Below are 288,358 nucleotides of genomic sequence, written 5' to 3'. Positions count from 1 at the left end.
ATAGATTGGCTGCCACCTGGCAAATAAATTCTCTTCCCAGATCTACTATTGACTCAGAATAAGTGCCTTAAGCAATCCACATCTCTATTTCCTAGGCAACGCAGTGTCAGTTAACAACACCTAGTACCCTGGAGGCGTGGTTTTGAAGAAGAACAGTGAGAGTAATAGTATTTTTTATAAAGAGGATCTTCATTTTAAAAAACAATGTATGATTACAGTTGACAAGACTTCAGTGATAACCCCAAGCCTCACATTATTCAATTATTTTACTCTCTCCATAGAAATTTAAGAGAGCTGCTAACAAGGAGCCACATGACTATTCTCCTCCGATACACCATTTCTAAGTGGAGAGGTGGTTTTAATTTTCATACTTTAAATAAATTGATTGACGTAATTTTTTGCCATTTCAGTTTCCAACAAAAAGGTATGTTTAACACAGTCTTCGTTAAAGTGTTGAGTACGTGAAGACAGCCTATTGATAATTTTGTATATTTGGGGATATGACTGTCTGCAAATCGATTGAATTCCCTCTAAAAGAATGCCTTCACCTTTGCATCCCAGTATATCATCTGACATTTCGTAGGCACTAAATAGATGCACATGAAACTGAACACAAGGTCGTGTTAGGCAGGATCATTTTCTGAGAGCTGAGAATTATGAATCTTGAAGAAGTTGATAGACCTAATTGGTCAAGAAATGTCTGGATGGTATGTCAAGGAGAAAGCATGCATGAGGATAAGTGGATGGAAGTATTTCATGCTCTGGGGGATGTGCACCCAACCAAGACTCTGGGCATAACTGGGCCAAGAATTGACATCCCACCCAAGGTGAACAAATTAGATTTCCTTCCTAGAAATTTGGAATTAGGACTTATAGATAATAGTAATTCTATACTAATGTATATCTATTATATTGTATCCTATTAGAATTTATAAGGCTATATATAGCACTTCAAATGACAGAGTAAGATAATGTGTAAAAATTTCCATTTGGGTAGAGTAGGCACTAGATTTTTTATTAAATGGGGAAAAAGTATTTGGCTCAGTTGTGCCTTAATCTGTTTAATTACAAGGCAGAGTCAAAATCCATAGGGAAAGAGTAGTAATTTTTTAGCAATTTTAGTTATCTTTAAACTCGTGTGGCTTCTGTTTGGCATTTATTTGATTCTTGGACTCTCTGACTTTTAGAATCATGCATTGTTGTAGCCCCTATTTAATTTGCTTAGATGTTCTGCCCATGAATTTTCTGAGTAGGTACAACTACTTTCTTTAGTAAGTGTAACCTGGTCTTGCACATAGAAAGAGACAACGTGGAGCAGGCTGGGCCTGAGGCCAGTTTTAGATCTTCCCTGTGCTTGAGGATGGAATGACAATTTCTTAGGGACTAGCTGAACTGCTGAGAAGAAAGAAAAAGGGAGTGGGGAGAGGAAAAGGAAATAAGGAAGGAACAAGAGATTGGGGTGGCAGGCTTGAGAATTGCTGCTGGATTTTTATGATTTTATTTCATATCTTAAGGTGCAGTTTTATGCAAAATATCATTTAATAGTTTTAATGAGAATTGATCTAATGATATACATAATTATTGGTTGATATAAATGTCTTGTATTATGCATGTGGTAGGAACCTAAATCGACCAACTCGAAAACCTGAACAATTAGTCTTTCTTCAAGCAGCTGCCACTGCTGAGGGCATTGCTGCAGCTACGACCTCAAAGGGCTGTTGTGAGGCAGGGCGGTGGGCAGTACAGTCCTGTCTCCAAGGACAGATGTTAAGAAGAGAAGCTAGAATCCAGGATCCGAGAAGGATAGGCTTGCAAAGGGAGTGACGCCCTCCTTTGCCATTCTCTCTTTCCTACCTATTCCCCAATCTCTGGCCTTCCCCATCTTGCAGTGGTGGATCTAACACACTGTCACTTAAGTCAAGATGCCTTTTATTAAAAATCCCCATGGTTTTGGTCTTCCTAAGAACTCACAATGCTGAAACTAGGGAGACAAGAGGCAAAAGCAGGATTGTCTAGTTTTATCGCTGTTTTTAACTGTCAATTTTAGGACACTGCTAGAACCCAAAGCAAAATGTTCATGGAAATCCATCAGTGGATTCAGGCATATGCTAGTTTTAATTCTTATTTACACTGGCCTGTGATTATTTATCTGGAAAAGATGAAATGCTCCAGTTGTCAAGATCAAGAAAGAATTTTTCAAAATCAAAGAAAAAAATAAACGTGAGGCAAAGATCTTTTCAGAATTGTCTGTGCTGACTGTGTAAATGATAGTCCAGAAGTAAAAAGGAGCCCTGAAAAATCACAGATTAGGGAAAGTTAAGGATTACTCAATAACTATATTTAATTTACTACCATTTGTGATATATAATTAGGTTTTCTGCAAATATATTTACAATATCGCTGGAGGAATACACAATAAACTGTTAGCGTTAATGTTTCCAGGAAGAGAACTGGGCAGGGGGGTGGGTAGAGATAGAAGGAAGACTTGTTTTTTACAGTATTTTTTTGGTATTTTTTTGAATTTTGTATCATGTAATTGTATTTTTTCAATTTTTTCTAAAGAAATAACCATTTATCTAACCAGACAGTAAGTGTAAATACATTCTTATCACTGGTGTAAAGTGTTTTTAATCAATAGTGCCTCTCCATTCTATGACTTTTTGGTTAGAACTTTTAAAAACATCAATGGTTAGGGAGGTCTTAAGTGTGTTTACGATAGAGATAATTCTGTTCTATTAGCCTTATGCTAAGGGAAGAAATAATAAGGTAGTTACTATAATAGCCTTGGCATGAATTGGCAAAACAGTGGTATCAGGCTGAATTGGAACTGGCAACAGAAAAAAGGAAATAAATGAGGAAAATGAGTATTGAGGTCAGTTTTTAAATCAGCTGGCCCTTGAAACTCTGAATTATGACATCCTTAAAGGCATTGTCATTCTCTTGTGGCCTGAAAGGGTACGTTATCTTTAGAGGTTTGAATCTCACAGAGTCACAGATACTCTAAGAAAAAGCCCCAATTGTGTGAAGAATACCCTACTAATATAACTTGCTAATGAGAATTTTCTCTCTCCTGCTGCCTTGTACAAAACTTATTTTTTAGACTGGAAAATTTCAAAGATACAAAAAGATAAGATGTATGATGAATCTCCATATACCTGTCACTCACTTTCCCTCCGCCTTGGGATTATTTTGAATAAATCCCAGGTATTGTTTCATCCTTAAATATATCCATTTGTACCACTAAATCCTGAGAATTCTTTTTAAAATAAACTTAACGAGAATAAAATGGTCACACCTAAAAAATTAACAATAGTTTCTTAACATCATAAAATTTCAGTCAGCATCCAGATTTCCGGAATTGTCTTAGAATGTTTTGTTTTTTACATTACTTAGAACAATTTCTGGTTTTAATCAGAATCTAAATATGGTCCATACATTTCAATTGACTTAGATGTGCCTCCTCAGACTTTTTAAGTCTATGGGTTTTCCTCTCATCTCTTCCTCTTATTTTCCTTGCAAATTTTGTTGTTTTCATTGTTGAATAAACCAACAGCCTTGTTCTATAATTTCCCATAATGAATATTCTTCTAGGGGCTACAATCAAATTACCATTTTAAAGGCACTTAGAATAGTTACTTACTGTAATGCCTCTAACTTCATACAGAGTTAAGCTCATGTGTCTTTTTTTTAATTTCTATTTTTAGGAATTGTTTTTAAATTTAATTTTTTATTTTATAATTATGTAAAGTATATACATGATTTCAAAACTACAAAACAAGGTATACACAAAGAAGATCAACTTCTATCCCCTTCCCCATCCTACTACTTCCCCCATTAGTAAGCATTTTGTTTAATTTCATAGTTTATCCTCCTGTTGTTGATTTTTAAAGCTGTATATATATGTGTGTCCATTCCTTAGATACATGATAGCACACTGTACCTGATTTTACTGACCTAAATTTTTAAAAAGTACCTATATCCTGGAGATCACTCTGTAGTGGTAGAGAGAACTAGTCCTTCCTCCCATTTAGACCTAGAATCGTCCCATTTTGTGGATGGACAATGGCTCATTAGTCCTCAGTGGTGGACACTGAGTCGCTTGCCTGCTGCCCTGTTGTGACGTGTTAACCTGCTCATGGTCATGCGCACTGCGGAGGGTGTCGGGTTCCACTGTCTTTCCACGAAGACCAGAGGTGCTGGCAGGGCTTCTGACTCCTGTCATTCCCTCCTCAGCTGCCCTCTATTTCTCAGCTTTCTCCTTCCTCTGTGGAAGGCTTTCTCTTCCTCTCTGTTCTCCTACCCTCTCTTGTTCTGTATCTCCTCACTTCACTCTGGCGGTGGGGGTGGGGTGGGAACCATTCTCTGTGATATCTTCAAGGACCTCATGTCTCCTCCTTTCTCTCTTGGTAGAAGGTTGCAGGAGCTCTTTATGTTCCTTCAGAAACATTATTATTTTGATAAAATGAGTGTGCATTCAGGCAGTGTCACCGTGGAGAAAACCTCCTCACAAAATAAAACCCTTGGTTCCAGCACTTCCTGGTTTCTGAGAACATAAATCACTAAGCATTCTCATTTCAAACTTTTCTAGCCACAGCCGTCCAACAAGTACCAAAGGTACCACCGCGCCTCAAAGGTGCCACTATGGAAAGGACGGGAGGCACTTGTGTCTGTGGGTCCTCGTCTGAAATTCACTTACAACCAGGAGGATTTCTACAACAATCCACTAACAATTAAATATGACTGTGTTTACAGAGAGATTGGCCTTGCTGAGAGCTAGGGCAGGACTCTGAGCACGGGCATTGAAGGGCAGGGTTAAGAAAACAAATGAAGAACTAAGAACCGGAAAAGGGTTAGGGTGGGAGGGAGGCTACACAAGACAAGTCATGACTACTTCAGAGTCTCTCCCTATTAACCTTGACCTCCCTGATCCCCCAAACACACGTTCTAGGCAGATCTGGACCTGCCCCCTCATTCATTCATTCATTCATGCATCCCCTCCTTCTTTACACGAGTATTAGCACACCCTGCACATTGTTGTATCATTGGTTTTTTAACTCAGATTTTTTAAATATTAAAATGAAAAATGCTTTCTTATTTTTTATAGCTGCCAAGTATTCTATTGTAAGCATATATCATAATTTATTTAACTAGACCTCTATTCATTAACATTTAGGTTATTTTCAATAGTCTGCTAGCACAAGCAATGACGATACCTTGAACAGGCACCATTTTGCCTGTCAAAAGTGTACCCGCCATCTAAATTCCTAAAATTGGAACTACGGGCTCAAAGGGCATGTGCATTTGTCATTGTGATAGGTACTCGTCAACGGCCCTCTATGAAAGCTAGAAAATTTGCCCTCCCAACCACTGTATGGCAGGGCCCGTTTCCCCCAGGCTTGCCAGCATCATGTGGTATCTAACATTTTTATTCTGTCCTATCTGATAGCCTGTAAAATGGTGTCTTGGTGTAACTTCCATTTTCATTTCTCTTACTGTGAGTGAGGTTAAGCGCCTGTTCATGTGCTTGGTGTATTATGGAATGTTTTGTTCACATTTTTTGCCCATTTTTCTATTGGCTTCTTTATAAACTGGTTGGAACTCTTCTATTAGGGACACAGTCCTTTGTGATTTGAGTTGTAATCATTTTTCCCATATTAATCTTTTCATCCATATTTTTATCTTACTCATGGTGTTTTTGTCATGCACATGTTGATTTTTTTAAATGCAGCAAAATGTAACAATATTTTTCTATGGCTTGTAGATTTTGTGTCTCAGTTAAGAAGAGCTGGTGAAGAAGAAAATTGACTGTGCCTTGAAAACGTTCAGTAAGTCCTGAGGAAAAGAAATATTTAAAAGACTAAGAAACACTGGCAGATTATGGGGAGTTCAGAAAGCCCCACCTTCAAAGTGTTGCCATAATAAAAGTCTAGGGGAAGGGCCACGCCTGTTCTTGTGCCAGTTTTGGGCAGGGATAGAAACTGTCAAGGAACTGAAGACTAGGGTTTTTTCCAGTTGATCTATAAAACATGTAGAGTAAATTGGATAAAGTGCACCAGCCTTAAGTATACAGTTCAATAGATTCTCACACATATATTGCCTGTGTAACTACCACCCAGATCAAGATACCATGAATGCCAAGTTCTCGATCACCTGGTTACTAATGGAGGAAGAAGAGATGCTTAGCTCTGAGGGTTAGAGAAATGTGTCCTTAGCGCAACAGAGTGGGAGGAGGAAACAGAATGAAGGTCGATGGACAAGAGTCAAACAAGTATACATGGGAGTAGCCCACCTCAGTCTGATCTCAGGGCCTAAGGGTCCTCCCTGAATTCTCATCGTGTTAGAATCTATTCACCTAGAAGAAATGAAAAGGCTATTGTGCATCCCAAAAGCAGGAGAGGGTGACTGAGATGTCATCTCAGGCCCACGTCTTAGTGAACAAAATAAAGGTAACTCAACAGAAGTAGATTGAAATGTGGCTTCCATGTTAGAGAGGATGAGGGTTGAAGATAAACATTCAGGAGAACTGACTTACGGTATTGAGCCAGCATTTGCTCCTTTCTTCTTTAACTTTGTCATCCTCGACTCTGCTCAGGTGGTCCAACCAAAATCTCCAGGGGGATGAAGGAAGGGCAAGGTAGCAACCAAAATAGGCCAAAGTGAAGGCAAGGCACAGACCAAACCCTCGTTCACCTCCCACCTTCGACTGCTACTCTTCCCATACAATGACAAGCAAAATTCTTCTCCAGTCCACCCTACGCTCAATACACATTCAACTCCCTAGAGGCAACTGTTAAGGGGGAAACCCCCTCATCCTGACGTTTCCTTCCACATGTGCCAGTCCTGGCCTCTCTCCATTCTACCATGGAATTCATTTAAAGAATGGCTTAATCTGAGTGGGAAATTTGAGAAAGATAAACTGTGCATGCCTGGCTCAGCTCCTTCCTTTCTTTCTCCTGGGGTTGGAGCTTCAGTGGGAAAGGCATTCCCCTGGGCTTTTCCAGGTGTGGGCTCTTCCTGCAATGTGGGAAGGGCTGCCCTGGTCCAGAACTTTTATAATTGATGGAAAAAGTTCCTCTTCCTGGAGTGCATTAAACAAGCCTTTCAGCTCTCAGAGCAAGCCGTCTACTCCAAGTTGGCCTTTACTACTAATAAGTAACCTCTGAATCTCCCACCAGCCTTACTCCTTGCCCTATTCCCCGATTCGTTCAGAAACTGGATGGGAAAGAGGGGTTCCACCGATTGGTAGTCCAACATCACCTTCTTTTGACTGCGATTAGTTCCAAACAATATACCTACACTTCTGTTTCCTGATGTGTCAGTTTTCCGAGTAGCTGTTGATCTTATTTCATAAATAATGAGGGATCTAGCTCATAACTTAGCTCCTTTCCCTCCAAGAACTTGTTAACCTTTTTTTATGTTAACTCTACTACTCGTGATTTTTGTAACTTTAAAGAACTGTCTTCTGTTCCTTAATCCATCAACTTCAGGTCGTACTGCTCAACTCTCTAATTTATAAAATGAGGAATTAACTCCCTCCATTTTGTTCCAACTCTCCTCCTCTACCACCTTCCAGCTTACCAGCTCTACCTTTAATTTTTACACTTTTAAAATTTATAATATTTTTATTTTATGTAATTTACATACATGTGCATACATGCAATTATTATAATTAAATGCACTAAGGTTTGTCTAAAGGCTGAATCTTGAAAACTGAAAAATGGAAAACTTGAATATATAAAATATTATCATAAAGGAAATGCTGTTCTCAGCAGAACAAAGGGGGTCTTTGGACCCACAACAAGTGAAAAATAATCCTATGTCGATATGCTGTGCTGCCTGAAGGACCTTTCCAATGTCAAGGTCAAATGGCTATTCTTTTCTTACATTCCATCAGTTGCTCAATATCATGCCACATTTTCTGTTGGCTTTATTTTTAGACAGTGAGTTTTATACAGATGATTGCTTTATCCCATTGTATTAGTCCGTTTGGGCTTCCATGACAAAACACCACAGACTGGGTGGCTTAAACAATAGACACTGATTTTCTCACGGCTCTGGAGGCTGGAAATCCAAGATCAAGGTGTCATCAGGGTTGACTTCTGGTAAGATCTTTCTTCCTGGCTTGTAGACAGCCACCTTCTCACTGTGTCCTCACATGGCCTTTCCTCTGTGCATGGGTGGAGAGAGAAAGACCGCTGGTGAGACCTTGCTCTTCTTAGGAGGACACCAGTCCTATAGGACTAGGGCCCCACCTTTAGGACCTCATTTAACCTGAATTACCTTCTTAAAGACTCCATTTCCAAATACTCACATTGGGGGTTAGGGTTTCAACATATGAATTTTGGAAGGACACAAATTCAGCTCCCGACACCCACGTTTATTCAAAATCTATTTAGTAAATACTACAGTAAGTACTCCCCTACGTCTATAAACAGAGAAAAGTATCCTTTACCAAGTGTCTAGACACACCTGAGGATGCTCTAAAACTAAAACATGGGCTTATCTGCTCTAGAAAATATGCATAAAATTATAAAACTCCAAATTACGTTTGTCCTCAGAGAAAGCCCAAATTCTTATCTAAGGTCTAGAGCTGCCCAGTAGACAATCTAGGATGAGATAATTGTTCCTAAAGACACTGGGGACTATGCTCTTGCCCCAGCTTCCTCCCTCCATCACTCCCATGTCCTAGCAAAAGTGAGTAATAGGGCTTCCCTGGTGGCGCAGTGGTTGAGAGTCCGCCTGCCGATGCGGGGGACGCGGGTTCGTGCCCCGGTCCGGGAGGATCCCACATGCCACGGAGCAGCTGAACCCGTGAGCCATGGCCGCTGGGCCTGCGCGTCCGGAGCCTGTTGCTCCGCGGCGGGAGAGGCCACAGCAGTGGGAGGTCCGCGTACCGCAAAAAAAAAAAAAAAAAAGTGAGTGATAGATACTCTGACCTACATCAAGGAATGAAGAGGTGACGGCTCAGGTGAGCACCATAGAGTGAAAGGCATCTTCAATACCCGTTTGTCCAGAGTTCCTCATTTCACAGTTGAGAAAACTAAAACCCAGAAAACTTGGATGATGTTGTAAGTCCAAATTATACAGCAAGGTATACTTTAGAGCCCAAGACTTCCGGCATTTCATTCTGTGTCCTGTCCATGAAACCATGATGCTTTTCAATTCCCCTCAAGGGGCTGACGGACTCTGGAATTCAAGGGAGATGCCTGATTGTTCTGGATAAATATCCATTCAACCCTGAGTAAGAACTCTAAATTGTGTCTCTATTCCCAAATTTGATATCTAATTACTGTCAGGAGCTGAACTGGAGAAAGCTGAGCTGCCAGGTGTTAAGGCGGTCAATTAAGACAACAAGCCAAACAGAGAGTAACAATTAAGCCTTTATTCACTTACCGCAATAGTATAATCAAAAGGCAAAACAGGAAAAAGCACTGGCTCCCAGTGTTCCATTTTCCCTCCCAAGAGCAGCTCCAGGCAAGGGTCAGATGTATTAGCACAGATTGGGGGATTGTCTCCCTGCCAGGGAAGCCCTGGGATGGGGATGGGGGTGGGGACAGGGCAAGGAGTGGAAAAGTACTGTGTCAGAGTGTAGAAAAGCGACTGGAAGGCCCCTTGATAAGGAGGCCTCTGAACGGAGGTATTTGGACTAGGAATGCAGTTGTATGTGAGCCTGGCCGCCCTGTGGGGAAGTGAGTCTGACTAGAACTACCCCCAGGCTGTGCACCAAGTGTGGCGAGCGCAGCTTTCTCACAAAAGCCTGCCAGTTAAAGCCTTTACAATTGCCTATGGTTGGGCTTGAGAGATCACACATGGGATCTTGGCCGGCAGCCAGACTCCTCAATTACATATGGTAACAGCACCTGTGCATATCCCTAGACGTGTTTACAAATAGTCTATAACTCTCTAGACATGACTTCTGCTCAAGGCATATTTTGATTATTCCAGTTAACCATAGTCAGAATAAAGCTGATCATCACCAAATTTTCTCCAGGGTGAAGACGCCAAAGATGCTATCATTGGACATTTTGATGTATTATTATGAGTGGTTTTCTGTGTTCAAATCCAGAGCTGGGCAAATTGCAAGAACTCACTCCATAAATATAGGCTTATTTTTCTTCTTTTGTTTTGGTTATGTAAAGATTCAAATATAAATTAAAGGTCCATTACGGGGTAGGGGTTTTTTTGCCTGCATAGATGACTTTTAAATTGACTTCCTAATCTTGTTACCCTGTTCGTTGTATATGGTTTTAATTGTAATCTCCTCAAATCTTTCTTGGTAGAAGTAATTTTGGTAGAAATAATCTTGGTAGAAATAAGGAAGATAATTTTGATAAAGATACTAAAGCTATGTCAACAGGTATGTATTGAGTAAAAAGTTGTGGCTGCTCTCTGATGAGATTTCATCCTAAAAAAAAAGATATTCCTGATAGTATATATGGACCCCCTTTCCTCTTCCTGCCACCAGACCCCACCTGCTTCCCTGACCCTACACATTCCCTAAACTAGGACAGGAGGACCTGGAGAGAAAGAAAGGGAAAAGAGAAGAAATTCACAGCCTGTTTCCAATCATTTGGCAGAACTTTTCAAAGCATGCTAAAACCAATTTAGCTCTGGAAATGTGTCTTTTAAAAGGTTGGATATTGAACGTGGAAGGGAAATTGAACTGCAGAGCAAGATTGAAGTGTTGTGTGAAATTTCAGTAATTGTGCCCATTAACTGAAAAAATATTTGCTTAGGCTGTCTTTGCGGGACAGCCCCTGGGTTAGCCAACAGAGCTGGAATGTGCTGGCCAGGGCGCTCCACGGCCATTTCCCCTACCACATTTGCAAAGCTGGAACATCTCCAGCTTTGCCCTCCTATATTTAGTGTATTTACATACTGTCTTCCATTTAAATAAATAACATGCAAGATGTTAACAGGCTGGATTAAAGTAGAAGTACACTGCAACGGAGAGAACAACCATTAAGCATCATCTTTCTGCTTCTTCCCAGCTGTGCCTCAGGCTTGGAACAATTTTTTTCCCTAGGTTTTAAAAAGAAATTATTATTTTTATTTGACATACAGTAAAATTAACTTTTTTCTTGGGGTACTGCCCTATGAGCTTTGTTTGTTGGTTTGGGTTTTTAGGAACACTTTAAATAGGCTTGGGTGGAAAAGATATTAAAATGAGTTCTTAATTTCCTAGTTTTTTTGTTGATTTAAGAAAACTCATAGGCATTATTTAAAAGTAGGGATCCAGTATTTCCTTTCCTCATATTTTTTTGATAACTAATCTGAAAGTCTTCCCCACTCATTTTTTTCTCATTTTTTCTCCGTCCACTCCCTGCGCGATTTTTTCTTTCTTCAATCCAGCTCAGTCCGCTTCTGTTCGCAGGCAGCCAACAAGATACACACTGTAGAATCCATTTGGCCTGACTTGCTGTTTTCTGTCTTCATGTTTGGACATAGAGAATAAAAATCTGGAAGCACAGGTTTTCCATCTTCTGAAAAAAATAATCCATGCTGTACTGATTGTCCTAAATCTTAAAAATGTGAGTTCTGCTGGCCTATGGTATGAGGTTAATCATAGGTTCTTTCTTTTTTTTTTTTTTGTGAGTAGGTATATTCCCAATTTTATTCATAATTAAAGAAATGGACATTAAAACAATAAAATCCCATTTTCACTTAGTGGTGAATACTGGGCGTGGGCCAAGCTGAATCACAGGTTCTTTTGATTAGAGCCAAATCCCAGCTGCCCAAATGCCTTTTAGTCTGGAAATAGGCAGTGCTGTTGCCTGGATCCTTTTGGATCCTCCTGGATTACTTTCCTGGCCCCCAGTCAGGAGATCTGACCACGCCCACTCCCAACCCTGCCCTTCTCAGCTGGTCAGAGTACCACCCTTTCAGTGTAAGGCAGGATATAGAGCTTGAATGAAGTTAAAAGTCATGTCTCAAGGGCCTGAGACTCTCCATCAACCAGAACCACTAGTGGTCCCTGGTTTCCTTCTGGCCACTCTTTGGGACCACCATGAATACAGTGAAGGCTTCTGCCTCCTTTATTTGCGAATAGAAGTAAAATTACCCTCAGTGATATCTGGGTGAATTCTCTCTCCCCATTTACTAAGAAGGACAAAATATATACATGAAGTCATACATTTCCATCATTTACCACAAGTATATTACTTAATATTTCAGAATATTTATATAATGTATTAGAATAAACTGTAGAATTATTCTTTTTAAAGGAAACTGCTACCAAACTTAGTCATAAGCAATGAGTCAGTCTCATCCCAGAAATCATTCAGAGGTAGCATATGAGCAAAAATAATGTGGACTTCTTCGTGGAAATATGCCAAAAACAACATAGAGAATAAGAAACCTCTCCAGACTATTTTACTTCTAAATCTAAACAATAAGAGAAATATGATAAACCATTGGCAAGAAGGGACTTGAATGAGAGTGCTACTAAATGTTATCAATCCCAGTAAAACAACAACTTGCCAAGGCTGGAAGAGAAACTGTGCTTAACTTCTACTGCTACTCATAAGGAGGGGGAAGTTTGGATTTTCACACAGGAAGAAAGTGTATCCACATATGCATGTGATACCAATTAGCAAGGAAGACAGAGAGTGTCATCCCTATATTAAGGGTCCCAGGAAGATGAAGTTCCCAGACAGGGCCTTGGACTCTGTGCTCTTTCCTAATATGGAGAATCAGGTTTCTGTTTGGATCTGCCATCAGGACACTTATTATCCCACCAGGAATAATTGCCTTAGGCACAATGAGACACTTAACACAAAGAAACAAAGGAAAGAGCATCCAGTCTCAGATTTCAAGATCAAATCAAAGTAGTGGGATGAATAGGGCAGAGATTTCTACTTGTTTTGTTTCCTGATGTGTCCCAGTGCTTATAATGATTCTTGACACATAGTAGGTGATCAATAAATATTTACTGAGTAAATGACTCTATGCAAGAATGAATAGGCAATGATTCAACATTACTCACACTGAGGGATAAACTATTCCTTGGTGTATGTAATCATTAGACATTTTGCAGAATGTTTTAGAAGTATAGCAGCCTCCTTTATTTGCCATTTAGCTACAAATTATTGTATCTAAGATGAACGTAAAGCAAGGGCATAAGTATAGTTCATTTTGTTTTTAATTCAACAAATAAATATTGTAGACCTACTGTGTGCAGACTGTTGTAACATATAAGAGTAAGAGCTCTTTCATGGAAAGCAAATCACAATACGAGACGAAACAGGAATGAAACACACAAAAGAGGATGAGCAGTGTTTGGACAGCATGAGAAAAAAAAATGACTCCTGTTTTAATCATCTGAGCCTTGATGAACAGTAACTAAAATCTCATATCAAAGATCCACCCTTTACTTTTTTTTTTTTTTTTTTTGCGGTACGCGGGCCTCTCACTGTTGTGGCCTGTCCCGTTGTGGAGCACAGGCTCCGGATGCACAGGCTCATCGGCCATGGCTCACGGGCCCAGCCGCTCCGCAGCATGTGGGATCTTCTCGGACCGGGGCACGAACCCGCGTCGCCTGCATCGGCAGGCGGACTCTCAACCACTGCGCCACCAGGGAAGCCCCCACCCTTTAGCTTTTGTAATTGATTATATAGATTGTATCAGGCAGAGTCTGGTCAAGAAAACAGAAACCACTATAGGTATTTCAAGCAGGAAGGGATTTAATACAGAGAATGACAGCCCTTATACAAAACCACTGTAAGGGGGAGGAGAATAAAGGTCTGGGCAGCTCCTCATAGCATTCAGAAAATCAGGAAGTTCGAGGATCAGAACAAACCTGAGCCAATGATCTCAGCTTCCTATAGCACCAAAGTGGGTGATTTTCAAAAGAATACTGTACCTAGAAACTTCTGGCAAAACCTCATGTCTGTGCTTTGCCAAAGCTTACATGCTTGTCCACAACTGCTGAGTCAATAATAGCTTCTCTTTTTATTCTGTTCTAAATCTCAAGGGGGGCTCCCATTCCTGGAAACTAAACTAGACACCTGATGACAAAGCAGTTTGGAAAATGTAGTTTCCAGGCTTCCAGACCCTATAATAGCTGGGGGGGAATAGATGGCAATTGGATGGTTGCTACAATCCCAACAGAAAAGCCAGCACAAAGATTTAGTCAAATGTAAATGGTTTTCACGTAGACTGAGTTCTTCTTTCGAAGAGCTGTTGCTGTTGTCATTGTCATCTTCCTAAAAATCTCAAGTTCAAGGATCCCTCTAGATACCGTCACAGAAAGATATGTGGATGAGATAGACCTTACTGCCTATTTGTTCTGTCACAGAAGGGACAAAGCCTGGTGAGCAGCTTGCCTGCGGACTGCTTAGAGAATGATGTTTTAATAAAGCTTCATTTCCACCAGGTTGTGTTACTTGATGCAGTGAGAGGACATAAAAGCTAGGGAGGAAAGGGCGGATGCTTTCAGGGAAGGCTTTGCCCAGGAGGGTTGAAAATGTAGTGGCATTTCTCTCAACAGCAGAGAAAGCAGTGGGCATTCAAGGCAACAGAAACAGCTTGTGATAAGCCTCTACTAGAATTTAACAGAAGGGGGAAAATGTGACTCTCCTGACTGCGTTGCATGTTTTCTTGTATCCACTCAAGAGACTTTCATTACAAACCCTTTTTAAGTGAGTGGCATCTGTTGAGAAAAATGGCATACTCAAGAAGTAGGGCTAAAGTGAAGATAAGAATGGAATAATATAATCATATTCCTCTTATTTAAAATAACACAAAACAGAAAATTGTTTCCATCAGCCCTCCCAACTGGAGCCCCCAAATGAGGCCTCCTGGGTGGCATAAGGAAGAATGAGCCCAAATTGCTCACCTGCCCTCATGCTCTGGCCACTCCCTTGCTCTCACTGCGTCTCTCCGGGAGGAAGCTTCCCTGGCCACCCAGGCTGTGAGCAATGTTCTGCTCTGGAAGGAATGCCTCTGGGACCAGGATTATGGCTTCCTAAGTGGAGAGAAACACCCTGCCCTCCCTCTTCTGACCGTTTTCCTTGGGTTAGGGAGTGCTGAAAAATAAGACCAAGTATCAGGTTCCCATTTTGATCTGGAAACTAAGAAAAACACTCTTTTATCTTTTTCCCTCCAGTCCCTAGAGAGTTTTTCTTCTATAAGTGCAGTGGGAGTTCAGGCGCCAAAAAGCCACCTAGGAAGATGACCCACGGCCAACCCAAGATCCATACCCCTTCTCTCCTGTCACTTAGCAGTAGCTGTCCCGGGACCTCAGCTAAAATCAACGTGGCACAATTTGTTCAAGGAGAGAAGAGAAGGGGTGAGAAAGCATATTAAGATTTTAAAGTTACTTCTTCTTCACTGGGTTCCATTACTCAAGATGGGTAAAGATAAAGCACTCAGAGAACAAAAGTACATTGAGAACCAGACAAAGCACTAGAATCCTTTTCACAAGGGAGGGAGAGGGAAGTGGGTGTGGGGGGGGGGATTTTCATTTTTCTTTAAGGGAAACTAAAATCTCTAATGTGAGTAAGATGAGATTTAGGGTTGCAAACACTTTCAAATACGTTAGTAGCATATAGAAAAGACCGAAAATAAATTGATAGTATTTCTCTTTTCAGTGTGCTCACTTGTCCTCAGCTTGACGGGTGGTGGGCTTCAATTTACGCTTTTCCCCATTATATAGAACGCAATTAAGGAAGGATCACTACTAGACTAATCCTTTCCTTATATTAATCCTTTATAATAATGAATAACCAGACATAGGGAAACGGATATTAAAATTAAAAGGCTTAGTTAAACCCTAAAACTACAGGTTAACCAAACATAACTGCAGTTGTGTGACTGCAGGAAGACCTTTGCATGAAGCTTATAGATGAATGTGTTACAGAGACTTTCTATGCTCAATCAGCTCATCATGTGATAGTTTTAATTAAAAGTCTATCACGGGGCTTCCATGGCGCAGTGGTTGCAGTGGTTGAGAGTCAGCAGTGGCTGAGAGTCCGCCTGCCGATGCAGGCGACATGGGTTCGTGCCCCGGTCCGGGAAGATCCCACATGCCGCGGAGCGGCTGGGCCCGTGAGCCATGGCCACTGAGCCTGCGCGTCCGGACCCTGTGCTCCGCAACGGGAGAGGCCACAACAGTGAGAGGCCTGCGTACCTCAAAAAAGAAAAAAAGAAAAAGAAAAAAGTCTATCATGCTGCATGGCTAAACATATTGGCACAAACTGAACTATCCCCAGATTAGAAAAAATATGTATGAGGCCAAAAAACTATTGGATTATTTTCATTAAGAGTTAGGCTCAAAATGAAAGATGTAAGTAAAAATATTTTTTCTTTATCTCATTGACGAATATTCTCTGTCATCAGATTTTCCATCCCAGAAGCCTAGATGAAATTATAAAACCTAGAAAAATGATAAAGGTTGGTAAAATTTCCAGCAGGTATATTTTCAAAACCTGATTTTTAAGCTTCTCTCTCAAACAAATCTCTCAATGTCACCACCTTCATAAAGCATCTAACTGGAGAATTCCAAAGCAGCTGGTTTTTCCTGGGACAATGATATATAAGGATATCCAATAAAGCCTTTCCTAATATACTAGATGCATTCCTGAATCATTGAATCATTACCATCAAAACAAAACTCAACACTCAGAGAAATATGCTTTTCTTCTATAGTCCCCCTACTCTTTCCATTTTTGATGATAACTTCACGATTCTTCCCAGCTTTAAATTTCTAGTGTTTTCCTACAGAAGCATTATTGAAATTTTATGGAGGACGATTCTTCAGTGTTCAAGACAGTCTACAACACGGTAGGAGATTGGTATTCCTCGCCTTTGCTCACTAAATTGAGTAATATCTCCCAGTTATTCTGACATCACAAATTCTCCCTCACATTTCCAAACACCAAGAACCACTATACCTCAGACATATGTTTCTATATGGACACTGCTCTGTCTCACAGCCCCCAAAGGCAATTTACTTTCTTGTGGCTAGGACGCCAGACTTCTTACTCATAAGACCAAGGTTTCTCTCCAGGGTTGTATTCATCTCTGCTGAAGGTATGGTTCCTTCTAACAGGGGTGCATTCTTATCACTGAACATGGCCGTTGTTATGGAGTGTTTTCTTATCTTATTTAGAGACACAAATAAATATGGAAGTAGAATTTAATGTGTTCACTCCCAGGTCATCTCAGCCCAGCCCTGCCCTGCCCACACTCATTATATGTCAGTACTTCCTATCAGAAAGGACAAATGAAACTATTTTCTAGGTGTTGCTATTATACCAATTACATTCTTTTCAAGAAAAGGCCTATTAAATTCTCGTAGGAAGAACGACTTAAATTCTAGTAGTAGGAACTATTTTACTGAGATCTTTTCCAGGCAATATATGTGGTATGCCCTTGAAAAAAACCTCAGCCACGTGAAGGAACTTCAGAAGGCCTAGGAGAGAACTTCTTAGGCTCAGGAAACTCGCCAAGGATAAGAGGTCAATAGCCACCCAGTACACCACGGGGAGAAATTATGGATCAGGAAGAATGTAGGCCACTCTGACACCCCTTAGACCAGATATCATCAATCCTGCTAAGGCACTGGAGAACTTTTTCTGAACATTCATGTCCCTTCTGACGGTGGTCCTGTCAGTTCTCAGCTAAAGACTCCTCAAGAGTTTTCCATCGTTCAGATTATTCAGCATAAGAATATAAAACAAGCAAAATTTTTAAGTCCACATGAGGTCTGGAGTGAAGGAAAACTCTTTTTCTATGCACAGGTGATAATCTTGGCATGATACAATGCTTGGCATGAAGGATAAAACACATTGGAATAACACTGAAAAAAAATAAAAGAATAAAACACATTGGAATAACGTTGAAAAAAATGGAAGAAATTACTCTCAATTCCACCTAACTCCAAAAACTATTTTTAAATTTTTTTCCATATACATTCCAGATCTTAGCTATAATTACAATCACAGTTTACATATCACTAGGTATTGTGCTTTAAAAAAAAAATGACAAACATCTTCTATATTCTTACCTTGCTTACATAATTATTGTATCTAATGGTTGGATTGTAGGCCCTCTAGTTGATATATTGTAATTAATGACATTATCTTCTTATTGTTGAATATTTAATATTTTTCTTTTTCAGTGTTTTTTTTTTTTCATATTACAGATAGAAACATCTGTCCTACATCTGTCAAAATATTTCCTTAGGAAAAATTCTCTAGCGTAGAATTACTTGGTCAAAGAACATGAATATCTTTGCAGCTTTCACTAAATGTTATCTCATCTCTTTAAAAAGGACACATGCCAATTTGAAATGCTCTTCACTACATATTTTTATATAAACTTTACTCTCACCTCAGGTGACATAAAATGCTAAGTACAAATTACATTCCCTAGGTTACCAGCAAGAGCATCTACCTTTGATTAAGCCATGCTCGAACTCTCTCATCTCTCTTTTGCAATTCTTTCTCAAAGCTAAGAGTATAATAGCAACAGTAGCTTTTGAGTTGATTGCTGCTTTTATCCAGAGTTAAGTCAAAATGCCGAGGAAAATACTCAAGGAAGCAGAGGAAACAAATACTCTCTACATTTGGACGATCGTTTTTCCTGATTTCCTCCTATGATATAAAGAAAAAAAAAACCTCAAATATTTTGTGAAAAGCCTATGTAATAAGTTAATAAGCCGACATAAGAAGTTAATGCTTCTTTGGTTGCACAAAATAGAAATTTACTCTGGTTACCCAAAGGGGGAAAAGAATCTATAGGAAGTATACTAGTAAATCTAATGAAATTCAAGGAAGATCTGGGTCAGATGGTCTAACCTTAGGATACATTTTATTGCAAATAACCAAAATCTGACTGAGTGGCTTTAGAAAAAGACATTTAATTCTCTGACAAAATAACATTTCAGATATTCCAGGGCTGGTTCTGCCACTTAACAATGTCATCAAGAAGCCAGATTCTTTCCATCCTTTCATTTTACCAGCCTCCGTGTGCCAGTCATTCTTGTACTTGGTTGCCTCATGGTCACAAGATAGCTGCCTTAACACCAGGCTCTTGGTTTAAAGGCAGGAAGCAGGGAGTGAGGATGGTGGCAAGGGCAGAGAGAAACTTATTATTCTTTCTCTTTTTCTCAAGTAGCAATAAGTATTTTACAGAAGACCCTCAGCAGACTTCCTACTACGTCTCACTAGACAGAACTGAGTTTATGATTATCATTGGATAGAACAGCATTAATAGGTTTATGATCATCGCTAGACTGGAATCTTATTTTTCATGAGCTCGAGGAATTGTCAGCTGACACTGGAGGGAAATTGTGATGTTTGATGGTGGATAAGAATGGAAACTACGCCTCTTGATGAACGGCCGGAGTGTGTGCCTCATACAGGGACCAGGGAGTTGTGGACCTTGCTTTCTTCTGATAATGAGTTTCCATTGGCAGGAAACTCTAATGTCTTTTTCCTCCTTCTCTCAAATGCCAAAGGTCTAAGAGAAAGACTCATTGGCTCTGCTTGGCCTATCAGGGAGAATCTCAAAGTGAAGGCATGGCTCTGGTGCCACCTCTGATGATTCCCAGGTGCAAAAGAGGAGAACATCAGTCCTCAAAAAAAATGGGAATTGTCTTGACCTGGAGATAAACACGATGGACCTCCCTTACATCTACGTTAAATGAAATACCATCAAAAGGTATTTACTGACCTCCTAACTTGTAGAAGGAATTGTACAGGACCCTGCAGGGATACAATCTATAAGCTTTGGTCCTCGCCCCTGAAGAGACTATAATCTATTTGAGGAGAAGCCCGTGCAAATAGCACGATGGGGAGAAGATGAGAGCTAATTGTGAGGTAGAGACATTAAATGTTTTGACCCCAATAAGCTTTGCTGAAGATAATGGGATATAAACTACTTCACGTAGAGGAAGGAAAGGCCTGGAAATGTTTAATTCATCCAACCAAACTTCATGTAGTCAGCTCTGCCACAGCTCTTTCTTGGCCAACCCTGACCCCAGGGTCACAGCCTCTTCCGATGTTTATATCCCACCATTCTGGTGGCAAGGGCCAATCGTGTGGCCTTAGAGATTGCATCCAGAAATCCTGCTTTCCTCAGACAGCCTTCAACGCCAACTTCTCCACCTTCTCCTGCCTTCCTCAAGGTGTTCATTTTTTTTTTTTTTGGTTTGTGCCACAAGGCATGTGGGCTTAGTTTCGAACCCGTGCCCCCTGCATTTGAAGCACAGAATCTCAACCACTGGACTGCCAGGGAAGTCCTCAAGATGTTCATTTTTAACTCCTTCATTCCTAGTCCCACACCCTCATTTTCTGAGTCGTTAGTGAACACCCTAACTATTATTAGGGGCAAAGGTTTTAAAATCTTTTTTCTAGCCACAAAATAAGCACATCATATAAGATACAGTCAGCGACTCTGCTCCTGGTCTGCTGTGTGATAAACAGCAAGTCACCTAACCTTTCTGTGTTGAAGAAATCATTTAAAGAAAAGCAATATGATTTGCCTCTTTCCCACCTTTTCAGTCAAGTTCCTGGTGAAAAATCAGTGAGGCAGCCCCAAAACATTTGGCGATATTTTAGCAAAATATTTTATGAAAATGTGCAGTCTTTTTATAAGAAAATAACAGAGTTGAATTGGATTTGTTATATATTCTCTCTTCTTGAGAGAGTTAATAGCCCTTCCGTTGGAAAATCCAATTACCAAAGTTTATACAATTTCTCTTGGTCATTGGAGAAGTCAGTAATGCTATGAATCCAATTAAGAAAAAAAAATGTTCACACCCTTAAATGAATTACAGTCAGCACAACCGAGACCTAATTAGAAGGCTATTGCCATCTGAGATTACTTATGAGCCAAAACCGAACTGCTTAAACCAAAACAACGTGACTCCCAACGGCCCTGGAATAGTATTTGAGTTGAAAATTTGGTTAATATTTTCCTTCCAGACTTAGCACCCAGATCTGGATCTACTATTATCCCACAGAGGTTCTTCTTAAATCACTGAATGCTATTCAGGACTTTCCACAGGAAGTAGACCCTTAGTAACAGGAAGACTTTGTGAAATTTTCTCCTTTGAGGAAAAAGAATAGAAGTCAGGAAAAGGGGGATGCGCTCTGGAGAAGGAATTTACATCTACCAGACTGCATTATTTCCAGATGAGCTGAAAACCGCTTCCTGTGTAAAGCCTTCCTTGATCCCATAAATTAGTAATTAACTTCCCTGTGATGGTGACTACCAGGGCTGATGATTTTAATCTCTTCCTAGCATTTATTTGAATGACTTATACCACCGTTAGTTATTTCCCCATGAATCTTCCTCACCAAAGTTCTAAGTTCTTGGGGAAACAACCAGTTCTTCCACATTTTGGACTCCTTCTCACCCCTACCAGTGTCTGGAATAGTTAATTATTATTATGTTTTTACTTTTTTATTATTTATTTACTTTTTTAAATTGAAGTATAGTTGATGTATAATACTATATGTTATAGGTGTACAATATAGTGATTCACAATTTTTAAAGGTTATACTCCATCTAAGGGTCTTACAAAATATTTGCTATATTCCCCGTGCTGTACAATACATCATTCTAGCTTATTTTATACCTAATAGTTTGTTTGTTTATGGCCTATCTTTCCCACTAGAAAGTAAGCTTCGTAAGAGAAGGAACTTGGTTTACTCACTATTAGAAGAGTACACCGTAGAGAACCCACAGTGGAATAGTTAATTATTAAATAAGAACACCCACAGTGTGTCAGGCATTGTGTTAGCTACTGGAGAGAAAATGGATAGCAAAATTAGCACAGTTCTCTTCACCCATTGCTTAGAGTCTAGATGGATATGACATATGATTGAATAAGCAATAACAGCAAAATGCCATGCATCCTGTGATTGGACGTGAGGTGTCCAGAGAGGGTTCATTTCGATGCCTGCATCATGAATGCCCCAAGGGTGGTATTCCACAGGTAAAATGAAGCGTGGTTTGTTCAGTAGCATTCCATTGGAGGTTGAATATGAATTCTTGGGAAGCTGAGTAAGTTCAGATGTCAGTTCCTAGTCATTGAGAAGAATCATGTGAGCCTCGCATCCAGACTATACATGTACTAAACCGAAGGGGCCTCTGAAGACATCTCAAGGCTTTGGGGTGAGGAGGAGGGAACTCTAGCTCCCCAACTCCCCACCTTTGCTGATTGTTCCTTTTTTTTTTTTTTTTTTGCAGTATGCGGGCCTCTCACTGTTGTGGCCTCTCCCATTGCGGAGCACAGGCTCCGGACGCGCAGGCTCAGCGGCCATGGCTCACGGGCCCAGCCGCTCCGCGGCATGTGGGATCTTCCTGGACTGGGGCACGAACCCGCGTCCCCTGAATCGGCAGGCGGACTCTCAACCACTGAGCCACCAGGGAAGCCCTGACTGTTCCTTTTAATGAATGTCTTTCCACATATTCCTAAAGTCAATTGTTTGCTTATGTGAACACGAGTATAAACTCCAACATTCATGAGGAGCTTGATGAACTGGACCAGAAGATATCTCTTGCATGAAGGGAAGTGCAGGAAACTATGGAAACACACAACCAGAGCATTCAACCTACTTTCAACATGTATATTATCTTATAACTATGAGATCTGTAGTTACTTCAGAGTTTGGGGACAGTTAAATCTGGTAAGTACTGAGGTTGCTGTTGCTTCCTAGAAACTTTGTCTGCAGCTTGGATAAAGGTAAAGTTGGACAAGGCGGAAAGGCAAATTCTCACTGCTCAGCACATCCTGTAGTTTTCTAGGATACTGTGAGCAGAAAGAGTATGCTGCCAATTGTACAAACCTAGGCAAGGACAAAAAAAAGGTTGCTTGGAGAAAATAATGTTTTGAGGCAAATGAAGGGACAATCTTCAGGAAATAAAGTTATAAGGATTATTAAGTTCTAAGCCAATGAGAAGTAACTCTTCCCTTACTTTAATTAATGTGTGTTTGCTGCATCAAACAGCTTTCTTCCCTCCATACCCCAGCCTAGCATCTTGAAGGAAGACAACAGAAGTCATAAAACACACATACACGGACCTCCAGTCTGGACCCAATGGCATAGAGTCATTTATTTCCTGGTCAACTATACACTCTGGAAACGGCATGCAAGGCATCCAGAGGAGAACTCTGAGAAGTGGTGAGAAGAAGGCGAGCTGGTCTGGGACCCCAGGAGGAGAGGAATGGCACAGTGGTAGGGCATCTTGCACCAGCCATCTACCCAACAGAAGGTCACCAGACCTGTTGTTTCCCAGCTCCCCACCTAGGAAAGGAAGGCAGCACAGGTGGGCTCACTCTTCTTCCATATTGAACAGGAGACCCTCTGACAGCATCAGGCAAACCCAACTCCACGGGCAAGGGGGATGAACTGGGAGTCCTGAGCTAGGGGACGCACTTTCCTTCCTGCAGGGCCTGAGACATCTTTTCTGCCAAGAGAAACTGAGGTGAGTGGGCAGAAATAGGAGAAAAGACCCGGCGACAGCAAGCTGCCTGGTCCAAGAAGCCTCTTTGTTCTCATGGGCCCAAAACTCTCCTTTGCCCAGAAGCAGCCAGGGCACATTGACAGGGGCATCCTACCACCCCCCTCCTCACCAAGTCTTGCCCAAGCACCCGGGCCTGGGGACCAGCCTCCACCCGCTTAGCCAGCACCAGCAGGGAGCACAGGGAACCCCAGGCACTGATAAACCAAACCCACTAACATAACACCACAAAGGCTCTAGGAATTAAACTGCCATTGGAATCACAGCCACAAAAGTAGGTCAGGAGCTGCATGCCAAACCTGGAGAGGGTGAACGCCCGCTACAATAAAAGCTTTAAATGGGACCCAGAGTATTGCCAACATAATCGGCAAAGTGTCCAGAATACAGTTGAGAATCACCATCATACCAAGAACGAAGAAAGTTACAACTCGAATAAGAAAAGCCAATCAGCTGATGCCAACACCAAGACAGATCAGAGGTAGGGATGGTCTGACAAGGACTTTAAAACAGTCCTAAAAGTGCTTCATCAATAACAAATTCTCTTGAAATAAATGAAAAAAGATAGAAAACCCCAGCAAAGAAACAGAAGTTATTTAAAAAAAAAAACAAATAGAAACTATAGAACTGAAAAATACAAATTTAAAAACCCACTGTATGTGCTCAATAGTAGAATAAAGATGACAAAGGACAGAAGCAGTGAAATTGAGACAACTGCCTGTGGGACAATAACAAAAAAATCAACATTCTTACTATTGTAGTTGCATAGGGACCAGAGAAAGATGGTAGAGCAGAAAGAGCATTTGAAGAAATAATGGCTGAAAAGGTCCCAAATTTGGTGAAAAATGCAAGTCTGCACAGAGGAAAATCTTCAGGATGTAAGGCTAAGCCAACAGTTCTTAGACTTGACACCCAAAGCACAATTCAATATAGAAGAAACTGGTAAGCTGGACCTCATGAAAATTTTTTTTAACATCGTTATTGGAATATAACTGCTTTACAATGTTGTGTTAATTTCTGCTGTATAACAAAGTGAATCAGCTATATGTATACATATATCCCCATATCCCCTCCCTCTTGCATCTCCCTCCCACACTCCCTATCCCACCCCTCTAGGTCAACACAAAGCATTAAGCTGATTTCCCGGCGCTATGCAGCTGCTTCCCACTAGCTATTTTACATTTGGTAGTATATATATGTCAATGTTACTCTCTCACTTCGTCCCATCGTACCCTTCCCCCTCCCCGTGTCCTCGAGTCCATTCTCTACGTCTGCATCTTTATTCCTGTCCTGCTCTAGGTTCATCAGAACCTTTTTTTTTTTTTTTTAGGTTCCATATATATGTGTTAGCATACAGTATTTGTTTTTCTCTTTCTGACTTACTTCACTCTGTATGACAGACTCTAGGTCCATCCACCTCACTACAAATAACTCAATTTCATTTCTTTTTATGGTTGAGTAATATTCCATTGTATATATGTACCACATCTTCTTTACCCATTCATCTGTCGATGGACAATTAGGTTGCTTCCATGTCCTGGCTATTGTAAACAGTGCTGCAGTGAACATTGTGGTACATGACTCTTCTTGAATTATGGTTTTCTCAGGGTATATGCCCAGTAGTGGGATTGCTGGGTCATATGGTAGTTCTACTTTTAGTTTTTTAAGGAAGCTCCATACTGTTCTCCATAGTGGCTGTATCAATTTGCATTCCCACCAACAGTGCAAGAGGGTTCCCTTTTCTCCACACCCTCTCCAGCATTTATTGTTTGTAGATTTTTTGATGATGGCCATTCTGACTGGTGTGAGATGATATCTCATTGTAGTTTTGATTTGCATTTCTCTAATGGTCAGTGATGTTGAGCATCCTTTCATGTGTTTGTTGGCGATCTGTATATCTTCTTTGCAGAAATGTCTATTTAGGTCTTCTGCCCTTTTTTGGATTGGGTTGTTTGTTTTTGTGATATTGAGCTGCATGAGCTGCTTGTATATTTCGGAGATTAATCCTTTGTCAGTTGCTTCATTTGCAAATATTTTCTCCCATTCTGAGCATTGTCTTTTCACCTTGTTTATGGTTTCCATTGCTGTGCAAAAGCTTTTAAGTTTCATTAGGTCCCATTTGTTTATTTTTGTTTTTATTTCCATTTCTCTAGGAGGTGGGTCAAAAAGGATCTTGCTGTGATTTATGTCATAAAGTGTTCTACCTATGTTTTCCTCTAAGACTTTTATATTGTCTGGCCTTACATTTAAGTCTTTAATCCATTTTGAGTTTATTTTTGTATATGGTCTTAGAGAGTGTTCTAGTTTCATTCTTTTACATGTAGCTGTCCAGTTTTCCCAGCACCACTTACTGAAGAGGCTGTCTTCTCGCCAGTGTATATTTTTGCCTCCTTTACCAAAGATAAGGTGACCACATGTGCATGGGTTTACCTCTGGGCTTTCTATCCTGTTCCATTGACCTATATTTCTATTTTTGTGCCAGTACCATGCTGTCTCGATTACTGTAGCTTTGTAGTATAGTCTGAAGTCAGGGAGCCTGTTTCCTCCAGCTCCATTTTTCTCTCTCAAGATTGCTTTGGCTATTCGGGATCTTTTGTGTTTCCATACAAATTGTGAAATTTTTTGTTCTAGTTCTGTGAAAAATGCCATTGGTAGTTTGAGAGGGATTGCATTGAATCTGTAGATTGCTTTGGGTAGTATAGTCATTTTCACAGTGTTATTTCTTCCAATCCAAGAACATGGTATATCTCCCCATCTGTTTGTATCGTCTTTAATTTCTTTCATCAGCGTCTTATAGTTTTCTGCATACAGGTCTTTTGTCTCCTTAGATAGGTTTATTCCTAGGTATTTTATTCTTTTTGTTGCAATGGTAAATGGGAGTGTTTCCTTAATTTCTCTTTCAGATGTTTCATCATTAGTGTATAGGAACGCAAGAGATTTCTGTGCATTAATTTTGTATCCTGCTACTTTACCAAATTAATTGATTAGCTCTAGTATTCTGTGGACCTCATGAAATTTAAAAATTTGTTCTGTGAAAACCCATTTGAAGAAGATGAACAGACAAGTTATAGAGTTGGAAAAATATTTGCAAAGTACATATCCAACAAAGGACTCGTATCTAGGATACATAAGGAATTCTCAAAACTCAACAGTAAAAAAACCCACCCAACTAGGAAATGGACAAAAAACAAGAACAGACATTTCACTAAAGAGGATATATAGATGGCAAATACACACATGAAAAGAGGCTCAACATCATTAGCTATTAGGGGAACATGAATTAAAACCACAATGAGCTATCACTACATAGCTACCAGAACAATTAAAATAAAAAATAGTGATAACATCAAATGCTGACAAGGATATGGAGAAACTGGATCATGCATACATTATGTAAATTTAGGGAGTATTTTTAATATGCTGATTAGAGGCCTCAGCTACAGAAAAAAGTGCTGGTTTACAAGAAGAAGCAGGAATTAATCTTCTACCATTCCTGTCAGCCAGACCAGGAGGGAATAAAGCTAAAGAATGACACCTTTCTTTAACCAAGCTGCACTGCAGTACAAAAAGCTGCTCAAGTGTTCAGGAAAACAAAGACTGACTGAAAAAAAGGTGAAGAATACAACATGTGAATTTTGAACATAACCTAAGAGTTAGCACCATACTCTCAGGCAGAGGGGGCAGGGTGTACCACTTTGGGACAGAATGCATAGTCTAGGTCAGAGGTCAGCTGGAGACTGAGTGGCCTAGAGAGCACAAGGGATTCCTACAGTCTGAACTGGACAGTCTGCTCAGTTGCAGCCAACCTTTGGGAAACTGCAACAAACTAACAGAGGGCAGACCTAAGGAAGGCTGGTCCAAACTTTAGAAAGTAAAAGAGGCAGTGATAAAACCAAGTGTACCTATACAATCTCTATTTGTAAATGATTGGTACTCTGTAATTTCTTGAGACCTTTAGTAACTGTACACACACACACACACACACACACAAAACACACAGAGAACACATACAGTGGGAGCCAAGCAAGTTGCAGGCTGACTTAGACACACCAGGCTGTGCACATGGCAATCTTTGCCTAGAATTAACTCTGCTTCTTGTCCCTCCTGCAAATAGCAACCAGACTGGGCGCAGCTCTACTGCCTGTTGATTCAGAGCCTCCCCTCACCACTCCATCTCCTGCTGCCTGACTGCAGGAAGAGTCCTGATTATGTGTGTACATGGGGCCCAGGAGAAGTGGAAGAAATAGGATGGGAGGGTAATCTACACATCTTTGGATTGCTTTGCCCAAAATATAGGTGTGATCAGAACAGTTTGGGTGTTGGCTACTTCATTCAATCAGCCTGGTACAGTTTAAGAGGAAATTAGAAATCAGAGGGAATGTCTTTGGCCCACCCTAAGCCAGATCATCTGTAATAGGAATTAAGATTGGACTGTGATCTCATGGTTTTCAAGATGAGGCCATTCACAGGTGTGGTTACTGGGATGAAGGTCTTAGTATATTCTTCCTCTCAATTATGTTTCTAAAAACCATCACCATAACAAAATAGAGCTCTTCATTTAGGAAAAAAAAAATCTAGGGATAAAGATGAACTGTTTTTTCCAAATGCCAAATTTATATTGAAAGCAAAATCATCATAACAGTTAAAGAATGCGGGCAACCAAGATCTTTTCTCAGTTTTCCTTCCTTGTTAATAACTGCTTGGCTGAAATCTAATTACCTTTTCCAGGTTTGTTTCTCCTTAACTGACCTTGAGTTTTCTTTCCACGTTAGGCCCTCTCAGGGCTTTTCAGTGTCAGGGTGGTGGCAAAAGCCACAGCACTTTCCTCCCGACCATGGCCTCTTTCCTTTACCCTGTGATACAGGCTGGCAGGCCTGAGAAGGTGGCTGGTCTACCAGATGTTCCTTTTAACTGCTATTCTATTCATGTCTCCCCTGAGGCTCTTGCATGTGGCCAGACAGAAAAAGGAAGAAACTACTTGGTAGCACAATAACCTGCATTCCAAATACTTCCTTCTGCCTTTCCCCCTAGCCCCAGTCTCCCTGACAGTGACTCTCTTCTACACCTTTCCAGCTTTATGATGTTCTAATGGAAAACAATCTGCCAAGAACCTCCTTTCCTTCTTCTCGACTTTTTAAAACATTAGCAAAGATGTTCTTATGATACGAGTCATCAGCACTTTTTCATATTGTTTTTGAAATTCTTTTAAAAACTAACTATTGCTTAATTTGCATTAGAAAAACTTCTTAACCAAACATTGAAAACTATATAAATAAGCACAGAGTTTTTATTTAGAGGTGCTAGTGGTTTACACATGGAAGTATAAAATTTATAAAAAGTCTCTATTTTTTTTTAAAGATTTGGATTTTTACATTTATCTCTAAATTCTCTGAAAATTATTTTGACATATGATATAATTTATTTTGATATGATGAAAGTTTAAAACCTTTGTTATATTTTTCGTTATAAAAGCAATACACCCTCGTTGCAAAATATAACATATTAAGAAGTTTACAAAGTAAAAATAGAAGAATTTTCCTTTTCCCATCTCTCAAAACCCACAGCTAAAACAACAAATTTTAAGTTTCTTAAAGAAAACTTAATCTGAAGTATACACAATTACTTTTACTATTACTTTTACCTTCAAGTCATTTTCCCATACATATACAAATGTATATAACATACATAAATGCATATCTATGTACCCATTAAACATGCAAAATATATATGCATATATAAAACATTTTAAACAAAACCACTGCGCCACCAGGGAAGCCCTATATATGTATATTTTAAATGTTGATAGATGCTTTCAAAATTGCCCTCCAAAAAGATGACTTCAATATATACTACCTGCAACTATACATGAGAATACCTGAAAAATAAGGTTTTAAATGAGTCACGAAATAGGGGAAGAATACATTAGCGTAAAACAACTAAAGGCTATTATAAAGCTACTTATGAGAATATAAAATAACATAGTATAAACAAAGACAAATATGATTTAAAAGGTATAGTAAATATATATTTGAGTAAACATGAATTTCTTTAAAAAAGTAATGTAGGTACTGCAGATCTTTTTGCCAGAAAGATACAGTTTTGCACCATTATAAAAATAAATGTTATGAGTAATAAAGGATTTAGGGAGGGTACTGGTCTAAATTTTGAAAGACTGAAGACTAACCACCAATTTCAATTCATAAAACTTGTTGGATACTTTAAAAAACAGCTATAATGGGCTTCCCTGGTGGCGCAGTGATTGAGAGTCCGCCTGCCGATGCAGGGGACGCGGGTTCGTGCCCCGGTCCGGGAGGATCCCACATGCCGCGGAGAGGCTGGGCCCGTGAGCCATGGCCGCTGGGCCTGCGCGTCCGGAGCCTGTGCTCCACAACGGGAGAGGCCACAACAGTGAAAGGCCCGCGTACCACACACACACACACAAAAAAAACAGCTATAAAAGCCATTTGGACGGGGCTTCCCTGGTGGCGCAGTGGCTGAGAGTCCGCCTGCCGATGCAGGGGACACGGGTTCGTGCCCCGGTCCGGGAAGATCCCACATGCCGCGGAGTGGCTGGGCCCGTGAGCCATGGCCGCTGAGCCTGTGCTCTGCAACGGGAGAGGCCACAACAGTGGGAGGCCCGCGTACCGCAAAAAAAAAAATCAACTTCATTAGTAATTAGAGAAATGCAAAAGAAAATCATAATAAGATACCATTAAACACCCACCTGTTTTGCAAAATTTAAGAACTGTGGCAATATAAAGTGTAGAAGTGAATCAGTGAGAACTCGTATATACTTTGTTGGGGGTACAAATGGGAATGACTGCTTTGGAAAACAATGTTTCATCACTATTAAACTTGTACATACACTGCAATTTCAGTAATTACTCTCCAACATATATATCCTCGATCAACTCATGTTCCTGAGCACCTGGGTACAAATATAAGAATAATCAAAGCAGATTGTTCTCACTAGCTCCAAACTTAAAATAACCCAAAAGTATATAAACCACAGATCGGTAAATAAAACATGAATACAACCAATGAAAATGAAGGAACTACATCTACACGAGTGAATAGCAAAATTATAATGTAGAATAAAAGAAGCAAGTCATAGAAGTATACATACACTATGGTTTCATTGATAGAAAATACAAAAACAGGCAAGACTAAAAAATATTATTTAAGCATGCACACATGGGTGGCAAAGATATTTTTTAAAAAGTGAATAATAGACATAAAATTCAGAGGAATTTTTTTCTTTGGGGAGAAAAGAAGGGAACAGAATTGGGGAGAGGCCTAAAGAAAAATTCTAATATACTCTTAATGTTCTAATTTATAACTTGGTTGACATGTGAAAGGGTGTTTTATTATTAAAAATGTACATATGTATTTTAAATGCTCTTAGGTTTATATGAAAGATTTCAAAAGAAAGAAGGAAAAACAAATTAAAAAAAATAATGAATCCTTACTTCCAGCCAAGATGGAGTAACAGAGACAAGACACTCTACTGCCTGAAACAATGGACCAAAAAAGGGACAAAATATATGAAACAATGGTTTCAAAACACTGAACACCAGGCATTGAAGGGAAGTGATCCCTGAGAGGAGAGCCCTACAACTGGCCCAGCTTACTGCTTTGAGAGAATTTCTAGCTGGAGAAATAGAGGGGGGACTCAAGCAGAGCCCAGGAGACTCCCCGAGTTGAGATGTAAGAAAGTCCTGAGAGACAAAAGTGGTCTGGGTTCAGGACCAAATACCAGAGAGAGGACAGCTGCATGGAGAGAGAACTCCAGAGATCTGCAGAGTCCCCTTTGAGAATTCAGTAGAATTCTGATGAATGCATGCAAGTGAGGAAACCACCCAAGTATGGGCAAAGTACCACCTAAAAGGATCAAACGGTATAACACTGAGTGTGGGAAAATTTACACCCCGTAGGATATTTATTGAGGCTCCTCTATGCTAGGCAAGTTACCAAGTATATCTTAGCTTCACAAAAACCTGTGAGATAGATAATACACTCATTTTACAGAAAAGGAAGCTGAGGTTCCAGCAGGGAATAGCTTTTGCAGGATTACAGAACTAGTAAATGTCAGTGCCTCGATCCAAGATTAAGTCTTCTGACCAAAAAACACATGTCTTTTTGCAGTTTGCTGTGCTCTCTCTCCTTGCACCATGGTCTGTGGTTGACAAAATTCAGAATTATCTTTCCTTTATCTTACTTACTGGAAATCTCTCTTCCTTCAGTAATTATTTGAAACTGGCACTCAACTCTAACAATGCACATACTCAACATTTTTCATAAATGCTGCAGTTTTTCTTCATCCTTTCAAGGTCAACTTTCTTTAGAGAAGGGTTATAGTTTTATTCAAATTATTTAAAAAATGAATTGAGTACCTTCAGGGCACCAGAACAAACTTCGTAAAAACATTTACACAGAGTCTTAAATATTGGGGTTTTGGAAATGATTTTTTTTCTACAGAACTCTTTCTGTCTTTAAGAATGTTAGTTAAATCCAGAGGCTTTAATTAAGTCATCCCTAAAGTCAGCATCACATCACATCTTGCAAGGTTTGGTGGAATGGATGAATGAAATCCCTAATTGAAGAATCATGGAGTTGGGGATAGTGTGGGCCATCTCAAATGGAGCAATACTGTGAATACAAAATGTCACCTGCCACATCAGTAAACAAAGGCTGTTGCAGCCATCAAGCCATCACATTACAGCTGCCCAGATGATGAGCCCTGAGGGAACTCAGGATGAAAGAACATAGGATACTGGCCCCAGATAGGTGAGGTGCATATCAAAGGAATGATGGCAGTGAGCCCAAGTTTTGCATCTTCCCATAAAAAGAAAAGCACTAAATTCCCTAACTTGATATATCTGTTTTTCTTTAATCGACAGTAATCTTCTGATTCCAACTACTTGGTCTTTTGCTGCAAAAACTCTTATATATCCTGGCTCCCCCCTTGCCTCTTCGGAACAGTCTCTCAGAATTACCTGAGATGCTGTGTCCCAGGCTTAAGTCCTGAGTTTTGTCTGCCAAGTAAAACATGACTCTCAACTTTTAGGTCGTGCATTTTTTTTCAGTCAACAATACCTAAGGGGTATCCTTAATCTGGATCACTGAATCCTGAAACTAGACCCAAAATTTCACATTTTTGTTTGTGCAGTTTTCCAGGGGGACTCTAACAGCTTTCTTCAGATTCCCAGTGGAGTCTATGATCCAGTTAAGATAAACTTTTACTCAATACTAGTCGTTCTCAAAGTGTGGTCCCTGGACCAGCAGCAACAACATCACCTGGGATCTTGTTAAAACTGCAAGTGCTCGAGCTTCACCTGGACCTGCTGAATCAGAAACTCCGAGGGTGGGGCCCAGTGATGCATGTTTTCAGGATCCCTCCAGGCAACTGTGATGCGTGCTCAAGTTCAAGTTTAAGAACACAACTCTCTACTTCCCTTGGATTGGCCTCTGTTCTCATCCAGCTGAAAAGGCTTCCCTTATCTCCTCAGAGACCTCCCTTTTTTTGACCTTGTTCAAGCTCATCTCTAATTCTACTGAATGGCGGAAGTTTTCCAAGCCTGGAGGAACTAAATTCAATTTCTCCCATCATCTGGAAAAAGTCACCTCCCCCAACTCCCACCCTAACACAGGATATTCACATTGTTTCTTAAAAGAAAAATAAATAAATACAGAAACCCAGAATCAAAACTTCAAACCAACCACAAAAAGTACTTGGTGTGTGTTTGGATAATATGTGCATAAATATGTGACATGTTTATTTTATTGTTGTAGAGCTTAAACTTCTGGACTAAAGGAACTATCACTTATATATACTCTTGGGCAACAGAGGAGCTAAAGCATTTTTTAAACACTGGGAAATAGCAAAAATATCCCCAAATCATGATTCTGTCTGATAATCTGCTATAAACTCACAGGGCTAGGTTTAATTGGTATCCCTGGAATTGCCTGCATTTAAAATGTTCATCAAAGGTTGTGTCCCCGTGGTGCTCTAGCTACTGCATGGAATATATGACAACTCTGACCCCTCTTCCCGTGGTCGCCTCCCTGTGGCATTCTGTGCATCTGGCTTAGCTTTCCTGGGAAGAAAAACTGAAAACTTTCTTGGTCCTGAGCCATGCTCTCATCTGGGATAAAGACTAAGAAAGAGGAAGGGAGCTTTTGCTCAGATTATAAATGCCAGATGCTGCCAAATTAATGGTCCAACACAGCCACGTGGAGCTTACTTCAAACTTTTGGTTCTCAAACCTCCTCTCTAAAGAATGTGCTGGAAACTGTCAGGAATCACGGAGGAGTGGCCCCTGCATTCATGAACACTCACTCTACGATTGCCACCGATAGAATAAAGGGAAATCCTCAGACCTTATTGTGGTTTATCAGCTTTTATGTAGCTCAGAGTTTCCCAGCTTGGACTTCCATACCCCAGGGAACCATGAGAATTGTTAAAGAGATCACCATGGTGGCTTCAAGCCAAGAGGACATATACCACCATCGACGAAAGGCATTTTGCCTGAGACTTAGTATTGGCTGATAGGAAACCACTCAGTTATTACAAATGAAAGAGCTCTTTGATCATTTTCCTTGCAAAAACTGAGGAAGAGTAAATGGGTCAAAGTTAATGTGTATAAAGAAAGTAGCAAAAAGAAATGTGAGTGATAACAAAATAAAAAGGAGAGAAAAAATAGTCCGAGAAGAGAATGTAGAGAGAGAGATTAAGCAGTGAAGAAAGGAAAACAGTGCAACAGAACCAACTGTTTCTAAGCGAATATTTTTAATTACAGTAATAACTTTGAGCACAGCCTCCAGGGGAGAAATAGTTATGAAGGGGCCTAACTAAGATTTATTGGATCAGTAGTACTGAATTTTTCTTTTGCCTTAAGCTCAAATATGTTTTGGCCAGCACGGTTCCTGAGCCTGTCTTTAGGTAAAAATTTTTTTTTTTTTTTTTTTTTCCTGTACGCGGGCCTCTCACTGTTGTGGCCTCTCCCGTTGCGGAGCACAGGCTCCGGACGCGCAGGCTCAGCGGCCATGGCTCACGGCCCCAGCCGCTCCGCGGCATATGGGATCTTCCCGGACCGGGGCACGAACCCGCGTCCCTTGCATCGGCAGGCAGACTCTCAACCACTGCGCCGCCAGGGAAGCCCTAGGTAAAATTTTGAAATTTTGTTCAGTTGGATTTTGTTCAAATGGATTTTAATTTTTTTTAAATACTGCATTAAAATATCATTTATCTTGATGACTAAGTTTTTTTGGCACCCCTTAAATTTTGCCCCCAAGGCGAGTACCCTATTTGTCTTACCCTAATGCTGGCCCCATAGGGCATACCGTTCTTCAGATTTTGATTGGGTACTGTCAGAAGAGATGGAGAAACAAAGGTACTTCTTTCAAATGGAAAGTCTACTTAAGTGTCTGGGTTCAGCCGAATGTAGACTTCGAGGCTGGAAGTTCTCTTGGGAAGATATTTTCCCAAATTATGGGGTTGGAGAAATGCTTGTACCTTGAATTAGATGTGAAGACTTATTCTGAATAAAGTTTCTTCCATTTACATCATCTAGCAAAAGCCAGGCAAACACTCTTCTCATGGTTATCCCTTGCTCTGTCACAAACATAAGGCACTAAAGTGAAACCAAACACTTGTCCTGCCAAGTCTGATGAGAAAGGCAAACCAGAAACATAGCCACTCCCAGGTTTAAACTGCAGTGTGAACCTGACAAGATTCTCCCTGGAGTAATTTAAGAAGGTTCAAGAAACACATGCTTTGAATGTTTATCTGTTCATGTGGGAAAGGATATATAGATCTGGGTTCATACGTATTAAATCTGGATCTGTAGACTCCATCAGGAGACCACAGAAATGCATTTGGATGAAGAAAATCCTTGTAGAATAAAAGTTAAGTAACTGACTTGAGAAAATCGGATCTCATGCTACCTTTAAAGAAAACTACAATGTATGTTCATATTGCAAAGGTGGGTGACTGTGAATTTTGGTACATGCAGTTAACAATAGTAGTTTTTATTATCTTGTTATCATTTGTGAAGGGAGAGCAGAGTATTAGGCATTTTACTTAGGTTGTTATTTTTATACTCATAATAACCACGAATGGGAGAATGTAGTATCTGCATTTTCCATGTCAGGAAACTGAAGCTTAGAAAAGTGATCTGCCCACAGCCAAACCAAGCCGTTTGTGAGTTGTGGGTGGAGCCAGATTTTTAACCTGAGTATCTAATTCCAAAGTCACCGCGTTTCCCTCTAAACCAGGGGTATACAGACTACAGACCACGCGCCAAGTCTGCTGTGCCACCTCAGTCTGCAAACTAAGAATGGTGTTTATATCTTTAAGTGGTTGACAAAAATCAAAAGAAGAAGGTTATTTTGCAAAATGTGAAAATTACATGAAATTCAAATTTCAGTGTCCATAAGTAAGATTTTATTGGAACACTGCCACACCCATTCATCTCCTTGCTATCTGTGCTGCATTCACACTACAACGGCAGAGTTAAGTAGTTGCTACAGAGCCTGTACAGCCTACAGCCTAAAATATTTACTATCGGGTCCTTTAAGACGACGTTATCCTAAGTTGGTAGTAACATTTTTTTTAAAGGTCATTTTTTTAAAATCCCAGCAAAAAATTAAATAACCCAATCGAAAAATGGGCAGAAGAACTAAATAGACATTTCTTCAAAGAAGACATACAGATAGCCAACAGGCACATGAAAAGGTGCTCAACATCACTAGTTATTGGAGAAATGAAAATCGAAACTACAATGAGATACCACCTTGCACCCGTTGGAATGATCATCATTAAAAAGTCTACAAATAACAAATGCTGGAGAGGGTGTGGAGAAAAGGGAATCCTCCTACACTGTTGGTGATGTAAGTTGGTACAGCCACTATGGAAAACAGTATGGAGGTTCCTCAAAAAAATAAAAATAGAATTACCATACGACCCAGCAATCACACTCCTGGGCATATATCTGGACAGAACGCTAATTCAAAAAGATACATGCAACCCTATGTTCATAGCAGCACTATTCTCAATAGCCAAGACATGGAAACAACCTAAATGTCCATCAGCAGATGAATGGATAAAGAAGATGTGGTACCTGTATACAGTGGAATACTACTCAGCCATAAAAAAGAATGAAATAATGCCATTTGCAGCAACATGGATGCAACTAGAGATTATCATACTTAGTGAAGTAAGTCAGAAAGAGAAAGACAAACACCATAAGATATCACATAGGTGGAATCTAAAATATAACACAAATGAACTTAGCTACGAAACAGAAACAGACTCACAGACACAGAGAACAGACTTGTGGTTGTCAAGGGGGAGGGGGGTGGGAGAAGGATGGAGTGGGAGTTTGGGGTTAGCAGATGCAAACTATTATATATAGGATGGATAAACAACAAGGTCCCACTGCATAGCACAGGGAACTATATTCAATATCCTGTGATAAACCCTAATGGAAAAGAATATTTTAAAAAAAGTATGTATATATATGTGTGTGTGTGTGTAACTGAATCACTTTTCTGTACAGCAGAAATTAACACAACATTTAAATCAACTGTACTTCAATAAAAAAAAAAAAATCCCAGCATTAGCAGGTTTTTTCCCCACTATAGATATAACCAGTACTCCTGAACCACATCTCTGCTCTGCTCCTACAAGAGTTAAACCTCCCTGCTCACACCTCCAGCCTACAAGGGAAAGCTCGTTCCCAACTTAACATTCTACCAATCAGATCAAGTTACTTTCTTCTTTAATTTAATTCCCATCTACACGGAATAGAACGATCTAAACAAGCACATAGATGTGACTGCTGGTTTCTTGATAAGTCATGAATTTTTGCCAATCCCATGGCTGATTACAGGAATTACAACGAAGCCAAGAGAAATCACATTTAAGTAGCAGCAAGAGAATATTTTTTCAAGCTGTATAATTCCACGAATAAAGAATAACAAAATTATGGCAAGGTAAACACCACCACACCACAATGCAAACACGACGAAGATACTACAGCAAAATTCTCTGTCTATAAATCTAGTTTTTAAGGCCTTTTTCCAAAGGATTCCTGCTGCCTACATTTCCTCTGACATCACTCTGCTGACTTGGCATCCCAGACATCATTGTGCAAAATGTTCTGGGAATCCAACAGTCAGTTCTCAGCATCCTAGATCTAGCCCCTGAGCGTTATTCATAATGCTAGTGTCATCGCCAGGAGCCAATTGTACGCCCATAATCCCCTTCAAACAGTGGGAGGAAGAAAAGTAAAGAAATGTCAGTCCCAGGCACATCAAAGGTAAAGCTAAGAGGGATGCTATAGTTCACAACAATGATGGGTAGGGAGCCTGTTTCTCTAGCTCTTGTCCTGACTCAGAGAAGCTTCCGTGGGTTCTCCATGAGTGCTTTCCAGTGGTGCCCTCCAGCTCACAATTTTTTTTTTAATGACTCTTGCCATCCACTAAAGGAATTCATTGAACAGTAATGAAGTATTATTAACAGGGCTGGTAGAATGCTCTTCCTTGGGTAATGAAATACAGGTTTGTAGGCCAACATAAATTTTCTTAGGTACAAATTCTATTTCTTTGCCTGATCGTCAGTGGTTTAAGTTTTCCCCCCTCATCTTCAGTCTTCGTTAAATCATCTTTTCATAGGGAAAATATTCTCAGCGACCTAAGCACACAACCAACTTTCCATGAAAATGAAGTCCATTTCTCCATTCCCCCCACTCCCAGATTTCTGACACGTTTAATATTTTCTAGAGTCTGCCAAAGTCCAGGGAGTGCCAAAAATACCTCATGCACCAATCTGGTTTTCAGAACGACCTGATATGACGCAGTTGAATTTTGACAGGCTAGCAGAAAGGAAATGACTTAAATCAGAAGCAGGCTTGGTTTAAAACTGTCTTGTCTGGTTGTTTTTTTTCCTAGATGGTTCCAGAAAAAATAAATATGATTCTTGTGAGCGCCTACTTTGGAAATTGTTTCTTCCCTTCTTTGTCATTCTTTGTGTGAATCTCAATGGACCGCTGAAGAGAATTTTCCAGGAGCAAAGGAAAGAGAAGAGCCAATGAAAAGACTCAGTTTGCTCTTACTAACCTAACTCTTTTTCACTTGTGGGTGAGCTGTTGAGTCAGCCAGTAATAGGATCATTGTTAAAGACTTACCGGGTTCCTAGACCTCAGGAAAATAACCTCCTTTAGTCTAGAACAAAGACCAGTTTGCAAAGTTCTCTTTAGGACTCTTGAGAACTAATCCAAAAATAACTTAGATAACTAAGTGGTTCTGGACCAAACCTTTAAAATTTAAAGTACTTAGGAAGGGCTTCCCTGGCGGCGCAGTGGTTAAGAACCCGCCTGCCAATGCAGGGGACACGGGTTTGAGCCCTGGTCTGGGAAGATCCCACATGCTGCGGAGCAACTAAGCCCATGCACCACAACTACTGAGCCTGCACTCTAGAGCCCTCGAGCCACAACTACTGAGCCCACGTGCCACAACTACTGAAGCCCGCTCACGTAGAACCTGTGCTCGGCAACAAGAGAAGCCACCGCAATGAGAAGACCGCGCACCACAACGAAGAGTAGCCCCTGCTCGTGGCAACTAGAGAAAGCCTGTGCGCAGCAACGAAGACCCAACGCAGCCAAAAATAAATAATTTAAAAAAATAAAGTACTTAGGAAGAAAAACAAGCTTAAAAAAAAAGACAAATCCCAAGGAGAGCAAAGATAACCCTTTAAAATGTGGGAAGGAGCTGAGTCAGACCCTGTCAGCAAGCTTCACTGAGGCCTGGGGACTTGTAGCAACACGATTTTTTTTTTTTTAAACTTACACAGCAACTTTGATCCAAGGATCTCAAAGTCTTCTACAAAAGTCAAATCTCCTAATGTTCCATTCAAGGGGGGGTGATTCGAGGGGGTTGTTTCTCTAAAGCGGGGTTTCTCCTCCTTGGCACTACTGACATTTTGAACTGGATAATTCTTTGTTGTGGGCCCACCCTGTGCTATCTGGGACGTTTAGCAGCCTCCCTGACCTCTACCCACTAGATGCCAGTAGCACCACCATCCCTTCCCCTGCTGGTGACAACCAAATATGTCTCCGGTCCTTGCCATGTGGTCCTTTGGGGGACAAAATGGCCCCCAGTTGAGAAGCACTGTTCTAAATGGAAAAATCAAGGCACGGAGCAGTCAATGAACTTAAGTAATAGCGTCCAGCCAAAAAGCAGTCGCTTAACTGGAAAAAGAAGATGATGACTCCCAAGTCCCAAGCATAAGACCCGGACAGCCACTTTACCGCACCCCACAGGAAACTCACTGAGACCCTAATTTATTCCTTGAGTTGGTTAGTTCTGAAAACACATCCACTAAGACTGAGCTGTCAGTATAAATTTGCCCTCTTGCTGCACTGAATCCTTGGCTGGGTTGAATATGTCTGATTGGTGTTCTCCTCCTGGGGAGTCACTAAGTCAGTTCTGAGACTAATTGCACTCTCAAGGAGAGCAAGTCCGTATAGCATGAAATGGACCAGAAGCAACCCTGTAACTGTACGTGTGGAATCGTTTATAGCTTAAAGCCTTTACTAAGAGCAGAGCTGCTTGTGTGCAGGATCGGGTGGGATGAGACCACAGGATGACTGAGCCGAGCAGACGAATGCTTTCAGATGTTGTTATCTGATAAGTCCCTCAACTACATTAATTTTCGTCAGTGTTGCTTGGAAATGATTGCAACATGGACTTCCGTTAATTGATTTACTTAAACAGAACATGTCATTTGCGTACACGTTTTTTTGATATGTCAGTGCCCGTCTCTTGTTAAATTATAAGAAGCCTGTCCCCTCCCTCCTCTTCATTCCCATCGGTGTATGAACTTGTTGCTCTCCCCAGGTGAGTCAGCGAAGTCAGGTACAGATTAATTTGAACAATAAACCACCTCAAGCATTTTTGGACTAGAGACAGGTGTAAGAAATTATTTTTAAAACAAACTCTGCAAGACACAAAAGAGAAACGGGCTGGCATGCTGGTGTAACTATTACACAAAGCTGGTATAAGTGTCTGCCACTCAGCTCTATATCATTCAATGAGTATATGTTGAGAGCCCACTGGCCCCAAGGCCCTGTGCTGATGCTATGGAGAATACAAGAACGCCCACAGTCAGGCTCTGATCTGATTTTTTTTTTTTTTTTTGCATAGGCTAACAGATAAACTATTGCATATGCATAAGTAATTATCCTGTGAGGCAGAAGGTAATCAGTGCCTTAAAGAGGAACAGGCAAAGTGTCTGTTTTTGGCATTCACAATTTTGGGTCTCATTATACCATAGAGAATTAAGTTTTCATCATGAGAGGGCAGCTGGGATAGAGTAAAAGGAGCCCTAAATTTAGGGTCCCAAAACATCTGGGCTGAATCCTGGTTTTTTCATTCTCTAGAAGCACACCTCTGAGCGTGTCATTGTACATCACCTCTCCGTGTCTCCATTCCTTGTCTATAAAAAGAGAACAAGAGTGTCTCAAAGGGTTACTGTGAAGAGCACAACTTTTGTTAAACTTTCAGATGAATATTATAACTTCTAGGGCTAGGATTTAATCACAGCTATTATTTGTTTACTACTTACTTTGTGCAAAGTGCCTTCATATATTATCTTTACCCTAGACAACAGTCCTATGAGATAGCATCATTCATTTTCCTTTTATAGATAAAGAAATTGAAGGTCAGAGAGGTTAAGTGATTTCTCTGAAGTCACACAGCTGGCATCCAACAGACTCTTGAGTCAATTGAACCTAGGTCTATTGAACTTGAGAGCGTGCATAATTTCCACATCACCATGCTGCCATTTCACCATAGTCCCTATTTTGCATGAAATAACAGAAAGTATAAATAAATGAGTTAATATGGCACTTGATAAAATATGGGGATTGATAAAATAACCATCAAGGAAAATCTTGATTTACCATATTTCAAGAAAACAAACAAACAAGTTACCCTCAACAAGATTCTTAAGAAAATGAGACAAAACACATGTCCTTTCCCTGTTTCAATGCAGGAGCAGAATGAGGGCCTGAAAACGTCAGGAGATTTTCTGGGTTCATGACTGAACTCAGAACCTAGCATGCCTCTCTCACCCAAAAATAAAGAAAGGACCAGCCTGTCACTGTGTTCTCCTCAAGAAACAAAGACATTTTCTGCTTGGCAGATTGCAGTAGGACATATCAGGTAGAAATCATCTATTCTTATGCTTTTCAGATTGAGAATGGTGCTTTTCTGGGAGAAAACAGGGAGACACAGAAACATGAAAAATAATGAAGGCCAATAGGATTTAGAGAGACTCCTCCAGTAGAAAGTATTCTATTATGGGCTGTCTACATAGAGCCATCTCATTTAATCCTTAGGACCACGAGATGTGAGGCACAGGCTATATCACTATTTTGCAGACGAGAAAACTGAGGTGTAATGACACTTGTGTTTTGCCCAAGGTGTCTCTGGAGTAATCGTTGGTGTTGCTTTATGAGAACCGGCCGCCATCAACACGGAAGTGTGTCCTCTCTGCCCAACCCCTGCCCCCAACCCGGGCCCGCCTTATTCCCTGAGCACAGGCTCACTTCCCAATCCCCTGCTCTGCTCACCCTCCATCAGGCACACGGGGGTCACCAGCTGGAATGTAAACCAGCACAGACAGTATTTCCAATGACCTATGACCTTTGAACTGACCATAATTTGACAGCCAACTCTCAGTTATCTGCAAAAGGTTTGCATGTCTCCTTGGCAAACTCCAGCCACAAATGTGTTCCCCCAATACAAGGGAATCATTCCCACCATGGAAGGGAATCTTCATCTCCACTTAAGCAAAGAATTAGGAAGATAATTCTTTAAGAAAAAAAGAATCACATGATGCCTCCCAAGCCAAAGAGAAAGCCATTCTTTTTGGATGATCTATTGCCCTCCTCCATTAAGGCAGATCAATGGGGTTACCTAGAATCTCTAACCTTACACCAGTACTGAAGACTAGGTATTAGTCTACTTTTATAAATGATGAAAATAAGTCTCAGAGGTTAAGCAACTTGCCTCAGGCCATCCAGGTGGTAGGTACCAGCACTGAGGCTCTTCAACCTCGCTTACCTTTGTAAGGCACTCTCCTCCCAATAAAACAAACAGCAGAGTGAAATGAAGGGGAAATACTCCTTCTCTTTAAAAGCATGATTAAAAACAGTTAAAACTTTTGGCTCCATTATCCAGCCTCACACCTTGCTGGCTACCTACGGTGACTGTTACATTTTATTCTGGCCTGGTTATCTAGCAACTTTCAGGCCCCTGTCAAATGTCTTGGCTCATTAACTAAAGAATACTATTAATATTACCTCAAATATTCAAGAAGCAGATTGGTTCAAAAGCCTGATTCTTCAGACAGATACTTACTGCTGCTGCAGGTCCAAAAGGACAGAGTCATCTGTGCCCACATACTTTGTCACCTGCTGAAGTTCTTCCCTACTCTGCAGAGCTGGGCAGGCACAGCCCCTCTAGCTGTGCCTAGTTAAGTAATTAAGACTTACCCTAGAAATAGGTTTTCTGAGGCCAGCGGTCTCCACTTTTAATCTACAATAGCAAAACCCGGAGGGCTTGTTAAGACATGGGTTACTAGGCTCTGCACACAGAGATGTTGAGTCAGTACATCTGCTGTGGGGCCTGAGAACTGGCATTTCTTTCAAGTTCTCTGGTGATGCTGATGCAGATGGTCTGGGGACCACATTTTTCTTAATTAATTAATTAATTAATTTTGGCTGCACTGGGTTTTCATTGCTGTGCGCGGGCTTTCTCTAGTTGCAGCGAGCGGGGGCTACTCTTCGTTGGGTGAGCGGGCTTCTCATTGCATTGGCTTCTCTTGTTGTGGAGCATGGGCTCTAGGCACGCGGGCTTCAGTAGTTGTGGCACGTGGGCTCAGTAGTTGTGGCTCGCGGGCTCTAGAGCGCAGGCTCAGTAGTTGTGACACAAGAGCTTAGTTGCTCCTTCGCATGTGGGATCTTCCCGGACCAGGGCTCGAACCCACGTCCCCTGCATTGACAGGCGGATTCTCAACCGCTGTGCCACCAGGGAAGTCCCTGGGGACCACATTTTGAGAATCACTATTATAGGCCCCCACTCAGACCGTGTCCCCAGGGTTCTCTGTCTCCAGATGCAGGAGGACACGAGACAAATTCAAGGCAAGAGCGGAGCGTGCTTCTGCACCAGGGCAAGAACTGCTGGTCGGTCTCCCTTTCCCAGAGCCCTACTCAGTTCCTTCTAGGACTTCCAAAGGCCCAAGGGGCCCTTCTGATTGACAAGTACTTCAGTCCCACCTCTTTGAACCAGCCTGGTAAGAAAAAAAAAGGAAAGAAAAACAAAATTGAAAGGATGATCTGAAGAGCAAAATAAGTCCCCCTCCCCTTCCAAAGGGGACTCTAAGCAGTAGCAAAAATGTTAGCCTCCTTGTCCCTCCCCCAGAAACTCTACTCCTTAGTATCATGGCCCAATGATTGACCTTCCTCTCTGTGTGGGGAGCTAGATTAAGCTTAGCTGTGTCACTCTCAAGGTTTACAGTCTCCTGCTGTGTCAGACAAACTACATTTCGCAAATTACCATAAAATAAAGGAATTGATATATCTACTAAAAATACTCTTCCAGAAGTTTTATTTGACCCTCCCAAAGAAACATGCACAAAAACGAATCAACACATCTGCACACGGCAACTCCCCAGTTATTTTTTCTCTTTAGAGAAAGAAAACCTATAGTTTCCAAAAGTGCTTTTAGTCGTGCAAATTAGAGAGGTTGGAGTTAATTCTATAACATATTAGATGGTTGCTTGGATAACCATTGATTTTTTTTTTCACCTTAAATGACATTCAATTAAAGAACATGTATAAGTCATCAGCTGTTCCCAGCTTGAATGGTAATTTATAAAGTTTTAGGGGTGAGAACATATAAAATATTTTGCGCTTGGAAGATGTGTTACAGGCTGAAATGTTTGTAGGAAATATCCTCTCCATGAAGAATTCCTGCTCCAAAATGCCTTGATTAATTACCATAAACAGCTTTGAGGAAAAAGGGCGCAGCATCTCACATCTGGTAGGACACTGGCAGGGTTCGTTGGAAACTCCAATGCAAGCCAAACCCAGAGAAGCCAGGCGCCTTCCATTCAGGGCTGCTCCAGCTCAGGGAAACACCTTGGGCTGGGGACAGCTCTGGAAAGGCTCTGCTCTAGTTGGCACTGAACCGAAGTCCATTTCTTCTTCTGTTCCCAGATCCCCCGAGGGAATGAGTCAGCTTCAGGGCCCTGAAGGTGTGGGCCGTAGCTGAGACCTGGAGGACCCTATCAAGAAAAACCCCAGTGCCCTGCCAGCTCTTCACTGTGAGACTGCCCTTCCAGAATTCCAAAATGGAACGAAGCATTACAGAAAAGAAATAATAGTATTTACTGAAAGTATCCTGCTGAGATTTTTTTTTTTAACATACATTATTTTATTTAGTTCTCACATTAAACCTGTGAGACAGGGATTATCGCCTCTTTTGTTACACATGGGGAAAAAAGCGTGCTCAGGGAGGTTAAGCCATATGCCCAGTATCACACAGCACATTTGTGCCAGAACTAGGATAAGGACAAGAGCCTGTCTTGTCTACCAGATCCCTCTCATTATCCACAGGAAGAGGAAAAATTCAAAACAGGTCTATAATACTTACTTAAAGCCATTCAGGCATTGAGTGGGAAATAAGCAGTTAGCAGGTTTTCTTTAATGTCAAGGAGTGATTCCTACCACCAGGTCCTTGGGCAACATTTTCAAGTAGGTAATGTTGGGTTTACAACATTCCCATCCCCCAGACTCCCTCTCCTACCACCCAGGGCCTGAATTACCCCTGCTATTAGAGTCCTTCCAGCTCCTGGAGTTTTCCAGAACCCTATATGTGGTCTCTCATTCGGTGTTATAAAGACCATGTAATAGTACTAGCGTCTCCTCTATAAGAAAAACAAAACAAAACAAAACCATCTATAACAGACAGGCAAACATCTCTTGCTTAAAGATGAACCTTTCCCTTCCCACCACCAACCTCTTGTCAATATTTCCAAATGCTTCCATACACCCGGGCTCAACTTGTGAAATGAGAGTAAAATGTATCTGAGTAAAGTAATTTGTATCACTCAAATGAGAAATGGGTTCAACTTTTCCAAGAGAGATCTGTATTTTAGAACTTCCAGTGAATTTCTAATGCTACGTGGGGAATTTTATGAGCTGGGAGGTTTTTCTAGATGTTTTCCTTCCCGATTCACTCACTTTTCACTTTCATTCCCCAAGCGGTGAGAGGACTGCTTACATAGGTATCACCCATACGAAAGTTTGTCAAATCAGGTTTAACATAACCAGGTTTTGACTTGGTGAGCCTTCCTGCTGCTGCGGTTTCTCCCAAATAAGGAGACTGAATCTTTCGATGAACAATATTCTACCTAGAAATAGAATCATGCCAAGAACACCCACTGGAGTCAAGGCAGCCATGGGACTTCCCCAAATTCCAGAAGAATTGAATGGTGTAGTTTCCTCCCTCAAATACTTCTTTAAATACTTATGTCACCAAAATATTACATCACCAAACTTTTAAATTTTTTATGCAAAGTAGTCAAAATATTCTTCGTTCAGACATGCTACTTGCTTAGGATTTTTGAATAGCTGGTAAGACCTGTCTTGCTTATTAGCATCAGAGCACACACAGCTAGAGCCAGAGAAACTCTGAGAAACTGTAATGTTAAACTGGATATTTACTTTTGAAGCCAGTGTTACATAACGTTTTCTCTCACTCATTACTGTTTTTTTTATTTAACATCTTTATTGGAGTATAATTGCTTTACAATGTTGTGTTAGTTTCTGCTGTGTAACAAAGTGAATCAGCTATACATATACATATACTCCCATATCCCCTCCCTCTTATGTCTCCCTCCCACCATCCCTATCCTACCCCTCTAGGTGGTCACAAAGCACCGAGCTAATCTCCCTGTGCTATGTGGCTGCTTCCCACTAGCTATCTATTTTACATTTGGTATTGTATATATGTCACTACCACTCTCTCACTTCATCCCACCTTACCCTTCCCCCTCCCCGTGTCCTCAAGTCCATTCTCTACATTTGCATCTTTATTCCTGTCCTGCCCCTAGGTTCATCAGAACCTTTCTTGTTTTTTTTTTTAGATTCCATATATATGTGTTACCATATGGTATTTGTTTTTCTCTTTCTGACTTACTTCACTCTGTATGACAGACTCTAGGTCCATCCACCTCACTACAAATAACTCAATTTCATTTCTTTTTATGGCTGACTAATATTCCATTGTATATATGTGCCACATCTTCTTTATCCATTCATCTGTTGGTGCCACAACTTCTTTATCCATTCATCTGTTGATGGACACTTAGGTTGCTTCCATGTCCTGGCTATTGTAAATAGTGCTGCAATGAACAATGTGGTGCTTGACTCTTTTTGGATTATGGTTTTCTCAGGGTATATGCCCAGTAGTGAGATTGCTGGGTCATATGGTAGTTCTATTTGTAGTTTTTTAAGGAAGCTCCATTCTGTTCTCCATAGTGGCTGTACCAAGTTACATTTCCACCAACAGTGCAAGAGGGTTCCCTTTTCTCCACACCCTCTCCAGCATTTATTGTTTGTAGATTTTTTTCCAGTTTTTTTTTTTTTTTTTTGCGGTACGCGGGCCTCTCACTGTTGTGCCCCCTCCCCCCCCGTTGCGGAGCACAGGCTCCAGACATGCAGGCTCAGCGGCCACGGCCCACGGGCCCAGCCGCTCCGCGGCACGTGGGATCCTCCCGGACCGGGGCATGAACCCGTGTCCCCTGCATCAACAGGCAGACTCTCAACCACTGTGCCATCAGGGAAGCCCCTGTTTGTAGATTTTTTGATGATGGCCATTCTGACTGGTGTGAGGTGATACCTCATTGTAGTTTCGATTTGCATTTATCTAATGATTAGTGATGTTGAGCATCCTTTCCTGTGTTTGTTGGCCATCTGTATGCCTTCTTTGGAGAAATGTCTATTTAGGTCTTCTGCCCATTTTTGGATTGGGCTGTTTGTTTTTTGATATTGAGCTGCATGAGCTGCTTGTATATTTTGGAAATTAATCCTTTGTCAGTTGTTTTGTTTGCAAATATTTTCTCCCATTCTGAGGGTTGTCTTTTCGTCTTCTTCATGGTTTCCTTTGCTGTGCAAAAGCTCTTCAGTTTCATTAGGTCCCATTTGTTTATTTTTGTTTTTATTTCCATTTCTCTATGAGGTGGGTCAAAAAGGATCTTGCTGTGATTTATGTCATAGAGTGTTCTGCCTATGTTTTCCTCTAAGACTTTTATAGTGCCTGGCCTTACATTTAGGTCTTTAATCCATTTTGAGTTTATTTTTGTATATGGTGTTAGGGAGTATTCTAATTTCATTCTTTTACATGTAGCTGTCCAGTTTTCCCAGCACCACTTATGGAAGAGGCTGTCTTTTCTCCATTGTATATTCTTGCCTCCTTTATCAAAGATAAGGTGACCAGGGCTTCCCTGGTGGCGCAGTGGTTGAGAGTCCGCCTGCCGATGCAGTGGACACGGGTTCGTGTCCCAGACCGGGAAGATCCCACATGCCGCAGAGCGGCTGGGCCCGTGAGCCATGGCTGCTGAGCCTGCGCGTCCGGAGACTGTGCTCCGCAACGGGAGAGGCCACAACAGTGAGAGGCCTGCGTACCGCAAAAAAAAAAAAAGAATCCACCTGCCAAGGCAGGGGACACGGGTTCAAGCCCTGGTCTGGGAAGATCCCACGTGCCATGGAACAACTAGGCCCGTGTGCCACAACTACTGAGACTGTGCTCTAGAGCCCACGAGCCACAACTACTGCCCGCGTGCCACGCTACTAAAGCCCATGTGCCTAGAGCCCATGCTCCGCAACAAGAGAAGCCACCGCAATGAGAAGACCACGGACCACACGAAGAGTAGCCCCTGCTTGCCAGTAGAGAAAGCCCACACACAGCAATGAAGACCCAACGCAGCCAAAAATAAATAATAAATAAATTTATAAAATAAAATACAAAGTCCACATGAAGCAGAATGTAGACAGCTAGTGGGCAATTCTCAGCAGCAGCAATTCCATTTCCATTTTTACCTAAGTATAAATTTGGCTCAGGGCAATTCTGGAGCGAGAGAGGAAGTAATTCTTTTTCATAATTTTTTTCTGTATCAAGGGAATATAATGACACATTGCAGAACTTACTTAAAAGGGAGACTTGCATTTTTAATCCAATAAACACCTTGGACTTTTTAAAAGAGCACTGTGAAAATAGAAAGGAACTTTATTACTGTAAGTTCGTGTCAGGAAACTAACTAGAATTTCTGACTATGTAACGGGGTATTAGGCACGAATAGAAGGGATGTTATGCAGATTAGATATAATTAGACATAACGATTAGACATAATCGTTACCATCAAGGCGCTTCTAGTGTCAAGAGCAGAGATTCTTAACCTGAGGGTTATGGATGAACCGTGGAGGACCCATAAAGCTCCTGAAATTGTATACACAAATGTGTGTGTATTTGCTGGCAACTTCTGGTCAGAAGGCCCAGAGCTTTCTTTAGATTCTCAAAGGGATCCACAAGAAAAAAAAAAAAAAAAAAAAAGGTTAAGAACCACAGATCAAGACTAAAGAATCCTTTAATTGTAGTAATTTTTCCTATGGAATGCCCCAAAAATAAACTATTCACAGTCATCTAATTCTGGGTTTCTCACACTGGTGTACATAAAGGACAAGCTTAATTCTTGGCTTGCTGAATTTAAAGATAGCCCAAGTCTTTCAGTCCTCTGTAAACATGTGATTTTTCAATACATTTGGATTTCTCAGAAATCGTGCACAAAACATGTGCCAAGATCTATGGCCCCATTGGTATTCCATTTGGGCTGCCTTGAGCTGCACGATAATTTATGACCAGCCCGCTGTGTTGAGCCCTCCTCCCTGGATGACTAACAGGAAGAGAACTTTGGCAGCAACGCAACCTTAATGAATGAAAAATGCAAACCTTGCAAATCTCTCTGCATTGAAATCCCCCAGAGTCTGGAAGCAGACACAGTTCCAAAAAGCTTGCATTTCCAAGATGCAATTTACTGCCCTTAGAGGTTTGTTGTGGGCCACCCAAAGTATATAGGCCTGATTCAAACAGATTTTATTGGCCAAGCACATATGGGGATTTTTTTTTTTAACATCTTTATTGGAGTATAATTGCTTTACAATGGTGTGTTAGTTTCTGCTTTATAACAAAGTGAATCAGTTATACATATACATATATCCCCATATCTCCTCCCTCTTGCATCTCCCTCCCACCCTCCCTATCCCACCCCTCTAAGTGGTCAGAAAGCACTGAGCTGATCTCCCTGTGCTACGCGGCTGCTTCCCACTAGCTATCTATTTTACATTTGGTAGTGTATATATGTCCATGCCGCTCTCTCACTTTGTCCCAGCTTACCCTTCCCCTGTCCCCGTGACCTCAAGTCCATTCTCTATGTCTGCATCTTTATTCCTGTTCTGTCCCTAGGTTCTTCATAACCATTTTTTTTATTAGATTGCATATATATGTGTTAGCATACGGTATTTATTTTTCTCTTTCTGACTTACTTCACTCTCTAAGATCAAATGGGGAAATATGCTGATATGAAAATCTTCATGATAATGATAAGTCACATATTATCACTGCATACTTCAGTTTGATTTGCACACAGGGTCAGGAGAGAGAGCTGATCTCTGCTTCCACATTGCTCTGCTGCATTCCTCCACCGTATCTTGAAGAAGGAAGGAGACTCTTAGCTAGTGATACCTTTGTATGGGGTTTTCCTCATAAAAACAAATGTATATTGAGGAAGAAGCTACCACTGAATTCTCACGGGTAGTAGCCAGGAATTTCATTCATAGACTTGAGCTCAGTGAGGTGAAGACTCTGGGGAGGTGCTGCATACAGAAAGGCTGCCTCTTTGTCAGCATATGAAAAACAGGCTTTCCTGGGGCGAGGGGGTACTAGTCACCCTAGAAATGGGATTTTATTTCCCCATGCAGGATACAAATTATAGTGCAGGTCTGGAATCCATTATTCAAAACCCTTGAGGCCAGATGTGTTTCAGGATTTGGAATCTTTCAGATTTTTAAAAAGTTAATATGGGGCATATACATAGAATGGATAAACAAGGTCCTACTGTATAGCACAGGGAACTATAGTCAATATCCTGTGATAAACTATCATGGAAAAGAATACGAAAAAGAATGTATATATACGTATAACTGAATCACTTTCCTATACAGCAGAAATTAATACAACATTGTAAATCAACCATACTTCAATAAACTTTTTAAAAACTTAATAGGGGGCATATAGTCTACACCTCAGAGGATGGGACAGCACCCCATAATCAGATAGACTCCATTTTTTCCTTCTGCCCCCATTAAAGTATTGATCATGCCTCCCCTCGTGCTGCCAAGATGGGTACAACAACTACAAGAATATTATTCTCATACAGGGATAAGCAAGAGCAGGGAGAGAAGGACATGGATTTCTCCTCATGTCTCTCTTTCTTATCATGGAGAAAAAGTCTCTCTTAGAAGCCCTGAGGAGACTTGCTCCAGACACTATTGCGCAGAACTGGGTCTGAGATATCATCTAGTACAAATTCCAGGAAAAATTTACTCCCTGCACTTGGGAGGGTTATATCCTCCCTAAGCACGCTGCTGCCACAGCTGAACAAAAGTCAGGGTTCTTACACTGACTCGGGGACTATGGAAGGAATAGCATTGGATAAGGCAACTAATGGCAACTACGACCCACACTGTAATATAAGAGTCAAGGTAGGGTCCTACTTCCTAGAAAAGGAACAATAGAAATTGCCTAAATGGCATTGGATTCAATTATTAACCATCTCTGACCCTAATCTATGCGTGTCCTCTAAGAAACCCCTGTGGCCACTGAACCTTAAGACTTGTTACTCAAGTATACACAGACTCGTTTTTATTGATATAACCAGTGTTAGTTAGGGTCCTATCTTAGGACTTGATATTAAGGCATGGTGCTTCACTCAAACAACAATATAAGGGAAGAGGATGAAAGTAGAGGAAATGGGAGTAAGAGAGTGGGAAATAAAGCTACAGACCAGACCAGACCAGGGCATCAGCAAACTATGGCTCTTGGGTCAAATCCAGCCTGTTGCCTGCTTTTACAGATAAAGATTTATTGGTACACATTCGTACCCATTGGTGTACACATTGTCTATCTGTTACAATAGTAGAGTTGAGTGACTGCAACAGAGACCACACAGCCTGCAACGCCTAAACATTTGCTATGTAGTCTTTCACAGAAAAAGTTTGCTAATCCCTGAGCTGGACCAATTCCCAAAGCCAGGGGATAAGAGAACAAATATAAGAAGATGATGCTCTCCATTCTCAGACCAAGGAAGAGTCCTGGAGAAACTGACAGGGATCCCAATAGATGGGGTAGCATGGCAACAGGGAATCCAGGTTAAGTGTCCTAAAATCTAGTCACAAGGCATCTGGGAACTCACATGGCTGTGGTCATTAGGAAGAAGGGAATAGCCAGGGAAAAGCTGGATCCCAGAGCTCACTGGCAGGACTAAAGGATTAAACAGATGACTTGGATAGGAACTCACAATGAAAGCCAAAGTAGATGCATGGTTCTTCCAAATGGGTTTAAGAACGAGGGAGGAGTGGGGAAGCGTGTGCGTGCATGGTTGTGTGTGTGTCTGTGCGTGCGCGTGCATGTGTGTGTGTGAAAATAAATTCAAAAGTCTGAAGGCAACAACTCCGTAATTAGGGTGAGAGTCCAACAGATGAGCAACTGCAAACCAGGAAAATTAGGTCAGCACAGATTTGTAGCACAGAGTCAGAGCTTGGGTATTCTATTTGCAATAAACCTGCAAGAGAGCTGAATAGTAATCCTTCACTGGTTAGAGGGGAACCTGGGACTGTTAAATGATTCCTGCCTCAAGTCAGAACTGTTCTGGGAAGTATCTGGAACTGAGCCCCATGGGGAGAGCTCAGTAGCTCAGCTGAGAGTCACTGGGAGCAGCAGAGGCAGGGAGACTGGGCAGATGAATAAACCTAACTACTTCCACTGGGGGCAATTACTTGGTACTGTTGATCTAGAATCACCACCCTCTACCTTAGATAGCATTAAAGAAAAACCAATTATTTTTCAACTCTCTTTTTTTCAAGATTCCCTTCTATTTGTGTAAGTACAGATCCATCAGCTACATCTTTCTTCCCCAGTCTGTACTTTAATGATGTTGTTGTACCATCATGCAAGACTATATTTTAGGTTAATGTTTCCTGGTGGCAGCTGGAAAGGCGCCTTAACATCAATATTAAAAAATACTTGGGGATTGCTGGGGAAGATGGCGGAAGAGTAAGACGCGGAGATCACCTTCCTCCCCACAGATACACCAGAAATACATCTACACGTGGAGCAACTCCTACAGAACACCTACTGAACGCTGGCAGAAGACTTCAGACCTCCCAAAAGGCAAGAACCCCCCCCCCCGCCACGTACCTGGGTAAGGAAAAAGGAAAAAGAATAAACAGAGACAAAAGGATAGGGACGGGACCTGCACCAGTGGGAGGGAGCTGTGAAGGAGGAAAGGTTTCCAGACACTAGGAAGCCCCTTCGGGAGCGGAGACTGCGGGTGGCGAAGGCGAAAAGCTTCGGAGCCGCGGAGGAGAGCACAGCAACAGGGGTGCGGAGGGCAAAGCAGAGAGATTCCCACACAGAGGATCGGTGCCGACCGACACTCACCAGGCCGAGAGGCTTGTCTGCTCCCCCGCCGGGGCGGGCGGGGCTGGGAGCTGAGGCTCAGGCTTCGGTCGGAGCGCCGGGAGAGGACTGGGGTTGGCGGCGTGAACACAGCCTGCAGGGGGTTGGTGCGCCGCGGCTAGCCGGGAGGGAGTCCGGGGAAAAGTCTGGAGCTGCCGAAGAGGCAAGAGACTTTTTCTTCCCTCTTTGTTTCCTGGTGCGCGAGGAGAGGGGATTAAGAGCGCAGCTTAAAGTAGCTCCAGAGACGGGCGCGAGCCGCGGCTAAAAGCGCGGACCCCAGAGACGGGCATGAGACGCTAAGGCCGCTGCTGCCGCCACCAAGAAGCCTGTGTGCGAGCACAAGTCACTATCCGCAGCCCCCTTCCGGGGAGCCTGTGCAGCCCGCCACTGCCAGGGTCCCGGGATCCAAGGACAACTCCCCCGGAAGAACGCACGGTGCGCCTCAGGCTGCTGCAACGTCACGGTGGCCTCTGCCGCCTAAGGCCCGCCCCGCACGCCGTGCCCCTCCCTCCCCCCCCCCACCCGGCCTGAGTGAGCCAGAGCCCCCGAATCAGCGGCTCCTCTAACCCCGTCCTGTCTGAGCGAAGAACAGACGCCCTCCGGCCGACATACACGCACAGGCAGGGCCAAATGCAAAGCTCAGCCCCTGGGAGCTGTGAGAACAAAGAGGAGAAAGGGAAATCTCTCCCAGCAGCCTCAGGGGCAGCGGATTAAAGCTCCACAATCAACTTGATGTACCCTGCATCTGTGGAATACATGAATAGACAACCAATCATCCCAAATTAAGGAGGTGGACTCTGAGAGGAAGACTGATGATTTTTTCCCCATTTCCTCTTTTTGTGAGTGTGTATGTGTATGCTTCTGTGTGAGATTTTGTCTGTATAGCTCTGCTTCCACCATTTGTCCTAGGGTTCTATCCGTCCGTTTTTCTTTTTTTTTAATTTTTTTCTTTTTTTCTCTTAAAAATTATTTTTTATTTTAATAACTTTATTATATTTTATCCTACTTTATTTTATTTCACTTTATCTTCTTTCTTTTTCTTTCCTTCCTTCCTTCCTCCCTCCCTCCCTCCCTCCCTCCTTTCTTTCTTTCTTTCTACTTCTACTAATTCTTTCTTTCTACTTTATCTCCCTTTTATTCTGAGCTGTGTGGATGAAAGGCTCTTGGTGCTGCAGCCAGGAGTCAGTGCTGTGCCTCTGAGGTGGGAGAGCCAACTTCAGGACACTGGTCCACAAGAGACCTCCCAGCTCCACATAATATCAAATGGCGAAAATCTCCCAGAGATCTCCATCTCAACACCAGCACCCAGCTTCACTCAACGACCAGCAAGCTACAGTGCTGGACACCCTATGCCAAACAACTAGCAAGACAGGAACACAACCCCACACATTAGCACAAAGGTTGCCTAAAATCATAATAAGTCCACAGACACCCCAAAACACACCACCAGACGTGGACCTGCCCAGCAGAAAGACAAGATCCAGCCTCATCCACCAGAACACAGGCACTAGTCCCCTCCACCAGGAAGCCTACACAACCCACTGAACCAACCTTAGCCACTGGGGACAGACACCAAAAACAACGGGAACTACGAACCTGCAGCCTGCAAAAAGGAGACCCCAAACACAGTAAGATAAGCAAATGAAAAGACAGAAAAACACACAGCAGATGAAGGAGCAAGATAAAAACCCACCAGGCCTAACAAATGAAGAGGAAATAGGCAGTATATCTGAAAAAGAATTCAGAATAATGACATTAAAGATGATCCAGAATCTTGGAAATAGAATAGACAAAATGCAAGAAACATTTAACAAGGACCTCGAAGAACTAAAGATGAAACAAACAATGATGAACAACACAATAAATGACATTAAAAATACTCTAGATGGGATCAATAGCAGAATAACTGAGGCAAAAGAACGGATAAGTGACCTGGAAGATAAAATAGTGGAAATAACAACTGCAGAGCAGAATAAAGAAAAAAGAATGAAAAGAACTGAGGACAGTCTCAGAGACCTCTGGGACAACATTAAACGCACCAACATTCGAATTATAGGGGTTCCAGAAGAAGAAGAGAAAAGAGAAAAACAAAGGGACTGAGAAAATATTTGAAGAGATTATAGTTGAAAACTTCCCTAATATGGGAAAGGAAATAGTTAATCAAGTCCAGGAAGCACAGAGAGTCCCATACAGGATAAATCCAAGGAGAAATATGCCAAGACACGTATTAATCAAACTGTCAAAAATTAAATACAAAGAAAACATATTAAAAGCAGCAAGGGAAAAACAACAATTAACACACAAGGGAATCCCCATAAGGTTAACAGCTGATCTTTCAGCAGAAACTCTGCAAGCCAGAAGGGACTGGCAGGACATATTTAAAGTGATGAAGGAGAAAAACCTGCAACCAAGATTACTCTACCCAGCAAGGATCTCATTCAGATTTGATGGAGAAATTGAAACGTTTACAGACAAGCAAAAGCTGAGAGAGTTCAGCACCACCAAACCAGCTTTACAACAACTGCTAAAGGAACTTCTCTAGGCAAGAAACACAAGAGAAGGAAAAGACCTACAATAACGAAGCCAAAACAATTAAGAAAATGGGAATAGGAACATACATATCGATAATTACCTTAAATGTAAAAGGACTAAATTCTCTCACTAAAAGACACAGATAGGCTGAATGGATACAAAAACAAGACCCATATATTTGCTGTCTACAAGAGACCCACTTCAGACCTAGAGACACATACAGACTGAAAGTAAGGGGATGGAAAAAGATATTTCATGCAAATGGAAACCAAAAGAAAGCTGGAGTAGCAATTCTCATATCAGACAAAATAGACTTTAAAATAAAGACTATTAAAAGAGATAAAGAAGGACACTACATAATGATCAAGGGATCGATCCAAGAAAAAGATATAACAATTGTAAATATTTATGCACCCAACATAGAAGCACCTCAATACATAAGGCAAATACTAACAGCCATACAAGGGGAAATCGACCGTAACACATTCATAGTAGGAGACTTTAACACCCCACTTTCACTAATGGACAGATCATCCAAAATGAAAATAAATAAGGAAACACAAGCTTTAAATGATACATTAAACAAGATGGACTTAATTGCTATTTATAGGACATTCCATCCAAAAACAAGAGAATACACATTCTTCTCAAGTGCTCATGGAACATTCTCCAGGATAGATCATATCTTGGGTCACAAATCAAGCCTTGTTAAATTTAAGAGAATTGAAATTGTATCAAGTATCTTTTCCGACCACAACGCTATGAGACTAGATATCAATTACAGGAAAAGATCTGTAAAAAATACAAACACATGGAGGCTAAACAATACACTACTTAATAACGAAGTGATCACTTAAGAAATCAAAGAGGAAATAAAAAAAATACCTAGAAGCAAATGACAATGGAGACATTACCATCCAAAATCTATGGGATGCAGCAAAAGCAGTTCTAACAGGGAAGTTTATAGCAATACAATCCTACCTTAAGAAACAGGAAACATCTCGAATAAACAACCTAACCTTGCACCTAAAGCAATTAGAGAAAGAAGAACAAAAAAACCCCAAAGTTAGCAGAAGGAAAGAAATCATAAAAATCAGATCAGAAATAAATGAAAAAGAAATGAAGGAAACGATAGCAAAGATCAATAAAACTAAAAGCTGGTTCTTTGAGATGATAAACAAAATTGATAAACCGTTAGCCAGACTCATCAAGAAAAAAAGGGAGACTCAAATCAATAGAATTAGAAATGAGAAAGGAGAAGTAACAACGGACACTGCAGAAATACAAAAGATCATGAGAGATTACTACAAGCAACTCTATGCCAATAAAATGGACAACCTGGAAGAAATGGACAAATTCTTAGAAATGTACAACCTGCCAAGACTGAATCAGGAAGAAATAGAAAATATGAACAGACCAATCACAAGCACTGAAATTGAAACTGTGATTAAAAATCTTCCAACAAACAAAAGCCCAGGCCCAGATGGCTTCACAGGCGAATTCTATCAAACATTTAGAGAAGAGCTAACACCTATCCTTCTCAAACTCTTCCAGAATATAGCAGAGGGAGGAACACTCCCAAACTCATTCTACGAGGCCACCATCACCCTGATACCAAAACCAGACAAGAATGTCACAAAGTAAGAAAACTATAGGCCAATATCACTGATGAATGTAGATGCAAAAATCTTTAACAAAATACTAGCAAACAGAATCCAACAGCACATTAAAAGGATCATACAACATGATCAAGTGGGGTTTATTCCAGGAATGCAAGGATTCTTCAATATACGCAAATCAATCAACGTGATACACCATATTAACAAATTGAAGGAGAAAAATCATATGATCATCTCAATAGATGCAGAGAAAGCTTTTGACAAAATTCAACACCAATTTATGATAAAAACTCTGCAGAAAGTAGGCACAGAGGGAACTTTCCTCAACATAATAAAGGCCATATATGACAAACCCACAGCCAACATCGTCCTCAGTGGTGAAAAACTGAAAGCATTTCCACTAAGATCAGGAACAAGACAAGGTTGCCCACTCTCACCACTCTTATTCAACATAGTTTTGGAAGTTTTAGCCACAGCAATCAGAGAAGAAAAGGAAATAAAAGGAGTCCAAATCGGAAAAGAAGAAGTAAAGCTGTCACTGTTTGCAGATGACATGATACTATACATAGAGAATCCTAAAGATGCTACCAGAAAACTACTAGAGCTAATCAATGAATTTGGTAAAGTAGCAGGATACAAACTTAATGCACAGAAATCTCTGGCATTCCTATACACTAATGATGAAAAATCTGAAAGTGAAATCAAGAAAACACTCCCATTTACCATTGCAACAAAAAGAATAAAATATCTAGGAATAAACCTACCTAAGGAGACAAAAGACCTGTATGCAGAAAATTATAAGACACTGATGAAAGAAATTAAAGATGATACAAATAGATGGAGAGATATACCATGTTCTTGGATTGGAAGAATGAACATCATTGTGAAAATGACTCTACTACCCAAAGCAATCTACAGGTTCAATGCAATCCCTATCAAACTACCACTGGCATTTTTTACAGAACTAGAACAAAAAATTTCACAATTTGTATGGAAACACAAAAGGCCCCGAATAGCCAAAGCAATCTTGAGAACGAAAAACGGAGCTGGAGGAATCAGGCTTCCTGACTTCAGACTATACTACAAAGCTACAGAAATCGAGACAGTATGGTACTGGCACAAAAACAGAAAGATAGATCAATGGAACAGGATAGAAAGCCCAGAGATAAACCCACGCACATATGGTCACCTTATCTTTGATAAAGGAGGCAGGAATGTACAGTGGAGAAAGGACAGCCTCTTCAATAAGTGGTGCTGGGAAAACTGGACAGGTACATATAAAAGTATGAAATTAGAACACTCCCTAACACCATACACAAAAATAAGCTCAAAATGGATTAAAGACCTAAATGTAAGGCCAGAAACTATCAAACTCTTAGAGGGAAACATAGGCAGAACACTCTATGACATAAATCACAGCAAGATCCTTTTTGACCCACCTCCTAGGGAAATGGAAATAAAAACAAAAATAAACAAATGAGACCTAATGAAACTTCAAAGCTTTTGCACAGCAAAGGAAACCATAAACAAGACCAAAAGACAACCCTCAGAATGGGAGAAAATATTTGCAAATGAAGCAACTGACAAAGGATTAATCTTCAAAATTTATAAGCAGCTCATGCAGCTCAATAACAAAAAACCAAACAACCCAATCCAAAAATGGGCAGAAGACCTAAATAGACATTTCTCCAAAGAAGATATACAGTCTGCCAAAAAACACATGAAAGAATGCTCAACATCATTAATCATTAGAGAAATGCAAATCAAAACTACAATGAGATATCATGTCACACCAGTCAGAATGGCCATCATCAAAAAATCTACAAACAATAAATGCTGGAGAGGGTGTGGAGAAAAGGGAACACTCTTGCACTGTTGGTGGGAATGTGAATTGATACAGCCACTGTGGAGAACAGTATGGAGGTTCCTTAAAATACTACAAATAGAACTACCATATGACCCAGCAATCCCACTACTGGGCATATACCCTGAGAAAACCAAAATTCAAAAAGAGTCATGTACCAAGATGTTCATTGCAGCTCTATTTACAATAGCCCGGAGATGGAAACAACCTAAGTGTCCATCATCGGATGAATGGATAAAGAAGATGTGGCACATATATACAATGGAATATTACTCAGCCATAAAAAGAAATGAAATTGAGCTATTTGTAATGAGGTGGATAGACCTAGAGTCTGTCATACAGAGTGAAGTAAGTCAGAAAGAGAAAGACAAATACCATATGCTAACACATATATATGGACTTTAAGGGAAAAAAATGTCATGAAGAACCTAGGGGTAAGCCAGGAATAAAGACACAGACCTACTAGAGAGTGGACTTGAGGATATGGGAGGGGGAAGCGTAAGTTGTGGCAAAGCGAGAGAGAGGCATGGACATATATACACTACCAAACGTAAGGTAGATAGCTAGTGTGAAGCAGCCGCATAGCACAGGGAGACCAGCTCGGTGCTTTGTGACCGCCTGGAGGGGTGGGATAGGGAGGGTGGGAGGGAGGAAGACGCAAGAGGGAAGAGATATGGGAACATATGTATATGTATAACTGATTCACTTTGTTATAAAGCAGAAACTAACACACCATTGTAAAGCAATTATACCCCAATAAAGATGTAAAAAAAAAAAAACTTGGAAACTGCATTGTGAGATGGGCTTCCTGCAGACAGAGAATCCACCCCATGGTGTGAGGACTCTTAAGGCTCCATCAGAGAGGGTGTCCCCTTCTGGGAGTCCCCTTGACTCTACCTGTTCTTCTGCAGCCCAGCAGATCTCATAGGAAAGCTTCCCTAACCCTTGGAGATTCCTGAACTCCCAGAGTTATAGCTTGTGTGAGTCTGGGGCTTCTGAACATTTTCCCAAGAATTCCTGGCCTTTTAACCTTCTGGTTCCTTCTATCTTCGCTCCTACATCTATTTCTCTAATCTGAGTTTCATCCTGTTATGGGCTGAATTATGTCTCCCAAGAAAACATGTTAAAGTTCTAACCCTCAGTACCTCAGAATGTGACCTTATTTGGATGGAGGGTCTTTGCAGATGCAGTCAAGTTAAGATGAAATCATAAAGGTGGGCATTAATCCAATATGACTGGTGTCCTTCTAAAAAGGGGAAATTTGGTTACAGGAGCAGACCCTCACAGAGGGCTAATGAAGTGAAGAGATACAAGGAGAAGGTGTTCATGTATGAGACAAGGAATACCTAAGGCTACCAGAAGCTAGGAGACAGCTTTCCCCAGCACCTTCAGAAGGAGAATAGCCCTGCTGACCGTTAATCTCAGACTCCTGGCCTCCGTAACTGTGAGACAATGCGATTCTGCTGTTTTAAGCTATGTAGTTTGTGGTACCATTTTACAAGCCCTAAGAAACTCATACATATGCTCTACAGGCCTGCAATCAGAGCTCTGCCCCTTGCCTTGAAGTACCAGCAAATCTGCTCAGGCTGGGCCTCTCCTGGGTTTACCACTTAGGTTCCCCAGAGCAGTGGCTGCACAGCCTCCACACTGCAGCCTGTCTGTCACACTCTACCTTCAGAGATACCTCACACTACAGGAAGCTACCTCAGAAGTGTAGGCTGGGCCCCTAACCGGGCCCATCTGTCATCTCCAAAGCTCTTGGAGTTCTAGAAAAGAAAACCTCTCCCTTTCATTTTACTATCATGAAGTTTAATGCTGGGGTTTAGGTTGCTGCTTAGATTTGCACCTACAGGCCTTTGTCACTATCAACACAACGGAGCAACAAGAAGATCTAGGTGTTACAGTGAAGAGGTGGAAAGAGAAGAGAGTTTGGGGCCTTTCCTTTAACTCAGCCTTGGCTTGACCAGATGGAGGGGCTGGTCCTCAGCAATAAACTCTCAGCGTGGTCAGGAGGGCATAATCTTGAAACGGAATGGCTAATCCAAGGGGCCTGCTTAATCTGTATGAAATATAATTGTCAAACATGCTGAAACACTCAGGTCATCTCTAAAGAAAAGTTCTCTTTTTTTCCTCTTCTAAATAAAATGTGTTGAGATAGGGAGAACCGTGTTATGATCTAGGTTAGTGACAAACATCAAACCAGGATCATTGCAGGTAGCACACCCTGGTTATAGAGATCAAAAGCATGAGCTCTAGGGGCAGACAGAACTGGGTGTGAATTACAGTTCTACCTCTTCTTGGCTCTATAACCTTGGGCAAGTTCTACAGTCTCGGTTTCTTCATCTGTAAAATGAAAATAATAATAATGATCACGGGATTATTATAAGAATTACGTGAGCTAATCGTGCCAAGGGTTTAGCACAGTGCCTGCCTAATCCTTCCAGAGGTTGTCTATTCCACATTTTAAAAGGCCACCTCTCTAAGCTAAGTGGATGGGGGTTAGTGGGAGGCCCCTAGCTGTTACTGGGTATTGTGTGTGGTTGTTGATAACAGGAACTTGAAATAATGGTTTAAACGAAGTAGAAGATATTCATTCTCTCTCTCTCTCTCTCTCTCCATCTCCCTCTCTCTCCTCTTTCTCTCCCTTCCCCTCCCCCTCTCGCTCTCGTCTCTCTCAGAGAAACAGTGGGCAGCCCAGGGCAAGTATGGTGGCTCACAGTCACCAGGGACTCGTCATCCTTATCTCTCTCCTCTTTGAGCAGGCCTCATTATCATGTTGTTTCCTTCCTCAAGTTCACTTCATAAGACAAGACGGAACCCAACCATTACATCTGCATCACAGACAGCTGTCTGTCTCCTTGAAGGAACCTTTTCAGGGTCTCAGTGAACAACTTCTGTTCACACTTCATTAACCAGACCATAGTCACATGGTCACACCCAGGTGCAGAGTGGGCTGTGAAAGGTAGGTTTTTAGCGGGGGGCACTTTGCTTTTCCAAATAAAATCAGAATTCTCTTACTGAGGAAGAAGAGGAGAATGGATTTTGATAAGCAGCTCTGGTCTCTGGAAGAAGAGCCTTCGTTCTTCTCTAATTTAATCTTCACACAGGCTTGGAGCAGGAAAGGACCCGTGGCTCTGATGTCCAGAGAGAAAGTATGGTCACCCAGAGAGGCCAAGAGAGTGCTGAACCTAGGAGATTAGCCAGGATCTCCTTGATCTAACAACAAGGTTATTTCTGGAGACAGAAGAGGAAAAGCTCCAGGAAGAAATGAAGGCCCTGACTTCATAGGGCTTCTCAACATTTTATTTTTATTTATTTATTTATTTTTTCTTTCTTTCTTTCTTTTTTTTTGGCTGCAGCGTCAGGTCTTAGCTGCGGCGCTCAGGCTTCTCTCTAGTTGTGGCATGCAGGTTTTTCTCTCTCTACTTGTTGCGCTCGGGCTCCAGAGAGCGTGGGCTCTGTAGTTTGCGGCACGTGGGCTCTCTGGTTGAGACACGAGAGCTCAGCAGTTGTGGCGCGGGGGCTTAGTTGCTCCATGGCATGTGGGATCTTAGTTCCCCTACCAGGCATCGAACCCACGTCCCCCGCATTGGAAGGTGGATTCTTTACCACTGGACCACCAGGGAAGTCCCTCTCATCAGTTTAGAGAACAGAACTTTAACAAGTCTCCATATCACTGCCCACTGTGGTCTGGTGCTTTTTTAATGCCTGAAAGGCAAATGATGTAAAAATAAATCCTGGACACAGAAACCTGAGTCTGAGAACTGAGTCTACTGCTCCCTCAGTGTGGGGCTTTGAACAAGTTACTCTCCTTCTGGAGACAGAGGCAGGAAAAGGAGTAACATTTATGGAGTGCCTGTTTTAAAGAAGCTTAATATACTTCATACCATTTTATCCTAACAATGGTGAGGCAGATACACTTAATTCAGGGTATAGATGATTAAACTGAGGATCAGAGAAGGTCTAAAATCCATAAGGTAGTCTAGTCCCTTAGGGAGACCTCTGGCCGAAAACCCTTGATAATGCTACACTCCAACCATATGGAAATCTTTCCAGTTCTTCAAACGTTCTACCCCATCTTTCCTCCCCACCTTTACGTACACCATTTCCCCTGCTCGGCACACTCTTCCACCTCTTCATCTGGTGAACCCCAACTCACCCTTCAAGCCTCAGCTGAAAATTCCTTTTGCTCAACAAGGCCATTGCCCAAACCAGAAACCAGGTTCTGTTTCCTGTCTATACTTCTTCTTCCCTTGTACTTCCCCCGTCAGAGCGCTCATCACTGGGAATGTCTTGTTTAATGACTACCTCCCTCACTGGAACAAGACCCACTGCTGTTTACTACTGTGGTCCTCACCTCCAACAAAAAGCCCAGCATGGGATTCCCTGGTGATGCAGTGGTTAAGAATCTGCCTGCCAATGCAGGGGACATGGGTTCAAGGCCTGCTCGGGGAAGATCCCACATGCCGTGGAGCAACTAAGCCTGTGCACCACAACTACTGAGCCTGCGCTCTAGAGCCCACGAGCCACAACTACTGAGCCCACGTGCCACAACTACTGAAGCCTGCACGCCTAGAGCCCATGCTCTGCAACAAGAGAAGCCGCCCAATGAGAAGCCCACGCACCGCAACGAAGAGTGGCCCCCGCTTGCCGCAACTAGAGAAAAGCCCGCACGCAGCAACAAAGACCCAAGGCAGCCAAAAATAGAAATAAATAAATAAATTTATTTTTTAAAAAAATGCCCAGCGTATCCCAGGCACTTAGGAAACATGTGCAAGAATTCACGAGTTGTTTAATTTAATCTGACGGTAGAAATACATGCTTATTTATTTACATTAACTGAACCCATTTTAGAAAATACTGTTCCACATATTAAAACTGTTCTCCTTACCTGGGATTCAAGGCTCTTCAGAATCTTTCCAGCCTTCCTTATCAGTGGTCTCTGTTCTCACCTTCCTATATCGGGGCCTTGAGGATAATTATTCTCTCCATCTGGAATGTAAGATTCTGGTCTCTTATCTGCCCTGAAACATAACCACCCAGCAAAGCACAGCTTAGATTCAACCTCCTCCATGAGGCCTACTCTGCCTCTGCAATTAACACTAATTTCTCCCTTCCCTGAATACTTCTTAGAGCACTAAAATCCTGTCCTGGTCATTCTGCCTCTGGTGTTCATGGCCTTCTTGTTGTACAGTTGTATTTTTCAAACATTAACCACTATTTTCTCCCTGGGTCTTCCTACTTCCTTCCTCTCCCTACCTCATTTAAGGACGCGGTCAGACCTGGCCACAGGGAAGGAAGCAGGGAAAAAAGAAATTTCTGGGTTTGTGTCCCACTGATGAAATTTCCAGAGTGATTTTAAAAATGAGATCAAAGTGAGGAAAGACTAACAAAGGGTCCCCCCTTGGGGCTGGGTGGAGAGAGGAGTAGGAAGGAGCCGTGCTGAGCCAAGAGATATCAGAGGAGCCGAACAGCATGTTTCTCCACCAGTTTTAGGGCAGAAGCCTGGGGAGGGAGCGAGATCCCTGAGAGGTGTGGGGTCTGAACAGGCATCTGCCTGATGTTGACTGCACAGAGCTCCAGGGAGACGTAAGACCCCAGAGGAGCTCTCTGAAGATGGGTCTGAGCAGAGAAGCACCGGAACATCACAAATACTCTTAATCTCAGGTTGGCAAGAAGGAAGCCGAATAACTCCTAGGCCTCCCGCGCACAGCATGGGAGTATTCGAGAAATTTACAGGACCTAAAGGGACCATGCAGACCCTTTAGAAATGAAGGACATTTTAGCGGCAATCTCTACACAAAAGCAACTAGAGCGGTGGATACTGCATAGACAAATCATTCAAGGAACAGGTGGACCCTCTCCCAACACCTGGCCACTATTTATACCCTCTAAAGTTTAGACAACTTGAAGATTAACCCTACTGGACTATAAGCTTCTGGATGGCAGAGATGCCAAAAAACTTCATATTGACTAAATCGTGTTTCCTAGAAGGAAATTCCTGTTCTTAAACTGGAGTCTCCTAGAGGTATATTCCTCTAAGCCAACCCACTGATACCTTGAAGCCTGGGTTACTACACATGGAGCTGTGGGGGGAAAAAAAACTACTTTATCCCACTGTAGAGAGAAAAGGCCCCCTGGTGGCTCTATGGAACAGGGGCTGCTGAAGGGGTATCTGGGAGCCACGTCTCACCTCATCATGATTGTGCTTTCAGTATGGACAGTAGGCCATGGAGCTCTTTGCAATGATGACCATCTCAACTAGGCTTCAGATCTCCTACTTCTGCAATGGTGGAAGTGCACTAAGGGTCTTCGTTGAATGTTCTCTACCTTTCTATACTGTTGTTAATGTATGTGTTTCTATCAATTTACTGAAATTTTATATTTAGGTATCTAAGTGCAGGGATAAAAGGGAATAAAGAAGGCTCTTTGTTGGAATACATTAGTGCTTACATTTATATGACCTTAAATGACCATGAAAAAATGTGTAAAAGAAATCCTGCGAAAGTATGCACAGGTTATAATAGTTTCATACTCCACTACAAAACTGCATATGCAATAATTGCATGAAAATTCTTAAGGTGTGAAATAAGAGGATAAAACATTGACTAGAAAGCAGTGCCATTTTTGGAAATTGCCAAGTAGCGTACAGATTTTAAACATCCTAACTTTGTTTTTATTGACTCAGAATGGCTCACAATTATAATAAGATAGTAACTATGGTTTTTGTTTCAGCCTTTGCTCATTGCCAACTTTTTGTCATGCAATTAACAATCTGAAGATCATTAATCCCTTATCCAGGAATTCAAAGATGTAACTGTTTCCAGATAAATATATCATCATTTTTCACTGAGGAAATCTCTGGACTTAACATTCTCATGAAAAAAGAAAGAAAAGAGAACCACAATAAAACATATGGCTAAACCATTAGCTATAATTTGTGCAAAATAATTTTGACAATGAACGTAGATAGACATTGGGTTCTGGAAATCACACTTTTTACATCAGGGGGTTTGGAAGTCTGAGGTGAAAGGCCTGACATTCACAAACATCCCAATGGCAACAAAACACTGTCAGCGTCTCCGTGGGCACTTTCCAGCCTTGCACCTTGGATTCTAATTGCTGTTTAGATTTGGCATCTCCTTTTCTCTCATGCTTCCCGAGCTCGGCTGTTCGTAGATTTATAGATCTAGCAATACCGAGGTCTTTAGTGGTTTTGTCTTTGGTGCTGTCTGGATCAGCATTTTTATCAAGCAGTTTGGAAGAAGGTGGAAGTGAGGGAGAAGGTTGCTCCCCGGTGACCAGGTGAGGCCAATGAGGCAACCAAGGTCATTCACTCATGTAGACAAGAGTACTTCTAGGCTGAGTCCTGTATCAGGATGACCGGATTCTCCCAACTTCCTTTCTGTCTTACTGAAATTTGTATCTGTAGTTGCCCCCAGTTCTAGTTATTCCATTTGGTTTGCAATTCAGATTTGTCCCGGGCTACAGATTTCTGACACCCCCATCTCGGTACCTTTTACAAAAATATCTGTGGCCAGCTCAGCTGTCTGACCACAGTCCAGCCTTCTAGATATTGTGCAACATCTGATACCCAATTGAGACCCCAGTCACTGACTGAGTATGCCCCCAGATTGAGTTTCAGACAAGCCTAATCATGCTAGGGTACAAGAGAGCAAAGTCTTCACGTCTGTGGATGACACGAAGCTGGGAGAGATGGCGAATATGATGGAGACTTTTAAAAGCTCTTGAGTGTTTTGGAAGCCTGGTTCAAGAGCAACAAAATGAGATTTAACAGCCGTGAGTTTGAATTCCAAATAACATCTCATAAATACAGATGATGGAAAAAATGGCTTGACTGTTTTATGTGAAAAGACCAGGCTGTTTTTGTTGATCATAAGTTCAGTGTTATGTGACTTAGCTGCTCTAAAAGCTAATCCTCTTGTGGGCTGCATTAATAGGATTGCGTCCAAATCACGCAAGGCAATAATCTCTGTAGGCGCACCTTCAACTGGTCAGGCAACAGCTGACTACTCTGTTGTGACCGTCGTTCTACAAGGGGGTCATTAACAACCACAGACAATTCTGGGGAAGCAGACCAGGATGCAGAGGTCTGCGCTCTCCACGGCACAGAAAATTGTTGGACCAACTGTTTAGCCTTAGCAGTGGCTCTCTATCTGTTGAAACTCTTGGTTCCACAGAAAACTCAGCAGGCTTAGGCAAGAGGGGGTCATGAATCCTAATGATATAGACAGAGCTGCCACTCAGATCAGGTACATAGGTATGGCTGAACTAGTTTTTTTATCTCTGGCATCTGCTCTGATTCATTGGTTCCCATAGAGTACTGGCTTTAAATATTTTGAATATTACCCCTGGAAACAGGAGTGCCTCAGAGAATCCAGGGCTAGAATACAGCTGAGCTTTAGGAAGGGCTAGAGCCAGGAAATGGAATGTCACTGGAAGGCTGGCAGTCTTGGCTCTCTTCTCCTCCCGTCTGCTTCATTCGTCTTTGTGTGTATGAGACAGCTTTCTCTAATCCCTAGTCCACTTGCCAGAAACTGGCTTTCTCTCGATTCCAGCTCCAAGTTCCCAAAAGAACTTGGGTTAGCATGGGATGCCTACCCCATCCCTATCAACTGTGGCCAAGTGCATGGAGTACATTAGACAAACATGGCTGCAAGAAACCCACCCCTATGGGGAATTCCCTGGCGGTCCAGTGGTTAGGACTCCATGCTTTCCCTGCCGGGGCCTGGGTTTGATTCCTGGTCAGGGAATTGAGAACCCCCAAGCCCTGAGGCGTGGCCAAAAAAAACGACAACAAAAAACCGTCCCCTATGATTGAGATGGGGATGATTAAGCAGGTCATTCTGTGGCGGGAAAATACCCAAAAAGTTTTGCATCACTTTCTTAACTTTCTTTGATGTCATAAGCCCCTTTGAAAAGTTGGGGAAACATGTTTTCCTCTATACAAAAATACACACAAATTTTGTTTAGGCTTTCAAGAGATTCCTAGAACCTTGGAATATATCCGTGAACCCCACAGTAAGATACCCTGACCTAGAGATGAAATACTTAGGGAAGAGAATATGAATGTCTTCCTTCAAATAGCTGAAGAATTGCTGGAGAAGAAGATTAAAATTATGTAAACGCATGCATAGGAAAAAGATTAGAATGCTATATAAAACTGAAAACGGGGCTTCCCTGGTGGCGCAGTGGTTGAGAATCTGCCTGCTAATGCAGGGGACAGGGGTTCGAGCCCTGGTCTAGGAGGATCCCACATGCCGCGGAGCAACTAGGCCCATGAGCCACAACGACTGAGCCTGCGCGTCTGGAGCCTGTGCTCCTCAACAAGAGAGGCCGTGATAGTGAGAGGCCCGTGCACCGCGATGAAGAGTGGCCCTCGCTTGCCACAACTAGAGAAAGCCCTCGCACAGAAACAAAGACCCGACACAGCAAAAATAAATAAATAAATTAATAAACTCCTACCCCCAACATCTTCTAAAAAAAAAAAAAAAACTGAAAACATGGTTCCCTTTGGAGATAGTGTAATGGGTGATTCCTTTTTATGTGTTTCCCAATTATCCTGCCACGGATATCTATGGTTAGTTTTATAATCACGTAAAGCATATTTTTTTAAATAAATTTATTTATTTATTTGTTTGTTTTTATTTTTGGCTGTGCTGGGTTTTCATTGCTGCGCGTGGGCTTTCTCTAGTTGCAGCGAGCAGGGGCTACTCTTCGTTGTGGTGTGCGGGCTTCTCATTGCAGTGGCTCCTCTTGTTGCGGAGCACGGGCTCTAGGCGTGCGGGCTTCAGTAGTTGTGGCGCGCGGGCTTAGTTGCTCCACGGCATGTGGGATCTTCCCGGACCAGGGCTCGAACCCGTGTCCCCTGCATTGGCAGGCAGATTCTTAACCACTGTGCCACCAGGGAAGCCCCATGTAAAGCATTTGTTAAAAAGAAACGTAATCAAATTTTCAAATGCTTCAGAGTTTAGAAGAGTGGGTAAAACTGATAAGAACGGAGATTTTGACTCAATGGTACTGGTGGCCTTAGGAGTAATCACAATGTCCCTGAATCGATCCTTGCCCTCCTGTAATCTGTTCTCAGAGCAGAAGCCACTTGTGTTAAAACATAAGTCAGGGGGCTTCCCTGGTGGCGCAGTGGTTGAGAGTCCGCCTGCTGATGCAGGGGACGCGGGTTCGTGCCCTGGTCCGGGAAGATCCCACATGCCGCGGAGCGGCTGGGCCCGTGAGCCATGGCCGCTGAGCCTGCGCATCCAGAGCCTGTGCTCCGCAACGGGAGAGGCCACAGCAGTGGGAGGCCCGCGTACCGCAAAAAACAAACAAACAAACAAAACAAAACAAAAACCATAAGTCAGAGTATTTCTCTCTGCTCAGAACCCAGCAAGGGCTCCCCGATTCACTCAGAGCAAGAGCCAAAATAAGGCTATAAGGCTCCATGTGACCGGCCCCCTGTTGTGCCCCCATCTCATCTCCGACAGCTGTCCTCCAGCTCATTCTGATTCCTCCTTCCCCAAATTTCGTCACTTCCTGTCTCTGCACATGTCATGTTCCCAGTGAGGCCCACTCAGTTTTAAACTGCATACCTCACCACTGCTGTCACTCTCCATGGCTCTTGCCCTACTCTCATTCTTCCTTTATTTTTTAAAAAAAGAATTAATTAGGGACTTCCCTGGCGGTCCAGTGGTTAAGACTCCCGTGCTTCCACTGCACGGGGCATGGGTTCCATCCCTGGGCAGGGAACTAAGATCCCGCATGCTGCATGGCCAAAAAAAATTTTTTTTAATTGAAGTACAGTTGATCTACAATGCTGTGTCAGTTTCAGGTATACAGCAAAGTGATTCAGTTACATATCTATCTATCTATCTATATCTATGTATATCTTTCTCAGATTCTCTTCCATTATAGGTTATTCCAAAATATCAAAGATGTGGTATATGTGTACAATGGACCTACTTGCTTTCTTTTTCTCATAGGACTTATCACCTTCTAAAATACTATGTAAAATTTTTATCATCTGTTTCTCCTCACTGGAATGTAAGCTCCATGAAGACAGAGGATTTTGTCTTTTCTTTCTTTCTTTCTTTCTTTCTTTCTTTTTTTCTGGTTTGCTTAATCCCAAGCACCCAGTGCCAGGCTAAGAGTGGACACTCAACAGACATTTGCTGGAGGAAGGGAGGGAGGGAAAAAAAGACTTGCAGTGGTCAAGCAGAGACAGAATTGTTCTCTCATAGAAGGAATTCCTGATATGGGAGAGAAGCCTGGACAACTTTGAAGTTTCATTGCAAATGTGAGATTCTACATGATAGGACTCTTCCCTTCCACCACCAAAACCCAGATTTTTACTTACTTAGATTACTTGCTGATTGTCTTAGACAGGAATCATTTGGATGCAAGGAAGAGAAACCACTCGGGTTACATTAAATAAAAAGCAAAGTTTTAATTTAACGCATGGAATCTCATGGATTCCAAGGGCAAGAACTCCAGGGTGGCCCCTTGAGGAGCTGAAACCAGGATTGTCTCTGCCTTTCTGGTACTTCATGAGATTTAATCTCTCCCTCAGCAGACATCTCATTTCTCCTTCCTGGAGAGCTACAAGACCTCCCAGCTCCAGGGCCCATCACTAACTAATTAAAGTCTGTCTCAAATCCAAATTCTTCAAGAGTGAATCTGATTGGCTTATCAATTGTTTTCCCATTCATCAAGTGGTACTTGATGTCAACGGGGGCAAGAGCATCAGAGAGTGCAACCATGACCAAAGAATCCACCCTGGTGGGCTTGGAAAGGGAAGCAGTTCTCAGAGAAGCAGCACATGAGCTGAACAGGCAAATTGGCTAGCACTCCAAGGCACCACCCCACTGGAATCTAACTGCACTAACATTCTCAACAATCTAATTTCATTTCCCCAGCAATTTCCTGTCTGGAAGAGGTTGCTGATTTCTTTGAAGCTAAAATCGGCACATCCCTCACTTATAAAAATAATAAACAGCTTTCTGAGAAACTTCTGAGGAAATTTTTCTACCACCTGGAAAAGCACAGTGAGAGGATTCATCTCCTAGAATAAGAGTTGCAGGGACTTTACCCTGAAACAGAGCTGCAAAATGTCACAAAGTTCTGCACCATGAACACAGATGTATATAAAATTGCTTTTTATAACAAGATTTTTTAAAAAATTGAAGCATAACACAAATACACAAATGTGCACAAATCATAAGTGTTCAGCCGGATGAATTTCCAAAGTAAACACACCCTTGTAGCCAGCACCCAAATCAAGAAATCAGCATCATCGTCCTACTTCCCACCTCCCCTCTGTCCGCCCCACCCCCCCCAAACACACACTATCTCCTGACTTCCATAGATTAGTTTTGCCTAAGTTTAAAATCTTTGGCCCTTTTTTTCCTACTGGGTTGGCCATCTTGTTTTGTTTTATTTTTAAGGCAACTTTATTGAGGTATGATTGACATGCAATAAAGTATACACATTTAAAGTGCACAGTTTGATAAATTTAGGTATATGCACATATCATGAAACCATCACCACCATCAAGCCCTCCCAGCCCCAGACAATCACTGATCCATCATTGGCTGGATCAAGGATATCATTATCAATTGTTTATATTTCTAGAATTTTATATAAATGGAATCACATAGTACATTTTTGTCTGGCTTCTTTTACTCAAAATAATTATTTTGAGATTCATCCATGTCAGTACATGTATTACTAGTTCATTTCTTTTTATTGCTAAGTAGTAACCCGTCGTATGGATATACTACACTTGGTTTATCCGTTAACCTGTTGATGGGCATTTGAGTTGTTTCCAGTTTGGAGCTATTTAAAATAAAGGGGTTAAGAACATTTGCCCACAAGTCTTTGAGTGAACATATGATTTCATTTATCCCAGGTACTTAGGAGTGGAATGTCTGGGTTATATGTTATGTGTATGTTTAACTTTATAAGAAAACGGCCAAAATGTCTTCCATCTTACATTCTCACAAGCGGTGTATGAGAGTTTCAGCTGCTCAATCTTCTAACCCTTGGCATAATCAACCTTTTCAATTTTATGCATTCTAATAGGTGTGTGGTGGTATCTCATTGTGATTTTAATCTGTGTTTCCCTAATGACTAACGATTTTGAGCACATACATGTTTTGCTATGGCTTATTTGCCATCTGTATGTCTTTTTCAGTTGTGTCCATAAAAATCTTCTGCCCATGTTTTAATTAGGTTGTTTGTTTTCTTATTATTAAGTTTTTTTTAAAAGAATTAACTTTTTAAAATAGATTTTATTTATTTATTTACTTTTGGCTGCGTTGGGTCTTCATTGCTGCACGTAGGCTTTCTCTAGTTGCGGCGAGCAGGGGCTATTCTTCGTTGCGGTGCGCAGGCTTCTCATTGCGGTGGCTTCTCTTGTTGCGGAGCATGGGCTCTAGGCACACCGGCTTCAGTAGTTGTGGCATGTGGGCTCAGTAGTTGTGGCTCACGGGCTCTAGAGTGCAGGCTCAGTAGTTGTGGCACATGGGCTTAGTTGCTCCACGGCATGTGGGATCTTCCTGCACCACGGCTCGAACCCGTGTCCCCTGCTTTGACAGGCAGATTCTTAACCACTGTGCCACCAGGGAAGCCCTTATTATTAAATTTTGATAGTGCTTTATTTATTCTGGAGACAAATCCTTTATCAAATATGTGATTTGCAAATATTTTCTCCCTCATTTTGTGGCTTGTCTTTTCATTCTCTCAATGGTGTCTTTCAAAGAGCAGAGGTTCTTAATTTTGATAAAAGTCCAATTTATCATTTTTTTATTTCATGGATCATGCTTTGAGCATCATATTTAAGAGATCTTTGCATAACTCAGTCACGCAGATTTTCTCCTATGCTTTCTTCCAGAAGTTTTCTTTTTATCAGGTTTTACTTTTCTATTTATAATCTATTGTGAGTACCCTTGTGCATGTGCCAAAGGTATGGACTGAATTTATTGTTGTTGTTTTTGCATTTTGATATCCAATTGCTTCAGCATCAATTATTGAAAAGACTATCCTTTCTTCTTTGAATTGCCTGGGCACCTTTGTCAAAAATCAATTGACGATATATGTGTGAGTCTATTTCTGGACTCTCTATTCTGTTCCATTAATCCATTTGTCTACTTTTTTTTCTTTTCCATTATAATGTATTATAAGATATTGAATATAGCTCCCTGTGCTATACAGTAGGACCTTGTTTATCTGTTTTATATATAGTAGTTTGTATCTGCTAGTCCCAAACTCCTAATTTATCCCTTTCTCCTTCTTCCCCTTTGGTAACCATAAATTTGTGTTCTGTGTCTCTGAGTTTGTTTTTCTGTTTTGTAAATAAGTTCATTTGTTTCATTTTTTTAGATTCCACATGTAAGTGATATCATATGATATTTGTCTTTCTCTGTCTGACTCACTTCACTTAGTATGATAATCTCTAGTTGCATCCATGTTGCTGCAAGTGGCAATATTTCATTCCTTTTTATGGCTGAGTAATATTCCATTGTGTGTATATATATATATATATATATATATATATATCACATCTTCTTTATCCATTCATCTCTCGATGGACATTTAGGTTTCTTCCATGTCTTGGCCATTGTAAATAGTGCTGCTATGAATATTGGGGTGCATATCTTTTCGAATTAGAGTTTCCGTCTTTTCTGGATATATGCCCAGTGGTGGGATTACTGGATCATATGGTAACTCTATTTTTAGTTTTTTAACATTTGTCTCTCTTGATGCCAATACTACACTGTCTTTATTACAGTGGGTTTATATGTCTTGAAGTCAAGTAGTATAAGTTCTCTAACTTTGTTCTTTTTCAAAGTTGTTTTAGCTATTCTAGGTACTTTGCATTTCCATATGAATTTTAGAATCAGCTTATCAATTTTGCAAAGAAAAAAATACCCAGCTTGCTGAGGTATTGATTGGTATTGTGTTAAATTTACAGATCATTCTGGGAGAAAGCTGATAACTTAATAATATTGTCTTCCCACTCATGAACTCAGTATATCTTACTTAGGTCTTTTTAAATTTCTCTGAGTGATACTGTGTCTTGAATCTATGGATTTACAGTTGCAACAAATTTGAATATTTTTTGGCCATTATCTTTTCAAATATTTTTCTGTGCTCCCCACTTTGGAGACTCCAATTACTTGCCTATAAGCCATTAGAACTGGTCCCATTTTCACTGATGCTCTGTGCATTTTTTCAATCTTTTTTTTTCCTCTCTCTGTTTCATATTTCTATGTGTTTAAATTCACTAAACTTTTCTTCTGTGATGTCTAATCTGCCGTTAATTGCACGTAGTACATTTTTCATGTCAGTCATTATAATTTTCATCTCTAGAAGTTTGATTTAGGTCTTTATAATATCTTCCATGTCTCTACTTAACATGTTAAGTCATTCCTCTAGCTTATTGAACATATGAGATATAGCTATAACAACTATTCTGTTTGCCAAATAATTTTACCATCTATATCATTTCTGAGTTGGCTTCAGTTGATTTTTCTCCTCATTGTGAGTCATACTTACCTGCTTCTTTGTAATTTTTGATCAATGTCAAATCAAGAATTTTTGATTATTAAATCAGATTTTATAAACAGTAGAAGAAGCATGGACTTAAAACAAGGCTGCTAATTAGGTTTTGTCAAATTTTACAAAAATATGTGATATATATTTATACTAAAACTATATAATCTTCAGATTTAGGAGAGCAGTCAGTTAATATTTTTAGCAGATTAAAAGAGTATTAAATACTGGTACAAGTTGGAAATTGAGAAAACTGTGGGTAGAATTATAGAAAATGAGTTGGTGTTAGACATTTTTTTTTTCCTATGAATATATTGAGCTCTGATTTAGGACATAGTTAAGTTTCTTGGGAGAAGTTTGAACCTATGGGATCTTGTTATTAAGTTTTCTTACGCAGAGTCACAGCAGCATTTAGTCTAGGGCTAATTTTTAATTTTGCCCACTACTGAGACAAAATCCTACAGTGCTTTGTGAATTATGATGTTTTTCGCTCTGGAACAGGAGCTATTTCCACCCTGAATGATTCCCTGGTGATTTTTTTTTTTTTAGTTTTTTTTTTAATAAGTTTAAAAATATATATATATATTTATTTACTTATTTGGTTACACCAGGTCTTAGTTGCAGCACATGGGCTCCTTAGTTGAGGCCAGTGGGCTTCTTAGTTGCAGCACGCATGTGGGATCTAGTTCCCTGACCAGGGATCAAACCTGGGCCTGCTGCATTTGGGAGTACGGAGTCTTATCCACTGCACCACCAGGGAAGTCCCTTCCCTGGTGATTTTTCCCTGTAGTTCTTTCCAGTGATTCTTGTCCTAGTGTCAGTAAGTTTCTTCACCTTCATCTGCTGATTCAGCTGAAGACATGAGGGGACCACCTGAGTGGGGATGGCCAGAGCTCTCTCTCAGTGTAGCTCTTTCCTGTCTGGTCTAGTGTCCTGCGACCTCTAACTGCATTAGCCTCCCTGAATTCCCAGATCCATCTCCTCAATTCAGAGAGGACTGCAGGCACGCTGTGCTGTGACCCAGAAAGTAAGGCAGTAAACAAGCAGTGCTCTCCTTGTTTGTTTTACCTTGGGTGTTTCATATATTTTGTCCTTTTTAAAAAAGTTGTTTCAGTAAGGTGGGCAAATCTATTCTCTTTCACTCCATCATGGTTGAAAGCTGAAGTCTTGGATTGCCTGTCATCTTCTTATTGATTCTAGGAGTATCTATATATTCCAACTACAAGCCCTTTGACAAATATAGGAATTAAAATATCTTCTTCAACTCTATCTTCTTCCACTCTTGTTTTTGTATTCTCTTGAACATGATTTTTGATGAAGAGACGTTGTCAATTTTAATGTTGCCCTATATATTACTTTTTAAACTTTAGGGTTAATGCTTTCTGTGTCTGTTTACCTTTCCCAAAGTTAAGAAGACACTTCTCTGTGTTTTTGTTTGGAAATGTTCTGGGTTTTTTACTTTAACTTTAAAATCTATCCATTTGGCATTGATTTTTGCATATGTTGTGAGCTAGAAATCAAGATTCTTTTTTTTTTTTTTTTCATATGAGTATCCAATTGACCCAGCACCACTTACTGAAAAGTCTATCATTTTCCCACCGTACTGCAGTGTCAACTTTGTCATCCATTTAATGAGCATGCATGAGTGGGTCTATTTCTTGGTTCTCTGTACATATGGTTTTAACCTCTGTCGGTAAACAGCATTGATCTGAAGCAGTCATTTCATAATTTTCAGTTTAAAAGAAAACTGAGTTCATTTTTCTTTCCTTTTTTTTTTTAATAAATTTTATTCTGTTTATTTATTTATTCTTGGCGCCTGGACAGGGACTTGAACCCTGGGCCCTCAGATTAAAAGTCTGATGCTCTCCCAGCTGAGCTACCCAGGCACTCCCTAGCTTTTCTTACTTTAACTTAAGTATAAATAAGTTTTAACTAAGTAGACTATTGTTTTTCCTCCAAAATACAGTTTGAACACAAGAACTGTGTAAATGTAATTATATTAAATAACTCTAATACTATTATATATAATGTTTCAATGTCACAATTACTAAGGGATTTTGGTTTACATTTTACAAAATAAAAACTCTCTTTTACCAAATGAGTAACCTAAATTTTGAAATATCAGGTTTGAAACAAAATTATGCAATTCAGGCAGTGTTAGCATAATCTGTTTAAAGTTATCATAGCCCCTAATAAATTATAACTGAAATATTCTAAAAACAAACAGTATTTTATTCCTTTGCAAAAGACCATCTTCTCACTATATCTATATAAACCTTATTCCAAGGATATTTTTGTTTCTTTTTTAGAAAATATGCTGAATTTTATTAACATGCTATAGACAGCCTGAAGTGTTAATCTCCACCTCTACCTTTAAGACTTTCATTATGATGTACAAGGTGTATTTACCCTCTAGCCAAATAATTTTTGAGCAACTTGGTGGAGCCTCCAGTTTACATATCTTACAAAATATTTTCATTGCAGTTGCAAAATCTTATACTTTGCATTGCTGGCAACTTTTAATGATATATATGTGGGGTTATAGATTTTATTTATTTATTTTTTATTGGCGTATAGTTGCTTTACACTGCTGTGTCAGTTTCTGCTGTACAGCAAAGTGAATCAGCCGTACGTATACATACATCCCCTCTTTTTTGGATTTCCTTCCCATTTAGGTCACCACAGAGCACCGAGTAGAGTTTCCTGTGCTGTACAGTAGGTTCTCATTAATTATCTATTTTATATATACATAGTAGTGCATATATGTCAATCTCAATCTCTCAATTCATCCCACCACCCCCTTCCCCCTTGGCATCCAAACGTTTGTTCTCTATGTCTGTTTCTATTTCTGCTTTGCAAATAAGATCATCTATACCATTTTTCTAGATTCCACATATATGTGTTAATATATGATATTTGTTTTTCCCTTTCTGACTTACTTCACTCTGTATGACAGTCTCTAGGTCCATCCGTGTCTCTACAAATGACCCAATTTCGTTCCTTTTTATGGCTGAGTAATATTCCATTGTATATATGTACCACATCTTCTTTATCCATTCCTCTGTTGATGGACATTTAGGTTGCTTCTATGTCCTAGCTATTGTAAATAGTGCTGCAATGAACATTGGGGTGCATGTATCTTTTTGAGTTATGGTTTTCTCTGGGTATATGCCCAGGAGTGGGATTGCTGGGTCATATGGTAGTTCTGTTTTTAGTTTTTTAAGGAACCTCCATACTGTTCTCCATAGTGGCTGTATCAATTTATATTCTCACCAACAGTGTAAGAGGTTTCCCTTTTCTCCACACCCTCTCCAGCATTTATTGTTTGTAGATTTTTTGACGATGGCCATTCTGACCGGTGTGAGGTGATACCTCATTGTAGTTTTGATCTGCATTTCTCTAATAATTAGTGATATTGAGCATCTTTTCATGTGTTTGTTGGCCATCTGTACGTTTCAAGGATATTTTCATTCCAAATTATTTAAACACAACTTCCTTAGAAATATTTAGATGTGTGAAAATTTCAATGTATAAAGTTTAGGTTTAAGTTACTTATTAATTTGAAAATATTACATCATTTCTGTTTTTTAAAACTTGGAATTTCCTATTACTAAAGGAATACAGTTTTGTTATAGGAAAATCATCAAATATACATAAGTGGAAAATTTTAAAAAGAAAAACAATCTCACCTTTAGGTATCAATAATAATATAAAGCACAGTTTGTCACTTTTTGGAGTCTGGTTATTCAGGGGACAATTCCTACCTGTGTTAGTCCATTTGGGCTGCTATAACAAAAAAACCATAAACTGGGTAGCTTATAAATAACAGAAATTTATTTCTCACAGTTCTGGAGGCTAGGAAAGCCAGTATCAAGGTGCCAGCAGATTCGGTGTCTGGAAAGGGCCCAATTTCTGGTTCATAGTTGGCACCTTCTTGCTGTGCCCTCACTTAGTGGAAGGGGGGAAGGGAGCTAGCTCTGCCTCTTTTACAGAGTCATTAACCTCACTCACTAGGGCTCTGTCCTTACGACCTAATCACCTCCCTGGAGCCCCACCTGGGGGTAAGGATTCTAATGGGACAGAAACGTTCAGACTGTAGCAATACCCAAACACCTCGACTCCAGCACTATCTCCTGTTACCATGTCAGAAGCGAGCAAACATCTGGGTCATCAGCCACCTGAGGAAAGCCCTTCACTCATTCATTCACTCATTCATTCCACAAATATGCATTAAGAACTGATTACATGCCAGGTACCCTGGTAGGTGTTAGGGGTACAAATAAAGTGAATAAACAAAACAGACAGGGTCCTTTCCCTCCACAGAGTCCATTACCTAGTGAGAGCAGTCAACATCAATAAAACAATCTCACAAACGATGTAAAACGACAACTATGATATCTATTTCTTACAACAGGACAGTAAGAGGGTAGAGTAGGGAATATGACTCAACCAAGGTCTGAGGAAACTTTTCCAGAGGGAGAGATGGGTGACCCGAGATCTGAAGGGTGGGCAGGAATGAACCAGCCCCAATAAAACAAAAGGAAAGTCACACAAGGGAGATAGCAGCATGCCAGGTGCAGGAACAGAGAGAACATAGAGGCCCTGGAGGGGAAAGGAAAAAGGGTGTGTTTGAGGAACCGGAAGAAGGCCTGAGTGATTGAGCACAGGAGGAGATGGGTAAGTGGTCCAGATGAGGCTGGATGGACACCTGTGGAGGGGAGAGGCCACTCACATCCGGTTGGCCACGTTAAGGATGTTGGTTTTTACCCTATGCTCAATGGGCAGCCATTGAAGTGATTATATTTGTGCTTTACAATTATTTCTCTGGCTGAAAAGTGGAGAATCTATGGGGCAGGGGAAAAAGGAAGCAGATACATTAAGCATATGACCAAAAATCCAAGAGAGAGAGGAAGTAGCTTGAAAAGAAGTGGTAGTACAGAAATGGATGGAATGGAAAAATAATCCATAGACAAGCTCATCTACATTTGGTAGTGGGTTGGTAATGGAAGACAATAAAGGAAGATGTAAAGAGTGACTCCAAGAGAAATAAAAAGAAACTGGAGTTGATTTGGTGAGAGTTGAGGATGAGATCATGATTCTGATTTGGTTGATTTTTGTAGAGCAAAGTGGCATGTAAAGAAGGCAGTTATATTTACAGGTTGGTGGTTCAGAAGAGAGAACTGGGCTGGGGATGAAAATTTGTGAAGTGTCAAATACCACCCACGTGAGAAAGTATAGGATGAGAAGAGTGGTGGGCTAGACTTTAGAATGCCAAGGGCCAGTAAAAGAAGAGCCTGCAAAGAAATCTGAGTGGAGCAGGGAGATAGGAAGGTTCAAACCTGTGATGTCTCAGAGGCCAAGGTTCTGAGAGTTTTAGGAAGGCGTGAAAATTCTCGTCTGATTTAGTGACGTGGGGGTCATGACCTTGGAAAATATAAGAGAGAAAGTGGGATGGAAGCCAAGGTGAAGCAGATTGAAGAGTAAGGGAGGATGAACAAGAGATAGAAACTATAGCAACACTCAACAGAAGTCTGGCTGTGAAAGAGGAGAGAAAAGCTGGTCGAGAAAAAGGTAGCTAAAAAGCAATATATGGGGGGCGGGTAGTGGTGGGAGATTGGGATTGACATATATACACTAATATGCATAAAATAGATAACTAATAAGAACTTGCTGTATAAAAAATAAAATAAAGTTCAAAACAAAACAAAACTAAATGTGCAGGGACTAAAATACCTACAGAGGGATTCCCTGTGATGCAGTAGTTAAGACTCCACGCTCTCAAAGCAAGGGGCCCGGGTTCGATCCCTAGTCTGGGAACTGGATCCCACACACATGCCGCAACTAACAGTTCACATGCCACAACTAGGGAGCCCGCCTGCTGCAACTAAGACCCGATACAACCAAATAAATAAATATTTTTTTAAGGCAATATACGTTGCAGAGGATTTTTTACATTGTTTTGTCTTAAGAGATGTGAGTATATTTAAAATGGAATGGATAATTTAACTCAGTTTCCAGTTAAAACTGAAGAGAACTGTAGTCTGTTGCCTACAATCCTTTTGTCAAATACAGTGCAGCCAACTTTCATTTTAATGTTATGGTAGTTAATTCAGAGGAACAGTGCTAACATTCAGGGAGAATTAAATAATCTGTACCTGCATGTTATCAGCAATTTCATATAAGATTCCTCTCACAATAGCTGTTTGAAAAGGCATCATAGTAATGGCTCCTTTCCGTTTAAAAGAGTTGGGTGTGTATGCGTGTGAGTGTATGTGAATGTCCACCCTATCAGAACATGGTGGTATCAAACAAAATTTGGCAAATTACAGCCCTTTGGCTAAATCTGGCTCACTACTTGTTTTTTTTTGATTTTTTAATTTATTTTTGGCTGCATTGGGTCTTCATTGCTGTGCATGGGCTTTCTCTAGTTGTGGCAAGTGGGGGTTACTCTTTGCTGTGGTGCACAGGCTTCTCATTGCAGTGGCTTCTCTTGGTGCAGGGCACGGGTTCTAGGTGCACAGGCTTCAGTAGTTGTGGCACGTGGGCTCAGTAGTTGTGGCTTGCAGGCTCTAGAGTGCAGGCTCAGTAGTTGTGGTGCACAGGCTTAGTTGCTCCACGGAATGTGGGCTCTTCCCAGCCCAGGGCTCAAACCCTTGTCTCCTGCATTGGCAGGAGGATTCCCAATCACTGCACCACCAGGGACGTGCCACTATTTGTTTTTTTAAATAAAGTTTTATTGCAACACACACCAGTGATACAATTACACAGAGAGTATTTAGATATAGAGAGATCATTTATAGGGTGATGTTCTTGAAAAGATGCAATGGCATGAAATCCAAAGCATAAGTGGAGGGACTGACCTCTCATAACAGGAAAGCAATGTCTTTCATTTGCTGTGGGAAGGGGGGAGTAGCAGGACTGAAAATGGTATGTAGGTTTGCACGTTTGATGGCTAGTGGCTGAAGGAATTTCCATCTGAGCACTTTGGTTTTCTGATGAAACTATAAGATCTTTGGTTGATGGAGGGTTTGGACATTTGAGATATCTGAAGCTGGTTTAAGAACTATTGCAAGCATCATTCATAATAGCCAAAAAGTAGAAACAATCCAAATGTCCATCATGTGATAAATGGATAAGAAAAATGTGAAATATCCATATAATGCAATAGTATTTAACATTTAATGTTTAACATTATAAAGGAATGAAGTACTGATGCATGCTACAACAATGGAAAAAGCTTGACAACATTATGCTGAGAGGAACCAGTCACAGAAGGTCACATGTTGCATGATTCCATTCATATGAAATGTCCAAAGGAGGCAAATCCATAGAAACAGAAAGATTACTGGTTGTCAGGGATGCAGGGGGAGGAGGAATGGGGTTTCTTTTCGGGGTGATGAAATATTCTGAAATTAGATAGCAGTGAGGTTGAAGAATTTTGTGAATATACTAAAATCACTGAATTGTATACTTTAAAAATGTGAATTTTATGGTAGGTGAATTATATCTCAATAAAGCTGTTGTTTAATAAAAAGAAGACAGAGGTTTCCCTGGTGGCACAGTGGTTGAGAGTCCGCCTGCCGATGCAGGGGACACGGGTTCGTGCCCCAGTCCGGAAAGATCCTACATGCCGCGGAGCGGCTGGGCCTGTGAGCCATGGCCGCTGAGCCTGCGCATCTGGAGCCTATGCTCCGCAACGGGAGAGGCCACATCAGTGAGAGGCCCACGTACCGCAAAAAAAAAAAAAAAAAGACAGAAAGAAAGAAAACTTTTTGCAGAGAATATAATGCACTGTCCAGATAAAGGAAGTGGGATTGCCAGGTACCAGAGACATCCATAAAGCTAATGAAGCTGGCTGCACAGGTCCCCAGGAGAGTAGGGAGCTGCTGGGAGAGGTTGGGTGTCCTAGTTGGGAGAGGAAGTTAGGATGCACTCAGAAAGCATATCCGTGTAAGGATTCTGGCAAATTATCATAGAGGTCTCAGGAGAAAGGCATCTGTATCTCAAAGGCGCCAGTAATTTGTTCCTTATTCATTTCCTCATTCTAGATTCATGTTCATCGTAATTTTTAATTTGTAATTGTATATTCTTTTCCTTTAAAATGACTCCCCAAACTGTATATGATTCAGGTTCCAGAAGACCAAGATCTGCCCCTGCAGAGAGCTGAGGGTCTATCTATTTGAGGTCACTGAACATGAATTTACAGTGACATCACTGATTCTGTTGTGTAACTTTCTCCAAAAGTGCTTGGCTGTTTGGGTGCAGAAGCAAGTGCAGTCAGGTTCACCCAGTGTTGGGGTTTTGTGAGTGGGAAGCATGTTATTAAAAATGTGGACCGCAAAATTCGAACTGGATAAGGGGGGGAAGTGAAGACGGAGAGGTCTGATGGGATATGCGAAAGCAGAGGTGTCAACAGGCTAGAAAGCTGTTGGAGAAGAAAGAAGATTACAGAGGAAGAACTTGAAAGATCAAGTTGGAAGATGCGTAGCTGGAGTGGGCTGCTGGAGGTGAATGACAAAGTCCACGGAGGGGTGATGGTTTGAGGCGATTTGAAGGCCATGGGAGGTGACAATTGGCACTTGCTTTGAGGAAAAGTCTAAACTCTAAGAAGATCTCCAGGCCTCAGCACAACCTGTCCCTTGTCTGCTTCTGTCACCTTACCCAGTCCAATGTCCCTCTCACTCGTCTCCCTGCTGCCTTCATTCAGGTCCTCCGGAGTTTCTTCCAGCCTGAGGATTTAGACACCTCGTAGTTTCTCTGTTGTCTGGAATACTCTTCTCTGCTGCTTGGCCAGGCCATTTCTACTCATCCTGAGGATCTCAGTTTAAAGTCAGTTCCTCAGGGAAGTCTTTCCCCACATACCCACCCTTCTCCCAGGGGGTAGAGCCTCCAGTTGTATGCCCAGGTAAGACTCTTTGTTTTTCCTTCACAGCATTTATCAACTGTATTGTAGAAGTTAAGGGGATAATGACTAGTAAAATGTTCTTCTCTAGAATAAAGGAGTGAGGTAATAGGTCTGGCTAACCTCCCTATTATATCCTGGGTCCTCAAGAACTTGTATATACAAAGACATTCCATAAATATTTGTTGTATGAATGAAATTTAAGATACTGATGTGTAGTAGTGTTTTCCAGCATACCTTTTAACATATAAGGATACAAAATGTAATTTTACAGATCATCTAAAAATGGCATATAATGTAAAGATAAAGCCAATTTCCTTTCTAACATACATACATGAAGACATATCTATCTTCAACCTCTCCTCACTTATTTGATCTCTAGAAATATAAATCTCAAACAACATAGTCGAAGATAAGGGAAAATACTTAATGATTTCTTATATGGAAATGAGATCATTGAATCCCTTATTTGAAATAATGAAAAAGATTACTGGGTATACAGTCGGTCCTTCCATATCCTTGGGTTCCTCATCCGAGGAGCCAACCAACCTCGGATGGGAAATACTCGGAAAAAATCCAGAAAGTTCCAAAAAGCAAAACTTGAATTTGCTGCATGCTAGCAACAATTTACATAGCATTTACATTGTATTAGGTATTATAAGTAATTAGAGATGATTTATAGTATAAAGATGTGAATACTACACCATCTTATACAAGGAAATTGAGCAGCAAAGGATTTTGGTATGGGGAGGGGTCCTGAAACCCATTCCCCAGGGATAAGGAGGGCTGACTGTATTACAGTCTTCCATTAAAAAGAATCTGAAAAAGCATATATGTATATATATATATACACATATATATACACACACACATACATAAACACACATGTGTATCACTGAATCACTATACCGTACACCTGAAACTAAAACAACAATTGTAAATAAACTATACTTCAATTTAAAAAAGAAAGAACTTTAGGGATTTCCCTGTCTGTCCAGTAGTCAAGAATTCCTCTTCCACTGCAGGGGGCATGGGTTCCAGCCCTGGTTGGGGAACTAAGATCCTGCATGCCACATGGGTGTGGCCAAAAAAAAAGAAAAAGAGACAGACAGAGAGATTTAAAAAAAGGACTTTATAACAGGAGTGGAGGAAGTGGTAAATTATCTAGCCAACAGTTAACTATGAAAGAGTGGACTAGTCGTAGCAATGTTAATTATAAATACTTTGACTCAGTGTACAGACACCCTGCCTGTGGGAGAAGTGGAAAACGAATTCAGTGATTTATTTTCATTTGCACGCTTGTGGTAAAACCTGAGTTCACATAAAAATTGCTTTGGTTTATGAGGTGCCATAAAAATTACACTCACTTGTATTCTAAAAAGCCTTAAAATGTAAGAAAAACAATGAACCCCCTTTGCTTGTTTTTTCTCTCTCAATTCTCCTTATGGTTATCCCTTTGATCCTTCACAAAACAAGTCTGATTCTCTTCTTCACAACATCTTTCAAATCTCTGGCTAGCTGCCTCTTTAAGGAAGACTTGTCTCATCCTATCTGACCTGGTCCCACCCTGGTTATTCTTCTAATTTACTGTGTTTATTTCCCCCAGGGCACAACATTTATCACAATCTGTACTTGTGTTGACCCCTGTTTACTATCCAACGCAGCCACAGAAATGTCACTTCCATGAGTGCAGAGACCTCCAGTTCTCACCACCCCAGCACCTAATTTCCTACAACTGTACAAGCTTTTCAAACTCAGAGGAACTCCTGAAAGTGAATGTTGTATTAACAAGAAAATGCCTGAGGTTATTTTTTCCAGAAACGTTCACTTATCTCCTACTATTTTTAGCACTTTTATCTGATTATTTATATTATCTTCCAAAATTTGTGTGAGGGCTTTGTTTTCCATAAATAAACTGGAAAAGATATTTCTATTACAGGATCGTGTTAAACTCAGGACCACGTATCATAATTGTAAAGCACACGCAAGAAAGCAAATAGCGCTAAGACATCCAGTAAGTTTCCCTTTTCTGGTCCAACACCCCAAAGATAGATTTTAAACAAATGCCAAGTCAAGTGGAAGAAACTGGCAACAAATGGAGGGAGTGGGAGACTTCAAAATGTCCCAGAGATCGATTCAACCAAATCCTTTGGCCCCGCTGAGCGTTCCCACACCACTCAGGCAAGGCTGCTCCGGGGACCAGCCCACACCAGCCTGGAAGGGTCCCCCTCTGCCCTCCGCTCCAGGCTGGTCGCCTTAGCGCGTTCCCCCGGGTCCTCGCCCTCCTGGTCCCTGCCCTTCAGACTCGCGGGCAGGGATCCGGGGGTCGCAGACTCTCCAGGGCGCGCGGTCTCCCTCCGGGCTGTTTCGCTTTAGCGCGCTGTCAAGTACAAACACCCCAGCCCCTCCCCCTCCAACTCCTGATCTCGTGCACAGTACTAACTCCGAACTGACACTCGGCTGAGCCAAGATGGCAATCTCCAGACTTGAACATTCGAAGGTTCCTCGCTCCGCCCGGAGCCCAAGCCCTGGCGGCACCGCCCTCGCCGAGGCCTCGCCGCCTTCCCCGGCGAGCAGGCCGCCGGGGGCTCCAGTCTCCACGGCCGCCGGGCGGCCGAGGACCCCTCTCCAGCTTTCCGAACTACAGATCCCAGGGTGCCTCTCGGACTCCCGCTCCCTCCCTCTCTCGCTCCCTCCCTCCGTGCGTCTCCTCCTCCCTGGCCCTTGTTTTGGCTGGAAGCGCTCCGGCGGAGTTAGAGAAAGTCTGGGCAGAAACCGCAGCCGGCCCGAACGTGGGAAGGGGAGGAGGAAAGGAAGAGGGAGCCGGGAGGCCGGGAGAGGGAGGGATCGGGGCCGGGGGCCAGGCCGCTCAGAACCTGCCGCGCGCCCGGGGGTGGGGGAGGCGGCGCGGGAGGAGCGCGAGGGGACTGGACGGTGGGCTCTGTCCCCGCAGCCGAGAGCCTCCTTCCTTCGCCGCCCTCCGCCCTCTCTCTCCCGCGGCGGCGGCGAGCGCGGACCCACCCTCCGGCGGGACCTCTGCCCTGCCCAGCGACGCCGAGCCGGCGGCTCCCTCCGTGGCCCTGGACCAGCCCTGCGCCCGCTGTCCACGGGACCCTCGCGGCTTCCCCTTTCCTCCTGGCTGCCCGGGTGCCGCGGGGAAGTGACCCACCCTCCCGCGAGGAGGGGAAAGGAGAGGATCGCGCAGGGCGCACCGAAACCGAGAGCGGGCGAGCCGGAGTGGGCACCGCGCAGGGCATTGTGTGTGTGTGTGTGTGTGAGTGTGTGTGTGCGCGCGTGCAGCGTCGTGTCTGTCTAGAGAGCGCTCTGGGAGGTCCCGTCCCGAGGGGGCGGAGCGCAGGGGGCCGAGGCTTGGTCTCCGCGCCGGGGCAGAGTCCCGTTGAGCCCGAGCGCGAAGGAGGCAGTCGGCGGGACGGCGCGCCTGGCGGCTGGGCGGGCGCACTGAAGGGAGGCCGGGGCGCCCTCGGCCCGGCCGCGGACCCTGCCCCGAGGTATCGGCCTCGGCGGCGCGGCCCGCTTCTACTCAAGTCCGCGGACCTGCTTGCTGGGGAAGAAGCTCGGAGGCCGAGAGCCGGTGCGCCGCGGGAGAGCTAGGTCCCCGCCGCTGCGCGGCTGTCCGGCGTCGGCGGTGTCGGGAGCGCGCCCGGCCCGGAGCCGGAGAGGCGCGCACCATGAGCGGCGGCGAAGTGGTCTGCTCCGGATGGCTCCGCAAGTCACCCCCGGAGAAAAAGTTGAAGCGTTATGTAAGTAGAGCTCGGCCGCCGTTCCCCTTCCCGGGAGGCTCGCGCGCGGGCTGCTGCTTCCCCTTGGTCCCCATCCTTTTCCCGTGGGCCCTTTCCCCGGCAGGCTGGGGACCCAGGCTGGACACTCACGCCCGGGCCTCCTCTTGGCCGGGCACCTTTCTTCCTCCAGATTCCAGACATCGTCCCGTAGGAGGGCCCGGCATGGCCAGCTGAGCGCCGGCTGCATGTTTTTATTGTTCCTTTTAGCGGGGGCGAGGGGGAGAGCATTCTCCTTTCGTTATATCTGCAGGGAATCCTTAGGGACTGCTGTATAGTAAATTTCCCGCAGTGGGAAACCCACGGAGGTGTTGGAACTCATCAGCCCTCTATTTGGTCCGCGCTCCCTCCCGCCTTCCCCTCGGGGTGGTTGCCGGAAGCGGGCGGGGGACCTGGGAAGTTGGCCTTAGAGCCGAGCATCTCCAGTCCGCGCACACGGGAAAGAAAAGTTATTACGCGCCCTACCGTTTGCTTAGCACGGTTCACATTTTCGCGGTTTTGAAGCGAGGGACCTTGGAGTTTGGCCCGAGAGCCTTGGCAGTTTGCTGCGAAAGGAGGGCGCTGTGGGGAGCCTGGTGGCTGGTGTTCGGGCGCCGTGGACACGCTGTCAAACCCCGCAGGAGAGGACAGCTGGGGCCAGTCAGGATTTCTGTGTGTTACGGTACTTTCCCAGGCCACCCGAATTGCTTCTGCTGATTATGTGTTAAACCGTTTTAGCTGTTAAGGAAGCTATTCCTTGAAAGAACCAACCTTGCTTAGGTGGAAATCTGTGTCCTCTTCGGGGGGGGGGGTCTGCGATCTTATCCCTTCTCCCCCATTGGCTCTTTGTTGCTGCCCCCTGCAAAAGACAGAAATGACACCTTCGCCCTGGCATATGACGCAAATATTTTTCTAGTAAAGTATGTCTCGAAAACAAAATGTATGCCCCCTTAAATATAAATTTACTACCAGGGGGCCGACACTAATAATGGAACCTGTTTCTTGTGGAAGGGTATCTACATCCAGAGTGAGAGCTCGAGGTAATCCTATTAGTCACTGTTTGCTTGCATAGAACGTAGTGAAGTGCAATATTTAGCTTCACCGACAACTAACCGGTGAGTTTCTGGTTTACTTTCTGCCAGAATTTGTTATAGGCAAGTAATTCTTATTTAAGGATTTGATGCCACAAATCCTAAGAAAGTTCTCCAGAGATTTTTTTGAATCCTTCCAAATCCTGTCTCTCCACCTATCACACTTTGACTGAATATTCTGGTAAATATGCTGACTTTAATACAAAAATTGGGGAGAGGCAGTGTTTTCAGCTCTGAGTTCTGAAGAGGAGGTTGTATGTGTGTGGGAAGAGGGAGTGGATTGATAGATGTATTTGTTTTGAGAAGGCGCTGTTTAGGAAATGATTGGGTCCTTGGGGGAACTGAAGAACACTACATTAGCTGAAATAGGTAGTGGTAATAGAGGTTTAATGCTTTCTTTCACATGATTGGTTTATGGCTCTGTCAAAAGATGCCCCGCACTGGACTAGGGACCATAAGATTAAAAAATACAGTAGGAAAAAAGACTTGCCTCTTGGGCTTGCAATTTAATGTAATACAAACCAGGAAGAAAATCAGCCCCAAAGATTATGTCTTAACAAGGACCAAGAAAATGGAAAATCTGAATTAAAAAAAATTATTTCATTTGATCGTTACAACAGTTTTATGAGGCGGGTATTATCTATCTGTTTAACAGATGAGAACACAGTCTACATAACCAGAGTGTGCCAGAGGCAGGGTTTGAACCCAGATCTGCCTGCCTGACTGGCCTTTAAAAGGTTAATGAGTCATCTAGTTGATTTCAAGCGGCACTCAGGTGGGCCAGCTGTAAACAGCCTTTCAAGTTGTAACTTTCTATGAGTCTATGGATATTGGTTGAGCATGCAAGGAAGGGGCGGGCTGCGCATCAGAGGTGCAGTGCTGAAGAAACACAAGACAAGCATGTGTGCACAAAAGGTAGCTAGCAACGCCACATGGTTTCTGATTGTGTGCCCAAGTGGATCACTATGGGTATTGCATAGATGTTTTGAGGAACAAGCTTCTTGTAGACTGAAACCACAGGAATACTTCAGGGAGACAATGGGCTCCCTAAATTGTTGTCAGCTGAGGGGAGAATATGCCTAACAGCGGAGGGAGGCGGGCTTTTCTTTGTCTGGCTGGGCACTGGGGTTTTCTTTCCACACCAGTGAAGTACATAGAGACAGCCCAGGAAGAAAGTGGGCAGGGTGGCCACCAGAATTGAGGGGTCCAAGAGGGTGACTGGAGACTTACAAGTTAAAATGAGTCTTGTCTTATATTTGCACTGTCAAGTCGGTTGCCCAGATTTTGACATTCCCAGATGATTGCTCTTTGGCTTGGTATCCAATTCAGACAGTTTTGGCTAAAGCAGCTTTGCCCCTCAAAGACATTGGCATATATACATGCATCTCCTGTGCTGGTTTGGTTTTCATGTAGAATCTTTATTTTCTGGATGAAAGGAAACATTGTTGGCCACCCAGTAGTAGGCAAAATGTTGCTTGATAATGGTTTTGAATGAACAGATTCACTGTGATAAGATATCTTGGATGCCTGGTACTGTAATTGTTAAATGAAACTTCAGGGAGTTTGAACATTGATTTTGTTGGGGAACATTTGGCCAGAGAACTTTGACAGTTGTCTCGCTGTTTACAGTATTTATAGGGTAGTCCAAGCATTGATTAAGATGATCCATCAGGGCTTTTAAGTGACAAAAAATTGTTTTAGTTTTATCTTCAAAGTCATCTCAAGGTATGGCCCCCATGCATTCCATTTACAACTCCATTTTATGTTTGCTTTTTTATAGTCAACAGCATTGTTTTTTAATATTAGTATGTTCCTCAGATATGGAAGCTTTTCTTGAATTTCCTAAAGAGAGTGGAAGTGGCATAAAAGACAGTTAAGACAGACTAGCGAGCGGATTCTCCAGCCTTTTTGCCTCTTTTTAATTTTTTCTATATTTGTTTGCAAAAGGGTAAGAACCTCTTGTATGTGTTCCATCCTCTGAGAATTTTTAGAAGTCCACTTAATATGGAGGTGAAGATTTTTCTGCTTTCTCTCAGTTTTGCTACTACTGTGTTGCTGTTTTCTTCCTGTGTTATATATTAAACAGCTGATTTTTCACTCTGTTAAGGACCTGAGTAGAATCACATACAGATCAATGTCACTAGGGTTATAGAAACCAAGTAGACTCTTGGTAGTATGCACTCAACGGCAGCGCTCAGATGTTTAAAGGGCTGTTTAAAGACAAATCAGCCATTTGAAATAATGGTAGAATTTTCATCAGGATTTGAAATTTTAGCTGAGATAAAAGGTAAGTCTTGAAAACAAAGGATTGCTCCAAGCCAGCTGGCTGTCTCCCTGTCTCTGCAGGGGGGAGCTTCCCTATGGCCTCCCTCAAGCCAAGACACCAAGTTTGGGCTCCTCCATGGCCCAGATGTCTGCCTTGGGCCGGTGTGCGATCTCAGCAGGAGAACTTGCTTCTGGACCAGGGCAGGGTGGCCTGCTAGCTGCCAGCCAGCTGGGGAGCAAAACCTCAGCCAGTTCTTGGGTGTGTAATCTGCACCCAGCTTGGGCTCTGCTCTTCAGCTGTCAGCTTATAGGATGTTTTTTGTCTGAACTTGTGGTTCTGGGAATGGACTTAGAAACAGAAATAGCATCTTCCTCTGGGTGGGCACCTGACATCTTACATGGAGGAGAGAGGCATGGGGAAGGCAAAATAACAGCATCTCCTTGGTTCAAGGACAACCCAGGAGCTGGGCTTGAGTCCCTGTTCCATAGTGTCACTACAACAAAGAGGGCTGGGATGTTTGGAAGCTTTTCCTGCCCTTTTTTGGCAATTCCCAGTAGCCAACAGATTCTGAAGCTTTTGCTTACAGTGACTGAAGGAGCATAATTATTCTGTTCAAGGAAATTTTTTTCCTGCAATTCTCCCATTAGTGAACATACCATTCAAATTTCGAATGTTTTCTTTTTACCTTCTCCAATGAGGCAGGAACATTGTTTCTACTAAGAAAGATCATCAACTAGCAAGTACATTGTCTTTATGAAAGTTAATGATAGTTAATTCTTTTGTTGTGCCTGGGCTTAGTGATATGAGTTGCTGAATCCCTAAATCTGATTGTTGTCTTTTGGGATTCAAAATTACTACTAAGAAGGTGTATCAGCTTGGAGGGTAGTTTTAGAATTCTGCTGTTTTTAAGTTTTTTTAATTGATCATCTTTGAACAAATACAAAAGCATGGCAAGAATTTATACTTGGATAATCTGGTTGACAGGTGAACTGGTTATTTCAGTGTATTTTGCCATAATGAGTCTGCTTAAAGAATATGAAAGAAATGAAGTGACAAGGCACTTTTAAGCCTAAGTAAGATTCCATAGTTTGGAGTTGACATAAAAAATACGTAGCTAAGGTCTTGATGATTTGCAGGTTGAGGACATTTAAGAGGTGATTAACTGCCGGCACTGCTAATTTTCTTACAGAGACTAACACACGAGAAGGAACATCGTAGCAGGTGGATTACCACTTTATTTTTGAAGTGTTTTAGGTAAATTGGGCCATGGTGGAAGGAACCCTGAACTGAGTGTCAGGACCCAGAATTCACCTGGGCTTTGCCACTATTCACGTGATCTTTGGAGCCTTCTGATCCTCAGTTTCCTTATCTGTAAAATGGGGACGTGGTGGGCAACACATCTACATTCTAAGCTCTCTTGCCCTCTAACATTCCTCTCCTCAGACTTTTCCTTGGCAGGGAGGGGCAGATGGGGGGGAAATAAATCTTCATTTCTTGTTCATCTTAAATAGCCTAGTGAATATATTAGAACGACAGAAGCAGAATTCTTTGGGGACCCTTCGGCGCCTCCCTTAACAGAATGCAGGCTCACTGAGCCCAGGGCTGACGAGTGCCTGTGCTGCTGTGTCTGATACAGAGTGGAAGCTCACCAGGTATCTGTTGACTGAATCAATAAACAGGTATCTCTGGAGCTTTTGTAAATGCGCCACGTGTTGAATACCGTGGAGGGAAAGGCCCACTCCCTTCCCATAAGGAGTTTCTAATCTGTTCCCCAAGACAAGCTGTAAATGCATGTTCCTTTAAATCGTTTTACAAGAGCTATGTTTGTAAGGCTGTATATGATGAATTGCCAAGTGGTTGATACAGACAGTAATTGCTTAAGAGCTCAGACTAGAGGGGAGGGGGGTGCAGCCAGTGAAGACTTCACAGGTGAATTTCAGGCTCTATTCTTGGAAGAATCCAGGTGCTTCTGACAGAAATAGAAAAATCAGAAGGGCAGCCTGGTTTTCAAGGAAGAACGGGGACTTTGTGTTGAGTTCAGATATCCCCGCGAAAAGAACAGAACAGCTCCGTTTCATGAATGGAATTTGGATGTCAGCTGTAACTTGCAGTTTGAGAAGTTTCAGTTTCTGCCATGACCTAATGCTCTTGATGGGATCCTGACCACAAGTGAATTTTCTGTCCCAGGCTAGACAACAAACCAAACAACCCCACTTGTCCGGTCACCTGAACTTATTAAAATTCCAAGGGACATGTGTTATTTAAGATTTCTTTATGTCTGTTTGGAACTAAATAATTCATTCTGGCAAGCATTTAGTTGACAACAGAGAGGGAGCATGTTCTGGTAGGAGGGAGAATAAAAGAGCCTTTGATTCATTTGCTTCTGAGCTCCAGCAGGAGGGCAGGGGCTGCCTTGGGCTAGCGTCTTATTTTGGACTTTGGAAGCCATCTTAGCCCAGCTGTGTGAGTGCCAGGCAGTGCTGGAGGAAAGAGAATAACACCAATGGATCACATTAAACCCCTCCTGACTGTTGATGGAAGGGTTTCTCCCATTTCACATTCCTTGCATTAACATGGTGGCTCACTTCCCCCCAAGTTAGAGTTCCATCTGAATTTGCCACTTGAACTTGGATTGAAGGCACAGCACTTCTGTGACTCTTTATCTCAGTCGACTAAGTACAGGAAACTTAGCAAGACCCAGGTCCCTGTCTGCTCCCTCTCTTCAGCTACAGGAACAAATAAAATCAGCATTCTTTTCTTCTTTAGATGACTCCTGGGCGAAAGTGGCTCATTGTACCATGGATTTCCACGGCCCTTAAATGTGTAGCCTCTTCATTTGCCAACTCAATGGCTGGGGGAGCCTTAATGAATTGGAGATGGCGATGCAGCCCTGTGGAATTACTGGGAAAAGTCATTTTAGGAACTTGGAAGCTTCGACCATTCCAGGCTTGTCTGTGTGAGCACCTCAAATCCTACAAGAATGCCTTAACTGGAGAAGAATCTTTTATATTTTAAGCAATTCTTTTATTCGTAGGAGCAAAATGCTCCCTAACTGAAGAGAAAAATGCTCATTGCTGAATGTGTATAAAGTAGAACCCAGCAGCTTCTGACCCTCCCACAGCCTGCTTTATAAAAAAAAAAAAAATAGTTAAGACTCTGCACAGAAATGCATGCTTGGTCGTTATCTGGGTTACATTAGCCCTTGAAGCATTCTGATTACAGCTTGTAGCTGCCAAGCCCTGTCCTGCAGTGTTATCTGGAACAAAAATTTTCCATGTGGTTGTTTTTAGCAGAGCTACTATATGCAAACTGCATGTGAAGATGTAAGTCGCAAAGAAATAGAGCTTCTAGAAGGGGAAATGTGAGTGATCTTAATTTTTTTTCCTACTATTTAACTGTTCTTTCCTTTCTGTGTATTTCAGAAATTTTTTTCATATTTCTAAACTGAGTTTTCTTTTACTTTTATACACTGGAAAGAATCCCAAATTTACCACAAGTTTTTCATATGGTGGTGTTTTTTTTTTCTCCCAGCTTTTTTCTTTGAATTCATACTTGGCCTAGGTAATTCCCCATGTGTTCAAAAAAAAAAAAAAAAACCAACAACAACAACAGCAGTGTCCTAAAAGGAAAAAAAACAAATGGCTACATTGTTCCATGAATTAAAAACAATATACCAAGAGTCCAAACATTTCTCTTCAATGTAGAAATCTTAGGTCATTTTTTTTTTAAAGGAAGAAAAATACCAAACTTTGCTTTTAACTATCCTGCTCATTGTTTTTCTTTTCCCTTTTTTATTTATTTTCCTTTGTTTTAACTCGTGTCGTTTAATTTTTTTTGAAAAGTTTTACATATGGTTCTTCTTTAAGAATATCACACATGGAAAAAGAAAACATTAAAATTTCATTTTACTTTTCATCCTCTGGTCTGAAGAGGGGAAAAAATGTTAATTAACAGTAAGGGTTTGTAACTGACTTCGTGTTGCTTGGTTGAATTGAATATTTGTCATTATTGCCTAGAGATATTTAGCAGTTTTATGTGAAATAAGCAGGTAAATATTTTAGTTAAGAGGCTCTTTTGCTTTTATGAAATAAAATATGCAGGACGGTAGCATCAGGGGATTGAGAACTCAATCTATTTCTGTCGTTTTTACTGTAGTTAATATTTGGTAATTGATATTTTGTATTAAATATTTATTGTATTTAATACATCGGTTAGCCAGTTGCTATAAAATTTTATCTGCTAACTTTTTTAAGTGGGAGAGCACTCTTTCCCCCCAGGAATCCCTACCCACTTGCCCTTTTCCCCTTGTTTTCCACTTCTTCCTCTGTAGTAGAAGCCTCACTACCAACATCACAAAGTATTCATGTCAAAATCCTTACACACACAGTCTTTCACCTTTTCTCTAAAAAAGGGGGAGTTATTTATGTCCTGTTATGTAGTAATCAAGACTAGGAATCATAATGTTCTACCCAGCAGGTAGATTGTTTTTCTCTCCTGAAATGCAGTTTTTAGTTACTACTGTATTGGGAAATGCTGTCAGGGCACTTTCTGACTAGCAGGACTCCTCCCTGAAATGACTACCTGGTTAAAGAATTAAGTACCTGGTGTGCTTTGTCAACTCCAGTCCATCACACATTCCCATCGGTGCCTTGGCTAGGGTCATCGTAGCCAAGAGGAAGGTGCTTCTGATTGGAGGGTTGACCACTTGATTTGCGGGAAAGAAGTGCTTTCATCTTTGTCACTTGGAAGAGAAACACTTGGTAAAATGCTACCTCCAGTGCTGCGAATTCCAGTGGCGTCAAGTAGAACTTGGTGAGGAAGGCTCACCCCACCGGGCTAGGGAAGCATCGTATGAAGCCCCTACCCTCTGGCAAAGTTATAATTGACCCCAGAGTTGTGTAGGAGGATTGGATTTTACAAGTTCTCCCCGACAATTTCAGATTTAAATGTTTGAAGTGTTGGAAAAAGGTAAAAGGAAATACTGAGCTAGGAAGAATGCGAAATATTTGGGCAGTTAATTTGTTCCTGGTGGTGCTGTTACATAAAACCAAAGCCTTCTGAGTAATCTTCACAGGGTATCTAGGTCATTTATCTCTGAAGAAAAGTGCACAAAATTAAACTGATGCTGTAGTTCTTTTTTCTTTCTCTTCTTTTTTCTTTCTCTTCATTTAAGCAGTGGAAGAGTCAAAACAGGAAAAGCATGCCTGGTATATTTTTCGTTTTAACATATCTTTCTAGATGATTTTCCTAATGACCCACAGTATACACAGTAGAAAGCGTGTACACATGATCTATTTACAAAGAAAATTATGGCTTCATTTATCATTCTTTGGTGTTTGTAATAGGTTATTAATTTCCAGAGAACAAAGACGGCGTTTGTTCTCTGCGTCTGAAATGCACAGAGTGGTACCTGGCACAATCTCTTGAGTAGCGTGACCAAATACTTGTTGAATTTTAAGCCTAAAATGATAAATCATCTAGTTCAATGTTTCTCAACCTCTTCTAACCCATTTCTCTACCACGTATTGTTTGAGTTTCCCATGGCTTTTCATCCAGTTTTATTTTCTATGATTTGCATTACAAAAACAATAGCTATATCAAATATCTCTCCCAATTATACTTATCTCCTTCTTCCCTAGTAGAGAGTCCAACCTCCTCTTTTTACAGGGAATGAAAATAAATAGCCTCCGAGAGACTTAATTGATTTGTCCGAGGTCATACAAGTTAACCAGCTGTTCTGGCAGGGCCAGATCTCTTACTTCTCAGGTCAGACCCTGCAGTCCTTGAGGGGATGCCCGCTGAGAACAAGGCATTGCAAAGAATTCAGAAGAGGCCCAAGAGGGCACTGCGTCTACCTTTCAGGAGTTTATATGCTACTAGGGACATAGGAGGCACTCAGTACTGCAAATTGTGTTGTGATCAGTGATGTGTGAGGCCAGGCTTTAGAAGAATTCAGCTGAGGGAGGTGAATTCAGGGATTCCGGGAAGGTTTCATGAAGAGAGATTTCACCAGGACCTTAAAAGATGGATTCAGGGCTTCCCTGGTGGCGCAGTGGTTGAGAGTCCGCCTGCCGATGCAGGGGACACGGGTTCGTGCCCCGGTCCGGGAAGATCCCACATGCCGCGCAGCGGCTGGGCCTGTGAGCCATGGCCGCTGAGCCTGCGCATCCGGAGCCTGTGCTCCGCAACGAGAGAGGCTACAACAGTGAGAGGCCCGCGTACCGCAAAAAAAAAAAAAAAAAAAAAGATGGATTCAATTTTCAAAGATGGGGCTGGAGCGAGACTCTTTGTATTGCTCCCTTTTCCAGCCAGACTCGTGGGTGGGTTGTGTCCACCTGGCGGCCCCCTCTTCCTCACCTGCTGCTCATCTCAGAGTGGAATACAGCCCGGGTCCTCTTCCACCATCCTTACCTAACCCGGCTCCCACTAAGATCCCAGATGGTTGCCCAATCTAGCAGAACTAGATCTGAACTTTTTAGTTTTTATTTTTCATGAAACTCTTGACTACATCGTTGGAGATAACCAGTCCATTTTCTCAAAATATGTTCTTCCCTGTGCCTTCCTGATACCAGGCTCTGGTTTCTGGAAGTGTTGGAGTTCCTAAGTGTTCTAGTGCTGGCTAGCCCTGGATGCTCTCGACTCCCATGTCACACCGTTAGTAGTTCTTCATCCATTGGGCGTTCATGAACTTTTTTGAAAATTTGATAAAAGCTCCATGTTCTCCATTTCCATAGAATTCTTTTTTTTTTTTCCCCCCTGCTTGGCCAGTGCCCACATCATGCTGGTTGTTAGTTGATTTACAGTTTTGTTAGTTTCAGGTGTACAGCAGAGTGATTCAGTTATATATTCTTTTTCAGATTCTCTTCCATTGTAGGTTATTACAAGATATTGAGTATGGTTCCCTCTGCTATACAGTAGGTCCTTGCTGGTTATCTATTTTATATATAGTAGTGTCCACAGAATTCTTACAAACTTACACACAAACCTTATTATCCCCTTGCACGCTTCCTAACTTTTAAAGCCCATCTGTGGATCATAAAGCCCAGTGAAATGCCCCTGAATTATATGCTGATGATCTGAAGACACCATTTCAGCCCATTTGTCACTCCACATCTTTGGCTCTAACTGGTTAGTAGATCTCTAACTGCTTAGATCCCCACAGCAACGGAGAGTCCGCATGCCCACAGCAGGGCTTACCATCCTTTCCCTAAACCCCGTCCTCTCGCTGTTCCCTCTCTCAGTCAGTCACGCCACCATCCCTTTCCCAGTGGCTTAAGCCAGAGGGTTTTCTTTGTTCTCTTCTCCTTCTCCACATCCAGTGACCAAATCCTGTCAGCTTTACCTTCCAGAGATCTCTTGACTTCCTGACCGCTGTGTTGCCTAAGCTGCCTTTGCCTTTCTGCCGGATTTCTGCAGTCGCTAGTTCATCTCCCTGTCTCCATCCTTGCGTCCCTCCAAACCAGCTTCATCAAGGCAGCCAGCATGGCCTTTCTGAAACCCAGATCTGATCGTCCCAGGCTCCAGTTTGAGGCTGTTCCACAGGGTTCCTTTGCTCTGAGGAATGCCCAAACCCCTTCTCTTGGCTTGCAGGGTTCCCTGTGATGTGGCCCGTGCATGTACCTCCTTCGCACTCACGCGCTCCGCTTCAGCTGTACTGAGCTTTCAGGTCCCGAATTGGCTTTGTGATCCCTCACTCTGGCCTTGGCCTGTGCGCTTCTCTCCTCCAGGGATTCCTGGCCCTCCTCTCTCTGCCTCCACACCAAGGCTACCCCGGGAGCCTCCCTCGAGCTCCCGCCACCACTATCACTCACCCATGCAGACCCAGCGGGCCAAGAGCATCTGTTTTGTTCCCCTTCGATGCTCGGCCATTCCCCCAGGACAGTGCCCATTGCACCGGATTGCACTTGTTTGTTTAATTTCTTGTTCCCCCTTTTGATGCTGGGGCTCATTGTGATTTTTCACGAGCCCCCAGTACTTTTGCCTTCAAGGGCTCCCTTCCTCTAACAAAAAAAAGAATAAAAATTATATTTTGCAACTGTGTCCAGATAGATGAATATATTCCAAGCTGGATTTATTATTAGATAGTTATTATCCTTATTATGTTCATATTTTATTCTGATTTTAAATGAAATTCATATGAAGACACTTTTTGTGGGCTCCTGAAAGTTTTACGGGCTCTAGCACTTGGTGGCCTGTACCTGATGGACACCTTGGCTGTGTCAAGTGGACATGAATCCTTCGGCGATAAAGTTGACAGCTTATTGATTGTGACTCGGAAAGGCAAGGAGCCCACTAGTTATTTCCTTACATGGCACGTTTGTAGTGGCTTGAATAGCTTCCTGAAACCGTATTAAGATTGTGTATTGTAGCCCCTGGTATCGGAAAAATATATTTTAAAAAGTAGGATCACAGACTTAAGAGACGTATATATATGTATATTTAAAAGCAAAAATCATGAGATCTTTATGATGTCAAAAATATGTTCCTCGAGCTAATTCACTAATACGAACGTTTCTTCGTGATGTGTCCGTGTACAGCAGTGGTTTTTAGTGGAAGTGGGAAGGTGATTTTGCCCCTGCCAGAGACATTTAACAATGCCTGGAGATGTTTTTTGGTTGTCGCCACTGGGGGTGCTACTGGCAGCTGGTGGGTGGAGGCAGGGATGCTGCTAAACATCCTACAATGCACGGGACAGCCTTTGCAACCAAGAATGACCCAGCCCCAAATATCAATAGGGCAGAAGTTGGGAAACCCTCAGGTAGAGGAATCCTTCATAAAGCTTGGTTCCTACAGCTGTATTATTCATTTGGTTTATTTCCCTGTGTTTCCTTTAAAAGCCATAATTCAGGTACAGGACTGTGTTGCAGCCTTGGACCCAGGCATTTCCTTTTCTGGCTTCAATAAGGTTGAGAAAAAGTCATTTAGATGCCTGATCTTTTGAACCCCAGAGGTTGGGGCCATGCACCCCTGTCACAAGGGTTTCTGCAAGAGACAGAAATCTCTCTCCAATGGTAAATGGTCTGTTATCATTTAAATCATTGCCCCAAATACTCTCTTTTTTTTTTTTTCCCCCATGCTAATCCTAGCTGGAGTACAGCCAATTGTTGTCTGGGTGGGGAGGGGGATGCTGAGTCATTTATTCATGCTTTTTATTACCTCTTGGCTTGAATATCACCACTCATTGTTCACAAGCTGCTCAGCTTGTTTACTTTTTATAAATTACATGTAATCAGTCCTCTTGCAGGTCTGGCTACTGTAATTGGCAGCAGCCATGGAGCAGGGCTGAGTCTGCATTTGTGCTGGTGTCTCACAGTCAGCTCAGTCTCCAAACTTTGTTAGCTCCTCTATCTGTATTTCAAAAGGAAGGTGAACAGAACTGCCATGCTGCCCTCTCTTCTCAGATGCTCTGATGGCACTTGTTCATGTAATAGTTCGGTGGAGTCCCTGTGTCCTTTGGTGAAGGAAGAATCAAGGGTTTGGGGCAGTGGACCTCAAACTTTAATGTGCATACAAATCACCTGGGTAACTTCTGAAATGAACATTCTGGAGCCTTTGCCCTTTCTGAAATTTTTAGTAAATATCGGTAGAGGTCCAGAAAACTGCATTTTCTAACTCTCAAATCCCTGGTGATTCTGATGTAGGTGGTCCTTACCTTATACTTGGATAAGTGCTGAGTTAGCATGGAGGAAACATGGGAAAAGGAAGAAAATCCAGTAGAAGTAAATGTGTATAGAGAGTGGGATAGGAAGGCAAGAACCAAAACTCAGAAAGTAACTGCAGCCTCTTTTCTGTGAGATAAGGGAAATATGCAGTGATCCTTTAAAAAATATGTGATTTAGATCAAAGTTTCCCCTAAAGGGGACATATTTAGAGGATGACAAAAGTGAAAGGGAATTTTTAGAAAGGTAAGAACATGAGAAAGTACCTAACCATCGCCAAGAAGCTCAAAGATGTGATGAAATCAAGGAAGGTACTGTGCAGGTATAGATTTGAAAAAGAACGCGCATTCGTGAATCGAGAGCTTTATGAATGGCTTAAAGATGAAGAGGATTGGGCTTCCCTGGTGGCGCAGTGGTTGAGAGTCCGCCTGCCGATGCAGGGGACGCGGGTTCGTGCCCCGGTCCGGGAAGATCCCACATGCCGCGGAGCGGCTGGGCCCGTGAGCCGTGGCCGCTGAGCCTGCGCGTCCGGAGCCTGTGCTCCGCAACGGGAGAGGCCACAGCAGTGAGAGGCCCGCGTGCCGTAACCAGAAGTTCTGGTTATTCTGGTTATGGGATCTGAAAGCCTATTATTAAAATACAGTCCAGGTTTCCTGGAATAGTTCTAATTTCAGATATTTTTTTCCCACTGTCTTTATAGTACATGTCTAGTTTGCCCTAAGTTTTGGTTAGTTGAGATGTGGTTGGTTTGTAACAGAGCACCAAAATAGTTATACATGACTAAAGAAGTTCTGTTTTCAAATTTCTGTCTGCCTGCCTGTCTGTCTCTCTTTCTCTCCCTGTATGTAATGTATATATTCTAATCTGTTTCTTTGAACCTAAACTTTGATTTTAAAGTCCGTTTTAAAGAACGAGAGCAAGAGAGAGAGAGAGAGATAAGACAGACTCTATCTTAGAAAATTGGCCAAGAAGTGGCCCAGGTGGGAATGGTTATTTAATCCTAGCAGAGGAATAAAGAATTTATTTCCAACTACTTACAGAGTTCACTCTGTTTTTAGAAAGCTATCAGATAGTATTTTCTTAGGGGAACTTTTTGATTCTATTTATACCTTGCAGAAAGAGATTGACACCCTCCTCCCAAAATAAGAGGCATTGGGGGAGTTACTTATAAAATGATGGCTATCATCAGCTTTTGTTAATTCCTTCCTTACCCTGCTCTAACCATCTCTTCATCAGAGTGTGCGTCTTTCAATTTACTCTACCCTAACCGTCTCGGTGTCAAGAGTGTTCATTTCTCCATGCTGGGAACCCAGATTGTACTGTCGACTTTTCACCACTGTGGTGTCATACTGATGAGCTGGCTGACCTTTCCTCCCTCCCTTCCATTTCTCCATCCTTCACCCTCTCTCCCTTCCCCTCCATTTCCTTACTCAGGGAGATACTCTGCCCATCTGCCTGCAAGATCTTAGAGAATCTTCCCATCTGCTTTGTAAGTGTTGAGTAGCATTATTGCTGTTACACGGTATCACTATTGTTATTATACGAAGTGTCTGCCACACCCTCTCACTGCACCGAGAGTTCAAGTACGTTCAGTTAGTAGATCGCTTTGCTCCTGAAGTGAATAGAAGGGCTGTTGCTGGCTGGTGGTGGAGACCCAGAACCAGCTTCTATCAAGAAAGGCTAGACTCCTGTGACTTCTGTCCTGCACGTAGGATTATACGGTATCACTAATTGTTATTATACGAAGTGTCTACCACACCCTCTCACTGCACCCAGAGTTCAAGTACGTTCAGTTAGTAGATCGCTTTGCTCCTGAAGTGAATAGAAGGGCTGTTGCTGGCTGGTGGTGGAGACCCAGAGCCAGCTTCTATCAAGAAAGGCTAGACTCCTGTGACGTCTGTCCCGCACGAAGGCTGGGCTCACGCCTTGCTCTTTGCATTTCAGGTGACTTTATTGCCTTGCTTTCCTGTATTTTTAAAACCATATACTTGGTAGACCTGTTTTCTTAGGAGTCTCTTGATAGTTCTAGTTATTTTTTCAGATTTTTTTCTATAATTTATTCTAACCCATATGTTGTTTAACACAGTGATAGATGTTTCCAATGAATATTTAAATTTGCTGTAAACAAGTGTAAATGCTCCTGGGGAGAACCGCAACATTAGTCATCCAAGTGCAGCATAAAAAAATATATAGCTTATCAGTTTTCAGTGGGAGTATTTTAACTTTAAAATTTCTGGCTTTGCTTTAACATATAGGAAAAAAAAGTTATAAAATGTTAGTTAAGCAGAAGTTGTAAAATATTAGGTAAGCAGGTGTATTGCCCTTTGCATGTTACTAAAATGTCTCTTTCATAATTAAATAAGACATCATTAAACTGAATATACATATTTTAACTTCTAATGATTTTATATTTACTTATATTTAAATAGAAAATGCATAGATTGACTTAAAATTCATAGGATGTTGGTACTTTGATTATTTCTGTTTTAAGATATAATTTTTAATACTCAGATATATTTAAAAGTTTAGTATCTCCCTACTGATTTCAGTGATGCTTAAACAGCTAAAACATACTCTTTTATGGTAGGTTTTATGCATACTAAATATTTTAGCAAATGCGATATTTATTCCCAAGCTGGAGAAACAGTTATATGTTGAGAAACCCATGTTCTTATTAACTGAGGGATATTGGAACATGGATATTGAAGTATTTTTAATGTTTCAGATAAGGTTCTCGTGTTGAAAACATTCATGTTTGTTTTTCAAAGAGAATCTGTTGTTTCTAAACCGTGTATTTCCAGAGCAGAATAACTTTTCATAACTTTGAGATTTTTATTGAAATACTTAAGGAGAAGAAATACTTTTCTTAAAGTAGTGAAAGGAGGAAAACTTAATTACTGATCCTATTCGCAGTGAGAAAATGAGGACCTAGGGAATTGAGGCCAAGGAAATACCCTGAGTTCAAGGCCAGTTGGTTTTAGCAGGCAGAGGTAGTCATGGATGCAAGCTTCCTGACACCCAGCCCGGTGCCATTCCCAATCTGCCACATCTATCCCCATCTTCAGTGGGTTGTTGTACTTTCCAAAATTCAAATGCTTTGACATTTTAAGAGCATTTTAGCTGCCCCTCAGAGCAGTGACAATGTGGTAAGTTCACCCCAGTCTCTCACTCTTTTTTTAAATTTTTCTTTTTTTTTTCTTTTTTTTGCGGTATGTGGGCCTCTCACTGCTGTGGTCTCTCCCACTGTGGAGCACAGGACCAGCAGCTCTGCGGCATGTGGGATCTTCCCAGACCGGGGCATGAACCCGCGTCCCCTGCATCGGCAGGCAGACTCCCAACCACTGAGCCACCAGGGAAGCCCTAAAATTTTTATTTTTTTAAAAAAACACATAAAATTTACCCTCTTACCCATTTTTAAGTGCACAGTTCAGTAATGTTAAGTGTATTGACACGGTTGTGCCACCCCAGTCTCTTTTGCTTCTCCATCTAATCTCTGGAGCCTTGGAAACATCTGAAGGGGCTTTAGACTGGCACCTTTTGGGAAGGCATGCAGCTCACCTGTGTTTGCTTCTTTCTTGTATTGATAGTAGGAAGTTAATTATGTGGGATTTGCTCACCTAATCCACACAGAAGATCCTACCTTAGTGCTCATTTGGAAATGCCACACCCCTTTCTGCCCCCGAGAAAAAATTCTTTCCTGATTGTAGATTCCGTGCTCAGTTTAATCTTGATCATATGAGCATGAGTCACCCTGGGTAAGTATGTAATCCCATTTATACCTTCCTTCCAACCTCCCTTTAATTTTTAAACTTAAAATACTGGATCCTGTCTTCCTGTATAAGGTCTGGTGATTTGGGGCTAATTTAGGGACCAGGCGATGCTGAGATTTTTTTGGAACTGGCAGTTTCTATTCTCCTGACAGTGAAGCTGCATGGCCTATTTTAAAATTCAGACTATGTGTGGAATGTCTGTGTGGATGAAGAAACAAGTTAAAGCTTTTTGGGGGGGAGGCAGGGAGAAAGAGGAATGAAAACTTTTAGGTAGTCTGATTTTGTGGGGGAAATTTTGAGATTTTTTAGAATACATACAAACCAAAGATGAGCCTTTGTGATTTCTTTGGGGTTCACAGAGGAAATACTTAATGTTGGGCTAAAGAGATATTGTTGAATAAATTCCTTAACCGATAAATTAACAAATTAGTAAACCTGCCGGTGATTTCCAGTTATCATTATCTTTCCCAGTGTGTAACCACTAATTCCATGTCTTCGTTTGCAGAATGAAACATATGTCACTGGGAAGTTCTTTTTAAAAGAATACTTGTCAAGTACCTTGGAATCTTTAAGATACTTTGACTATGGCACTGAAAGAATGTAAATCACTGATGCTTATATTTTTACACCCATAGAGGATTACTGGAGTGGGAGTGGGTTGAATGTCAAAATATTCCTTTCAAAAGACAACATACATTTGAGCAAAGCCATTCTCCCTAAATGCTTATTTTAAATTGGCAGTCACTTAGCTAACAGTCAGTAATCTCACTTAGCAAGTGTCTGGCACACCTGTTTTAACCTGCACAGGTTCAGTTCACACAAAGAAAGGGAGGGTGGGGTGACGTGGTGGGAGCACCCTGTTAGCCTCATTAACATATTTGGAATAACTATTTGAATGTTTGCCAGCTGAACTAGGCCATCTGGACGCCTGCCAAGTGAGCGATGGGAATTTGTGGGAGGAGTGTGGAGATCCGAGCCTGTGAAGTGTTGACGTTTTGTTCTTGAAGGGGAAACCTTTTAGAAGATGGTATTTAGGATACGTCCCTTACCCTCTGAACAAAATAAATTTTTCGTTTTCTCCGTTCAAATTCTGCAGAAATTTCAGATCTTCTCTTTCCACCACTTTTTTGTGGTTTTTTTTTTAGAATAGCACCTTAGGACTTGTCTCCCAAAAAGCTTTTGGTAATCTCTCCGGGATGAGTTTGAGTTCTTGCTCTGCCTGGTTTTTGTCTCTGCAGAATTAGTCCTGAAGCTCTTTCCGTGAGCCTCGCTGGAGCAACTCTTCTGCAAGCTTATCATGTGAACACAAATATGGGAACAGGACAGACAGGATAAACTAGGGCACCTGTGGAGTCACCTCCTAGCCAGTGGTTGCTCAGATCATAAAGATGGCAGCCTGGCTCAGCTCTGAGGCGTAGAGAAATGGTCTTTACAAGGTTCTCTTTTGGGGGCCTGTATCACAGTTGATGCGTTGACACCTGTCTGGCTGCAGCCACAACTTTGGGCTCTAAAACTAGCCAGGGGAGTAGTCAGTTGAAACCAGGGGTTCTCAGGCATTTGGATATAGTGCATTTAAGGGTGAGATGAGGCAATGCCTATCTTGAGTTCTCATTTTGGGGGTCAGTACACAGATGCTCAGGAGTATACTCAGGAGAGTATAAAAATCACCAGGGGGCTTCCCTGGTGGCGCAGTGGTTGGGAGTCCGCCTGCCGATGGTGGGGGCGCGGGTTCGTGCCCCGGTCTGGGAAGATCCCACATGCCGCGGAGCGGCTGGGCCCGTGAGCCGTGGCCGCTGGGCGTGCGCGTCCGGAGCCTGTGCTCCACGGCGGGAGAGGCCACAGCAGTGAGGGGCCCGCATACTGCAAAAAAAAAAAATCACCAGGGAGCTTTTTCAAAAACCATGCACTTTGATTTTTTTTTTTTTTCCTGTTTCCTATTGCAGCAAAGGGTAGGTAGGGATGACAAAGGAATGAGGTGAATCTAGTATCTGTTGAAGCTGTGGGTGCCTGCCACAGTGTGGCATTTTGCATAGTTTAGGCCTGTTTGCTCTCCTGTCTTCACGCTTACTCTCAGAAATGGAAAGATACCCCCTGATGACAGTAACATTCACCCCTCCTGCGAAAGATTTTGAAATAATATGTTAAATGTACATTTAATAAGATTGTCAGAAAAGGGTTTATTTTTCCCCTGATTGGAGCTTTTTTTCCTTATCTCTTCAAAAGTGGGCCATAAGACTGATATTTTAAAATCACAAATATGGAGTATCAAAAACAGGAAAGAACAAATTTGATCATAGCTATTAAAACTTAAAAAAAATGAGAACCTAAAAAAGAAAGGGCTGGTACATTACACCGAGCCTGAATTTTTAACAAATATTATAATGAGCATATATATTTACATTTTATATGCCAGTTGTGTGTGTGTATAAATATATATGCTTTTAAGTGTCTAGACCAAAGTTATTAAATTGCAGCCAGCTTTTGTTGAACTTCACTGATTTCTTTGTAATTTTTTCAGTGTTCTATATGATTCTTACATTTACAAAATCACCATCTACTCTTTTTTGTTTTTTTAAATATTTATTTATTTATTTGGCTGTGCCGGGTCTTAGTTGCAGCACGAGGGATCTTTAGTTGCAGCATGCGGGATCTAGTTCCCTGACCTGGGATCGAACCTGGGCCCCCTGCATGGGGAACGTGGAGTCTTTTTTTTTTTTTTTAATTGGAGTATAATTGCTTTACAATGTTGTGTTAGTTTCTGCTGTACAACAAAGTGAATCAGCTATATATATACATGTATTCCCGCCCTCTTGGACCTCCCTCCCAAACGCCTCCCCACGTCATTCCACCCCTCTAGGTCATCACAGAGCCCTGAGCTGAGCTCCCTGTGCTATACTGCAGGTTCCCACTAGCTATCTGTTTTACACACGGTAGTGTATTTATGTCAAACCTAACTTTCTAATTCATCCCACCCTCCCCTTCCCCCCCACCCCATGTCCACATGTCTGTTCTTTATGTCTACGTCTCTATTCCTGCCCTGGGACTAAGTTCATCTGTACCATTTTTCTAGATTCCACATACATGAGTTAATATATGATATTCGGTTTTCTCTTTCTGGCTCACATCACTCTGTATTACAGACTCTAGGTCCATCCATATCTCTACAAATGACCCAATTTCGTTCCTTTTTATGGCTGAGTAATATTCCATTGTATATATGTACCACATCTTCTTTACCCATTCATCTGTCAGTGGACACTTAGGTTGCTTCCATGTCCTGGCTATTGTAAATAGTGCTACAATGAACATTGGGGTGCATGTATCTTTTTGAGTTATGGTTTCCTCTGGATATATGCCCAGGAGTGGGATTTCTGGGTCATATGGTAGTTCTGTTTTTAGTTTTTTAAGGAACCTCCATACTGTTCTCCATAGTGGCTGTATCAATTTACATTCCCACCAACAGTGCAAGAGGGTTCCCTTTTCTCCACAACCTCTCCAGCATTTATTGTTTGTAGATTTTTTGATGATGGCCATTCTGACCAGTGTGAGGTGATACCTCATTGTAGTCTTGATTTGCATTTCTCTGATAATTAGTGATACTGAGCAGCTTTTCATGTGCCTCTTGGCCATCTGTATGTCTTTTTTGGAGAAATGTCTATTTAGGTCTTTCACCCATCTTTGGATTGGGTTGTTTGTTTTTTTGATATTGAGCTGCATGAGCTATTTGTATATTTTGGAGATTAATCCTTTGTCCATTGCTTCGTTTGCAAATGTTTTCTCCCATTCTGAGGGTTGTCTTTTCATATTGTTTATGGTTTCCTTTGCTGTGCAAAAGCTTTTAATTTTCATTAGGTCCCATTTGTTTATTTTTGTTTTTATTTTCAATACTCTAGGAGGTGGGTCGAAAAAGATGTTGCTGTGATTTATGTCAAAGAGAGTTTTTCCTATGGTTTTCTCTAAAAGTTTTATAGTGTCGGGTCTTACGTTTAGGTCTTTAATGCATTTTGAGTTTATTTCTGTGTATGGTGTTAGGGAGTGTTCTAATTTCATTCTTTTACATGTAGCTGTCCAGTTTTCCCAGCACCACTTATGGAAGAGACTGTCTTTTCTCCATTGTGTGTTCTTGCCTCCTTTGTCGTAGATTAGTTGACCATGGGTGCGGGGGTTTATCTCTGGGTTTTCTATCCTGTACCATTGGTCTATATTTCTGTTTTTGTGCCAATACCATACTATCTTGATTACTGTAGCTTTGTAGTATAGTCTGAAGTCAGGGAGGCTGATTCCTCCAACTCTTTTTTCTTTCTCAAGATTGCTTTAGCTATTCACAGGGTCTTTTGTGTTTTCATACAAATTGTAAAATTTTTGATCTAATTCTATGAAAAATGCCATTGGTAACTTGATAGGGATTTCATTGAATCTGTAGATTGCTTTGGGTAGTATAGTCATTTTAACAGTATTGATTCTAACCGTCCTTGAATGTGGTATATCTCTCCATTTGTGTCATTTTTTATTTCTTTCATCAATGTTTTATAGTTTTCAGAGTACAGGTCTTTTGCCTCCTTAGGCAGATTCATTCCTACGTATTTTATTCTTTTTTTTGAGATGGTAAATGGGATTATTTCCTTAATTTCTCTTTCTGATCTTTTGTTGTTAGTGTATAGGAATGCAAGAGATTTCTGTGCATTAATTTTGTATCCTGCAATTTTTCCAAATTCATTGACTAGCTCTAGTAGTTTTCTGGTAGCATCTTTAGGATTCTCTGTGTATAGTATCATGTCATCTGCAAACGGTGACGGTTTTACTTCTTCTTTTCCAGTTTGGATTCCTTTTATTTTTTTTCTTCTGTGATTGCTGTGCCTAGGACTTCCAAAACTATGTTGAATAGTAGGGTGAGTGTGGGCATCCTTGCCTTGTTCCTGATCTTAGAGGAAATGCTTTCAGGTTTTCTCCATTGAGAAGGATGTTGGCTTTGGGTTTGTTGTATATGGCCTTTATTATGTTGAGGTAAGTTCCCTCTGTGCCCACTTTCTGGAGAGTTTTTATCATAAATGGGTGTTGAATTTTGTCAAAAGTTTTTTCTGCATCTATTGAGATGATTATATGGTTTTTATTCTTTAATTTGTTAATATGATGTATTGCATTGATTGATTTGCATATATTAAAGAATTCTGGGTTAAATGACCTGGGTTAAATCCCACTTGATCATGGTGCATGATCTTTTTAATGTGTTGTTGGATTCTGTTTGCTAGTATTCTGTTGAGGATTTTTGCATCTATGTTCATCACTGATATTGGTCTGTAATTTTCTTTTGTTGTGGTATCTTTGGTTTTGGTATCGGGGTGATGGTGGCCTCATAGAACAAGTTTGGGTATGTTCCTCCCTCTGCAATTTTTTGGAAGCGTTTGAGAAGGATAGGTGTTAGCTCTTCTCTCACTGTTAGATAGAATTCACCTGTGAAGCCATCTGGTCCTGGACTTCTGTTTGTTGGAAGGTTTTTAATTACAGTTTCAATTTCATTACTTGTGATTGGTCTGTTTATATTTTCTGATTCTTCCTGGTTCAGTCTTAGAAAGTTGTACCTTTCCAAGAATTTGTCCATTTCTTCCAGGTTGTCCATATTATTGTCATATAGTTGTTTGTAGTAGTCTCTTATGATCCTTTGCGTTTCTGCGGTGTCAGTTGTAATTTCTCCTTTTTCATTTCTAATTCTATTGATTTGAGTCCTCTCTCGTTTTTTCTTGATGAGTCTGGCTAAAGGTTTATCAATTTTGTTTATCTTCTGAATGAATCAGCTTTTAGTTTTATCGATCTTTGCTATTTTCTTCGTTTCTATTTCATTTATTTCTGCTCTGATCTTTATGATTTCTTTCCTTTTGCTAACTTTGGGGTTCTTTTTGTTCTTCTTTCTCTAGTTACTTTAGGTGTAAGGTTAGACTGTGAGTTTTTTTTTGTTTTTTTTTTTTTGGCGGTACACGGGCCTCTCACTGTTGTGGCCTCTCCCGTTGCGGAGCACAGGCTCCGGACACACAGGCTCAGCGGCCATGGCTCACGGGCCCAGCCGCTCCGCGGCATGTGGGATCTTCCCGGACCGGGGCACGAACCCGCGTCCTCTGCATTGGCAGGTGGACTCTCAACCACTGCGCCACCAGGGAAGCCCTCAGACTGTGAGTTTTTTAACCATGGGACCACCAGGGAAGTCCCAGTCACCATCTACTCTTAACTAATTATATAAATACAACTTTGATTCTTTTTCTTTTTAATATAATTTTTTTTTTGGCCATGCCACGTGACTTGCGGAATCTTAATTCCCCAACCAGGGATCGAACCTGGTCCCTCGGCAGTGAGAGTGCGGAGTCCTAACCACTGGACCACCAGGGAATTCCCAACTTTGATTCTTCATAGGTTTTTTTTTCCAGTTGATTCCTAACAGCCTGTTTAAAATTAAAAAAATGTTTAAGTGATTGTAATCATGTAATTCATGAAGCAGTGTAGGATTAATATGAAAAACTAGCAGTTCAGTGTTTTCCTTTTTTATTATAAAATGTTAAGTATTATATTCTTGGGGCTTCTCTGTCGGTTTCTTGAATTATAGAATTAGTACAGTATGCAGTGTTACCAGTTTCACTGTTTAGTACATCTTGAACATCTCTGAGGGTGGCAGATATGGCATCTGTTTCTTAAACAAGTACATGCATGAAACTATAAAAGTTTATTGGCGTCATAGAGCAGCACTGGTGAAACTTGAGTTCAGGCTCTTTCCCCACGTTTAAACTGGCAGCACGTGTGTGGGAAGAAGCTATTAATTACTGATAACCCCTTTAGAATGTGTTAATATTGTTAGGTCCAAATATGAGTTATTCAGTAGGTGCACCAGATTAAAAAAAACTAGACGAAATGTAAATATTGACTTTCATGTCCCTTTTAATTCACTTTAGTGACTTACTGGTCGGTATTTGTGGGGACACATCTAATAACTTTTTTGGGTCGGTTTTTGTCTTCTCCTTATTTTAACTATAAAGTTCTAGGAGGGAGCAGGGAAAAGGCTGCCTTCAGGTGTACTGAGGTTGAACCGGTTTAACCATAGTTGCAGCTCGTCTGCTGTCAGCTCCCTCCTCAGCGCCCAGGCTTATTTCCATGTTATATAATCCAGACTGGTTTGTCCTGTTTGGTAGGTTTGTTATAAACTGCAGAGCTAAGTAAACGTGCGAGAACATTTTAAATGGCATTAAAAATTAACCAGTACTTGAGGAGGGATGTAGCAGAGGGGCCCAGCTGTCAGGTGGCCCAGGGTCAGCCTCCTGGGGAAAGAGGGGGGCATTTCTGTTTCCTCTGAGGAACAGGAAGTCGACGTGAAACTATAGCAACTCCTGGCCAGAGGACCACTCCTCAGTGCAGATGACAACCAGCCTGCCATGTCTGATACCAGAAACATCTGATCCTAAAAGCAGATGTTAACTTTGTCCGTTAATGAACTGTGTACACAAGCAGAAACGGACAAACCAAACCAGTGGGACCATTTTCATCCGTCTGTGCCCAATACAGAAACAATGAAGGAGAAAGTGACTCGGTGAGTCTTGTCCCCCTCCTAGCTCAGTGCACAATGAGAGAACATGTCCACATGCTTTGTGATGAGCGTTTCTGATGCCTGGTCACTGTGGGGTTACGCTGACCTATGGTGCTTAATTCACCCACAGTTATAGGGTTATTGGGTTTCCTAAGGCATCCTCTGTCCTTGTCAGTTGACCTTTCTGACAGGTGTGCATCCTCTCGTGTGTGATTCCCCTAAACCCTCTGTAGGACTGTGTGTCCCATTCCATATTGACCGTGTCCTTCCCATATTCGTTTATCATCAGGCCCCTACCTAGAAATTGGGATCTCGGGGTGGATATTTTGGAGTCTTCCCTGGAATGCCTCTCCCCTCCATATAGGGCCTCTCTGAGGTTTGCAGGGGTTCCCAGGGCCAGAGGGTGTTGGTCAACCTAGAGTGATGGTGATGACCTCCTCCACCATATAACAGTCTCTCCCTCTAACCTGTGCCCATCGCGGGGCTTCTCTTTGAGCAAAAAACTGGGGAACCCTAATGTAGAAGATCTCAGTTTAACAGCAACCCACTTTCCCCCATGAGTCACTCTTAGTTCGAAATATCCTAAAAGAGGTTCTTATTTCGGAAGGCCAGGCAGGTTGCAGCCTGCTTGATTTTTCAGGATCTCTGGTTAATAAGGATTTTAGAGAGTAGAAGAGAAAACAGATCTTTTATGAATGTGGCATAAAACTATACGGCCTTGTGCAAATGATCTAACTATATGAATCCTGGCTTAGACAGAAGCTTCCTTTGTATGACTAGATTCACCACTCTATCCTTCTCTGAAATACTGAGAGAGACAAAAATCCCATATATATCACATAATTTAAAAAAAAATCAGAATTCAGAACTGGAAAAATTTACAAACAGTTCACATTCTTCTGATTCTGATTTTTTTAAAACATTTTTGCTGTTTTAAATTTGCTTTTATTGTTTGAGATCGAAAATACATTTTTCTATTCTGTTTATTTTTTGAACTGAAACCTACATCCATGGAATTACCATCTTTTCAGTGGTTGACTTGGAGTTTATAATCAGAAGATTGTGAGACCTTTGGAGGATAAAATAGAAAATAAAGTTAGGTTTAGGACAAGGAATTCTTCTTGGACATTGCAAAAATAGCAAAAAAAAAAAAAAAAAGTGTGTGTGGCAAGACAAACTTTTTCCTGTAAGTTCCTTTTTCCCAAACCCTTGCCGTCATACTAAAAAAAGTTTTTTTGTGCGTTGCTTTTTCCCAGAATCCTTCTGCTTATTGTTAGTAAGAATTTCATGTGCCAAAGTTTTGTTTTTCATGTGATTTCTACACATGAAATCACATGGGTCTTATTGAAAATATGTGTTTTTTTTAAAGTACAGTGGTAAACGTTGCTGATAATAAGCCAAAAGAAAAATTTAATATGAACTTCTGTACAATTTAGTTATAGTGACTAGGGGAGATTCAAAAATGCATTATCCAAGGTGAATGAAGTTAGATGATTGTAGGGGAAATATCAATTCTAATTAAAGATAAAGTATATGAGTGCTCTTTTCTAGTTTCAAAAATTACACTTTTCATTTCCTACCTGGTCTTTTCCCCAAGGATGTGTGTTTTTAAGATTTTTCTGTCAGACTAGTATAAGGTGATGCTCCGGACTGAGCTCGCTTAATGGAATGGCATCACAGTTTCTTTGGGAATAATCAAGCAGGGAGGTAAAAATTCAAGTCTATGGAGGGAGTCATTGGAATTCTTGAGCAATAGGATACCTTAGAGCATGTGAGAAAGAAACTGAATGCTTTTGAGGGGATGGCCATTGTTCTGCATCTCTCAACCTGATAGTATCTAAAATATGACTGATTTTTTCGTACTATTAAAACAGTGTGGTGACGCATTCATCCTGTCATGCCTTTTAAGAGATGATTTCAGAAATGCTCAGTAACATCTTGTTCAGCTGCTCACTCTGACTCCCTGACTTACCGGTAGGATCTCACCGTAATTGTTTACTCTGTAAATCTTACAGTGGCCTTTGACCGAAAGTAATAAAAATGTCACGTGACTTGGTGTAGCCGTCTGGATTCTCAGGTGTAAGCAACAGAAACCTCTGGCTAATTTCATCAGGAAAGGAGTTTCTGAAGGCAATTAGGTAGCTCACAGTTTCCCTGGGAAAGCTGAGAACCTAGCTCAGAACCTCATCAACCAGGAACACCGCCACTGAACTGGTCCAGGGAACATCACTACTGCCTCCTGGGCTGTGACTTCAGACCCGACATCTTGCACCAGCAACATCACTGACACCACACCCCAGACACTGCCACTACTGCCTCTGGAAGCTGCTCACACTGCCCCAACCCCAGATCCAGGTTTCTGTACAGTACTTGATTCTTGAGATTTCTTGGGATTCAAAATCTGGGGTGAATGTGTTTGGCGGAGCCAGCGGACCTGATTATGTGCCTGCTCTGTATTGCACGGGGGAGTGGGGTCAGGGAGAGGGCTAAGAAAACTGTCATCTGGAATTTTCTGCTTTTGTAATATTAGGGTTAATGATTTTACAAACATAGGAAGGGGAGTTTAGATGCTGGACAACCCAACAGAGTCAGGTAACTCTACCATACCCATCATATTGGTGGTAGAGGTAGAAGGATTAAAAATAAGGACAGGGGCTTCCCTGGTGGCACAGTGGCTGAGGGTCCACCTGCCGATGCAGGGGACACGGGTTCGTGCCCCGGTCCGGGAAGATCCCACATGCCGCGGAGCGGCTGGGCCCGTGAGCCGTGGCCGCTGAGCCTGCGCGTCCGGAGCCTGTGCTCCGCAACGGGAGAGGCCACAACAGTGAGAGGCCCGTGTACCGCAACAACAAAAAAATAAGGACAACAGTGACCCTTCCACAGAACCTCAAAAATAAAATCTCTGCTACCAGTATGAGGAAACGAAGTCATCACAAAACCAATAATTTCTTAGCAGACAGTCCCCGACTTACGATGGTTCGACTTAGGATTTTTGTGACTTTACAGTGGTGTAAAAGAGATACGCATTCAGTAGAAAATGTACTTTGAATTTTGCATTTTGATCCTTTGTGGTACAGCCCTCTCTCATGATGCTGGGCAGAGGCCATGGCAGCTCCCGGACAGCCATCTACAATCACAAAGGTAAACAACCGAAAGAATCACAATCATTCTGTTTTTCACTTTCAGTACAGTGCGCAGTGCATTACGTAAGATATTCAACACTTTACTATAAAATAGGCTTTGTGTTAGATGATTTTGCCCAGCTCTAGGCTCATGGAAGTGTTTTAAGCACATTTAAGGTGGGTAAGCTATGATGTTTGGCAGGTTAGGTGTATTAATGCTTTTTCAGTTTACAATATTTTCAACTTACAGTGGGTTTATCAAGATGTAACCCCATCATAAGTCGAGGAAGTTGTGTATTCTCATAACAGCAACCTCCACAGACATAGGAGCAAGCACTCTGTTTAGTGAACAACTGTTACGTGCTGGGTGGTGGTTTTTTTGTTGTTTGGGGTGTTTTTGTTTTTAAATTTTATCTCTAATCCACTCAACAACCTTGGAAAGCACACATTATTGCCACCACTTTTACAGGTAAAGAAGCTGATGCTCAGGGTAACTTAGCAAAGTTACTCAGCTGGTATATGGCAATGCTGAGATTCAAACCCACTTGTGACTGTTTCCAAACCTCTGTTCTTTCTGTTGTACCAGGTTTCCTCCTCACAGAAATTCTGTGGAAGAGCACAGATGCCCTCCCTGGTTTAAACCAAAAAATTGTATGTTTGCTTCTGCATTGTTTCCCTTAATAATCCATGACTTACCATTAACGTGAGTTGGGAGATGCTCCTAGGCTCAGGCAGGTGACTGGGGCTAGAGCTACAGATTCAGGAACCACAAGAATGTAAGTGTCCCTTGATGCTCTGGGCATCAATGTGGTTGTCTGGGAAGAGTTTGTGGAGTGAGAGGACAAATGGTGAGACCTTACAGAACACTAGTTTGGGGAGTGAATCAGAAGGAGAGGAACCAGCAAAAGAGACAGATTGATTTTCTCTTAGTAGGAGGAGATCCTGTTAGGGGAGCCAAAGATCACAGTGTAAGAAGGAAGGTGTGGTTGGGAGCCAGGTGCTTCAGGAATCAAAACTGGGTGGAAAATAGGCTACTGGGGTAGACCAGTCAAGCAGGAAGTTAGGGTGGCCTTTCGTAATTTGAAGTAATGTTCTCTGGATCTTACCCTTCTCTGTAAATCTGATAGAAACACCACCCTGTATTTTAGGTTCACACACTCAGTGGGCCCGTGCAATTTTGTGTTTAAAATTTTAATTCCTTTTTTTAATGATGCTTTAGTTTTGGTGGTCTTTGGGCCACACCCATAGAGTGACCAACCATTGGACTAGTGTTTCCTACGTCCCATTCTGGAGTCATATTTGTTTATTTAGAGGCCACCATCCCTGAAGAATGACTTAGATTGATTCCCCCTCAGTCTGTTATTTTATGTCTGCCCACGTGGAAGCTAATCTGCCTCCTTCCTTCCAACCCACGGGACCTGGTGAAATCTTCCAACCACTTAACCTATTTGTTTGTCTTTTTGCAAATCAAAAGAGCCTAATGTCATCCTAAAGCATCCTTGTGATTAAGCTTCGGAAAGGATGAATGATTAAAAATTAACTATTTTCAGTTTATCTGATTCCTCCCTCTTTAGAGAACCTCGTTAGAATATACAGGCATAGGAGTGGAAGTATTCCTGAGTGAGTTATAGAAAATGATGGGGAAAATTGAGAGGTGTTGGGATGGATTTTAATGTCTGTGAGGTTATATGTCCAGAGCAGAGTCTGTCTTGGGTGGGCCCTGAGCGGGAGGGCGTTTTTCTCATTTAGGTGCAGCCTTGTCTTGTCCATTCTTGATCACAGTGTGATTTCTCCTTTGTTCTGAGGTGGTGAGATTTCCTTCCTCTGGGTCCTGTGGTCCCTGCTGTAGCCCTAGTGTCTGCTGGTCCACTCCCCCCAGCCCACATCAGTGCCAGTCATCTCTGCCTGTGCTTGTTGGCATTGGATTTATAAAAAAGGGTGAAAACAGGGGAGATGAAAATGCAAGTTCTCCCTGCATCTGCTTTTTAGTTGTTCGTTTCTGTCCCTCACCTTCTCTCCCTCCAATGAGGAAAGGAATGCAGATGGGAGAACAGAGAGGAAATGATACCTTACATTTCTAAATACTCTTCCTTTTCCGCTCATCAGACCTCTCCCCTCTCCCCACTCACCCTCACGCCATTCTCCTTTCTGACCCTTCAGTGTTTGTCTTCCCTGTTAGACTGTAAGCTCCGGAAGGATAAAAACCATGTGGGTTTTGGTCTCTTCTGTGCCTCCCAGGGCCTAGCATAGTGCCTGACATAGAGAGAAGATGCTCCAAATACGCACATTTAGTGGATGAGTGAGGAACCGACAGCGAGTTTGGGGTGGAAGGGGGAGTAAGCCATGATTTCTGTTGTTGCTGACAACCTTGCCCTGGTCCCATTTCTTGGTCATCCCCCATCTCTGATCTTCAAGGAGCCCACCTCCTGGCAGCAGCAAGGTGGTTCCCACAGAGGGGTGCTGGACACATTTTCCCATGGCACGTTTTTCTGCATGGTCCTTAGTCTGTTGGAACTATATACTTAATGGAGTTTTAGTGGGCTGGCCAGAGAAGGGAGCCATTATGTACCACATTGTTTCTATGGGAAAATGCATTCTGAGTTCAAATGAATCTACTTACTTAGAAACTTCTGGATTACATCCTTTCCATTAGTTGAGGACTGCCATTGCATGATCTCCCATTCAGGCTTTTATTCATTACTGATATGTAAATGAACAGTAAGCCATTTCTTTGTAGAAGGAGCAGAGCCAGAAGTCTTTCCTTCTGAGATGATAAACTGTTACATTAAAATGAATTTCCTGGGCTTCCCTGGTGGCCCAGTGGTTGAGAGCCCGCCTGCCGATGCAGGGGACGCGGGTTCGTGCCCCGGTCCGGGAGGATCCCACATGCCGCGGAGCGGCTGGGCCCGAGAGCCATGGCCGCTGAGCCTGTGCGTCCGGAGCCTGTGCCCCGCGGCGGGAGAGGCCACAACAGTGAGAAGCCCGCGTACCGCAAAAAAACAAAAAATGAATTTCCTTCATCTGACAAACATGGTGGTTCATTTCAAATGTATTCATAGAGTGCCTGTTACATGCTGGGCTTTGTGGGAAGGATTCACACGTGAATAAAATAGGGACTCTGTCCTGGCAAGGGCACAGGCAGGTTTCCATTTAAAAAGGAATTGCACTCCTATAGCACACAAGGTCGCTTCCAGCCCAGTAATTCTGTGGTTTTGAATTGCTCTATTCATTTGCCCATTTTCCTTATCACATGTGGTTCTGTTATGAAGTGTATTTTTAGATAATGATGGAGAAAGCATATTGACATTCATGAGTAACAATTAATATCAATAACCCCACCTTTACAGCTTTTCAGTCATTCTGAATTTGTATTATTGAGAATGAGAAATCCAGGAGCAAACCATTTATTTTTATTCCAACTTTTTATCACGCAAAGAATGAAGCCGGACCCATCATGAAATTGACATAAAAATAGTGCCGTGGCACTTTATTTTGAAAGCATATTCCTCAGGGATAATATATATGGGTGTTGGCGTTAACAGATAGTTTTAAAATGCTCTCCTGTAATTTTCAAACTTCTTACAGCAAGTATGTGTTTCTCCTCCATTGTCACCGTCACACACATACACACATAACACGTGTACAACACAGCATCTCTTCGTGTAAGTAAAAATATTTCAGTGAGATGTCCTTCTTTCCCCAAATTGTTTACCCATGCATCTTAATAAATACTTGATGAACAGAATCTAGTTTCTGGGAACTGGAATGTGGGAAATGTGGATGTTTATATAAAAAATTCTACAGGTATTTATAAAATATACTTGGAACTCCCTGTAAAAAAATAATGGGTTTTTTTTGGAAAATAGTTGTGTTTGTGTGGAAATAGTCTTATTAGTCTGCCTTGAAACTTGGAAAAGTTACCTGGTAGTTTATTTCAAATCTGATTTGAGCCACAAACTTCTTTGTTGCTGGATCTCTTTTATTTTTAATTAACGTCTATAATTCAAGTAGTATATTAACTGTTTCTGGCGAGTGAATTAATGACTGGTTCCTCCCAGGATCTGGAGAGAAACGGGTACTATATCTAGCTTCTGGAATTCCATTTAGTGATCAGGGTAACAGGATAATTCCTGAACTAGTGCTTAAACTTGAATTTGCAAATACGTTTTGGAGTGTTATTTTTCCTCTCTACAATAACTACTAATAAACTACATGTTTTCTTCCCTTGTTGGTTTCTTATTTAGCAGTTTCTTTTAATGTAAAAAATCAATCCTTAGCTAGAATCTGGTCCCTGTAGTTATGAGAAGTTGAAAACCCACATTTGAGGAGTAGTTCGGTTTTAATGATAGAACAGTTCATAAATTATTCAGCAGTTTGCTTCTGTGAGCAAAATACTTTCAGTATTCTTTGCTGTTCTGTTTAATACAGAATGATAGTTCATGCAGGTATATATCACAGTGTTCGTACTGTCAAAAAGATCATTATTTAAAGTTGGCAAGAACCTTGAATTATTAAACTGTATGCATATTAACTTGGTTTAATCAATACTTGGAAGATTGTTTTTAACTAAAGTTTCCTTATAGGAGAAAATCAAATTATTGCAGTGTAATGAACCACGTTTGAAATGAGGGAAATGCTTTTCTTGATAACTGGCACATAATAGGAACCCAATAAGTAATCCTTTCACTTGTGCTAAAGAACATAAACATTCAGACTCAGAAGTTCAGACCACCTCACAATGCACAGGTCTGCACATTGTGAGACATTTTCCTTCTGTTTATGCCTTAAGTATGTGCACATGGTATAAAATTGGTAAACTTTTTATCATTTTATGTGCATCTGTATTATCTTTTTCCCTTTCATTTCCTTTTACTCATAAAATGAACATTTAGCTAGATTTTTGCTTCTGATGAGTCGCTTTGCTACTACTTGAGTTTCTTCTAAGTTCATTGTGTACAAAGCAAAGCACAAAATCAGAAATTTATGGTAAATTTGACCCAGAAGAGGAAACTGTTAGCTTTCTAAAGTCTTTGAGTCTTTCTCAGAGGAAGACAGAATAAATTAAATACTAATATCAGGCCACTTTCTGAAATTAAGAACAAATAAATGAACCATCAACATGCACAAAAACGTGGCATCTGAAAATTTATGATTGGTCTTTTTTATATGGTCTTGGAGAACATATACAATGGAATGCAGCCCCCTGAGCTTCAATAAAAATGCCATTCGAAAATTAAACCTGATGCTATATAAAGGACACTAATCTCTTAAACTACTTTGTGTTCCAGTGTTAAAAAGCTTCATGTAACTTATTTATCATTTATTTTTTAATACTTGAAATGTACTTTGCAGGGTTTGGAGGGTTAGGAAGACAGCAGGTTCATTTCTTCTAGGAAAGTTCTAAGGCAATGAACCTTAAACTTAAAAATTTCAACCTGCTGTTATGTTTTATGTCCTGTACATATGTGGTATTCTCTATACCTAGTTAATATATATGTCAAAGTGAAAAATATGTATAGGGCACTAGCCTAGGTATTCAAATTCTATATGAATATTAAATGGATTAATTTTATTTTCTATAACAGCTCGATTGAGATATAAATCACATACTATAAAGTTCACCTGTTTATATAAGTGTGTACAGTTCACGGGGTTTTAGTAGACTCACGGGACTATGCATTCATCACCACTATCTGATTCCAGAACATTTTCATCACCCTAAAAAAAGAAACCCCATAACATTATCAGTAACTCCCATCTCCCTGCAATGCCCCCCCCCACACCAGCTTTAGGCAACCGCTAATCTACTTTCTGCCTATATGGATTTGCCTATTCTGGCTCTTTCATATAATGGAATTATATGTGGCCTCGTGTCTGGCTTCTTTTACTTGACCTAGTTGTTGTTTTTTTTTTTTTTTTTGTGGCTGTGTTGGGTCTTCGTTGTGGCGTGCAGGCTTCTCATTGTGGTGGCTTCTCTTGTTGCGGAGCACAGACTCTAGGCGCGCAGGCTTCAGTAGTTGTGGCACGTGGGCTCAGTAGTTGTGGCTCGCGGCCTCTAGAGCACAGGCTCAGTAGTTGTGGCGCATGGGCTTAGTTGCTCCACGGCATATGGGATCATCCCGGCCCAGGGCTCGAACCTGTGTCCCCTGTATTGGCAGGTGGATTCTTAACCACTGTGCCACCAGGGAAAAGCCCCTGGCCTAATGTTTTTAAAGTTCATCCATGTTGTGGCATATATCAGAATGCCATGCCTTGTGATTGCCAAATAATCTTCCATTCTATGGATATATCACAATTTGTTTATCCAAAGTGGATTAAATTTATTTTTTAATTGAAAATTTTATGATCCTCAAGACCCTCTGTAATTTTTCCAGGCAGCTTTCTCTTCCCTCTTCCTCTGTTCATATTCCATACCTTTCATGGCTGGGTTTTCACTGTACTGTTTCCTTGTTTGAAGACTGTCTCAAATGCTACTTCCTTTTTGAATTTTTTTCTTTGGTCCCTTGAGTGATCTCTCTTCCTTCAAATTGTCACAGTCCTTTGTTGTGCCACAGTTTCAACTTGTGCTTTTGGTTATTTATATAGTTGTCCCTCATTTCAGATTTTAATGCACGAGACAGGGACATTTCTGTTGCTACCAGAAATAGCCTTGCAAAGAACCAAAAATCAGTAAGTAGTTTTTAAATTAGTGAATGAAATCATTGGAGATCACCTGGGTGTCATAAGACTAAAGCCATAATTGATAGTTACTGTGTCTAGTCAGGCTGCCAGAAAACTGAACCAGGAATTAAGGGAGATAACTACATTTTTGGAAAAACTTATCTTCCCATTATTCAGTGTCTGGCACGTAACTGGAACTCAGTACATGTTTGTTGAACTGGATCCAGGATCTGGTAGCACGACTAGGGAAATCTTCAATGTCTCTAGAAAGGAAATTCTGTATTTATAAATATACTTAGTCACCCCTAGTTGAAATGGGAGAGAGCAAGAGTGAGAATGTATGTTGGTCCAATGAGGAAAATGTTTGGTGAGTATCTCTTTGCAGGAGAGCCCCAGAGCAGTTGCTTTTCACTTTTATATTAGATATGTCATGTTTGGATATGTCATTAAATGTTTGCTGTTTGCTTTCCCCTTCCAGAGGCATAAGTTCTAGTAGCCAGTTACCACTGAAGCCTCAATAAAACACGCTGTCGTGAGTTCCCTTCTACGTACAAGGGCTTGAGGGTACATCTTTCAGCTTTTTTGAAGCTGTGTTTGGACCATCCTTAAGTCAGGGGTCGAGCTGCAAATTCCGATGAGGATCTAAGTTCTGATGATGGGGCCATCCACAAGGGCTCCCCTCGGGTGTGACAGGGGAGGGACTTTGCTTCTAGGCTAGTGTTTTCAGCCCCATCCACCGGGCTTTCATCCAAGGAAGAAAGATGTTATTGGTGGGTCCTGTTTTTGAAGGAAAAAAAGAGTAAACGGGTTCCTGCCAGTGTAGTGAAGAGTTTCTTACATACTGGTACTAATTACTTTACGTGGTCAAAGTTCAGAGAAAGGGGGCCCCAGGCAGTATAGGACAGCAGCCCAGTGTTGAAAGAAGTAAGCACCTAAACTCTTAGGATTCGCTTAGTTTCTGTTTTTTCCCTAACGGTGGTCCGCCCCAAATAGGACTGCGCTGTTTTTGGAGTAGGTGATGCTACCCCATCATCCTGTGATTGTCTAAAACTTAGATATTTAAACAGTTTGAAAACTTGTTGCGAATATCATTATAAATTGAAATAATAGAAGTTTTATGGCTTTCATTTTTATCTTCTCCGTTTCTACCCACCTAAGCTGTTACAGAAGCCGAATTTCTATAAGTATATACAATTAAAAATAATTATGATAGGGCTTCCCTGGTGGCGCAGTGGTTGGGAGTCCGCCTGCCGATGCAGGGGACGCGGGTTCGTGCCCCGGTCCGGGAGGATCCCGCGTGCCGCGGAGCAGCTGGGCCCGTGGGCTGTGGCCGCTGGGCCTGCACGTCTGGAGCCTGTGCTCCGCAATGGGAGAGGCCACGGCAGTGGGAGGCCCGTGTACCACAAAAAGAAAAATAAAGAAATAAAAATTATGATATAAAAGTAGTTGTTCTTGGCAGTACATTCCTATGGAGGTTTTTCTGCGTATTTTGGGCAGTTCTCAAGGTTTTGTTCCTCTTCATTTAATAACTTAAAAAGTTGTCTTTATTTTCCTTTGTCTAAATTCATCTGGTTTTATGTGTACTTTTCCCACTTGATGTTTTGTTTGCTTAATGCTTGCTGTGACACTAGGCCATGTAAAGAAAAACGATTCTTACCAGACATTTTCATTCATTTTATACCACTCTGTTGGCAGTGAGAAAAGAGTATTTCCCCACTGGATACATTCTTTATAAGATCAAAATCAATGCAGAGTGAAATTATCCTTTTGCTCACGTTCCTGCAAAAAGGCAGCCTCCATAACAAGAGATGAAAAGGAGAAGTTTAGTGGTGTTTGCGCTTTCACAAAGTTGTTTTTGGAGAAAGAACGTTAATATATACATGATTTCCTGTTAACCGTTGTTGGTGTCCAGGTTTGATACTGTTGTGTGACAACCTAACATTGCTTCCTTTTTCTGAAGAATTGATCGAATGTGAAGCCCAAATGCTTGCTAAAGTAGGAAACTGCTGTCCCGGAATGCACAGGAAATCGAGCTGTTTAAGCATTTCTGCTGAGACACAAGGCAGGCTGTAAACTGTCAGGCTACATTGCCTTCCCACTGTCGTGACTGGTTTTGAAAGCTGGCTTCAAATAAGTGAAAGGCCTGGTGTTATCATAGCAGCGCTAAAACTAATGAGTAAGAATTATGGAGTTGGCTGAGTAGAAAGGAGGCACGTCTAACAATTGGAGCTGTGCACCAGAGCTCTCCAGAACCTGCTGTGCTCCCTCCCTGTCCCTGGAAGCTTTCAAACAGACACCGGCTGAGTCCCCGCTTAGCTGGTGCGTGGATCGGGGCCTGGTGGGAAGCAGGTGGCAACACTCCAGTTGGATAATTTGAGGAACATTGAATAAAAAAAATGCTTACCCAAATCTAGAGTATGGTGAGAATCCAAGGACAAGAAAGAGGGGAGGGCGAGGGCCAGTACCTACACCTGAAGAGGAAAGAGGAAGGAATATTCCCAGACCCCAGGAGGGATGGCTGTGTAGAGATGGATGCCTTTCAGGGATGCATAGGGCTGCAGCCGGGGAATCAGTCTCCTGCCCTCAGGCTCCTCTCTCTCTTATCCCCCATTGACCAAACCCATCCCAGAGCCAGAGAACCAGACATGATGCAGTCCTTAAGTTAGCCTCCCTCAGCTCAGCAGGACAGGACCAGGTGGAGACTGGATCTGGAGGGGTAGCTGGAAACTGTCCAGCACAGATGTTGTAAAAGCAGTTCCTATGTTGAAGGGGACATCCCTGTTATCCCCATGAATACTGTGGAACTTGTTTCTATGAAGAATCATTGAATCTCAGAAATACTTGAGGTTACCCAGTTCAGGCATCCAGAAAGTGCAGACTTCCTATTCATCCAACATCTAGTTTAATATTTTCAGTTGTAGAGAACAAAATTTTACTTGAAGGAGCAGCTTGTTCTGTTGTGGAACAGCTCTAATTATTAGGGAGGTTTTTCTTGCATTGAAAGTGCCTTCCTGTAACTCAAGAGTGGTTTCTTGTTCCCTCTTGGAGCTACACAGAACAAGGCTACTGTCTCTCTCTTTTTTTTTTTTTTTTTAATAAATTTATTATTTATTTTTGGCTGTGTTGGGTCTTCATTGCTGTGCACAGGCTTCCTCTAGTTGCGGCGAGCAGGGGCTACTGTTCGCTGCGGTGTACGGGCTTCTCATTGTGGTGGCTTCTCTTGTTGTGGAGCACAGGCTCTAGGCACACGGGCTTCAGTAGTTGTGGTGTGTGGGCTCAGTAGTTGTGGCTCGTGGGCTCTAGAGTGCAGGCTCAGTAGTTGTGGCGTACAGGCTTAGCTGCTCTGCGGCATGTGGGATCTTCCTGGACCAGGGCTCGAACCCGTGTCCCTTGCATTGGCAGGCGGATTCTTAACCACTGCACCACCAGGAAAGTCCCAAGGCTACTGTCTTGCCCTGTATCTTTTGTCCCCATTATAGCCTTTTTGTTGGTTGTTGTTTTAACCGTCATTCATTTATTCAACATGTGCTAATTGAATGTCTGCTAGGGGCCAGGACTTGTTCTAGGTGTGGGATATTCAGCTGTGAACAGGGCAAAACTCCTCCTGCCTTCATGAAACTCATATTCTAGTGGATAGAGGTGGACGTTGAACACAGAAGTGTATAATGTGATGACCGGCCAGTGTTGATAACTGCTGAGGCGATCAACTGTTTATCTTGTTCACAAGAGAAACTTAAATTTGTTGTGAGTCAGCTGTGTAATGCAGTTGCCAAAAAGCCTCATTCCGTCTTAGGCTATGTAAACAGAATGCCCAACACTAGAGAGGTTATGTTTCCTCTGCCTTCTGACTGTCCAGCTGGACCTGAAGTGTTGCATCTACATTCTAGAAGGACATTGGAAAACTAGAACTTGATCAGCGGATGTCCCCAGTGTAGCCTTTTTAAAAAAAAAATTTGTTTTGTTCAAGTATAGCTGATTTACAGTGTTGTGTTAATTTCTGCTGTATAGCAAAGTGACTCAGTTATACATATACATATTCTTTTCCATGTTTACCTCCATTCTCTAGATGTGGTTTCAACTTGGGTAATGCTTAGTAGACTGTCTCTTCCCTTGATCCAGTCATTTAATTTTAGTAATGCAGCCATGGATTGAATTTTCTTTTCTTTTTAAACAACTGTCTTACTTCTGACTCTCAATGTTAAAGTACTGTTAAGCCAGGTCTCCAGCATTTCTTTTTGTACAATTTATGTTTATACTTAAATGTGGGGCTCAATATCTATCTCTATTAAAATGTCATCTCACGCAGCCTTCTGCATTCAGATTCTTCTGAATATTATCTTTCATCTGACTTCATGCCATCTACAAAATTAATAAGCGTATTCTCAAACATCATCTATGTGATTAATATAATTAATTAAAACAGAATAATGATACTAGGGTATTCCTTCAGGTTATGACAGCTTAATAATTAGTATTATTTGTGGATGGCATTTCAAATAACTGTGACTACCCTTAACTATGTCATCCAGCCCACATTTCTTCATTTTATCCAGACCTTTTTGGAAAATGAAGAGACATTCTCTTTGTGGCATTTCTCTCTGATACCAGGGTTACCAGAAAACATGTTAGGATAATTTGACATGACACTGGAAATACAGTAAGCCACTGCTGCTCTGTCCTACCCCTGAGTCTTTAAAATCTATCTACTGAATTGTGCTTGAATTGATACCAGGCTTGCCTGTGGTTTACCGTTGTTGTATGTGCCCTTTTCTTCTTTTCTGGAACCTCTGCCTTCATGTGTGGAGAGCTTGCCAGTAGTGACTCCCTTGGTATCTAAGGATGAGATGAGGCTAAAATTGAAAAGTGACCTCTGTTCCCTTTTTTCAGGATGGGCCACCGTTGCCCGTTTTAAGTCTCTTCCTTGATCAAATATAGAACATTGAGGTAAAATAGAAGTTGAATAATTGGGCCTTCTGACTTTGGTGAAGGTTGTACCATCTTTCCCAGGATTTTTTTTCTTTTTTTTTTGCGGTACGCGGGCCTCTCACTGTTGTGGCCTCTCCCGTTGCGGAGCACAGGCTCCAGACGCGCATGCTTAGCGGCCTTGGCTCACGGGCCCAGCCGCTCCGCGGCATGTGGGATCTTTCCGGACCAGGGCACGAACCCATGTCCCCTGCATCGGCAGGCAGACTCTCAACCACTGCGCCACCAGGGAAGCCCAGGATTTTTTTTTTTTAATATTTTATTTATTTATTTGGTTGCACCGGGTCTTGGTTGAGGCAGGTGTGCTCCTTAGTTGCGGCCGGCAGGCTCCTTAGTTGCGGCTTACTGGCTCCTTAGTTGTGGCATGCGAACTCTTAGCTGCGGCGTGCGTGTGGGATCTAGTTCCCTGAGCAGGGATCGAACCCAAGCCCCCTTCATTGGGAACACGGCGTCTTAACCACTGCGCCACCAGGGAAGTCCCTTTTCCAGGATTTTTTTATCTTGCTTCTGATAAAACTTAAAAGGAAGTGGGAGGGGATGCGGTGTCAAGGTTGCTGCTGCTGCTGGCAGCCCCTGAGGTCTCCTGGGCTCGCTTTTGCCTTCCTCATGCTTGCAGGGGGTCGGGGCTCGCATGCAGTCTTACTTCGTGTGCCCAAAGCACTAGGACATGTTTTTGGTTTGGTTTTTGATTTGCGAGCTCCCTTTAAGATTATAATGTTTTCTTAAGAGGCTACCTTGTTTATGGGTAAGAAAAAAGACGAAATTAACCTTACTGATCCTGGGAATATTTTTGTTTTCCAAAGCAGTGGGTATCCTGTTTTCTGTTCCACTCAAATGCCCAGGAACCCATCCACCTTGCTGGTCATGTGACTTTAGGGGAGAGTTACTGAGGCTGTCCGTTGCCTAGTACAGAAGTTTCCATTGGGACCAGAATGTGATTAAACACACCAGACCTGCCAAGACATGACTTTTAGCAGAGGGCTTGCCTTGACTCCAAGTACCAGAAATTCGCTTGGGCTGACTGAAGGGTCAGTGTATTAGGGGGATCAGTATATTAGCTAAGGTGATACACCGGAAGCTGTTTCACAGTTTTTATTGCTTTTCACATGCCACAGAGAAAAGACTACATCCCATCTGGAGCACACTATTGTGGGAATCTTGTACTTTAGATTCATAAACAGAGTATGTTTGGGTTTTCTAGATTTGCCTGTGTTGACTGTATTCCTGAGTATCACTTTTCTTTCCTTTTGACTCTCACTGATTTTTAGTTGACTAAGAAAGTGGAAGTCATACTTTTGTTCAGTGCCCACGGCTATTCCGAGGTTCCTGTGGGCATCGTCTTCCATCAGGCATTCAGAAGGGCTGCCACAGCATAGCAGTCAGAGCTGTGGTGAACATTGGTCCTGGTTTATCCTGTTGTCCTGGCATAACTCACTCTCAGAAGTTTCTTGGTTTGGAAGAAAAATTGTATGGTTCCCTTGGGTACATCCCAGAGTATCCTAGAAAGCAGTGGTTCCCATGGTGCAGTCACTGCTCTGACCTCTGGGCCTTCCTTACTCACCTTGTCCTACAAAAAGACTCCAGAATGACTTGCAGGACCTGAACACCTAACAATCCTTGGAGTACTGTTAGTTTTCCTGGACGCACGTGATCGTATACTGCTTTAGAAGGATAAAGATACTATTCATGGCTGAGGAAGAACTTTCATCATTTTGGTAGATTGAAAAAACATCTTCTTAATGAAAACACATCATCTACTTTTCTAGCTGCACTAATCTATTTAAAAATTTGTCAGTGAAGGTTCTTTAGTAATATCTGCTCATTAAATGAAGATTTGATACCTAATGGGTCTTGAAAGAACCTGTGGGCTTTTGCAAGCCACATCACATCTTGCTCATCCAAAGCACTGACCACTGTTGATTTTCTGTCTCCTTCACTAGATGGTAGCACTGGGAAGGCAGGGACCATGGCTTATCCATCCTGCCTCCATCATTGATCATTCTGTGGGTTTGGATGAGAGAAGGAGGGAAATAGAAGAAGAACGGGAGCTGTGAATAAGCCGTGTTGCTTTCTGTTTCCCTTTTAGGAGTTGAAGCACCCGAGCTGCCTGTCTAGGAATATGAAAGGTAGTAAATATTTTAGGAAGTGGCTTCCACAACTTTCTGAATCTGACAAGTCATTTAATTTCCCAGGTTTGTTACCCTACAACTTCCAGCACTATTAACAGTGCGGGCCTGGATGATTCTTGGTTTTAGGGCTACCTGCCGGTGGTAGGATGTTTAGTTAGCAGCATCCTTGGTCTCTACCCACTCGATACCAGTAGCACACCCCTCCCTCAGCTGTGACAACCAGAAATGTCTGCAGACATTGCCGAATGTCCGGGGGGACAAAATAGGACCCCCTCTGCCCCCCCAAGAACCACTGCTCTATGGGAGCTCATGTCTGGGATAAATGCAGACCAGAGAAACCAGCAAATAATAGAACTCTGGAGTTGGCAGGGAACTTAGAAATCATCAAGCACGTTTTTGCCCCTGGTACTACCCACCCCCTCTCCAACACACACCACGATTTTATACCTGAAGAAACTGTGGCCCAGGGCAATTAATGATGAGAAAAAAGAAAAAATGCAAGTATTGGAGGTAATACTGATTTTGGACTGTAGGCTTATTTAAGATGATTTACAGGTCATGAAAGTGTATCTACTTTCAGACAACTCAATATGGAAATAGATAAGAAAGATGAACAAGGATTCACATCACAGGAAAATCAAAGGCTAGCACCACTAAAAAGAGAATTTAAGATATTTATTGAATATTTTTTGCATTAAAAAAAGAAGAGAGCAAACTCACTAGAATATGACTGGCTTTCTGGCACAGCCCCGTGGAGCTGTATGGGCTTCTTCATATTAGACTATTTTAAGTGTATATATATATAGAGAGAGAGAGAGACAGAGAGAGAGACAGAGAGAGAGACAGAGAAGAGGATTTAAAGTAACAATAATTGGGCTTTTTCAAACAATGGTTTGCTTTTTACATCTAGATAATCTAGACAGTGATCCCCCCACCCATGAGATATTTCCACTGTAGGTTGTTGTGTTTTATTAAGGGCATTTTGTATCTTACTAAGAATTCTCACAGAAAGCCAAGAACACCAAATTAAATATTAGCCACTTGTGGTTATTTTAAGACTCATCTCAATAACCAAGAGAATTTGGGTCTCACACTTTGTACCTTTTGATTACAAACAGCTCTAAAGAAGTTTATGTTGTACTTCATCAAAAATTATAGAGGATCGGCCGGCTGAGACGCTTGGGGACTGAAATTAGGCAATTCAGAGTTTCTCATGCGTGTTAGCTGCCTTTTGTTTTGATCCCTGTCATTCTTAGTCTGTCTTTTTCAAGATTCTTCGGGAAAGACTTCCTGAGTGAGGACAGAAGAGAAAAATGGCAGGATCCTGAGCCACCGGTCCACACAATCCCTCCTATCTGAGGTAGGGTAAAAGGCGACTGACAGATTTCTGTCTGAACTTTCGGTTGAGAGTATTATATTTAGATTCCATCTGATTGTTCTTTCTTGTGGTTTCAGTTAGGTTTGGTTTAAGCATAACCCAGTCATGTCTGAACTCACACAACAGGAAGGTTTCTGAAAAATGGTGTATAAATCCATTATTAACGAATCAAAAAGCATCAGGAGAGCTTGCTAATGGAATTTATCCCAACGTTCTGGTCACCTGTTTCCTTGAGTAGACACAGTGGTCCCAACCCTGCTCTGATTTATCTTTTAATATACGCTGTATTTTTTTTTTAATCGTAAACCTGGCACCTCAATTCTTTTTTTTTTTTTTTTTTTTTTTGCGGTACGCGGGCCTCTCACTGTTGTGGCCTCTCCCGTTGCGGAGCACAGGCTCCAGACGCGTAGGCTCGGCGGCCATGGCTCACGGGCCCAGCCGCTCCGCGGCATGTGGGATCCTCCCGGACCGGGGCACGAACCTGTGTCCCCTGCATTGGCAGGCGGACTCTCAACCATTGTGCCACCAGGGAAGCCCTAGCACCTCATTCTTGATGAGAGAACTTTCAACCATGTATGTTGGGTAATTTGTTGAAAATTCATCACTGAAAAGCTGCCCTTCTGCTTTTAGCATTTGAAATCCCTTGGCAGGGAGACATTTTTCTCGGAACAAATCTTTTGAAGGGCCATAAAACAATTCTCCTGGCAAGAAGTCCTTTTAGCTTTTTAGATCGTTACAATATGACGCTGATTTATCAAAAACATGGATTCTGACTTGAATAGCTGTAGACTTCTGGCAGACATAGGCATGTCAGATGTCTTGGCACAGTTTTGGGGTGGAAGGGGACTTTCCCACTTGTTTATGTAATCCACACTCATCACATGTGGGAATTTGACGCAGTTTCTTCTGTTATATTGAAATGCTTAGCTTTTCATACCGGACGTGCTGCTCCGTGAAAACAGGCTCTGGGTATGTCTGTATATATTTAAATGAAATGAAAAAGAAAAGCAAAATCCAAGAAATGCCTTCAGTTTGCAGTGGTGATTATTTTTAGGCCGTGTACATATGCACCAAAAGCTCTCTTTTAAGTCAGCTGACTGGAACTTGGAACAGAGCTTCCCATAGAAACAATAGTATAGTATGTGTGGTGCTAAAGTTTCCAGACTAGCCCTCAAAGCTTAGTTAACCCATCAGAGGCTAACATGCTTTGCAGCAAAGGGACAGTGCTGTGTAGCATATCAAAACACTGTTCAGATATAGAGAACAGACTTGTGGTTGCTGAGGGGGAGGGGAGGTGGGGAAGGGATGGATTGGGAGTTTGGGGTTAGCAGATGCAATATTATACATAGAATGGATAAAAAAGAAGGTCCTACTGTGTAGCATAGGGAACTATATTCAATATCCTGTGATAAACCATAACGGAAAGGAATATGAAAAGAATATATACGTGGGTGTATAACTGAATCACTTTGCTGTACAGCAGAAATTAACACAACATTGTAAATCAGCTATACTTCAATAAAATAAAAAACAAACACTGTTTAATGATATTCAACCTGCAGCTTGTTTCAGTGCTAGACCTTAAAATTGAAAAACAGTGTATTGCATAGGGATACATTTAATTTCTCTTAAAAGGTGGGTTTTGAGGAAAAGTAGTTCTAAAGAGACTTGGCGTGGTGGAAGAGCCCCAGGCGGACCTGAAGACCTGCTACGTAGCAATTTGGGCATCTGAGGCCAGTAAATGAACCTCTTGATCCTCAGTTTGTTCAGTGTCATGAAGTAATGGTGAGGGTCAGAGCAGAAAGTGCACGGGAAGCTGATTTGTAAACTGTGAAGTTCTATACAGAGGTCCAGGGTAAGTTCTGATTCTTTCCTTAATTATGAAAGTCCTGTGACTGGGCGTTTCTTTTTCCTGACACATGTGTACTAGTAGCAACACTGCTTAACAATTAAGATTGATCCCATTTAGCTCACAGACACAATAAATGCATGTTATTTTGACTCATTTGCGAGACAGTAACATTTGCTTTATTTTTATTTATTTATTTTTGCGATACGCGGGCCTCTCACTGTTGTGGCCTCTCCCGTTGCGGAGCATAGGCTCCGGACGCGCAGACTCAGCGACCGTGGCTCACGGGCCGAGCTGCTCCGCGGCATGTGGGATCCTCCCGGACTGGGGCACGAACCCGCGTCCCCTGCATCGGCAGGCGGACTCCCAACCACTGCGCCACCAGGGAAGCCCCACATTTGCTTTTTTGAGACGGTTGGTTGGAATTTCCAAAGCAATCTCTCTGTCATGCTCTCATGTTTCTAGTCTTCAAACCTCTCCTGTTCTTTCCTTTGTGTGAGTATCTCTTTCTTAATCACCTTCTCAAGTTTCAGGTTACATAGCAGGGCTCCCCCTCCAGCCTGGCCTCCCAGCGGCCCTGGCCTCTCTGTGACCCATGCCTCTGGCCTCAGACCAGCTCTGCACTGTCGGCACCTCCTGCAGTTGACCAGCTCTGACGAGGGGCCCCTTGTGCTCAAAGCCTCGCTGGACACCAAGCAGAGGCAGCCTGTCTGGAGGGACCACAGCCTTGGAACAGTATTTTTGATGGGACAAGCCTGGCCCTAGACCCTGATGCTAGGTGTAACACTTGAAGTGCTATGGGCCTCATCGCCCAACCCAGGAGCTTTCCTGGTGCAAGTGGTGTTAGGAAAGAAAATGGGGGCTCAGTGGCCATTGCAGAGCAAAGTGTTCCCATTCCCGGCCCCATTCACTGGGGCAGGTTGGGGTGGGACTACTTGTATACATGTAAGATTCATGGTAACCCACCAAAGAGGTGCACTGAAAGGGACTTATTAAAGTATTGCTTTTTGTGTCAAAGTTACAAATTTTGGGTCTAAACAGAATAATAACATTTAATATTGGAAGCAGCCATTAGAGGTCAGGAAGTACAGCTTATTCCTTTTGGAACGGAGAAATCTTTTTTTTTTTTAATAACTTTTTAAAAATTAAGGGCTTCCCTGGTGGCGCAGTGGTTGAGAGTCCCCCTGCCGATGCAGGGGACACGGGTTCGTGCTCCGGTCCGGGAGGATCCCACATGCCGCGGAGCGACTAGGCCCGTGAGCCATGGCCACTGAGCCTGTGTGTCTGGAGCCTGTGCTCCGCAGTGGGAGAGGCCACAGCAGTGAGAGGCCCGCGTACCGCCAAAAAAAATTAATTAAAAAAAATTTTTTTTAAATTTTTGGCTGCACCTCGGCTTGCGGGATCTTAGTTCCCCAACCAGGGATTGAACCCAGGCCCCCTGCAGTGAAAGAACAGAGTCCTAACCACTGGACCGCCAGAGAATTCCCTGGAGGGGAGAAATATTGAGCTGGACAAGTCAACTCATTTGCAAGTGTCTCGTGCCTTCAAATCTTGAGCTCTTTCATAGGATGTCCTTAAGGTGCTACATCTGCTCGCTACCCACTCTGTTCTCTGGGTAAGGTTGGCACTGATTGGCACAGCTGTTCGCTGAGATCCTAGGATCTGCCTAACAGTCTACAAAGACCAGACGTGAAGTAGGGGGTAGCCTTCTCTACTACCTCTGATTCCCGTCTCCCACCATAGAGAGAATTAGTATTATTTATTAAGCAAGGCAATTTGTAGGAGCTACAGAAACAAGACATACGACAGTTTCTGCTCTTTTAGAGCTTACAGTGCTGTATTATCTCACATAATTAGAGGGAACCAATTCTGGACCACACAGCACGTACTGAATTGGATATTAGTGTTGCTCCTACTGACTCTAAGATTTAGAAAAGATCAATTTACTTCTTGGGCCTTAGTTTTCTTAACCATAAAGGGAGGAGATTGAAGTCTGAAGCCTTCATATCTGTACGTTTTGTGAGTCACAGTCTCCTGATACTTTTTCATTTTAATCATCAATCTTTTGATTCCATTTATTCTTTTTATTTCAAGGAATTCTTAGCTAAGATGTAGATGCTAATTAATTTACATGCTGATGTGTGGTAGGCAACTTAGCCCTTTATAGAACGTCAGGCTGGAAAAAGTGGGGAATTGTATAATGGTCCATTTCTTCAATTTTAAGGCAGAATAGATCCCAAACCTATGTAAAATAATTTGGATTTTTATACAGCTCATTAGGAAACTAGAATATGCCTGCTTTTGAATATTCAAAGACTTAGAGGATGTGAAAGGGCTTTTGACTTTACAAAGGGATTTGACCACAGAATTCTTTTCCATGGTGAGTTAGTTCCTCCAGTGCATTTACAATGTAATATGTTATTTTCTTTTTCTTTTTTTAAATTAAACTATAGCTGGTCAAGGAGTCTTTCATTATTATGGAGACAGTTCTAATTCTCAAAGTAGATGAGGGCTCAGAAGGTTTTAGCAGGAGTTTCCCACTATAAATTTTGAAACCAAATTATTTTGCCACTTCAAAATAATTTGCATCATCAAGGCAGTCAACTGCCCATGACTAAATTTTCCTTTCAAATAAAGAATCTGATCTACTGAGACAACTTCAAAAACAAAAAAAAAGAAATGTAATATGATTTGCAGAGCTTATGTGCACCAGAAATATCCAGTTCTGTATATTTACAATTCATAGTTCTGCAGCAGTGCTGAGCATGTACGCACAAAATATGCTTTCTGTTACCTAACTGGAATTTTCTATGGTGTAAGAGGGTTTTTTGGCTGTTGTGTTGGAATTTTCCTGACCTTTCTTCCCTCTCTGTTCCTCCCAATCGTCCAGGCGGCATTCCTTTGTGAAACAATTAGTTAAAATATGGGAGTTCATCTGTGGCTGTTAGATGTGTCCCCCAGTTAGGGGATGAATTTGTGACTGAGGTGGGAGATGCTTTCTGTAGTGGCCAGAACACAGACCAAGTACAGACAGATTTAGGTCCTGATGCCAACACTGCCTCTCACTAGCCTTATGCAAGGTATTGACACTTAACCTCAGAACCTGTTTTTCATCTAGAAAACGGAAATTACAATAATAATGCTGAGATCGCAGGATAGAAGAGAGCATTTCTCTTTTCTGAAGGGGCTGACATAAAATAGGCCTTCCATGAAAGGTAGCTCTCTGCCTTTCCCCTCCAACCCACGGAGCAGCCAGAAAGCAGCAACAAAACTGCAGTCTGTGGAGTAGCAGGGTCTGAGACCTCCGTGGGGTTAAGGCATATGGAGGGCAGGAGGCATGAGCAGGTTTCAGCACAGGTTAGCCTGGTGTCGTGGTTAAGCCATTGGCCACCAGAGCCTGAGAGCCTGGGTTCAACTGTCCTAGCTCTGTGATTTTGGTAAAGTCACTGATCAGTTGAGTGCCTCAGTTTCCCGATCTGTAAACCAAGGCTAGTAGCACTTACGTCATCAGGTTGTTGGAGATCCCATGTGTTAATTTGCGTGCAGCGCGCAGAATGGTCCCTGGCACATAACAAGTCTGTGTTTACTGCAGTCTGTTACCATGAAAATCGTTTTTTGTTGTTAGTGTCATGCAAACATTAAAACCATTACATGAAATAACTGTAGTCTTTACAAAGAGAACAGATCTTTTCCATCAAGGAGGAACAGGGCTTGGCCAGCATCTTTTAACAGGAGATAGATTTGCTCTTAGAAGTCTGCTCCAGTCTTTCATCTCGCTCCCTGCCTGTCCACTCTGTACAGCTTTTGTTATTAATGTGGAGCAGTTGAAGTCACTGACTTGGGTGCCGGCCAGGCCAGTGTTTCTGCGGGTGCATATTACTTTCCTAGGCTGGTCCTGAACAGGATGATGGAAATCAGAGGTACGGGGAAGCTGTCCTTCTAGGCAGCCTGCACATAAGGTGTGTTTGCCGTCTTCCTCGTATTGGTGCTGATGGATCAGAATCTTACTTAGTATCCTAGTAATTTTTTTTTTCTCTTACCCTACAACCTTTATCTCTTCCTTTAGCTGTCGTTTTGCTTGTTCTCGGGTTAGACAGACTAACGCTGATTTATTATTTGTCTTTCTCCATTGTTGTTTTATTGTTGAAAACCTTCAGTTCACTAAATATTTATTGAAGGCAGGTGAAATTTCTCCATAAAGCTGTATATTTCTGTACTGTGTGTGTCTATATAAAGAGATGTGACATTTGGGGACTATTCAATCTATATTGTTTTTTTTCTTTCTCTGTAAGTAAAATAACCCTGTGGGGAAAATATTTGTCGAAATAGCAAGTGAAAGTGTGTTTCCCTCAGGAACTGTGTCGCTTGAGAACCCACTTTTATTTTCTGCTCTGCTTTTGTATTGGGGGCTTGGGAAACTATGTTTTTGTTGTTTTGGAAAAGCCATGGAACTTTATCATACATTTTCCTGAGCCTCCCTACCTTCACCTTTTCCTGAAATATTTCTTTCAAAGTCCTGTTTTCCTCTGTTAGAGGATTGATCCATCATTTTAAAAATATAGGAGCTTGCTTGGCTTAGGCCTTTTTGGTGATCCTTTGGCTTTATATAAAAAAGAGACGTTTGTCTGAGAAACAGCACTTGGGAGATCATATGACCATTAGTGTGAAACCTGGGGCAGCGATCTGTTAGCTTGAGCCATTACAAATTTTTTTTTCTTTTCATATCTGCAAACAAATGTGTGTCCCCGGACCCTGTTGGGCATTGTGATTGGTAGTGGGAGATACATTCTCCAGTTTTAGACTTGATTCTAACTCCTGTTCCCTAATTGTGGGGCTTTCTGTGGTTTTAGTAACTCCCATTGTGAAATAGAAACTGATTTCTAGTTAATCTTACCAACTGCTCAATTGTGACGTGCATGTATTTCTTTTCAGTTTCACAGTTGTTTTCTGCTGTTTTCTGAATCTGTAAGCAGTACTTGGGAATTCAAATAACGGGAAATATTTTTCTTCCATAATGGTGTGTCACAGGTGTTTGAGTGCTACACGTACTCCCTACTCCATTTTTAATGTCAATTTAGTGGAGATAAAACGTGGATAATAGCTGTGGGTGTAATGAATCTGGACCCTCTCCCCAGTGGCTCCGTATCTCGTATCTCCATATGTTATGGTGCCCCTCTGATCTTTCTGAAATGTGCAGTGTCAGAGCACGGAGACTTGGTGTTTAATATAGGCATTTCTGAGATTTTTCTGTATGGTTTGGATATAAAATAGCTTGCACAAACCACATTCTGCATCCATTTACAGAATGCAGTGAAAGGAGAAAGCTTTTAGTGTTATCATACTCTTTATATAGTCTAGCTCTTTTAAAAATATATGTTTTTTTGCTATGTTAGAAAATTTTGAAAATGCCGAGAAGACAATAAAAATTACTTGTAACTACCACTCAGAGAAAAACTGACTAATTTTCCGGACTAATTTTCTATGCTTATTTATATGGATATGTAGTTATTCTCTTACAAGAATGTCTATAAACCTTTTTGAAACCTGCCTTTTAAAAAGCATAATAATAGATATGAGAACCTTTCTCACATCCCAAAACTATTCTTTGAAAATATGATTTAAAATAGCTGCAGTTTGGCATCCATTGTAATATGGCTCTGGAAATACTTATTAAAGATGTGCCAAAGAAAAAAGTGCATTTTGGGGGTGAGGTCTTTCTTCCTAATTTTAAAAATAATTGGGTTAAAAAAGTAATTAAGAACATGTTAATTGTGTGCTTTACTCAAGATAAATTTATTTAATGTTTACTACATTTCTATAATAAAACATGTACTTTATATAATTCTTGGTATAGCAACAACTAATTATAAGTAATTAATGTTTAATTAGCCATTCACAGCTGATTAAACAAGTGATGTTTTCAAAAATGAACTTATCCTATTAAAAAAATCAAACTAGGGACTTCCCTGGCGGTCCAGTGCTTGAGACTCTGTGCTTCCACGGCAAGGGGCACGGGTTCAGTCCCTGGTCAGGAAACTAAAGATCCACATGCCTCATGATACAGCCAAAGAAAAAAAAAAAAAAGACTTAAAAAAAATCAAACTAATTTTGAAATAGTTTTCTTTTTTTTTTTCTTTTTTTGGCTGCATCAGGTCTTGTTGCTGCACGCGGGTTTTGTCTAGTTGAGGTGAGCGGGGGCTACTCTTCGTTGTGGTGCGCAGGCTTCTCATTGAGGTGACTTCTCTTGTTGCAGAGTATGGGCTCTAGGTGCGCGGGCTTCAGTAGTTGTGGCTCACGGGCTCTAGAGCGCAGGCTCAGTAGCAGTGGCGCATGGGCTTAGTTGCTCCGCGGCATGTTCGAGCTCCGGACCAGGGCTCGAACCCGTGTCCCCTGTATTAGCAGGCGGATTCCTAACCACTGCACCACCAGGGAAGCCCCTGAAATAGTTCTTTCTTTTAAACTTGAAATAAGATGAAAATCCTTTGCACCTGAATTTTGGGTTCACCTACCACGGTCAGTTGGTGCCGTCAGCTAGGCTGTAATTTGGAGGTGAACTTGACTTTCCTTGGGCCTCCAGGCTGTACAGGACAGGAAAGGCCGTGCAGTCAGGGAAACAGAGGCAGATGGTCCCCATGATGGGTGCCAAGACCCCAGCAGAGACGGCTGCTACACCTGACAGCCTAGGGTCAACAGTAAATGTCGGTGGCCTTGCTCACCCTTTCCTGGAGAGAAAAGAAGCTCTCCCCCTCTGCTGGCATATTTTGAAACTGCTTTGCAGCCTCTGTTCAGCCTGGGGTAGCAGGTGTCAAGGCAGTTAACTTCTAATGGGCAGTGAAAGAGGAGGTAGTGGCAAAGCTGGGGCCGAGTTGGCAGCCCCTGTGGCTGTCTCATGCAATCTACATTCTGGCGTTCTCAGAGTCTTTCAAAGGAATAAGTCATTTAACCTTGTGTCATTCTGGCGTACTTGGCTCCTCACGGGGAGTAGTGATGAAACCAAATGGAGCCGTCAGTCAGTGAATCTTAGTGACGCTTTTCAGTTTGAAAACTAAGCCTGCAGTCACAGAACCATCTCTGAAAATCACCCTAGAATTGACTACTGTGGCTTGTCCTCGACACAAGGGAGCTGATGTGGGCAAAAGAACGTGCTGGAGAATCATGTGTCTCCGAGTTTATATATCTGTGCAGCTACTTTGGAGTAGTATGACTTTGGGCATATTTCTTAATCTTTCTGAACGTCATCTGTAAAAAATGATGGGAATAAGAATTGCTTTCAAGATAAGTGAGAGCTTGTATTTTATAAGTGCATGGCGCAGAGTAAGCTTTTGCTCAATATTAGTTCCCATGATTGATGATGATAGATGTGTGCCGAGTCATCCGACCACCCTGTGGGTGCTTGATTGATCATTGATTATGCGGTAGCTCTGCAACAAAGTCGTTTCCCCTTCTGAATACAGCCTCCTCGTGCACTGAGCTAAACTCGAAAACACAAAGCTTTATAAAGAGATGCCCCCAAAATACACTGACTTAAGTTAAAAGGTCTGGGGGGCTTTTTCCTTTTTCTTAGAACAGTCCAGATGGTCCGTACTCCGGGACTAGTAGGAAGCCTCAAATTCCTTCCATCTTGTTTCTCTGCTATCCCGTGAGTGCTGCCCCCATCTTCACAGTCAAGGTGACTCACCATGACCTCTTTTCAGCCAAGAGAAGGGACACGATCTAGATGTTGTACAGATCATTTTCACCCAGAGTCACACGACCACAACTAGCTGTAAGGGAGGCTGGAAAATGTCATCTTTAGCAAGCCAGACACCCTGCGAAGGCTTCTGGTACTGTAGAACGGGAGCTGGCAAACAGTGGTCTGAGCATCCAATGAGCCAGCTACCTGTCATTGTAAATAAAATTGGATAGGCTTATGGTTACCAAAGGGGATGGTAGGGGGTAGGGAGGAAAATTAGGAGTTTGGGATTAACATTCACAGTACTATATACGAAATAGGTAAACAACAAGGTCCTACTGTATAGTACAGGGAACAATATTCAATATCTTATTGAATGGAAAAGAATCTGAAAAAGAATATATATATACACACACACACATATATATGTGTATATATATATCTGAATCACTTTGCTGTACACCTGAAACTAACACGACATTGTAAATTAACCTATAGCTCAGTAAAAATACACAAAATTTTAGAAACAAATTATATAGGAACACAGCCAGACCCATTCGTTTATGAATTGTCCGCAGCAGCTATCACATTACCATGGAAGAGGTGAGGGGTGGGGTTGTGACGACCTTACTGCCTGCAAAGCCTGAAGTATTGACTACCTGGCGCTTTACAGAGGTTTGCTGACCTGTACTATAGAAAAGGGGGAAATGACTATTAAGGGAGCAGTGGATAGGCTCTGGTAAGCATGTGAGTCACTGCCTTGGAAATTCAGTTAGGAGTTGGGTCTTATGAAGACTAATGAGGCCGGGAGAGTGAGTTTGTGTGTGGGTGGTCGTTGAAGAAGCATTGGGAAAGCACTGGGAAAGATGTAAGGAGCCAGGCCTGAAGGAGCCTGGTGGAGGTGAAGGGGGCAGCTACAGAAGGCTGCTTCCTGAAGTGAGCTTCCATCTTTAAAGTGGAGCCTCATGACTCAAGTACCGCTCCCTGCCGCCCCATTCCCTGCAGCCCTCTCCTCTGTCTTGCACTGGATGCTTGCTGTGTTCCCACTGCCGCTACCGTGGGTCAGATCTTCTTTTCCCATTGCGTCCTCACTGGTCTCCCTGCACAGAACCTCAGCCTCCAAACCATCCAAGGTAACCTCCTTTCAGTGTGGCTTTTTTTTTTTTTTTTTTTTGATGTAGACCATTTTTAAAGTCTTCATTGAATTTGTTACAACATGGCTTCTGTTTTTTATGTTTTGACTTTTGGGCTGCAAGGCATGTGGGATTCCCAGCTCCCCGACCAGGGATCGAACCCGCACCCCCTACGTTGGAAGGCCAAGTCTCATCCACTGGACCACCAGGGAATTCCGTCAGTATGCCTCTTCGGTTACTCCCCTTTGAAGGACTTCCAGTGGGTCCCGTTATCTACTCAATACAGGCCCAGCTCCTTGGCTGGTCACTCCAGATCTTTCCACCCTTTGATTTCCTATCCTGTTTTCCTTATAGCCTTACACACACTCCAGTCCCCAGGAAACTGGGGACTGGAGTGTGTGTAAACATACTCCAGTTTCCTCACAGGAACACCTCTTGCCCAGTCTGCACTTGGCTGTCTCCACGGATCTGCTCCTATCACCGCCTTAGCCTCGCTCTATCGAAAGGCTTTGGGGACCTAGGCCACGGTGGGTGCAGGGTAAGCACATTCACAGCCGGGCAGATGCGGGTGCTGACTTCCTTTTGGTGCCTCCCACATTTGGATTTCCCTTTCCAGCTGGGCCCTGTCTCCCAACCTAAGGGTAAGCGCTCCCTCCTCATACGCTTCTAGTGCTTTGTTGGCATCTTACGGCACTCGCTACTTTCTCTGCGGGACGGGGGGGATTGGTTAGTCATCCTGTGTCTGTTTCTAGTCTCCCAGGGGCTGTAAGGCCTCTGAGGCTGAGTCCAGGTCCACCTGAGCCCTGCCCTCTTCACTTTTATCTAGTAGGTGCCGGTCAGTGGTAGAGTGATGCTGTCTACAAATTAATGCCTGTCACGAAAAATGAAATTGACTTACCTGGAGGAATTTAGGTGCAAATGAAAATAGGGCTCTGATTAATTATGTGGAAGATGAGTGCCGCTTAAGATCTTCAAAACTCAGTGCAGTATTTTAGTGAGTTTTTAGAAGATGAACACTACGTTGTAAAAGTGTTTTCTTCAGACCCGAAGACATAGTAAAAGTGTTTTCTTCAGACTGGAAGCAGTATTGAATGCATTCTTTTTTTTTTGGCCACGCCAAGAGGCTTGCAGGATCTTAGTTCCTTTACCAGGGATCAAACCTGGGCCCTCGGCAGTGAAAGCACGGAGTCCTAACCACTGGACTGCCAGGGAACCATATATGTGTGTGTGTGTGTGTGTGTGTGTGTGTGTGTATATAAAATGCATTTGGAAGTTTCAAGCAGTTCCTTGGAAGCCAAGGCTGAGCCAGAAACCAGACGGCCCTTGTGTGAGGCCTAAGGGGGAACATGTGGACACAGACCCCGAGTACAGGAGATGGGCCACCTGCAGAAAAGCCTCTTAATCCACTCCCAGGGTGGGATTGGAGCCCTTTCTAACCAGTGCTGCCAGAGACATACCTTATCATGTAGACGATCCATCTAAAATCACTCCCATCATAATCACAGAAGGTAGCATTTTCACAGCTTCATCCTTCCACAGTCGCTCATCAAATGTCAGAGGAACTTTTATGTTTATAGAAATGATGTACCCTATGGAGTGCCAACTGCTTTTGCTCCCTCTGTCTTTTTAACCAAGCCTAGAACGAGGGGACCCATCTAAATCATGAGATACTTGCTTATGCTGGGAAAGAATTCATGCTGTCCACTTATGCATCTCCTGTTAATTAAAACCTAGTGACGGGACTTCCCTGGTGGCTCAGTGGTTAAGAATCCGCCTGCCAATGCAGGGGATATGGGTTCTATCCCTGGCCCAGGAAGATCCCACATGCCATGGGGCAACTAAGCCCATGCGCCGCAACTGCTGAGCCCACGTGCCACAACAGCTGAAGCCCGCGCGCCTAGAGCCCATGCTGCACAACAAGAGAAGCCACCGCAGTGAGAAGCCCCTGTGCACCGCGATGAAGAGTAGCCCCCGCTCACCGCAACTAGAGAAAGCCCACGCGCAGCAACGAAGACCCAGTGCAACCATAAATAAATAAATAAATTTAATTAAAAAAACAAAAACTTAGTGAAGTTGGCAATGATGGCAGGAAGCAGATGGATAAGCATGAATTTTAAATGTGTATTCAGACTTTCTGAAAGGGTCGGAAGGAACGATACTACCTAGACAAAATGGTACAGCTCCACCTGGGAGTTCAAGAGCTGATGCTTGAAGCACACCTAGAAATAGTGCTTACAGACCCTTTTGTCAGAAAGGAGGGAAGGGGGGCTTCCCTGGTGGCGCAGTGGTTGAGAGTCCGCCTGCCAATGCAGGGGACACGGGTTTGTGCCCCGGTCCGGGAAGATCCCACATGCCGCGGAGCGGCTGGGCCCATGAGCCATGGCCGCTGAGCCTGCGCGTCCGGAGCCTGTGCTCCGCAACGGGAGAGGCCACAACAGTGAGGGGCCCACGTACAGCAAAAAAAAAAAAAAAAAAAGAAAAAAAGAAAGGAGGGAAGGGAAGGGCCTTCTTTTCTTACAGTCTGTGCAATTATTAAAGAATTAAACAATTTATTCTGGAATTTTTACTCAAGCTTAAGTTACGCTAAAAATCCACCTTCTGTCTCTTAACTCATCCTGTACTTACTCTTCTGTGTCTAGTGCCTGGCACAGTAATCAACAGACAGTAAGTGTTCAATACATATGTGTTGAAGGAGTAAATAAATGGCTCTTAATAAAGGAAGGAATAAATAAAGCTCTTACTTATAAGAGCTTTCTGGAAGATTACATGGACTCTTCAGCAAAATGATTTTTTTTTCCAGAGGTGAAATATAAAGACAAAAGAAGCTGATCTTTCTAATCCCCCTCTTGCCTTCACCTTACCAGTCTCCTCCAGTACACATGTTCCTGGCACCTCTCCTGGTTTTAGTTTAAAAAGTTCATGAGGAGTGAAGGTGTGTGGCCTCATATTACTGAAAGGAAAACCCCAGTGTTGGGTAAGGGGTTCATGGCCCCTTTCATAATAAGCATGATATTAAACACAGCCAAGATGAGCTCATTTTGAATTAAGCTTGTGTTACAGCACTGATTTGAGGTACAGATCTAGGCTTTGTGTGTCACATAATAGAATTTTGGAAAGGAAGTAGAAGGTTTCAACGAGAAGCCTCTTTCAACTTGCTGCTGTCTGATTCCTTTGAAGCTTGGGTTTTTTGTTTTTTTTTTACAAATTTTGATCTTCAACGAACAGTAGGTTAGCGATGTTTATGAGCAACCAAATACAATTTATGCCTCTTCATTTTGAGCTCGTAATATTTCTCCTCCGGGTATGTAAGAGATAACACAGCAGAAAAATCTCAGCCGGAGGGAGATGATTTGCAAAGTGATCCATAGGAGACACTGCAGTGTAGTGGATGGGCGTTTGAATTTTGCATCGTACAGACCTGCAGTTTTGATCATTGCAACGTCCTTTTGTCCTTGGAAAAAGTCACTCAATCCTCCAAGTCTATGTTTCTTCATCTGGAAACTGGGAACAGTAACAGTACTTTGCTCAGAGGTTCATTAATGAGATAATTCATGGAAGGCTCTCAGAACAGTGCTACATACGGTGCTTGCATCGACTGTGATAAAACCAATGCTGTTGGAACAAAGGGATCCCAAAATACAGTGAATTTAAAGAAGATACAACTTTAGTTAGTGCATCCAGGCTTGCAAGGCAAGGCAGTCATACTCCTTGCAGAAATCCAGGGACTCAGGTTTTCTACTTTGTTACTTCATCCTCCCGACATCGCAGAGTCCATCTGCATGGTCAGAGTGAGGTCATGGGCACTTCTGTGTCCAGGCTTGAGGGGAGGGGGAAGAGTGTGGAGGTGTCATGCTCAGTGTCTTCAGGCCCAGACCCAGAAAAGGTACACACCCCTGCACTCACCTGACCACATCTGGCTGCCAGAGAGGCTGGAAGTAGAATTTCTAGATTCTGGGTACTGGACAGCATGTACCCAGTTACAAGGCGTTCACGGTGGAAAGATCGAAAAACAGACCTGGGGGAGCAGGACTTAATCAATGCAACCATTATTTTTTTTATTAAAAAATAACATCTCAAGTGAGGGTTTCAATATCCCGGCTCTGGGGGAAGAGGAATGAAAGAGCTGTTGCAGCACAGAATTTGTGTCTCCCGTAAGAGGTTAGTTGTTTTCTGAGGGAGGGGGTCCTTTAAGTGTTAAATGGCAAACCCAGGTAAACCTTGAGGCAGAGTAGGAAGGGTGGGTAGAAAGCTGTAGAAGGGGTGGGAATGTGATAAATGGAGTGAAGGCTGATTAGCTGTGCTCTTCTTGAAAGGCCTGCTCTGTAAGTAAAACTTAACCCCTCATGTGACCCGGCAAGGACAAAGGACAGTGGCTTCTAGAGAAACTTTTTCTAGGCGTGAGGAAGTTATTTCAAAGCACAGAAAAGAAAGGCAGAGAAGTGGAGACTTGCACAGAGAAGTCTTATTCATCTTTTTCTCTTTCAAAGATACACTTTGTGCTATGCAAAGGAAAAAATTACATAAATATTCACTGAGTTATCTCTGACTTGTCACTGTTGCCAAAGAAAAGGCAAATACACGAGTTTCTGCATTTAAAGGCAAGTACTTCGGGTAAAAAGATGAACTATTAAATAAGCAACTTTTCTCAACGGAAGAAATGCACAGATTCTTAAGGACAGCCAAGTTGGGGGTAAAGATCTAGTATTAGAGCAGAATATTTTCAAATGCTCATAAAAATGATCTCCAAATTATTTTATTCTTGTGCATTTAGCAGTTGCTAAGAAACAATTAGAAGGAATGAAATGATGTCCTGAGTCACTCCATAATATTTTTTAAAAATCTCCTACAGTTTTAGACTTGGCAAGTAACTTTACACTAGAGTCTTTTGTATGCGAGTAATGCTCATACATGAGCAGGCACTGGTTTTTGTTTTTGAAAGTAACCCTTTACCTAACCACTGAAAGTAGCTGCAGCTATTTTAAACAGATGGTCCAAAGTTCATAGGAAAGAAAGGAGAAGTGAGACTGTCTCTCAATTTTTATTTTTCCCTCACCAAAATGACAAAAATAAATAACAGCACATACTCTGAACCAGATTTCATGGAAGTGTTTACCTCCAAGGAAGTTAAGCTTCCTAAGAGGTGGGATTTTGTAGATTGACCTGTATGACTTGACTTGTACAGTCAAAATACAGTGCTTAAATTCCTAGTTTCTGATTGCTTTTATCAAAATGATTGCTACGCTGTTGAAATGGAGTTTCTGTTTTTTAAAGGAAAATTAAGTTGTGGTGAAATATATGGAGCCTACGAAAACTTATTTCAAAAATTCTGAAATCTTAGAGGGTGGTAAGTGGTGATGACGTGTTGATAATTTATGTTCCTGTTGCTGGAGACTCAGCAAGAATTCCAGTGGATGAAGTTCAGATTCTTACGATTTCCAAATTCTTCAGGGTTCTTGGGCTAGGAGTTAATTAGCTACTCTTCTTTAGTCTCTGATGTATGTTGATAATTCAATAATGAATTAGTATGAAGGACTTGGAAAAAGAAGGCATTTCTTTAATATTGCAGACGCTGTTGTTAGATGTCAGGGAGCAGATTACAATAGTAGTTTTGTCCAACAGATAAAGGAAGGGATATCCAGAGTTTTCTACTTGTGAAATATATACTAGGTTGCTGAGGCTTACTTAGATTTTTGTTTTTTATGAATTCCCATTAGTGATAACTGTACCTGGTTCATGTCTATAAGCTCTGTGTCCTTCTGTGTGTTCACAAACCCCCTACAATTCTTTGATTTTGATGCTTGCATTTTCTTTTTAATTAATTGATTTTTAAAATAAACTTATTTATTTATTTATCTATTTTTGACTGTGTTGGGTCTTCGTTGCTGCACGCGGGCTTTCTCTAGTTGCGGCGAACGGGGGCTACTCATCGTTGCGGTGCACCGGCTTCTCATTGCGGTGGCCTCTCGTCGCAGAGCACGGGCTCTAGGCACGCAGGCTTCAGTAGTTGTGGCGCATGGGCTTAGTGGCTCTGCGGCATGTGGAATCTTCCGGGACCAGGGCTCAAACCCATGTCCCCTGCCTTGGCAGGCGGATTCTTAACCACTACTCCACCAAGTAAGTCCCTTCTTTTTTTAAAATTGAGGTATAGTTGCTACACAATATTAAATAAGTTACGGGTGTACAATATAGTGATTCACAAGTTTTAAAGGTTATGCTCCATTTATAATTACTATAAAATATTGGCTGTATTCCTTGTTTTGTACAGTATATCTTTGTAGCTTATTTTATACCCATAGTTTGTACTTCTTAATCCCCTACCCCTGTATTGCCACTTCTCCTTCCCTCTCCCCACTGGTAGCCAATAGTTTGTTCTCTATTGAGAAGTGAGTTTGCTTCTTTTTTGGTATATTCACTAGTTCATTGTATTTTTTAGATTCCATGTATAAGTCATATCATACAGTATTTGTCTTTCTCTGTCTGACTTATTTCACTTAGCATGATACCCTCCAAGTCCATCCGTGGTGCTGCAAATGGCAAAATTCCATTCCTTTTTAAGGCTGAGTAGGTAGTCCATTGTGTGTATGTATATATATATATATATATATATATGTACCACATCTTCTTTATCCATTCACCTGCTGACGGACGCTTAGGTTGCTTCCAGGATGTTTGCATTTTCCTTACCTTTACTGTTGCAGTGGCAACCTATGATTGGTAGCTCTTGGGCATTCATTGGCTATGGGTTATAAACTACCCATCTGGAATCTTTCACCTTTGCTTCTGTCTGAAATTGTCTAAATAAAAAGTAGTAGAGTGGTGCATATGAATTAATAAAATCATAGCCCAGGGGCCAGCAAACTACAGCCTTGTAGGTCTGATTATATCTAAGAAGGCTCGTTATATTTTTAAAAGATTGTAAAAAAAAAATAAAAGAAGAATATGAGACAGAGACCATGTGTAGCCTGCAGTGCCTGAAATATTTGCTATCTGAGCCATTACAAAAAAGTTTGCTGGGCTTCCCTGGTGGCGCAGTGGTTGAGAGTCCACCTGCCGATGCAGGGGACGCGGGTTCGTGTCCCGGTCCGGGAAGATCCCACATGCCGCGCAGCGGCTGGGCCCGTGAGCCATGCATGGCCTCTGAGCCTGCGCGTCCGGAGCCTGTGCTCCGCAGCGGGAGAGGCCACAACAGTGAGAGGCCCGCGTACCGCCAAAAAAAAAAAAAGTTTGCTGCCCCCTGTCATAGACAGATCGTATAATGTTAAGTGGTTAAGGTACAGACTCTGGGGCTGGGGGACATTGGTTCAAATCCTGGCTTTACCACTTGCAGCAAGTTACTTGATTTCTCTGTGACTCGTATTCTCCTCTATAAATAGGAATGAGTACAGTGCCTACCTCATAGGGCTGTGGTGAGAACTGTGTTAATGTATAAAGCGCTTAGAACAATGCCTGGTACTTAGTACTCAGTAAATGTCAGTGATTATCATTACTGTTGTGGGGAACAGCCTTTAGAGATCATCTAAACTAGCCTATGCTTTCAGTTGGTGAATGAGCAAATTATCAAACGCCACTTTCTGTTTAAGGCCGTTTTCTTTCGAATAGTGCCTACTTTACTGAAGAAAGACATTGAGACAGACCCATACTCAGATGTTAAAAAAAAAAAAAATGCTCAAAAGCATAAAAGGAAATAATAAAGATACCTGCTTTTTAGGTTCAGAAAAGAATATTAAACGTGACACTTGAAAACAAAGCAGATGGACATTCTTTGATGTTACTTATGACAAGCGTAAGAAGAAATAAAGTGGAAATGAGAGTGATTGGAGAAAGGATAATTGTCAGAGAGGGAAAGAAGAGGAGACAAGAACACGAAAGGCTGTCAGCAGAAGAGGAGAAAGGTTAGATCAAAAGGGAGGCTGATGGTTTCAGCAGGATGTCCAGTGTTAACATCCCTTCTTCCCTTGGGAGCCCACCTTAATCATTCTGTGTGTCCAATTTAACTGCTCCCATTTGAAGGAAAGCCTGTCGCCTTTTGTTTATTTTTTCTCTGCAGAAATACATTTTCAGCGTCAAGTCAAGGAGTGTTTACTGAACACACATTATATGTAGGGTGTGTTCCCTCAGAAAACCTGTCACATATGTGTGTGTGTGTGTGTGTGTACACAAAATCATCATATTTGGTATATTTATTTGTGAAGCCAAGTAATTTTATTACCTTTAGCCACTTGTCTTCATCATCATCGTTCTCATCATGAAAACATCTGTCAGATTCCTGAATACCTTTCTTCATTTTCTCTAGTACCCCTTGATTTGCCATAAGTAGGGGAAGAACAAACTTAGTTATTCACAAAATATAGAAAATGTTACAGGAGACACACAAGAAATTAGTTAAGTAAAATTCATTCTTTTTCCTTCTATTTTTCTCTAGTCGTTTATTCTGTTTGTGGATATCGGACCCGAGAGATGAATGGTCCAGGATTGGTATTTGATGATGTCAGGGGACTGAAGTAATGGCCTCGCACGAAGATTACACAGTGAAGCCACACATTGATTATTACCTCATCTTATTAGCTGATGGAGACCTTTGAGGAGACAAGACTGCAGAGCTTTCAAGCCTGCAGCTCCCAGGATGTGACTCTGAGAGCTTGATAATTGTTGCTGCCCAGTGGGACCGTGTGAGGGATAGTGGTGGCTTCGTGTACTAAAATACGTTTTGTTGGAGTGCTATAACAGTTCCCCCCATCCTTTGGATTGTTCAGATAAGGTTAGCACTTTCAAATTGACTTTAGTTTTCCTTTGTAGCAGTTACAGAACTAAAATCAATCCTGCTCGTTTACTTGGGTTTGCCCTCCTCCACTAGAATTTACGTTTGCTGAGGCAGGCGAGTTCTTGTTTCTTAAACTATGTCCTTCTAGCAGCCAGAACAGCGGCACATGGAGGTGCTCAATAAATACTTTTGGATGAGTGAATGAATGAATAAATTAAATATAGTTGTGGATTTCCACTGAAATATCCTCCCCAGATGCATATAGGTTGCCAGTTGGTGTCATTCTAGATGTTTTTGTGCTAAGAAGAATATCTTAAGAATACTTTGAATTTTGAATGAATTCTGTTTAAACCCATGAACAGTTGAGCACATAAAAGGGAAATTGAAAATGAAATCCATGTTTTCATAGGTTAATACTGTTGTAACTTAAATGGTGAGCAGTAAGATTGTTGGATACCCACGGCTCAGGCAGTTAAAGCCTTTAGTTGTGCTAAAAATGTTTGAGAGGGCTTGTAAAATACAGTTGTCCCTTTTGGTATCTGACAGGGAGTGGTTCCAGGACTCCCTCGGATACCACAGTCCACGGGTGCTCAGTTTCCTTCTATAAAGTGGCTCAGTGCACATCCTCCTATAGACTTTCGATCATCTCTAGATTACTTGTGATACATAATACAACGTAAATGCTATGTAAATAGTTGCTGGCACGGTAAATTGAAGTTTTGCCCTTTGGAACTTTCTGGAATTTTTTATTTCCCGAATTTTTTTTTTTGCGGTACGCGGGTCTCTCACTGCTGTGGCCTCTCCCGTTGTGGAGCACAGGCTCAGGACGCGCAGGCTCAGCGGCCATGGCGCACGGGCCCAGCCGCTCCGCGGCATGTGGGATCTTCCCGGACCAGGGCACGAACCCGCGTCCCCTGCATCAGCAGGCGGACTCTCAACCACTGCGCCACCAGGGAAGCCCCCGAATATTTTTGATCCAAGATTGGTTGAAACTGTGGATGCACAACCTGCAGATATGGAGGGCAGACTGACTGTATTGTTGTTCCCTTTATTCCAAGAGAATAGCGTAATAAGTACTGATGTTTAAAGCAGTGTTCTTTCAGATAACAGTGGATTGTAAAACGTTATTAACCACTATACTCTGCTGCTGCCTTTTATTTCTAATTAATTATTTAATTTTATTGTTAAATTAATTCATTAAATGCAAATTTAATTAATTAAATTTTTAATTTTCTTCACACCTTTTATTTTTTTTTTACATCTTTATTGGAGTATAATCGCTTTACAATGATGTGTTAGTTTCTGCTGTATAACAAAGTGAGTCAGCTATATGTATACGTGTCTCCCCATATCCCCTCCCTCTTGTGTCTCCCTCCCACCCCTCTAGCTGGTCACAAAGCACGGAGCTGATCTCCCTGTGCTATGTGGCTGCTTCCCACTAGCTATCTATTTTACGTTGGATAGTGTATATATGGCATTTTTTCAACTGAAGTATAGCTGATTTACAGTGTTGTGCTAGTTTCAGGTATACAGCAAAATGATTCAGTTATGCATATATATATGTATATTCTTTTTCAGATTCTTTTCCATTATAGGTTATTGTAAGATATTGAATATAGTTCCCTGTGCTATACAGTAGGTCCTTTTTTATCTATTTTATATACAGTAGTGTGAATCTGTTAATCCCAATGTCCCAATCCATCCCTCTTCCACTTCCCCTCCCCCTTGGCAACCACAAGTCTGCTCTCTGTTTGTGAGTCTGTTTCTGTTGCAGATAAATTCATTTGTACCATATTTTAGATTCCACATATAAGTGATATCATATGGTGTTTGTGCTTCTCTTTCTGACTTACTTCACTTAGTATGATAATCTCTAGGTCTACCCATGTTGCTGCAAATAGCATTATTTCATTCTTTTTTATGGCTGAGTAGTATTCCATTGTATATATATCAATATATACCATATCTTCTTTATCCGTTCATCTGTTGATGGACACTTAGGTTGCTTCCATGTCTTGGGTATTGTAAAGAGTGCTGCTATGAACATTGGGCTGCATGTATCATTTGTACTGCCGTCTTTTAAAGCATGCCTTCCATATACCCTTTCTTAGGGTTTGGATGTAACAAAATGAGTAGTAAAGCAAGAAGGAGGAAGGCATGGCCTGTAGGGCTTGGTGGACGCACCCTGGGAAGATAAGGTGGGAAATCACAGGAGGAAAGCCTGGTGAAACAGAAGGACAGGGCAGGGGAGGACTCCAGCGGAGTGGACCTAAGAAAGGAGAGGTTTGGTAAAATGGGAATTACAATGGGAAGCTTGGGAAAAGTTGACGATCTCATAAAGGCAGTTGGTGAGGTGGAAAACAGAGACTCCATTAGACCACAACCCAAGGAGCATTCTCTGTTGTGTGGCCTGGGGATAGTGACCCTGACCCTGGACAAGAAGAGAAGCCAAGGCAGTTCTAGCCCCAAGGGGCTGTAGGAAACAGCACACATCCACGGTCATGAGAGTGTAAATGCCCTTTGCTGATTTTAAACTCTTAGACTCAACCTTTAGAGTTAAAAAACAGAAAATTGAGATGGTTCTAGAACAGTGTGAAAGTGTGTGTACAGCAGATGAAAATTAGGCAGTGGAAGGGCGTGAGGGAAGATGGAGGAGAGGATGAAAGCTAATTGTTCCAAGAAAGTTACACTCTGTGCCTGATAAACTACAATAGCAGCTTAGTATGTGGCTCAAAGTTTCTCTGATTGAGGGACTGGAATGGGGGTATCACTACTTTGGGAGGAAGGAGGGAAGAGGCAGTAGGGAGAAAGTGAGTTGTCTGTTAAGGCTGGACCTCAATAGGTAGACAGTGTCTAAAAGGGACAAGTCATATAGAAGCATAGTGTTTGGAAATAGGATATATCTTTTACTGTCCTAGTAAGAGACTCAGCTCAGTTCAGATGGTTCAAATGTAGACTTTAATGAAGGGACTATTTATGGCACTGTGGGTTGGGCTTAGATGAGGGTGCTTATACCCTTAGGCTGGAGGGACAGGGGAGGAAATAATAAATGCTAATTTAAAACACTGTGTATACAAGACCAGTGAGCTCTGGAACAATGAGGAGTGACCACCCAGGGACGCTGTGCTCAGGAATTAGGTAAAGCCAGGAGAAGAGAGGAGGATAAATACGCTCACCCCTTCCCCAAACAGAGAAAGGTGGAGAATGGGTGGGCGTGAGAGGTTTAAACCAAGAATAACCAACCCAGGGTAGCCACCAAGAGAAGCCAAAGCCAGGACATGCTTCTCTTTGGAGTCCAGCTGGGGGTGAGGATGCCTGTAGTGGGGATTTTTGTTATTGTGTTGCCTGATAAGCTCTTCTGTACAATTTGATGTTTTAACCTCCTGCAGGTATGAATTTAATAGAACATTTTAATATACATACTTTTATTCAGCACCTATTATTTCATCTAATGTGCTAGGAGCGACTCAGTCTGTTCTTAAGTTGCTTATCGTCTCCTTGTAGAGAAAAGATGCTAAACAAATCAGCAAACAAAGTAATAAATATTACAAATTGTGATTAATGCTATAAATTTAATTTCATAGCACACAAAAAGTTAGTGCTACTTGTATAAACGTAAGTCTTTAATAATGATACTGCACTAATTTTTTTGTTTTCTTTTGCGGTACGCGGGCCTCCCACCGCTGCGGCCGTTCCCGTTGCGGAGCACAGGCTCCAGACGCGCAGGCTCAGCGGCCATGGCTCACGGGCCCAGCCTCTCCGCGGCATGCGGGATCCTCCCGGACCGGGGCACGAACCCACGTCCCCTGCATCGGCAGGCGGACTCTCAACCACTGCGCCACCAGGGAAGCCCCTGCACTAATTTTTAAAATATAATTATTTGGGAGTGGGGACAGTTCTTCTCTTGAGTAGCTTGTTTTGCTCTAACCGTAATACACGACATGCTGCAAATCAGATATACAAACAGAACAGCTGCCTCTTTGTTGTTTTGTTCCCTTGTTACTCATTTTAACGAATAATTTGAACTGACTCCAAAACATTATATTAGATATATAAGCATGCTTTAAGAATTAAATCATAATGTTAGTGTATTTAAAACTTAGTAGTGATATCATTATCTAAATATAGTAAGTTTTAAGAAAGTCAATTATTTTAGCTGCTTTGCCCTCTATAAATATTGTAATTTGGTAGTGAAACAGCAGATAAAAATTAACCCGAGGAGTCATAATATCCAAGTATAGAGAGCTGGGAAAACTCCCCCCACCTTCCTTCTTCCTGACATAGGAGCCTCGATGATTGGAGTAAATCTTTTGGGGGGGGGCGGTCTTTGGTGGAAATATGCCTTTCCTTGCTTTTCTAGTAGAGATTTTTTTTTTTTTTTTCGGCATGCGGGCCTCTCACTGTTGTGGCCTCTCCCGCTGCGGAGCACAGGCTTCGGACGCGCAGGCTCAGCGGCCATGGCTCACAGGCCCAGCCGCTCCGCGGCATGTGGGATCTTCCCGGACCGGGGCACGAACCCGTGTCCCCTGCATCGGCAGGCGGACTCTCGACCACTGCGCCACCAGGGAAGCCCTTTTCTAGTAGAGATCTGAGCAACAAAAGAGAAATTGGGAAAAGCATTACCAGCACAAGAGTTTTCTTCGGTCTTCTTGATACTTCCTGTTGCTGAGGGTTTGTCCAAAGGGAAAAGATAAATGATCTTAGGAAGATGGATGTCAGCTGTCTCCTCATCCCTCTCACCTTTCACAGCATGCACAACAGTCTGAGAACAGCAAAAATCTAAGTCTTGGGTTGCTATATCCTGAGTATTTGCTTGTTAAAGTAAACCTTGAATACTTCATCTCCCCTGATTTAGGCCCCTCTGTTTCCTCCATGGAAAAGCTGGTGAGAGTGTTTTAAGCTGATAACTGCGCTACATGTAAGATGTAGTCATGAATCACTGGAAGCGAACTGTTTTTAGAACCTGCCAGATTTATCATACTAAGGCACTTCTACACAGGGTGTTAAAACATGCTAATTAAGGAAACTGTTTATTTTGGTGCCTTTATTCGTCTCTGAATGTTTTTTGTATGGATCCTCTCATTTGAATTTTTTCATACAGTTCTGGGAAACAGAAGTCTTACCGATGCAGGGGTTTTAAATGTTCAAGTAGTTACATATGGGAGAACATCTAGTATCACCTCTCTAGAGATCATTTTGTTTAAAATAGTCATGAGTTATTAAGCATTCTGATTGCTCCAGAGGTTAAGAAATAGAACCACTGGATCACTGAAGCCCAGAAACTCCTAAGACTTGTATCTCCCTTAAGGGATGATTTTCTGACGTTTTGTTCAGTGAGTGTAATTTGTCTAACCCTGGCTGGCTGGATGGCTGCCTTGCAAATGTGTGTCACCAGTCACAAGGGGGGAGGGGGGGTCACCGGACTGCTTGTTTACGTAAGTCAATAGCAGTGACTGTCATCTTCATATTTAAAGAAATGTACATGTTAATGCAAAACTCGAGTACAAAATGCAGCCGGTTTGGAGGAGAGTCGGTTGTTGCTGCTGATGAGATCATAGATAAAACCCACACCTCTTTCCAGACAGAAAGCTCCCCATGGAGATAAGCCTGCTTTCCAGAGGAGTCCCTCAGCCATGCCTGTCATCACTGTTCAGCGTCTCCGTTTCACTTCATCTGTGCCTTGATTTGAAGTACGGTGAAAATGAATCCATAGGTTTCCAGAGTCATCTTTATGGAAATGATTTTGTTTTAGCCACTCATGTCAAAGACACCTGAAAACCAGAAATTAAAGCGGGCTGACCACATGCACTGAGAAACTAGCAGTTAGTAAATGGTCTTCTTAAATATCCTGAAACCCATATACTACCTAGATGCAATCTACAGATGCCGACTTTTCCTTAAAAGGTAATAATCGAAAGTCCAAAGGTGCACAAGGGAGTAGTGAACCTGCCTAAGTTGATACAGGAGTTTTGTCTTCGGGGCAAAAGCGTTGAACAGGAATTTCATAAGTCAACTTTCTGCTCTTGAGTAGCTGATTTGTAGAAGTCCAGAGTAATCCCTTTGTGCTTTGTGCTTTGTTTTGTTCGGTTCTGTTGTGTTCTGTTTTGGTTTTTCCTGATTTCTGTAGTGCCTGCCTTTCTTACGTTTTTCTCTGCTCATAAGGACTCCACTAGGGGGCAGACGACAGAATGGAGAAGAAAGGAAACCTATTCAATGCATTGCATTTGCTATAATTTTATGCCCTGTGTTTGCTGCTCCTTCTGGATACCTTGGGGGAAGGTTTTTCTATTTAGTATCTTTCATTAAGTAGCATCTGTATTATGCTTATTTCTATATTTAAGGTGTAAATGTGTTTTGTTTTGTTTTGTTTTTGCGGTATGTGGGCCTCTCACTGTTGTGGCCTTTCCCGTTGCGGAGCACAGGCTCCAGACGCGCAGGCTCAGCGGCCACGGCTCACGGGCCCAGCCGCTCCACGGCATGTGGGATCTTCCCGGACCGGGGCATGAACCTGTGTCCCCTGCATCAGCAAGCGGACTCTCAACCACTGCGCCACCAGGGAAGCCCTAAAGTGTAAATGTTTATTCAGTCTTACTGGTAATTTTTCAATTAATTCATTGTCACAGTATACTTCTTTTGCTTTCCTAGCAGGTTTCCACTTCCACCATCAAATCTCAAACCACTTAATTATTATTTATGGACGACTGTAACGGTGATCATTGTAAGGTTCATCTTATTCACGAAGACTTTCGTTCATTCATTCACTCAGTCACCACTAGTTGGGTCCCTACTTTTGTCAAGCATTTTGTGTGTTAGGTTTTGAGAATAGAGCAGTGAAGAGAGAGTTCTAGGAGTCTGCGTATAAATAAATGGTTACTTACGGTTGCCCTCTAAGCCATTTGGTGAAAGGACTAAGCTGAGAGGAACCATAAGGGATTCTTTTTTTTTTCTTTAAATTCTTTTTTCTTTTATAATTTTTTTATTTTTTATGCAATTTTTAAAGGTTATACTTCATTTACAGTTATTACAAACTATTGGCTATATTCCCTGTATTATACAATACATCCTTGTAGCCTGTCTTACAGCCAATAGTTTGTACCTCCCACTCCCCCCCCATATTGCGCCCCCCAAGGAATTCTTGATAGCTACAGTGCTGAATAGTTTTTATTTCTGATTATTCTTTTCCAACTGCTCCTAAAGATTAGAAAGCCATATGGGGTTGGCGTGGGGACTTCAGTGCCATGTCTAGGAGGCTAGCTAAAGGTTTTGTGTTTTTTATTCTTTGTCTTTGCTCCACCAAGAATTAAATCTAGTTACCCAAAACTCATTGACCTCAGCCAGCCTAGGGTTACATAATCGTAATCTTTAAATGAAAATCTCATTACTTTGCCTTTTCATGGTCAATTACTCAACAAAATACAGAGCAGGTACTTTTGTTTTTATTTTTTTTAAAGCTAGTCAAATTTTAACTAGAGATACTTTGTTTCTCCTTAACTTCTCCTCTGTTTTTGGACCAAACTATCCTTTGTTCATAGTAGATAATCTATAACTAGATTGCCTCATCTTTTAATTTTTAAGGTATAAACATTTAAATGGCCGAGAAGTCGAGATGTTTATTCTGAGAATGTCTTCAGGTTAACAATGCCTAACATAAGTTGAAGTATCAAAAGATCTTTTTTCCTGGAATAAATTCTTCATCTGTTAGATTTAATAAATTGGTCTATACAGTATGAGATGACCATTATTGATAAACAAGGTGATAGCATTTCTTTGGAGAAGATAGTTTGTTTTCATCATTATTTGCTTAGCGCATCAACTACATACTGTAGCAAATTGGACAAGGCCCAGCAGGACATCATTTGAGTTATAATTAAATATCTTAATTGCTAGAGTGTATCTGGGATGCTGTGCTAAGAAAACCCATGGTAAATAAATGTCTTGTGTTTTTACAGTCGTTAAGTGTGTTTTCTTTATCGGGTTTCAGAAAGCATTCAGTGAGGGCGTCACCTTTATTTCCATAATTCTAGCATGATAAGCAAGACCTGGAAAAATTAATCAATACTAGTGAATATTAGTGAAATATTAATGAATTAAAATTTTATACCTGAGAATTTTAAGCTCCTGAAAGTTAGAAGTGTGGCTCAGGAAACCAAAAGCACAGTCATCTTTATTTAAACAGTATACTTAGAAAGTATATATGTAAATGAACAAAAATTAGATGAAAATATGGAAAAATATATACTTTTGATGGTGGTAGGATTATATATAATTCCCCCTAATTTTTCAGTTGAATTTCTTACTGCTTGTAGTTTATTACAAATAAATTTGTTAAGAAAATGCCCATACGACTGACACAATTTTATTTTGGAGAGTATTTCACTTGGATGTTGCATAACCTCCAGAAATATAGATCCTACCACAGGACTTTAAGAGGCACAGACATTTGAAGTTTGTAACATACTAGTACGGAGCTAAGTCTGTTGCTGTAGGTTTTTCTTTCTCTTATTTTTTTTAATAGCTGCTAAATTTTAAAGATTTAGTAGAATTAAATTCAGAGGATAAAATCTAAACAAATTCTAACCAGAAATTGATATCAAAAAGTAATTTTACATAACTTAAGAGACCAAATAGACATGTTTTTCTGCACTAATAAAATACTCCTTTAACTCTTTCATAGTCTTACTATACCACTTTCCCCCTCAGCAATCCCAGTTGATATGAGCATTGTGGGTTTTAGTTGGAATTTTCCCGTGTTTGATTTAGAATGATTTCACTTTTCGGGAACTGGACACGAATTAGAATTGTTGCCTTTGGGAATTCCATGGTGGTCCAGTGGTTAGGACTCTGAGCTTTCACTGCCAAGGCAATGGGTTCGATCCCTGGTCAGGGAACAAAGATCCCAGAAGCTGCGTGGCGTGGCCAAAAAAAAAAGAATTGCTGCCTTCAGCACGCCTACACTCGTGGACCAGTTGGGATGCAGGGACTTTTACACATGTGTACATGTTCCATCTGACCTTCTGTCTCTATCTACTGCAGTAGCACCTACAGTCTTAGGAAGGGAGCAGGGACTGGATTGGAGAGTGGATATAAAGAGTGGAAAAATATAGGCCAGATCTCCCTTTTCAGAATTTTATGACGGTCTGATCCCACCACAAAGAATTGGGGGTTTGTGGTCGTCTGAAGCCCTCTAATTAAATGGGGGAAGAGATACCATCTTTTTCTGCACATCCTCTCCCTTCCAGATCCACCCCACCTTCTCTCTAGTTAAATACTACCAATTATATATTTAAAGTAAAATAGTGAAATGTGAATTTCTGTGCCAAAGTGTGGGATGTCCCAATGACGTCTCTGAAAACCCAAAGCCAATCCCTGTGCTACAAACTCAAGGTTTATATTTAGAAAACAGTGTGGATCCTGTATTTTCAAAATGCCTGTAAACATGTTTGTGGGGCTATTTTTAGCTTTTATAGACTTCAGTGAACTTCGAAGTTGGCAAGTCAGACACAGTCAGCTGTTGTCTGTTACCTCGGATACCAGCACTTTGTGGATGACTGACCGTCTCACAGGGTTTCTAACATGCTTAAAGCAGATGAGTGTATGAGCTGTGTCCACTGCATCTGGCATATCTATATATGTCCTACTGTACATACTGTCCTTTTTTTTTTTTTAGCTTTTATGAGCTGTATAACTGGGATAACAGTTTTGTATGGAATTCAAGATGAATTGGGTCCTGCCAAATGGCACTGGCAGAAATAGCTAGTCCTTTTCTCTTTCCCCCAGCCCTTCTCTCCTAGTCCTCAAGCATTAAATCGTGCATTCACAAATCCTTCCAGACGCTGTTATTTTCAGTCCATTGTATCTACTTCCTGTTGGTCAAAGGTCAGGAGGCTTGGGTGGTGTAGAGGGAGATGGAAAGTTGACAGGAAAAAGAAAGCTGGGCTCATTTTAGGGCCAACACATCATAGAATGGGCAAGATAGCACCGATTTGTTGAAAACAAAGAGAAGTAAATGATCAACAGTTTTTCTTGTACGATGAGATCATTATCTGGATGTTACATGAATGAAAAAGTGTTTTCCCCCAAAGAATCACGTCTTCAAAGGGTGACACGCCCCTCTGTGATTGGGGGTGGGGAGAACACCATTATCCGCACTTGGGCTGTCTTCCACATTCGCATCAGAGGTCCTCTTGATTTCAGTATCTGTGGAGTAATTTTTGTATCATGTTCAGCTTTGTGCTTAGTTCTCCTCTCTGGGTGAGGTTATTCTTTCCTGCATCTTGAACTTAATGTGGTTTTTTGGTTTTTTTTTTTTGCGGTACGCGGGCGTCTCACTGTTGTGGCCTCTCCCGTTGCGGAGCACAGGCTCCGGACTCGCAGGCTCAGCGGCCATGGCTCACGGGCCCAGCCGCTCCGCGGCATGTGGGATCTTCCCAGACCAGGGCACGAACCCGTGTCCCCCGCATCGGCAGGTGGACTCTCAACCACTGCGCCACCAGGGAAGCCCGAACTTAATGTGTGATCAATGTAGCCATTTACATCATTGCAGAAAGTTCTCTTGGACAGTACTGCTCTAAAACTGCAATTAGAATTTGTATCTGTGCTGGAAAATCTTGTGACTTTAAGATGTGATATCAATTTCCTACCACTTAAACAACAAAGTTTAAGTAACGTTCTCACATCTTCTTCACTTAAACATGTGCATTGACACTATACTTCATAGTACATGGCATTTTGTCTTTATTCTCCCTAATATTACATTTGGCCCTCAGAGACTGGGATGTCATTACACACACACACACACACACACACACACACCAATGTTGAATATATGAAGAGAGAATAATTATATATATAAATAAATATACTAACATAAATATGTAGACTTTCCAAAATACTGTAGGCACTGTCTGAAACTGTAGTTTCTGAATTTTAGCACATTGGCATGGTTTCATATTGATTTGTTTCTTGATTAAGTTAGTTTCCCTTTTTGTTGGCTGAACCTTCTGGAGGAGGAGATTTGATAGGATTAATGGCCAAACTCCTAGCAATAAGAAGGCCCACTGTTGGTTTGGCGTATCATCTATTTACGAGAAGACTAAGTTAGCGAAGGACAGAGACAGCATTTTCAGGGTCACCAGGAGACATTGATTCGTTCGTTCATTTGTTCAGGTAAGTTACCACACATGCCTTTTAAGGCGCCAAGCCCTTGCCTGCTACGAACTATGCTAAGCACTTAGATAGAGGAGGAATGGGACAAGATCTTGGGGAGGAAAGCAGCTGTACAGAGGACTGCTTGACAGTCAAGAGGAGAGTACTCAAATAGAAGTTTGCACAGGTGCTCTGAATACCCTGGAGCAGTCAGCTTTACCTGGTGCAGGTGACAGAGAGCCAGAGAAGGTAGAAAGGCAGGTGTTCCAGTTTTCCTTCACACCAGATTGCAGTTACTCCAAATGAAAAAGGTTAGTTCCTTGCCAAGCTCTCTCAATGTTTTGGAAATTTTTCAGACCATGGGGAAGGGGGATCTTAAAAAATGCCATTGAAAAGCATCTTTTACTGATTATGTCATACACCTTCATGGAGATGTATCTTAATTTATTTACTCAATTTCCTGCTGTCACCAACCTTCCTGGTTTGGTCAGGACTGAGGGGTGTCAGGACGTGGAACTTTGACTTCCAAAACAGGGACAGCCCTGGGAACACTGGGATGGTTGGTCACCCTATTGTTGGATACTTAGATCGTTTTCAAATATTTACTCATATAAACAGCACGGTGTTGAGTGTTTTGATGCCTATATATTTAGCTGCAGAATGCATTGTTTCTTTAGGTGAGATTTGTAGAGATGAAATGAATGGTTCAGTGACTTCTGGGCGTGTTTGGAGCTCACAGCCCTGCGTTGTAGTTCTGCTGTTTTCAGCTAGATTGCTAAGAGTCTGCCTGGACATTTGTGCCACCTCTGCCTCCACAGGTTCTTAGGGGGATATACAGACGACACGGCCAGGTACATACTTGCTGTGTCGCTAGCTGTGGCACCCATTCTAAATCTCTAGCTGGCCAGATTGCATATGACTCAAGCTACCTTTTGTCTAGGCTGGAGGCTGATTCCAAAAGTTCAGGTGGACTCCCTGACCCCACTTTCCTATGACCACACCCTGATATGAGCTCACTGACCCTTAGTGCATGTGGTGGCAGGAAAAGGGTGAGAACAGATGAAACCCAAGGCAGGTGGTCTTTCTTACCAGTACAGGTTCAGCTATACCATCACCCCAGACCTTCATTCCCAGACACACAGGGCATTGCAAGCTTATCTTGGATCCACTGCTAGCCAGGCTCCTGCCTCTCTTCAGACTCATCCTGGTCAGGATAAGGAAGCCTTGAAAAGCCCCAGAGTTAGTGTGGAAATATGATGAGAGATGAACTAGTATTCACAGGTAAAAATATATTCAGCCTGCCCCACAGTGCTGTATTGAGAGTTAATGCCATGAGGTGACCTACCTTCCTGTGGAACTTTAGTAACTGATATGCCTGGTTGGGGTCCAAGGTCTCATATCAAACTGTTCTTTGTAGTAAGAAGTATTAAAGGGTAGTCCTATTTCGAGCATTCTTAACATGTGCCCCAGCGGTCATGTGAACCCCTGAAACTGTGCAATATTATGTATGCGCCTTTTTCTAAGAAAAGGTTCCATTGCTTTTATTAGATTCTCAAAGCGGTCTGTGACCCCAAAAGGTATAAAAAACTAGTTTGTGTATATTAAATACTGGGGAGTTTTCATCATTGCTTTTTTGTTTGTTTGTTCATTTGATGCAGGACTTAACACCAGAGCTTTGAGGTAGGCATCAGTTTAGCAATGATTTCAACAAGTAAATGATATGCACATTTACTTTCAGCAAGTAAATGATATGATACGATTATTCATTAATAATTTAAAATTCCCTGAATTTTTTTTCCCAGCTACTGTAGTGTTTGAGTTAAATTTGATTTTTTGTTGTTGTTTTGCTATTGTGAAATTGGTTCAGGTCTAGCTAATTTGTTTTTGTCCGGGCAGCATATGTAAACTCCGATTTAAAAGGTTTGTGGCGCAGTTGTGAGCCTATATCTAGGCATTGTTCTGCATTATTTTTGGTGTATTCTTTTGTTTATATTACTAAGCTAAAGTTAGCACAGATAACACTAGGCTAGAAAATGGTGACAATAGTTTGAAAACAGGAAATTTTAGGCTTGTGTGTGTTTGGAACAGATGATCATAATGACAGAGCCAGTGGAGTGGAAACTTCCACCGAGTGTGTTTTTTCCTTATTTTGCTCTATGAGAAAAGATGGTGCTTCCTGGAAAACAACTCAAGTATTTTAAAGTAAATGGTTTTTTTTGTCCCTGCTTCATGGTTAATTTGTTTTTCTTTATTTTATTTACCCTGGTTGTATTATTATTATGGAAATTTAATATTTTTAATAGGTAAAGTAATTCCCAAAGTGCTTATTTTAGATAGTTAACTATCTAAGTATGTTAACCATTTACTGACATGGTTTTTAAAATAAAATTGTGAGAATACTATAACCACTGGACTTTGGTGGAAGAAATTTGTTTCTCTATTTTAAGTGTTCCTAACTTTACTTTTTTTTTCTTTTTAACCCTCTAAATTCCAGTCTTGAAAACAAAGTAGTTATACTTTGTCTAAGCTATTTCCTGACCAAGACTCTCTCCAGATGTATCCTGGAATTCTATATTTAAAAGAAAGGCTAAATTTATTCACTAATTGCAGAATAAGAAGAGTATGCATTTCCATACAGAAATAAACTTTTCTGTGTGTGTACATCATTCCTAGATTTTAAAATATTAATTAATAGACTTTGTTTTTCAGAGCATTTTTAACTATAAGCTTTTAAATCATGTAATATTTTAAAAATTATAACAGGAGTAAATGGAAGCTCCTTGAAGAAAATCAGACTGCACAAAATCATATAAAATAAAAACATGAAACTGGTCTGACCCTCCCACCCCTATTCCTGGAATGACCACATTTAACACTTCCGGTGTGTCTCCTTCCAGACCTGCTCTCTAAACATAGTTTACATGTACAAGCACACAATCATTTCAGACTAAATGAAATCATAAAGTTCTGTAACTCACTTTTAAAAAAAATTTAACAGTTATCTTGTGGGCATTTTTCATATATAAGTGAGATCTAGCTCAGTTTTTAAAATGTTTTGCATCAACTTACTATTGTATAGATAGCTCGTAATTTATTTAAATTTAACCATTACCCTGCTGATGAAGTTTAGATTAAAACCTATCTTATTAAAAACAGCATTTTCATTTTGTGAAACGCATGTCTTCAACCGTTAACATTTTACAGATTTCTGAGATTCTACGTAAATTTTGAATTCACAGTCACGACCTTCTTTCCTTAAGTATCAGTCATGAAATACCTTTTAAGAGATTTCAGAATAAGAAAGTTCCACTCTCCTTTTCCCCCCAGTTTCCTAGGATAATATAGGGTTAGTAAAATTAGTGGTGATGCTTCATGATGGAAAGGCACGTGGCTCAAGAATATAGCAAGTGCTGTTCTTCAGTTTATCGGGTCAAGGCAAACTCGAGGATTCAGCAACTAGAGAGACCTGAATGCAGTCATCAGAGGTCTTTCTGAACTGCTCGAACAGAATGGGCTTGTTAATGGGCTACTTGGGACCTGTGTGCTGAGAGTTCAGAGAAGCCTTAACTCAGAGAAAGTTGAGGGAAGCTGCAAAGAAGAGGTTATTGAGCTGACTCTTGAAGACTGAGTAGGATCATTGGGTTGAGAGAGAGAGGATGCGTTAGACTCAAAACAAAACAACAAAATGCGCGCGTTGGCTGGAAAGGCCAGGCAGGTAAGTATGGTTTTGAAGAACCTTGTGTGGCAACCTGTAAAGGGAGTTTGGGCTACCCTAATAACAACTATGGACTTCTTTTTTTCTTTCCCTGAGGTCTTTTCATTTAAGTGTACTGACCCTCCACAATCCTTGTGACGAACAGAGAACTTTAAAAGCATCCTGTTGAGGCTTTGAGGGCTTCACAATGGGTGAAGCGCTGGGGCAGATATAAAAAAAATTTAAGGAATGGTCTCGGCTTTCAAAGGGCTCGGGGAAAATAATTCACAAGCATTTGGAACATTTGGAGATGTACATAGTAAAATAACAGATGGTTCCAAACTGTCCATAGCCATGCAGAAGACTTTCCAGGGCAGTATCTGATGGATGGTCAAGACTCCAGAGGGAAGGTGTGGCGAGGAAAAGGGAAAGTTTGGACAGAACCTTGGAGAATAGATTACGTTTCCAACAGTATAAAGGAGTTCAAACATATTCGCCAATAGGATAAATATTGTCCACGAAGACAAGAAGGGAGAAGATAAACTACCTTGGCAAGAGCAGAAGCCTTGAGAAGATAAGGAATTAGATAGATGAAAGCTTTAAAGGACCTCTATGTTTGTTTCTTTAATTCTATTTTAAGAAGCAACCTAATTCTGTCTATTGATTGGACCAGTGGTTCTCAAGTCTTGGTGGCACATAGAAATCACCTGGTGAGCATTTAAAACTACCTATGCTGGTGCTAGGGCTGATGCCCCACGCTCCAGTTTAGTTGGCCTGAGGTGAGGCCCCCAGGCATCAATCTTTTTTTTTTTAAGTAAATTTCTCTAGATATTTCTTACCTAGAGTTAGAGTTGAGAATCACAGGACCACCCTGACCTCTTCTCTTTGCCCATCCATTTATTGGCTATTTCTTCAATAATTAGCTCTTCCAGTTAGAAGTACAGGGAAGCGATTAGGGAGTCTTGGAAAGCATTGTACCGAGCCTGTGTTACATCATTTATAGCAGAGAAAGCTCAGAAAACAAGTGTGTGCAGCATTCGCAATGTTTTTCTTTAAAACTGAGCCCGTTTGCCATTTAGGCAAATTAGACATATTTTGTAAGTTTGTTAATAATATTATTACAGGTCGTGGTTTGGGGCTAATCCGTATTGAAATTTTTTTCTTCCCACGAGGTAATGGGACTCCATCTGTACTTTCTTGCCAATGTATACATACCCATAATCTGTAGGTATGTGATAAACCTGTATTAGAACCTTGCTTCCACGTGACAAGTCTGTCTTCAGTATGATGTATGCAGCTGGCTTAAATACAGAAATTATTTAAAAGAACAGTTTTCCTTTAAAATGAAGTATAAAAATTCCTCTCATATCTGTAGAGTTTTTAAAACAAACGAATTGATGGTTTATGCACCTCTACCTTGCCTGACAAATTCTTGTCAGCCAAATTGCAAATGGGCTGGGCAGATTGCAGCCATGTCAGTATCCCCAGAATGCGTAGAAAGTGTGAGAACTTCCATATTTTTATCCATGGTTCCTTTGATTGGCATATTCAGCAGATGCTGACTGAGCACCTCCTTGGGACTAGGAGAAGAAAGATGAAAGGTGAAAAGACATGGCTCCAGCCCTCAAGATGCTCACTTGTAGGGATGTCAAACACGGTAACTGGGAACGAGGGGGAAATGGAGAGCTTGGAGGGGGCCACTTAGGGATGGTGCCCTGAAATCTGAGCTAAATCCAGGGGGTGGATTATGTGCCAAGGGGCAGCCTGTATCAGGGCCAGAGGCAGGACAGAAGCAGTGTTAGGGGACCTGCAAGCATTTCCGATGTGGTTGGAAGGCAGAGAGGCAAGAAGTGAGGCTGGAGAGATAGGGAGAGGCTGGAAGAGCCCCGTGTGCCCTGCCAGAGAGTTTGGCAGGGCAGACTCTGCAGGCGGTAGGCAGTCACCAAACATAGGGAATGGGTAGATGGCAATGCAAATACTCCATTGGATACTGGATATTTAGTTTGGCAGTCTGATCTAAATGTATTTCCATTGGGATCCATGGACTCTCCGTGCTCTTCTCTTTTGATGTTAATATAGTAGCCAAAGTTAATCTTGAAACCCTGAGATGGAACACCTGTATCAGAGTATGGTGCTTTTAAAGCTGCTTCAAAATGCAGACCTGCTGGTGAAATCTTTTTACTGCATCATTTATTCAACTTCAGGTTGAAGTGACTATTGCATTGTAGGAAATGACAACAAAATAAATGTTTGCATAGTTCTTCTCAAGCACACCTGCTCATTTGCCAGTAGATAAAACGTTTTTTCACATGCATTTTGTTTAAAATTGCTTGGAGTGTTTTTGAGGGTTTCTAGAAAATGTGTCCTTTTTGTCTGTTACTGCTCTGTAGGATTGGTGAGGCAATGTGCAGCTTTCTCTGGGGCTACCAAGGCAGCAAGGATAAAAATAGGGCAAACTTTAAGAATCCCAGATATTTTCAGATAACAAAGACTGATTTATGTGGACCCATTTTGTGCTCAGACAAAACATAGAGAAGCTTTTGTGCTGTGATTAGCAAGGGTGCTGATGTCAGTTCTCTTGTCGAGCATCAAGCTTTATTCTGTGGCTAAATTGTGCTTTGTACCCTAATCCAGAGAACCTTTGTATCTGCCTTATTAAAGTGTGTAGTTTATGTAATTGCTTTTGTTTTCCAGTTTAATCTGTGCCAGATTCAATGAGAGTGACTCATTTTGTGACTGAGACAAACATTCACATTTGGACCACATTAAAAATAAATAAATAAGTGGCAGGTGCTGCTTGGCTAAATTCTGTGTTTTCATGCTGTAATTTCCTGCTGCAAGGGTTCATCTCTTAGATAATGTCTTCTCGGCCTCTGTAATCGCTAGCCCAATCTGTCTAGTGCCCTGCAGTTCACTGTTGTTCATTTCTTGGCTATGTATTTTAGTTTCCAAGGGCCTATTACATTTTAACAGTATCATTTCAAGAGGGAAGCAAAGAAATGTTTGGGGGAGCCGCAGTCAACTGGATGACGAAGAGTGACACATGAGCTGTAGCAAAGGGACATATTTCATTCTCTTCTCTTTTTTGTCATTTTCCCAAGGTGTTTTGTGTGTGTGTTTTGGTAAAGCTGTTATGTTTATTTTATGATGTAAATGTTCAGTATTTTTCTCAAGTGGAAGAGGTTTTGAAAGCACACGCCTTTCTATTCAGGGTGGCCAATATAATCTAATAGTCTCAAAAATTTTACAACTTCATAGTCTTAGGGGAATTCTATTTATTGTACAAATATTTCTAGGTATTCGGCCCTTGCTCTGCATTGAGTATGTAACGGCAAATAAAGCAGACATGGTCACTGTCTTCTCGGACTTTATGGTCTGCTTGGGGAGTTAGATACTAAATAAATAAATACAAAGAAAAACTGGATTGCAAATTACAAAAATCACTACATAGGTATGTGATGGGGTCCCTAACATTATGCCCTGCTCTACAACCGGTGGTGGTTGAGTTGAGGTTGGTCAGGGAAGGGAAGGCCTAAAGGTCAAAGTCTGCCTGGCAAAGAGAGGAAAGAACATCCCGGACTTAGGAAACAGCATGTGCAAAGTCCCTGAGGCAGGAGACAGTTTGGCATCCTATAAACCAGCGGTCCCCAACCTCTTCGGCACCAGGGACCGGTTTCGTGAAATACAGTTTTTCCACGGAGTGGGTGGGGTGGAGGGGAGATGGGGTTTGTTCTGGTGGTGATGCGAGAGATGGGGAGGGGCAGATGAAGCTTCACTCGCTGCCTGCCGCTCACCTCCTGCTGTGCGTCCCGGTTCCTAACAGGCCATGGACCAATACCGGTACGTGAACCAGGGGTTGGGGACCCCTGCTATAAACCATATGATTAGAAGGGAGAAGTGACAACTGGTGAAAACCTAAGAGAGAAAAAAAAAAAAGACCGTATTTAAATGGTTAGAGATGAACTATATACAAGCACAGCAGTATGGCACTATTTAGTATAGGGACAGATAACCCTCCGAACAGTCCTGCAGCCCGAGAGCTTCTCTGAAGTGCAGTATAGAAATTGATGCCTGTAATACTTAGTCTGAGACATTGGGGAATGGATGAATTATGTTCAATGAATTATGTAGTAAGGCATTTTAGAAGGATTTCCATGAAAGACATTAAGGTTTTAAAAAGTCATTTATGTATTTAAAGACAGAACCTTCACTATCTGGAGAAATCACTTTTACAAAAAGATGTGATTCCTTGATGGCCCTGGATAAGTGACATAATACTCTGTTTTCCTTTCTCTTTACTTCTCTATTCCTTTTTTAAGCTTACTGTTTGATAGGGAGGTATCTGTGAAGGTGTCCTTTTACTAAGAGATGATATTTACTTATTTTGAAACAAGTAGATGTCATATATTAACTAAATGGATTTTTTTTTTTTTTTTTTTTTTGAGGTATGTGGGCCTCTCACTGTTGTGGCCTCTCCCGTTGCGGAGCACAGGCTCCGGACGCGCAGGCTCAGCGGACATGGCTCACGGGCCCAGCCGCTCCGCGGCATGTGGGATCTTCCCGGACCGGGACACGAACCCGTGTCCCCTGCATTGGCAGGCGGACTCTCAACCACTGCGCCACCAGGGAAGCCCATTAATCATTTTTTAAGTGTACAGTTCAGTAGCATTAAGTACTTTCACATTGTTGTGCAACCATCACAGTCATTTATCTCCAGAACTTTTTCATCTTCTCAAACTGAAACTCTACCCATTAAACACTAACTCCTCATCCCCCTTCCCCCTAACGCCAGGCAACAACCATTTTGCTTTCTCTCTCTGTGAATTTGATTACCGTAGGTACCTCATATAAATAGAATCCTACAATTTTTGTCCCTTTGGCTTATTTCATTTACCATAACATCTCAAGGTTTATACAGATTGTAGCATGTGTCAGAATTTTCTTTTAAGGCTGAATAATATTTCCTTGTATATATTTCATTTATCTCTTCATTCATCAATGGACACTTGGGTTGCTTCCACCTTTTGACCGTTGTGAATAATGCTGCTATGAACATGGGTGTACAGATACGTCTCTGAGAGACCCTGCTTTTCATACTTTTGAGTCAGATACCCACACTGGAATTTTTTGAAGGTCCGCCATCCCATTTTCCACAGTAGTTACACCATTTTACGTTCGTACCAGCAATGCACAAAGGTTCCAGTTCCTTCATATCCTGGCTCACACTTGCTATTTTCTGCCTTTTTGATAATAGCCATTCTAATGTGTATGAAGTGGTATCTCATGGCGCATTTCTCTACTGATAGTCGTGTTGAACATCTTTTCTTGTGCTTATTGGTCATTTGTATATCTTTCTTGGGGAGTCAAATTCTTCAAGTCCTTTGCCCATTTTTTAATTGGGTTGTAGATTTTCATTGTCACTGAGTCGTAGGAGTTCTATATGTATTCTAGACATTAATTTCTTATCAGATATATGATTTGCAAATATTTCCTCCCATTCTGTGAGGTGCCTTTTCACTCTTTGATCATGTTCTTCAGTAATATAAAAGTTTAAAATTTTGATGCAGTCCAGTTTCCCTGGCGTTTCTTTTGTTTCCTGTGCTCTTACTGTCATAATCCAGAAATCATTACCAAACCTAATATCATCAAGGTTTTCCGTATTTGTTTTTCTAAGAATTTTCTAGTTTTAGCTGTTACCTGTAGGTCTTTGATCCATTTTGAGTTAATTTTTATTTGATACGGTGAGAGTCTAACTTTATTCTTTTGCACTTGGATATCCTGTTTTCCCAGCACCATTTGCTTTTTATATTTAGTAAAAACTAAATCTTCCTTGGTTAGTTGACTTGATATTACCTATCAATGTAATAGCTTCTAATATCCATCGGTGTCTTCTAATGTTTTATCAGAAGATCTAATAGAAAACAATAAATGTGTATACACACATTATTAAATTAATTGAGGAAGCATCAGTAAACTTTGCCGGAGTGGTAGATTATTCTGTGGAAACAAAACATTGTCTGTGACTTTCTCTAGTCAATGCATTTATAAAATTGGTTTGACAAATGTGCATCTTGAAAAATTTCTGTCAAGTTAACACTGGATGGATATTTTTGTTTTGTTCCTAGGCATGGAAGAGGAGATGGTTTGTGTTACGCAGTGGCCGTTTAACTGGAGATCCAGATGTCTTGGAATATTACAAAAATGATCATGCCAAGAAGCCTATCCGCATTATTGATTTAAATTTATGTCAGCAAGTTGATGCTGGATTGACATTTAACAAAAAAGAGTTTGAAAACAGCTACATTTTTGATATCAACACCATTGACCGGATTTTCTACTTGGTAGCAGACAGTGAAGAGGAGATGAATAAGTGGGTTCGTTGTATTTGTGACATCTGTGGGTTTAATCCTACAGAAGAAGGTAAGTTCAAGATTTTGTGACTCAACCTGAGTTCTCCTTTATTACTACATTTTAAAAACCGTAAAATTCTTTGTTATTTCAGTTACACAATATAATATTTTTTTAATAATAGTAACAACATTTAGAAAAAGCAAACCTTTTAATCAGTTTAAGGAGAAATTTTTATAGATTTTAGAAAGAGAGACTACCATTGTGGGGCAGTGTCTAAATAATGTCCTGAAGAAGATGACAAGAAGGCATACTTAGTTAAGAGCATTTCTTGAGTTCCAAGGTAAACATTAAGTTGAACCTTAACACTGCTGATACTTGATATTTCAACCTGTTAAAATAACATTTTCATGCGGCTCAACTTAATTCTTCAGGAGTTTTTTTTAATTGAAGTGTAGTTGCTGTACAGTATTATATGTTACAGGTGTACAATATAGTGATTCACAATTTTTAAAGGGTATGCTCCATTTATAGTTATTATAAACTATTGGCAATATTCCTTGTGTTGTACAGTATATCCTTATAGCTTGTTTTATACATGACAGTTTGTACCCCTTAATCCCCTACCTCTCTCTTGCCTCTCCTCCTTCCCTCTCCCCACTGGTAACCACTAATTTCATCTCTGTATGAAATTCTTTTTTGCTATACTCTTCTTTTTTGTTATACTCACTAGTTTGTTATACTCACTTTTTTGTTAAACTCACTAGTTTGTTATATTTTTTAGATTCCACATATAAGCGATATCATACAGTATTTGTCTTTCTTTGTCTGACTTATTTCACTTAGCATAACACCCTCCAGGTCTATCTATGTTGTTGCAAATGGCAACATTACTTCTTTTTGATGGCTGAGCAGTATTCCACTGTGTGTGTGTGTGTGTGTGTGCGCGCGCGCACGCGTGCACACGCCACATCTTCTTTATCCATTCGTCTAATGATGGATACAGGAGTTATGTTTTAAACGATATTGGATTATGGAGTTATGAAATAGCCAAGGTGACTGTCAATACCTATGAAAAGCAAATGAGAATCAGTCACAAAACATGATGAAAAAGTAACAAACATATGAATTTACTTAACACAAAGGTCCTAAAAAAAGCATGGAGGAAGAGGGGTCTCAAGTTTTGAAAAAGAGGTAGTGAAGAAAAGCTTCTTGGAGAAAGACCAATTGTGAGCTGTAGGCTTTTGAAGGAAGTAGTGTTATATCTACATAAATGAAAGGAGGGATGCAGAACCTGCAGGCCTAGGGTCTAGGGAAGGGCCCAGAGATGGAGTAGACTCCTCCTTGGCTGGAGCAGAGGGCTATGAATGATAAAGGCAAGGGGAGACTTGCTTGAGTATCTGAGATTTGAGTGCCTTTCCTGGGAGGAGCTGAGTGATTAAAGGCCTCAAGAAGAATTTTTTTTTTAATAATTTTTTTTTTATTTTCGGCTGCATTGGGTCTTCATTGCTGCATGCGAGCTTTACCTACTTGCGGCGAGCAGGGGCTACTCTTTGTTGAAGTGCACGGGCTTCTCATCGCGGTGGCTTCTCGTTGTGGAGCGTGGGCTCTAGGTGCATGGGCTTCAGTAGTTGTGGCACGCGGGCTCAGTAGTTATGGTTCGCGGGTTCTAGAGTGCAGGCTCAGTAGTTGTGGCACACGGGCTTAGTTGCTCTGCAGCTTGTGGGATTGTCCCAGACCAGGGCTCGAACCTGTGTCCCCTGCATTGGCAAGCGGATTCTTAACCACTGTGCCACCAGGGAAGTCCCTCAAGAAGAATTTTACAAGTGGAATTCCTCTTTGGGTGCTTTTATATAGCCGTCATGACCTTTTATATTCCCTGTCTACTTCTGTACTTCTCTTCCTTTTTAAACAAACACTAAGAACCCACGGAGGGGACTCCAATACTAATTTAGGATTGCAGAGCCAAGAATCAGAAATAAAGGCGACCTTATTAAATAGGGTCTTTGACCCTGTTGTTTTCATGGTTATACTCACATTGACAAGCATGCATTTCCAAATATCTATATTTAGGAGTGCTGGAGATTCAGTGAGGGGTGGAAAAATTGTGTTAACAATCAACTTCAAGAGTTCCATTGAAGTGAAACAGTCATCATCTCTAATTAGCTCAGGTCAGCATGCTGTTTCCTCTTTGGCCAGGCAGCCCCCAGGAGAAGGAGGCTTCCAGGGCTGGGATTGGCCCAGTGGGCTGGGGGAAACCCCTTGCTGAGGAAATCTAGAATGCTCGAGGGAAAACAGCGCTGAGAAAGGGAAGGAGGCGTCTGATTTAGACCCGAGGCTAATGACCTAGAGCTCTTCAACAGAGTTCTACTGATTAAAAAGCTTCAAGCAATTGTTGCACATGTGGCATTAAAGCTTCAGTTGTTTTTGTGAAGCTACTAAATATGTTCACATTTTAAGTGGGCCTGCTGGTATTACTTCTGACTCCAGTTAAACTCCTTTCCCTTCTTGGGTGCCTACATGATCTATGCTTGAGTACAGCAGAGCATTTTTCAGTTGAAGTCACAAATGAGATCGCTCTCCTTTTAATGGTTAACAGCCCCTCAGTAATGATAATGATTGGATTTAGACATCACGTTCATTTCCTTGTATGATGGATTTTCAGCTAAAATAATTTAAGTGGTTGTATCATCTTTGTGTTGATGTTGTTCTTTTTGCCCGCTACCTTTTCAATTTAGAATTTGGGGGGATATAAATGCAGATTTCTGTCTCCATTGGTTGCCTCTACAGATTCAGCAGATCTGAAAGACTACAGTAGGTGTTCTGTCTCTTTTTGTTTTCTTTATAATTGTCCGATTTAGCAAAGGATATAAGATGCCCCCTTAGTGCGTTCTCCGGTTAAGGAATGTGAGTGTGTAATTTTTGGAAGCACTTTTGGGGGTGGTTAGAGTTGAGAACCCCCAAAATAAGAATTTGTCATGCTCAAGTGTCCCAGATTAGCTTTGCAAGTTTTAAGGCAAGGAGTCTGGTCCATCTGTCCACCTTAGAATGATTCTTATCATCTGGGAGCCAGTCAGCTCTGGGAAGTAGATAGGTTTTGTCTGCTTTAGAACATTAATTCAGTTATCTACCCAATTATTTGAGTTTGCCAGTACTCCACTAGGCTTTGGGCATTCATTCAACCGATACATATTAGGTGGCCAGTTAGGCAGACAGATGAGAGATATAGACAGGAAACTGAGCATCTAGTGAGAGAAGAGTCATACCCAAAATAATTCAGTACAGTTGATAAGTGCAAGTTAGATGTATGTACATATATGTGTTCACATTTTTTAATGTAAATCATACTTTAACATATATTAAAGTGTTAATATATAACATTAAGATATAATTTTATATATTAAAGTATGATACTGTGGAAGTGTATAAATACAGTTTTTGCCCTCATAGAGCTTAAGTCAGTCTAGTAGGAGAGACAGGCAAATAATCTAGGAATTATAACACCAGTTGTTAGGTGCTCCGCTAAAAGAAAAACAAAAGCATAGATAGCAGCTAATTGCATCTCAGGAGGATCGGGAAAAGCCTAGGTGGTTTTAAATGGCTCTGTGACTATAACTGATAATGTACTGAGAACTTGATTTTTGTCCTTAGTGGAACATCTTCATTGGCATTAGTAGTCAGAATCAGTTACAATGCCTGTTTTCACTTCATAAACTTACTAGTATAGGGAGGGGGAAAGTTTCAAAACTTGAAAGCCACCTTTCAGTGGCAAAACTCCCAAATTCTTATAAAACAGATTAGAAGTATATCTGCCTTGAGTGAAGCTCTCAATTTGTGAACTTGTAATCTTCGCAATATCCATAAAAGGGGAAGTTGTAAGAAAATTAATAATATGATTAATCAAATTTGATGTATATAAGCTGAGTTGGTTACCAAGAGGAGCTATGCTAATCACAGATCTTTTTTTTTTTTTTTTTTTTTGCCGTATGCGGGCCTCTCACTGTTGCGGCCTCTCCCGTTGCGGAGCACAGGCTCCGGACTCGCAGGCTCAGCGGCCATGGCTCACGGGCCCAGCCGCTCCGCGGTATGTGGGATCCTCCCGGACCGGGGCACGAACCCGTGTCCCCTGCATTGGCAGGCGGACTCTCAACCACTGCGCCACCAGGGAACCCCACAGATCATTTTTATCTGTTCATTAAAATAAGTCCCTAAGGACTTCAGTTTGCCAATACTTTTAAATTTAGTTCCTGATCTATATCTAAATTCAATTGTACGTATTTTTTCAATTCTATAATTTAGATGTTTTTACAAGTTCATCCTGGCCATCTCCCAAATAACCACAGTCAGAAATGTCTTACTAGACTGTGTTGGAGACTTGAGTTTCTTGGAATAAATCGGTGAAAGATGAGCAATCCTTCATTGTGTAGTATCAAGGAGCCACACAAATAGTTTTATTTTGCTCTATAATTTTGGTTTTTGAGGCATAGTAGCAAAACTGCAAAAAGCCCTTAAAAGCCAGCCATTTATTGTATTTCCCTATTCATTTGTAGTAGCTGACTTTGCTAGATGCCTTCTAAAAAATTCCACATATTTAAAGTTTTGTATCAAATTCTAAACTGCAGAGAACTGCTGTTATCCTTTGTGATCACATTCATACAGTTTAATATGACAAAGGGAATATCAAAATCTTTGTTCTTCCATTAACTTTACTACCTGCTTTATATTCTCCTCTACTCACTGTATAATAGGGGCTTTTGTCTTTACCTAGATCTGTCCCCTGAGCCCTGTGTTCTTCCCTTTTCAGACAGCCGAATATGCTCCCACTCTTGGCGTAAAATTAATAACACAAAATGATTTTTCACTAAAACTCGTTTCAGGGTAGACGTGGGAAGAAATAGACTATGCTTGGTATTACAGCCTGAGAACATAACTATCCCCAATCCCTAGGAGAACAACTAATTTTCTCCTGAAAACAAAAGGAAAGGGGAAAATTCTGACCTGTGTTTTGATTCCAGGAACCTCTCAAAATATCATTACCATGTTATTTCCGCTGCCCCAGGTGACCACTGCTATTATTGAATACTCGAATGCTGGCAGGCTGAATCTGTTTTTCAGTTCTAGCTCATTGCCCTGTGTGTGGTTCCTATGAATGCTTTTATTTAGTAAACTTGAGACCAAGAAACTAATTTCTTTTGTTTTTCTTGGAAATGTGCAGATTTATTTTTGTTTCTACCCGGAGGTGGAAGCTGTACAATCTGCCAAACAAGTGCCAGGAAACTCAGCCTTAGGGCTGAATGTAACTGACTTGGTGCGGAGGCCCCTGGTCTCATTTCAGGGGCAAGTTTAGAAAGTTGCCTCTTAATCAATTGAGTTGCTTTTCTCAAAATGCCCAGATAATACTGGCTTAAAGAAAAAAAATAGTGTGATTCTCTGATACTCTTCCTTTTAGAAAAGTAGGTAAGCTAATGTGAGAATATACACACGCTGCCATTCCTGCAAAGCAGTGCTTCTTAATTAGGGAACTTAAATTTCTTTTTATTTACTCTTTCATACAGGTATAACTTATTACTGTGCAAGGCACAGATCTTAAGTTCAATATAGTTTTACATATCCATTCTGTATCTATACATAGAAATAGAAATCTGTGAAACCCCCACTCAAATCCGGAAATGGAACAGTTCCAGTCCCCTAGAAGGTTTTCTCGTTTCTTCCCAGTAAAAACCCAGAAAAAAGTTCAGATGTAACCATTATTTTGCTTCTATCACCATAGATTAGTTTTCCCTATACTTGAACTTTACACAAATAAAACCATTGAGTCTGGCTTCTTTTTTCCAATAGTAAGTCTGTGAGATCCATCTATGTTGCATGTCGCAGGAGTTCAGCATCCTATGTAGCATTCCACTGTGTGAATATATCATAAATTATTGATCTATTCAAATGTTGATAGACATTTGGCTTGTTTCCAGTTTTTAGTTAATACAAATAAAGCTGCTGTGAGCATTTTTACATCTGCCCTTTGATGGACACGAACACTTTGCTCTTTGGTATATACACCCATGAGTAGAATTGCTGCAACTCATCGTAGGATATATATTTTTAGTTTTAGTAGATTTGTTAGTAGCTTTAGTTTTCCAAAGTTATTGTGCCAATTGCTTTCCTACCAGCAGCATATAAAATTTCTAGTTACTCTACATTACTAGCATTTGGTGTTGTGGGTCATTAATTTTAGCCATTCTAGTGAGTGTGTATCTCATTGTGGTCTTACTTTGCATTTTCCTGAGGACCAGTCCAACCAGAGTCTGTTCTGTCTTCTTTTGTTTTATCACACATTTTCAAGCTACTGCCCCTGAGATCTTGATTCATTGAGTCTCCTGAGTGAGGCCCAGGCACCTAGATTTCTCAAATACCCAACAAGCAATTCTGCCAAGATGCCATGACACCTCTGGATAAAAATTAAATCATTTGTCAGCACTAAGGGTTTGTTTTAAAAGTCTCCAAGAATGTTTTCACATTCTATTAAGGAGATAGATGGTCATGACAGATAAGATTGGACTCTGATGAAAGGTCTTCGATTTTTGATTAAATAATTTGAAGACATTTCAGGTTGCTTCAGTGAAAATTGTGACTACCGCCCTTTCTTGTTTGTATCCATTTGATAGATTTGCCCTTATAAAATGTTCTTCCATAAATAAGGGTGTGTTCAGAAGTGAGAAGACGGCCATTTTTTTTTTTAATTGCTCTTTTTACTTTATTTTTTATTTTTTGGCCACACCGCACGGCATGTGGGATCTTATCAGTTCCCTGACCAGGAATCAAACTGGCACCCCCTGCGTTGGAAGGCCAAGTCTTTTTTTTTTTTCTTTTTTAACTTCTTTTTTTTTTTTGGCTGTGTTGGGTCTTTGTTGCTACGTGCTGGCTTTCTCTAGCTGTGGCGAGTGGCAGCTACTCTTCCTTGTGGTGTGCAGAGCATGGGCATTAGGCGCACAGGCTTTAGTAGTTGCAGCACGCAGGCTCAGTAGTTGAGGCACGTGGGCCCTAGAGTGCACGAGCTTCAGTAGTTGTGGCTCGTGGGCTCTAGAGCGCAGGCTCAGTAGTTGTGGCACACGGGCTCAGTTGCTCCACGGCCTGTGAGATCTTCCCAGACCAGGGATTGAACCCGTGTCCCCTGCATCGGCAGGTGGATTCTTAACCACTGCGCCAGCAGGGAAGTCCCGAAGGGGGAGTTTTAGCCACTGGACCACTGGGGAAGTAGAAGATGGCCATTTTAGCATTAATAGTAATGCCTACTCTTTGTGGACTCTTTATTTTCTAGGTTAATTGTATATAAATCACATAAATCTATTTGAAATGCTTCTCTTTACAGAAAAAAAAAATCTACAACAGACCTGGTAAATCAAGAGTCAGTAGATATAGAGCAACCATGACCTATTTACCTTTAATTGTGAACATAAAGGGAAAACTTTTGCAATAGCAACAAGCAAATGTTCTGTCAACAAATGTAGCCCATCTTGGGAGGAAAGGATCTCATCTGGTCTCCTGACAGGAAGTGAGCAATACCACAGTTTTATTACCACGTGCTCAGGCAGGGTATGTCAGTAGTTACAAAATCAGAGGATCTTATCACATCAACTTTGAAATAGTCTACCTTACCCATAATAAAGAGTAAGATTGCTTCCCTGAGCTTAAGCACGTGTACCATTTGATTTAAAAAATATTATTTTGAATATTTCAAGGCATTGGCTGGGCACTCCAGCTTGTATGAGGGACACTAACTCCAGAGTGTTATGCTTCCAAATGGGATAAAACTGTGCATTAAGGTAGGGATCGTGTGAACCAATCTATTATTTGTGGCTCCCCTCACAGAACAATCTATTCCTCTTCACTGAAAACCCGTTAAGGCTTTCCTTTGCAATACTTATTAGCTTTCTAAGTAAAATTAAATTAAGAGTTTGCTACAGCAAGCATCATATGAGGTCTTTAGTGGATGCCAATTATCCTCTTCATGCCTTCTGAATTAAGAGAGGAAATAATTTTACACACAGAAGCACACCCTATGCTGATGTTTGGTTCTCAGAAACTTGATACCACCATTACTTAGAAAGAACAGTCAGTCAGAAACCCAAGTGAGGCAGAAAGCAATAAACATGGTCTGCTCAACTACTTGTAGGGTAGAATGGGGGCTAATCCCATGTCTTTCTAAGGTTGAAGAGAAGTTTCTTCTTTCAGACCAGTTGGTTAACTTTGGCTAGAAGTTTTATGTTAAAGAATATTTAGATACCATGCCATGCTGGCATTAAAATACACAGAGTTTAGGATATAGTCAAATTACCATGAGTAAAATCATCCCAAACACTCAAACTTTGAAGATGGTGCATTATCTGAGCCCGAGGTGGGAAAGCAGTGTCCCCTTACCTTTTAAAGTCCTTTGTGTGCCATGTGGTTTGGAACAGTTGGGCTTGCTGTTCACGGCTATTTGAAGGTCTTTTCTTCCATGAGCTTGCTAGTGAACATAATGGAGGTTTCTCTCTACTTCTTGCCTCCGAGAAGTATACATAAGTCTTCCCACATTGTGAACAAGATTTTTTTGCTTAAAAAGGAACCTTTGAATCCCAGTCCTTTTGTCAGAAAATGGAGAGGCTCTTGCAGCTATAAAAGAGTAAAACACTTTCATCATTCACAGGTGGCAGAAATGGAAGGTTAAAAATGAGATAGTCCCATTGTGTTAATAAAACAAGGCCAAACAAAAGTGATTGCTTGGCTGGGTGACTTTTTTCCCACTTAAGATGAATCACTCAGTTCGTTTAGTATATAGCCATCCAGTTTAGAAAAAATATTAAAAGTGTATCTATAAAAACAACGACTTGAAAAAAACAAAACAAAACAACTGCCTGGAAAAGTTATTTTAGGAGTTACAGTGGAAAACTAGAATTCATACTATTTTATGCGGTAAAGTTTTTCCAGTGTTTAGTTTGATTTTGTTTGGTCAGAAGTAAACATTTAACTGGATTATACAATTTTACCATATCTCTGTGGTAGAAGAAAGAAATATATAAAATATACTTGTGAATACACCCTGTAGGCTACATAGAATACAGCAACTACTTTCTGATTCCTCTGCTTTTTTTTCTCCTCAATGTTGTATATATTTTCCTTAAGGTCTTTAAAGGGTAAATATTTTTCATAGTTCTCTGAAGTTTAACACTCCACAAGGATTTACTCTGAGTCACTGATTAATCTAGGGCATTTCAAATCCCCTTAAATAAATCTGTTTATATTTGTTTCAAAATCAAAACAGTAAAACATTTCATAGGGTATGTTATAAACACTATTTATAACCAGCATCAATTAGACATGATGAGGTACTTATGAGTTCCTGCGAAATTACGCCATTATCTTGTATAAATGTCGAAAAATTAATTTATCCTTTTCTCACCATCGTCTGTTCTGGCCTTTCATAAATAAGAAAGAATGAATTAATTTCTGTCATAAAGTGTTAGCTTTTGTTAGATGAGCTTGTGTGAAGACTTAACATTGCGTGCAGCATAGCAAAGATAGAACATTAGAAATTAGCTCAAGTTCTCCTTAACCCAGGCCAAAGTCTCCAACAGAAAGAAATTTTCATACTCGGTTAGCATCTAGCAGGGCTCACAGAGATTTCTGGAAGAGCAAATTCCAAACTGCACGCGCAGGTGAAGGGATCTTGCACATTGGGGATTGCTTTCACCTCTTCCAACCTGGTATAGAGAAAGTGCTAATAAGTAAGTTTCTGTTGGGTGAATGGAGTGTTTTTGAGCATCTGCCCCAGGAGTTCTGATCCTTTTGGTTTGCCTTGGGAACCCACAGTTAAAGATAAACTAATTAAAGATAGCCATACTCACGTGTTATCATTCAAGCTTTACCATTAGGATATGAGCTTCTCTGCCTAGGAAGAAGAGTTTTGAAATAAGCTACATAAGCTTGGCTGTAGTGCATATGTGGATGTTAATGTTGAATACATAAAGATCTCATCAAAAGCACATGGACTTACTCTGTAGAATCTAGAGAAGAGAGAGCAGACCTTTCGCTCTTCCCTGGGGAATTGACAGACCAAATGACCTGCCTGTTATTCTATTCTGTAGAACATACTAAGTCTTCTTACCACTTTTTAGCATCGTTAGGTACTGTTTTGTTGTGAAAAATCTCAGTTTCAACCCAGCCTTTTCTGTTCTAATATAAACAGACAATAAACAGATTTGTTTATTCGAATATGAGCATTTACCTTTTTTTCTGGATCTATAGCCCCGTATTCCTAACCAGACTAACAGAATTTTTCTTTTGGGCCCTCAAAAATTACCTTGGTTGTGTGAGATTTTATTTCTAGGCTTTCAACTTGTTTTCAGATTACTCCATTCTACACAATTTAGCTATGTTCATATGTCTTTTCAGAATGTAGTTAAGTGCTTAATAAATTACTTCTTTACCTGCTGACCCCTTTTGCATTAAAATACTACAGAAATCCGATAACGGCAAATGAGGCTATGAGCGGAGGGAAGAGGTGATGCCTTAAAGAAAAGCTCTTTCCTTAAATGTGAATCCTGGAGTTAGACATCTTTCTCCCTAGTCGGTGGCTAAGAAGTAGAAAGAAAAGAATGAACAGCAAGATAAACATGGGGTAAAGAGCTCGCCCTGGTACACACAGCACCATGGGCCTGTAGATACCACATAATAAAATGGGTCTCCTTGGAAGGTTGGCTTGGCTTAGAAAGTGCTTTATTATCATGAAAAAAAAGTCTGCTGCTGCTTGGGCTAACATCTCCATTCCCAATAACCTCAAAACCAAAGAGTGTTCAAGGCAACGTTAACCAAGCCTTTTTTTTTTTTTTTTTTTTTTTGCGTACCCTGAGGCTTGCGGGATCTTAGTTCCCCCACCAGGGATCGGACCTGGGCCCTGGCAGTGAAAGCGCCAAGTCCTAACCAGTGGACCGCCAGGGAATTTCCACCCATGGCTTTTTTAGAGCCTCTGGAAGAAAGAACCCTACCCTTCAGATCTCGTTATTAACGAGAACCAGTAATTTTCTGTGTCAGCGTTGCCATTTAGGTAGCACGTATTTTAACTGACACTGTCCTGGTTTATCCTGTTTCCGTGTGTTTAAACGATTTATCTCCAAACTTTCGAGTAGCTGGTCACAGAGCACCGAGCTGATCTCCCTGTGCTATGCGGCTGCTTCCCACTAGCCATCTGTGGGATAGGGAGGGTGGGAGGGAGATGCAAGACGGAGGAGATATGGGGATACGGGGATACATGTATACGTCTAGCTGATTCACTTTGTTATACAGCAGAAACTAACACACCATTGTAAAGCAATTATACTCCAATGAAGATGTTAAAAAAAATGGGATGGACAGTGACGGTCACACTTGGGTGTTGCAGATCCTGTGAAGCCACCTGGCAGCTCCTTACAAGCACCGGCTGATTTACCACTGGCGATAAATACAGCACCACCATCCACCCAGGTGGATGCCTCCTCTGCCGCTCCACCTCCTCCATATCAGCTAATTAGCCTTCCACCACACCTGGAAACCCTTGGCATCCAGGAGGATCCTCAAGACTACCTCTTGCTAATCAACTGTCAGAGCAAGAAGCCTGAACCCACCAGGTAAATCACCTGTGTCTCTGTGCGTGTACGTGCATACCCTTAGGCATCTTACCTTTAAACTTTTTAAAGCCTGATTTGAAGGCTTAAAAGTAACCATCTGTAGAAGCTCATCTTTTAGGCTTATAATTCAGGTTGATGTTCCTCCACGAATGATTTCCGATATTCAGGAGATTTTATTGTAGAAGCACATTGTCTATCATTTTTGGCAAAGAACACTTGCGCCTTCATGGCTCCTTTGGAAATCTGTCTCCTGTGTCTTAGTCCTTGTTACAGGTTCACAGTGTTACTTGCTTAACAGATTTCACTGATTTATATATAAATGGTGATCTTGCTCCATTTCTTATGTGATTGTAAACCAGCCAAGGGTCATCTTTTGTTTCTGAAGAAGGAGAGGAATACCTACTGCTAGAAGATTTTGAAAGCAAAACGATTCCATTGCAGTGAGTGTGTTGTGGTTGCTTTGGATCTGTGTGAGAAATTAATCATACAGGTAAAATCCCACTATAGCAAATCCTATGGAATACACAAACCAGATGTTAGTGAAATTTGATGAAATCAAATATACGGCTAAAAACTTTGAAACTTTCAAATCTTCGCGCGTAGCAGTGAAGCAGCGCTCACCACAGGCCTTGACTGCAGGTATTTAAGTAGAATGAAGTATATGGATTTCAGTACTTGACCAAAGATACCGTAAAACTTCCCCGAATCCTTGGTTTCCCTGTCATCTTGATCTCTGCTCCCATACCCCTCTTTTCTTCCAAGCTATGAGATATTTTAATTTAATCATTCTTCTCATTTGATGTTGAATCATTGGAAGACTGGAGGTAACGGTGAGAACTGAGCCAGAACTTGATGATCACAAGGCCTGTCATACCGTTAATAGCTATGTGACAACTAGTGATATTGGGTATATTTATGATCTTAATTTGCAATATTAAGGAGGGAGGTGAATTGCATTGAAATATAAAAGATTTTTTTTAAACAGGGATATTAGATTCAAGCATTATTTTTATGAAAAGGATTTTTTCATGTCAAAAGTGACTGTTACTGGGCTAAAGGATCATACAAAACCCTTGTTCAAAAATTTTTATATAGAATTTGTTAAGATCCACAGATTAGTTTCTGTGAAGCGTTCCCTGAGATAGTGGAAATAGCTCACAAATCTTCCAAAGATGAGTTTCTATATATTTGTTGTAATGGGATTTTACCTGTAAAAGTTAAAAAAAAAAAAAAAAAGGAAAAATTATAAATCAACACTGGTTAATATCAAATTCTAACTTGATTTTTGCTTGTTTGCTGTGAGAATTTAAAATTATACACTCGCAACATTGTTGCATATGCTACTAATAACTAAGATTTTATTTTAGGGAGCTCCACAATTATTTTTCCATCTCAGCTTTTCAAAAGCCAACAGCTAAGTGACAGTTTTCAGTACACTTTCTTTTTATATAGTGTCTTTCATTGATCTCATTGGTATCATAACTTTCCTACTGTAGTAGAAATTATGCTCAAAATCATTGCTCAGATATATTTTGTATCTGTATTTTGCAAAAGTGACAGTTAAATAGCAAATATTTGTGAAGTACTCACTGAGGGCCCACTGTTTCGCTAGGTGCTGTGAAGGTACAAACTAAGTACATAAGATAAAGCCCCCTTAGATTCAGTCACCTTCAGAGTTTAACGGTAAAGCTTGTGAAGGAATCAAAACATGCAAGCATGAAGTGCTTATAGATGAAGGTAAGATGTGAGCATTGCCTTGCAAACTCCCGTTCATCCTGCAACACTCAGCTCAGACATCTGCTCCTCTAAGGAGGCATTCCACTAAACTCCCAGGCTGGATTAAATGCCTCTCTGGGTTTTCAGAGAATCCTGGTTGTACCTCTATGTCTCTGTTTTATTGGGTTGGCCAAAAAGTACCTTCAGTTTTTTAAGTAAAAATAAAAGACACATCTTTCATTTTCACCAAGAGCTTTATTGAACAACATATTCACCCTTTTGTTCCACTGTCTTCTGCCATTTTTCAGGCAACTTCATAATTCCATCTTCCCAAAACTTTTTATCTTTTTGAGCAAAGAACTATTCCAGGTGCCTTTTACAGTCTTCCAGGGAATTGAAATTTTTTCCTTTAAGAGAATTTTGTAAACACTGAAATAAATGGAAATCCGAAGGTGCAATGTCTGGTGAACACGGCGGATGAGTCAGAACTTCCCAGCCAAGCCGTAACAGTTTTTGCCTGGTCATCAAAGAAACATGCAGTCTTGCGTTATCCTGATGGAAGATTATGCGTTTTCTGTTGACTAATTCTGGACGCTTTTCATCAAGTGCTGCTTTCAGTTGGTCTAATTGGGAGCAGTACTAGCAGTACTTGTTGGAATTAATCGTGTGGTTTTCCGGAAGGAGCTCATAACAGAGGACTTCCTTCCAATCCCACCATATACACAACATCACCTTCTTTGCATGAATACTGGCCTTTGGTGTGCTTGGTGGTGGTTCATTTCGCTTGCCCCACGCTCTCTACCGTTTCACATTATTGTACAGTATCCACTTTTCATCACCCGTCACAATTTGTTTTAAAAACGGAACGTATTCATTACGTTTAAGTAGAGAATCGCATGTGGAAATAGGTCAAGAAGGTTTTCTACACTTAATTTATGTGGAATCCAGACCTCAAAGCGATTAAAACATAACCAAGCTGGTACAAATGATTTTCAACGCTTGATTTGGATATTTTGAGTAAGTCAGCTATCTCCCACGTGGTATAACGTTGATTGCTCTCAGTTAATGTCTCGATTTGATCGCTCTCAACTTCAACTGGTCTACCTGACTGTGGAGCATAGCCCAGTGAGAAATCTCCAGCACAAAACTTCGCAAACCACTTTCAACACATTCGATCAGTCATAGCACCTCTCCATATACTACACTGACTACCTCTCCATATACTACAACTGAAACTGCGTTTCAGTTGCATTTTTACCTTTCTTGAAATAATAAAGCATAATATGCTGAAAACGTTGCTTTTTCCTTCCATTTTCAATAGTAAAATGGCTACAGAAAAGTTCACCAATTTTGATGTCTTTTTTTTTTAAATGCACGCTGATATGACAGCTGTCACATACAATCTAACAAAACTGTTTCAAACGAAGTTAAAGACAACTAAGTGCTACTAGAACCATCTTATGGAAAAAACGGAACGAACCTTTTGGCCAGCCCAGTATCACAGAATTGGAAATAGCTTGATAATTTTATGTATTCTCCACTACACTCTAAGCTAGTCAAAGACAGGGAACTTAGTACTCATTGTACTTCTAGCTTCTTCTTAACTTCACGTTTGAATTAAATCAAGTACAAATTTTAGAATATGTGTTAGAAATTCCTAGAAAGGTCAGTGCAAGTGTTTTTGAGAGGGAGGGTGAGATGCCTCATAGGAGGAGTAGCCTCAGTGCCAAGGGGAGTTGTTTGTGGGCTTTTTTGTAGTTCCTCCAGCCTGTAGGAACCGTTAAAGGGATTTTCTCTGAATAGGTGAGTGACCTGAAAACCATGTTTTGGAAATATTGATCTTCTAGCAGTCCTGGTCCTATGGATGGTACGATAGATTGGAAGAGGGAGAAACTAGAGGAAAGAAGTTTGCTGAGGGAGGGTTCCGTGTTGTAGATCTCAGCAGAGATACGGACCTGAACTTGGGGTGGTGACAGCGGGAACAGAGTGGGGGAATAGGCGCTTGGCTAGAAAGAAGGACTTTGTGCCCAAGTGATGGTGGTGATCAAAGAGAATGAATCAAAGTTGATCGGATTTTGAGTTTAGAGAATCTGGGATAAAGACATTTTTCATGGCAAGTCAGAAAGGACCACCAATTTGAGAAGTAAGTTGAGTTTAGTTTGGTACACATGAGCAAGGGAACACTGGGATAACCAAGTAGCAATACGTTTGAACCGTTTGTAAATACAGGACTCGGAGTTTGGTGAGAAGATAGCAGTTGTCAGCATTCAGTAGAAGGGGAAGTTACGGGAAAGGAGGATTTTTTAATGGTGTGTGCTGTAAAGACTTAGAGGACTGATTTCTGTTGGCCATTTCCGGGTTGGAGAGACAGGAAGAAAGAGGCACTCAGTGAAACAAGGGCATAATCAGTGAGGAAGAAGGAAAGTCAGGATATTGCAATAAAGGGCTTCTGATACCCGCGGGGGAGAGTTTCAGTGAATAAATGCAATACACGGCGCCAGATGTTACCAAGAAATCAGAGCGATGTGCCCTTAAAAAAAAAACTATCACAAGTTATTTGTTTTAAATATTGAGTTTAAATTCCTACAGGACTTTGGACAACACACATAGGTAGTTAAGGTATCTTGTTTAGCATTAAGGGAGGACCAGCGTTCGGGTATTGGTAGCTTCATTTTGACTTATTCCCAAATTTCGTGATACCACAAAACACAGAGATCAAAAATGTGCCCAAAGCATAAAATACACTCTAATGAGATTTCTCAAGGTGAATTATTGTTTGGAGTTGGCTAACTCCTTGCTTTGTATTTTGATTCTTTTCGTAGTATTGGCTAAATATTTGTTAAAGAAAATAAATAGAAAAGAAGATACCCAAAACCTATCAAGTTGCCACCTCCTTGTAGATCACATTGAATTTATTCAATACCAGGTAATCATTAGACTTTTCATTTATCAGAACAACAGAGTTGCCACAGGTGGGCTAAAGAGCAATGGATCACCTTGATAAACTGTTGGCACGAGGTTTTTGCATGCTTTTCAGAGGAAGTGCTTTTCCTGGTGTCTTGTGCCTTAATCATTTACCTTCCTCCAAGTTTTATACCTTTCTAATTACAGTGCTTCAGGGATTGTGGTTTTACGTGTGGACTTACTAGGTGGAGTTGGGGGGCGTGGACAGGTACAGAACAAGATTAGGAAGAATGCTTTTGGTTTTGTGGTGGCGGTCGTGTTATCTGGTGTATAATCATAAAAACTCAGGAACATTCGTGCTTTCAATCAGATGGGTCACACACACCAAAAACTTGAATGAAACAACCGTGGAGTTTGATTGCTAAGCTAGAAATATATTTATTAAAATGTAGTCTTCGGTCTTCACCGTGTTTTCTGTCATTAACAATTTTTATTTAGAACGCATGCTGATTCTGCAAAATCCACCCCTTCGGAGACAGACTGCAATGATAACGTCCCTTCTCATAAAGATCCTGCTTCCTCCCAGAGCAAACATGGAGTGAATGGCTTTTTCCAGCAGCAGATGTTGTATGACTCTCCACCGCCTCGGGCTGCATCCATTTCCGTAGACTCCAGCCTTTATAACCTGCCCAGAAGTCACTCCCATGACGTCTTACCAAAGGTGTCTCCTTCAAGTACCGAAGCCGACGGAGAGCTCTATGTTTTTAATACCCCATCCGGGACCTCGAGTGTAGAGCCTCAAATGAGGCATGTATCTATTAGTTATGACATTCCTCCAACACCTGGTAATACTTATCAGATTCCACGAACATTTCCAGAAGGAACCTTGGGGCAGACGTCAAAGCTAGACACTATTCCAGATATTCCTCCACCTCGGCCACCGAAACCGCATCCGGCTCATGACCGATCTCCTGTGGACACGTGTAGCATCACACGCACAGCCTCTGACACTGACAGTAGTTACTGTATCCCGACAGCAGGGGTGCCACCATCCCGTAGTAATACCATTTCCACTGTGGATTTGAACAAATTGCGAAAAGGTCAGCTCCAGTTGGCTTTTCCTGGCTTAGAGGTTAATGATAGAAAATCTCTTTTTCTGAGTATTTGTTCTTGGACGCTTAGTGTGACATTAAATGGCAGTCCCTTTTTCCTTCAGCGCTGCAGTTACCCACTCGGGTAGCGAAGCTGTCAGAGCCTCAGTAGATCCCAGGAGGTGTGTTTGTGCAGGCAGCGTGTGCCTGTGTACATGTTGTGGTGGAAGGGAGAAAGACGAGGAGATTTTCATCCCTAAGAAGTATGGCCTTAGTAATACTTCCCTGCCTCAGGGAGTGTGCACCACTCTCTCTCACTTCCTCTACATCCTGGGTGAGCAGACCCGATGGGGAAGAGGCACAGGAAATGGACCAGCCGCAAAGCCTTTCCCAGTCATACCCTTTCCCGTATTTGTGTCCTATTATGGCCGCTTCTGTGTCACATCTGTTGGGCTCTGTTTCCTTCCTTCCCAGATCAACGGTTTTTACGTTATGTCTACCAGGTGATATTCAGTTGCAATCAGGTCATTCTGCTTTTTGTTTGTTTGATTTTATTTATTTTTAAAGCTCTGAATCTTCTCTCCCCTTACCCCTTAGCCACTTCACTGACTCCTGTACCATCTTCCTAGAGCCTGCCAAAAGTTACAGACTTTGAGAGGAGAAAAATTGAGTCTGGGTTAGCCTCTGAGGGTCCTAAAGTCCTGAAAATAAAAAGCCCAAGTTTAAAAGGCACCCACCCTAAAAACTACATCTGACACTTCTGGATTTTGTGGTAGAGTTATCCAGCTGTTCTAAAGAAGTTAAAGATTTGATGCCTTGTGGATGGTACTTACGTCAATACTTATTTAGCCATTCAACACCAATTTCTAACTTCTTTCTCAAAATGGATGTAATGTATCTTGAGGTGGTTATAAGTTAGTGAGATATGTTATACCCAAGGGTGCAAAAGATAAGAAAACAGAAGTATTTCTTTTCTCCATCTTTAAATAACCCATCTCACTGTCATAATCAAATACTGGTACTGGGGCTTCCCTGCTGGCGCAGTGGTTGAGAGTCCGCCTGCCGATGCAGGGGACACGGGTTCATGCCCTGGTCCGGGAGGATCCCACATGCCACGGAGCGGCTGGGCCTGTGAGTCATGGCCGCTGAGCCTGCGCGTCTGGAGCCTGTGCTCCGCAGCGGGAGAGGCCACAACAGTGAGAGGCCTGTGTACCGCAAAAAAAAAAAAAAAATAGTGGTACTGGTTAGCATATGAATAAATGTCTGCATTTTCTAGTGGTTTAATGTTTCAATTCAAGATGTTATTCTGTGAGCATCCTTTTTAAGATCTGTGTGTGTGCATGCATGCATATATGAAAAGAGAGAGAGAGAGAAGGTCATTCCTGATTACCCTGGGAACTGGCAAAGATGGGGAGAAATATTGATAGTTTGTTCTCTGTTTTAGATGCTAGTTCTCAAGACTGCTATGATATTCCACGAACATTTCCAACTGATAGATCTAGTTCACTCGAAGGCTTCCACAACCACTTTGTAAGTATAATTGACCTTGGCATCATCAAGTGTATTTCGTTGTCAAAACCTTCACACTTAGGACCGTGAGACTAAATGAGATCCTGAAATAAAAGTCCCTTCAGATCCACGTGAATAGGCATAACTTACAACTGTGTTTTCCTGTTTGACAGTAGTTCTTCTTTATTAAAAGAAATGTATGTGTGTTTTAGAAAATCAAAAACGTATTGACAGTGGGGAGTGTATCAAGCGAAGAACTGGATGAAAATTATGTCCCCATGAATCCCAACTCTCCTCCACGACAACATTCCAGCAGTTTCACGGAACCAATTCAGGAAGCAAATTATGTGCCAATGACTCCGGGGACATTTGATTTTTCTTCATTTGGAATGCAAGTGCCTCCTCCCGCTCATATGGGCTTCAGGTCCAGCCCAAAGACCCCTCCTAGAAGGCCAGTTCCTGTTGCAGACTGTGAACCACCCCCCGTGGATCGGAACCTCAAGCCAGACAGAAAAGGTAAGGAGAGCGTGGCATGGTAAAAGGGCCGGGGGTTGCCAGTGGAGATCTGCATTTAACTGTCATTATATCCAAAACAGAATCGGGACTAGAAATTCAGAAGTATTTCATAGTACCTAAGTTACCAGCTTGTTTAAGTAAAGTAGTAGTGCTGTTTATAGATTAATAATTATTATGTCATATGTTGATGCCCAGGTGAGATTTTTTAAGACTCCCATCTCTGGAGCAGAGGTTACAAACTAAAATATTCACAAGGATTGGCAAGCAACAGGAGATAATTAGGAGAAACTGGAATGCCCTTGGCCCAGCCAAATGGAGTCACTAACCTACTGCCTGGCTACAATCCTTTGTGGACTTGTGACACTAACATGGGCCCCCTAGAGGAAAATCTTCTGATTATCAAAAGAAGTCAAAAATGTGGGGGGTTATATGTATTTTCTTTTGATTTTTAAGTTCTACCAGCTAGTTTATTTAAAAAAAAACAAAACCTTGCAGACTGTACCACAGACTTCTACAAGCTAGATATGGTCTTTGGCTGGTCTTTTGTAACCTCTCCTCCAGAGTATTTAATATCAAATCAGACTTGAGATTATTAGTGCACTTGCCATGACTCTTTAAGAACAGTAAGGTTGCTTGTATACTCTTTGCATTCTGTGCATATAACAACTTTTTAAAAATGATTCTGCCTTTGCTGGGGTGTAAACAAATGCTTCTAGTCTATTCTTTCATACTGGCCTTCATAAGTAACATTAAATTCTAAGGTGGCATGGTTGGTTAAGAACTCAGTGTAAAAGAAACTTTTCAGCCAAACTGGTAATATGTACCCAAGTTTTTGAAATTTGGGTTCAAGTGGTTAAACCCCAGACAGCCAGCTGTGTTGCCGCAGGCTGCAAGTGTAATTGAATCTCGACAACCAAGTAAGTTAGTGTATTGGCTGTGAGATGCGTGGCACAATTTCTGGGGAATTCAGCATATTTGAAGAGTCTGGTATGCTCTATGTAGCTGTTTTTAAAAAGCATGTAATGTTTGTGTCAATTTCTCATTAACCTGGGCTTGGATCATTAATAGTCATTCTAATTAAGTTCCCAGTGTGGGGGACAGAGACTGAGACTCAGAGTATCTTAAGAAAATGAGTTTTGTTTTGTTTTGCTTTTAAGAAAGTAAATGAAAAGAGAACGTTATCGGCAACTGAGACACTCCTAGGAGGCTGTCACTTTGTCCTGCTCTCCCTGCATTTCTGTCCTCTGGAAACTCTTTGATCCTGCTTTGCTCTCCCTCACATTCTTTCCTTCTTTCCTGTTTTCTTTTACGCTGCATCCTCTACTTTACGGCTTTCTGCTGTCAGAGAGCTTTGGCCTCTGATGCCCCTGCGTGGCCTCGATTCCGCCCCGTGCCTCCTTTTTATGGGCCCTCGCAGCTTCCACACCTGCTGCTAATTGCCTTGTTCATTATTGACTCACTCCAGATCGCTCATCGAAAGTTTGATTGGTCTCGTTTGTCCACATCAGGCCACAAGATAGATTGTAGATTGCAGGCGGGCCTACATGCTGGCTGCTGTTGGGTCAAGGGCTCACCTTTGCTCGGACAGCTGGAAGGATGGTTGCACCCCCAGTCACCCCAGAGGCCCCAGCAGCAGAGCCATGATGAGGGCTGGCTATTTTAGAAACAGTGTGAGCATCCCAGGCTTTTTAGGTGATAACTTTTCCTTTTGTTTCTCTTGGTCCTCATTTGTTTTTAAATCTATTTAGACATCCCTCGTCATTTTCTTCTTTGCATACAACACACAAAAGTATGTTTGGACATGTATAGATTTATAATTGAGCCCACAGAGGGTGGAAGGATTAAGATACAAGTGCCAGGAAGTCTGTGAAACATCGAAACCCTCATTTTAATGCTAAACTGGTTCTCTCCTTCTTTTCCTGTAATTAGCACATGTTGGCAGCAGATTGCTAGTTTTTGACACCAAATGTAACCGTTTTATATCTTGAGGTCCCCACATAAATATGGTCATGGTGTGCTGTGGGTGATGCATGGAGCTCTGAGTCCTTGCGGGTTTGCTCCCCTGCCTCTCCTTCCTCCCCTCAGGATCTGCTTAACACAATTTGAAAATTCCCAGTATATTTCACAGTTAATGGTTTCACGTGGTAAGCGCAATGCAGAATCAGAAAAGGTCCCTATTTACATGTTGGAAAGTTTTAGGATCGTAATGAAATGCTTTTAGTATCATCTAGGTCTGACAGAGTTCACGTACCCCCATATTGTAGTATATGTTATTTTACATAGGCAGCATAATAAAATGGCATGTGTATTATACATCATATATATTGCATATATGTGTAATTAAACCTCCCTATGTAAATATATAGTGAAAGTACTATATATTCTAGTACATGAGAGACTGTCCTAGTCCTCTAAACCAACCAATGGTGACCCTACTGTAGAACAGAACAAAGTAGATTCCTTGGTTACTTCTGGAGATTCTGTTTAGTCTTTAAAAAATTAACTAAGCTATTGAAAGACAATCTTGAGCTCATGGGCCAGATTACTGATTTGGTATCATTGCTTAGATACAAAATGAACTGAAAAAGCACCCAGAATAAAATTTCCACATAGTTTTTGGCAAATTCAAGGAGAATAATAGGTTTAGCAAAACAGTAAAGAAGTAACTTAAAGCCTTAGTTATAAAAAAAAAAAAAGGGGGGGTGGGTTGCTTTTCTTATTATTACTCTACTTTTTAAAATAAATATGATACAAGAGAAGGCATGAGAAAGTATCTAATATTGCAAGGCAAACTTTGTCAAAAACCCAAATTCAGATCTTGGAGCAAAGTTTATCCATAAAAACTTAAACCGTAAAACAGATGTCTTATTTCGTCCTGAAATTCTTCTCATGGTGCATAGCATCCGATGAGTCTGTTTTCATTTCAAATTTTGTGACATCAGATACATGAGTCTGTCTATTATTCTAGTATCTCTTATTAACTAAACCTCATAATAAGCAAACCTTATTTTATAAAATATGGCTTGATTAGTTCTAAAACTCAATATAACTAACTCAACACCCAGTATAACTGGTTTCTGTGATCGTCTTCTTGGGAAGGGTCTACAATAAATGAGTGGCATTCTAGTCTTGTTTATACCCCCAATTATAGATGTCAGCTGCTGTAGTTAGTAGTACGCATGAGTTTTTCAAATACTTCTGAGTAATTGAAGCTGCAGAAATACGTGCATGTTTTAAACACTTACATTCAATGTATTTTCATGGACACTTTACCCAATCACCCAACTGTGGTAGCTGTATTTTCACCCACACTATTTCTGTCACAATAGTATTTGTCCTGAACCGTATCTTGTGTATATTAACAGAGGAGAAAATCATAATTTACATGTACTGTGTTAAATATTAGGAAAGCAGATGAGTCATTGGAAATGCAGGACAAATTCTGTTTTGATTACTTCAACTGAAACTTTTATATTTTAATGGAAAAGCAACTTTGTAAAGTTTGGGAAATTTCTATAAGATACTGTGATTTCTCTTAAAGTAAGTCCTTACATAAATCTACCAGATTTCATCTGTGCATTTAACTGGGCCCATTCACTCTCTTTCTAACGTGATATAGCAGCTGTTCAAGCCTCAGATATACTGTCTTTATATTTTGTTTTGTTTGGCCTTGTCCATTCATGGCTTTCTGCAGTAGATCTGACCATTAGTTATTGTATTGGTTTTAAAAAAGCAGTGTGAGGTTACTTCTGGTGTTTCCGTATGTTCATTTGGTTAAAATATCTTCAGGTCCTGCTGGATCTTCACTTTGCTGTAGGAAGGATCCAGAAGACCAATCGAGGAGCTTCCCTAGATGGATCATTTTGGTATCTTTGCTATAAATATTTGCTCAAGAGAGCTTCTAAAGAAGTTTTTTGAAAGCGATTAAAAATTAACATGCTTTTGGGCTTCCCTGGTGGCGCAGTGGTTGAGAGTCCGCCTGCCGATGTAGGGAACACGGGTTCATGCCCCGGTCCGGGAAGATCCCATATGCCGCGGAGCGGCTGGGCCCGTGAGCCATGGCCGCTGAGCCTGCGCGTCCGGAGCCTGTGATCCGCAACGGGAGAGGCCACAACAGTGAGAGGCCCGCGTACCGCAAAAAAAAAAAAAAATTAACATGCTTTTGAAAAACTACTTTTATACTATAATAAATGTTTGGAAGATGGATAAATGATACCAGTAAATATAGCTAGATTTTAATAAACAAGTATTAAAGTTTGACAAGTCAGATTTTTGGGTTGGTGGTTACAGTTTAAAGGAAATGAGTACAGAGTGCATTTTTACAGCACAGCCTCTACGTGCGGGTTTTTTTCCCCAAATATTCCTGGCCTTCCAATATAATTATCATTATTATAGTCCCCTTTATACAATGAGACTATTCAAACAAGTGTAAAAGTTTTTCAGTGTGCTACCTTGATTACTCCTTGGAATTAGCAGAGGATAATAATGTTGTGAATTATTTTTCTTCTTTCTTGATTTCTGAGATGCCTACTGGAAGTAGTAGCATCATCTGTGAAACTTCAGATAAGTGAATCATTTAGGCTAAGTTAGACCTATAATGATAGAGAAAATAAATTTTCCACTTTGAGTTGAATTTATGTAAGCAATACCTATTAAAATAATAATCGTGTATGGACTTTTCAAAAAGGACTGCATCTGCTTCTTTGAAGCATGACCTCGTGTGATGCCTTGACCATATCTGGAATGATCAACTTTTGAAACAGCATTCAGTTGCTTTTTTTCTTTTTTTTTCCTTCAAAGGCAAACACAAAGTTATGACATTGATCTGATTAAACACCACCATCGGATTAAGCTTTAAGAGAACCGCAGTTCATCAAAACAGATTGAAGGGCCTCCCAGTTATAGGATGTACCCTCTGATAGGTCTGGGGTCTGGAAACCCAAGGAAGGACAGGTGGCTTCTCTAAAGAAGCTCCCATTTAGTGGGAAAGTGGAAAAGTAAACACATTATCATAATTAGCACAGAAGGGGGCTTGTGGTTGAGGTTAGCTCTTCGCCCTGCAGGCTGTCTCCTTTGAGGAGAATCTCAGAGGGTGAGTGGCAATGAAATGATGATAGAGGATCTTCTATCAGAATAAACAGCATACCCAGATCCTTTAAAAAGAGGGGACTGGCTCAGAGTCTTGGGTGGGAGGGAGGAAAGTATGAATGCAGGAACGAATGCCAAATGCCTGGCAGGTGCCAGCTCCTGGGGGTTTTATAATCCATGCTAATGAGTTTGGGCTTTATTCTGAGAACACCATTAAAGGGTTTTATGTAGGCAGGTAACATAATCAGGTCGGCCCCTAGAAAGCTCATTCTAAGATTTAAGGATACCATAGGGGAAAAATGGTATTTTTTAATGCAAAGTGTTATAAAATCACACTTCTTTTCAGCATCTTCTTTAAAGAGTGCTTTGCCCGGCGTTCCAAACCTAGGGTTCTTGACGCCTCGCTTTAGAGATGATCAGACAGGAAGGCATAACAAAAGTCCCTGTCCTGACTCGAAATAGCTGCCTCCACTTGGGGACCTAGAGTGAGTGATTTTTACAAGTTTGGAGGCCACTTGGAGTGTAAGTGGAGGTCATTTAGCCATACAGTGTGAGTTCACTTTCAGAAAAACAAACCAGGTAAGTGCAGTGCACATTAAAAAAAGGAAGCCAGGACTTCAGACTTACAGATTCTTTAATTTTCTTGGATAAATGAAAACAAACGATTGCCATTATAAATAGAAAGTAAAATTGATAAAGGGAAATCAGAGAGAATGTGGAATCTAGAGTAACTCTTAAGAGATCTGCTATGGCAACTGCAGACAGAGGAAACAAAGCAGGTGTGGTGGGTCCCAGAAGATAAATTCCATTTCGAACATGCAGTGTGAAAGCCTACAGAACCTTCATGTGGGGTGACTTTGTAGGTATGCCAGTAAGGATCTTAGGGGAGATCTGAACCAGAGGTTAAGATTTACCAAGTTGTGCTCCTAATGAGGGCGCAGATCACATGATCCAGAGATTGACAGCCCCGGGTGAGATTGTTTTAACCCCTGAGGGTTAAAGCACAATGGGGTGCTCTTTGCTAAAGAAATGCGTCGTGTGGCTTTCTTTGTTCAAACCTAATCTAGCTAAAGCCTCCTTGTAACTGTCTTGGATTTAAAAGCTGAGGCTCAAGTGAGTTATTTAACACTGTTGACTCTTAGAATTTGAGAATCAGTGTATCCCCGGAGTTGGTTCATTTGCTGCCTCTGCTTTAGTCTTATCTCATACCCTTTATTGTGGCACTTAAGTAATTAGAGAAACATTCCAGTATTTGCCTCTAGGCAGCAGAGGAGAAGTACATACACCTTGGACTTTTTTTCCTTTCTCTCCTCATAAGTAATACTGAGCCATCATTTGAGTATCACTTTCATTTCTGTCTGGAACATAAATGTCAAATTGAGCCAGGCAGTGAAAATAACAAAGAAATGAAGCTACCAAAATGCCTGAGCGACTGGGTTCAGTTCAGGGCAACATTTTCACCTTGAGGCGTTTGTCCTAAACTCAGGCTTAAGCTTTGCATGGAGTAGAAAATACATGGAAATTTTATAAATGCACTATAAAAAAATTCACTTAATACGGTATCTTTCTGTGAAGAGTGCCAAGGAGTACCCTTGAGAGTACTTGAGAGAGTTAGGAAATTTTCATGTTTTATAAGCTAGAAAATCACATTTTCCAGAACTTGTAGATTTTGGTCAATAAGGTGCTAGAGATCAGCATTGAATCAGCGAACTCTAATATTATTTTCTATCTAATAGACGTCAACTCAGTTTTGTACATGCCAAGAAAAAGGAGAATTTGGTGCCATTGAGAATGAAGTAGTTTAAATTCCTGATTGAAATGATATTGCTACTCTGGCATCCAGGCTTCCAGTGGGAAAAAGTATGAGGCCAGCTGCTGGGTATTAAACCTGTACTTTTCATAAGGCTTTTCAGCAGTACTAGTATATAACAGAGATTAAACGGAAAAAAAAAAAAAGATGGCAACTGAATTTATACTTTCCAATTCTCAAATTAAAGCTAGACAGTCAGCAGTTCCAGAATCTAGACATCTAATCCTTGCAAAATGGTGTCACGGGGGCAACCACTGAGTGTTCAGGGAAAAGAAATGCTGGTCTTGGTTTTGACTTTGGATTAGCAGACATTGTATCAATAGAACTTCTCTAGAAGGGCGCTTTCAGGTGGTGAAGGAGTAGTCAGATTAAGGTTTTTAAAACACCTCCATCAAGTTAAGAAAGTAGGCCTTGGTACTTTCGTATGAGACACCAGACTTCAAAGAAAAGATGTACTTGCGATCTGAGAGGTTTTATAATTTTTTATTGGATCCAGTTTTCTAAGGCATGTTAGAAGAGTAACTAACATGACACATGTTTTTCCTCTCTTCCTCCAAATAAAGGTAACAACTAACCAAGAAGTTATGCCACTAAAACCCTACCATCTTTTATAACAGTTTGCTTATTACATTGTTGCATGCGGCTTCCGCGTTCCCATGGTATTGAGCATGAATGATATGCATAGCCAGACTGAAATAGTCTCCACAAATGAACTTTTGTTTATGCTTTTGAGATGTAACATGTCTGCTCAGGGCTCTGTTGCTTTTTTACAGAATCCATTTTTTTCCAATTAAAAAAATAACATTATATTAAGAGAGTCTTCTTTTTACCAATTAGGTCAAAGTCCTAAAATTTTAAGACCCAAACCCCATGGTTTAGAGCGAACTGATTCACAAACCATAGGTGACTTTGCTACAAGAAGAAAGGGTATGTACTTTAGCACCGCATGCTGGATGGGGTGTTGGGAATTTATTTATTCTGTGATGTTGTTTCCTTTAAAAGTAAAGGAGAAGAGCCTTAAATACTATTTTGTTGTAAATAAAACTTCCCAGCACGTAATTTCTAAAGTGAATGCTTCCCATAATACACAGCGAGTATATTTGTTATGCCATTAACAGCAGCATGTTAAATATTTGATAACATATGATATTCAGTCTTTTCCTTTTGCATTATTCTTTTAACCTTTTAGACATCAATAGAGTGTTTTCTTTAAGCTTGTGAGATGCTTGTGAGTTCCAGTTGTCTCCTGTATTTATGTATAATGTATATATTCTGTTCTGAGACAATATATAATCATTTCCATGGATTCATTATTTTATGCCATTACTTAGAATTTGACAGCTAAGCAGCTCTTAGCCTCTGTGTTTTAAAAAAAGTGAAAACATCAGAGTTAAAGAAATGCTTGCAAGTGAGCACAGCATTCTGTACATGTCCATTTTAAGTGTATAGGTGAGCAAAATTATTTTAACTCAAACTTAAATCAACGTAGCCTTCAGAAAATCTCATTGAATTTTTTTGTATTTGAGTTGCCAAAAATACTTCGGCATAAACCCCAGAGAATCTACATAATCCTTTAAAATGACTACCTACTTTATAGTTGGAAGGTAATTATAACTTGGTTGATTCAATGTACACATATATGCACAAAGACTAGAGGAGGGATGCCTGGAAAAAATGAAGACTTTAGAGTGGCAGGATGACGTGTAATTAAAATATTTACCTAATATGTTTAAATAGTATCCTAAAATATAATGAATATTAACAAATAATATTGTTGAAGTTCTTTTGCTCATGTCATGAATTTCTGAAAACTGAGTCTTACTTTAAGGGCGAAGAGCTCTGTGGAATATATACTGGCAGAGTAATTAATTGTCCACTGCAATAATGGGGTAAATAAGCAAAGACAACTTATAAATAAAGCTAATAGGAACATTAGCATTTATTTTTACTTAATTTGTTAAAGGATGTTGTTGGTTAAATTAAGCTAAAAATTTGAGGCAGTTGTTAAATTGTGGCCTTTTCTCAGAGCAGAGTTTGAGTATAAAGATATAATTATTGCTTTGTTTTATTTGGTTCCAGACTGGGCCTGAATTAATTTAAAAGATTTGGTTATTAATTCTTTTTGTCAGTTTTTGGTTTTAGCGAAGTTTTGTGTTTATTGCTTCCTAAACATCATTTTATATGTATAGTTGTATAAATGATGCTTCAATGTTGACGACGAGGACTGTTTTTACATAGAAAATTAACTGTCCGTGTTTGAGGATAAAATTAGTGAAAAAAATAAAATAAGGAAATAATGAAAAGTATAAATCAAGTAACTATGAAGGAATTGGGTCACATTACTCTTTCTTGTTCTCATTGTTTATATTCATAAAATATTTACTTAAGAAGCAACATGTTGTAATAATAGAGTTTTATTGAGACTTTCAGTCAACAATCAGGAAACATTATCTGATTTAGCTTTTGCCACTAATTTTTTAGCTGTGTGACCTTGGAAAAATCACGTAACATCAGTGTACTTCTTTTCATGTGTGAAACTAAGCTGGTCCTACGTGTACAGTGGCTATAATGTATAAATAGAGATGTAGAAAGAGGGTCTTGTTTTGTTTTCCAAATTTCTGTATGCTAAAGTCTCTTTTTTTTTTTTTCTCTTTTGTTTCAGTCAAGCCAGCACCTTTAGAAATAAAACCTTTGCCAGAATGGGAAGAATTACAAGCCCCAGTAAGATCTCCCATCACTAGGAGTTTTGCTCGAGAGTAAGTCTTTGTTTAAAATACTCAGCTTGATTGTGCATTATAATGGAGAGTACCTAGAACAGTGGTTCCCAAAGGATGGTCTGGGGAGCCTCCCTTTTTGGGGTTCTGTGAAGTCAAAACTATTTTCATGAATATACCAAGATGTCATTTGCTTTTCCACTCTCCTTCTCTCATGAGTGTACACTGGAGTTTTCCAGAGGTGGCATAATATTGGACGATATCATTGTGACAGCTAATAGTGTATGTATTTGTGTACACTTGTCTTTTTAAATTTTTTTCTATTATAGGTAATGTGGTAAATATCAGTAGATATCACCCATATTAACCAAAGTTCCTTGGGGTTCTCAATAAATTTTAAGAGTGTGAAAGGTTCATGAGGCTAGAAATTTCTGAGAACTACTACTCTGGAAAATACGGTAGTTTCTTGTAGGGATTATTTAATGGAGATTCATTTAAATGTATATGTGGAAATGAAAAGAATGTCTGTAGTTACAAACCTGTGTTGAATGTGTACGTGTGTGAATATATGTGTGTGTGTGTGTATGTGTGTGTGTGTATATATATATATATATATATATATATAGTTTTTTTAAATAGTAATTCTTAAATCTTCCTTTTTATATCTGTGTCTTTCTACTTATCCTCCACATCACTAGCAATACTTTTTTCGTTGTTCTGCAGAAGGTACTTTGTTGTTGGTTTTTTTTTAACATCTTTATTGCAGTATAATTGCTTTACAATGGTGTGTTAGTTTCTGCTTTATAACAAAGTGAATCAGTTATACATATACATATATCCCCATATCTCCTCCCTCTTGCATCTCCCTCCCACCCTCCCTATCCCACCCCTCTAGGTGGTCACAAACCACTGAGCTGATCTCCCTGTGCTACGCGGCTGCTTCCCACTAGCTATCTGTTTTACGTTTGGTAGTGTATATATGTCCATGCCACTCTCTCACTTCGTCCCAGCTTACCCTTCCTCCTCCCCGTGTCCTCAAGTCCATGCTCTAGTAGGTCTGTGTCTTTATTCCCGTCTTGCCCCTAGGTTCTTCATGACATTTTTTTTATTTTTTAGATTCCATATATATGTGTTAGCATACAGTATTTGTCTTTCTCTTTCTGACTTACTCACTCTGTATGACAGACTCTAGGTCCATCCACCTCACTACAAATAACTCAATTTCGTTTCTTTTTATGGCTGAGTAATATTCCATTATATATATGTGCCACATCTTCTTTATCCTGCAGAAGGTACTTTGATGCTCAGAAATATCCCTTTACAGAAGCAGACTTGAAGACATAGAGAACAAGCTAGTGGTTACCAGTGGGCGGGGTGGGGGGGGGCTGGAAATAGGGTGGGGAAGTGGGAGGTACAAACTACCTCCCACTACGAGATAAGTGGGAGCTTATCTTGGGTGTAAGGTAGGCTCAAGGATGTATTGTACAACACGGGGAATAGAGCCAATATTTTGTAATAACCGTAAATGGAAAGTAACCTTTCAGAATTGTGTAAAAAAATCAAAACTTTTTTCAAAAAGAAAATATCCCTTTACAAATAGCTATAAATATTAGTTGTGCATTTGAATGTGTGTGATAAATTGTACAGTAATAAATGCGTACAGTAAATGATTGTAAGCATAAATGTTTCTGGAAGAATGTATACTATCACTCATTTTTACTTTCAAAGCGAATTGAGAAATTTTGGTCAGGATGGCGTTTGTGATGGTCGTGTCTGTAATCAGCTCCTCCAGGTTTCCCATGTCTCCCCGGCCGGATTCAGTGCACAGCACGACTTCAAGCAGTGACTCACATGACAGTGAAGAGAATTACGTTCCCATGAACCCAAACCTGTCCAGTGAAGACTCAGTAAGTAGAATCTTCTCTTAACGTCTCTCTTCCTGAGCAGCCCTTCTGAATCATTCACACTAAACCTTTCTTCCAGTCCATACACCTTACCCTTCCGTCTTTCTTTACTTAAGGAAAAAGGATAAAAGACAACTTTTTAAAAATGCTTTTGGGGGCTTCCCTGGTGGCGCAGTGGTTAAGAATCCGCCTGCCAATGCAGGGGACACAGGTTTGAGCCCTGGTCCGGGAAGATCCCACATGCCGCGGAGCAACTGAGCCCATGCGCCACAACTACTGAGCCTGCGCTCTAGAGCCCGTGTGCCACAACTGCTGAAGCCCACGCGCCTAGAGCCCGTGCTCTGCAACAAGAGAAGCCACTGCAACCAGAAGCCCGTGCACCACAACAAAGAGTACCCCCAGCTCACCCCGCAACTAGAGAAAGCCCGCACGCAGCAATGAAGATGCAACGCAGCCAAAAATAAAATAAATTTTAAAAATTAAAAAAAAAACTTTATATAAAAATGCTTTTGAAAAACAGCATCATCAAGTCTAAAACCAATAAAGGGTCAAAGTGTAATATTAACATCTATAAAGTAGATACAAGTTAGTTAAAAATCACAAAATTTTCCAGTTATATTTCTTTTAAGATGTACTTCACTTTTGAAACTATTCAAAAAACTACTTTTTACTGGAAGCATTTTATAATGCATTTCTCCAGACCCACGTCAGCGCACTCAGAGTGAAACAGTCTTATGCCGAGGGTTTTTAATAACCTTTCAGTAATACATCCTTAGGTAGGGCTTAAAGATCAAAGAAGACCTGTTAAAACCTGATTTACTTCAGACTGACTGTTATTACCCCAAGGCCCAAGAATTTTGTAATAGTAGCAAGCATTATGTTCCCCAGAAATCAGGTAGTTGCCAGAAAATACTTCAGATGTTTAAAAATACAAGCCAATTTTAATTTTTAAAAAATCTTTTCCTTTTGCTTTCCCTCAAACCAGAGACACTGCTTGCTCTGTTATTTGCTTTTTAGTAGATAAGTATATCAGTTGGCATTAGGATCCCCTCTGAGTAACAGAAAATAAGCAAATAACAAGGCCTTAAGGCAGACGTTTCTTTCTTTCTCACGTAGAATTCCAGAGAGTCAATCCGTGGTTGTCTTGGCAGCTTTTTGTTCCAGGAGCCCTCGGGGATCCTTGCCCCTTGCCGCTCTCCAGACTGCTGTCCCCTGGGTCTGGCTCACAGGCTCAATAGAACAAGATGATGGTCCAGCCAGCAGATTCACATTCCAGGCTGCAGAATGGAGGGAAAGGAAGAAGAAGCAAGGGATGCAGCCCAATTGCCTCATAGAGAAGGTTCCCAGAAACTGCGGAGTCCAAACTGTTGACCAGGACTTAGCCTCTGGCCACATAAACACGAAAGGGACTGGGAACCGTAGCCTTTGTACCGAGGGACAGTGGGCCTGGCTAAAAATCCCCTTCCCGGTGGAAAGGGGAGAACAGATCGTGGGGCACAACCAGACAGCATATGATAAGCAAATATCTAATGTCAAAATTTGGCGTGAATGACATTTTAGTGACTTTATTTTCTTTAAAACAATTCTGTTCAGAGATTCAATATATAAAGCCCTATTTTTTCATTGAATTTATGTCTTTAATGGACTTTAGGCAGAAACAGATTTCTCATGACCATTTGTCAGGGAACAAAATTAAGTGATGTGAAAAGCCTGATTTGATGCTTGAACTAATTAACTGTAAAATATTATCAAATTCATCAAGTATTCAAAAATGAATAAGATAATTTAAAATATTTATGTCAACCCTGAATTAGAATACAAACGAACTATATCAATAATATTTTCACTAATGTTTCAAGGTAGGGCAATTTTTATTAACTGACTTTCACTTCTGGGTTCGTAATTTTTCCATTTGATGAGTAGTGTTTTATTATTTTTATTAACTTAATTTTTTTTCTTCATTATAGTAAACAGACTCTAGTAAGAGACTAAGTAGGGCTTCCCTGGTGGCACAGTGGTTGAGGGTCCGCCTGCCGATGCAGGGGGCGCGCGTTCGTGCCCCGGTCCGGGAGGATCCCGCGTGCTGCGGAGCGGCTGGGCCCGTGAGCCATGGTCGCTGGGCCTGCGCATCCGGAGCCTGTGCTCCGCAGCGGGAGGGGCCACAGCAGTGAGAGGCCCGCGTACGGCAAAAAAAAAATCTAAGTAAATCCTCAGTGCTGCCTTGGAGTACATATTACCCTCAATTTTCATCTTTAGGTGGTTAAATGAATTTTTTTATTACAAAAGTAATTCTTTTCTGAGATACTAAAGAATCTTTTATTTTGCCCAAAATAGTAAATAAACATAAAAATATTGGAAAGGACCTGTAATAGGAAAGTTTGAAAGTATGATTTGTCATGAGTAGGTGTTAGGTGAAGGGAAAAATCTAGAAAAAATCCGTTACAATCAGAAAGTCAAAGGAAAGGAAGATATAAAATTGTTCTTTTATATAGTATAACACTAAGCCAGAAAGGTAATTTTACCTGCACGGTAGAGGTGTGTAAATAACCACCAGATGGTGAATTTCTAAGGTACTGAGGCCCTAAGGGTTAGAAATAAGCAAAAATGTCCCAAGTGAAAATATCCATCTGCCATTCACAATAGAAAAGTCAGCTGTGCCATTTCCATCTTATGCCACCAACTGCAAGGGCGCATCTTAGTCCAAACAACTTTTCCTTAGGAATGAATGTGATAGTTACAGCAATATTTCCCACACCTCTTGGAATTTAGTGTATCAGTGGAGAGCCATAGAAGTTCACAAGGTCTAACATATGCTCAGGTTGATGAAGTCGGTAAAAAATTCGTCTTGGAGAAGTTGAAACAGGATTGGATCAAATCTGGTTTATAGGGACAATGAATATTAAATTCTGTACATTGAAATGTTGAAGCACAGTCTGTTTCCTATACTGGTGATCATGGAGCAGGCAGTGTCTAATGAAAGTGAATTGGTGATGCTGCCTGTTTTTTATACAAACATCCAAAGTCAAGCATTCGTGAAATGAACCCTTAATGTGACGCCTGAAATTCAGGTGACAGTACATCATTACTAAAGACATATATATTGTTTGTAACAACATCAAAAGTATGTTCAATAATTTTATGTATTTTTTTCAAGAATTTTAGAAAAAGTACTACTATATTTTTTCTTTTAATTCACAGAACACTTCATAATAACTCTTCGAATCTTAGGGTTTTTCTAAACTGTTTTGGGAAAACACTGGGTTAAAGCCTAGAATGCAGAGACAGGCTGTTCCCAGTTGAGATTAGATTAGATCAAGAGCAAATAGACTTTTTGGAGGGACACACATTTTAACAATACTTGAAGATGAAAACATTTCCAGTCCTAGTAATTAGATAGAGTACAGTTGAACTAGCAATTCTGAGAAATTCTCTGTAAGAACAGCTTACTGAGATTAAATGTGTACATCATATGAACTCAAGGGTTTCTTTCGTAGCCTACAACACCGTGAATAATTCTAGATGTTTCCAATTAGGGAAATTTCAGGTATGGGCTCTGTCATTACATTTGAATACAAAATTTTACACACGCACACACACACACACACACACCATGCAATCTGGCTTGATTTTTTTATGTGAGAATGAAATATAGAGTCATTTGCAGAAAAAGATTTCAGTTTTTTCCTGAATTAGAAGAAAGAGGGGGGAGGGGATAGCTATTTGTACTAATTGAGCACTGACACTTGCTTACATTTTTTGTGCCCTACATGTTACTGTCAATATTTTTTTAATGTTTTATTAGCGGTAGTTGATAAATTTGGTTTAAAAATCTGTTCCTACAAATAGGGCCATCACATTCAGTAGTGCAGGTTGTCTACTGCATACACATGCCGCATACAGTATGTAGGATATACAGTAGGCCGCACACATGCTGCATCCGAGTACCTGCGACCCAGACCATGTCCCCCTCGCCAAGAGTAAACTCAGTGTTTTCCTAGCAATTGTCCTTTCCCTAAGTCACAGCTTAGTCTGTTTAACCCAAACAAAATGGAGTAGCAATATGAAAGAATCAGCAGAACCAGATTTATGCAGTTTCCAAATCACGTTGTTCATCCTAACAAGTATAAAATTGTCAAGTTGATTTACATCATTACGGTTTTCTTCAAAAGTATAAGCTAACATGTGAACAATAATACCTATGTGATAGAAGCCACAGGGATGAAAGTCCCTAATGAATATGTAGTGTCCTGAGAAGTCAGGAACATTCCCAGGTGAGGTTAAAAGCAGCAAGGCATGGAAACAAGTCATTTGTTGGAGCACATTTGAAGACTGTCATGATCAGAGTAGCGGGTGCATGTAGGGACATAAGTTCACATCGTCCTTTCCTTTTTATTTAGCATTGATCTTCATGTTCCTAATAACCTGTTTCTTTTTTTTTTTTTTTTTTTTTTTTTTTTTTTTTCTGTACGCGGGCCTCTCACTGTTGTGGTCTCTCCCTTTGCGGAGCACAGGCTCCGGACACGCAGGCTCAGCGGCCATGGCTCACGGGCCCAGCCGCTCCACAGCATGTGGGATCTTCCCGGACCGGGGCACGAACCCGTGTCCCCTGCATCGGCAGGCGGACTCTCAACCACTGCACCACCAGGGAAGCCCCTAACCTGTTTCTTTTTCATGTTTCTGCCTCAAGCTTTTTCATTCTTGCTGTTCATTGCTGTCCTCTCCCTTCCTTTTTTCTTTTTCTTTTCTTAGAGAGGAGTCCTTCTGTCGTACAGTTCCTATTAGGACAGAAAGGATAAGAAGACAGAAAATTAAGTGGTAAAAATTCCAGGCGGTTGAAACAAAACAGACTTTATTAATGGAGTCAGTATGCATAGCCCTTAGCTACCATACTTATTCTAAATTGATTTTAGTGTGAAAGCCTTTAACTCAAATATAGAACTTTAAAATTTTTTTTAATTTGAGAGGTGAGCTCAGGGTCTTTCTACTTCACCATCTTGGTCGATCCCTAAAAAAATTTAATTTGAAAGCATGGACTATAAGGATCCTATAGTTAAAGAATGTTATTGAGAACAGATATCATTTTAATAGCGTTATTGAGAACAGAAATGATTTTAAAATATCATTTTAATAGCGTTGAGTTAGACTATTCCAACTGGGAATTCCCTGGTGGTCTAGTGGTTAGGACTTGGCACTTCCACTCTCGGGGGCCCGGGTTCAATCCCTGGTAAGGGAACTAAGATTCCTTAAGCTGCGCGGCATAGCCAGGAAAAAAAAAAAAAAAAGAACTGTTGCAGTTAACTGTAGCTTGATGGCCCAGTCTTAGTCTGAACCAAGTTTTACTTTTCAAACTACTTTTAGCTTGCTTACCTATGCTATGTTTTAATCAATTTTTAAAATATTACTTATTTTTCCCCATCCTAAAAGATTATTTAATTTTCTAAGGAGACATTCCTTCAAGCTGTGTCCTCTTAAAATTACTATTTAGGCTTGAGTAGATGGCAAACAAGGTAATAAGCAGTATGTCTCGTGAACGTTTGACAGTTGATTTTGTTGTATTTTACTTTCAGAATCTTTTTGGCAGTAATAGTCTTGATGGAGGAAACAGCCCAATGATCAAGCCCAAAGGAGACAAACAAGTGGAATACCTAGATCTAGATTTAGATTCTGGGAAATCCACGCCACCACGTAAGGTAAGTGAAACCTCATTCTGTAAATACACTGAGCTCCCATTTGAAACCTGAAGAATCGGGTCTCCTTTGGGGGAATTTTCTTAGTATGTTTAATTTAAATTTAGTAAAGTCTATGACTTAATGCTTTTTCATAAATCACAAAAGTGTTAGACTGATAAATTTATTTTTTCATCTCTGATGGTATGGAAGTTACGCACTTTGTACTCTCTTAGTGACTACCATCGAAATGCTTACTTACTAAATTCTAAAGTTCCAAAGTTAATCATGGTCTTCACTCCCTTTCCGATGTTAGTTCAAATTACTCCTTTTCTGACTTGCTTTGTATTTTTGTCCAAAAGTTTTAGGGTTTTTGTTCTTGTTGTTGTTACACTCACAAATTAGACATTAGTAGTAGTAATATTCTTACTATATAGACAATGTTTATATACATTTTCCTACACGTTTACCAACTTCTTTTTTTATGATTCCTTCTTGTGTGTTAGACCTTCCTTCTCTAATCATTTTCCTTCCTCCTTCCTTTAGAAGTTCTTTTCATGGAAGTCTGTTAATGGTAAATTCTTGCAGTTTTTGTTTAACTGAAATGTCTTTATTTTGCCTCATTCTGGAAAATGAGTATGGAGGGTTTTGCGGGGGGAGCAGTTTGAGTTCACAATTCTTAATTGACAGTAAGTTTCTCTCAACACATAGGAGATACTATTTGCTGTCACCTGGCTTCCATTGTTCCTGTGAAAAGTATGCTGTCAGTCTAATTGCAGTTCCTTTGTAGGTAATCTGTCTTTTCTATCTGGCTGATGTTAAGATCTTTTCTATATCTTTGGTGTTCAGCAGGTTCACTACACTGTGTCTAGACATCGAGACATAGATTTTTCTTTATTTATCCTGCTTGGTAGAAGTTGTGCAGTCTTTATTTCTGGATTCATATTTGTCAGTTATGGAAAAGTCTGAATCATTATCTTCCTAAATATTGTTTTTCCACGATTCTCTTTCTTCTGTCCTTTTAGGTTTCTGATTAGACAGTTAGAACTTCTCATTCTGTTTTTCTTATCTTTTACCACTCTTTCATATTTTCTATTTTATCATTTCTTTGCTTACGTGTAAAATTTCTTTAGATCTGTCACCAAGTTCACTAATTTCTCAATTCTTCTGCTTAACCTGTGTGTTCAATTTTTAATCTCAATATTTTATTTTTCACTGCTGAAGTGACATTCTGCTTGGCTTTTTTCCCCCAAATATGCCTATCTGATTTGAATAGCTTCTTACTCCTTTTTTGTTATCCTATTCCTTTTATTTTTTATTTTCCAATTCCTTTAAACATTTTATACACATATTTTATACTATTTATGCAGTAATTTCCATACCTGAAGTCCTTGGAGGTCTGAATCTGTGTTTACCGTTTCTCACACACCTGATGGCTTGTTTCCTTGTGTGTTCGTACATTTTTATTGTGAATTTATTTTGCTAAGCATGTCTGTGGGAAACCTGCAGACCTAAATTTCCTTCAGAAAGGATTTGCATTTGCTCCTGCTAGGAAGCAGGTGATGCTACCACCCTAGGACTACCTCAGTTTCCTTCAGGGGTCCCTATCCTAACAGGATAGTTTTGGGTTCCGCATTCCTCCCACCCAGGCCTCCTGATTGCACTGCTCAGTTGACGTTCATCCTGAAGACGACACCGTCTTGACCCTTTAGCAGCTCTCTGCTCCCTCCATTTCCCTCACACCTTGGATATTTCCCTTAATTTCTCGTGAGCCCAGCAACGCGTTAATAATTACATTTGTTTTAAGTTAGTGAGTATCTAGTTGGATTTTATGTAGCCTGCCATTCTTGAAATACTCCTTTTCAAAAAACACTTCTTAACTCTGAAAGTAAACACCTGTACCTGTTCTCAGGACTTGAAAAAGTCAAGCTTAAGCTAAAAGCAAGCTGTGTCTCTTAAGGTGAACCAGGGGGCTGCTCTCCTTCTTTTCTAAGAATTTCATCTGTTATGGGAGCATTAGTTTGAATTCTTAAGTATAATAATTTTAAAATTAAGGGGAAAACAGAGTACAGTTAGGAGAGAGACAACATTGTTAAACTGATTTTTTGGAGACCCAGTAGAATTTCAAGAGTTATTCACAGTGCATATGTGTCTGTGTCTTAAGACTGGAGTTCACGCAGAAGCACCACTTTTTCTGTGGAGGTTTATGGGGTTTTTTCCTTTGCTTTTTAGCAAAAGAGCAGTGGCTCAGGCAGCAGTGTAGCTGACGAGAGAGTGGACTATGTCGTGGTTGACCAACAGAAGACCCTGGCTCTGAAGAGCACCCGTGAAGCCTGGACCGATGGGAGACAGTCCACAGAGTCTGAAACGCCAGCCAAGAATGTGAAGTGAAAATGCCGCTTTAATGTCTCTGAACAAAAGAGGACTGAGCTGTAAGGAGAAATCCTGTTTGACTGAAGATAACTTGACCCTTGTACTCTAGGTAGATCCTCAGCTGAACAGAGTCGAAGTCAGAGGACCTTTCAGACTTAAGCCATTGAGCGTGTAAATGGTGCTTTGTGGTATCTGAACAATTCATCACATGTAAATAATGTGGGAAAATACTGTTGTTTGGTTCCCAGAGAAACATTTGTTTCGTAGTTAACACACTTGTAGTATTACTGTACTTATGCACTTTTTCATTTAAAACATTGGTTTGGGTATTCCCGAATGGACCTTAACGTGATTCTTTTGGGAGTCCTTGTTTTCCTCACACTACTCTTAAGAACGATGCTACGTGAACTAAGCTACTTTCCACTGGGAAACTGCTCTTTCAGCTGCAGGGTAACAACATGACGTGAGAAGTAGATGCACAACATACCTTTCTACCTGAAACTTAACGGGGTAACCGTTAGCTGAAACTACAAAGTAGAGTTGGACTCATCATTCATTGCCTTCCAAAGTGCTAAAGCATCATGTACCTACCGGTGTCAGGACTTCGTTCTCTGGTTCATGGACATTTGGTTCTCAGTGGTGGGACTTTCTTATATTTTGTTAATTACAGTGTTTTGGGCTCATTAAGTGAAGATTCTGCCAGGTGGGATCTCACACCTTGGAAAGAGTGAATAATCACACTGTCAAGTAAGCGTACAACTCACTGATGGCACGTGGTGACGACGTGCTCTCACATTTTCAGCATGTATTAAACGTTACGTTATTTGCAAAGTGTAGATTATATAACTAATCAGGTACGTACCAGGCACTGATGTGCTAATACAATGATCAGGTTTAGACAGTGAGCTTTAGTTGTATTCGTGTTAGTCCTCTAATGCTGGTTTCCAGTTTGGAATTAATGGCACAATTGACATTCACTGTTGGTTATAGCAACATACTGTGATTTTTAATTAGACAGTCATTCAGATTTATTACTCTTAAGAATGAAATTCTGTCTTTTGACACCATAGTGCCCTTTCTATGATTTTTTTTTTAAACTTTCCTTAATATTCTTCTTGGCCTTATCCTATTTAAATCCCTATGCAATTAATATTTTATATCTGCATTTTTTTTAAAAAATAGATGTTATATAAGTGATTCTCATATGTAGCACCTATTGCTTTTCCAGTAAAAGAATTAAGGCTTGTGTGCTGTGATTTATATTCACTGCCCCAATTCAAGAAATATTGGAGCCTTGCTATAATGTGAAATCTTAAAGTCATGGACCTCTTCCAACCAGATTTCTGAAACCACCAGAGGTATCGTGTAATTCTTTCTCACCTATAACATGGTCCTATAGCAAGACCACACATTATCTCTAGTAAGGCTACAATTTATCTGTCTTGGCTTTGCAATGTAATTTAGAAAGCAGGTATAGTTATTGGTTTGATTGGTTTTTAACTAAGTTACATACAATCTCTTATGTACTGATTTGAGACTTACTAACAGTGTTTGGAGGGGGCACAGAGATTGAAGAGCCCACAGCTGAGGCATGTTTCCCTCCATGCAGACCTTTAATGTTACCTGAGTACACAGATGTGCCCTGATTTCTGGCCCCTTGGTCACCGTACCGTGCCTAATCAATGTAATGGGTTTATGTCCCCTCCGTGAGCTAAAAACGTTCATAACAAGAGGAATTGTAGACAAGTAACATTTGATGCTTTTAAATGTTTGCTTCTTTTTAAACAAAAACTAAAACCCAGAACTGAATTTTGAGGTGGATGTTTAAATAAAAAAACATTGTTTGAGTTTGCTGTGAGTAAGCTGTTTTATAGTGAAACCACAAAATAGAGTCGAAAATCATTGAAATGTGCCCCAACTGTCAAAACACATAACGCAGTTGATGTGTGAAGATACCAAATTGTGTTGCATGGAGGATAAACATACTTTGAGATTTAGAACACAACAATAAATATATTGTTAATTCAAAAATAGAAATCTTGGGGGCGTCCCTGGTGGCGCAGTGGTTGAGCGTATGCAGGGGACATGGGTTTGTGCCCTGGTCCGGGAAGATCCCACGTGCCGCGGAGCGGCTGGGCCCGTGAGCCATGGCCGCTGAGCCTGCGCGTCCGGAGCCTGTGCTCCGCAACGGGAGAGGCCACAACAGTGAGAGGCCCGCGAACCGCAAAAAAAAAAAAGAAATCTCGTTTTAAAAGCTACCTATCAGAAGAGTCTAAGGCAATAATGAACTTTTTAGTGTAATTTCTCAATTTTTGCATGTTACCATTTTGAAGACCCGCAGCACTCAAATCTGTAGAAATTTTTCCATTACGCAGAGTAATTTAAGAATTGAAAATTAGGCAGTTTGTTAAACTAAATCACATTAAACATTGCATTAACAAATTAAATGAAAAGACAGTCTCTTATAGAGCGGTATTTCCCAAAGATTTTTTAGCACTAGAACCTCTTTTAAGTAAACTCTTGTGTAAGCCCAATATGTAAAGCCTGGAAAGTCCATTTGATCAGTGTAACTGTATTTTGAGTCCACATTTATGTTTACTTGTCTTAGAACATTACTAAGAATAACATTTCTAAGTAACACAAATGTGAAATTGGGGTTATAGATAGTTGGTGAAACCTTAGCCGCCAGTCTGTTTCTATGCCTTGTTTTATTCACATGCTATCAAGAGAATTTTGCTTCATGCAAATGTAAGTAAGTACAAATAATAATAGGGTTTAAACACACATTTCAGGAGATTCTTTAACTAGAAATAGATAAAGTTGTATTCCCAGGTTTATATAAACGTGAATTATCCTGGTAGTGGAAGTTTATACATAAGCAGACTCCAGTGTGGTAAAATAGTGTATGTAACACATTAGAATGTGCATTTTTACTAAGTTTTTAAACTACACACTTTTATAAAAACAAAATTTGAATCAAACTCTTTAATACCCCTAATTGCCCACAAGAAGCTGAGTTTTGGCCAGGCATGGGTTGAACACCACTGGTTACCTGTGTAACAGTTGTGTTATAAATCACAAGTTTTTTTCTCCCACATTTGACGCTCTCTACCTTTTATTCCTTATGTTGAGAAACTGTACAATTTTATGAAAGTTTGAATACCAGTGCGCAGCTCTGCTTTCAAAACTCAAAATTCAGACTTGAATAATGTAAGCTGTTTAACCCACAGGATGCATCACCTTAGAAAGCTATAAAAGTGGTTTTTATCTACACGCTATACGTTTTCATCTTTATTTTTATCAATACCATATAAGCTACTGTGAGCATTTTAGAGAATTCCGTAAAGGTACTATGAGTGTGTGTATGTATATATAGCATTGTATTTAATCATAGACTAAGTTTAATTTGATATAGAAATACTGCCATACTTGTACATTAATGTCATAAGTCATAATTCCCTCTGGACTCTTTATATTTAATTCATCAGAGGTCGTAATCTTCATAGTCATAAATGCATTCAAACTGGAAATCGAACACCAGTGTTTGTTTTTCTTTTTCTTTTAGTGGGAAGTTGTCTGCTTTCCCCCTTTAGCAAAAACAGTATTTTTTATATTTTGTTAAACTGTTGACTATTTTATGCCTGTACACTATACCATAGGCATAATTCTTAGATATTCCCAAACACTCTTAGTGCCTCCTTATTTGGCCCATTGAAAGTATTGGTGTTAGTATTTCGAATGAATTATCCTTTAAAAATATACTAGCCTTAAACATTTTAGAAACAACAAGGGGGACTGAATCTTTTTATTCCTATCTTTGGGTCATGTGGTAGGTCTTATCCTCCATTGTTAGATAAGCAGTCAGGTCTGTAACAGGATTGACATAACATGACCAAACCAAGTGGATACAGAGAGAGAGGGGGGGCATATCCCAGGATAACAGTTATTGTCAATAACGTCAGCTATATGTAAATCTGTATATAATTTAAAATACCAACAACTATGAGGTGAAAAAGCCATGGTGCAAATGAAATGTTGTAGACATCATGGACTTTGTTCTGATGAAAAATCACTTGTCGGGTTGTTGAGATGATTGGTTTTAATCTGACTAAATATGTTTATATATCACTACAGCTTGAAATAATTTAGTTCATCCTCCATAGACTTATCTTTCTTTAGGATCAGTATAACGCATATTGTGAGTTTCAACAGACTGTTTCGTCACGGGATTAACATAGCTTCTGGCTTCCTTTACTAAAAAGATATGGCTTTGTGTGAGTTCTTGTAACCTAAATCAATTGTTGATAATCATTCCAAATTTCCACAGCAAAATCTTATGTATAAACTTATTTCTCCCCTCTTGCACATCTTCTTTTGTAAAGATCCTATTGTAGATATTTTCTGCTACCAAATAAAACTTTTCAAACAATTTGGTTTCAAGACCTTAAGTAGTCAATTTGGATACTGAAACTGTGACCCAATAAGGACATAAAACTTCTATTTCCAACTCTTCCTTAGAGTCTTTATCTAAATCAAAAACCCAATTCTGCCATTAACTACACTTCCCAGTTCTACTTCTATAGGGTCACTCATTTTCTGCAGTAAAGAGACCCAGTTGCCCTACGCGTATGCGCGTTATTCCTTCATGTAGCCAATGCTACCAGCACTTTGTTGAGTAAAAGGCCAATAAGTAAGGGCCTGTGTGCAACCTTCACCATCAGGAAATACATTCCCAACATGACTTGGGAAATGATAGCTGGCTGGGCTTCTTCATTTCTAGGAAAGTTTTCATACACCTCCAGTGCTTCATAAAACCCCAAGAATTACCATAAGTCACAGCATTTTGCAGCTCTGACTCTGTCATTAGATCATACTTGGGAAGTTTGGGAAGAAAATTAAGTTCCTAAAGTTTATTCCTATAATTCATTAGACAGGACTTTATTACTTTTAATCATGGTTATGTTGGTGATTCACTCGTAGCTCAACATGTCTCTGATTTTGTGTGTGGTGCCCAGAGCATTTGGAGGACTCAGTATGTGGTGGTACAGAAAAGAAAAAGTCACATAAATGTTTTAAAAGCCCACTTTCTCCAATATGGTATCATGATGGTTAATGTCTCAACTTGGCTAGGGTGTGGTGCCCGTGTGTTTGTTCAAACACTAGTGTAGACGTTGCTGTGAAGATACTGTGTAGATGTGATTAACATTACAATCCGTTTAGGTAAAGCCGATCACCCTCCATAGTGTGGATGGGCCTCATCCAATCAGTTGAAGGCCTTTAAAGCAAAAACTGAAGTTTCCCACAGAAGAAGGAATTCTGCCCCAAGACCGTAACATAGAAATCCTGTGTGAATTTCCGGGCTGCCAACCTGCCCTACAGATTTCAAACGTGCCGTCCCCATTTCCATAGATAGATGCACAGCATACATGGATAGATGGATGGATGGACAGATTCCTTCTCTGGGTCTACTCCCTATTCATTGTGGGAGGAGACATACAAGGACATGACTACCAGGAAGTAAGGATCGCTGGCAGCATCTTAAGAGGCTAGCTATCACAAAGGCAGAGTTGAGTGTTAAGAGATGACACTAAAGATGGAGGGCCTTAAGGACCAAGGAGCTCAAGTGTATTGAGAATTAAGAACTTTAAAATGTCAGAAGACAAATCCTGGAAAGAGTAGGCCACAGGAAGTCAGGAGATAGTGCTGAACCTGGGTCTATGAGTTTAGCTCTGAGTCCTTATAAATTACAAAGCTATGCAACAGTTAATTGAGACACTGTTTTATAGTTACTCTTAGTTAATCCTCGTAATACTGTGAAGTAGGTAATGTTATTCTCTCCAACCTTCAAGTTCCAACTTAAACAGTTCCACAAGGCTTTCCCTCAACTACCCCACCCAGAGGTGCTAGCTCCTTCCTCTAAAAGTCACAAAATTGGCAAGTCTCTTCTGTTTTTCACTTTGGGCTTTTGTGATGGTATATTAATTTGCTAGGGCTACAATCACAAAGCACCACAGACTGGGTGGCTTAAATAACAGATTTATGTTTTCACAGTTCTGGAGGCTAGAAGCTAGAGGTCAAGGTGTAGGCTGGTTTAATTTCTTCTGAAGCCTCTTTCCTCGGTTGGTAGATGGTCGCCTTCTCACTTTACCCTCACTTGGCCTTTTCTCTGGACATGGGAATCCTGGTGGCACATTCTCTTCTTATAAGGACAGCAGCCATATTGAATGAGACCCTCACCTTTATGACCCATTTAACCTTAATTTGCTCTTTAAAGGCCCCATCTCCAAAAGCAGTCATATTCTGAGGTACGGGGGGGTTGGGTCTTCAACATGAATTTTGGGTGGAACAATTCAGTCCATAATAGATGGCTGTGTTTAGCTCATCTACCTAGCTATATGCACCTTAGAATAAAAACTTATCTGTCTTATCTGTCATTATATCAGTCACAGCCCTGGCAGGAAAAGATGGCACATTCAAAGGAGTAATTGAAGAGAGTTGAATGAAGAAACTGTTGCAAATCTGTAGATTGGGTGAAGGGAACAAACAAGGGGTGGTTAAAAACCACTAGCAACAGTAAGAAGCCATCAGCACTTTTGGAACTAAGGAGGGAAATGGTGCTGTTACTGACACCCAGCAAGAGCTGTCCACCAGCAGACATTTCAGCCTTAGGTAAAAGGACGCAACCACTACCAATTGCAGACCAGCAGGGAGGGAGTCAGGTTACCCCTCCTATGACTTGCCATTGGCTAAAGACAACCAGCAGCCAGAAATAACCCAAGAGATGTAATATCAATACATGGAGGTCATCTTCTCAGGGCACATGGCAAGGCGGAGAAGGCAAGAGGGCAGGTCAGACAGAGCAAACAGAGAAAATCCTTCACAATCGTCATATTTATTACCGTGTCAAACCATCAAAGAAATAAGGGGTCTGTGGAAGATTGGCTTGCTTAACAGCTGATCCAAACTCTTTCTAGAGTGCCATCGTGTACTTCAGAAGCTGTAAGGATAAAAACTACATTTCCCAGACTTCCTTGCAGCTAGGGCCTGGCCCATCCTCCACTTTCCACCAGTCACATTCAAAGTCAGAAACAGTTCAGTGGAGCGGGAGGCGGAACTCTGCGAAGCATCAGTATTGTTAAATCAAGCCGTTCACTTTTAGTAGATGAAGCGATGGTTCCTGATCCTTGGTCGACAGCTAAGATGGCATATTCTTGGAGCCCACGTCTGTGGTGGCAGCTTCCTGCACCGTCATGGCGCCATGGGCACGTGATCCTGGATTCAGCCACTAGTGAGGTGATTTCTTGAACCCAGATTCCTGATTGTTTCCATGTCTGGCTCTTCTGTGGCATTGTTCTGAGAATCATTCCTAAAGGCCTATACACCTATTAGTGATTGTTAACTCTATAGTAAATTTCTTTTGGTTTAAAATTGCTAGAGTGGCTTACCCCTGTTGAAAACTGACACGGGCCAGTTTTCCTGCCTCTTGGACTCTGGAATATATTTTTTTCTTATTGTCATATTGCAAAACTGTATAACTAAAGAAAATTGGGGGATGGTGGGAGAGGAGGGGAAAAACACTTGCAATCTGTGTTACTTCCCTTTCTTTGCCTGCAAATGTGCAGATGGATTCTGCTTTTCGCATTTACTGCTGTCATAAATATCTTCCCAGGTGTTAAGCATCTATCTGAATTGTTATTTTAAAGACTGAATAATATCCCTTCAAATATTTTAAAATACTCAATGATATCCAATTTGGATACAGGTGTGGGGAAGGGAACACTGGCATATACAGTAAGTCCCCTACATACGAATGAGTTCCGTTCCGAGAGTGCATCTGTAAGTCCAATTTGTTCATAAGTCCAACAAAGTTAGCCTAGGTACCCAACTAACACAATCGGCTATGTAGTACTGTACTGTAATAGGTTTATAATACTTTTCACACAAATAATACATAAAAAACAAACACAAAAAATAAACATTTTTAATCTTACAGTACAGTACCTTGAAAAGTACAGCAGTACGTGGGACTTCCCTGGTGGTCCAGTGGTCAAGACTCCGCACTTCCACTGCAGGGGGCACGGGTTCGATCCCTGGTCAGGCAATGAAGAACCCACATGCTGCGTGGTGCAGACAAAAAATAATAAAAAATTTATAAAAAGAAGAGTACAGTAGTACAATACCACAGCTGGCATACAGGGGCTGACATCAAGTAAACAGGCAAGAAGAGTTACTGACTGGAGGAGGGAGAGGAGGTGGGAGAGGGTAGAGGTGAAGGATCGTCAGCAATAGGAGATGGAGGGCAAGCTGCAATTTCACTCACGCCTGACGATGATGGAACGCACGTTGGAATCTTTGAAAGTTTGCAACTTGAAGGTTCGTACGTAGGGGACTTACTATACTACCACTGGGAGCAAAAAGTGGTACAACATTTTTTTTAATATATTTATTCCGTAACTGTTTATTGAGAATCTACATCATGCCAAGTACTGTGCAAGGCTGAGTATTCAGAGATGAACAGACCCAGTCTTGTTCTCCATAATTCACAGCCTAGTGGTACAACTCTTTTTAAAGAGCAGTTTATTATTACAATTTTAATGTCTTGAAACTATACTTAACCATTAACCAAGCAACTGAATTTTAAGGAATTAACCCTAAAGAATTAATCAAATGTATGCACAATAATTTAAATTTATCTCCAAGGAGTTGGAAGTGTATTCAACAATGGAGGGTTGGTTAAATTGTGCATACATATGTATATAACCATTTATAATATAGAACAATAATTTTCAAGTGTGTTCCTCTAGCAAGAGAGACCTCTGAAACAAAAGGGAGGCCAAGTTTGGGAGGTCCAATGCCCTTTCACCTTGCTTTACTTAGGGTGTCTCTACTTCTTCTGTTTCCACATTGGAAGATAAGTGTAAGATTTTACTTGAAAGATAGGTTCTGCTAGTGGAAAACATCCTAACTGTTGTAATAAAAGTACATTTAATGTCATGAATGGTTTTTCCAAGATATACTGCTGTGTAAAAATTAAGACTATATAACTAAACATAGTATAATCCTATGTTTGTATGTAACTAATAGCACTAAAACAGCAGGATATCACTACAGATATTACAGACATTAAAATGATTAAAAAGATATTATGGACAACCTTAGGCAAATAAATTTGAAAATTTTATAAAATGAAAAAATGGCTATTATAAAAAACTTACTACAACTGAGAAAAGAAAAGAAAATTTGAATAGTCCTATGTCACCTAAAATGAATTTTATAATTAAAAGCCTTTTTTACAAAGAGAATTCTGGGCTCAGACAAAATCTCCAATAAATATTACCAAACTTTTAAGAAAGAAATCATGCGAATCCTACAGGAGCTCAGGAATGCAAGGTAATACACCACATCAGTAAATTAAAGGGGAAAATATTATACAATCATTTCAATTAATGCAGAAAACTGGTTGATAGATTTCAACATCTATGTATGGTTTAAAAAACAAAATTCTTATCAACATGAAGTAAAAAACGAAACGTGTTACAAAGACAAGAATATCTATTTTAAAAATCCATCAGCAAACATCACACTTCATGGTTGTACTGGACTACTGTATTCTTCTTGTTATAAATTTTTTATTATTTTTTGTCTGCAGCATGTGGGTTCTTCATTGCCTGACCAGGGATCGAACCCGTGCCCCCTGCAGTGGAAGTGCGGAGTCTTGACCACTGGACCACCAGGGAAGTCCCATGTACTGCTGTACTTTTCAAGGTACTGTACTGTAAGATTAAAAATGTTTATTTTTTGTGTTTGTTTTTTATGTATTATTTGTGTGAAAAGTATTATAAACCTATTACAGTACAGTACTACATAGCTGATTGTGTTAGTTGGGTACCTAGGCTAACTTTGTTGGACTTATGAACAAATTGGACTTACAAATGCACTCTCGGTTAACTATAAAATTGTCAACATGGCACAATGGCCTCTTGGTGGTATAGAGCGCAACTGCGAATGCTTCTGGATCATTGTCTGCACAATCCCACCCTGTGAGGAAGTTATACTATAATAAACTGATCTATTGATTATATGGAGCTGCCTGCCTCAGTTTTTGGTCTCAAGATGGCTTCTCAGTTTGGTGGGTACTTTTCTTTCCCTCTGTCCTCCAACACCTAACAACCACAATACCATATGTAAACCTTGATTGGGGGTAAAAAGCTGTATAAGACAATTTAGGCATAAATAGAAAATTGTAAATGGGCTAGATAATAAACAATATTGAAGAATTACTCATTCTCAGGTGTAATAACAGTATTATGGTACTGTAGTTGAATAGCCTTCATCAAATGGATGCATGTTGAAATATTTAGGGTTAGAGCATCTGAAAAAATTGCTCACAATACATGTATATGTAGAGAAACAGATTTAAATAAAGCAAAATATTAATAATTGTTGTCAAGGTAGTGAGTACTTATTGTAATATTCTTTCAACCTTTCTATTGAGTTTGATATTAGAAAATTGAAAAATAATTGAACAGATAATTGATCTTTCCTATAGAAAGAGAGAAAGAAGAAAGAGAAAAAAAGAGAGAAAGAAGAGAGAAAGGAAGGAAGGAATGAAGGAAAGAGAGAGAGAAAGAAAGAAAGAAAAAGAAAAAGAAAAACAAAGAGACAGAAAGAAAGAAGGAAAGAGAGAGAAAGAAAGAAGGGGAAAGAGGGGAAGGGAGGGAAAGAGTAAGGAAGAAAGGAAGGAAAGAAGGAAGAAGAAATAGAAAACAGAATGGTAAGAATAAATAATATACAGGAAATCCTTGAGTTCATCAGAACATGTTTTTTAAAAGCTATTAGTGTGAATTGGCACTCATTCTAAAAAACATTTAAAATAACGTCTATATATTTGCATATATTCTTCACATCACTTTTATCAAATTAATATTTCAATCTAAATAAGAGCACAGTGTTTCCCTGGTGGCACAGTGGTTAAGAATCTGCCTGCCAATGCAGGGGACACGGACCAGTTCGAGCCCTGGTCCAGGAAGATCCCACATGCCGCGGAGCACTAAGCCCATGCACCACAACTACTGAGCCTTCACTCTAGAGCCCGCAAGCCACAACTACTGAGCCCGCGAGCCACAACTACTGAAGCCCACGTGCCTAGGGCCTGTGCTCCGTGACAAGAGAAGCCACCTCAATGAGAAACCCATGCACCACAACGAAGAGTAGCCCCTGCTCGCCACAACTAGAGAAAGCTCGTGTGCAGCAATAAAGACCCAATGCAGCCAAAAATAAATAAATAGAATAAATTTATTAAAAAATAAATAAGAGCACAAAATAATCTTCCTTATGAAGTCTTTTGTCTATATATTTTGAATAAATAATACAATGACATAGTTCAAAACACAAAAAGTATCCCTTTCACATTGTTTTTCCAGATGTGCACTGATAAGCAAATTCATATGTATTAATGCAACTTATAAATTTCAGCTGTTCTTAATTATACTTTTGGTTTTTCCCCGAGATTATATATGCATATTCCCAGCAGCTATGAACTTTTGTTGTTTGGTGGACATCGCCCCCTTGTGCATAAAACCGAATCTACAAGGAAAGTCCTAAAGTCCTGACAAAAAGTGAAATAAACTTATATGACTGTTCTTTCACAGAATTACAACTGTAAAAGTTTCTTGAAGCTATAGCTTCAATTACTCAGTTCTGACCAGCCCCCAAATATTCACCCTTTTCTTTAAACCCTCATTGAAATTGTCCCTACACTTGCCTTAGTGATCTCATACGTATTTTGTGAGTTTTGGTCTCCAAAGAAATCTCACATCCATATTTTGTTTAATTAGAACAGGAGTTACTGCCCTTCTTTTCTATTGAGATATAATTCACATACCATACAATTCACATTTAAAGTGTACAACTCAATGGTCTTTAGTATATTCAGAGTTGTGCAACCATCATCACAATTTATCTTAGAACATTTTCATCACTCCAAAGAGAAACTTCCTACCTGTTAGTGGTCACTACCCATTTCCCCAACCCTACTTGCAGCCCTAGGCAACCTCTAATCTATTTTGCCTCTGTAGATTTCCATTTTCTAGACATTTAATATAAATGGAATCATACAATATGCTGTGTGGTCTTTTGTGAATTTCTTCTTTCACTTGGCTTAATGTGTACAAGGTTCACCCATGTTGCAGCATGTATCAGCACTTCATTCCTTTTTATAGCTGAATAATGTTCCATTGCAGGGATGCACCACATTTAATTATCCATTCATCAGCTGATGGGCATTTGGATTGTTTCCACTCTTTGGCTGTTATTAATAACACTGCTACCAACATTCAATTGTCCTCATTCTACAGTTGCAAAGATGGAAACCTTCTGAGCTGAGATGATCCCTCAAAGGCTTACAATAGGAGGAAACAATTGTCTTCTTTGCCCATTGCCGACTTCTCTTTGCCCATTGCCAACACCACTCCAACCACAGTATCAGTCACCACACCTGAGGGCTCCTCTCATCCGCAGTCTCCCCAACCTTCCCCGAATTCCTGTCACTATCATCTCCAGTTTTTTAACCTCCAAATGATCATCCCATCAGCTACCACCGTCTCCCCCCCTCTCCCTTTGCCAAGCCTTTCCTCTGGTTCTCTGAAAAACCTTATCTCCACTTCATGCCCAATTTGCCTTAATGGAATGTCGGCTCCCCTGAGGAGACCACGTGGAACTATCTCCCGGCCCTGGGAGCAGGAAATGGGTTCCCTTCCTGTCCAGCACTGCTCCCTCCTCCTCCCAAATCCCTAGCAATTTGGCTTAAGACGCCACTCTTCTTGTTGCTATAATCTAGTGACTCGTGGTCACCCCTTCTCCTTCAGTGGTCACTCCCTCTTGCCTCACCCCCACTCCACCCCATAGATCACTGTCTGCTCTTTCCTATTTTTTTTTTCAGTGCTCTGGGCGACTTTAATATCCTCCTGAGCGGTGCATACAGAACACCAGCCCCTCTCAGCTCCTTGAACTCTAATGACCTTTTCCTCCACCTCCTTCAGCCATCCACCACCAAGTTTCCACCCTACATCTTACGGAATCAGACCAGTTCACCAAACGAACAGTTCACAGAACTGACTTAATTCTCCTTACTATTAGTAAAGTTTACAATCATATCCCCATATCGGATGGGGCAGATTGAACAGCTTTTGATGATTTCCTGTGACATTTTAGTTAGATAGTTTTACTCAGCTTTTAAGGAATGTGTGGTTCAAGTCTGCTCTAACTCCCTGTTTTTGTAGCTGAAGAAAGATGGAGAAGAGAGGAGAGGGAGACAAGTTGGAGAGGGGGCTGGGCAGCACGTGGTTGGTCAGACTGATGGCCAGGGCGGTGGGAGAGACCTCCTCAGGAAGAGAAATGTGTTACTGACACCCTCATACTATCAATGCATGTTTTGTGATATATTTTGATTGTAAAGAATTCTTATTAACACATTTTTATAACCCTCAGTCTTTTTTCTCTACCCATATAATAAATGTCCCTCTTTCTTAAGTCCATTCTCTTCTCTTCTGCTCCTGCCTTCATTTAATCCTGTGTCTTTTCTCACCTGGATCACTGCTGGGGATCACCTGGCCCCTCTCAGCTCTATTTAGGGCTCCACTCAAGCCTCTCAGGTGCCTTTTGTTTACGTCTGTTTTGTATTGGAGCATAGTTGGTGTACAATATGGTGTACAACATAGTGATTCATAATGTTTGAAGGTTATATTCCATTTATAGTTATTATAAAATATTGGCTATATTCCCACCACCCAAGGCCTGCCTCAGAGTCTGGGATTTAGCCGACATGGGGGAAGACAGGAGATACACCTAAATATGCATTCTGAGGCTGCCAGAGCTGCCTATAGGTTAGTCCAAGCACTTAGGAAACCTGGTATTTGCTAATGCTCAGCATTCCTTAAAATCCAGGATGTACTTTTCCAAGACCTATTCAACAGTAGGTCTTGGCAGAATAGACATTAGGTGTGATTAATTGGATAGATTGTGTGCCATTTATGAGATGAGATGCCCTTGAGGTTTGGAGACAAAGTTCTGTATTGCCATGTTAAGTCTGAGATAGGGTTCTAAACATTCTCAAAGCAAAGACAAATAGGCTGTTGAATGTGACAAAATTTCAGAGAGAGCACAAGGATCAGGATATATGTCCGGGAGTCCTCACAGTATAGCTATATAGAGAGTCCTGGAAATGGATGAGGTCACCCAGGGAGAATGTGCAGTTAGAAAAGAGAATTGGTCTCATGACTAAGCTCAACATGTAGAGATCAAGCAGAGGACAAGGAGTCTGCAAAGGGGACTGAGAAAGAACAGGTAGTCACGCAGGAGGGAAACCAGAAGTGTGTGGTCTTAAGACAGAAGAGTATTTCAGGAAAAAGGCAGTGGTCAAAAGTGTGAAATCCTACTGGGAGGTAAAGTGAGAACTATAAGTCTCTCATGTTTGGAAATTAATCAACTGGAAAAATCAAAAGGGAAATTAGAAAATATTTGAACTAAATGGTAATAAAGATATGACAGTCCAAAATCAATGATCCAAGTATTCATCTCTATAAATTACAAAGAAACCCCCAAAAAATTCAAACATGAGAGACTTATAGTAATTTTTTAGTTACTGATTTCTAGCTCAATCACCCTATAGTCAGAGAAAATACTTTGATTTAAAGTATTTGAAATTTGTCAACACTTGCTTTCTGACTCAGCATAGCCTCAAATTTGGCAAATGTTCTATCTGTTCTTGAAAAGAATGAATTTCTACAGTTGGTAGGTGCAATTTTCTACATATATTAATTAGGCCAAGTTTGTTAATCATATCAATCTTACATCTATCCATACTGATTTTTTTTTAGCTCCTTGTATCAGTTTCTAAGAAAGGAATCTGAAATTTCCCACTTGATAGATTTCTCTAATTCTTCTTATAACTTTGTAAAATTTTGCTCTGAATATTTTGAGGCTTTGCCATTAGATGCCTATGAACTTAGAATTTTTATATTTTCTTGGTAAATTGACCCTTTTATCATTAGGAAGCATTCCTTTTTATTTCTAGTAATGCTTCTTGTTATTATAACTATACCAATTTTCTTTTGGTTAGTATTTGCAAGGAGTATCTTTTTCTATCTCTTTCCTTTGAACCTTTGAGAATACTTACATTTAAAGTGTATCTCTTGTAAGTGTCATTTAGACTAGTTATGTTGTGTTATCCAGTCTGACAATTTTTTTTTCTAATTGGAATATTTAGTCCCTTTCTTGATATCTGCCTTGGAGCCGAGCTGACATGTCCCTGGGGAGGTGCCTGGCTTTGAGAATTACTCTTCTGAACCTGTGTATTCTTTCTCCTCATTCCTGTGCTTGACTTTTTCCCTCACCAAAGAGCTGGGCACACAGATCCTGTTGCATTAGTTCTTTAATTATGTGGTGTGGAGCTGGGACAATGGGCCCTACAGCGTGCTTGGAGCTCTGCTTCCCAGCGGGGCGGCATAAGCTTGCTCCAGATGCCCATTCCTCTGCCAGATTCCTAACAACAGAACTCATAATACCTTGTTGAGGAGCTAAAAGGAGGTTTTCCTCTTTAATACTAGTCATTTAACATCCTCCCATCTTTCACTGAAGAAATGACAAGGGATAGTCCCAAATTCCAAACCCCTTTTTTCCCCTCTCTAAGACCACAGAAGCCACAGACATGGGCAAGCTCACAAGCTAAATAAGCTATTTTTCTTTTTTTTAATCTCCTCCAAGACTTGGTGGTTCCCAGGCATGTGCTTAGCTCCTACGTAGCCTAGGAAAGTAATCCTTACTTAAAGTCATGTATGAAATAGAAAGTAAATTATTTTGTTTAGTATCAATAAAACTTTATTTCAGTATACTGAAGAACTCTGGCTCACCCTGGGAATGGAGAAAACTTGTAATTATAAATGCATTTTAGCCAAACATTTACCCTTTTCTGGGCAGACAACATGTAGATATTTATATAGACAGCAGAAATTTTAGAAAGAAACTGATTTGGGGGCACTTGGGAAGTACCGATTTTGTGTCCTGATGACGTCCTTTTGTTTTTCATTGAAGGGCACCTGCTCCATGCAGAAAACCATTTTTGAGTCTCTGTCTCTAAATAACTTTTTTCTCTTGGTCTCAATTAGCTACGAAAAATCATATTCTCAAGGCCAGAATTGTGCACAGGAGAAAAATTAAACACTGTATTATTGAATGTGGTTTAGTGGTGTGTAGTAGGGGCTCAGAATAACAGTGGCTTGCACAACAGAAGTTCATTTCTTCCTCAAGTAAATTGCACTCATCCTTCACTTACATGGTTGCACGGGAGGATGGGAAATGCCTTCTTTACTCAGCATGGCCACGTGTCCAGCTAAAATGAAAGCGCTGGATAATGGTAGTTAAAGAACAACTCTTAGTCTGTCATCATCACACACTTTAAAATACTTTCTTGGAATTCCCTGGCGGTCCAGTGGTTAGGACTCTGCGCTTCCACTGCAGGGGGAGTGGGTTCCATACCTGATCGGGGAACTAAGATCCCGCATGCTGCGTGGCACAGCTAAAAAAAAAAACACAAAAAAACAAAAAAGACTTTCTCAGGTAACAGCAATATAGGAACTAATGGAGGCACTAACCTTTTGGGTTTTCTTTAGAATTAACCTTCTTCCTCAGTTGTGTTTATATATGTGTATATGTACATGTTGTGTGTAGTGCTTACCTAACTTTTTTCTGCGGAGAACCTCATTGCATGCATATATAGTGAGATGGTCTAAACAGCATTTTATCAGCATTATCCTTATAGAAGCAAACTATTATCAACAGAGTTCAGATAAACTGGATGACTTCTGTTTCCTCTTGAGAGGCTGAATACACAAACTGATCATAGATGACAATGGAACTCTGACCCACAACCTGTGTAGCAACCAGCCTGAGAAGCTAAACCACAAAAGCCTCTACGGCAATCTGCCCAGAATGATCAGGACTTGGTCAGTGACTGCCAACGTCTCTATTTTTTGCCTCAAACTCAGGACCAACCAGAGAAGACCAAATGTGCTCTTCAAACCGATCACGTATACAAGATGGCCTGCTTCTGGTTAGTTCACATCTGGCTTTTCCATGCCCACAATCCGTAATCAGAGCATACCACTCTAAGGTTTTTCTACTCTGCCTAGAACAAGTGATGATCACTTTGTTTGTTCTCATTTGGGTGGTCTTCATTCATTTCCACACTCATAATAAGCTACCAGTCTCGAGCTATGGGTTTCATCTTTTACTCCAATGCAATTTGGTCTAATTAATCTGCTGTATCATACGTCGGCTGTACAGTGCTGTGCAAACCACTTTACCTTCTGTGTCTGTTTCTCTTTCTGCAAAATGGGGACAAATATTACCAATTTCACAAGAGCTAATGTGAAGGCCAAATAAGTTAACACATGTAAAACACCTGTACTAGGACCTAAGTTTATGTCTTATTTGTCTACCCTGAAGATTGTGTAGTGTGTGTTTGCGTGTGTGTGTATATGTATGCATGTGTACATATGTGTATATAAAATCATTTGAAATTAGTTAAGTAAAATTAGAAGATGAATTTATTAAAAGTACATCTGGGCCTTCCCTGGTAGTGCAGTGGTTAAGAATCCGCCTGCCAATGCAGGGGTCACGGGTTCGATCCCTGGTCGGGGAAGATCCCACATGCCGCGGAGCAACTAAGCCTGTGTGCCACAACTACTGAGCCTGTGCTCTAGAGCCCGCGAGCCACAGCTACTGAGCCCATGTGCCACAACTACTGAAGCCTGTGCTCCTAGAGCCCATGCACCACAACGAAGAGGAGCCCCCGCTCGCCACAACTAGAGAAAGCCCACGCGCAGCAACGAAGACCCAACACAGCCAAAAATAAAAAAAACTAAAAAATAAACAAGTAAATAAATAAAATTTATAATAAAGTAAAATAAAAGCACATCTTTCTCTCTCCAAAACGTATCATATATGTTTGTGGCAATGGTAGGGAAGAAAAAAATGCTTTTTCCTTCTACCATCCTAGGTTCTCTGGCTGAGGCCCTGCAAAATTAGACTTACAAAAGATTAACAAGAGAAAACCAAACAATTGATTAATGTGTAGTGCACATAACGCAAGAGAAACCTCAATGAAGGGTAATTCAAGGGGTTGTTAGAACTTAGGCTTCTATAGTGTCTTCACAAAAGAACAATAAATTTGTAGAGAAGTGACAAGGCAAAGGACAAGGTTTTAGGCTTTCAAGGGGTGTAAACTGTGGGAAGGTAAATATATGGGGAAAGCAATGGAGTAAGGTTTGTGCAGATCCATCTGGGTGCCAACCTTCTATCTTCCTCATAGCTATAAAACTTCCCTGGGAGAGGAGAGTTATGACATTCCTCATTTTTCAAAAGTTTCTGCTTTTAGCTCCAGGAAGGCTTCTTTCTGCATCTGTTGATTCTCATTTGCTTCCAGCTCACAATAATCCTCATGCCAAAGTGGCATATTTTGGAGTGGATATTCTGGTCTCCAACACCACCGTGAAACTATGACACTCTATGACACTCCCAGTCCTCCATTGTTCCCCTCTTCTTTACAAGTGTTAGCCCTGCATCTCTGAAGGTACCCCATACCCGCTTCTGCTTCCCCCTTTTATCTTTAACAGGCATTTCCCCCAATCAATCTCTTGCATGTCTGATCCTGTCTTGGTGTCTGCTTCCACGAGGGCATGGACACGATATGTAAATAAAATGCCAACCAGCTGGAAGATACAATTACAATCACAATTTCCACCTTAAGGTATCGAGTTGGAATCAAAGTTGCATAAGATTTACCAGTTTGGGCTTCCCTGGTGGCACAGTGGTTGAGAGTCTGCCTGCCGATGCAGGGGACACGGGTTTGTGCCCTGGTCCGGGAAGATCCCACATGCCGCGGAGCGGCTGGGCCCGTGAGCCATGGCCATTGAGCCTGTGCGTCCAGAGCCTGTGCTCCGCAACGGGAGAGGCCACAACAGTGAGAGGCCCACATACCGCAAAAAAAAAAAAAAAAAGATTTACCAGTTTCATAAAGGAAATTATAGCATAATGAAAATAACTACTTCATTGACAATTTAACTATAACTCCAGAATTAAAATTCGATCTATTTCCAAATATCATGGTACATCAATTCAAAATACTGAAAGAACTGTAGAAGAAAATTCAATGGTAAAAGAATTTTGATTTTAAGTGCTCACCAAAAGGAGTGACAAAAGTGACAAGTAGGAGTGGCCTGCAAAGGTTACAGAGTCTTACAAACTTGTTACAAAGTCAAGGTCCCTGCTCTTTAATTCCTGATTCTCTTACAAAATAGTAAGTAAATGGGTGATGCCTCCTTTGACTTCCGTCCTTCTCTTTTATGTCTGAATGTGAAACTTACAAAATCTCTACTTCCTTCCTCTATCTAGGCTCTGAATAGCCTATCTTCTGAGGGCAGAACCAAAAGTTGTGCTATTTTAAGAATGCAACTCAGTGGGTCTCCTGACTCATAACCAAGTCACAGGATTTCCCCACTTATATACCCTCTGGGGCATTTACTATGGACAGAAGATTAAGTTCAGCACTTGTGAAGAGCATCTATTTTGAGAGAAGTCAAAAGCTGAAAGAATTTTTTAGAATCTATAAGATATTAAGTTCATATCTCCTTTCATGATTCTTACCTAAAGAGGTAAGAATCTAATTTTCAAATGGATGAAATTAACCCCCGGCTCTCACAAAAACATACTTCAAATACAACTTAGTTGAATGTATTTCCAATGCAATTGAGCTTAGAATTGACCTTTGATTAAATTTAAACCGCAGATGAAAATTAAAAAGATCAGAGTGCTTGAATGGGAATATTAGTAGATTTTTTAATAAAAAAATTAAGTTTCTGTGACACAAATAGACTGTAGACAGATGCTGGAGATGCCAATCAACGTTTTGCATCTATAACTCTTCCTTTTAAGAGAACCTGCCTCCCATCCTGGCTCCTGCTCAAGAGGTAGACCTAGGTGACTATATTGGTATCTAGTGGCCCCGACCACTATTAACACCAAATGAACTTGGGATGAGCACCTGATCTAAACCGGGCTAATCCATCTCCTAACACCAGGAATTTGGAATTGAAACACTGATAGTAATCCATGAGATACTACAATGCATAGTCAACTGGAAACTTGGCAGACCATATACATTGTACTTAATCAAGAGCAGTGAAACCAAAAGAAATTAGAGAAAGCCATTCTAGAGAGACACGCAGGAGAATGACAGAAATATATACTACAGTGGTTACCAGCATGGACTTCAGTTGAATTCTAGTTCTTCCACTTACTGTAGAATAAAGAAAAATTAACCAATTAGGAAGCTACATGATAGTCCAAATGAGAAGTATTTATAATAATTAGGGGCAATGGTGTGTAGGGAAAAATGTGCTTCAGTGAAAACTATGACTTGTCTAAAGCCTAGAGGACAACCCTCCGGGTTTTCTGATTCTGCAACAGTTATTTCACAATTCTAAATCACAAATAACTGATACAAATGCAAAATAATTCTTGCCTATAGCAATGCAAATACTGTCTTGTTCAGCAGAGAGTAAATTGACTTTCTTTCCCCACTGTGGAACTGGTTTTCCCTCCTTTGCACATTCACCATTCCTTTACTTCTCATAAATTTATGCGTTTTTGACTTCTCCTTTGAACTGGTTGTAACATCTCATTAATTTCCTCATTAACTAGTTAAATAAAACATACATTTAATATGCATTCTTTTTCATATATGTATGAGAGTCATAATTTTACTTTTTTGAAAAAAATTTTTAGACCGTTTTGAAAGTCTTCCTCCAAGATGCCCAGTGGATTCCCCTAACAGGACCAGGTAAACTTTGCCGTGAAAAAGTGCACCTCATGGGGAGTTTAAGTCCATGTCTGTCTTTTCTTGGCTCTCAGAGGTGAATCCAAAGCAGCAGATTTGCTGCTTTTCTATTTTTAATTTCCCTATTAATTTTGTTTTGGTTTGGTTCTTTTGCATCTGATCAATTATTTTCTATTAGTGGCAGCAATGACTGGCGATTTGGTTTTGTAGTTTGACCATTTGGTGATTTCCCTAAAAGAATTAGTGTTTTCTTTAAATTCCTTGAAATTCAAGGGCTACAAACCATATAAGATCTCATAAAGTTATTTTAATAAAAGCATTTGAATGCTAACATTTAATAAGCTAATTATAAATAATTGTTACCCAATTTTTTTATACAACTTAAAAAAATTTTTATTTATTTTTGGCTGCGTTGGATCTTCGTTGCTGCACGCGGGCGAGTGGGGGCTACTCTTTGTTGCGGTGCATGGGCTTCTCATTGTGGTGGCTTCTCTTTGTTGTGGAGCACGGGCTCTAGGCTCAGGTTTCAGTAGTTGTGGCACGCGGGCTCAGTAGTTGTGGCTCTCAGGTTCTAGAGCGCAGGCTCAGTAGTTGTGGCACACTGGCTTAGTTGCTCTGTGGCACATGGGATCTTCCCAGACCAGGGTTCGAACCCGTGTCCCCTGCATTGACAGGTGGATTCTTTTTTTTTCCTTTTTTAACATCTTTATTAGAGTATAATTGCTTTACAATGTTGTGTTAGTTTCTGCTGTATAACAAAGTGAATCAGCTATATGTATACATATATCCCCCATATCCCCTCCTTCTTGCATCTCCCTCCCACTCTCCCTATCCCATCCCTCTAGGTGGTCACAAAGCACCAAGCTGATCTCCCCATGGGATGCAGCTACTTCCCACTAGCTATCTATTTTACATTTGGTAGTGTATTTATGTCAATGCTACTCTTTCACTTCATCCTAGCTTACCCTTCCCCCTCCCTAGGTCCTCAAGTCCATTCTCTACATCTGTGTCTTTATTCCTGTCTGGCAGGCAGATTCTTAACTACTGCATCACCAGGAAAGTCCCCATTACTTAATTATTAAAACACCAAGACTTCAGACTTGGAGCAGACTCTCAGCTAGTAATTTACTAAAAATGTCACAGATACTCTCTTGAATTTTCATAGCTGTTCTCACATGCCCATACTACAAAACTACACATTAGGAAAACAGAAATTTCATTGTGAGAATTTAAGCTGATGCTCAGAAGTGTCATACATAATGACAGTTCAGATAAATGTCTGTAAATTTATATACTTTAAACAAAGCTTTTTTGGGCCATCTGAGAAGAAGAGTTGGAGAAATAAATGAGAACTCCAATTAGGTAAGAATATTTTATGTGACAGACCTTACACTAATAAATAGTTGTCCTCTACCATCTCTGTGCAGTACAGTTACCTACAGATAATTCTCCTTGGAGAGGATACTGATACCCCAGGACTATGAAGATTCTGATTCATTTTTTTCTCTCTCTGGTGCATGTTGATGTCTTTTCATCCTTGCACTTAGCTTATAATTGTGATATGCCTTGACTAAAGATGAATAAACTGAAGTTTAGAGAAAAAAAAAGCACTAGTGTTTTATAGAGATCTATTTCCTGCTGAGTGAAAGATAAAAGAGTATTGGGCTTGTTAGTCTTTTGTTTGTCTGTTTATCTATTTCGAGTTCAACTCAATTAAGAATTTTCTGACCACCAGGAAGAATAGCTCTTTAATACCTGGACCAGAGACATATTGTGATGTTGTGTTTATTTTTGCTTGACTTGTGGCTGAAATCTTAGAATTGAAACTGTAAGTGCTCTCTATGTGGGTCTGCAATTCAGAAAGACCTTTACTTTTCATTGCGTTTTTTCATTGTGTAAGTGTGTAATGCTTTCCCATCTTAGGGTGTTATTGACTGGATAGGTTAAAACTCTTAAATTAAGGGATCTTGTTCTGATTGGCTAATAGAGGTAAATAAGCACTTACATGGATTAAATATTTCTAAAATTCCCATAAAATAAACTTCTAATACTTTAAATGTGCTAGAATCTAAAAGGAAAGAAAAGTATTCTTAGCAAAACTAACAAGTGACTTTTTAAGAAGCCAAGCTCACAGAATATAGATGAATCTTTGGCAAACAAAACTAGTTTAATATTTTGGTTTAATAAATCCAGCTGTGCCTTTTCTGATTTATCACTGTTAAGGATAATGCAAGCCTACATTTTACTCTGGTTGGGAATGATCTTACTAAATTTATACTGGCTTATTGATCAAATAAGCTAGCATTACTTCCACTTAATGTTTAAGATTAAAAATATATAAATTTGTGCTTAACTAAATTGAATTATTATTCTGATTTTCAATAGAAGTTACATTTTATAGTATGTAAGATTGAAAATAATTTAGGTAACTTAAAACCTTAGGCTTATATAATTAATTCCCAGATGCTCATTGGATGCCTTAATTATCAATATTTCTAAATCATGGAATGGAAACATTGATTACTGAGCATGATTTTCAGTTTATATGCTTTTGCTTTGTATTTTAAATGCTACAAAGAGGGTATTTCTTTGAGTCTGTTAACGGAGGTGCTTATTTTTGCCACTGTGAGAAGCCTTATAAAGGATGTGTGTGGCTATAGAAAGTTGTGTTCCGTGTATTCATAAGCTTTGCTAGTCTGCTAAAATGCCATATATCATACAGTTCACAATTACTTACCCTGTAGTTTTTGTAAAATAAAAGTTACTTTGGTTAAAAGTTACTATTAATACAAATGATTGAGACCATATACTTAAAAGCAATAGTTTCAGAGAAATACAACTGTGTACCTACTTTTGTTTTTCAAGGAAAATAATTTTTTTGTGAAGCAGCCATTCTCAGGGTTTTTGGTCTACAAACTCCTTTGCACCACATTTCCACCAGCAACGTGTGAGTGATTCATTTTATTGGTATCCTCACCGGCATTCGGCGTTGTCATTATTTTTAATTTTAGCCTTTCTGTTAGGTATGAAGTGACATCTCATTGTGGTTTTAATTTGCATTTTTCTAATGGCTAATGCTTTTGACCTCTTTTGATGTGCTAATTTGCCATCTGTATATCTTCCTCAGTGAAATGTCTCTTCATTTATTTTCCCAGTGTTCTAAATAGACTGTTTGCTTTTTTTCCTGTTGAATTTTGAGAGTTCTTTATATATTCTAGACACTCATCCTTTGTCTGATATGTGTTTTGTAAATATTTTCTCCCACCCTGTAGCTTGTCATCTCACCTTCTTGACAGTCTCTTATAGAGCAAAAGCTTTTAATTTTGTGATTCAATTTATTAATTTTTCCTTCCATTGATCATGCTTTTGGTGTCAAATGTTAAGAACTCTATGCCCAGACCTAGATCCTTAGCATTTTCTCCTAGTTTTTTCCAAAATTTTATAGTTTTCTGTTTTGCATTAAATCTACTATCCATTTTGAGTTAATTTTTATACAAAGTGTCAGATTTAGGTCAAGGTTCCTTTTTTTTTCTTCCTGTGGACATTTCTCTGGGACCGTTTGTTGAAAAGCCTCTTTGCACTGAGTCTACATGTTCATTGCTAGTTTATTAAAATAGAGTTGATTTTTGAATGTTTATTTTATATCTTGAAAACTTGCAGAACTCACTTATTAGACCTTTGGATTTTTTGTAGATTTCTTGGAATTATCTAGTAAATAATCATGTGATTGACAAATAGGGACAGTTTTATATTTCCTTTCCAGCACTGTATTGAATATCAGTGGTGTGAGCAGAATCCTTGCCTGTTTCTGATCTTAGAGGAAAAACATTGTCTCACTAAGCATCATGTTAGCGGTAGGTATTTTAGATGCTCTTTGAGGAAGTCTCCCTCTTTTTCTTCTTCTGAGAGTTTTTATCATGAAAGGATGTTGAAATTTTGTCAAATGATTTTTCTGCATTGCTTGATATAATCATGTGAGTTTTCTTCTCTAACCTGTTAATATGGCAGATAATATTAATTAATTTTCAAATATTGAACTACTCTTGCATCTCTGGAATAAATCCTATTTGATCAGGGTGCACAATTCTTTTTATACATTGTATAATTGTAGTTGCTAATATTTTGTTAAGGATTTTTGTATCTATATTCATCAAGGATATTGGTCTTTCTTTCTTTTATATAGCATCTTTGGTTTGGTATCAGGGTTACAGTAGCTTCATAAAATGATTTGGGAAGTGCATCTACTTTTTTTTTTTTTTTTTTTTTTTTGCGGTACGCGGGCCCCTCACTGTTGTGGCCTCTCCCGTTGCGGAGCACAGGCTCCGGACGCGCAGGCTCAGCGGCCATGGCTCACGGGCCCAGCTGCTCCGCGGCATGTGGGATCTTCCCGGACCGGGGCACAAACCCGTGTCCCCTGCATCGGCAGGCGGACTCTCAAGCACTGCACCACCAGGGAAGCCCGTATCTTCTTTTATGGAGGAGACTGTGTAGAATTTGTGTAGAATTATGTAGAAATATATGGTAGAAATCTCCAGTAAAGCCATCTGGGCTTGGAGATTTCTTTTGGGGAGTTTTTAGGTTATGAATTTAATTTCCTAAATAGTTATAAGGCTATTCAAATTATCTATTTTATATTGTTTGAGTTATGGTAGATTTTATTTTTCAAAAAAGCAGTCTATTTCATTTAAGTTGTCAAATTTATGTTTGTAGTATTCCCTTTTACCCTTTTGATGTTTTCAGGGTCAGTAGTCATAGATCCTGTTTCATTCCTAATATTGGTGATCTGTATCTTTTTTCTTTGTCAGTTTTCCTAACAGTTTGTCAATTTTATCCTGTCAAAGAACCAATTCTTTGTTTTATTTTGTCTAAGTTTTTCTGATTTTAATTTCAATGATTTCTGCTCTTGCTTTTATTATTTCCTTTCTTCTGCTTACTCCAGATTTAGTTTGCTCTTCTTCTAGGCTTCTGAGATGGAATCTTAGATTTGAGACTATTCCTTTTTTTCTGAACGTAAGCATTTAGTACTATAATTTTCTTTTCAGCACTGCTTTAGCTGTTTTCCACAAATTTTGATATATTGTATTTTTCATTCAGTTCAAAGTACTTTTTCTCTTGAGACCTCCTCTTTGACCCATGGGTTATTTAGAAGGGTGTCATTAAGTTTGGAGATGTAATTTTTGGTTATTGATTTCTAGTTTGATTCCACTGTGGTTGAAGAACACTGTATAATTTCAATTCTCTTAAATTTGTTGAGGTTTGTTTTTGTTTTTGTTTTTTGTTTTTTTTTTGCGGTACGCGGGCCTCTCACTGTTGTGGCCTCTCCCGTTGCGGAGCACAGGCCCAGCGGCCACGGCTCACAGGCCCAGCTGCTCCGCAGCATGTGGGATCTTCCCGGACCGGGGCACGAACCCGTGTCCCCTGCATCGGCAGGCGGACTCTCAACCACTGCGCCACCAGGGAAGCCCCTGTTGAGGTTTGTTTTATGGTTTCTCTTGGTATATTTTCTGAAGGTTCTCAAAAAGTATGTATTCTGTTTCTGTATGGAATGTTCTATAAACGTTAATTAGATTCTCTTGGTTAATGGAGTCATTGAGTTCTATATCTTTCCTGATTTTCTGCTTAGTTGTTCTATTAATTATTAAAAGATACCATAGTCTTCACCTATAATTGTGGATTTTTTATTTCTCATTTCAGTTGTCAGTTATTGCTTCTGATACTTTGCAGCTCTGTTGTTTGGTGCATACATGTTTCAAATTGCTATGTCTTCTTGGTAGACTGACACTTTCATCATTATGTAACGTTTTTGCTCTTTGTAATTTCCTTTGCTCTGAAGTCTACCTAATAATGATATAGTCACTCTTGTTTTCATTTGAATAACATTTGAGGGATACATCTTCCCATCTTCTTACTTTCAATCTTTTGAGCAAAGGAACACCAAATTTCTTAACCACAGCTTTGGCTACAGTTAATTCATTTGAAAATATTTCAGGAGTAGTGGTGGTTAAAATTTCATTTGGGATTATAATATTTGGGTTCCAAGAAGTTTTTTACCTAGAGCCAATTCAAGAAAGAAGAAAATATCTTTCACAAGGAAGGAAATGCAAAGAGGACTTGAATTTTTAACTTGTAAATAGTAGGGGAAAAACAGGTAATTTTAAATGACTACATAAATACATGAATTAACATCCAGCAGACACAAAGTCACCCACTGATATGAGTTGGTGACCAAATATGAGGGGGATGCATTGGAACCTTACTTAATGTTTTTGTTTAATTGAAATCCCCTTATGTGGCCAAAGACCTAAGTAGGAGAATTCTGAAAAAGATACATATGTGATCATTGGTATCTAGTGTTGGAAATCCCCATTCTTAAGATACTCACAAACTCAACACTGTTTTATTGTTGTCACATAGTAGTCAGACTTTATTTTCCTAGGCTTTCACAAAATAAATGAGTATGTGAGGAAGACAGCCTCAACATTACTACTTTGCTTTTGATAAACTTAATAAAATCCTTTCTGTTACCATTCAAGGCCAAAATGTTGAGAGAGTCCTGGCTCTTTGGCATCTTTTGTCCTCTGGCAATATCTCTTTGCTCCACTCTATTCAGCATACAACATGCTGTTCCAGCACACTAAATCCAATAGAGGGAATTTTAGGTGTAAACAAAATGTATTTGCATATTTGAGATTAACATGATTTTACATTGTAGTATTCTATATCTGGGAACATGTTTAAAGTAGTAATTCCTTCTAGTGTTTTCATGACACTACTCCCTTTACCCGCCTCCTTATTAAAAAACAATTAATTACCCTTCCTACAGCTAGAGGCTGACCCTTAGGCTTATGAGTCTTCAAGATTAGAATACCTAAGACTTGAACCCAGAGCTCACTCTATGTCAGGCACTGTATTAAACACCCTATGTACACTAGGGTGTTTTACAATTAAATGATTAAATGTCATTTAATTCTTATGACATTATTATAAGAATGTTATCCAAACATAAAGTCGGCATAATATAATAGCAAAAAGATGAGAAAAGACTGACTTCAGAGAAGTTAGATAACTTGCCTGCATTCACACAACTACTAAGTTCTTGAACCTGCATGGGAATCTAGGCTTGCCTGACTCACTAACCTATTCTCTTGCCAAGATACCAATCCTATGTTATACTATCAATTTCGGAACTAGCTGTTAGTTTTAGCCTCTTAGTATTTGAAGAACAACAGGCCTTTGTCATTTGGCTACCATATAAGTACTACCATCTGCCTAACTCAATTAATGTCCCTATAGCTCAATTTCAGGGCATCCTGTCTTTTCTATAACTCCTCTCTCCCCTTCCTCCCTGCTTCTAGACCCTGCTCAAAATTGGTTTCTCTGTCCCTGTTGTTAGATTAGTGATTCAAACATTGTTTTCTCTTCCTCCTTTCTTTTTTTTTTTTTTTGGCTGCATTGGGTCTTCGGTGCTGCACGGGCTTTCTCTAGCTGCAGCAAACGGGGGCTTCTTTTGTTGTGGAGCACGGGCTCTAGGCATGCGGGCTCAGTAGTTGTGATTCATGGGCTCTAGAGCACAGGTTCAGTAGTTGTGCACAGGCTTAGTTGCTCCGCGGCATGTGGGATCTTCCCAGACCAGGGCTCGAACCCATGTCCCCTGCACTGGCAGGCAGATTCTTTAACCACTGTGCCACCAGGGAAGTCCCTTCCTCCTTTCTTTTAAGTATCTTTTCTCTGTAATTTTCCCCACAAGATTCTCATACAGCGTTCATATGCTCATATGAGAAACGCACTCACAATATAAATGTGTATGTTAAAAAAGACAGTTGTCATTTTGGAGGCAATTTTATTTATTGTTTTTCTTGCTATTTGTTTTTCTTAAATTGTCAGACTTAAGCTTCATCCATTTATATATTCAGTATATTTTTAGGGTTTCCAAACCAGGACCCAAGATATTTACCTTTCATTATAGGGTGAAGAAATACTCTGAATATTAAATAAATGTTATATTCTTTCTACTTAATGTCAATATTAAATAAATATTTACTCGTATTTATTTTATTTTTATTTTTAAAATTTATTTATTTGGTTGTGCCGGGTCTTAGTTGTGGCAGGCTGGTTCCTTAGCTTTGGCATGAGAACTCTTAGTTGTGGCATGCATGTGGGATCTAGTTCCCTGACCAGGGACTGAACCCAGGCCCCCTGCATTGGGAGCGCAGAGTCTTAACCACTGTTCCATCAGGGAAGTTCTCATAAGTATTTATTGAGTGTCTATATGTCAGCTACTCCCCTAGACACTAACTTTTTACCCTTCCACACAATCTATTTTTGGTGAAAGTATTTTTTAGATATTAAAAATAAGTTTTCTCAATATAATAATACACAAATTCATTTTAGAAAAAATTTAAAAATACAAACAAAAAAGAATTAGGAAATATACACCAACAATCACTTTCAATACTTTTATGATTATCCTTCCAAAGTTTTATTCATATTTTTGAACTGCTAAATTTTCTTTTCAGTTAACACTATAGAATAAACATTCTTCTACATTAATTGTTGTTAAAGGTCAGGAATAGTTCATTTTGTAGGTGTACAATAGTTTTAAAATCATACTTTCAATGTTGGACTCTTAGCCTATTGCTAGTTTTTTTGCAATTACATGCGAAGCCTGCGATGAACATCATTTAGGTATTCTTCTTTTCATATATCCTTAGGCGGTTCCTTATAGTCTCAGAAATAGCATTTATAATGGGCTGGGGGACATTTTTCCAGATCTCAATTAAAGAATTATCACTCGATTGGTTAAAAGTTTGCAGCCTATATATTCATAGGAGATCCCTTCTGTTTGAAATTCAACATAATCAACAGTTTGCTCAAGCCTTAACTCTTTAAAAGTGTGTCTCCTTTATTCAATACGTACTGATAAGATACTGGACATGGAAATACAAAGATGAATAAGAGCCTGTGCAGGGCAGATAGCAATTTATTGCAGTGTGCAGATTTGCTACTGAATAGAACACGCTGCGCTTAAAATCTGCAGCAGATGGGTGCGCAAGACCCTCAGGCTGTGTTGAACAGAGGGCAAGGCAGTGTACAAACCAGTGATGAATAGTTGTAACATTTCTTAAGAAGAGAAGAATGTACATTTTAATTTAATATTTGGTGGTTGAGGAAAAGATACAACCCATCGCCTCTTACCTATTGATTACTCACGTTTCTCACTTACATGGTGGTGGGCACAGTTTGCTTACTTTCAGCATGTAAATTCAGAGGAAATATCGCCTAACTCTGCACCGAAGAGTAGAAGGAATTTAGAAATGACTGATATAGCTAACATCTGATGACAGAAAAATAAAAAATCACACTAACGGGCACTCCTCCCTAGACAACAAAACAGTGAGACGTCAACTGGAATAACCACAACGTCGTCAACACAGTGGCGTCACGCGTATAAGCGAAGGCGGTTAAAGTGTTAAAGCCTGCCCAGACCTCCATGCTGCAGTAGGCAGCGCAAAACCTGTGCAAATTTTCAGGGAGTGCCGCCGATCGCTGCCAGCCACAGGAGATGCGGCGTCCGGGGACCGCGTGCCGTTAAGAACACCTGTAAGTTTGCACTCGCGTCTTGCCCGGGAGCGGAAGCACAAACCTACGCGTCTGAGCCCTCCCTTGAGGCCCCGCCCACTCCTTGCCCTAGAGCTTGCTGGGGGCCCTGGAGGGGGAGTGGCCAAGGGCGAGGAAGAGAGAATGCGCATGCGCAACTGGAACTCAGTCATTTAGCCAACTATCAATCTCGCGAGTGTTGAAAGTCGGTGGCGTAGGTAGTAGACCTGGATGTAGGCGAGATAGATGATATCTACCAGAGGAAGAAGAGGAGGCGGCCAAGTCACTGCGCGCTCCCGGTTCCTCTTTCGCTTTCCTTTCCTTCTCCCTCAACCCTCCGCCCTACAGTAAATCAGCCCGCCTTCCTGACCTCAGTGACCCGGGTGACCCCGCCCACTCTCGTCTACGTGATTCCCGCCGTGAGGTAAAGCGCCGGTGGAACCCCGAGCCCGGCGGAAGAGGAGGACGACGAGAGGGGGAGGCTGCTGGGCCTGGCTAGGGCTCGTCGCGGAGCCGCGGCGAAGGGGGCGTTCGGGTGGTCCTCTCGCTCCTCCACCAGCTCATTGCGACGTAGCCTCCCAGGCCTAGGCCTCCTCCTCATCTCTGCCGGGCCCGGCCTCTGGCAGCAGCGGGTGACGCAGAAGGAACATCATGTCGTCCGCGGCCGACCCTCCGCCACCCCCGCCTCCCGAGAGCGCGCCTTCCAAGCCCGCAACCTCGGCCGCCGGCAGCGGGAACAACAACAGCAACAAAGGCGGCCCCGAGGGCGTCGCAGCCCAGGCGGCTGCCTCTGCGGCCAGCGCCGGCGCCGCGGACTCTGAGATGGAGGTGAGAGCGGCTCGTGGCGTGGGGAGACGGCGGGATAGGGAGGAGGAACTGGTTCCCTCGCCTCTGTGTTAGTGATGAGACGCAGAGCCGAACTTCACCCCTGTGCACCCAGATTCGGCCTCGGACCCTGTGGATCCGAAATGATGCTCTCACCCTTGGCCCTGTGCCTAGCCTATCCCAGCCGACTCAAATGGATCTCTGGCACTTCACATTTACATTATTTGTCTCTTTGGCGAACCTTGCCAAACCCTCGAACGCTCTTGTTAGACACATGTTCTTGATTACTGAGGCCGAGTGGGATTCTACCTTTTTTTTTTTTAAGCTAGACTCCCATAATTCCCTCGCCCATCTCTGAATCTCGATTTTAGTTTCCACTAAACTTGGGGGGAGGGCGAGGGAGATTTCCCCTTAGGAAAGAGGGTAGATGGGCGCGGTGGGGAAGGCATTTAAAAGGAGCGCCTCTGAGGACTCGGGCCTCCTTTTCTTCATCCCGGTCCTTGCGGGGGAGGTATCTGTTCCGGGCAGAAACAATGGCGAGAGCTGGATAGCCGAGGGCGCAGTGGGGATAAGCGGGGCGCAGCTGCTCCCTTGGAGGGAGAGGAGGCTCCTCCCAGGCACTGTTCCATGGGGAGGGAACTGACCAAGGCGGCAGCAGCTGTCTTGAACCCCCATCTCATTTGGGGAGGGGTGATGGATGGATGGATGAATGAGTTAGTGAGTCAGGGGCTTTCAGACCAGCGCAATTCCTCTTTGGGGGCCTTGGCCTTTTTTTTTGAAAATTGGTACCTTTCGCTGCCGAGCCTGTCTTCTGGGCTGGGGCTGGCCGGCCAGGGGATGGTGACAGTACTGCGGGGGTGGAAAGATTGGGGAACTGCCAGGCGGGTCTCTTGGGTGTGCTCCAAGGCTTTGCGCTGTCTGGGAACAAAGTGATTGCTTGCTCCTTCCAAATTTTATTCTTGGCCTTCAGTCTGTTTTGAGATATTTTATAGTTGCAGCCCAAAGATTTCTGGGAGTTTTCCATCCTTGGACAGATTGAGCGAAGGTAATACTGTTCTAAAAACGAACGTTGCTGCAGGATTAATAAGGAATTGGTAGCGCAGTTTACCATTGAAGCATTTGGCGCAGTAGTTTTATTTGGGCAACAGCGGTCTAATCTAGGGTGAAGTAACATGTTACTAGTTTTTGAAAGAACTTTTAGGTGACGGTGGGTTTTGGTGGATTAGGACATCTGGTGTTCTGTAGTTTTCAGTGACGAGGTTTGTTTCAAATTCATATCTGGTGTTGCCTGTTTTCTCTTTCTTCAGGTTTTAAATGGTTCTTTTGCATTCCCAGGGTTAACTTGGATTCCTGCTTCGTGGTTTAAGGGGGTTTGAAGTTTGACACTAAAAGCAATTGTATGTAAATATGCAGTTCTCTGCAAATTGCTGTCCTTAGTTGTCCTCAGCTTCTGAAAAGGGGCTGTCATTCAACTGTTGGAATAACAACCAAAGTCTCACAAGAGATGTTACGGAAACATCAGAAAGCAGAATAATTTAAAGCCTAAACTAAATATTTTGGCTTTCAGTTGCTATTTTTAAGTTAAAGTGGAATTAAAATTTAACTATGAATATTAATGTTACAACAAGTACCAAATGATGTCAGTGGTATTTTTATTTGCCAGATGGGGAAATTGAGTCTTCTGGTAAGTAGAACCCACATCTGGCTCTGAAGCTGACCCTTTCCCCGAATATCTTGCCCTTTCATATTCTTACAAAAAAGGTGTTTGACGATTTCATTTATTGAAGAATGACTTAGTTATTTTTACTTTCTTAGAATAGGAACATCAGTAATTTTATCAATCTTTTTACTGACTAGTTTTAGTTTTTATTTTTTCCTTCACATTATACTGTGATTTTTCTTTTCTTGGTCTTTTAATTTGGGTTTTTCCAAAATCATTTATTTTCTGACAGAGCCCACTTTCCTAGAAATATTAGCTAGTTTCCTATGTATTAGGTTAATTTTTTCTTTTTGCTTGGTACTGATAGGTTACGGAAGCAGTCTCATTTTTTGTTTATTATTGTGATCTTTTTGGCAATGTGGATGGGGCCTGTCTTTGTTCATCCTCATTTCTCAGTATTGACTCGACTGATAGGTAGGTACACTGTATACCAATAACTATATGACCTCAAGAGTCCTAAATCCAAACCTTTTTTTTTTTTTTTAATTAAAACTGTGAAAGAAATAATGACTGCTGTTGGAAAGCACATCTTATTTTTTTAGGATGTATTTGACCTTCCATGGTATCCCATTACCATTTTGTGAAGTAGGCTAGGTTGGTGGCTTTGTCATTTTTACTTGTGGAGACCAGGGATTTGTGATGAGCTTAAGGTTACACAGGTTCCTACAGGTCTTAGCAATGAAGTTAGACTTGAATTTGGGTCAGTTGACCTCTTACTTTTAGTGCTATACCAGCCCCATCCCCCCAACTTTTTAATCACAGGTAGCTTTATTACAGTATGTATTGACACACACAGATTAGTACATCATTAATGAAAATTAGACTTTTACCAGTTCTTCTTATGTTCTTTTAATGGATGAGTGGAACTTTGCAGTGTAGTTGTTGCTGTTATTTTGTTGTTGGTGGCGTTTTGAATGTCAGGGTGAATAAATTTGCAAAAATAGCACATTTATTACCAGTTAAGGAATCAGATTGTACTTAAAGGGTATTCACTTTAGGCTGCATGATGAAATTTTTTAATTTTCCAGAAGATGGGAATCACCGTGACTAATGCGGCTTTCCAGGTGTATTTGTGTAGCAGTACAGTAGATACTGCAATTTTATGATTAAAAGGGAACGTATTTTCTTCACATTTTATACTGTTGAATTTAGCTTCATAATTTTTGATTAGAAAACGAAACATTTGCTGAAAGTAATTTTGTTCTGGGATGATGGAGATAATAATCTTGTGTTTCAGTCTTGGCAATAGCCATGCAGTTTACATATTTGGATTAAATAAGTTATCATCATGGTATTTTTCATCAAGGTTTCCTATCAGGTAGGATGACAGCCATTTAAGTATCTGGGAAATTTGAGACAGGAGTGTATTACTTTGAATGTGTTTTGGGCAGAAATCAGTCTAATAATGGTGTGTTGAGTATTCTTGAAGAACAATCCATGATTTTTCCCTCCTACCAGGAAGTATTTGATGATGCGTCTCCTGGAAAGCAAAAAGAAATCCAAGAACCAGATCCTACCTATGAAGAAAAAATGGTATGTTCTAGGCATATGAAGAGTTTTATATAAGCTTTTATTAGGTGATTAAGTGTACCAAAATTGAAGCACAGATACCCAATTTAAATATGTATAACATGGAGTACTATAACTTTTGTACCTTACTTGACTTACTTGACTGTGTAAACCAAATATAGAAGTATTGCATGAATTCACATATTATGTAAATATGTGGGTTATGCTAACACCCCTTATATTTTAAGATTTAGCATTGGGAGTGAGGTGAGTTAAAGACCAGAGAAGTAATTATTCAAGGTAATGTTTATTCTGCATGTGTCTGGCATTGTACTCTACTGGTTATAAAGCAAATAATACATGCTCCTTGCCTACAGCCTTCTTACAATATGGATGGGATCTTTACAAAAGAGAATATGAATGTTATACTTGAAAAATACCCAGCTCATGTTTCATATCCTCTTAGGAAACTTTGTTTTACCCTAAGTTAACCAGTACCTACAAAGAGCTTTAAATTTAAATTTAGATTCAATAATAATGACTAATAGTGAATGATTATTATGTAGCAGGCCCTGTTCTAAGTGCTTTGTATGGATTAAACTCATTTAATTGTTTTGAAGTCTTAAAAAGTTAAAATAGCAGGTGTAATAATAACACCACTACACAACACAGTATGCTTCTTAAGAGTGGGGACAGTGTCTTCATCTTTCTGTCTTCAACACCCAGAACAATATCTGGCACATAGTACATTTTAACAAATCTTACTTTCCCCTTGTTCTTTGACTTTCTCTTCAATATCAATAAATGTTTCTGAATCTCTTAAATAGCTTCAAAATCCTAAAAGTATGCACATGTGTATATGTATACACATATATAGTGTGCATAATACATATTGCAATATGTAAAGTAGAAATGATGTATTATTCTATATGATTTCTATTACATTTATATATGTGTATATCTGTAACTGTCCTGCTGCCTTTCTTTGCTGTCAAACTTAATTGAAGAAAAAGATATAATTTCCAGCTCTACTTTTCCCATTTGTTCCTTTAATGCTTCACAACTTAGATTCTGTCATTAACACTGTACTAGTGATTCTAATGGCCAGTTCTTTGGCTTAATTGTAGTTTGATTTTCCTTGCTGTCACTTGTGTTTGACACCATTGACCACTCCACAGAGTTTTTTCTTGCCTTGAGAGACCTTTTTTTCCTTGATGATATCCTATTTACTTGACTAATTCCTTTGTCCTTCTCATTAATTCTGAACATTTGTTCTTGGACAGTTTGATCCTTGTCACTGGTTTTCATCTGCCATCTCTAAGTGAATACTTCAGATGCCTCCAACCATTGCATTTTCATTTGTTTGTTGGACATTTAAGTCCCTTTGGTACCTCTTATTTAGGAGTATCCAAAACTGAATTCCTTATCTCTACCCCACACTTACACTTAGGATTATCTCAATGAATGAAACTTTCTCTTAATAAATACCCAAGCTGTTACAGTACCTCATAGTTTTAATAGTCTTGGCAAATTTAACTTCATAAATATTTCTCTTATCTTTTCCTCATCACCCTAGTTCAGTATTCTTCTGTTGCATGAATTATTGTGTTGGCATCTTTATTTGGTTCCTTTCTGATGATCTGGCTTCTTCCACATCTCTTTGTGTTTTTGCAAAGTATATTTACAACACAAATCTGATTATATAATGGAGGTTTTCATGGTTCTTTACAATGCTTCTTGTCTTCACGGTTCCCTTTATTGTAAATTTTTTCTCACTTCCTACAGATTTTTTAGTCTCCTAGTTTAATTTCCTTTTTCAACATCATGATCTTGAGAAGCAGTTTTCTTCCAAGCAACTTCTTTATCATCTGCTAGATCCTATTCATAGGTAAGTCTTGATATCCACTCTTCATTCTTGAACCCAAGATGCTGAGTACTACTTGAGAAAACTAAAATAATAGTGCTGACTGGTACCGGAATAAGTTTATGGTTTTTACTGTCTTTGGCTTTCAACAATCCCATTTAGCCATTCTAAAACTTTGCCACTCTGATTAAGTGTTCTACTCCTTTTCTGCCACACCCTCATTTTCAGTCTTCCTCCACGAAGAATTGCAGGCCCATCATCAATTTACTTCCTCTCTGTTTCTAAGCATGTATGTTCTACTGTCCTGGTCGTTTCCTTCTGTCTTAGAGAAAGAAGCTTTTTCCAAGGCTATTGATTTTAATCTTCCATTTGATTTTATGCTTCATTCCTTTTAGGTTCCTAATCTTATTCTATTGTTTCTGATTTTTAGGAAGCGATTTTTCTCCTTAAACCTTTTTTTTTTAATTGAGGTGTAGTTGATTTACAGTGTTGTGCCAGTCTGTGCTGTACAGCAGAGTGACTCAGTTTTACACATATATGCATTCTTTTTTAATATTCTTTTCCATTATGGTTTATCCCAGGAGATTGGATGTAGTTCTGTGTGCTAAGAGTAGGACCTTATTGTTTATCCATTCTAAATGTACTAGTTTGCATCTACCAACCCCAAATTCCCAGTCCATCCCTCTTCCTCCCCTCCCCCCCATTGGCAACCACAAGTCTGATCTCTATGTCTGTGAGTCTGTTTTTATTTTGTAGATAGGTTCATTTTCCTTACCCCTCTTTTAAGATCTCAAGTCATTTTTATCTTAACCTTCTCATTTTTTCAAGCAGCAAGGTCTTTGCCTGTTATTCCCCTCAAACCTTTGCCACAGTTCTACTGAAAGCTTATTCTGTGTGTTCTGAACTTGGTTTTTTGCAACTAGTTTGTAACCGAGAGAGAATTTTGGAAATTATGGAATCTTTTGTAAGGCCCTGGTGAAACTTATATTTAATTCTTTAAGACAGTAGTTCTCAAACTTGACCTTGTAGAAGATAACAGAGAACAGAGATCTTGGATATTTTTGGTCTGATGGATCATGAACCACACTTTGAAAAAATACCACCTTAAGACATCTAGAGCCATTAAAGGTTTTTGAGCATTAGAGAGGTGTGATAAGGTCTAAGAATTGGGGGGACCCCCTCCCTTCTCTGTTGAAACATTACCTCTGTTCGGATTTTCCTGATCTTCCTGGTTAAAATTTCAGTGCTACTTGCACTTGCCATCACTCTGCTTTATTTTTACTTTTGAGTATTCATCATTTTCTGACAGTCTTACATAATTTACCTATTATGTTCTGTTTTCAATATTGGATTATAATGAAAACTTCTAAAGAAACAAAACACCTTTTCTGGTAGACACACAGAAGTATTTTTTGAATTGAATAGGTATTTATGAAGAAAATGTTGATTTGAAAATGTTTTTAAAGAAGTGAAGAATACATATTCAGTGATTTGAATACTGTAGAGTAGCTTTTACTTTAAAATATCTAGACTCTGACCTATCTGAATTTATTTCCAGAGCTTATTTATCTTGATCCAAACATAGCAACAATAATAGTCTTTTTTAAGTAGCAGCATCTTTCTCATTGCATGTTCTTGGCTTTTCTTTTATTATACATGTATTAGGAAATGAAATTGTGCAAAATACATATATGTATATGGATCTCAGTTCAGTACTTTAAAACAGTTTTTTAGTCTTCAGAAACAAACAACTGAAGCTTGTCATCTATAGGACATTACTAAGGAGAAACATGTTGACCTGTTGTTAGTTGTATGGATTGGGCTACATTTGTGGTCCAGTGAAACAGTCACCCTGTGCCTTCCTGATAGCAAATTGGGCTTCAGTTTTACCTTGGTATGATTTTTAAAAATTATGTTTTCCTTTAAGAAATACATAGTTTTTACAACATTACGATGTTTGAGTATCTCTGGTGTTTGCTAGGTAAAATATTGTTTTGGAATTCATTCTAAAATTGACATTTTAAGCATTTATAGGTAGAGATGTTGAGTTGAGTAACTGGTTTCTGTTTATTGAACTCTTGTCTTCTTGTTTTTCCTTTTTTTAACCAAACTGTTAGAGTGTCTGTAAAAAGTCTGTTGTCTTAAAGGCTCTAGATTTCCCTTGTTTATTTATTTTTATTTTTTAAAATTTTATGCAGTGTTTCACAGAACTAACCCCCGAGGGTTTTTTTTTTTTAAATAATTCTACAGCATTTCTATTTATTGATTGATTGATTGATAGGCTGTGTTGGGTCTTCGTTTCTGTGCGAGGGCTTTCTCTAGTTGCGACGAGTGGGGGCCACTCTTCATCGCGGTGCTCAGGCCTCAGTGTCGCGGCCTCTCTTGTTGAGGAGCACAGGCTCCAGACGCGCAGGCTCAGCACTTGTGGCTCACGGGCCTAGCTGCTCTGCGGCATGTGGGATCTTCCCAGACCAGGGCTCGAACCCGTGTCCCCTGCACCGGCAGGCAGACTCTCAACTGCTGTGCCACCAGGGAAGCCCCACCCTTGTTTATTTTTATAAAAACTTGATTTCAAGATCTTAAATGTTTTTTGGTTTAAATTCTTCCATTCTCTTTGTGTGATAAATAGGGAACATTCAAAGCAGTAGATCTTAGATATGAAAATAAGAAATGGTATTAAGAACTGCATTGTGTTAATGAATATTTCATGAACTTAATAGATGTTTTTCAAGCCTGATAGCCTTTTAAAATTTAAAACAGCCTAACTGATGAATGACCAATGCATTTTCCCCCCTTCTGAATAAATACACTTGTATTGCATAATGTCTTTTGATTTTTTATTTGATATTTTTTCGTCAACTGTATTGAAGTATAATTGACACACAATAGTTTTATATTTGTAATTCAGTGAGTTTTGGCAAACACATGCGGTCATTTAACCACCTTACAGTCATGATGTAGAACAGTTCTGTGATCCCCAAAACTTTTGCTCCTGCCCTCATCCCCTTGCCACTTCAGATCTGCTTTGTACGAAATCACTACTTAGAATTTCATATAAGCTGGATTGTACAGTATGTAGTCTTTTATGTTTGGTTTCTTTCATTTAGTATAATGCTTTTGAAACCCATCTGTGTTGTTACCCATAGCAGTAGTTTGTTCCTTTTAATTTCTGAGATTGTTGTGTGGAGGCATGTTGAAACCTTGATTTCTGAAGTTGTATTAATATTCTGATAAAATATGTTTTCAAATTTTTTGCAGCAAACTGACCGGGCAAATAGATTTGAGTATTTATTAAAGCAGACAGAACTGTTTGCACATTTCATTCAGCCTGCTGCTCAGAAGACTCCAACCTCACCTTTGAAGATGAAACCAGGGCGCCCACGAATAAAAAAGGATGAGAAACAGAACTTGCTGTCAGTTGGCGAGTGAGTAATATTTGATACTTAATAGTTGAAGCAAACTTATTTTTGATAGTCTTCATTAGGAGCATAAAATCACTTTATTAAAAAAAATTGTTTTGGTGCTGTTATTTTTTTGGCCTGATTGGCTTGGCAGGATATAGCCATACATGTATAAATAAATAAAAATTTGCATAATGCTTTATTTTTATATGGACTGAATAGGGAATTCAGATGTATTCCACTACTTGGAGTGGAAACAAATGCAGAGGTTAAGCGGCCTATTTAACATCACCTAGAAGGAATTAGAATAATCCAGCTTTGAACTTAGATCTGACTTGGGGTGTGCTCTGGTCTCCTAAACCACATACATGCATTGAGGGTATTGCTATTATCTGAAGTCTGTGCTTGTGTGTGGATGTTGTGATGATTTATGCCACAGCAGTTTGTTTAAAATTTTTGTTACATACTTAGTTATCTTTATATAAATTGAAGTGTCAAGGTGTATGATGACACTGTTAGGTGGTGGTTCAATATGTGTAAAGTAATTCTTACATGTTGAATTTATAAATTCTTTTTTAGAATTTGTGCTGGTTGGATAACTAAGATGTTCAGTTTGTAATAATAAATTTAGGGCAATCTCAGCTCCCTGGAATGGCTATATGTAATTTCCAAAGTGAAAAATGAAATGTGATCAGTAATTAAAATATGCTAGGTTATCTAAAAGAGGAGAGTACAAACTGTTATCAACACTGTTTAATTTACTACATAATATACAGAAACATGGAGGTATTAGCTCTATCTCAAGGGCATTATCATCAAAAAGCATATTACCTTAATTTTATTTGGGGTATTCTACTCATCTGATATATCTTTTTTGCTAATCCATTGTTTGTAACCAAAGTGCTTTTGTTTTAATACGTGTGAAACTTCATGAGAACTTTGCAATTCAGATGTATTTAAATTTTTCAGACTTGAAGTTTGCAGCTGTTTAAATAGCGTCAGTCTCGTGCTCTGGAAATGCAGACTGCTGTAATGGATATTGTTATGGGGTCATCAGTATGATGGCATGAGAAGAAACACTTCTATTAAGAGCCTGTAAGATAAAGATACCATGTAGTAAATAGATAAAAAATTGTTCAGCTTTGATCTTATTAGTGTTGGTGAAGAAAAGGAGTCTTGGTTAATAGATTTCTTTTCTACCCATCAAACCATCTTAAATGGAAAATTAGCTTAAGTGAAGTAATTAGGGTAATGGTACTGTCCTGTCCTTCAGTAAAAGTAGATATATGCTTTTTTTCCCCTTTCCATCATCCAGTTAACAATCAATGATGCCTCAATTTGAAGTAATAAAGCATATTCCAGCTTTTATCTTCAGTTTTAACAACCATAATAATTATCTTGATAATATATTGTGAAGGAGATTTTATAAAGAAAAAAACGAAGTTAAAATTCTCAGTTTATGGAGAATAACTTGGGGTTGGGGGGGGAGGGTAGATCTTTGCATAAGTTTCATAGGGTTGGAATGCAGAGAAGCACAAGAAATAACACACTAAGACCTTCTGATTAGAAGCACATAAAACAAACAAAAACATCCTTGCATTTTTATTGCCTTGGCCTGTATTTCTGAGGAATATTTCTCTGTCTGGGAAGGCTGATTATCCTCTCCCATCAAGCATGTAGTTTTGGTATAAATAAGCAGTAAGTTAGATTCAGAGGTCACAAGAGTGGAATAATCTACTGTTTTCTAATTTAAATGAAAATATTGTTGAAAATATGAAGGTATAATTGGAAACTTGAGAATTGGGGAGTAAATAGTTTTACTTACCTGAGTCCTTTAGAGATTAAGACATCTGGCAATATTATAACTACAGAAAATTAGTTATTAAGAGGAAGTCTCTGATTCTCTTGGGATGTAGAATCTGGGCAAGTGTATTTAAAATGCTTTGAGTAATTCTGATGAATCTAGTTAAGAGTCATTGCTTAAGCCCAAAGTCTCTATTCTGCATATTCTGCAGCTTTTGGTGAAAGCTGTAGTTTTAAAAATGTGACTTCTGGTACTATTTGAGGTCGAGGGGGGCAAAATACTTAACTTTAAAATGCAAATTATGAGGTTTTTCTGACTGCATATTTCCTTGAAATTAGATTATCACATTTATGTTTATCAGGTTCTGGTTAACCTAAGGTATTACTCTATTTTAAAAACTGTATGTATATCTTAGAAAGCCATGTAAAACATTTCAGGTTTAAATTTACTAATGATTTCTACTGTTTACTTTTTTGTCTTAATTTTCATCCCTGTTAAGAAATTATTGTGTAATCTTGGTCAGCCTCTTGACTATTATGTTGAAATAGTAGCTGGTAGTCAAAATTAAAGCCAAAACTCAAATCACTTGATTTTATTTTAAACTTGACAGCTATCGGCACCGAAGAACAGAGCAAGAGGAGGATGAAGAATTATTAACAGAAAGCTCCAAAGCAACCAATGTTTGCACTCGATTTGAAGACTCTCCATCATGTACGTTACACATATTTAATTACTTGATCTCTGAAACATCCCCTTGTGAGATATCCTTTGGTTAATGTTTTGGATTTTTCTTGGCTGTAATTTATAAATGGAATTTTTAGTGATCTTTTGAAATTTATTGATAGTGAAATGAACTTCAGATATTTTTTGGATGGAAGCCATAGTATATTAGTACAATAGTGGTGCTGTATTTCAAAGGGTCATAAAACGCCATTGTGCTTGTTGTGGCCTGAATGTATATGTAAAACTGGGAATGAAGTTTGCCTTATATTTGCCCCAGATAAGAAGACTAATGTGTAAAAAAGGGCACTTCATAAAGACTGTTTTTACTCATCTTCTGATTTTCTATCTGTTTTAAATTTTTTTCCAAAATGTACTTGTTATTAAAGGTTTTCCAAGAGAAAACATGGTTAACAAGGTTTAGGTTTTAACCATATATGATCTTGGTTGTCTGGTGGCACGGTTGTCTTCACTGAAGCCCAGCGTTTTTTTCCTGACCTCCTTTCTCTGTCTCACTTGATGACAAGTTTGTATGATCATAGTGGTTGTGAGCAAAAAAAAATTTATAATAGTCAATATAGGATGTATAGTTTGGATTTGTTATCTTAATAATTAGCAAACTGAACTTCGGGGAAGATAGGATTTGGTTAGAAATTCAGCAGGCTGGTTAAAGCGTGTACCTCCAGATTTTTTTTTTTTTTTTGCTACACAGTACGCAGTTTCCATTTCTTTTCATGAAGCTAGAGGCCAGAACCAGATTTACAAGGAGAAAGGAAATTTGAATGATTTGTTATCTCTTTCTCACATTCCTACATTGTAACTAGTTTTCTCAGCATTGATGAACTTTTCATCTCAAAGCAGTGTTTTTCAAAAGGGATGGAGTACAGAATACATAGTTTTTTTAAAAAGTTGGGTTATTTATGATCCATATACTTAGTAATTATTATGGGGTGGGAAATATGTAATAAACCCTGAAAGAGATACAGTTCCTTTTTTTAGGACCCCTTGGAAAAGTAAAAAAAGTAAATTAAGGAAGGGTAAAGGAAAAACTATCTCTTGTAATTCCTATTTCCCCTTTGTTAGGACAAAAACAAAGTCCCCAGAGGTCATCAGGGAAGGTGAAAACGTTTGGTTAGAAACACTTGTAGTAACATTGAAAAAGGAAATAGAGAGGCCAAAGAGTCTCTAGGACCAGTATATGGGTAACATAGGAACTGAGTGATTGAGGTACTCTGATGCCTCCTGTCATGGTTCCTGTACGTGGTTGTCTTCCATATCCGTCATCTTCACTCCATACCACCGCCACTACCTCCACTGATTTGAAACTTGCAAAATTCCCATTCTTAAGACCTAGTAAAGAAAGTACAGTCAGAATAAACATGTGTAGGCCCAAGTTAAACCTCTGAGTATCAGATGGAGGGGGAGCTTCCCACCTGTTTTTATTGTCTTTAAAATGTGCATGTCGTTTTTCTTTTGTTCTTAGATGTAAAATGGGGTAAACTGAGAGATTATCAGGTCCGAGGATTAAATTGGCTCATTTCTTTGTATGAGAACGGCATCAATGGTATCCTAGCAGATGAAATGGTATGTGTTTGATAGCTTTGTACAAGTCCACATTTTATAATTTAAAACCTTATACATCATTAGATTTATAAAAGTTAAGGCTTGCAGCATATAGTTTATTGATTATACTCTAGAACTGTTAGCAAACTAACCCTCTGTCAAACTGATAAAAGCTCACTTTAGTTGCATAAGTGGGATCTTACATCTGTACTTCAGCTGTGAGGAATTATTATCTATGAAAGTATAATAAATTTAAAAATAATACATTTTGAGAAACATGCCTTTGGTTGACTTTTACAATGTAATGATTTGGCCATCTCCCTTCAATTCTACAAAACACAGGTGGTGGGGTCAATTGAATGTCATCGAGAAATATTTTATCCATGATGGTAGCTTGTACAGTTCTGTCCCGTAAAACATTATATCTTGTTTACTATTTACTAGTTATGTAGTGAATGTTTTATGTTTCCCTATAGCTATAGTGCCAAGACAGTTGCTTAGAGAAAGTATGGAATCAAAAGAAATAGGTCTCAATTCTAGCTCTGCTAGGTGACCTTGGGAAAGTCACTTAAATATCTGGGCCTTATGGAGATGGTAATAGTACATCCTTCAAAGGCTTGTGAAGGTTAAATGACGTAACACTCGTAAACTTGACACATACCAAGTTTTTGCCATTTGTTAGCTGTACACATAGCTTTTCTTTTAAATGTTTCCGTATATGTCGGGAAGGATGAATATGGAAGTCTGTTTTGTTTTTGTATTTCATTGCTTTGTGTTTATTTTTCTTTCAGGGCCTGGGAAAGACTCTTCAAACAATTTCTCTTCTTGGGTACATGAAACACTATAGAAACATTCCTGGTCCTCATATGGTTTTGGTTCCTAAGTCTACATTACACAACTGGATGAGTGAATTCAAGAGATGGGTACCAACACTTAGATCTGTTTGTTTAATAGGAGATAAAGAACAAAGAGTAAGTTTCTCATATTTCATTACATTTTTGATATTAAAAGAATTTGAATTTAGGTTTTGTGGGAGGGGGATAACTAGAGGAGGGATAAAAGGAGAGAAAAAGGGTCCAATAATAAGCTTGGTCTTCACAAATATTAGTAATTTATAAGTGGAATATTTTTTTGATGGTTAAGATTTATACTATGAAAATGGAGTTGTAGGCTGTTGAAAGCTATAAGAATATAGTTGTTTTCTCCTGCTTTCTGGGGGTAGTTATAAAATCAAAGGCTTTGTCTCATTCTAGCAGCATTTTTTTTTTTTTTTTTTTTGCCGTACGTGGGCCTCTCACTGTTGTGGCCTCTCCCGTTGCGGAGCACAGGCTCCGGACGCGCAGGCTCAGCGGCCATGGCTCACGGGCCTAGTGCTCCGCGGCATGTGGGATCTTCCTGGACCAGGGCACGAACCTGTGTCCCCTGCATCGGCAGGCGGACTCTCAACCACTGCGCCACCAGGGAAGCCCCATTTTCTTATTTTTAAAAGAAGTTTTGAGTGTGTGAGGCGGTTAGAAATTTAATAGTAATTTGTAATAGTAAATAATAATGTAAATAGTAACGTGATGAGTCGGTATGATAACTATCGAAATAAGTTAAAATATTGATAAGTTGGCACATCCTTTTTGGAAGAAGATATGGAAATAATGACACTATTAAGAGTATAAAATTCATATTAAAAAATGTACTCATACTGCATTGAAGGACTATGTACCTAATTTTGTTTTCCCTTTATTCAGATATCAGTGATGACTCTAGATTTCTTTTCTCCCTTTTTGTATTCTAAGTTACAAAATTGCTTATTATGCTTTGAAGCCCAGTTTAACCAGTCTTTAGTTTCCTCACCTGTAAAATGAGGAAATTAATAGCAATGTCTTAATAGATGTATAAACATAAAAGGAATGAAAGTGCTTACTGCAAACTAGCCTTTACTCCTTATCTATCTTTATGTCAGAAAACTCTCTATCCTTTTCTAAACCTATGTGCTAAGAATTTCAGCACCTAGTGGAATCGAGGAAAGAAGACATTTTAATAGTTAGTCTGTTGACTTTTGTACCGAAGAATTTTGTCAGTTTGTTTTTACTAAATGGCTCTGACATGATTACTTCATGGTTAATGAAGTTACTTTGAGCTGGTTCTAGCTGCTTGCGTACTATAGATGACTCTTCTTTTTACTCTTCCCAATCCCCTTTTACATAGTAGATTACATCCTTGTCATCAGTAAATTTAATGTATAGTTTATTTCTGCATGGTGTAAATTTTTTCTTTTGCTACACAGGCTGCTTTTGTCAGAGACGTTTTATTACCAGGAGAATGGGATGTATGTGTAACATCTTATGAAATGCTTATTAAAGAGAAGTCTGTTTTCAAGAAATTTAATTGGAGGTACTTAGTTATAGATGAAGCTCACAGGATCAAAAATGAAAAATCGAAGGTAATTTGATATTTAGATGTGCAAATCATTTGTACCTTAGTTTAGAATTTGATCGATGTACAGAATATTCATTCTAATGATGAATTTGTTTCTTTCAGTTGTCAGAAATAGTGAGGGAATTCAAGACTACAAATCGACTATTATTAACTGGAACACCTCTTCAAAACAACCTGCATGAGCTTTGGTCACTTCTTAATTTTTTGTTGCCAGATGTCTTTAATTCAGCTGATGTAAGTATTTCTTATTATTTTCTAGTTGGAATAATGTTTTTTAATACTATACATTTTTGTAATAGAATTGGCCTGCTTCAGAAATCAAACAAATGGGGCTTCCCTGGCGGTGCAGTGGTTGAGAGTACACCTGCCGATGCAGGGGACACGGGTTCGTGCCCTGGTCTGGGAAGATCCCACATGCCGCGGAGCGGCTGGGCCCGTGAGCCATAGCCGCTGAGCCTGCGTGTCCGGAGCTCTGCAACGGGAGAGGCCACAACAGTGAGAGGCCTGTGTATCGCAAAACAAACAAACAAACAAATGAACTCATAGAAAAAGAGATCAGATTTGTGGTTACCAGAGGCAGAGGGAGGGGGGGAATTGGATGAAGCCAGTCAAAAGGCACAAAGTTTATTGTACTTATTTATCTTCCACTTATAAATAAGTACTAGAGATGTAATGTACAGCGTGATAAACGTAGTTAACACTGCTGTATGTTATACATGAAAGTTGTTGAGAGTAAACAACAACTAAGTAATTAATAGTAATAAATCCTAAGTTTTCATTACAAGGAAAAATATTTTTTCTGTTTCTTTGATTTTGTACATATATGAGATGATGGATGTTCTGTAAACATTGTGATAATCATTTCATGATGTGTGTAAGTCAAATCATTGTGCTGTACACCTTAAACTTATCCAGAGCTATGTGTCAGTTTATCTCAATAAAACCAGAAGAATAAAAAAAAAGAATTGGCCTACCTTTCAGTCTACTTGAGATAATCATTACTTTTTCACGCCTTTAGGTAGTTAGCCTCATGTAACCTACTAAGTTTTGTATGCATCCTGAGAATTTACTTTTGTGCCTTTTGATTTTAGTCTTATTTTAGAAATCATGGTTTGTTCTCTCTGGAATGTCATAGATTCACATTCTTATTTGGTGGTCCTGTTGGCCTGACATTGTTTCAGTGGCTCTAGGTGGACTGATTATGTTTTTAAGGTGCTCAGGGTGTTCCCCCAAGTGAATTTGCGTACTTCATGTTGCCTGTGTTTTAAGTCCCCAGGATGCCCTCTCCCCAAGATGGCCTTCAAGTTTGGTGAAATATGTCTAACCATTCTTTCTTACGGTCTAGCAAACATAGAACCTAATCCTCACCTTTGATAGATTATTTGCAGTGATGGAAATGGTTAATTAACTATTTGAACTGTTGGTTGTACTTAGGACCATAATGTACATTATATCGAGAGTCTGTGCTTATTAGTAATTTCATTTTTTTGTTGGACTAGAATTCATTTTTGACCCTTCGTTCCCATTGCTGGAGTGTGTGTGGCTTTGAAGAGCTTATTCAAATAAGTTCCAAAAAGGTGTTAATTTTGGTTTGTTGTGTTAAGTAAGGATCATTTTAAGAGTAGAGAAAATTGTGTTCTTGAAAGACATTTAGTCAGTGTCATCAAGCTACTTTAGTTCTGCTTTATGTATTTTGATTTTGTTTTTGAGATAATTTTTTTCCTACCACATTGACACTTCCATTTGTTTAATAATCTCTGCTAAAGCTTTGTTTTAGTTAACACAGTGAACTCTAAGATTATGTTTACTAACAAAGCAAATACAGTTGACCCTGAACAATACAAGTTTGAACTGGGCGGGTCCACATTTTTTTTTTCTTTCAGTAGTAAATACTATAGTTCTGCATGATCCACAGTGGGAGGGCTGACTATAAGTTACATGTGGATTTTCAACTGCATAGAGTATTGGTGCTCCTAACCTCTGCATTGTTCAAGGGTCAGCTGTATATAATAAATATGCTAAAGAGGTAAGGAAAGGGAAACTGTCCTTGTTCAAATCCTACCCAAATACTAATGAAATGCTGATAATCTCAATTTCACTTTTAGTAAGTTTAATGAAAATTGACATTGCTCTAGAAAGCTTGTGTTTGAGTAGTCTGAATGGTCTTTGAGAACAAACTGTGGTTTTAATTTTTAAGGTTTTCTGAAACTGAAGAAGGATATTTTTTCAAGGATATTGATTTTCTAATTCTGTAAAACTTGGTTTCTAACAGTTTTCTTTTCACTATGAAACTTGGCATCTGGATGTTTTTGAGAAAAATGTTAAGGGAAATTATGATTCTCAAACTAGTTCTAAAATTAATTGCTAACAATAGCGCATATGAAAAAGAATTGAACTAAATGATTTTTGTGGTTCACAACTCAAACATTAAATTAATTTTAGAAATTATTGTTATATGCTATATAACTAGCATAACGGTATTTGTAGTTAATATTATCTCTGATCTTAACGTATTTTTTATTTGTTAATCTAGGACTTTGATTCCTGGTTTGATACAAACAATTGCCTTGGGGATCAAAAGCTAGTTGAGAGGCTTCATATGGTAAGTATTTTGGAGTAGGGTTAGAAAGCATATTTCCAATGGGAAAAATGCTATAGATTTAAATTAGTGGATTATTTTTCTGTTAACAGAAAGCACAGTGGCTTTAGCATCAGATCTGTTTGAATCCTGCCCACTTAACTGCTTAATCTTATGATGGGAGGAGGGGTAATATAGGCAGTTTTAGCCTTAGAACCTAGGGTGGAATACTAACTTTATGAAGGAAAAAAATAATCCCTTAGGGTTAAAAAAGTACAGTGGGGGAAAGAAGAGTTGCATAAGGACTTAATATAGATAAGTTTTGGAAGCTTAGTTCCATTTACATTCCATAGGAGAATCTAACAGATTTTGTTCTAAAAGGCCAAAGGTCCATCTGTTGTTCTTACATCCAGTGACTGTGTGTAAGCAGTTGCTAATAGCTCAGTGCGAGAAGAGTTGATGTGTTTTTGCCGTGAAGTATGGCTTCGTTTCTTCCTGTGGAGATTCACAAGTGAAAGTTGGTAGGAAGATAGAAATTTCTCTGATAGACCACAGATTGTGATACCCTGGCCTGCAGGGTAAATCATGTAAGCATGACATAGAAGGCCTTTCATGACCTAACTTAGGGTTCCTCAACTTTTGTTGACATTCTGGTGTAAATAATTTTTTGGAGGGCGAGGAAGGGTGGCTTTCTTGTTTGACAGCATCCCCAGGGCTTCTGTGCTCTAGATGTCAGAGTATATGCCCTCATTTGTGATAATGAAAAATGTTTCTAGGCATTATAAACATGTCTCGCAGGGCAACATTGCCCCTCCTCCAAAATGTTAACCATTCGAGTATTTTCCAACTTTTGTTTCACTTCTTATATCAAGCTTTAATTTGCTAGAGTTGCTGGCCCCATTGTCAGTTTTCTGTAAACATTGTGCTAATCTCAGTCTCTCTGCTTACCTTTTTTGCCACATCTAGTATCCCCTTTCCTGCCCTCTTACTGATAACACCTAAGCCAAGACTCAGTGGTGATGTCACTTTCTCCACTGAATACCCAGGCTGAGGCCAGCCTAGAGACTCCTTCTGTATATTCTATCTTTACTAATCTTGACATTCTAAGTTATAGGACTTTGCACAGGGTACTGAAATGACTTGTTTACACATGTTTTCCCTGCTGCATTGTAAACACAAAGGCAGAGTATGTCTTAACATTTGTTCTTGTATCCCTAGCACAATGCCTGGCTCAAAGTGGATATTTGATTAAGGGGAAAAAATTAAAAATTTTATGAATGTTCCGATATTTCTTTCTACATAAATTAATTTTTAAGATACTTTAAAATTCTATGTACTGAAATTTTATTTTGTTAAACATTTGAAGATGATGATCTAGACACCTTTGTTTCAATTTAGATGGCATTCAAGCATGTAAGCACTCAGATTTATCTGTTTGAAGGACTGTGGAGTATATATGTAGGCTTTGCTTTAATAAATAGATGGGTACATGTAGGTAAAGCATACTAAAATCCACACAACAGAATACCAGTTTTGGCATTTGTTTGTTTGTATGAAGATACTTACCAAATCAGGGGGAAAAGGTCTGGTGGCTACCATTCTGCTCTGTCCTGAAAGTCCCACCATAGCTCCTGTGATCTCATAATGAAAGAGTATATTCACAATCACATGGGTGTACTTAGGAATGAGATAATTCTTGTCATATGAGTTTTCTATTGTTGCAACACCCCCCAGCACCCCCAAAAACCCGCACCAAAACCTAAATTGTATGTGTTTTAATAATTCCAGAAGTTATGACTTGGCTCAGAGGGCTCTTTGCTGGTTTTACCTGTACTTATCCAGCTGCATATACCTGGACGGTTCTGGAAGAGAGCCAGTGGGGCTGAAGGTCCTTGCTCATGTGTCTGGCAGTTGGTGCTAGCTTCCGGCTAGGGCCACACTAGCTTCCTTATGTGATGGCATTAGAGTACTGTTGCTTATTATTTTTCTCACCAATTTTTAATTTGTTTTGTGGTGATTATATTTTTATAAGCTAGTGTAAATAGAACAAAGGACGACACAAATAAAAGGATATCTTTAGTTTTATAGATGTCAACTGCATACAACATTGGTATGTCTCACAAGTATAATGTTGTGTAAAAGAAACCAGATATAAATGAGCATGAGTCTTTATAGTTAAAAACAGGCAAAACTAATTTATGATGTTAAAATGTATGAATATTGCTTACCTTTGGGAAGAAAAAGGGGGATAGTGACTGGTAAGGTTACAGAAGGATTTATGGGATGTTCTATTTATCTAGGAGATGGTTACATGGGTATGTTTACTTGATTAAAATGCATCGAACTGTATATTCACGATTTGTATACTTTACATTTGTCTACTTCCATAAGAAAATGGTAGTAAATTTAAAAACTGTAACCATGAAGACATCTTAATGTAGACCTAGCCATTTCTTAAGTAATGTTAGACAGTCGACATGCAGGTAACTAGTTTGAAATCTGAGAGGCAATGAATGTTGAAAATATCATCTTGAAAATTTACTATTTTTAATACTTTATGACAGTATATATTTTTTAAAAATTTTTGGTGGAGTATAGTTGCTTTACAATGTTGTGTTAGTTTCTGCTGTACAGCAAAGTGAATCAGCCATAGGTATTACATACAACCCCTCTTTTTTGGATTTCCATCCCATTTAACTCACCACAGAGCATTGAGTAGAGTTCCCTGTGCTACACAGCAGGCTCTCACTAGTTATCTGTTTTATACATAGTATCAATAGTGTATATATATCAGTCCCAATCTCCCAGTTCATCTCGCCCTCCCCTTCTCCCTTGGTATCCATACATTTTCTACATCTCTTTCTGCTTTGTAAATAAGATCCTCTATACCAGTTTTTTCAGATTCCACATATATGCGTTAATATAAGATTAATTTTTCTCTTTCTATGTATTGAAAAAATATTAATCTTAACATTACTCTTTAGGAAATCACTAATAATAAGCTATATATTTGGAAGGAAGAAGTCCTAAGAATAATTTGATGTCCAAGAAGATACATTTATTTCTATGTATTTAATAGACACTTTTGAGATCCTGAAATAATACTTATATTACAGATAAGGTCATCTGCATTTCTTTTTGCTCTTTTAAGGTTTTGCGTCCATTCCTCCTTCGTCGAATTAAGGCTGATGTTGAAAAGAGTTTGCCTCCAAAGAAGGAAGTAAAAATCTATGTGGGTCTCAGCAAAATGCAAAGGGAATGGTATGTGTACTGAGACGTTTTTGAAATCACTCTTGATCCTGTACTAACTTTCATTTGTATTTTATTTTCCTAACTTGTGTTGTCAAGGAATTCTGTTTGCTGGATTGAACTCAGCCTAAAGAGTTTCCCAGTCGTATAATTAGGACTTGCTAATCAAATTTGTGATGCAAAGCCTTTATTAGATGAAGGAATCAAGTTGGGAGGTTTATGAATTCAAAAATTAAACTTGGCATTTAACAGGGATGCATTTAAAGCCTGCTGCTTGGGTTTCTATAAAAGAAGCTGTGGTGGCACAGATGTGAGACGTGGTTAACCCGGTGGTTCATAAATACTGGCCCATGGGCTAGTGTTAGTCCCTGATGAAGTTGGAGATTGTAGAGGTATGAGAAAACATAAGTGCTTTCTCTTATCGCAGAAAGCTACGTTTATTTAATTTAAAAGACTCCGTTCTGAGTTGATGTTTTATTTTAGGCAGGATAAAATGTCCTTTTGTGAAATTATGGTGATGACACATGGTAGCTACTTTTACAATACTTGAATAGGACATACTAAAAAAGTTGAAAACCTTGTAAGTTTTTATTATCTTTTTCTTCTTTTCTTTTTTTTTGAATTTTATTTTTTTATACAGCAGGTTCTTATTAGTCATCAATTTTATACACATCAGTGTATACATGTCAATCCTAATCTCCCAATTCATCACAGCACCACCACCACCCCCCTGCGGCTTTCCCCCCTTGGTGTCCATACGTTTGTTCTCTACATCTGTGTCTCAGTTTCTGCCCTGCAAACCGGTATATCTGTACCATTTTTCTAGGTTCCACATATACGCGTTAATATACGATATTTGTTTTTCCTCTTTCTGACTGACTTCACTCTGTACGACAGTCTCTAGATTCATCCACATCTCTACAAATGACTCAATTTCGTTCCTTTTTATGACCGAGTAATATTCCATTGTATATATGTACCACATCTTCTTCATCCATTCGTCTGGTGCTGGACATTTAGGTTGCCTTCATGACCTGGCTATTGTAAATAGTGCTGCAATGAACATTGGGGTGCGTGTGTCCTTTTGAATTATGGTTATCTCTGGGTATACGCCCAGTAGTGGGATTGCTGGGTCATATGGTAATTCTGTTTTGAGTTTTTTAAGGAACCTCTGTACTGTTCTCCATAGGGGCTGTATCATTTACATTCCCACCAACAGTGCAAGAGGGTTCCTCTTTCTCCACACCCTCTCCAGCATTTGTTGTTTGTAGATTGTTTGATGATGCCCATTCTAACTGGTGTGAGGTGATACCTCATTTTACTTTTGATTTGCATTTCTCTAACAATTAGTGATGTTGAGCAGCTTTTCATGTGCTTATTGGCCATCTGTATGTCTTCTTTGGAGAAATGTCTATCTAGGTCTTCTGCCCGTTTTTGGATTTGTTTTTTTGATATTGAGCTGCATGAGCTGTTTATGTATTTTGGAGATTAATCCTTTGTCCGTTGCTTTGTTTGCAAATATTTACTCCCATTCTGAGGGTTGTCTTTTTGTCTTGTTTGTAGTTTCCTTTGCTTTGCAAAAGCTTTTAAGTTTCATTAGGTCCCGTTCGTTTATTTTTGTTTTTATTTCCATTACTCTAGGCGGTGGGTCAAAAAAGATCTTGCTGTGATTTATGTGAAAGAGTGTTCTTCCTATGTTTTCCTCTAAGAGTTTTATAGTGTCCGGTCTTAACATTTAGGTCTCTCATCCATTTTGAGTTTATTTTTGTGTATGGTGTTAGGGAGTGTTCTGATTTCATTCTTTTACATGTAGCTTTCCACTTTTCCCAGCATCAGTTATTGAAGAGACTGTCTTTTCTCCATTGTACATGCTTGCCTCCTTTGTCATAGATTAGTTGACCATAGGTGCGTGGGTTTATCTCTGGGCTTTCTGTCCTGTTCCATTGATCTATATCTCTGTTTTTGAGCCAGTACCATATTGTCTTGATTACTGTAGCTTTGTATTATAGTCTGAAGTCAGGGAGTCTGATTCTTCCAGCTCTGCTTTTTTCCCTCAAGACTGCTTTGGCTATTCGGGGTCTTTTGTGTCTCCATACAAATTTTAAAATTTTTTGTTCTAGTTCTGTAAAAAATGCCATTGGTAATTTGATAGGGATTGCATTGAATCGGTAGATTGTTTGGGTAGTATAGTCGTTTTCACAGTGTTGATTCTTCCAATCCAAGAACATGGTATATCTCTCCATCTGTTTGTATCATCTTTAATTTCTTTCATCAGTGTCTTATAGTTTTCTGCATACAGGTTTTTTGTCTCCCTAGGTAGGTTTATTCCTAGGTATTTTATTCTTTTTGTTGCAATGGTAAATGGGAGTGTTTCCTTAATTTCTCTTCCAGATTTTTCATCATTAGTGTATAGGAATGCAAGAGGTTTCTGTGCATTATTTTTGTATCTTGCTACTTTACCAAATTCATTGATTAGCTCTAGTCGTTTTCTGGTGGCATCTTTAGGATTCTCTATTATCATGTCATCTGCAAACAGTGACAGTTTTAGTACTTCTTTTCCAATTTGGAGTCCTTTTATTTCTTTTTCTTCTCTGATTGCCATGGCTAGGACTTCCAAAACTATGTAATAATAGTGGTGAGAGTGGACATCCTTGTCTTGTTCCTGATCTTAAAAGAAATGCTTTCAGTTTTTCACCATTGAGAATGATGTTTGCTGTGGGTTTGTCGTATATGGCCTTTATTATGTTGAGGTAGGTTCCCTCTATGCCCACTTTCTGGAGAGTTTTCATCATAAATAGGTGTTGAATTTTTCAAAAGCTTTTTCTTCATCTATTGAGATGATCATATGGTTTTTATTCAATTTATTAACATGGTGTATCACATTGATTGATTTGCGTGTATTAAAGAATCCTTGCATCCCTGGGATAAATCCCACTTGATCATGGTGTATGATCCTTTTAATGTGTTGTTGGATTCTGTTTGCTAGTATTTTGTTGAGGATTTTTGCATCTATATTCATCAGTGATATTGGTCTGTTATTTTCTTTTTTTGTAGTATCTTTGTCTGGTTTTGGTATCGGGGTGATGGTGGCCTCATAGAATGAGTTTGGGAGTGTTCCTTCCTCTGCAGTTTTTTGGAAGAGTTTGAGAAGGATGGGTGTTAGCTCTTGTATAAATGTTTGATAGAATTTACCTGTGAAGCCATCTGGTCCTGGACTTTTGTTTGTTGGAAGAGTTTTAATCACAGTTTCAATTTTATTACTTGTAGATTGATCTGTTCATATTTTCTTTTTCTTCCTGGTTCAGTCTTGGAAGGTTATACCTTTCTAAGAATTTGTCCATTTCTTCCAGATTGTCCGTTTTATTGGCATAGAGTTGCTTGTAGTAGTCTCTTAGGGTGCTTTGTATTTCTGCGGTGTCTGTTGTATCTTCTCCTTTTCCATTTCTAATTTTATTGATTTGAGTCCTCTCCCTCTTTTTCTTGATGAGTCTGGCTAATGGTTTATCAATTTTGTTTATCTTCTCAAAGAACCAGCTTTTAGTTTTATTGATCTTTGCTATTGTTTTCTTTGTTTCTATTTCATTTATTTCTGCTCTCATCTTTATGATTTCTTTCCTTCTACTAACTTTGGGTTTTGTTGTTCTTTCTCTAGTTCCTTTAGGTGTAAGGTTAGATTGTTTATTTGAGGCTTCTGTTGTTTCTTGAGGTAGGCTTGTATTGCTATAAACTTCCCTCTTAGAACTGCTTTTGCTGCGTCCCATAGGTTTTGGATTGTCGTGTTTTCATTGTCATTTGTCTCTAGGTATTTTTAAATTTCCTCTTCGATTTCTTCAGTGATCTCTTGGTTATTTAGTAACATATTGTTTAGCCTCCATGTGTTTGTGTTTTTTACGTTTTTTTCCCTGTAATTGATTTCTAATCTCATAGTGTGGTCAGAAAAGATGCTTGATATGATTTCAATTTCCTTAAATTTATTGAGGCTTGATTTGTGACCCAAGATGTGATCTATCCTGGAGAATATTCCATGCGCACTTGAGAAAAAAGTGTAATCTGCTGCTTTTGGATGGAATGTCCTATAATTATCAATTAAATCTGTCTGGTCCGCTGTGTCATTTAAAGCTTGTGTTTCCTTAGTAATTTTCTGTTTGGATGATCTGTCCATTGGTGTAAGTGAGGTGTTAAAGTCCCCTCACTATTATTGTGTTACTGTCGATTTCCTCTTTTATAGCTGTTAGCAGTTGCCTTATGTATTGAGGTGCTCCTATGTTAGGAGTATATATATTTATAATTGTTATATCTTCTTCTTGGATTGATCCCTTGGATTGATCAATCCCTTGAATTGATCATTATGTAGTGTCCTTCCTTGTCTCATGCAACATTCTTTATTTTAAAGTCTGTTTTATCTGAAATGAGTATTGCTACTCCAGCTTTCTTTCGATTTCCATTTGCATGGAATATCTTTTTCCATCCCCTCACTTTCAGTCTGTATGTGTCCCTAGGTCTGAAGTGGGTCTCTTATAGACAGCATACATGGGTCTTGTTTTTGTATCCATTCTGCGAGCCTGTGTCTTTTGGTTGGAGCATTTAATCCGTTCACGTTTAAGGTAATTATCGATATGTATGTTCCTATTACCATTTTCTTAATTGTTTTAGGTTTGTTTTTGTAGGTCCTTTTTTTCTCTTTGTGTTTCCCACTTAGAGAAGTTCCTTTAGCTTTTATTGTAGAGCTGGTTTGGTGGTGCTGAATTCTCTTATCTTTTGCTTGTCTGTAAAGCTTTTGATTTCTCCATTGAATCTGAATGAGATCCTTGCTGGGTAGAGTACTCTTGGTTTTAGGTTCTTCCCTTTCATCACTTAAAATATGTCATGCCATTCCCTTCTGGCTCGTAGAGTTTCTAGTAGAAATCAGCTGGTTAACTTTATGGGAGTTCCCTTGTATGTTGTTGTTTTTCCCTTGCTGCTTTCAATAATTTTTCTTTGTATTTAATTTTTGCCAATTTGGTTACTATGTGTCTTGGTGTGTTTCTCCCTGGGTTCGTGCTGTATAGAACTCTCTGCGCTTCCTGGATTTGGGTGGCCATTTCCTTTCCCATGTTAGGGAAGTTTCCAACTATAATCTCTTCAAATATTTTCTCTGGTCTTTTCTCTCTGTTCTCCTTCTGGGACCGCTATAATGTGAATGTCAGTTACGTTTAATGTTGTCCCAGAGGTCTCTTAGGCTGTCTTCATTTCTTTTCATTCTTTTTTCTTCATTCTGTTCCACAGCAGTGAATTCCACCAGTCTGTCTTGCAGGTCACTTATCCGTTCTTCTGCATCAGTTATTCTGCTATTGATTCCTTTTAGTGTATTTTTCATTTCAGTTATTGTATGTTCATCTCTGTTTGTTTGTTCTTTAATTCTCCTAGGTCTTTGTTGAACATTTCTTGCATCTTCTCGATCTTTGCCTCCATTCTTTTTCCGAGGTCCTGGATCACCTTCACTCTCATTATTCTGAATTCTTTTTCTGGAAGGTTTCCTATCTCCACTTTGTTTGGTTGTTTTCCTGGAGTTTTATCTTGTTGCTTCATCTGGTACATATACATAGCCCTCTGCCTTTTCATCTTGTCTGTCTTTCTGTGAATGTGGTTTTTGTTCCACAGGCTGCAGGATTGTAGTTCTTCTTGCTTCTGCTGTCTGCCCTCTGGTGGATGAGGCTATCTAAGAGTCTTGAGCAAGTTTCCTGATGGGAGGGACTGGTGATGGGTAGAGCTGGGTGTTGCTCTGGTGGGCAGAGCTCAGTAAAACTTTAATCTGCTTGACTGCTGATGGGTGGGGCTGGGTTCCCTCCCTGTTGGTTGTTTGGTCTGAGGTGAGCCAACACTAGAGTCTACCCAGGCTCTTCGGTGGGGCTAATGGCGGACACTGGGAGGGCTCACGTCAAAGAGTACTTCCCAAAATTTCTGCTGCCAGTGTCCTTGTCCTCACAGTGATACACAGCCACCTCCACCTCTGCAGGAGACCCTCCAACACTAGCAGGTAGGTCTGGTTCAGTCTCCTATGGGGTCACTGCTCCTTCCTCTGGGTCCCGATGCACACACTGCTTTGTGTGTGCCCTCCAAGAGTGGAGTCTCTGTTTCCCCCAGTCCTGTGGAAGTCCTGCATTCAAATCCCAGTAGCCTTCAAAGTCTGATTCTCTAGGAATTCCTGCTCCTGTTGCTGGACCCCCAGGTTGGAAAGCCTGACGTGGGGCTCAGAACCTTCACTCCAGTGGGTGGACTTCTGTGGTATAAGTGTTCTCCAGGTTGTGAGTCACCCACCCAGCAGTTACGGGATTTGATTTTATTGTGATTGCACCCTTCCTACCGTCTCATTGTGGCTTCTCCTTTGTCTTTGGATGTGGGGTATCTTTTGGTGAGTTCCAGTGTCTTCCTGTCGTTGATCAGCAGTTAGTTGTGATTCTGGTGCTCTTGCAAGAGGGAGTGAGAGCACGTCCTGTACTCCGCCAGCTTGAACCAATCCTCACTGTGGTTTTAATTTTCATTTCCTCCTCCTTTTGTCTTTTTTTAAAAGTTTTATGGGTATCTGAAATCTAAAAGGCTGGAAACCGCTGACTTAAATGTAGTGTTCAGAGGAGGGGAATAAATAGCCACTGTGGTATAACCAGGAGAGAAAACATCTCAACTATATTGTTTCATACTTTATATTGATAAGTATTTGCAAGGGTCTGCAGTTGTTGGTAAAAGGACAGAAGGGATGTAAGGCAAAGAAATGGGGATGTTATCTGGTAAAGAGATGACCGTTGTAGAAGATAGGCCATCCTAAATGTCTTCAAAAATTTTGAAAGGTGTTAGGGTTAGGCTTGTCTTATCTAGTTCTAAAATACAGAATTAAGACGTGAGTCAATGCTGAGGGAAGACAAATCTTTTTTAGTTATAGTCATATTGAGGAACTTTATATCAGTCAGAATTGTGGGTGCCTTGAGTATTTCGTGCCCCATAATTCGAGTTGTTAAGCATAGATTGCTTTCGTTGTTTATGTTATTTTGCTCAGTGGGTTCAAGGTGCTGAATATTTGGTATTTGGACAGATTGCTCTTTCCTTTAGAATAATGTCTAACTTCTTAGTGTATACAGTCAAGGCTTTTCATAACCCAGCCTTAGCTTAACTGATCCCTTCTCTTCCCCCAGGCTGTACACTTTTACTTATATTTAAATCGCATTGTATTCATTTTATTATCATCATATGCTTTATGCTCTCATGATTCTTTCTCCCTCCTTAGCTCTTCATGTTCTTACCCAAATGCTACACTAGCTACGTTGAATTATAATGGAATAGTGGCACTCTTCTGTTGGAAAAGACTATGAATTAAAATTATATTTAGGGCTTCCCTGGTGGCACAGTGGTTGAGAGTCCGCCTGCCGATGCAGGGGACACGAGTTCGTGCCCCGGTCCGGGAAGATCCCACATGTTGCGGAGCGGCTGGGCCCGTGAGCCATGGCTGCTGGGCCTGCGTGTCGGGAGCCTGTGCTCCGCAACGGGAGAGGCCACAACAGTGAGAGCCCCGCGTACCACATACACACAAAAAAATTATGTTTAAAACTGGTCTTTTAAGTTTTGCTTTATTACTTAAAAATGTTGTATCATACTGTTTCATTTCAATTCATCCCAAGGAGACGAATTTACTCTTTCGGGCCTCAAGGCCCAAACCGTTAATGGTACACATTAGAACACTGGGGGGAATAAAGAGAAACAGAAGAAAGAGGTTATAGGTGATAGACTCCTAACTACCCCTTAGAAGTTGATGGGTTGTTTCTAACAGGTATTTTGGGTTGAGATGGGATTGAGGATGTAAAGTGGCAGAGACTCGTCCCAGGAACATTTGAGCCCTCTTAAAATGTTTTTCTTCTCACTAGGTATACTCGTATATTAATGAAGGATATAGATATACTAAACTCTGCAGGGAAGATGGACAAAATGAGGCTACTGAACATCCTGATGCAGTTAAGGAAATGCTGTAATCACCCATATCTCTTTGACGGAGCTGAACCTGGTCCACCTTACACAACGGACATGCATCTAGTTACCAACAGTGGCAAAATGGTGGTGTTAGACAAACTGCTCCCTAAATTAAAAGAACAAGGTACTTACGTTACTGGTATCAAATGGAGAAGTAATGGAAACTGTCTTAAGATTCTGATGTTAAAATGAAGGAGCCATCCTACCCTATGAAATGACTACTCTGGCACTTTCTAAAGTTGAAGTGTGGGACATTTAAAAACTTCTGTCCATTATCTGAGCTTCCCCCCTGCCCTCCTATTTTAAGCCTTAAATCTTTTAGAAAGTGATCAGTAGTTAGGGTAGCCACACTCCCTGGATTTGGGGGAGAGTTCTTTCTTATTTTATATATGCTTTCCTAGAAATGTCAACTTTTTGTTATAAAATGTCAAGAATGCTCTTCTCACCCATATGTAGTTCCCAGAGCCTTTGGTAGACAGTGGTGTTGTGTTCATGGTATTTTTTCTTAGCTGTTTGTGTGGATTTTTAATTTAATTAAATGACATGTGCACGGACCCAAAGCGGTTTTATTTGTAACACATTGGCTTTTAATATGAAAATGAGTATGTGTACAGATGTATTTAAATTACAAGAATGTAGAGAGAATTTAGTAGGAAGCCAGCTTCAACAATTATAAATTCATGGCAAAACTTGTTTTCATCTACATCGTACCTACTTTCCATCTCCGAGAACGTTTTGAACCAAATCCCAGACATCAAGGCATTTCATAGACAAATTATTCATTCTGTAATACGAAGTATACAGTCAGATTTAAAGTTTCTCCATTTGTGTTTCTCTGTATATTTTGGTAAGAATGAAAATTGTACCAGTAGGTGAATTTCCTCTAGCATATTGACTGTTGAAAACATTGTAAGAGTTGCCAGTGAATTGGTTTACTTTTTTCTTTTTATACCTTTTTTTAAAATGTATTTTCTAAAATGCTTTCCTTGGGCCTCAGCCTGGCCTCACTGCATTCTAGGGGCAGTATCCCCCACTTCTCCTGCCACTGGCCTTAACCGGCCCTCAGGCCCTCCCGCCTCCCAGGACAGGGTGGCACCTGCCACTCTCAGGACCACCCTTCCAAGGCAGAGTAAACCGGGACCCTGTTGCTAAATAAATAAATAAATATAGATAGGTAAATAGATAAATAAATAAATAGTTTTCCTTAAAAGCTTAGTAATTGAAGAAATTGAATACATGGGGAGGAGTGGCAGGAACTTGCTAGGAGACTACTGAACATCCGTATGCATTTAGGATGTGGGAGGGTGGACAAGAGCAGATTATCAGCCTCAGCTTCTAAGAGAAGATAGTTTTGTAATCATTATTTTTTAAAAGGATCCCTTTGTCTTTGTACGTCCTACTGAAGGTGGTGTGCAGCTGGCTGAAGAAACGCAGTTGGATAATTTGAGTCACGGCATAAGTGAAGGGTGATGGTCTAGATGTGAGGCGCATATTTATGGTCCTTCCATCTGGATTGGGTCTTGAGAACTAGAATGAGACCAGGGTGTTGGGTGTGTGTTCAGAGATGTGTCGGGCTGTGCACAGGGAGGAGTTGTGGTGGAGGGTTATTTTTAAGTATGTGGGATAAAAATATAGTGATTCTCTCAGGCTTTGGGATGGCAAGACCTCCCAGGCCAGAGGTAAATACCCTTTTCTGTTTACAGAAACGCTTTCCTTCAGTGTGTTGTGTAAATACTACCCTTTTCTATTTGTGCATTGATGGGAACAATGTGGGGAGTGACTAACTTGGATAATAAATAATGTACAGTTTTTTTCTTGTAACTAACTACGTAACCTGGAATTAAGGAGTAATTGGTTAGTCTTGGTTTTGGTTAGCCTTAAATTTAAATAATTTTCTTTTTCTTTTTACTTTTGAAGCTTCTGATAATGGGCTGTTAATGTTTGCTGACAGGTTCACGAGTACTAATCTTCAGTCAAATGACGAGGGTATTGGATATTTTGGAAGATTATTGCATGTGGAGAAACTATGACTACTGTAGATTGGATGGGCAGACACCCCATGATGAGAGACAAGTGAGTAAAATCTGGGGAGGGGAGATAAAAAAATTATCAGATAAAATAATTTTCTGACATTTATTTTGTGTCTATAGGAGTCCATCAATGCATACAATGAACCAAACAGCACAAAGTTTGTTTTCATGTTAAGCACACGTGCTGGTGGTCTTGGCATCAATCTTGCTACTGCTGATGTAGTAATTTTGTATGACTCGGATTGGAATCCCCAAGTAGATCTTCAGGCTATGGTAAGAGATAACAAATATGTTCTGTGCCTAACAGACGTTTTAAAGTAAACTGATAAACAGTCTACAAATGTCAGTGACTTAATCCCGCAGAATTGTATTTTCTCTGACCTCATAGTACAGTGAGGGTATTTTGCTGGTGATCTTCCATCTAAATCAGGGTATTTCCATCTTACATCTTTGCCATATCTTAGGACCTTAGAGTCCTATTATATCTGCATCCTGTTGGTAGAAAGGGGAGGAGAGAAAGCTGAGAATTGCCCAGGAAATTTTTTATGGGGCAGAACTGAAAGTGACCCCACATTCATTAGCCAGCACTCAATCACATAGCATAACTTACTGCAAGGGAGTTGGTAAATGATAGTATAGTTGTGTCCTAGGAGGAAGGGGTAGTGGGTTTGGGGAGCTACTAACCTGCCTGCCACATTAGATGTTTAAAATTTTAGGCCCATGTGTGGGACTATCTTGGCCAGATCAAGAGGATCATTTGTTTGTTTTTTTTTTAAAATTAATTTTATTTTATTATTTATTTTTGGCTGCTTTGGGTCTTTCTTGCCGTGTGCGGGCTTTCTCTAGTTGTGGCGAACAGGGGCTGCTCTTCGTTGCGGTGCGCGCGCTTCTCATTGCGGTGGCTTGTCTTTGTTGAGGAGATCAGGCTCTAGGCGTGTGGGCTTCAGTAGTTGAGGTGTGTGGGCTCAGTAGTTGCGGCTCGCAGGCTCTAGAGCGCAGGCTCAGTAGTTGTGGCACACGGGCTTAGTTGCTCCGTGGCATGTGGGATCTTCCTGGACCAGGGCTTGAACCTGTGTCCTCTACATTGGCAGGCGGATTCTTAACCACTGTGCCACCAGGGAAGTCCCAAGAGTTTCATTCTTTTTTTTTTAGTTATTTCTGAGATATACATTTTAAAGTAATAACTAGAATTATGACTTATAACATTACACCAGAACATACAAGATTTTTAGAAATTTCATGTAATGTCTGAAACATTTATGTTAACATATTTCCATACAAATAACCCAAAGAAAGTTTAGTATTAGTTGTTTTGTTTTTTTATACTGCAGATTCTTATCAGTCATCCATTTTATATACATCAGTGTATACATGTCAATCCCAATCGCCCAATTCATCACACCACCATCCCCACCCCACCATGGTTTCCCCCCCTTGGTGTCCATACATTTGTTCTCTACATCTGTGTCTCAACTTCTGCCCTGCAAACCGGCTCATCTGTACCATTTTTCTAGGTTCCACATACATGTGTTAATATACGATATTTGTTTTTCTCTTTCTGAGTTACTTCACTCCGTATGACAGTCTCTGGTCATTCTTATGTTGAGAAAATTTATGGGCTATAGATTAATATGAAAACTTAAAAGTTCTAAAGTTTGATATTGCTAATAATTTGACCTGTGGTATTTACATTTTTGGTGTTGGCCACTTTCATCCTGTGACTGTTTGTAATGGTGGCTGGGGAAATTGATCAATTAGAAGTAGGGGTGCTTTGTAAGATGTGTTTTGTGAACTTACCAGAAGTTAAACAGAAAAATGGAATTCAAGTTAATTTGATTACTTATATGTAGTTAATTGGGCGCTATTTAAAGACTAGGATTTTTTTTTTTTTTCCCGGTACGCGGGCCTCTCACTGTTGTGGCCTCTCCCGTTGCGCCTCCGGACGCACAGGTGCAGCGGCCATGGCTCACGAGCCCAGCCGCTCCGCGGCATGTGGGATCTTCCCAGACCGGGGCACGAACCTGTGTCCCCTGCATTGGCGCCACCAGGGAAGCCCCTAGGATTTTTATATTGTTTGTGGAGATTGTTTATTCATGTCACTTTTTCCCCTAATTGCAATGAAAATTTAGATTTGATTTAGGAAGAAAAGCATTTTGAATTTAAACCTAAGAAAAAAAGATTTTTTAAAAACTTTTATCATCAGACTTGAAGATTATAATTGTGTCTGTCTTGTCTGGAGACATTATGTATATTTTATTTCCGTATAACCTAGACAGATTAATACAGTAGTTTCTCACAGATTCAGCAACTATGACGTGTTCTATACCTCCTAAAAGATTTTCTTGTGAGATAACCAGTTAATTTGATTGAAACTGAGAATTTAAGAAATGTTAATGGAATATGAATCCGTTATAGTTGTTTTGTTTCGTATTTTTCAAACCATTTTGTACTTGAGAATATTTTCATTTTGTTTCTCAGTGTACACATTCAGATGTTATTTATGTGAATTTTCAACTGGATTCAAAGTAACCTGGTTATTTTTCTAGGATCGAGCCCATAGAATTGGACAAACCAAGACAGTCAGAGTGTTCCGCTTCATAACGGATAACACTGTAGAAGAAAGAATAGTGGAACGTGCTGAGATGAAACTCAGACTGGATTCAATAGTCATCCAACAAGGTGAGCCTTAGGACTTTAAAATTTACCAGGTTGAATTTATAACACTTTTTTCCTGGATTTTTTTTTAGGATATTCTTGTTGTTAAACATATATTAAATCAGGCTACCAGGCAACAATATTTATATTCTAGACTAAAGTAAGCTTCAGTTTTGTTAAGAGGATGGGTTTGGGCTCAGGAAGGTTGAAATTTGAATATTGACTCAGCTGGTTAGCAATTCTTTTACACTATCTGAGCCTCTTCTTCATGTGTTAAATAGGGATACAGAGATTTTTAAGGACTAAAGGGGATAATGTATATAAAAATACCCAGCATTCAGTGTGGTACATATTAAATAGAGGTGTGATGAGTGATTTACATGTACTAACACTCAATTGACTACTCTGAGGAAACTGAAGAGATAACAATAAAACTCAGAATTCTTTTTTCTAATCCACAACGATTTATTGAGCACCAGCAGATGTCAGGCACTGTTCTTAGTGCTGAGAATACAGTGGTGACTGAAACCAGCCAGTGTTCTTACTTTCAAGGACTTTATAATTTAGTGAGAGCAAGACACAGAATAAACATTTATGTAAATAGGACTAGATGGTGAAAGTGGGATTTTATTTTGGATTAATTGAAGGGAACTTCAAGTTCTCATGCCAGATCAGCTTTCAAGGAAGACATTTATATTTTCATGAAGCTTAAAATAGAGTTAGTATTGGGATGTGTAAAATGTAAAAACCAAAACAAACCCTCAGTAACCTTGAGCCCACGTTGGTTTCCTTCCTTCCCAAATTGTGTCATGACCAAATGCATTTTATCTGTCTCTAAAGCTAAGAGGTATACTGTTGTATTATCCACTGATTATTACATTTGTGTGTCTTGGTTTTGTCAACCAGTCTCTAATTTCCTTGTAAGGAAGGGAATGTTACATTTCTTTGTTATCCCTTAATGCCAACCATAGAGCTAGCCACGTGTCTGTATACATAAAGTCAGAAAGAGAAAAACAAATACGGTATGCTAACACATATATATGGAATTTAAGAAAAAAAAAAAAACGGTCATGAAGAACCTAGGGGTAAGACGGGAATAAAGACAGACCTACTAGAGAATAGACTTGAGGATATGGGGAGGGGGAAGGGTAAGCTGTGACAAAGTGAGAGAGTGGCATGGACATATATGCACTACCAAACGTAAAATAGATAGCTAGTGGGAAGCAGCCGCATAGCACAGGGAGATCAGCTCGGTGGTTTGTGACCACCTAGAGGGGTGGGATAGGGAGGGTGGGAGGGAGGGAGGCACAAGAGGGAGGAGATATGGGAACATATGTATAACTGATTCACTTTGTTAAAAAGCAGAAAAACACACCATTGTAAAGCAATTATACTCCAATAAAGATGTTAAAAAAAAGACAATACCTGATTGCTTTATTGTTAGTTGTTTTTGTTAATAATTGCTTAACATAGTGAGCTTACTTTGTACCAAGCCATGTGCTAAATATTTAAATACTGAATATTATCTTCTTTAGTCTTCATGCCAGCTGGAGGTTGGCATCAGAGGTAGAAGCAAGTCACTTATTTACTGTTTACACAGCTAGGAGGTGACTCATCCAGGGCATCAAGAGCTATATAAACTATTACAGTGCAGTGTTTAATTAGGAAAGTCTCTGGGGACTTCTGGGGCCTGCCAAACAGGTTTCTCATGAGTGATGTAATGGCTAGTTTTTTTTTTCCCCCCAACATTCATCCATGCTTTTAGAAATACATCTGCCTTGTGGTTCTTGTTCTCAATTATTTTCATCTCTGAAACCCTTTTCTTTTTTTTTTTTTTTGAAGATTAAAAAAATACAAATTCTTTTACAGTCAGCTTAGAAAAGCTTTTTGAGTCTTTTGACTTAATGTTTTTGGGGTATTTTTATATATTTACTAAGGCAACTTTTGGAGCAAAATTTTGTGCTAGTAGCTTTGTTAATCCCATTTATAGACATATTAGTCAAACAAGCCTTGGGTGCATATGCCTCTGTGTTAACTGTTTGGTGGACTAAGGGGTATAACTAAAAATATGAGAATATACAGAAGTACTTTATGTCTGAAAAGTTCCCTCCCAGTCCACAGGGAAGTAATTTCTCTAAGCTTAAGAGCATTTTGATAGCAGTGAGATAGCTTTCAAGAAACATGTTCTGTGGATATATTCTAACTTTGAAAGTCACAAATATTTGATGGTGCATTCTATTAGGGATCCAAAACCATGATTACAAGTATATGTAAGGTCCCAGAAAACAGCTTGTATCTTTACCTACTCATTACAAGTTGGTTGAAGTAGAAAAATTAAAATAGAAGAAGTATATGTGAGTGGCTCTTGAAGTTTGGCAATATGAAGGTTTTTATACTTCACTTTTGTAAGTAGAACAAGCTGATTGGGAGCATTAGTAATAATACTCATCAGTTTCTGCTTAGCAGAAACTTCCTGTGTTTATAATGCTCTCACCTTTTGATACTTAAAAAAAGTTATGGTAATAATTTTGATTTTCAGATATCCCAAGTTACTGTCATTCTCACCGTACAAGCATATATTTTATTGAAGTGGCATTCGGTAGGCTTCATTATGTAATATGTAAAGTTTAGAAATATTTCAGAGTTTACAGATTAGAATTTGGTATTTTATATAAAAATGAAAATTATCAGATGAGAATAAACAGAAATGATTGACGTTTGAGGCAAAATTATGTGGTATTACATCTAACATTTAAAATTCCAAATATCCAGTAAACTAAAGTTTGTTTGATTAACATTACACAATAAAACCTTTTTTTCAGGAAGACTTGTGGATCAGAATCTGAACAAAATTGGGAAAGATGAAATGCTTCAAATGATAAGGCATGGGGCAACACATGTATTTGCTTCAAAGGAAAGCGAGATTACTGATGAGGATATTGATGGTATTTTGGAAAGAGGTGCAAAGAAGGTGAGATGCAGATTAAATGATATGTTTAATATGTAAAATATTTTAAACCAGAACTGTTTGAGGAAATGGTTATGTGAGTTATCGGTAATCTGACTTCCACAGAAAGAAGTTTTTATGTAGTATAAAGCCTAATTTATTTTGACTATAGTTCTCATGCTTTTTAAATTCTCCACCTAATAGGATGTTTCTTTTGTTTCCTAGACTGCAGAGATGAATGAAAAGCTCTCCAAGATGGGTGAAAGCTCACTTAGAAACTTTACAATGGATACAGAGTCGAGTGTTTATAACTTTGAAGGAGAAGATTATAGAGAAAAACAAAAGGTAATTTAGAAAGAGATTTTGGTTACTTGAAGACTTAATATTTTACTTGAAACTTGGAATTTGTTAGGTGTAATGCCTTGTCTCAAACAGCAGTCATTTCTGTTTACTCACAACTAAATTATTTTCATTTTTGTGTTAAATTTAATGCCACATTTTCAGTTGGTAAAGTGAAATGTTTAAAAAGTTTATGTATACTGTTAAAGTGCACGATGTTGTGTGGGGTGATTATAGTAATTTGGGATATTTGAAAATTAAAACTTGCCAAAAAAAATCGTCACAACCTTATTAGACTTTTTTTTTTTTTTAAACAGCAGAATTGGCTGGTAATAATTAAAGGGAATAACTTATTTCATAAGTAATACTTGCTGTTATATAGTGAAATTAGAAAATACCTACAGGGTAGAAGAAAAAAAAATTCTACCTAATGCTTTCCCTTTTAATGTTTAGGCATGTACATCCTCTGAATTTTTTCTAGGCTAAATATATATCTACATTTCTCTCCTAATTGGGGTTCTAAACCTTCTATAGCATTGTTTTTCACCTAGTATTCATTTGGTCAGGAAGTACTTACTGAATGCCTATGCTCTTCACTAGACCTCCTGTGTGTTAATTGCATAGTCCCTAGCCTCATAGAGCTTATAGTCTAGAATTTTATGAATAACTTTGCATTTATAAATAACAGTCGTAGTGATGTACATAGTCGGAGTTGCATTCATGTAGGATTTGCGACTATATAATAAAGTTGGTGATCTGAATTGTTTCCCATGTGCTAGATTGCATTCACAGAGTGGATTGAACCACCTAAACGAGAAAGAAAAGCCAACTATGCTGTTGATGCCTATTTCAGGGAAGCTCTTCGTGTCAGTGAACCTAAAGCACCCAAGGTGAGTTGACAGAGCACAAATGTCTAAAAATATTGGAACTGTAAATCATTTTTCTTCTTATACTCTTGAGATAAAATCAGATTGAGAATTAGATTTTATGGTTTCTTACAGTACACCTCCTTCAGCTTTTGTTAAAAGTTTTCTAAAGATTAATTTTGAATGTAAGCATTTAAAACTTGATTAATGTTTGTTCAGTTTTAGTGGAAGATGCATTCAGTTGCTTGGAGAATTGGCTGTCATGATTTTATAGAATGAAAAAAGGTTGTAAATAGATTTAAAGCAAAATAGTTGCTTTCTTATGAAGAATACTTTTTGTTTTTAGGCTCCTCGACCTCCAAAACAACCTAATGTTCAGGATTTCCAGTTCTTTCCTCCACGTCTATTTGAATTATTGGAAAAAGAAATTCTATATTACAGAAAAACGATTGGGTACAAGGTAGAAGAAGTAACACTTTGTTCGTAACTAACCTGGTTTTTTGTTTTGTTTTTTAAAATATTTATTTATTTATTTATTTGGCTGCGCTGGGTCTTAGTTGCAGCGTGTGGGATCTTTAGTTGCAGCATGTGCACTTCTTAGTTGCGGCATGCATGCGGGATCTAGTTCCCTGACCAGGGATCGAACCCGGGCCCCCTGCGTTGGGAGCGTGGAGTCCTACTCACTTGGCCACCAGGGAAGTCCCTAATCTGGTTTGTTTTTAACTTAATAAATGCAGAATATCAATATGTTTTCTTTCATGGCTGGATTAAAAATTGTGAAAAATTTGTGAAATGTCATGTACTTGGTTAAGAGTTTAGTTGATTGCATACTTCCTAAAATATACTGACTGATGACATAGGAAAAAAAAAAATTTTTAGGTGCCTCGAAATCCTGACCTACCAAATGCAGCACAGGCACAAAAAGAAGAACAGCTTAAAATTGATGAAGCTGAACCTCTTAATGATGAAGAATTAGAGGAAAAAGAGAAGCTTCTAACACAGGTATAGCCTTCAATCAACACAGAATTTAGTAACATTATTTTGTAAGGTGCTGTCTTAGGCTGTGTTGGAATATATAAAGGAAGTACATTTTTTTGATTTCAAAAATGGAATAATTGGTGATCATAAAGCATGGGCATATGGTGTTTGCTACATTTTGATTGTCATTAGTTGTTGAGGTGGTAGAGAAGATTATGGATTTGCACCAGCCTTGGTAGAATGGGTATCCTTTTGCTTTTGATCACCATTCTTCCAGCACTCCCATCTTCCCTTTCCTGTGAATCTTCTACGTTGCTACTAAGTTATAATTCTCAATGACAAATCTCTGCTCCATACTTTTTTAACGTCCTTTAAGTTTCAATCAAGGCCTTTCAGAATCTGGCCTTAACCTACCTTTAAAGCCTTATTTTCCTTCTGTTTTCCCACTTGGTTTATATCTTTTCCCTTTAGTCTATGTTCATTCCTCCTGGCAAACTTCTACTCTTTGAAAGCTCAGTGAAAATGTCACCTTTTTGTGCAGCATTCTTTATTCTCCCGCTCAGCTTCAATTGCTTGGCTATCTAAGCAATATATGATGTATTGCTAAAAGTGCTCATCTATGTACATGAAAATCTACTACTTTAAAAGCACTTAACTTAAAAAGAAAACTTGGAGCAACTGAAAATTTTCTATAATACTCAGCAGCATTGGTAAAGTTTAATAGCTTTTCTCCTAAGTTCAGTGTGCTGTGATTATATGTTTTGTTTCCATTGCTTTGAAGGGATTTACCAATTGGAATAAGAGAGATTTTAACCAGTTTATCAAAGCCAATGAGAAGTGGGGTCGTGATGATATTGAAAATATAGCAAGAGAAGTAGAAGGAAAAACTCCAGAAGAAGTCATTGAATACTCAGGTAATTCTCCTATTATTTTAATAGGTATAAGAATGTTCTCAGGCTTCTGGAGAGCTGTTGGAAAGTTCAGATTTTCTTACTCTGAATACTGTTTTGATAAGCTTAATTTCACCACAACTTAGTGCCTTTTTTTTTTTTTAATAAAATTTATTTATTTATTTATTTTTGGCTGCGTTGGGTCTTCGTTGCCACGTGCGGGCTTTCTCTAGTTGTGGTGAGCAGGGGCTACTCTTTGTTGCGGTGCGCAGGCTTCTCATTGCGGTGGCTTCTCTGGTTGTGGAGCACAGGCTCTAGGTGTGCGGGCTTCAGTAGTTGTGGCACGTGGGCTCAGTAGTTGTGGCTCCCGGGCTCTAGAGCGCAGGCTCAGTAGTTGTGGTGCACGGGCTTAGTTACTCTGCGGCCTGTGGGATCTTCCCAGACCAGGGCTCGAACCCGTGTCCCCTGCATTGGCAGGTGGAATTTTAACCACTGCGCCACCAGGGAAGCCCTAGTACCTTGTTTTGTTTTGTGTTTTTTAAAAATTGAATTGGAAAATCTCCCCTTCTTTAAAATGGCATTAATTTTTTTTTTTTACCCCCGTTCACTAGCTGTAGCCAAGGAAACAAGAATAGGTCACTGAATAATTGTGCCTTCATTTTTATTTCATTGTCTTTCATAAGTTTTCAAGTGTTACGTGTTTCTCTGTGCTCCTGGAGCCAGTCAGATTGTCAGGTGGGTGTACCTCTGGTGGTCCGCCCAGAGCTTCAGAATAGACACAGCTAAGAATTGGGGGATACTTCCTATAATCATCCAGCTTATCTTCCTGGTTTCTTCATAGTTGAGGAAACTGAGAAATAATTACGTGACTTACTAGTGTTAGATGTGGGGAAAATGGAAACATTTCTTAATCCTTAGCAAGTAAAATAGAGCACTTACAACAAGAAGTTATTTATCTTTCTGCCCTTCCCCCACCTATCTCATCTGCCCAACTCTTATTCCTACAGCTGTGTTCTGGGAAAGATGCAATGAGCTGCAGGACATAGAGAAGATTATGGCTCAGATTGAAAGGGGAGAGGCAAGAATTCAAAGAAGAATTAGTATCAAAAAAGCACTTGACACGAAGGTACTTTGAATATTAATAAATATGATAGTAAAATAACTCCTCTCAGTAATATGAGAGTTTAAAGTAACTTTTAAAAAGGAAAAGAAATGATGATATAAAATTTTTTTTCAAAGGACAGCATTCAAACATTATAGGTGTTCTGAACAGAATTTACCTCAGTATTTCAGTTGATATATCTGGGTCAGAGTCACTATGATTGGCTCTTTGCTGTGTGGTGTACGAGAAAGTCTCAGTCTGTATTTCTTTTTAAAATAATAAAGACTGAAGTTGTTTCGGAACAAAGATTACAATGTAACTGACTTTGGATAGAAAGTTGATGTGAAATACAACATTTATAGCTAACTTTACTAAAGCCGAGTTTGAAACATAGATTATATAGGATTTGTATTTTATATAATATAAAATCTGATTTTCATAGATTGGACGGTACAAAGCACCTTTTCATCAGCTGAGAATATCTTATGGTACTAACAAAGGAAAAAACTACACTGAAGAAGAGGATCGTTTTCTGATCTGTATGCTTCACAAGCTTGGATTTGACAAAGAAAATGTTTATGATGAATTGCGACAGTGTATTCGCAACTCTCCTCAGTTCAGATTTGACTGGTTTCTAAAGTCCAGAACTGCAATGGTGAGTACTGGGGGCCTTTTTCTGTAATGTAGTACACTTAAACTTGCTCTGACAGTTCAAAGGAAGTAGGTTATTTAATATTCTTTAAGGTAATTTTTTAAATTCTATTAAGAGAAAACTGTGGTTCAGCTGTATCTTTGAAGTAAATTTTTGTTACAATATTGTTTGTATTACAGTTTAAATCAGTTCCTTAAGAAACAGTTCACATCCACAGTTAAAAACCTAATGTCATAAGTAACTTACAAAGTTTATTTTTTCTATTGTTTAATAGCACGTCTTTTAACATCACTATATATGATAGGACTAATTTTTTTATGTGAATTTTAATCAGGTTCTAAGTAGGAGGAAATGTCACCATCAATTTTAACTTCTGAATGTAATGATCACAATTTAAAATTTGACTTTTGGTTTTATAAATGAACACATTTCTATAAAGAAAGGACTTGTACTCACGCATCTGCCCATCAGAATGCTGAGTTTGAGTTATTTAAAAAGAGCTTAATGTAGTAAAACACTATACTGATTTAATCCTAGGTTTTGTTTTTATTCCCAATATCAACCTGTTTCTGATCAGCAAGTTCCATTTGTAATGACCTAAAATTAGAATTCAGAAAAGTTTAGCTTTGATGAACTGCTCTTCTCTTATGTAGTTTTTTAACTTTTTATTTGATATTAGAGTATAGTTTATTAACAATGTTGTGTTAGTTTCAATTGTATAATAGCAAAGTGATTCAGTTATACATATATCTGTTCTTTTTCAGATTCTTTTCCCATTTAGGTTGTTACATAATATTGAGCAGAGTTCCCTGTGCTATACAGTGGGTCCTTGTTGGTTATCCATTTTAAATACAGCAGTGTGTACATGTCAATCCCAAACTCCCTAATATACTTCCCTCATATACTCCCTAATATACCTGCTTCCCCCCGGTAACCATAAGTTCGTTCTCTAAGCCTTTGAGTCTGTTTCTGTTTTGTAAGTAAGTTCATTTGTATCGTGTTTTTTAGATTTCGCATATATCATATGATATGTCTTTTTCTCTGACTTACTGTATTACCACCTTTGAGTTTTTAGCTTCATCTTGTGTTCTTCAGGATGATGATAATGCCAAAACAATTCTGTAGTCTTAATTTTGAGATGTACTAGGATAGCAAAGTTTAAACAACTTTATAGTAGGATTTACCTCAGTATATTTAAAATACATTGTCACTCTTCAAGATGGAGGATAGTGTTTGGTCTTTAAATGTGACCACTGAAGGGGTTTTTTTCAGTAAACATCAATGGAGGCTACTGTTTTGTGAAACCCTAGTTTGGGTATAAATGCATTATAAATATATAGTTAGAGGAGACACATTCAGTTGCTATAAGCTCTATATTACGTCTTTTAAAGTAGGAACAATTTATATATAATTAATAACTGATTTTGTGGTGAGTGAAACAAGATGCAGTGTCACATTGATTTACTGGTACAATACCATGGTCTAAAACTGCATGTTATTTCCTAATGTGTTTCATGTTAAGGCACACATACAAAATGATAATATGCGTATGGCCCCTTGTGATAAACAGTTGAGGCATAATCCTTCTCTAAGAGCCAAGAAGACTCATGCCATAGTACATCTGTAACACATTCTGGCATGTGTATCTCAGTGTACCTGTTAAAGGAAATAAAGAACTTTGATGCAGTGTACTACCTTCTCTCTATATATACTATTGCACATATTTCCAAACCTTATATGGTTTTGTCCTATACAATAATATTTTTAAATGACTTTATCGTGACCATTTGTGTAGAATGTCACGACAAGGAGAGAAAAAAAACAATTTTACTCAGTAGGTAGCCAGCAATGATACAAATGGACTCCTGTTTTCTTAAGGGGTATTTACTATTTCTACACTATAATTTAAAATCCTTTCTGGAGCCTGTGTAGATTGCTAAGGAGAGATGAGGTAAAACTCATGATAGATTTCTATGACTATTTTTCCCGAACTGGGAAAGACGGCAGTTGGTACACCGTCTACCACAATTCTAGTGGTAATGCGTTTAAGGGAAAGATTATATATACCTCTTATTAAGTTTTAGTGATTTTGACCTCAAATATGTGCTGTTAATTTTAAGTTTTGGAGATAGACGAGTTTTCAGGCATAGACACTATGTAGCAGAATTGCATATATTAAGAGATGTTCATTTTCACTGCTTCAGTTCCTAAGTGAAGGAAGGATTTATGAAAAATACACAACAGTATGGCCTTAAATAATGAAGTGAAAAGTTTACAGATACCTTATTTTATCCTCCTAGCATGGATTGTGTATGAAAATTACCAGTTCTTTTGCTTTTTAAAATTTTGTCTATTGGGGGTATATAAGTGATATTACACTGTTAAAACATACCTTTGGTTTTGAAATTGTAATCATGAAAACTTACGGATGGAGACTACAAGTTTACCATGTAAATTTATGTTTGTAACTCAGGAGCTCCAGAGGAGGTGTAACACTTTAATTACCTTGATTGAAAGAGAAAACATGGAACTAGAAGAAAAGGAGAAGGCAGAGAAAAAGAAAAGAGGACCAAAACCTTCAGTAAGTACTCATGAAAATGTAAATATTTTCTTGGGGAACTTAACTTTTTTCAAGAATTTGAACATTACTTGGCTATCACTGATGTGTTAGTTTTGTTTTTTTTTTGGTAAGTAGTATGGCCTTGGATTGCTTTAAAAGTATAAATTAAACTTGATTGCATTGTGTGGGGAAAATCATGTTATGATGGTAGTTCACAGTATGGGGATTTGTGAGAATATGGGAACGTCTGTCTTGTGAATGGCAAGAGCCTACACTTGATGTTGAGAGTGCACATTATAATTTTAGAATATGTAAAGAAATATTAGGAAGGCAGTGGCCTTTACAACCTTTACTGTTCACTTCTAAACTTTGATTTATTGTACCAATGATATCTTAGCAATGTGAAGGCAATAATTATAAGAAAAAAGTCATCTAATAATGTTATCTAATTCTGTTATCTAATAATTTATATAGTCATGCGTAAATGAACGTATCAGGAAAGTCTAGTATACTCACAAAGTATTTCTCATTACTGCTTTCTTTTGATGAGAGGGCATGTTATACATTTGTTTGGTGTATTGATTTACTATTGCTAATTGTGAATTACTCATTTACTTCATTATTAGCATTAAGGTATTTATGTTAGTAAAATATGTAGATAAGATTATTTGGAGAATTAAGGTTATTCTGGTTAAGAAAAGTAATACCTGTTACTAAGTGGCAGTTATTAATAAATTGCTATCATGAGTCTTCCAATGTATTTCATGTTAATATTACTCTTGTGATGAAGATAATCCTTCTGTTTGTTTGTAGACCCAGAAACGTAAAATGGATGGAGCACCTGATGGCCGAGGAAGAAAAAAGAAGCTGAAACTATGAATACACATTTGTTTCATAATCACTAACTTTAAACCAGTAGTTCTTTAATTTACGGGTCTTCATAAGATGTACTGTACAATGCTCAATTGTTATGTCATTCAAAGACATCAGGTTCATCTGTTTACCAAGCTAGAAACATAGTATGTAGTTTCACTTTTTTAAATGCAACAGCTGTGCTGAAAATTTTTTATCATTAACACTTGAAGTAATAAAATAGGCTTCATTTATTAATAAATGTTTCATTTGATTTATTTTTATATTATAGTTCCATTTGTGAGGCTTGTGACTTTTGTTTATCAGCTATAATTTCTACACTTGTAAGGCTTAAAAAGAAGCAAACAAGTTAAAAAACAGAAAACTGCAAATAACATTTGTCCCTTCAGTCTTCACTTAGTTGTGTAATTGTTTTAATTCACTTTGCCTTTGCAGAAGTTTGGGTATCTTTGTAGTGCTATTGAGTCTCATCTGGGAAGATTATGTATTGCATTCTCCTTGCTTATTATATGGGTAGAATGGGAAAAAAAGGCAAGACAAATTCTCATTAAATTCTATGCATATTTCTGTTATGCTTTCTGTTTCTGTAATTGGTTCTGAGGTGAATATGCCCTATTCTGTTTGGAAGAATGGCCTTTTAGTTATATAGCCAAAGACATTTAGTATTTTCTGGTTCCTTAAGGTGTTGTTGTACCATTTTGTAAAAGGAATATTATTATTACTTTTTTTAATTGTTCGGTAAATATTTTTGACAAATTACCTTCTGAAGCAGCCACAGCTTAGAAATAATGTCAAAACTAAGGTGATTTTTTTTTTTTAAAAGACCCAGCCAAAATAAGGTGTGAATTTGTCTTACTGTTAAAATGAAATTGGTAAAATATATCCCCTTCCAGTTTACTTTTTTGGGTTTTAGAGTAATTGAACGTTTTATTTTATTATATTTAAAATAATTTCTAAGTGTGAGCAGCAAGACTGACTATAATTCCAGTTTTTATTTTCTGTGGACAGACTTGATAAACTGGAGACCCTGAAGCAGGATTACCCAAATTGTAGTGTCAGGATTTTAGCTGTACCAGAGGCCTTTATGTGCTACACATAATTTGTATAAAGTTTTATATGTGCAAATTGGGTACATAAATAGTCTCCATTTTTCTAAGGGAATGCAATAAATGTAGCATCGTGAATAAATATAACTTTTATAATCCTTAAGTGGTCTTTTCTTTCCATTGCTGTAATTTTCTTTTCTCATTTAATTTTTATTTGCTTTTTTCCTTAGGACGTTATCTTTTTTCCTTAATTGGATTTTTTCGTCTCAGATTTCTATCAGTTGTTTTCATTTGCCCACACATAATTGGGATTTTTATTTATACGGGTGATTTCTGTAGTATTACTACTACTGCTTGCTTTTAAAAAGTGGGATTGCCACCATCAGTGTCAAGCAAAATGCAGTGTTCATGGCAATTTGTGGAGTAATTTGTTTTGTGTTCCCCCCAAATTGACTTCTTTATAGCCTTGGATTCTTAAAATAACAGTTATGGATCTAATATATGCAAAACGTGAGGAATGGTTATTTCTTCCATGAAAAGAGCTATCATTCTTGAGTGGCGGCTTTATTTTGGAGGAAATAATTGGGAAAATACAAGGCCAAAGAAAACTTTACAGAGCTCACAAAGGAAGTGGTGATTTCAAGAGGAAGAAAACACAGCCTAATTTGTGTGTGTGTGTGTGTGTGTGTGTGTGTGTGGTGTTGGAGGAGGGAGTAGAGGAGGTGGGAGGAGGTTGAGAGTGGAAATACAAAAGGAACCTAGTGCCAGCCCTTCAGAGCTCAGGGACATGGGAACACGTGTACAGGGAAACACTTGAAAACATGAAAGAAAATATTAAATTTAGCATTGTGGTTTAGCCAATGTGTGAGGCATTTGTGTTTCCCAGGTCAATTAGGATATCACTCTTGTATGTCTGTCCAGAATAAAGTAAAGCCAAGTTTTTATTTATACTGCTAGTTAAGGGAAGGAAAAATGGTAACTAAGCTCAACCCAACGGTTTTAAAAGAGGAATTGGTGGTTGGAGTGGACTCAAAATTGGAACCCAATTTCCAGTTGATTTCCTCAATTTCCAGTTGAGGAATAGGAGGGCTTAAATAGGGGGAAGGAGGAGTGGTCCCTAAAGCCAGCTTAGAAGAGGCTGGATGTTTACACAGGTGACCAGGGTCACTGTCTCTTGTTACCCAGAATATTTCATTTAATAGTTAATTGAGTAAGGCTCTCTATATTATTCTGTTGGGAAGATTATATTCTATTGGGAAAATATACAGGTAAAACTAATAAAATGTAATTTTAACTTGTCTTTTAAATATTAATGTAACCTTGGAGAAAAAAGATAATGGAAAATTTTCCAATAGCAAACATTTTTTTAAAAATTTAGGGTATTTCAAATTCATATAGTAGACTTAAGGTGTGTGCCTTAATTTTATAGCAGTGCTTACATATGCTCATTTTAATGTGTTAAAGTTTTATTCATTTCCTTAGGAAATCTGAATAGCCCTAATTGAGGGTAGTGGCATTTATGGATCT

General features: G+C 40.2%; 2 protein-coding genes and 1 non-coding gene across 8 annotated transcripts; 2 read left to right on the top strand and 1 right to left on the bottom strand.

Annotated features, from left to right (window-relative positions):
* Positions 1-76,729: 76,729 nt before the first annotated feature.
* Positions 76,730-76,802, bottom strand: TRNAK-UUU (transfer RNA lysine (anticodon UUU)). The gene has a single exon. It is a non-coding gene; the product is annotated as a tRNA-Lys (tRNA).
* Positions 76,803-87,308: 10,506 nt separating this feature from the next.
* GAB1 (GRB2 associated binding protein 1) lies at positions 87,309-226,351 on the top strand. 6 transcript variants are annotated; one of them, XM_089912420.1, is made up of 12 exons: positions 87,309-87,579; positions 170,596-170,890; positions 182,229-182,454; positions 182,814-182,894; positions 187,573-188,174; positions 189,610-189,695; positions 189,887-190,190; positions 197,926-198,015; positions 199,751-199,844; positions 201,586-201,709; positions 207,274-207,396; positions 209,605-226,351. In XM_089912420.1, exons 1-12 carry the CDS (start codon positions 87,508-87,510, stop codon positions 209,761-209,763), a joined length of 2,256 nt encoding a protein of 751 aa, XP_089768546.1. In that variant the 5' UTR covers positions 87,309-87,507; the 3' UTR covers positions 209,764-226,351. The 6 variants fall into 6 exon arrangements, 5 of the variants coding, with proteins under 5 accessions (XP_089768546.1, XP_089768545.1, XP_022455444.1 ...); XM_089912417.1 differs by lacking the exons at positions 87,309-87,579; positions 182,814-182,894 and adding exons at positions 101,610-102,554; positions 115,022-115,085; XM_089912419.1 differs by lacking the exons at positions 182,814-182,894; positions 209,605-226,351 and adding an exon at positions 208,084-209,583 and having other exon boundaries at positions 87,344-87,579.
* Positions 226,352-240,436: 14,085 nt separating this feature from the next.
* SMARCA5 (SNF2 related chromatin remodeling ATPase 5) lies at positions 240,437-286,994 on the top strand. The gene is made up of 24 exons (XM_022599632.3): positions 240,437-241,063; positions 244,239-244,313; positions 249,412-249,578; positions 251,969-252,069; positions 253,562-253,662; positions 254,433-254,612; positions 255,920-256,075; positions 256,174-256,305; positions 258,605-258,673; positions 261,801-261,910; positions 269,791-270,017; positions 271,845-271,966; positions 272,044-272,196; positions 274,470-274,602; positions 277,401-277,549; positions 277,751-277,870; positions 278,644-278,754; positions 279,077-279,190; positions 279,610-279,732; positions 280,490-280,622; positions 281,606-281,724; positions 282,143-282,355; positions 284,826-284,933; positions 285,726-286,994. Exons 1-24 carry the CDS (start codon positions 240,887-240,889, stop codon positions 285,789-285,791), a joined length of 3,159 nt encoding a protein of 1,052 aa, XP_022455340.1. The 5' UTR covers positions 240,437-240,886; the 3' UTR covers positions 285,792-286,994.
* The last annotated feature ends 1,364 nt before the right edge of the window (positions 286,995-288,358 follow it).

Source organism: Delphinapterus leucas, chromosome 5 (assembly GCF_059928025.1).
Source record: "Delphinapterus leucas isolate spDelLeu-1000000601 "Yukka" chromosome 5, BTC_Dleu_Yukka2, whole genome shotgun sequence".
Taxonomy (NCBI): Eukaryota; Metazoa; Chordata; class Mammalia; order Artiodactyla; family Monodontidae; genus Delphinapterus; species Delphinapterus leucas.
Note: the sequence above shows the minus strand (reverse complement) of the source record. Positions and strands in the feature narration are given on the sequence as shown.

Excerpts from the sequence above, each read along its gene's own strand:
- GAB1 (XM_089912420.1), top strand. The coding sequence starts at position 87,508 with ATGAGCGGCGGCGAAGTGGTCTGCTCCGGATGGCTCCGCAAGTCACCC. Across the intron at positions 188,175-189,609 it reads TTTGAACAAATTGCGAAAAG|ATGCTAGTTCTCAAGACTGC; the intron begins GTCAGCTCCAGT and ends TCTCTGTTTTAG. Across the intron at positions 189,696-189,886 it reads AAGGCTTCCACAACCACTTT|AAAATCAAAAACGTATTGAC; the intron begins GTAAGTATAATT and ends TGTGTGTTTTAG.
- SMARCA5 (XM_022599632.3), top strand. The coding sequence starts at position 240,887 with ATGTCGTCCGCGGCCGACCCTCCGCCACCCCCGCCTCCCGAGAGCGCG. Across the intron at positions 277,871-278,643 it reads ATTATAGAGAAAAACAAAAG|ATTGCATTCACAGAGTGGAT; the intron begins GTAATTTAGAAA and ends CCCATGTGCTAG. Across the intron at positions 284,934-285,725 it reads AAAGAGGACCAAAACCTTCA|ACCCAGAAACGTAAAATGGA; the intron begins GTAAGTACTCAT and ends GTTTGTTTGTAG.